This window comes from Festucalex cinctus, chromosome 13 (genome assembly GCF_051991245.1).
Source record: "Festucalex cinctus isolate MCC-2025b chromosome 13, RoL_Fcin_1.0, whole genome shotgun sequence".
NCBI lineage: Eukaryota > Metazoa > Chordata > Actinopteri > Syngnathiformes > Syngnathidae > Festucalex > Festucalex cinctus.
Window position 1 is genome coordinate 15,503,934 of NC_135423.1, and position 288,358 is coordinate 15,792,291.

Sequence of the window (288,358 nt, forward strand, 5' to 3'; positions counted from 1 at the left end):
TGGAGTTTTGTGTTTAAAACGTGAACATCATTTTCCGTGCAGTCATCCTTCTTTGTCTGGACGCACACAAAGATTGAATCAGCATAAAGCAGAGAAAAAAGAATGTGCCTCTTGATGAGGTGGCAGCCGCACACACACTATATACACACTCGCCTGCCCTTAAAAGCGGCCTGCAGTGTGAGCAAATGAGAGAGTGCTCCCAGATTTTCCCATCATTCCTCCCTGTAATCCCCCCAGACCTCCTTCTGAGGGCTGAATTTGCACGATCGCACTCCTCGGGGGGGTCAAGCACACGCACAGACACACATGCGAACACAAACGCATGCATGCTTGCAGGCTTGACACTTTGTTTTGTATTTTGCTCACCCTAAGGTCTACTTGGAAAAAAAAATGGAATTACAGTATATGTTATAACTGTTCATACAAATATACACAAATCCCTGAAGTCTCAGCTTTTATTACACAGAAAGAAAATTGTGATGTCAAGAGCAATTTCTTATTTACAATGCTGAACTGGAGCAACCATTTTGAATTTTCTTTCAAATTTGGCCCCACTTTCGGCCCATTATAGAGGTCAACAAAGAAAACCTCCTTGAGATTGTATCCGATTGTCTTGATACTGTGGGTGTTTCATGTAAAGATGTTCAAGAAGAAAAGCTTTTTATATCTTTGAACGCTGTTGCCGTGACGATGCACTGATTGGCATGAAAAATTACGCTACTTTTGGTGGCCTAAACATGCTTGAAAACTTTGAAATTTTGAACGCTTATCACATCAGGCAAAAAAAAATAAAAAAATACAAATGTAAAGGTTATTGTGACATTTTCAAAAAATTCTAATTCCAAGGAGCCATACCAACATGCAATTAACCCAATGTGTCCCAGGATGCAAATACTTGATGTACCAGTATTATTATTTTAGCTAAAGTAAAATTACTGCCCAATTTTCGGCTACCACACCACTAGCTTTCCAACATATTTAAAACACAGCTATTTAGATTCATAGGCTGGTCTTGAGAGACTCTTTTTAACTGCCCTTTTTCAGCTTCTTTCCACATCTCTCAGCAAGTCTGGAACACATTTAATTGAGCTTTAGGACTCAAAATTGCAACTGTTGCGAGTGCATTCATGCATATATTTAATATAAGTGTGTGCGTGCGTGTTGCATGCATGTGTGCGCGTGGGTGCGTGTGTGTTGTGTGTGTAGTGAGTAGACTGATGTGATTAGCCAGAGCCAGTGGAGTGAATAATATGTCTGCCCCGACTTGGATCCAATAAAATGTAGATGGTGCTTTTTGTTATACTTACGGTTATGTAGTCCTCTATGAGATATACATGCAGAATAGGGCACTCACCCTCTTCTGCAGGTCCATCCAAAAGGCTGCATGGGCATTACGCTGTTGATTCATGTTGAAATATCAATGCAATATCCAACTCCAATATGAAACTAATCAAGGCAATCGACTAAATGATGCTAACATGAACTTGCAACATTTTCTGATTTTACGCATTTCAAGTAGACTCAGATAGATCTACAGGCGAATGACAGTTACTTCAGATATGTAAATGAATTGATAAGATTTAACTTCATCCACAACTCCATCTATGGCTTTGTTTTGGTTCCTTTGACCCTTTATTTTAAGCTTCCATTTCTCCTTTGTTCCTCACAATAGCGTTGGCTGGGTTTACCTATTCTTTTGTTTAAACGAACTTTCTGAGAGGATCATCAAAAATCGGCGTATGTGTGAATATTATCATGTGGCTTCTTCAAGCCTGTTGCAGCGAAGAAGGATGTGTATGTTGTTTGGTCTCATGTGGGTATCTTAAGGCATTTCGTGCAGATCAGTAATGGTTTTAAAAACAGATGGAAGTCGTGTCAAGCAAGGGAATTGGTTATTTATTCCTGGGGCAATTGCTATTTGAGTCTGGTTTCAAATGTTGCTATTGACATGATGGCACATTCTTCCTCCCGTCACAACACTTTTGATCTCTTAAGTTCTTTTTTTTTTTTTTTTTAGTTCACTTGTTATAGTACCTCATTTAATTTTAAGAAAGTAATTTCTTGTGCACAGTCTTTTAGGCATAGAATGTGAATGAATTCGAGATTTCATTTTCAGGGAAATATTGATAGAGTCTCATGGAAGAGCTGTAGATGGAGCAGGGCCACAAACAGCAGCTCTCGTATGATGACACACAGTAGCAATATTGTGAAAGACAGAAATTAGGGAAATGCAAATAATCCGTTCCAACTTTCAGGGTCAAATTGTTGCCAAGCCCTTCATTAATTTTGCTGTGCTTTTTGGCAATTCTGAACATCCGGCATTTCTGCTATTTCCACACTGCAACGCTTCATTTCCATGGCGTATTGTATTACTTTTGCTTGTAACTAGCATACATTTTGTTATACTAGTCAAACAACATTTTATCACATTTTCATATCAAAATAATCCTCACAAATCAAATTACAACAATCCAAAGTCCAGTGCTTTTCAATTAGCAGAGAACATCCCTCACAGAGGGGGAAAAAATGCAGCATTCGAGGAAAGTGGGAAATCAGATTTGCCCCACTCGGATTGTGTCAGTTCCGCCCTCAAAGCGTTCGAGGCAAATGTAGATACAAGACATACACGGTACACAATACACACGTGATTTGGAATGACTGTGTTAACTAGAACAACAAAAAATTTATCGGAACATTTTCCTCAAACGCTTTGAGGGCGGAACTGAGACACTCCGAGTGGAATAAATCCGACTTGAATCGCAGCATAAGACCGCCATTTTGACTGTGACGTCATTTCGGAATTGTCAATAGACCTAATTTTCTGATAGTAAGTATTCTTAAGTATTGAAAGTAAAAGTATTTTTAAGGGAACCTTTAGAGTTTTATTAGGATTTTATTTTTATTTATTTACTTGAGAGACATAAACGTATGTTTGCTAAAGAGCTAAATTAGTTAGCATGTTAGCCTAGCCTAGCGTAGTATGTGTGTGGGGAGGGGGTAGGTAAATTGTAAATTGTAAATGTTGATTAAAAAAGCCTTTTTAATTTTGCGATTAATCGTGATTAATCGAAATTCTAAGGTGTGATTAATCTGATTTAAAAATGTAATCGTTTGACAGCTCTAGTTAAAATTGAACCCACATCGAGAATGAGAATAAAGCAGAGCAGCACTGTCAGTTGTTTTGACATGGAACCATAATTAGCGTGCTTGTGCATAAAATAGCAAAGCGTGTGCTGCTCTCCCTTGACTTCCAAATGACCTTGATTCAGCTGCACAAACACATTTCACCCCACAGACAGCCCACTCTGTCATCAAATATTTCAGTCAAGGTGATCATAGGGAAACTAAACACAGTTGTCAGATAGATAAAAACATTGGCTCAGTCCTATTTCATCATCATCTCTGACCTGAATCGAATATAAAGTGTTTGCCAGGGGCTATTTATTGTGTCAAGTTATTGTTCAATCTGGGTTTCCTGACCTACACCCGTGGAACAGGAAGTGGTCACTGGGGTACCCAGTTTAAACACACCCAGCAGCTGTGTACATACACGCACACACGCACACGAGAGAGCGGGAGGATATAAACACACACAGCCCAACCGTGCTGCTCACACGCACATTCTCCCCATACAGAGGAAGTGTTGTTTTCTCATTTGATGCGACTCACGCAAACGGAGCCTTTTTAAACGGTGTCACAAAACCGCAAGCATAACACACGCACATGCGCGTGCAAATACTCACACGCCAATTAGTCGTTTTCTTTCTCCTTTGACACCTACTTCTGTTATTCTCTTTGTCACTCTCGCATGCAGTATGTAATGTGCACACACAGATGAACAAATGAACTAATGACTTAACATCCACAGCAGAAGTTTGGCTGGTTTTGCCTAATAATGATCAGTTTTGACTGGGACTGTCAAATGTCACCTATTAAATGAATGATTATTGTTCCAAAGCATTTTAACAAGGACAGCCACTCATGATTTTTATAATCTGCAATAAAAGTTAGACCGCCGTCCTGCCTTGTTTGTTTGTTGTTTTTGTTTTGTGACATCCTGTTTACGCTCTCACAAATCCTAGAGGCACACTTTTAGCTGTGTGACAGCTGCTTTTTGCTGAACTCAGTGAAAACATGTTGGTGATGTGAATGACCGTAACACTTTACACACTGCCGGCCTGGCGTTCATGTGTGGACACGCCGACGACTGCAGTCAAGATTTTATCGTTGTGTAGTTGACGGAAGCCCTGGAAAAGTAATGTGTCCAGAATGCATTGCGTCTGCAGGATGAGAGAGAGCAGTTTCGCAAGGAGGCAGAGCTACAGCTGACAACTCACAAGGAAAACAACCAGTTGTTGCTCATTTTTATGGGAATGAGGGGAGCCCCTCCAAAATGTTCAGACAACAATCATGTATGCTGATCCTAAATCGGTTTTATCATAAACTTAACATTCATAATATTCTTAACATTCATAACTTGTGCTTAAAGGCCACAAGTAAGTAGTTGGTAGCTATTGTAAGCATGTCTTGTAAACCACCCATCCAGCATTCTGCCACTTGTGCAAAATTGCAAATCACAATAACATTTTGATTAGGGACGTTCGATACCGCACGTTGGTCGAGTGGTTAGCACATCCGCCTCCCAGTTCTGAGGACTCCGGTTCGAGTCCAGGCTTCGGCCTTCCTGGGTGGAGTTTGCATGTTCTCCCCGTGCCCGCGTGGGTCTTCTCCGGGTACTCCGGTCTCCTCCCACATTCCAAAGACATGCATGGCAGGTTAATTGGGCGCTCGAATTGTCCCTAGGTGTGATTGTGAGTGTGGATGGTTGTTCGTCTCTGTGTGCCCTGCGATTGGCTTGGCAACCAGACCAGGGTGTCCCCCGCCTACTGCCCAGAGCCAGCTGAGATAGGCGCCAGCACCCCCCGCGACCCTTGTGAGGAATAAGCGGTCAAGAAAATGGATGGATGGATGGATGGATGGATGGACGTTCGATACCACTTTTTTTCAGACTGATGCCGATACCGATACTCAGACCCGCAGTACTCACCGATACCAACTGCTGATACCAGTAGTACATTTTGATTTAAAAAAAAAAATCACTAAAAGATATTTTTAAACAAATATATTTCCTTTAATTTGACAACAACAACAAAAAAACAGCACAGTCACTCTTCAACAGTGTTAACGCTCAAAATAAAACACAAAAATGCTCTTTTAGTTTAGGATTCACAATTTTGGAGTATTTCCAAACTGGGGTGAAAAACGCAGACATGCTTGTGGGTTCATTGTTGTCAAAACAGGAAGTGATCGTCCTGATTTGCCATGGTGTTAAACTGCTGCAGGCTAGCGCCATCTACAGGCAAGGAGGACTCACTCAAAGTCTCTCCCGCCCTCCTCCAGTCGCTTGTACTCGTCGGCGTCACAAGTACTCCAGTACTTGAAAAAAGGCTGGCATCGGTACTCGCCCATCCCTAATTTTGATGCAACATACCATAAGAAGAACAGATTTTAATAAAACAGAAGAAAAAATGTTTAAAATGACGATCAATCGAATTAATTCGATTTACTGCACAGCCCTTCATTCTTCACATGAGCACAGTTAAACTTTGCTTTGCGCTAGACTTGCGCAGGGCGCGAAAATAAGGACCTTGGAGTTGAATGACTTTAGAGCAGGCAGTTCCCATGTTGTGTATCCATTCACTGCTTGGCTTATTATTGATGTGATGCATATTTGTGCAATAAATGCTCCATTGCGTCAATGGAATGCCTACAATAAAGGCACACTGCCATTGTGTTTGTACCAGGAGAATAACCTGGAAGGAAGATGCAGGAAAAGAAAATTTGAGCCGCAAAGACCCTGAACGGAAAACAAAATGAAACCTTGAAAAAGGGAACGAACACAAAGAACAATGACGCAAAACACATTAAAAACATTGCTGGGAAATATTTGCTTTATTCGACTCTTCTGGCATTTTGAAGTATATAAGATATAATGTAGTAAACTGTTACTGAATAGTCTCAACAGAGACAGATGTCCTTCATCAGTCTCACACAAAATTTACAAATCATACTTTGTGGACATGTTGTTTGTTCATGTATAATCCCAGCCAAAAGCTGGCATATGTGCAACAACATGGTCTTTCTATGTCCAGCTTGATGAAAAAGGGAAGGAAGTGAGAGAGAACTTGCTGGAGGAAGAGCGGTGAGGTAAAGAGAAAGACACTTTTGAGGAGGGGAGGAGACTGGAAAATGACATATCATGAGCGACAACTTTGCAAACAGCAGGTGGCACTACAGCTGTGTCAAGTGCTGCACAGCTGCAGCAGATGGCATAGAGAAACAGAACTACTTGATGAGGTGGGTTATAATTTAGAGAAACATTGACTCCCGTTCTAGAAAATGTATGCGAGTGGATGTAAATTCTCATTGACTGCCCACCCCCCATTGCCATCTAACGCAGTCTGGCAGGCCCAAAAGGGCCTGTCTTCTGTCTGTGGAGACAATCCCTGACCTTTAACCTCACATTGACAACAGTGCATATTGTATGTCTGCCTCGTGTGTTTTGTGCGTGTCAGCTTGTGCGCGTATGATGTAAGCATCTGTACATATGAGCTGATTAGGACGTATGACGGCAGTTTGCCATATGTTGCCACTGGAATGCCTTTTACAGCATTGGATGAAAAGCAGTCTGCGTGTGACTTCCATCCTTGTACGGTAATCCTGCTCTCACTAAGGTGCCCCTAATGATGGCCGTCTCTCCGTACAGCTCGACTGGCATGCACACGATCACGCACGTAACACATGGCCAGATATTCGGCACGGGCGTGAAATGACGCATGTGCACCTTTGCAATAACAACATACAATGGTTTAAAGTGTGACGCTTGGCATATAAGCTGCTGCGCGTAGCAACGCATGCACATATGTGGAGGATTACAGGCCCATTAAATACACCACGCAAAGAGAGTAAGACTCATATACTGGATAGTATTACACTGCATCATTGGGATTCCCCTCAAACTAAGGAACAGATGTGGTCATGGATAAGTATGCTCTATATACACTAACATACAGATACATACACAGACTGATTGACAAGTAACAGTGTCATGTTGTATCGTGTGTGTGATCAGTGATATGTCAAGGACTGTAAGAAAATATGTAAAACAGTATTTCACAACCAACTGGTAATTCAGAATCGCTCAGTCATCTTTTTTTTTTACAGCATTAGTGAGCAGTACTCTACCATGGGTCAGAAATTTTGTCATTTTAGGCCAAATAAATAACATAAAATCTGGCTGGAGCCGCATAACATTTGAACATTGTGATGAAGGAAACAGTGTGTTAGTGTTAATCTAATGTACTGAGGGCCCACATGCTCATTAGAGCTAAACTGTAACAGAAAAATCTGCAGCATCCAATACTTTGTGATTCATTTTCTTCTACTTCTCATCTTCTGTATTTGATTTTTATATACTGTATATGTTTTTAATTTTCATGTTTTTCATACATTTTTTAATTTTCTGCCTTTCTGTCAATTTGCTGACATTGTTGACAATTTTATAGCCATAATATGGTAGTTTTCTGCCTTTCTTCTTCCTTTTTTGGACTCGTTCTGACTTTTTTTTGGACATTTATTTCATTCATTTTTTGCATGGGCATTTGATGGTAATTTTGGGGATTTCTTCTTTTGTTTTTGGAAATTTTATGGTTACTTTTTGAACATTTTCTTTCCTGCCTTCTCTTAAATTAATTTTCTGACATTTTTGACAATTTTATTGTCATTTTCTGCTTTTCCTATTCCGTTTTGGACATTTTATAGACTCTATATATATATATATATATACATATATATATATATATATATATATATATATATATATATATATATATATATATATATATATATATATATATATATATATATATATTCTACAATTTTTTTTTTTTCGAGATCCACAGCAGAGGGACTAAAGAGACACATATGGCTCCAGAGCCGCAGGTTGCAAACAGCCGCTCTAGACAATAGCGATAAGAACCACTCAGTAAGTTAAAACGGGGTTGCCATAGCAATGAGATCCTCTTCTGCAATTGTAACACTCTTGTTTTAAGCTCATGATACAGTACGTTGGACTTATTGTCAGGAGCATTCAAAAGTCACATGTTTGTAATTAAACAAGCCAGTCAGCGGTGTTTATGACCATGTCCCATATTGGTTTGAAACACATGTAGCATTACGAGAAAAATATGACCTACAGAAACATTTTTATCTCTGACAAGCTGTCACATGACGAGCTTTAGTTTGTAATCACTCTTGATTTAGTGAGAGAAGCTCGGTGACTCCCATTTTTTAAGATGTAAACAAAATGGTGTTTATTCCGACTTGACGATTCCTTCTTGCCAACCCACTGTAATTGTGGAGAGAGTTTGTTGTTTACATAAACGCTTCGCTTGTGACCTTATGAAAGGTCTCTACGAAATCATGGACAAGCGTGTTCGACAGTGTAATGTTTGGTGTATACTGTGAATGTAATACGTTTACAATAACTACAGTCTACACCAAATTTATGGAAGTGTAGCGTATTGCATTCACTTGGAAAAAAAATCCTGTTTTTCTGACAATTTTTTTCTGTTTTACTGAATTTTTTTTTCTGTCATTAAAAAAAAAATCTGAAAAAGGAGGGTAATTATTTAAAAACGCCTTTCTTTTGAGGAAAAACTTCATCTTTTGACGGATGGGAGACCAACGCCTAAGCTACCGGATCTTCAGCAAAGTAAGGGATTGAGAATTATTCGTACTTTTCACAAAGAATGCTACAAAAGGAAATACGGGCTTTGTAGATGGTTTCACTTCACATGATGTTTGACATTGCTATTGTTAGCTTGATTTTTGCAAAGAATTAGACTGGGAGATGTCCACTTTATTACATCCTACCCGGGCGTCCGTACGGGTTTTTATTAATGAATGAAATTGTGGAGGTATGCGAGAAAGTGTACGCCATTAGCTAGTCTGCGACGAGTCACTTGGAGTTCAGAAGTAAAAAATAAATAAAAATACTCCCGCTTTGTTTTCCAGAATATTTTTTTTCTATTTTTTTTATATATAAATATTTCCCCATGTTTCTGATTTTTTTTTTTTCCTGAGGAATTTTTCCACCAGTTTTTCTGTTTTTTGTTTTTTTTTTTGTTTTTTTTGTTAGGAAAACAGAACTTTTTATTTTTTCAAGCGAATGAAATACACTTCTGTACAAATTTCCTCTATTTATCCAATTGGATAATGATTTTGCTGCAACTGATAAAGGATCCTGGAAACTTTACTGTACCCGGCTTTCAAGACACCCAGAAAATATATTTTTTTAAGATGTCATGTTCCTCAATTGCAACGTTTATTTTGCAAATAACAAATGTTTTCTGTCTTTCTCCCAACAAGCTACAGGTGACTGCTCCATGAAACAGTATGACAAGAATGTCAGGAGAGAGAAGAACTGACTTGTCTCAAACTCAGCAAAATCTTCTTGGGCTGCGGACCGTTGCATCTCAACCCTCTGGGTCTACTTCTCCTCCACAAACCACACCTGGAACAAGTACCCCCCCACCCCTCACATCCCTTCTCCATCTCTGTCACGCTTCAACCCATCCAAACAAACTCCGGTCGTCTCCCCCTCGCACAGAAGAAGATGGAAGACACGCATTGGGTGGGAGCGCAAGGGAGAAGAGGCAAGAGGCTGAAAGTGAGCAACAGCGAGTGTCATCAAGCACAAGATGCGTTTGGTGGAGGGCAGGTCACATTGCAGCTTTTCACAATGGACATTTTCTGAGTGTGGTTCCCTCTTTCACTCACACCCACCCAAAGGAAACATCATTAGGGCTGGAGTGGAGGAGCATGATGTCCCTCATCACCTGTGGCCACAGACAAAAGACACACGCACACCGTATGCATTGTGCGTTGTTGACATCATTCACACTAAGACTAAGGCCTTTCCCTCCTTCTCCCTTTTCCTTTCCGTCTACATTTGGGATGAATTGAGAGACAGGCTAGAAAGTGTATGTGTGCGTCAAGAAACTCATTTCCCTTCTTGCGGGCACACATGGAAGCCTTTTGGTTTTCACTCCCTGCGATCCCACTTTTCCACTCCAGCTGGGAGACTGCATGGACATGCTGTCCCCACAGAGAGGAGGGACGGTAACGATTTTGTCCACTCACTGCCTCCTCTGTGCGGCAGTGTCGATCCGCGTCGACCACAATTGATCACAGGATGGGGCAGGCTTTGTTCCATTTTTAAAGTGCTTCAATAAAAGGGCAACATGATAGTTTATAAGGTAGTGAAAGAAATGAAAACATCCCTTTTTAATCATAAGGAAATATTTACTGTTGGTTGACCACCCTTGAATTTCACGTTTGTGCCAAAAAATACACGTTTGAAATATATCATTCATTTTGCACGTACATCATTGGTAAAAATGCTAATGGCTGTTACAAGTTCATTTTTAAAATAAGGTTTATGGACCTTAGTAGTAGATTCCTTTTGTCAGTGAGGAATTCATAAATGAGTAACTAAACGCCCAACTTTCAGTGATGTTTTATTGAGATTCTGCTCTGGCACGCGTATCCCTGTAAAACTGCTGTGAGAGAGCACACAGGCTTCTATTAAAACACATTTTGTCCTTGACACTGGAAATGTGTCAATATTCTTTGAATCTATTTGGTTCGTCATCTCTCTCCAGTGCTGTTGTTAAAAAGCAGTTGCCGCAGTTTCACTGGCTCTGCTGACACTTTTATTTTCGATCTGTTCTCCCTTAGCATTTGAAATGACATGAATTGTTTCTCCTAATAGAAATGTTTCTCTGCATTTCACAAATTGTTGCTCTTTGATGAAGAAGCCAAGTGATTCTTTTAATCAATCTTTTGTGGCCTTTTCCTTTTGACATGGCCTGTATAATAACCCTTGAATTTTTGTCCTTCCTGGTATGTGTATTTGATCCATTATGAACTCCTTTAAACACACTTTTTTGTATGCGTACATACCACATAAAGTCCATGCTGCATTGGCATGCAACATGTTTGGATTTCCAAACATTCACCTTTCTCAACTTGAAGAAATCATACGATGAATGTGATCTGCTTCACTGCTTGGGGTAATTACCATCGCAGGGCAGGCATGCACGCATGTCTCTGGAGAATTTGTGCAAGATGCTTGTAAACAGTACACACGACAGGGAGTGGTGTGTGTTTGTGTGTATGTATAACTAAGCTCTTGTTCGTCACTGGGTGTCCCTGAACGCTTTCCTCCTGCGTCGTTGTGGTCATGTCGGAATTCTACCATCCTAGCCCTCCCACACCCTATAATTAAAGTTACTCCGTCTACGGGAGGAAGAATGCTCAGTATTCTTGTTGTCGTGGTAACTGCGTGAGTGCGACAGCAGGGAGGTGCTGGTCGTAGGTGTTGCTTAATGATGGGGACAATGAGGCCTCAGTCTGCCACCTCATGTGGTGTGCTAATGAAACAGATAAAAAGTGTGTGTGCGTGTATTTTTCCATATACCGTACACTCTTTTGTTTTGCTAGGACTGACAATTGCCTCAAATATACCCAATAATGTACATTATGGATGATGAACCAACCCGCCTCACCAAAATTGTCTATGGTTGTTTAAAAGCATAACAAAACACAATCACAGAACTGTGATTGTATCTAGCAACATGCAGAAAATGCTTCAATAAAGTGGTGTTTTATCAAGATTGGGGTGTTAAAAAAGATATGTGTACTTTAAGTTTTGATGTAACTCAACCTGGAGTGTGCAGTTAAGTGGGAAAAATTGTGTGCCTGGAGAAAGCACAGAGGAGGTCGAGATTCGAACCCGCAACGCCAGAGACAGGCGTACCGAACCACAACCACAATTACACCATGCTGAAACTGTAGCCACTGTTGTGAATTCAAAAAGTGTCCACTGCTGTAATACACTAAATGATGGGTCACTAGTTCCCTCTGCTGTTTGTCCAGAACTACTGCAACGCCTCGGGTTAAACAATGTACAGTTTATTCGGAAATTTATGAGAGAGCGAGAGCGAGAGAGAGAGCGAGAGCGAGAGAGAGAGAGAGAGAGAGAAAACGTTTACGCGGATGGATATGTTCCAGGGTTAAGGGTAAAAAGTCTGAAACTTCCCGTAATATCCGTAATTTGAGCAGGACTTCCCGCTTTCTCCAGGTTAAGTTTGTACATTAACTACAGTATGAACAACTTTTTATACTATTTCCAGATTCGTTATTCTATTGTGTTCATAACAAACCCCCCCAAAAAATCACATTACCCATAACATTTCTCACACACTAAAAATAAACAGGAACAAAGCTCCGCCTAAAAATAAAACAACAAAAAGCAAAAAAATAAAACATACACAAAAAACGCTTACAACCCCCACACACACACACAAAAGTTCTCTTCCTCCTCTTACTTTTTTTATGTGTGAAATTAAACGGTAAAATGAAGAGTTCCATACACACATGCTAAAAACGTAAATACATTTTTTTTTTATATAAGTTTCGAGAGTAGATGTTATTTGTGGCCTTTTCCATACATACATGACACAAATGTGATCATTTTAATACTAGATTTGCGAAACTACTTTTCGTCTCGGATGTACACCAACGTCTGTGCCGCAGCAGCTCTGTGACGTCACACTCTTAGTCCAGCGGCCTGTTCCGTGGTGTGGCTTCCTGATTGTCGTCCAGTTTTTCGAATGAAGATGGCCGCAGGTCCTCTTTCTGTGTCTTCAACCGCGTCAACAAACAACGATGGCATCCTCATTGGTGACAAAGTTTACTCCGAAGTGTACCTTACGATCGACAACTCTCTCATCCCGGAGGAAAGGCTCTCTCCGACGCCGTCAATGCTCGACGGCATCGACCTCCACACGGAGACCGACCTTCGCATCCTGGGATGTGAGCTGATTCAGTCGGCGGGCATTCTTCTCCGTTTGCCTCAGGTTAATAGCCTTTAACTTTCTTTAAATCTACGTTAGGATTCTGAGTAACGCTATAGTTTTCAAACATAGCCGCTCCGGCCTGTTAGCTGTTAGCTTACTGTGTCGTTGGCGTGCGTGGTGGAGTCAAAATGGCGACGATCCATTGTGCTCTTTCGAGAGAAAATATATCTATATATGTATTTTGTCTTTTCAACAGGTGGCGATGGCAACAGGGCAAGTGCTTTTTCATCGTTTCTTTTACTCCAAGTCCTTCGTCAAGCATAGTTTTGAGGTGAGTTCTTTCTTGAGTTGTAAGTTGCTAGGCCGCTGGTGCCGTCTCATGCTAGCGTTTCGTTGGCGTAACGTTGGCGGGCGCCATGTTGGACATATTCAAACGCGGATTCGTTCTTCCTTCAATCTGTTTCGAATTACTAAATACTACGTATTTAAAAACACAATTAGTATTATTGTTTAAAATTGAAGGCACCAGTGTGCCGTTTTGAAATGTGATTTTTCTGATGTTTTCAACGATCCCTTTCTTGCAAACTGTTTTGCTTCATTTTGTATTCAGATTGTTGCAATGGCTTGTATTAACTTGGCCTCCAAGATTGAAGAAGCACCCAGGCGAATACGAGATGTTATCAACGTTTTTCACCACCTGAAGCAGATTAGAGTCAAAAAGTAAGTATTGAGTTATCACTGTACACACATCTTTTGTTAAAAAAAATTCACTGTTAATTTTCCTAATGAATTGTTCTGCTTTTTAAGTGCCCTTCTGTTTATCATTGTACTCTTAAACTATGCTTAAACCTCTCAGTTTCTCCCCCACACGTGTACATTTGCAGATGTAACAGTTTAGTTTTGACAACCACCTAAATTTGTGTCACACCCAAACTCAAAAGAGTATTTGACGTAGCAGTACTTTGGCTGTGTGAGCAGTTAGTTTTGATTAGAAGTTTGTTCATGGCAGCGCCATAAGACCTTGGCATTAACTTGGCTTCTTTTTTCCCTTGCAACCAACTAACAGCGACCAGCTACATTTACCAAACCCTGGGTGATGTGGAATGGTACGTAAGATGAAGCAGTCGGCATGACAACCATGATCCAAGGGGGCCTATCTCCTCGCCCAGGCCCCTTCCTGTGGGAGACGCCCGTGGTCTGCGCCACCTCGGGGCACTGGGATCGGGGATGACAGGTTGGCCGGTGGTCCTTGGCCCCCTGGGCACCTTGAAGACTTCTGTGGTTCAGTCTTAAGCTTTGGGTATCTGTCCGCCAGTCTGCAGACCATTGGGTAACGTAGTTCTCTTTTGACTACTGCTTACCATACATTTTGATTGTGCCTTTAGCGCAAAAGCCCTTTCACTAGCTCTCGTCTATGGCTTTTTGAAATATCACCTTGTTCGTTGCCATAAATGTGCCAAATGTTTGTTTTTTTAGGTACTAACGCAACTTAGATTTCATCTAATATTTTGTTTATATTTAGCGTCAATATGATGAATTTGGGACTAAGGTTTTTAGATGTATGATTGTACTGTTGAATTTTATAATTAGGCTGGCATCTGCTTTAGTTCAATTTGGTGATTTTTAAGCAGCTAAACATGTTTTTAATATCCCGATTAGGGGTGTGAATTGCCGAGTATCTGGCGATTTGATCCATATCACGATTCATAGCTCATGATTCAATTTGATACTGATTAATCCCGATACGAATCTGTAAATCGATTATTGGGATTTTTTTTTTACTCAAATTTAGAAAATACTAATCAGTAAAGTTATACATGTATGCTGTAAGAGTTATATGATAATGTATTGAACATAAATTTGAACACTATATAACAGGGTGCAATCCGTTTCATGTTTGAACAGCATTAAAATAAAAATATTAAGGCTTAATGTTCCATTAATATAACATTAGTCCATGCTTAGTGTGAACCCTAACCCTAAGTAAGACTTTTTTTGTTGAATATTACCATCAAAAATTGATGTTTAAACATTGATTCGGCCACATATTGAATCGATACAAGAATTGCGCGCTCTAATATCGCGATATATTGCCGAATCGATTCTTCTTAAAAACACTCCTAGTCCTGATGCATTATTAAGATGCTTCACTTGGCGTAGAAATACCACAGCATGAAGGGATACTTAACACTCAACATCAACACATGCAGTTTATAGATTTGTTTTTGAACCAACCCTTTAAGCTTTTCAGTCCATCTCTTAAGATTTTGATCACTTAAAACTAGAATCCTTTAAATTAAGTGCTGTGATTTTAAGATGTTAGATGCCCAAAGGAAGGTTCTGGGTGTTGTGTGCAACGACCATTGATGATATTTCAATGCAATGACAGGCTGTGATTGAGGTTGACAGCTACAGATCCTATAAGCTTGTATAACCACAGGGGTCCTCAAAGCCCAGCAGACTGTCATAGGCATGCAGTTAACAAATCTGCTGAGAGTTGGTTGGAATAGAAAAAAAGAATAGAGTACATTGAAACAGAAGGGTTCTTTGTTTTGGGTGGGTTTGGGGTTCTCCAAGGAAGGGAACATTCTTTTATTTTGATTCCATTGTAAAATAGGACTCCAAGTTCATTGATTCTTGATCAGAACTACATAAACACCAAAAATCAAGTCATCAAAGCTGAGCGGCGTATTCTCAAGGAACTGGGCTTCTGTGTACATGTCAAGCATCCGCACAAGGTGAGGAACACCCCACACAAGAGGTCTAAACTTAGCAAAACTTACCACTCTAGTTTTGCAGCAATTTCGCTATGATAACAGTTTGCAAAATTTTGTTTTCCTGTCTAGATAATTGTAATGTACTTGCAAGTCCTGGAGTGTGAAAAGAACCAAACGCTGGTCCAGACTGCCTGGTAAGTTTCATCTTTGTTTTCCACCTCACCTTCAGCTACTTCCTCTCTTGTATGAGACAAGTTTCAGCAGAAAGACACAGACCTGGGCTAAAGATGAACCTTGAAACGATTAAAAGGCCACCTGATTATGTCGTAGGACATAAAGCTTATTTTGCTGAAAAGATGTGCCTTTCAGATCAGTGATATTCAAGCATACTACTTGTTTTAAGCACATTAAAAACTTTTGCACAAGTGTACTCATATTTTTTATTTTTTTTAAAAATCCAGTTGACGTATTGCTGCAATTTGTATTATTGACACCCACCCCTGTGACGTCTCGCACGTGTGCCCCTATGTGGCCTTGCTATAAATTGTTGATGGTGTCAGGGAGCGTGATTTAACTTTGTCCTTTCTCTCTACTCTTTGATTAAAGGGTAGTCCGTGCTGGTAAGTCACATAAAGAACCTCTGAACTCTGCCTCCTCCAACCACATGACCTCAGGAAGCCTCCCCCCTTTGGCTGGCTGCCCCTCTCCACACAGCCAGTCCCAATGCTGAGACTCGTTGAAGGGGGTGCTCGGGCCTTTCCCAACAGCCTACATCGTCTTTTTTTTTTTTTTTTTTTTTCTTCTTCTTCTCTTGGCTCTCCACAAGGATTTGTATTTTTCTTTGTGACAAGCCTTTTAGATCACATTTTGACAATGTTTTTGCTATTTTTCCAGTTACATATTATTTAGCATTGACCTCCAGTTACTTTTTGGAGCAGGTAAATACGTAAAGTATAGTATGTCATGTCCCCAACTGACGTGTTGTCCAGACATGTCTGTTTTGCAGGAGGATCCAGTTCTCAGGTTTTGTCTCCAATGACCTTTCTTGCTCTGCACCAATCACAATTCAACACAGTTGGCATGTTGTTGGCGTAGTTTTTTCATTTTATTTTATTTTATTTTTTATTTTTTTTTATGCTGAGCCATTGAAGTATCTTATGGCTCATGAAATGATGACTGATTAGCCTGGAAGTACCTTAATGCCCGAGCCTGCTGAATAAGTTTTAATTAAATCAGTAAAATATTAGTTGAATATACTTTGGAGAAAGATTGCAAAGAATTTTTTTGTGTATATTTTCGCCTAGGCAAACATTCTAACTTAATGGGGTAGGTTTTTAGGTTGAGTTTGTTTGCCATCTTTTTCAACCTTTTTTTTTTTTTTTTTTGGTTTGTATCCCAATGATGTGGATCATTCATATTCTTACCTGATAGTCTCCCATTTTTCAATGTCACCACATGTAGATTATCCTTGGAAATTTAAATGTGCTTAATTATTTTTTTGCACAGCAATTTCACTCAGCCAAGGCAGCAATCCTAAGACCATAGTCTTGTGGTTAAGTGTCTTGGCCTTTAATAAGTTAGTGACAGTTTGACATCATATGCTTGCACACTGCTGACTTGCCAAAAATTACCTTTTGTGCGTGTCAACCTTAAATGCTTTTGCTTCAATATCCCATCAGATCTAATAATCTGAATGTGGCAACCGTTGTAGATACATTTCCTACATCCTCAATGTGTGCATGGTCCCCATGGCATGTCATCACCTCATCTGCTCATGGCAGCGTGTAGTCTAAGGTGGGCAGACTTTCAGAAGGAAGTTTACACAAATCCCATGGATACCCAGAGAGAAATGGACAAAGTTAAACATTACAGACACAAGTTTCATTGAGCCCTGTCTAATGAGGTGTCTTTAGCAGCTCCACATTTAATTCAGCTACTGCTATACAATGGTACCTCAAATTTGACTTTGCCCATCAAGATTTTTATGGAATGATTTATTCCAGAGTCACCACCATTAAACCTTTACTGCACACTGTGTACAATTGAATAGTTTGGTTTGTCATGTAAGTCAAAGAAGTTGACTGCATGTCACACAAATCATTCTTTGAAAGTAAGAACTTTTGAATGTATAAAATGTTGCAACTTAGCTTTTCATCACAAGCAACAAATGGCAACTGGCATGGAAAACTCATCTATATCTGCAGCCAGTGCTTGTCAGCAGTCAGAATATCTAAATCAAATTCCTTGGTTCGAAGCTGCAGGTCTTCGCGAGCCAGTGGGAGGGGGAAAAAAAAGGAAGTAAAAGGCAACCAAACAAATAACCGTGCTAAACAACTCACTTGTGATCATGTGGTCGTCAATAACTGCTGTTCGTGATCTCCAAATATTGTGGCATTGCACTACTCGGTGAAGCTGGACTGCTGTAGTTTGGATGCGAGTTTACTGTCAATATTTTATATTGGCCTTTAGGTGTAAAAGACTCAAAAACTCACCTTGTGTGCATGATTCATGTGCATGTAGAAGCCAATTCTTTGCCACAAATCAGGAGTCAGGCCATGTTGATGCCAATTGAAGGCCCCAAATTTACTATGTTAAGTGTTTACACGTCATGGTAACTCGCTTTATAGTGTTTATTCTTTTGAGGTACTACTGTATTCTGCAAAAGTTGGGTTAAAGGGAAAGGCAACCACCATATTTTCTTGAAACTATACAACTCCACTAGTCTAAACACAGTAATCTGAATAATACTGCAGTTGTGGAATTTGAATTCAAGATGCATTGTGGAACTTGTCCCTATTTTTTATTATTTTTAAACTCGCAACTGTCACATCTGGCCTAAAGCAAAAATTCAGCTTCTGTGTCAAGCTCCTGCAAGGCACCCCAAACAACACTCCACATTAATGGGAAGATACAAGCTGATAGGCGCAGCCGCAGTTATAAAGTTAGGGCTGCTTGTACGCATATGAGCATTTGTGGTACATTCATAGTACAGAAAAATACTTGACCATTACCGGTTACTCCATAATCTGCTTCTATACAGGAAAATCCAACCATTTTCCCTCCATCTCTGGGTATGGCCATTTTGCCACTTGTTGCTGAGGGTGATCTGAGATTGGTTGTTACCTAAGCCCTGAGCTACTGTGATGTCATTTTCAGTTGACAGCAAGGGGCATAATGGCCGCCCCCTGAGATGGGTCAAAACGGCTGGATTTTGCAGTTTAATTCATATTCCACAAACACAATGTTAAGCAGAATGCTGTGTTTAAACTAGTGGGGACACATACAACTTGACCCACCCCCTTTAATGTAGAGTCAATGTCAATCTTTAAAAATTACAAGTAAAAGTGGTTTTGTTTAGAGAAGATGCTATGTTTTTGTTTGTTGTGCTTTGTCGTTGAAGGAATTACATGAATGACAGCTTGAGGACCAACGTGTTTGTAAGGTTCCAAGCAGAGACCATTGCCTGTGCCTGCATATTCCTTGCTGCCCGAGCTCTGCAGGTGGGAGAATTAAATTTAAAGAAAAAGTCACATGGTGCATTGGAATTTTGAGTTAATAGCTCTTTCACCTGTTTCAGATTCCCCTGCCCTCCAAACCTCAGTGGTATCTTCTATTTGGAGCAAGTGATGATGACATCAAAGAGGTCTGCATCACCACACTTAAACTCTACACAAGGAAGAAGGTAAAACAAGCATGTACAATTCATGCATTGAAGCACCAATGATGTCGCTATGCTGGCCTTATTCGATGTACTATTTGTTCCACAGCCCAACTATGAGCAGTTGGAGAAGGAGGTGGACCGGAGGAAGGTGTCCTTGGCTGAAGCTAAGCTGAAGGCCAAAGGGCTGAATCCAGACGGCACCCCAGCATTAACCAGTCTGGGGGGCTTCTCGCCTGCCTCCAAGCCCTCATCCCCAAATGTGGTCAAAGTGGAAGAGAAGTCTCCCAACAGCCAAACGGTCAAAGCTGTTAAGAAGGAGCCAGATAGCCGCACACAGATGACAAAAAGTCCACACAACGGGTAAGAAATGCAGCCGTGACACACTGATGCTACTTGAGCATGGATGTATTTACTTCCAGATGAGGTAAACACTGTAGAACTTCTGTGAGGGTATGTAAATATGCATTCTGCCTGTTAAAGGACCAAAAGTAAAGGGACAATTAATTGGCTGTTCCATGGCCAAGTGTTATTCCCTCATTATCCCAGAATTAATCGCAATTCCAGAAAGATGAGCATCATAAATGCAATTAGTTCCAAACCTTTGTCGTGGTGGTGTGGGAACATTATGGATTCATTCTAGATGAACGTGCAGTGTTTCTTAATGTCAACCAGTCAGTTATGCATTTGTATGAAGTTGCAACACCGCAAACTTCAAAGTCCATTAAAACACAGCCATCCTATCCAGTTTCTTACAGGAAAAAAAACCAAAAACGGTGGGGCATGGAAGGCCGTCCATTTCCAAATAACTTGGAGTTACACCTCACAGGTTATTTATTGGGTCTGTAGGTTAAGAGATGCAGCCATTGACCATTGACAAAAAGGATGTTCTGTTCATTTTACTGTGCGTTTATATCCTAAAATAATTAGGACAGCATGGATGCCAGTGGAAAAGATCGGCTTGTTGATGTGACTGCTGACAAACGTGGCAGATAAAAATGTCAAGTGCCTTTGGTCATCTGGTCATCTGCTCACATTCAGCCATTGCACATAGAAAATGACCCGAAGCAAGCCACAAAAAAAGTGGAATGGGGTTCAATGCTCACGTCAATCACCTGACCCGAATCCAATTGAGCATGCATTTCACTTGCTCAAGACAAAATCGCAGGGAAAAAGACTCCAAGAAAAAGCAGGAAATGAAGACAGGGCATTTTGTGGTTAAAAAGTGGGAGGCATATATACAAAATATAATTCTGACTGTTCACTTGAAGCTGAATGTCTGCTGTTAAAGAATATTTTACTTTTCATTGAGTCAAAAAGATAATTGTATTTGAGGACCTGTTAACTTTAATAATGATCTTGCCTGATAACTGATGGATATTGGTAATTTCTTTAATGGCCCATCACTGTGTTGTTGGCATAGATGTGGCATGATACATTTACTATATTACTATTGAATGTTGACCAAATTGGCTGTAATTGGATCATTTCCCTGATCTGTCTTAAACACTATCTTTTTTTCTTCGGTCATCTTTTGGTCAGAATGAGGAAGGAGGCAAAGATCGGGAGGAACAGCCGGAGCGGCAGCCGTTCCCGTTCCAGAACGCGGTCACGTTCCAGATCGCGTTCTCCTCGCAGGCAGTAAGTCAACATGCTCACCTGCACCTTTTATTTATTTATATATATATATATTTATTTATTTTTTCCTTCTTCCAGTTACAACAACAGGCGCAGTCGCTCGGGGACATACAGTTCTCGCTCACGCTCCCGATCCCACAGCCGGAGTCTCTCGCCTCGGAGACACCCCCCCTCGCCCCTTCTCCCGCACCTCAAATCTAAGGCCAGCCACCATAGCAACAGTGACTCAAAGAGTGGTGGACGCCACAACAACAGCGGCAGCCACAAGAGAAAACGCTCGCGCTCTCGGTCCCGCTCGCGCACGCCGCTCAAAGCCGACAGGGAGCGGGACCGAGAGAGGGACAGGGACAGAGATCGCGGCGCCTTCGACACGTCTTCGAAGAAACACAAACACGAGCGCAGTGCCGGACATCGAGACAGGAGAGAGAGGGAGAGGTCGCGCTCGTACGACAGGGAGCGTGAGCGCAGTCACAAGAGTAAACATCACAGCAGTGGCGGACATTCAGGACATGGAAGACACAGACGCTGACACTCGCTTCGGCAACAAGACTCAAACATGTAAATAAATTCAGGAGTGTTCAAGTCAGCGTTGACAGTTGGTTTCTTTCTTTTTTTCTTTTTTCTGGGGTTCCCAAATGTATTATTTGACTCAAAAGATGTCATTGTTTAAAAGAATGTTCCTTTTCATACATTTGTGACGACGTACAGAAAATGGTTCACAAGTTGGAATGAGGTTTAGTTGCCAGAAGCCAACAGGTGTGCCATGTCTTCTGTTCATGTCACAGGTGAAATGTTGAATCACGTAGCCCCAAGTAACATGCTTGCCCAATCTTAATGATTCACAAGTAGCAAAGAAATCTATTTACAATGTAAAGTTGATTGATGTCCACTGGCCTAATGTCAATGCTTTAATTTTTTAAAGCGATCTGCACAGTGGATACTAGCTAGGATAAAAAAAATAAGAGGATTCAGGAACGTGCAGAATGTTGCAAGGAGGTTGGGTATTTTGTCTCCAAAGTTTACCTTTGTTTTGTTTTTGTAAGTTTCCAAAGAGCAGTTATATTTTCTCAATCTGTTATCGACTTAATTTGAAAATCTTTATTGGCTGTCAGCTGGTTATGCTGGTTTTAGTCTACACAAATACTCTTGTCCAATTTTTATTCAATAAATGTTATAGCACTGAACTGCTTTTAGGTTTGTTGTTTTGTTTTGTTTTTTCTCCCCCAGCTACCACCTGGTGAAAGTGCCACTACACTACATCATGTACTAACATTTTGGGAGGCAAACCCCCTTCTGTTTTGTAGTGAGATCATATATCGCGCTTAAAGCGCCAGTGTCGATAACCGGTGTGTGTGAATACTTGCAAATTGTGTACAGTTGCAGATAGTTTTGTCTCGGAAAACTGCAGTACGTTAAATGCTCGCTAGGGGGTGCTCTTGGTTCTCGTGTTTGGAGGGATATGTTTATCAGGTTGCACACCCAAGAGTTAACAGTTCTGAGCATCAATTTGTGTTCTACCCTTTATAAGTGTTGTATCATATATTTTTTAAAAAGTGACTTGGTCGATTCTTGTACGTTTGCAAATGGTGACAGTTTAGAGCCAAACTACCGTACATAAAAAAAGCCCTCAGTTGGCTATAACTGGAGATGGAGGCATTGGCCAATCAGCAACTCATGAGTAAAACAGGATGGCTGCTAAATCTGCAGAAAATCCTTGATGGGAAACTTAGTGGAATGGTATTACGCAGGAATATAAACAATGCATTAATAATGGACAGCCAACCTGCTTCGTCTAACAGTGTGGAAGAATCATTTTATTACAAAGCAACAATCAAAGGAGCACTGCTAATAAAACAAACATGCCTGTTATGCAAAAGCAATACTATTTGAGAGCACGTACAGTACATATCGATGCCCTGAGGGCTGAACGTTTACGAATCTAATGAAAGATCGATTTCACGTCAGGGTTCGTTCAAGGTCACAGCGTTTCCAATACGTCTCTAAACACTCTTAATGGTTTATCATGTTCAAAATTTCTGCGCAACAAGATAAACCATTAAGACTGCTAGAGAACGTTTAAGAACCATTGCAACCTTGAACGAACCCTGACGTGAAAGCTTGCATCATTCAGCTGATGGTTTAGGTTATTGTGACATAATGCGAGGACTGTGACTACATCTTTGTACACTGAGTACATTTTCTGTGTAGTACTTGTAGAATGGTTTTTGCAAGCATATTGTTTTTGCCATAAAGTTGAAACTCTGCTGAGAAAAGGCAATGTTACATGCAGCAAGTAAATACACAATCCAAAATAGTTCACAGTCCTAGATATTAAAATCAAGGGAGGAATGGGAAGACGATTTCAATTTATTCACATGATGGAGTCGTGTACAAATTAAATAGTACATTCGTTGACCTATACAGTAAGAAGAAATGTACTACTTGTAGTGATGAAATTGGATGTTAAAATGGCAAAACAACTGTAATTGTTGTTAGGAGGTTTGCATCAGTTCTCAAGGATGGGGTTTCAAATTTCAGTTCACCTTCCCCTGTGGAGTTTGTGTGCTTGTTTGAGTTTCCTCTAGAAAGTGGATCAATCAATGTAAGAAAGTGTAGGTCCATAATTAAGTCATGCATGAACGAGTTTGGAGTGGAAGAACCTGATGAGGCATTTGGGATGAGCGACAACAACTTAATTGGCCATCATCAGTGATGTATGACATCCCAAAATTCCGGTGAACTCAGATTGCATCTAGACGGTGTCGCGTTTGGACCAAAATGATGGCCAACAGGCCCAACATTGACTTTGATTGTAGGGGTGAGGGGGGAATGAAAGGAAATAGGCAAACAGTGCAACGTGGGTAATTTGAGCCAATGTTACGTCTGCAGCTAGCAGGGTTGCAGCTGTTGCACAAAGATTTCAAAGCAAGATATTTACCTGCACTGGAACCTCCTAGGTCGGATGCCCCAAAAGTCGAGTTCAATCTATCATCGTGTCTTCAATGAACCTAACATGCACGACTTTAGAGTGGGGCAAGCTTGGTTCAGGGTTTCCAATATTCATTGGCGCCTTGAAATAAGAGCGACTGGACTTACGAGACTGCTAAGAAGTCCAGTAGGATCATTGAACAATATAGCTGTCTGTTTAATTCGTTTTAATTCTATTTCGTCATTGCTGCATATCAATTATGAAAACAATATTATATTTCCTCATTTACACATTACAATAGTTATTCTTTTAGGGACGGCTGGAACGGATTACTGGCATTTCTATTCATTTAAATGGGAAACAGTGACTTGAGATAAAGTACAAGTGTTTTGGTGTTTCAGCCTTTCTACAAAAATCTTGAATTAAGCAGAAGGTATTGCCATTCTTGAAATCAAAATTACATCTTTCGTTTGCTCAATCAGAGTGAAGATCCTTCTTTTGGAAAGCAAGAATATTACATCAGATTGCTACTACGTCAAAAACTATGGAAAACATTTTTCAGATTTTGTGTCTAGAATGAAAGACATTTTACATTTTTTTTAAATTTTTTTTTAATACATATATAAAGAAGATGGACTCAAATGGCCAGCATAGAGCCCAGATGTTTAAAATCAGCACTTAAAAGTGTGGCTGAGGGGAATTTGAAGTACGGTATTAATTAAGGATCACTTTACATGTATTACAAAAAACTGCATTCACATGCATGCATATAACAGAAAGCAGATCACCAACCTGACTGATTCTCATGAATGACTTTAGCCTGCTTCAGGGATCTTAACTCAAGCAAGGTTAAAAAAACAAAACAAAAAAACTCATGGATGTGTACTGCAAAGCTGTGCTGTGTGAAGATGGCAGGCACAATCTTAAAAAATGATTCAAACAGGACATTATCATCTTCACCTTCTCTCCCGCGGCAACAAACAAACCTTTCACACAATCAGTTGTCTCAATAACTGATTGACTGCACTGTTTTCCTGCACGTATTCACTGAGATCGCCACAAAACATCAAGTTAAAAAATATCCCACTCCAGACACTGATTGTGAAAGAAAAGCAACTTGACCACTGTACTGACCCTCATGGGATTTTCCAAAATAGATGACTGTGAAAGTAATGTGAGCTGCTCTCTTGGAAACAAGTAGAAAGCAGAGAAAAAAACAACTATCGAACGTGTCCCAACAATCACGTCCACACCTCGTATTAAATACACATTTAAGGCATATTTTGACGTTTGCAATAATATGCTTTCCTTCCAAGAATGTGAAATGAAGTAAGACGCTCAAACCGCAACATGTGGGGTCTTGGCTACATCAGGGGTGGGCAATTTGTGGCCCTTGGGACATACAGTATATGTTTCACTCAGTTTTGAACCTGGCTCATTGAACAAGAATCTTATTATATTTCTGGCCTTCATTTACCAGTAGTTGTTTCCCTCTATAATTGGTGAATAAAAATGTAATCTATTCAATCATATAATAATTATTATATATAATAATGATTGGTTAATTGATTCAATGTAAATAATGAAAATGTAAAGAATTTGACATGTACATATTTATTTTTCCATCCATAACTTTTTCATACAAGTACCATATTTTCCGCACTATAAGGCGCACCTAAAAGCCTTCGATTTTTTTCAAAAGCTGACCATGCGCCTTATAATCCAGTGCGCCTTATATATGGATTAATATTGAGCCGCAACAGGTCTCGCTGTCAAGACGCTATCGGTGACCCTGCACGATCGGCAGAAGATCCCGCCATCTTGGATCGCTGGCTAATACTAATACTTTACCTCAGAGAAAATAATATAAAAGCTGTTTATTCATTTTTGGAGTGAATTGAGTTGTCAGAGAGCTGGTTTGTAATCTATTAATAAAGTTTGACTGACCTATCTGACTGTTTTGTTGACATTCCCTTTAGCGCAGCACTATCTAATGGATGCATAATGTAACCATTACTGCAGCGCCTTATATATGGAAAAAGTTTTAAAATATGTCATTCATTGAAGGTGCGCCTTATAATGCGGTGCGCCTTATAGTGCGGAAAATACGGTATATATGCTAACATATGTTTTCTTTTTCACTATCTAATTACCTGGTCCATCTACCCGCTTAAAAATTCCAACTTGGCAGTTGGGAACCACAGTTTGCCCATTTCCATTCTCGCGTTTGTACCCATTCTCGTCCTCATTATTGCAGGATATAAGACACGCCCATGGCTGCTCCTTCGTTTTGCTTCTCTCCAATCAGGGTCTTCATTTTATTTGAAGTGTATACATGATTCAAGGTGTGAGTTGTCCCATGTCACATCAAAATGCATATTATTCTATAATATGCAATCCTATATTGCTGTTATGATATAAATGTTCTAGAAAATAATACTGCAAGCTGAATGAATGTGTCAGTGGACCTAATTAACCAACAGAACAAAATGTGTTTTTGTTCAGCCATGTTTCCAAATATAGAATGCTTGCTTCCTCTACAAATTAACAGTCTTCTGCAAGACTAGCTTTTTTTTTGTTTTGTTTCAGAAATACAAGTGGAACTTCTAAAGTTGAAAGCAGTAAAAGGTCTAAAGCTTACGTAACCCATCTGACTGTACAAAAGGCTTTCTATAGGGAACTGACCCACATCAACTGTACAAAAGTCAGCCAAACGTACCACTAGATTAACCTCGTAAAATTGATTTTGTAAAACATTCAAAAATATTCCAATGTATTAGTATTCACATAGAGCTAACAGGGGTCACCATCTTTTTGGAAATTGAGAGCTACTTCCAGTGATGGACAAATATAGCTTCATGAACCACTTGTGATTTTTTTTTAGACTCCTCTTGGTGGCACTCTTGGCTTAAAGATGTAGTGGAAATTCAATCAAGTACCATTGCACTAGCCTTTATATTTAAACCAAGAGCACCATCTAGAGGAGTAAAAAAAAAAAAAAAAACACACTGAAGTGCTTCATGAAGCTTCATTTTCCCATCACGAGCTACTTCATGAATTTTTATTACATTGTCATTATTAACAGTCATCAAAGTGAACACATGGATCTGGTTAATTTATCTCCACCACCATGTTGGTGACCCCTGAACTATAGAATGCTGCTAGTTTGCATCCACTCATAATTTCATTTCATTTTGTTTTTAATCTTAAGTGCAAACAATTTCAGTGTTCACAAAAAAAATTGAGTGTTAAAATTTTGTGTTCAATTTTTCACAGTTATCTGTTTTAAATGGAGGTCAGTTTGGAATTATTTGACAGAGTTGGTTTATTTAGTGTTTAACTGCAGAGAATAAATCAAAGGTAATAAAAATAGTTAAAAATAATTTGTGTAAACGGTGTTCTTGCAATTAATACACAAACTATAATCAATTGAAATATATTAACACTTCTGGGAGTGAAAGTAATACAAACCAGGTTGTTAAAAATATATCAGCAGGTTAATTATTAACTCATTCAATCCCAAAAACGTGTAAAAACGTTTTTCAACACTTTGTCCTTCCCTCCCAAAAACATGTTTACACGTTTTATATGTTTTTAAATGCAAGAGCATTGATGTAGCTTCTGACATGAAGAGGTGGTTTAAAGCAATGGTAGTTATTGTGGAAAACAGGTGGCAGCAGAGTATAAGAGATCGGCCAGGGCCATGTTGCATCAATCTCTTTTTGTCAGTGTTTTTACCAGGAATGTGAATATGGACGAACCCTAGCTATATTCTAATGCTAATTGCTGCAAAACGGAAACAGATACAAATGTACTTTTTTCCTGATGAAAACAGAGACGCTAATCTTTCTTTTGGTGTGATCCATGTTTTTATAGCAATAGAACAGAATATTCTGTGGGCCTTGCAAAATCAGTCAAAATCCTACAAAACAGCCAGAAGCAAAGAGGGCTGCTTCACGAAAATGGCTGGGAGTGAATGAGTTTAGAACGTGTTAATTCAGCTCTCTCGAGTGTGCAACTACATAAATCCAGAAAAAGTGTTAAAATTGACTCTTTCGCTGTGTTCTTGAACAAAATCAACACCTTTCCAACATATTGATCAATGAGGCCCACTGCGTGTATTTTGCGATTGCAACGTTCCGACGTGCGCTGAAGATGAAGAAGGTGCGGCGACGTCACAGGTAGGTGGTGGCCTCCCTGTTCTCCCGCTCTCTGGCCTGAGCCACTGCCACGTTGATGCACTGCAGCCACTCCTCGGCGTGCTTCTCGTCCTGGGCCTTCAGCACGTACGTCTTATTGTCCGTGAAGATCTCGAAGGCTCGCGGGAGGCCTCGATCCCGCCGCTTCTTGGCCACCACCTGGTGTAGAAAGGACGAAAGTGAACCGGATTTCGGGGCGCGCTGATGAAACAGAAGCGGGATGGCTGACCTTGACGCTTTGCACTTTGTTCAGCTCAATGGGAATGTCATCCAGCTCATCCTTCTGCAGGGAGTGGAAGCAGAAAAATGTCTGTGCATCGCTCGCAACGACATCTTCGGCATTTGGTCGTCATTTGGTCGTCACACTGATGCATCACTAAATTGCTTCCAGTACGTTTAACCACACATTGAATGATTTTACGGACTGGATGTTGCAATTTGTTGTTGTGTTGCGCCTCTGCGGCTGTCAACACAATGTTACAAATGCTTATAAATGTGTCTGGAATTGCTGGGGGTGCGGAATGCGCATTGACTCTTCATGGTGGTAACCACATAACTCAACAACATCTTTAATGACAAGTGCTGGTGGTCTTGTTGCTGTTTACCACAAGGTACACACATGTACCACACATTATTGACTTCATGGAATATACAGGACATCAAATTACTCATTGACCACGACAGTGGGGATGTTCGATATCACTTTTTTTTTTTAGACCGATACCAGTACGAGTACTCGACTTCTGACTAGGGATGTAACGATACCGGCAATATCGTGATATCGCAATATATCGTCGTCGTCATGTCACGATAATAAAAGCAGCCCATCTGTTAAAAAAAGTTGGGTTGATTTACATTTGTGCAGTTGTAGCACCCCCTGGTGGATAGTTTTTTGAGTGCGGTTGAATTTTCACAAGGTATGTTTTGGCCCTTCAATGATTCAAATCCATGCTAATGGTCAGATGATTAATAAGTAATATGCTTCTGAAGTGAGTCAATATGTGTATGAACTCAATGTGTTTGCATTAGCGAGTAAGTGCCTCAATATATATATTTATATATTTTAATATGTAATATTTTTAATAGTTTTATAATATTTTTCATTTCTGTATTGTACAAAAGAACAATTTTGTCGTGTATGTGTGTGTTTTTTTTAGTATGAGCTCTTTTTTTTTTTTTTTTTTTTTTTTTTTACAATTTTGTGACCTTTTTTTGTATCGCCAACCTCCCCACAATATCGTGATAATTATCGTATCGTGATGTTTGGATATCGTTACATCCCTACTTTTGATTAGTTGCTACTCGTACTTTTGATACATAAAAATGATTGATGAGCTAATTTTGAAGAATGACCTGCCACAATTATTCCTTTAAGGGATACTTGACTCGTTGAGCTAGTTTCAGCAGTTAAAACTTCATTATTTTTCATATACAATTAATATATTTAAAAACTATTTTTTTCCACTGTCGACTGAAGATGACATCACCTGTGCTGAGGAAGTAGATAATGACCAATCATGGCTCACCTGTTTTCTGGGTTTGGACAGCAAACTGAGCCACGATTGGTCGCTACCTACTTCCTCAGCACAGGTGATGTCGTCTTCAGTCGACACCAAGTGGAAAAATTTGTTTTTAAAGGTATTAATTGTACATGAATAATAAGGAACTTATCCAAATAGTTCTGGACAAAATATTAACTTTTTTACTGCTGAAAATGGCTCAATGAGTCAAGTATCCCTGTAAAATTGCATAAATTAAATGCCAATTTTCTATTCTTTGCATTTCTAGTCATTGCAAGTACTGATACCTTGAAATAAGGCCGAGTAATGGCCCATTATCAATATCTGGTATCAGTAATCACCCAACCCTTATTAAGACCAGCTATTCTCAAACTGAACAACATCCACAATGAACATTGTTCTTGCTGTAACACCGAGAAAGCTTAACATAACATAACAAAAAAAACTTCTGAGAAGTGCAACCAACGAGACCCTCTCGAGCTGGCGATGGAAATGGAGCAACATAAAATAACATTTTGTGGAAACTCATTCCCCGTGTGGGAATAGGTTTCTCAACACACCAGCACGAGCTGACAATGAGAACAAAGATGAAAAAGTTTCCCCATTTGTGGCTGCTGAAAAATAAAGATGGCATTGCTGTTTTGGAATTAAAAACAAGAAAGCTTCACTCGAGGATATTTTTAGAGAATTCTACCATGGGACAGAAACTCAACACTGAGCTGTGCAAGGAACACAGAGGATGTTCTGTGTTTCGTGGTATATTGAACAACGAGAGGTGCTAAAAGGAAAGTCAAGTCAAAAAATTTCTTTACACTAAAACTCAATGTTCTTGCGTTTGTGAAAATGAATTAAGTAGCAAACTTCACTTGTTTTGATCCATCTCAGGAGGCGGCCATTTTGCCAATTGCTGTCGACTAAAATTGATATCACAGTTGCTCAGGGTTCAAGTAACGACCACGACCGTCACGACTCACATGTTTTCTGAGTTTTATCATGGCACGTTCGCAAGCTGATGTGTGATTGGTTGTTGCCTTGAGCAACTGGGATGTTATTTTCAGTTAACGGCAAGTGGCAAAATGGCCGCCCCTTGAGATGGAGATTTATTAATGGATGGATTTGTTCACCAGTAGGGATGTAACGATATCCAAACATCACGATACGATATTATCACGATATGAAGGTCACGATACGATAATTATCACGGGGCGTTGGCGATATTTAAAAAAAGATCACAATATTGTAAAAAAAGAGAGCTAATACTAAAAAAAAAAAAAAAAAGTACAATATTGTGCTTTTGTACATAACAGCAATTCATATCAACCACCTACAATCTCTAATAACAATATTGAGGCACTTACTTGCTAATGCAAGCACACATTGATCACTTCACAAGCAAATTAGGTTCCCCTTCCTCTGACAATTAGCATAGATTTTGAACGTAGAAGGCCAAAACATCCCTAATGAAAATTAAATTGCACTAATAAACTAGCCACTAGAGGGTGCTAGAACTGCACAAGTGGAAATCAACCTGACTTTTTTAACAGATGTGTTCCTTTTCAATATTGTGAACATGACGACGACAATATTGTGGCAGTTTTAATATCACGATATCACGATATTGCCCTTATCGTGACATCCCGATTCACCAGTAAACCTATGTCTTGAATTTGAAAATATATATTTTTTTTTTCAATCAAGAAGGGTTTACCTACAAGTTTAAGAACCACTGACTTAAAAGAATGGCAAACGCAGATTTTGTTCAAGGCCACAAAGTACGGTTATAATTCAGCAACCTCCAAGCTGACAATCCAGTGAGGGTCTGTAGTGAATAAAAGATGACATTAAAAGGGAAAATGTGCTGCTTAGATGCTTATTTTCCCTTCAATAAACACTATTTGCTACTTGGTCACGGTGATATCTGCTTCCAGTTACGCTGGATGTGAGTGACTCATGCTGTTGCATCATCGCACCTTGGCCTCAGGAGTTCCCCCAGGACCGAGTCCCAAGGCCAAAACGTGTTACAGTTGACTTCAGCAGCTTCCCCGCGGGGACAGCCAAGCTGATCGCGGGTTGAAATTTCCACTCTTGCATACGGTTTGGCGGGGAATCACATGGATTAAGGACACTGAACAGTGTGTGTGTGCGTCATTTTCATCATGAGCGTACCGATTTGCCTCTCCGGAAGAGCAGCTGGTTTCCTGCCAAGGTGAAGTAGCGGGTCTTCCAGCGCTTGATAAACCTCCAGCGGACCTGCTTCTCCTTCAGCTTCCCTTCGATGAGAGGCTGACCCTCCTGATTCACACCTGCAGACACACGACAGCAACACGTGAGCTCAACAATTCAAACAAACGCTTTGAGAAAATATTGTCCGCAACGCACAATGCCCTCGTTTGTGTTTTGTTTGTTGTATTCTTGTAGTTACTCTTTCAATCTAGTTTTAAATTCCCTTTTTATGTATTTACTGTACTGTGTTTATTTGATTCAAAAGTGCTCTATAAATAAACTTGAGTTCAACTGGAGGCCGACCAACTGCAGACCGCATAAAGACAAGCAACTGATGAATGATTTACTGTCGTCAATTAACCTAATGAGCATGTTTTTAGGATGTGGGAGGAAGCCAGTGTGCCCAAAGACGATCCACACCCAAGCATGTGGTGGACATGGAGACCTCAAAGAAGAAAGTGGGAGCTGAGATTCAAACAGAGTTTTTTTTTTTAATTAAGTGGAATACTTTGTTTTACAGTTGCACTTTCGAGACTGTGCCACTCAACCTTCATTGAAACTAACATGCAGGTTTTTCCGATGTAGGCCAGGACTCATACCTAAAACCTCAGAACTGACAACTAGGCACAATGTCTTGCCCACTGGTTAATGAGTGAGATGTGACAAATTACAAGAGGTATCGTACCAATCCAAAATATGGCCACTTCCTATAAACTATTGCAGTCATTTTTGCACAAAATTCTCATAACAATAAGTTTAGATCTCAGATTCCACTTTTGATTCGACTTCATTTACCAACACTTCTTATGAACACATTTTGAAAGGAAGTGTCATTATAAATAACAACACACATTTGCTCACAGAGAGGAGTGGGATGACTCATGCAGCACTCAGGGAGCTGGTCTGCTCAAGTACAAGGCAGCCACGTTGTAAACTACTGTTACGCAAAAAGGGTGGGGCCGCGTCCAGGATTTGAACCAAGGACCCCTCACACGCAGAGAATCACACCCATAAGCCAACGAGCCAAGTACTGGGATGTGAATATCTTCTCAACTTCCGCCCTTCAACAGTGGAAACCAACAGAATCTGGCTTATATTGGGAAGCTGAGTGAGTCTACTGTTGTATACTATCTATTAACTCATTCACTGCCATTGACGGAAAAAGACGTCAAATGATGCATTTTTGCTGGGCTGGCAGTGAATGTGTTAATAAGAGTCAGCTTAGCTCAGAACATTCTTATTCATGTTTGTTTTAATAAATGCAAGTAGGATGCTTTCCTCTATCATTACGATACATTTATGTTAATGTTATCACAATATGTGATGCATCTGAGTAATTTTAGGTCCCAGGAGGAAACAGATTTGTAATTTTACCAAGAAAAAAAAACATACATACTGAAGCAGAGCTATTAATAATTCATTTAATTGATATTAAAAGAAAAGTCAAGTAAAAAAAAAAAATTGTCTTGACAATAATATGTTCTATGCGGGCCAATTAGTCAAACCATGGTAAGCCTATTCTAATTGATATTGTGTTTGTGGAATATGAATTGAAGTAGAAGTCCCCCCCCCCCAAAAAAAACAAAAAACAAAAAAAAAAACAAAGCAAAACAAAAAGCAAACTATTGACAATAATATATTCTATGCAGCCCCACTAGCCTAAATATGATATTCTGGATAATATTGTGTTAGTGGAATATGAGTTAACCATCAACATCCAGCCATCCATCTCAAGGGGCGGCCATTTTGCCACTTGCTGTCGACTAAAGATGACATCAATGGTGCTCAGGTCTCAGGTAACAACAAATCACAGCGCAACTTCAGAAAACAGGTGAGCGCTGATTGGTTGTTGCCTGAGCCCTGAGCAACATTGATGTCATCGTCAGTCGACTGCAAGTGGCAAAATGGCCGATCCCCTGAGATGGATAAAAACGGCTGGATTTTGCTTCATAACTCATATTCCACAAATCTAATATTAATCAGAATGTTATGTTTAGACTGTGAGGTCACATATAACATTATTGTCAAGAAATGTTTAAGGTTGACTTCCACTTTATGTAGTAAATTCCCACCGTTTTCATCCATCACAGAGGGCGGCCATTTTGCCACTTGCTGTCGACTGAAAATGATATCACAGTTGCTCAGGGCTCAGTAAACAACCATTCATGGCTCAGCTTGTGAACATCACATGACTAAAGTCACAAAATAGGTGAGCCATGATTGGCCGGATTAGGGTTAGTTAGTTATTTAGGTTAAGGTTAGGCTAGGGGTAGGGGACCCTGATCCTCGAGAGCGACTGTTGTTGATTTGATGAACAGGATCGTTATCAGGCTTCTTCAGAGCTTGCTGATGAGCTGTTAATATGAGTCAGCTGTGTTGGAGGAGGGAGATATGGAAACCAGGTGGGACAGCGGCTCTCGAGGACCAGGGTTCACTACCCCTTGGTTAGTCCATTTGTTGTCCTGTAAACAAACATGAACCAGGTGGTCAGATTTAATAATGTAAAATATTATATTGTTTCAGTTCAATAAATATGAAACAAAACCAAATACTACACATGTTCCAATCTAGGTAACTTTTCTAGGACACAGGTGAGAAATCTCCCATGAAGAACAGTTTCTGAATCCAATATAGAGAATATAACTTTCTTTCAAACAAACTTAAGTTATGCAACGTCTTGTTTTTGTCCTGAGGACTTGAACTGCATCAACATTGTCTAGAGACTGTACATAAGGCGCCAAAACTTGACAAAGAAATCCGAATATATCACATTATGTGTTCAGTTGTACTGAATCACTGATGCTTTTCTTCACCTGGATGCGACCTAATATGGGCAACATATCAATCATGTGAGCCGTCATACTTCTTGTCAGGCTGCCAGACAAGAACACCAACTGAACACGCTGCAACACAGTGCGGTGCCGCCTGGTCTGCTTCATCCGACAAATATTCAAAGTTTTTCTGTGCAGAAATAAACGTGTCTGACGCATAAATCTTCCCTCGCTTTGAATGAGACACCTGGAAAATGGTCTCAGGATTAGTTGTGAGCCTCGGGCTGGGACGTCACAACCACTGGTACAAGAAAAACTGACGTCAAAGACGAGCTCAACCAAAAAAACGTATCTTGAGTCACAAATGATGTGGATTCAGGTCATCAGTGTGAAAAATGCGCTTCTGGTTTATTTAAATACTGTATTGTATGAAAAAAGTGGGTCTGTCTGGGTCTGAAAAGGAGCAAAAGAAGATGAATTCCATCCTATATCAAATGTGATTGTGAAATGTGTACATGTAACGAATACCCAGACAAGATGAGCAATAAAGGAGAAAACAGTCAGGATTTTGCCAACAAGCTTCCGACAAGAGTAATCAGCTGTCAAGCGTTAAGTGTGTGGTCGTCAGTCAAGCTGACACCAGGACCTTATCACCATCAGTCAAATCGTGCAGGCCATCAAATGAATCACTTCACCATGGTAATTCATCATATAAAAAAAAAAGAAAAAGAAAAAATAGCATGATCGTATATATGTGGTCACATGATGGGATTATTTCAATTTGGGGGCACGGTTATTATTATAAATAAAATAAATATGTGAAAAATCTGGTACAAACATACAATCATTAAAAAAAATCACAGGACTGATTTTTTTTTTTTTTTTTTTGCAGTAGGCTACTGTACTTTTTATTTAATAGCTGGCAATATATCTCGGATACCTTGTCTAATTTAACCTGGGGGGAAACCTTCAATCAAGTGCATAAATGGCTGAGGCATGCAGAGGTCTTATTTCAACTCTATCACGCTGTCATAAATCACTTTGACGAAGTCCTCACATCTACTAGATGAGTCGTTGATGAAGGCAGGAGATGTGTATAATTGTTCAGAAAGAGGTAGTTACAAAAGGGGCTGAGTGTCCACCAGTGTCACAATTTACTTGAGAATTCCGTTATTTTTCCTGAACCGTGGAAATTGAAGGAAACAGGACAGCCGAGTGGTACACATGCTGAGAACAAAGTCATGATGAAAGTAGCGACACAACCCAAAGCAAATTTGGCTACATTTTGCATTTGTCAAGAAATGAAGCAATTCACAAAAGACTCATGCTCGAGTATTGCTGCATCACACAACTTTGACATTTTAGCCATGTTCAATATCAACAAGGAGCAATATTTTGATGAATAATTGCCACACAAGTGTAAAAGCTAATTATCAACCGTTAAAATGAAGCATAAAGTCGATAAAATAAACTACAAATACTTCTAGCATTCTTCTCTTCTCATGTTTTTATTCTCGTATCAAGTGTTGTAAAAAAAATCACAATAATAAGCAAAACTCGTTAATCCTTTGATGCTTAATGACATCGGTTTATATGCTGATGTTTTCTGCAACTGATTCATATTTTTCCCCCAAAAACGGATCAAAAAGCAAAAAGAAAAGGAGTGAGTGTAAGCACCAGTGTAAGTACCGCCCTCACAACCGTGCTCATTACCCTCACTTCAAAGACATTCCAGATGTTAAACTTGACAGTTTATCATCAAGCAACATGAAGTCATGAATTAAGTAGTGGCTCCAATTTGACCCGTGATAGAACCACACCAACCAAAGTTTTATGCTGCTTTATGCATGTCATGTTCAAACACTGAGGTTGATGCCGTTTGTTGTTATTGTGAAACTTGATATTGTTTGGAGGAAATAAGAACATTTCCAGTGGAAAATATGATAAATATATTCTTTGGACAGTGAGGTGCTTTCTGATTAAATGCACACATTTCCATTATTGCTACCATTTTGTTTTAATTTTTTTTAAATAAGATATGGATGGATGTCTGTATTCTCCACTACTGTTGTCAACAGAGTATGGGGGAAGAAAAAAAAAAAAAGGTTTGTTGCAATATGGATGCCAGTAGACTCCATCAAACCGCAGATTTTTCCTCTCATTTTGGCTGGAGGAAGACCAAAAACTGGCACTAACATCAACAAAGACACACCCAATTTCTCCCAAACGGCCTAAAACCTTCTCTTGCGAAGCGATGGTTAAGCTGATGACTGACATTTTCACTAAAATGAGTCAGACATATGCACAGAGGCCAAAACTGAGCAGCTAAATTAGCCTTAAGCCTAGCAATGATCCTGATAGCAATGTAAAAGAGCAGTGCAGTGAATTGAACATATTATGAGCTGTGTGCAAAAGGACTAGGACGAGAACTACCTCTCTCTATTGTTACAACCTGAAAGTCCAAATTATCTCTACTTCCTTACAAGCTTTAATTAAAACCAAGTCCACTGAAAGCATAACTGACCTGATAACTGTAAGACAGATTTGCATTCCTTCTGCTGATTCTGTCAAATAACAGTCTTTAATGTTGGGTTTTACGAATAATGTGGAAGATTTTGTACTTGAACAACTAGGAATGCAACGATAAAATATTGAACCATTAAGAACAATGCGGCTTTATGGAATGTGTTTTTACAGATTTGCAAATCATTTTGCATGATGGCTGTGTGTGTGTGTGGACCCACACAGGCAGATGAAAAACCTCTTTGTGAGGTAATGCCCACACGCACCCCTTCTCACATGGTTAAAAGTATGATTACAATACAACTGAGTGAAAACTGTTGACAGAAATATAACTGCTTGGAAACGTTTCTTGAAACACGTCCCATACTTTTATCGAAGCACAATTAAGCAATATGACTATGCATCTCCAGCATAAACCTCTTGGTACAATACTTCCTGAACACAATGACAGTCGTGTAACTTGAAGAGTCAACACGTGTTTATTCTGAATGCTTTCAACAGAGCTACTATGCCAATTGAGATAAGTCCATGAAAATAACCATCCAGCGGTGAGCATTTATTGCTAAAGATTTCAAAACCTTTTGTCAGACGATTTAGACTATTGGATTGGTAGATGAGGAGTGCAATACTTGGCCCCTTTTAACTGTGCACTGTGGGTTGAACGACTTCAGATTTTCTGTAGTCAATGCCCGTGTCACGGTTGTCGAGTTGATGTCAACTAATCGATGACATCATTGATATTTTTTCATATATATATATTTTTTATAAATCCTTTCTTTGCACCACTTTGATCTGACCAGCCACTTGTTTGACACCTTTCATCACAGAGACATGTAAGCACTTTCATTTTTTTTAATTACATTACATTTTTAAAAATGTAAGCAGTTTCTTTAATAAAAACATTTAAAAAGTTCTTACATGTTTCTGTGATGCTCCAGATAGATATATGTGGAACATAAAAAGAACGATGTTTACAAAGTCAACTTTCTGTTTGAGTCATGGAGATTTGACATAAGTAAGCCCTGTCATGAGCAATAATGTTAATATGCCACCGTCGCATAAAAAGTTGGACTGTTCACTTGGATGACTGATCATATTTCCACATTTCCAGTTTTCCACTATGACACAGTTGACTGCGGGCCTATTTTATGGATATGTTGATGTTTCACAATTTATATGTTGGACTCTATGAATACTTTTTATGTTATTGTTAACTGATGAATCAAGTCCAATATCTTCTGGCATAAAAGGAGGTGCTGCAAATTAATTATAAACCTTGCAAAAATATTACTCTACATTTGTTACAACAAAGTGTGCCTTGTTTCTTGTCAGCTTGACTGAACACGTTTAGTTTCTGTTCAATCAAAACACAACGTGGAAACTGTCTAATGTGTCCAAGTATATCAATGATAGCTTATAATGCATTGGGTATGTGTAATTGTAAAATAATGGCAGATAAATATTGTTTTTATTGCACCAAGGTTCTAGGATAGACTGATGACCATTCCACAGTGTTCTTTTGTCCACGGTCTGCTGGGATAACTCCAGCCCACCTGCGACCGGTATAGAATATGGACTGGATTTGTATAACCATTTAAAGAATCATCATTATTGTTAAATATAACACTTGTTTTTGCGACATAAATCAGAAGTTCCTGTTTGTAGTGGAATAGCGATAAGAGACTGCTGCTCAAAGTAACATTATAATGGATTGTGTGGAACCTTAGAACACTTGGACTGCTGCTCAAAGTGCTCACAAGACTTCAACTTACAACTCAAATGAAAAGAGCACGTTGTTTTCTATACGTTTATTAAAAAAAACAGACATAATGCTTGGTAAAATTCAATCATCGCCTGCCTGCTTGCACATTCTCCCGCCAAGATCACATGGAGTACATCCAGAGTGAAAAAGACAAACTTTGAGCCCATTTGACATGAATACAATCTGTATATTAAAAACAATTATGTCTTTGACATTGCTTGCATGTGTACCATCTGCTCTCACTTTTCATACAAAAGCCTTTTTGGATAAACAAGAGTCAGTCGAGGACATTTGTAGAGTTGTAGCCATTTGATCACACGCACACACACACACACACTGGCAAGGAAAGTGCAAAGCAGAAGCTTCTTTAAGCCCCACTAATGTAGATATGCTAACACATTAGATACACCATTATATCAATGGGTATTGATACACGTTCACCCAGCGAGGCTTAATTGCATTCCCACCTGCCGAGTTACCGTACTTCCAGCAGGGGCTGGACTGGCCATCTGGCATACAGGGCAGATGCCCGGTGGGCCGGTGCAGTAAAGCACACATTTACTGTAAGCTGCCCTCTTGCATAACTCATAATGGTTCCATGTCCAACTGGAGACCATTAGAGTGGAACCTCTAAGGTTGTACACAATCCATTCCAGTACAATTATTGACCTCATATTCTTAGGGATTTCAGGGGAAAGAAATCCATTACGAAAGATTTGAAGTGAAATCCATCCTTTCCTGATCTAATCCTTTTACTCCACAGGCAATGTTTTTTAGGTACTGTAACATTTTACCATTCAGAATTACTTGTGCATAAAGAAGTGAGTTGTAAAACATGAAGAAATGTGGAGACAAACGTGAAGCAATATAAATGCTTAGGAGGTGAGTCACTTCATAAAAAGACTTTACTTTCCTGTTGTACATTGATTGGCTTTTATCCTTGAAGTCTTGTCTGAGATCATTTCAATTTAGTGACATTATACAGTAGCTGTATTTGTCACAAGCATTTTGACCAAATTCCAAACTATACAACTTCACGGGAATTCAACCTTCAAAGTTCCACTGGTCTGTCGTCTCCATTCAATCTATTTAAGATAAGCTGTCAATTTCTGATTTTTTTTAACACTGATTCTACAACTCTGTCGCTCTCATGCATGCATCCGAGTTAAGACAGTAAACAACAGAGACAATTTGAAATTGAAGTACATTGTTTTTATTCGTTCATTTTGCCTTTCGGACACACCCGACAAGAAAAAGGGCTGACGGGATGAAGCCGATGCTTATTAATTCCCGTCTCCAGAATACATTAGGGCTCTTTTGTTTTGTTTTTATTAAGAACCTTTGCTGAACATATGTTAGGAAAGCAGTACATGTCAGACAAGATCATTGCAAGATGATGTTATAGACTTCATTACTGCTGCTTCTACTTCTGTTCTTAGTCTGCTGAGCTTTAGATGTGGAGTAGTTTAGTTTAGGTGGAGTAGATCAATGACAGACGGGAAACAAAGTCACAATTAATCACACTAAAAACTCTTCTGTTACGACGTTATATTCAAAACATATGGGAATTATGGAACTTTCCATCACTAGTACTGGTCATCACCAGATGAGTTGGTGCTCATTGTGTTTTTATGAAATGAAAACTCAAAAAATAAGACTTCAAAATTTGTAGGAAAGCCCAACTTCGGATACACATCCATTTATACATTCCAAAAATATGGAATATGATAGAGAATTTTTTTCGTTATTTTTTTCATTTTATTATTTTTCTGTGTTGTTTTATTATTATTATTATTATTATTATTATTATTATTATTATTGTTGTTGTTGGGCCCTTGTCAGCCGCTATGCAGTTGATATGGTGCTGTATTTGTCACCCTTATTTTGTCATATGGGCCTTTATTCTGTCATATAATTTGAGAATGGCCTTAACTGGAGTTCACACGTTTGTCAGTACGTCAAGTGACTTTATGTTACTTTGTATTTTTTTTACATTAATATACTCTGTTTTTTTTAACCTTCCGTATCACGTCTGCTTTTGTGTCCAAATTCTGGACGTCACGTGATAAAAAGCCACAACATCATAAAAAATAAAGATGTGCATATTCTGACCCAGATTGAGATCTTAAGTGCTATAATACAATGTTTCACCATGTTACAAATTCAACTTTGACATGTGTTCTGCACTTCAATCATCTCTGCAGCGGATAGAAGAATCCAATGCATCACTCTCTTACACACCCACCCGCGCTGTTCTTAATGCGATACAGGGACGGAGACACTTGTACAAACATGACATCATCAAGGCTAAGTGCTCTTTGAAAACGGGTCACTGGTCCAAAGTCAACTAATCAGAGCTGATTGACTGACGACATAGACCCTTCACAATGAACACAGCAAGTATTTTTGTTACCTGGAATATATATTCTGGGAATATATTACAACCCCTCAAGGGATTACGGGTCACCACCACATGGATCATTGGAATAGCTTCAACGCTGCATTCCAAAGGAACTGACTGCAACTGAGATGGTGAGGAGAGGTCTCTGCAGGAAATGATCTTTTGCATGTGAATGTGTGTGTACCTGTGGCCTTCTCAGGGTTGTTGCACATGAAGCATAACCACCCTCCCTCTTCTTCACTGTAGCCAAACAGGTCAAAGAAGCGAACCTCCTCCAGCTGCATCTGGAGACTGTCCAGGTCCTGAAGAAGCACAGAAGCACACATATAAAATCATATTTGAAATGAAACCAACTCACTTCTGCGATTAGCTGGCAACCAGTCCAGGGTGTACCCCGCCTCCTGCTCAAAGCCAGCTGAGATAGGCTCCAGCACCCCCCGTGACCCTCGTGAGGAATAAGCGGTCAAGAAAATGGATGGATGGACCAACTCACTTTTATTTCCAACATGTTACTCAGAGAAATACCTCATTTATATGTGGCAGCCTTCTGAAATCTGATTAAAAGAAATACTGCTGGCATGAAGCCATCTATTCGAAATACAAGAGTGAGTTTAGCTTCAGGTAATGAGGTAATTTCTGTGGTTGAAGATGTGTGGTAGATTCACCTGTTTTCTGAAACTGAGCTGTGATTGGTTCTTAACCTGAGACTTGAGCAACTGCGATATCATTTTTCACTTGACACAAGGCCGCCTTATGATACTGATAAAAACTGCTGGAGTTTGCTGTATAACTCATATTCTACTAACGCAATTATAACCAGAATACCATATTTAGAGGAGTGGGGTTGCATAGTGTGCAGGACTAAAACTGCCAAAATTAAAATAAATAAATGCTAAAATAAATACATAGTGAAAAGTGAAAATAAAAATGGATTTAAAAAAATCTAATTAAAAAATTAAATACAAAAAATTTTACATAAATGGAAATAAAAACAACAAAATATGTATACACCGTACGATCTCTCTGGGTGTTCCGACGCACCCAGCGCATCTGGCAATTTGATGACAGAAGAAAGCAAACACTGTTTGGCCTAAAAGCGGGTACATATTAATTTTTGTGCTGGGGCAAGTCTAGATTAATATGTTTGTCAATTTGGTAGACGCACTACGCATCCTTGGGTGTTCCGGCACGCCGTGCTACTGACCCCCCTGCGCATCTCGCCATTTGGTGACCAAAAGTGGAGGTCTGTTATGTAAGAGACTGGGAATGTAACACAATTTTGGTGCATTTAATGGAAGCCCAGGCAGCCAGATTCGGCGAGTTGCGGACTTGGATCGGAAATTAGAGTTTGAATGTTCTCTGCGGGTTTTCTGAATTTTTTTTTTCAGGTACTATGGCTTCCTCCCACATTCCAAAAACATGCATGTGGTTAATTGAAGACTCCAATTATCAAATTATCCATACGTTTGCCTTATAATAACACAATAAAAGTTCTAGAAAGCAAACATCAGAGCCAATAAACTCCCTTGCACAGCGTAATGAGAAATAAACAGTCACTAATCAAACACATGCATTTTATTTTAGTAGTGCATTGATGTCAGTGTGCGTGTGTGTGTGCGTGCCAGGCTAACACAGCTGGGTGGCCTTGACGCATCAGAAAAAGGTCCTCCAGGCACACTTGAATGACAATTTTAGATGAGGAACATATTTGCAGTTAGACAACAGGATGTGGCCATGAAGATTGTTTGGCTGCTGGATATCCTCACTTAACCCCATTTGGCATCTCAAGAACAACGCTGCATGGTTTACTCGTTTTTGATCAGGTTGATGAATGGATGAAAATACTTTGATGGGTGACAATATTATGTCTTCTAATATTGACACAATCAGGTTCATCCATCCATTTGTGAGAGGCGGAATACACAAAGACACAGAGACAAATTGACTATTTACATTCATATTCACACTCAGGCAATTTAGAGTCTTCATTTAAGCCAACATGTTTGTCTTTGGAAGGGTGGAAACAAACTGGAGTCATGAAGAAAACTTCATGCAGTAAGGTGAGTGCCATGACCCATGACGTGAACCCGGGACCTTTGACTACAAGGCAGACGTGTGAAGCACTCTCTTTTTGACAAACCAGTTATCTCAAGTGTGACTCGTCTCTTCCTCATCTTCCATCCTGTCTCCCGTCTTCAGGCTTGCTCACACCTCCTCTTCCTCTGGCAAACTTTATCAACAGAGCAGCTATATCAACAAAAGTTTCCACTCAGGATATAGGGGGGAAAAGGGTGAAACAATAACCATTAATTATCTCCTCCACCCCAGACTTCCACTCAGCTCAAATTCCCTTCATATCTGCCACTATGCCTCCTTTCCTCTTCCTCTTCTCTCCTTTTGAAATGACTTCAGACCGTTTTGGGAAAATAACCTCCACTCGCTCCTACCCCATTTTTAACTACCAGTTGTCCCTTTTCCACATTTAACTAATCTATTTCCTCTCCCCCATAAATTCTCACTTTTGTCATAAAACTGCTGAGCTGAGTCATAAAAGGCCGAACTTCAATTCCAGAGGCCTTAAACATCTCAACAGTCTCTGCTCTAAATCTCTCTGTCAGTGATAATATTATTCCTGTCTCGCAGGATCCCGTTCCTCCCTCTCTCTCCTAATATGTTTTACATTTTGTTAAAACATCTTAAGATTTATTTTTCACACCCTACACTCACTTCAAACCATGCTTGCAACAAGCATGCATGTTCTCACTAACTTTCATGGACACAAAGTACTTTCCTTGAGTACATGAGGAAAAACAATGTGCTGTATCATGACATTTAGAAGGAAATTGTGCAAAAAGGTCAGCAAAATGAGCATCACGAATCGCATATGGCCAAACAGCTGTAGCACACTGCTGCTTCAAAACACTTCATGAATATGACCGCCATAATGACACAATGTTCTGCGTATCCATGGCATACTCAACAAGTATAAAAACAGCAAACACTATTACAAAGAGTCACATAACAAATGAATTCCCCACAATATGATTGGCACACAGCTACTCACTTTGTGAAATTGTGTCCACACTTGAAACAAACATGTCTGAGAGCGTTGAACGATAAATGGAGATTTAACAGCCGACCTCATCGCCACTGTTGGGGGCCACAAGATGATTTATCAGCATAAAACTGACCATTTTCTAAAATGTGTTTTTATTGCAAAAAAAAAATATCTTTCCAGTAAAACATTTCTGCACTATTTGCGGTGTGTGTTGCAGCGAGACTTCCCATAAATTGTGCTGAAATACCTTTCTGTGTGGGGTGGCGTGTTGCGTCATTGCCATGTGGAAGCTGTGAGCTCCTTTGAGTTGAGTCTTCCCCCAAAGCGAAGCTAACCTCTGAACACATTCATCTCCAGAACATAGCGGAACTTTGGACTTACTCTAAAAAAACAAAACAAAAATGACAACAAAGTAGCACAACTTGTGACTAAACTAAGTGTAAAGATGAATGCGGTGAGTTGAGTTTTAATGATCGCAAGGTGTTTGGGTGCACCTGTAGATGGAGCAGCATGATGTGTATCCAAAGATGAGGCCGGCGGCTGCTCAAGTTGAAACTGGACTTTGTGTACAGGCAGTAATGACCCTTCAGGGGACAGGAGAACGACAGCTTGGCCACACATCCTCTGTTTGATTCTGTAATGAAATATAAAAAAAAATGCATTGACAATTCTTAATTGAAGGTCTTTAAACAAGCCTAACTACTTTCAACCAGTGAAATCACAATGTCTACTATTATTTTCCTGCTGCAATGTTGTTGGTTTAGTACAGGGCTCAGCAACCTTTCCTGTCAAAAGATCCATGTTTGGCCAAATAAATAACAAAAAATCTGTCTGAAGCGGCTTCATATTGTTCATATTGTTATTCATATTGTTATGAAGGAAACAGTAAGTTAGTGTTAGCCTCATGTACCGAGGGCCCAAGAGTTCATTTGAGCTCCACCATAAGACAAAATTATCCAGCATCCAATGCAAACATTTTCTTCTCCCTTTCACTTTTGATTTTTTTTTAATTATTTTTTTTCGGAATTGTTCATACTTCCTTTTTCATACATTTTTATTTTTTTCTGCCTTTCTGTCCAATTTCTGCCATTTTTTTTGACAATTTAATGGACATATTATGATTTACTGCCTCTCTTCTTCCTTTTTTGGATATTTAATGGCTATTATTGGACATTTTTTTATGCCTTATTTGCAAACTATTTTCTGACATTTTTTGCAATTTCAAAAATATTTTATGATAATTTAATGCTTTTCTTTTGTTTTTGGACATTTGTGTTACTTTCTGAACATGTTATTTTCTGGTTTTGTTTTGGGTTTTTTTTTAATTCAATTCTCTGACATTTTTGGCAATTTCATGAACATTTTATGATGATTTTCTTTTTTGGCATTTTAAGGTAAATTTTAGGACATTTTTAGGTAATCTTTAAAAAAACATTTTCCTCCCTTTCTGACGCTGACATTTTTTGGAATATTTAATTATTCATTTTTTTAAATCAAAAGCATTAATCCATTTGAAGAAAATTTTGTCTAAAAAATGTGTAAAAAAATATTAATTTCTACTTTTTTTTTTTTTTGTTTTAGATCCACAGGAAGTCATATGAGAGGAAGTAAAGAGAGGTTGCAGACGCCCTGGTTATGTAGAATTTAATAAAAATGCATGTTCCCGTACTAAATCATTCAGTTGTTTAACAGTTTGTTTTGTTTCTGCATTTTACGAGTATTCATGGCGTGATTGGACAGAGGGCGCGCAATTGCTGTTTGCAATTTTCTGTGTGATCTTCTCTCCCTAATGAGGAGTGCAAACACTTCATGTTGGTAGGTCAACATGATGACATCATTACAAATGAAACCACCCCTGACATCACAGTTTGAGTTTTTGGGCTTGGTTCTTCACAAGAGAGTTAATACTAAGCATGTAAACGGAAATGTTTTAACTGTGTGATGAGGAGTAATGCTGTGTTGATTTACATAAATTAATCTTCAGATGCATTCAATTCAAAGACAGCAAAGGAGGAGTTTATTTTTGTAATGTTGTTTCCTGTTTTATGTTGCATGTGTTAAATGACTCCTGGCTGGCTCTTGGCTCAGAGGTATTCAAAAGTATAGCAAACACATCCCGTCATACATCATGTGCGCACCTATGGGAAATGATGGCGTATGATTTTCGTGCGGGTGCAAGTCTGTTGCACCTGTTTGGAAATTTGACTGCGCCATGCTGGGCGTTCCGACATAGCGGGGGCATGTCCTTTGACATTCGCCTGTAGCGCATCTGGAGGAACATGCAGCTACAGATTCAATGAAGGGCTATAATCTTCATACATGGAGAATTGTTTGACATTATCCATAAAAGAAAGATTCATGTCTAAAAACCTGTTGTGTCTTGTCCCAGAGTATAAACTACAAACATTTGGCATTCAAAATTTGAAAGCACAAAAAAATGGTGTATTTTTTTCTTTATTATCGTTTTATTTCAATTTATCATTTTTTGTTACTCACATCATGTCATATGTTATGATATCATAAAAGTTGAGGTAATGCTAGGTACCTAGCGCTTTTGCCTCAATTCTTTTAAAATACTTGTCCTTCCAAAATTGACATTTTAGGTCAATCTGCACAAACACAGCCTTTGTTATGGAGCGGTATGACTGTTTTTAATGCTAGTTTACGTATGGTTTATAACACATTTTGATCACATGAAAGAAATAATCATCATTTAATTAAATGTGACAGGAGCATCTAAGAGAACAAAAACACAGATGATATAATGTGCAACATGGCGGCCAAATATGCTGTGGACCGAATAGTGTTGAAAATTGCTCTAAATCCCTTGTACCAAAACAAAAAAACAGAACTCTAAATAACGGACAATGAGAAGAAGCATCTGACCTAAGTGGAAAAGACCAAGATAAGTTTTTTTCTTTTAATTTTAACATTTTTCACATGAACTGTTGACCCACTGCTTCAAAACAAGGTCACCTGCCAGGACTACAGTTTAAAGGTGCACGCACACACACACGCGCGCACGCACACACAGCATCATCACACATCTTTTATATTGTTACATTGAGGCGTGTCAATTTTTTCTTATAGGGATGTAACCCAATACAACCCAACTTTCTTTCCACCTGTGTCTTGCTTAATACTTAACCATCTACAGTTCAATAAAACACCCAATTGACCTTAATATATATCAACACATGAATTTAGTAGTTTAAGTGCCATTAGAATGAAATGTAGGCTGCAAACAAACCAATTCTCACTTAGGAGCTTGTCATAAAGCCGAGCCATTAATCAGGCATGCAAACAGTACCCTGACATGCCCTTTGCGGGCTCACTGCTCAGATTGAAGGAGAGTAATTTAATATTTGCTGAGCTCTGGTGTCTCAGAACCCTTGTTCAAAACACACATATGTTGAAATTAAATTAAATCTAAGATGAGATGAAATCACACATTTATGCCCTCTGGATGGGATTAAGATGACTATGAAATTACTTACCCATTGGAGTAATAAATCCATGTCTGGTTGAAGTTTAAAATTCAATGATGGAATGCTGAGTCTGAAATACTGTTACATACATGAGTATGATGCAGGCATTCCTTTATGGGGACAAACGCTAAAAAAAAAAAAAAAAAAAAAAAAAAAACGATCTCTGTCCAAGGTTCGGTAACCTGTTGTGAAGTCATTGTGTGAACTGTTCTGACTGAGGTATTATAATTTTGACATGTTGCTTGGGTGTTTAGAAGACAAACCAGGCGCACGGATCAAACATTGTGAGATGTCACATCACTTTGTGGACACCCACACACTTGCGGCAATATGCTGTCGTTACTGGATTTTGTGTTAATGGCAAAGGCAGGTATGCTGTGCTATGACTTCACATGTTTACATTTGCTGTTGATTGTTTTCTAGATTACATTCATGTGGAAATGGTAATATTTACAGTATTTTATTGTATTTTTTTGTGGATTAGGAATTAATTCACTTGGGCCTTCTGCCTGCTGTGTGATGTGCAATAATTTACATTCCTTGCTATTTTAGCATATCTATAATTAGCACACACTCACAAGGCAAGTCATAAAAGGAGCCTCATGAGACCTGTATGTATAAAAAAGATTCATGAATAGCTTATTTACACCATAGTCGATCAATTACATTTAGAAACAAATCCAATAATAATAATAATAATAATAATAATAATAATAATAATAATAATAATAATAATAATAATAACAATGATAATAATAATAAAAATAATAATAATAATAATAATAATAATAATAATAATAATCATTATTATTATTTTTATTATTATTATTATTATTATTATTATTATTATTATTATTATTAGTAGTAGTAGTAGTAGTAGTAGTAGTAGTATTTTTATTACTACTATTATTAACTTATTCAATCCCAAAAATGTGTCTGTATGGTTTTTTTTGTTTGTTTGTTTGTTTGTTTACTTTTTTTTATGCAAGAGCATACAGAAGGCTTTGAAGCAGCTTATGACACATGAAGAGGTGGTTTAAAGCAATGGTAGTTATAAAAAAAAAAAAAAAGGCCATCAGGTGGCAGCAGAGTATAAGAGATCAGCCAAGGCCATGTTGCAACAAGCTCTTTTTGTAAGTGTTTTCACCAGGAATATGAATATTATTGATGAAACTTAGTTATATTCTAATGCTAATTGATGCAAAACCGATACAAACATACTTCCCCCCTTTTTTCCTGTTGAAAGGAGAGTCTCTAATCTTTCTTTTGTCATGTTTTTATAGCAATAGAATACAATATTCTGTGGCCTTGCAAAATTAGTCAAAATCAAGTAAAACAGCTGGGAGCGAAGGGGGTTGCTTCTGTGAGAATGGCTGGGAGTGAATGAGTTAAGCTTGTATAGTGGGTGAAAAAAATGTGAAAGTCAATGAATGAACTGTAAAGCGATGCATGTGTGTGCTAATATTAATTAAATACATCATTGGTCATCTTACCTTCTATGACACATTGCGCTGGTATGGGGATCTGTTGGACCATGCCCTTACAAAACTCTCGGATCATCTCCAGATTGTCTCTTAAATGGATGAAGAGTTTGTCAGCTACCCCCACCTCCTGCGCCTCCTCATCTTTGTTCTTCTGCCCGCTGCGAGTTCTCTCTTGCTCTTTGACCCCACTGTCTGGCGCAGGGGCAGCCGCGGAAGTGGGTGCGTTGTCTGACAGTTTCTTAGCGGGAGGCGTCACTTCCCGGTGTTCTGTTGAATGCTGGCAGGGCAAAGTGCTGGTGAATGTGATGTCTGGATTCAGCTCCACTTCTTCTCGATCCTCCTCGCCATCTGAGTTGAAGGACCGTGAGTGTACAGTGTGAAGAGCCAGGCTCTTGGACCTAAGAGAGGTCAAACTGTTACCATGGTAGAATGCAACATCAAGCCAAAAAACATCTACAGTGTAAATTATGGTCTAGTTGATCCCTGCTACAAATAAATAAGACACCACATTGGGTAAACACCAGCCACAAGGCGTACATTTTGCTCGTGCTTGTTACATTTAAAGGGGAAGTCAACCCAAACATTTTCCTTACAATAACATGTTTTTTGCAGTCAAAACACGGTATTCTGATTAATATTGCGTTTGTGAAATTTGAGTTAAGCAGCAAAATCTACCCATTTTTATCCATCTCAAGCAGCCATTTTACCACTTGCTGGCATCTGAAAATCATCACATCAGGGCTCAGGTAACAACCAATCACAGATCACCAATTTTCTGAAGCTGAGACGTGATTGGTCGTTTTAGATACAGTGTGCCATCTACTGGTGAACTTATAGAATGCAACAAGTAGAAATATAACAGACAATAGTTGGCAGACAGGATGTATGCGCTGTTGTGGGAGTGATCACAGCCAACTTCAATCAAGGCCAATCAAAGTAGCTCCTCCCATTCCCTTTAAATTTGGTGTTCCAGTCGTGCACCGACAGTCACGACATGGCAGAGAGGAGACAACTGTTTTTTAAACCAAAACATCTGCCCCGTGATTTGGGCACTTGGAAGCCACCCCACTATCCACATCGTTCGTGTTACCATCTATGCAACCCATAGCTGTGCTGAGCCGACCAGTGTGATGATTTAAAATATATAACAATAACAACAACAACAATAATAATAATAATAATAATAATAATAATAATAATATCTTATTCTCCCCCCACCTGTTGAATCTCATCTCTCGTTGCTCATCCCTCAGCGCTTGGTTCAGGCTGTATCGCCGCTGGGCGGCGGGAGAGTCCTCCTGTACGTCTGCCTCACTTGGCTTCCTCGGCTCAGACCCACCTCCTCCTGTTCCTCCTCCTTCGCGTTGAAGCGATGCATTGGAAGATGGCGAGCAATGCCCATTCTCACTGTAACACGCACGCACACATACAAAAGTAAATGTAATTAGCATATGAGATGAAACTTACATTCATTTCTGCAGCCACCTTCCATCACTTTCTGGCTTTTCGATATTTTTCTCATTCTCACATTGGCTGGCTCTAATTTTTTCAGCAGCCCCATTTTGCCCCAGCCTTTTTATGCTTCTTTTTATGAACTGCCAAGTATTCCCTCAATCTTGTTCTTTGTTCATGCCTCAGTTTCTTCTGCCAAAGTAGTTAATAATAATTGCTATGGCACTCAGTGGAGCGCAGACTTCAATCAAGGTTGAACTGTTAACAGAAGTGTGAGAAAAATCTAATTTAGGCTAGTTTGTTCATATTTATGGTTGTTTGTTTGTTTGTTTGTTTGTTTGTCAGTATGACAGCTATCAGGGTATTTTCTGGCTCATAGTGAATGATTGAAGTAGGATTACATAGACAAGCTGACCTGCGACTCTAATGAGGACAAACAGCATATTATCAATTGTTTATCAATGAAATTGATACTTTCTCAGCACCTCCACAAAATTGCATGCCTGCGTAGATTTTGCAATCATAAAAAAACAAAACATCCTGCTTTCACGCAGAGCTAAAAACATCAAGGGTTTTCATTCGTCTCTCTGACGAATGAAAGTTTTTCTTACCACTCCGATTCACTGTCGTGTGAGGAAAGGGCCCCAAGCAAAGCCCTCACGCCTGCACACAATGCGTTTCATCCTCCCAAACACATGCTGACCTGTCATGCATGCATGCTTTTATTATGCAACACTGTGCGTGTGTGTGGTGGTGGGGGGGTCATCATAATGTGTTCAAATTTTGGAAATTTTCCCTCGATACAAATAAACAAAAGACAAACACAAACACACAAACCAGATTATCCTCATTGTTGTTAGACCAGTGGCATTAACTTTTTTTTTTTTTTTTTCTAAACTACAAACAGACGGCAACGTTTAGTCACTGCAAACAGATCAGTGACACAAAATCAGCCCTATTAGAAATCTACAAACTGACCTAAAAAGGTGATGGTAACAGAACTTATGGAAGAGGTACTATTGAAGACCATACATTTTTGTAATTACCAAAGAAAATTGCAACGGGTGCTCGACTTTGGATTGGCAGTCAATCATAGGGCACATACGCATATACACATTTTCACTCACATTCCCACCACAGGAAATTTTATAGAAAGCAAAGCTAAAGCACATAAGAAAATAACAGCTCAGTAAAATATTGCAAGATAACTAGCAAGCGTGCCTTTGTTTATGGAGAACAAAAGATGAATGTGCCGCTCTGACCTGCGACATGAGGTGGCACTCTCCTCCAGTCGCTTCCCCAGAAGTCTGGCTATGGCTGTGAAAGAGTTGCTCAGCCTGTAGAGGTCTTTACCGTAGCCTCCAAGCAAAGACGGGTAACGGTCTGTCAGGGCTCGGATCTCCAGAAGCAGTGTGTGGTGAAAAGTGTGCTCCATGTTGCCCAGAAGAGAGACCAGGTAAACCAAAGAATGGTGTGCATGTGCCTGGTGATAAAAAAGGACACATTTACAATTATAGAAATACTTTTCTTCATACGTTCATATCTCACCATGAAACTCAGGGCCAACTTTTGCCCATGGTAATGTGTATTTGTAAATAAATATTTGAATTTCAGGTCGAGGCTACATATTTTTTTTAAACTGGCATATTTATTCTTAACCAAACTTTAATTTCTGGTGAAGAAAACACATACCTCACTGAATGCACATTTGTTGAAGACTTCTAGGTTGCTTCTTTTTCTTTTAAACACAAATACTAGACCCACAGGAAAGCTTCTATATTCCAAACTACCTTCATTCATCACCCTGCTTAAAAAAAATACATAAATGGTCAAAAAAACAGATAAAACAGGCTAGTCACTTTTGTCGCACACTAGCAACTACCAGCTAGATTTTCATCTTTTGACGCTGTGAGTTCTAAAATCTCATGTACGCTGGCAACCAGGCTGCATGATTACCCCCCTGTGCTGTATCTAATAACATAGTGTGAGTGGAGCAAAGGTGGTAGGATTCAGAGTCAGCTCTATTGAAATGTTAAATACAAATCCAGACCAACAAAGAAAGAAAAAAAAAAGTTATTACGATTGCTCTCCGGAATAATAAATTGTTACATAAGCCCTTCATCAGTCTTCACAGTAGAAAATTACATTTAATAAATAAACAATACAAATTTGCAGAAAACATCACATGTATGCAAATAAAGGTCACAAAAAAAAAAAAAAAAAAAAAAAAACAGTTTCGGAAGATTATGTCAAAATAGTGGGGAAATTTGCTACTTTTACAGCACTTACAAAATGGACTAATATGACCTATATGGCTATGAATATTTATTAAAGCCATGAAACTACTGTATTTTCATGTCACTAATTGTCACTTGATAAAATGCTCACTACTCAAGTGAAGTGACATAAAGTCTATTAATATCTTTTTCAAGTCAAGAAAATAGTTTGCTGCTATGCACAATGTGCATGCGGAATAGGCCACTTTTTTTCTTTTTTTTTACTCATGACTGCCACCTTTGGCCAAAAGTGTAACTGCAGCATCTGTGTCAAGCTCATGTTTGGTGCGTGTCCGAGTACGTGCGCTAGAATAAACTCTTATTCTATTTTATTTTTCATTTTTTTTAGTTTTCTTAAAGTCTGAGCTGGAGTTTGGGCTGTTTTTTAGTTTCCATCCCAATTTTGTCATACGCTCGCTAACACAACACTACTATGTCGTAGCGTGACATCAGCATCCACCACCCACCACCCAAGAGAAGATACAATTTGATTAGTGCAGTCACAGTTCAACAGTCACGGCTCTTTGGACTCATCTGGGCATTGGTGGAGCATGCATGATGTTGAAAATTCTTTAACATTAACATTTTAAATTCCACAATACACCTTTAGGAAATAGAAACTATTGGTTAGATATATCTAACAAAAAAGAAGAGAAACCAATTGGTTGTTAGTTGTTAATTGTTTTATTGTGTCCTTTTTTTATTCATGCCTTTGTTAGATTATTTGATAGGATACTCAAATAATAAAATATTCATAAGCTGCATCCCTACAACTCCCCGTAATATTGTCATGTATTTATTATTTCATAAAACCCTTGCTTCAGGTCCACTGGGATTAACCTGCAAAGAAATTGTTCTTCAAAATTACAAAGTTGCCCCGCAAATTAAGTCATTGATTAGCAAAAACACTCCTCTTAGAAAAAAAAATCTCCTCAAATCAATACAGCTCCTAATTCCAACAGGTGTATTGTTTATTGATTTTTTTTTTTTTCTTGACTGGTTTGAATTTTCATATCCTGATTTTTTTCTTCTTCTTTTTTTTTTTTTAAAGTTGTCTCAGTATACAAGAGAGAGACAAACATGAGTGATGGATGGGAAGAATTTTGTTTCTGCATAGTTTGGGCATGTTTTACAAGTTCCCGCTGTGGGATAATAACCTCATGTGGGGATGCTAAGTCCGTGGGCTTCCACACAACATGCCAAGGAGGTATTTAGGAGTCTCTAAGGTACAACATAAGAATGAACCAGAAGCTTGTTGGGTGAAGATTGCAGATAAAAAAACAAAAAAACAAAAAAAACATTATTACACCTCAGTGCTTGCTTTATTGACTTGATATTTTATGTTACAAAGAGCTACAGTGCTTACAAGCATTACACCAAAAAGCAGTTCTTACATAACGTTCATTTTAGAGCACGATCATGTGAACGGTTTACAATTAATGCCAGAATCGTAGGAATAGTTCCTGGGAAAAACATCCAGAGGAACCAACATGAAAACGTTCTTTATTTTTCAAGTTTAAAGAATAATTAAAGGCTGTAATTAATCATTAATTTATCCATCTATTTTCTATACTTCTTTTAAGGACTTGCAGCTGAGCTGGAGCCCATCCCAGATGACTTTGTCAAGAGCTGTGGTTCATACTGGACTGGTTGATATCCAATAGAGTATTAGTTTTATGTTCTCCAAAAAAAAACAAAAAAAAAAACTGGACTGATAAAAGATAAGAGTCAAATTACATGGAGGGATCCAGACTGTACCAAAAAGCACAAAAGAACACTACAACTAATAAATAACATACCAAAGCAGTTTCTTTACCGAAAACCAACAAACCCCACAAAGATGTGTTTTTTCACTTTTTGATTTTGATGACACACTAAGCACTCTGTTTTTTTGACTAGTGCAAATCCAGTGCTACTTTTGGCACGAGGAGGCGGATTAAACCGGGTATTTGTAATTTTGCAGACGCATGCGCCCTTAAAAAACGGTGCCATTGTGGGCATGATCACAGCCAAATTGATTCACTGTCAATCAGTCCGGGTCCTCTTATTCCTTTTAAATGTGGTGCAATGGCAGTCTCATATGAATGGCATCCAGAATCTGTCTTCTTGGGCTCACAGCAAATTCACCAAAATTGCATTAGATCAGTGATCTATCTACTACGGCAGATTTAAACGTGGTCCCAACAGGCGCATAGTTCAGACGACTTTCCGCCACAAAAATGTCAGACGCGGCAGACAGCGAGGCTTGCGCCTGCATTAAATTCAGGATACGCCAAGAATATCAGCATGCGAAAATAGAAGCCTGAGACATAAGACACCTGAATTGCTTCGCTTCACTTATTTTCTATTTTTGAGGTCTCACTGAGAAGATGAATTAAGTTGACATGTTTGGACCAAACAAACAGTGAAAATGGTCACTCAATGCAGATGAAGTCCTTCAGGAGCTAAAGGAAGCAAGAAAAAATTGCGCAACCAGTAAGAGGAGATGTGTGTGCGGGGGGCAACACTAAGTTACAGGAGGCACTGCCATCACTAGGAGGTCTCTGCAGAGTAATTTCCCAGAAAATCAGGCCTTATTTTCCAAATAGTTCCAATGTGAAGAAATACAGGACACTATGACCCAAATGATCTGTGTGTTAGTATGGACTAAAGCTCAACTTGCAGTTTTTTTTCACATGGAAGATGGACATAAGATGGTGTTGCGCTGTCTCTTTATAAGTGTGTATATGAACTTGTGTTTATCACAGTTTTTCTATGTTGGTTTACAAGACGTGACGCAACCCGGGTTGATCGGCGATCCCGGTGGTTGGGATATTTTGCGATCATTTTTACGTGACAGATGCATACTGTTGCGCACGTCAACCTCTGAAAATATATTGAAAAAAATGATCGCACCAATAATTTGTATTTTATGAATGAATGATGTCGTTGTCCTCTCTGGATGCAGCATATTCTTAGTAGATTGGGTCCTATGTGTGTGTGTGTGTTTTGATCTTAAAGGGAAGTCAACCCCCCCAAAAACTTCTTGGCAATAATATATGTGACCTCACTAGTCTAAACATGACATTTTGATTAATATTACATGTGTGGAATAGGAGTTAAGCAGCAAAATCCAGCCGTTTTTATCCATCTCTGGGGGTGGCTATTTTGCCATTTGCTGTCGACTGAAGATGACATCACAGTTGCTCAGGTCTCAGGTAAGAACCAATATCAGTTAACAACCAATCACAGCTCAGGTTCAGAAAACAGGTGAGCTGCGATTGGTCGTTGCCTGAGGCCTGAGTGTCATGATGAAGGTATGTGGAGCGAGTGGTTGAGGGGAGATGGACCCATTGGAATGAAACAGAAAATAACTCTATTTACTGGAACCAGGTAGAAGACCGGATGGAGTGTGAGCAGACTGGTTGCCATGACTGGACTGAATGTGGACAGACTTGGCAGGACGTGGACAGACTTGGGCAGGACAGACTTGGCAGGATGTGAGAGAGGAACACTCGGATTGGATGTGAGAGATGACCACTTGGCTTGGATGTGAGAGAGGAACACTTTGCTTGGACGAGAGAGAAACTTGACCAGACGTAGAGAAACTTGACCAGACGTAGAGAAACTTGACCAGACTTAGAGAAACTTGACCAGACAAAGAGAAACTTGACCCAACAGCAACAAAGCACCACACCAGGACAAGACAAGACAATACTACCTCAACGCGTGAACAAACCCCACTGACTAAATACAACACTAACGAGACACTTACAAGACACACCTGGGAAACACAGCAGGCAGAGGGCACGAATTAGCAACACAAATGGGGAGGGGAGACACACACAGGTGGACGAGGTTAACTATGACGAGACTAGGGGAGACAAAACCGGACAACAGACAACATAAACACCCCAAACTAAACCAGAACCCAACCCCCCAAATCCGAAACATGACACTGAGCAACTGTGATGTCATCTTCAGTCGACAGCAAGTGTCAAAATGGACGCCCCCTGAGATGGACAAAAACGGCTGGATTTTGCTTCATAACTCATATTCCACAAATGTAATATTAATCAGAATGATTTTTTATACTAGTGAGGTCATATATTATTGTCAAGAAATGTTTACGGTTGACTTACACTTTAAGAATGCGGAGTACAAATTGGTACATTGAGAATAGATGCCTGCGATTGGCTGGCAACCAGTTCAGGGTGTCCCCCACCCACTGCCCAAAGCCGGCTGAGATAGGCTCCAGCACCCTCCGCGACCCTTGTGAGGATTAAGCGGTCAAGAAAATGGATGAATGGATGAGAATAGATGCTACGATAATTTAAAGTGGTTTCCCTTATAGGGACCTGATTTTAGGCTCCAGCTCCCTGTGACCCTAAACAGGCTAATCAGTATACAAAATGAATGGATGGATATACTTCATGGAATTCTTTGTTTTCTGTTTTAGTCTAGTCATGTTATTTAATTGGAGTTGGTTAAATGGAATCATTACAACTCAGTATGCAAAAATGCAGCCAGGTCATCAATTCAGTTCAAAGACTTTCCCCATGAGTCATTTGTCCATTGTGTGTGCTTCAAGTGTGCATGCATGCGTGTGTATGTGTACCTCACTGATGATGCCCACAGCACCATGGATTTTGGCCACGTGACCCAAGAGAGCGGGCCATTGTTGTCCGGCAGTCCGGAGCTTTGGCAGACAGCTGACTAGCGAGGAGGGGCTGGCTTGAGACACATCCACCAGAGTGCCTAAAATGGCCTCAATTAGAGACTGGTTGCCTAGGTAACTGACGAGGGCAGGCACCTGGGGGCTCAACATCTGAAGAAGAAAAAAATAAAATAAAATAAAATAAAAGAGTTGTGGTCATACCTTTATAATAACTCCTGCAACATACAGTGGTTTTGGTAGCGTGCGGAATGACAAAGCAGAAAGTTGAATGTCTCTTTAAGAGGTGAAGATCAGAGCGAGATGAACAGTGCGGCAACTGATGATAAACAAAGACATGACTGTCGGACCGTCTGGAAACAGTCTGTTCCTCCTCATTATCCATAGCTAGACAGAATTGAATCAGACGAATGCAGAACACTCCTGCTGCTTCAATTAAAGTCATTTCATCTGAATAATCACATTTACATCAAAAGTGTAACCAGCTCTTCAACATTTCTTCCTTTGAATGCTTTCATATACATTCTGAGCTGGGAAATGGAAAGACACAACACAACATGAGCTCTGTTTGCTGTTATGTGTATACAATCAACATCCTGCTCCAACACACCTGATTTAAATGATTAGGACGGTTATCAGACAGTTTTGGGATCTCAGTAGTAGTAAATCACGCCCTAATTTATGGTGTTTAAAAAAACGGTTCCCCTTCACTGTGGGCCAGATGATCAACTAGCACATTTATTTAGAGATCCTGATTTGACTTTAAACATTCTTTTTGGTCCCACTCTAAACAGAGTAAAATATACACTTGAAAGAGAGTAAAATATTCAGAGTAAAATTTACTCCAAGTATTTTTTTAGTGTGTATGAGGAGAATGTTCCTATCACATGAAAAAAAAAAAGCATTAAAGATTGTTCATGCAGAAATTCTGTCAATTTTGCAATGAGAGATATTACTCAGGTTTCCATCCAAATGAAGTGTGCCGTCACATTGAGAGCTAATGTTAATAAAGAGATTTAAAATTGCATGAATGTTTTTTTTCCTTTAATTATAAAAAAAATTGTGTTTCTTTGTCTCCCCTAACTTATCTTACTTTATTATCTGCCATTGTTACATAGTATCGGTCGAAATGTGCGACGTATATCCGGTCTTGTAGTCGCCTATTCACAAAAGCTGTTTCCATAGCCAAAATGTGCATTTTCCTTTTTCGATACACTTCAATATCCACTCCCTCCAAGTGTAAAAAAAACATTTTTGCAAATTTTTGGGCCTTTTTTAGAATTTCTGGCAGTTTTTTCACAATTAATGAAAATTCAAAAAAAAAAAAAAAAAAAGGCTGATGGAAACCCACCTATTGACAAAAAAAAAAAAAAAAAAAAAGTTTCACAAGGGTTGAGGAACAAACTCAAGACCTTCAGCTTGGAAGAGTGCCACTCTACCACATGAGCTATGCCACCCCTACTGTTTGCTTATATTCAAAAGTTTTTGGTCTCTTGGAGGTACGGAGATTCCAGCTGACATGAGCGATACACTAACACACAGTTGGAGGTGCATGGATGAGGGAGTCAGATTGGCTGTCCCAAACTGAAGTTGTGGGTTTGTTCCTCAACCCTTGAGTGATTTTTATTTATTTTTTTACTCTCTTCCAAGTGTAAATTATACTGATTAGAGTGGGACCAAATAAACTATGTTAAGAGTAAAATTTGCTCTGCAGTGTCTGCAATAATTAGCAAAAATGTGACAATATGCACTTTTTAACATTGCAGTATCTATTGTTGTCTATGATTTTGAGCACTAGTGTTGAAGGCTTATTTTGTTCCCCACGCGAGTAGTCCTGATGTTCCGTCAAGCAACACGCAGAAAATAAATACAATCTCACCAGTGGATGTTGCTCTGCCACCATTTGAAGCAATCTGATGAGGTGTTGTTGTTCTGCGCAATCTAGTTGTGACATGACAGCGGTGAGCTTGCCAAGGTGACGGTGTATGATATCAGGTTGTCTGGGGTAGACTGAGGGGAGCACACGGAGGAGCATGTGATTGCCTGTGGACAGACATGGAAAGATAGAACTTATTGTGTGCAAAGAACAAAGGTCACCTTTTTTATTTGGATCATGCATTTGTACAAGTATTTGAAATGATCTCAGTAATGTGTACTAATACCACCGGATTCCTATAGATAGGTAGGAGTAGTGGATCAGATGAATTACTACTAGTCGGGTACAAATGTGCTCCTTGCCTAATAAAAGATTATTATAAAATGGTTATATCTGAATGTGTAACACGTGTTGCTGAAAGCTCTGATTCATATTGGAAGAATAGATGCACCAAACAAACAAGTACACAGCACAACAGAACGTGTTGTACTTAGCAAACATCTTAAAACAATTTAACTCACTGACTCAACACAATTGACTTTTCAAGAGTCGAACTTTTGGGTCCCACAGAGAACTACAAAGAAGAAATTGAGCAGGAAATAAAGTACATGTATGTCTTATTCAATTTTGGGGATTATACAGAATATGTCACAGATGCTCCAGAGTCTGTGACAAATTACAGTGCAGATGTTGGATTTCCCGAATCCGGTGGTGGCCATCGATAATAGGCAAAAAGCTTGTTGAATGGAAGAATAAAAAATAAATAAAATAAAAAATCTTATAAGACAGCAACTTTTATGGCTGTACAATGCTTACTTAACAAGCCATATATATATATATATATATATATATATATATATATATATATATATATATATATATATATATATATATATATATGTAAAACAGATCAGGATTGGTGAATTATTACACTCTCTGAAATAACATTTTACAAATGCTTTTATCTCGTCCTGATAGCACTGATAAAAGACTAAAAGTGTTCACAATACTGCTTGATGTGTTATGACTGTGTTTTGGGTTGGGTCATGGGTTCATTATGTTGTTACTGTCTTGATGAGGATATGTTATTTTGTAGTTGCTATGCAGTTGCTATGTTCATTGTGATGATGAAGTTCTCAGTTGATACGTCCTCTAAGACGTCACTCTTATTTTGTCTAGTCGTTCTTATTGCGTCATATTGGCCTTTACGCTGTCATATAAAATTATGGCTTTAAGTGGCTCAGCATGTCGAGGTTGCCTATCACTGCTTGTCCATGCAAGCTGTCATTCCAGGTCGCTTATGTGAATCCAGCCCTGCTCTCTGTTGTTACTTTGTATTTTTGTACACAAAGACTCTCTTTCCCAACTCCCATGTTTTGATTGCGCTTCGGTCCTAACTTACATGCCATGATGATTGCGAATTGGGAACAAGGAACTGATGTACATTTTAACCACATGCTTCAACAACTGCCTTGCAAGCTAAGAGCCCAATCAATTTAATCTAAACAGAAGCACAACAATCCCTGAAGGTTTGAGGAAAATAACTAGCGCACTGGTAGAAAACAAGTAGAATGGCAAGTGTGTTATGGATCTGTTTCAAATTTCGAAGGCAGCACATACTTTGTAAAACTGTTCATGGCCGAAATTGTCATGTTTCGCTTTTGGGTGTTGGGTTTTGGTTTAGTTTGGGGTGTTTATGTGTCTGTTGTCCGGTTTTGTCTCCCCTAGTCTCGTCATAGTTAACCTCGTCCACCTGTGTGTCTCCCCTCCCCGTTTGTGTTGCTAATTAGTGCCCCCTGCCTGCTGTGTTTCCCCAGGTGTGTCTTGTTAGTGTCTCGTTAGTGTTGTATTTAGTCAGTGGGGTTTGTTCACATGTCGAGTTAGCATTGTCTTGTCTTGTCTGTTCCAGTTGAGGTGTGCAAGCAATGTTAGTAGCGTCTAGGTCTAGTCAAGTTCCTCTACGTCTAGGCCACGTTTCTCTACGTCTAGTCCAAGTTTCTCATCGTCTTGTCAAGTGTTCTCTCGTCCACGCCAAGTGGTCTCCACGTCAACTCAAGTCATCTCCACGTCAATTCAAGTCTGTCCTGCCACGTGTGTCCACGTCATGCCAAGTCTGTCCACGTTCTGCCACGTCTGTCCACGTCATGCCAAGTCTGTCCACGTTCTGCCATGTCTGTCCTGCCAAGTCTGTCCACGTTCTGCCAAGTCTGTCCTGCCACGTCTGTCCACGTCCAGTCCAGTCATGTCAACCATCTTCCCAAGTCTGTCCACGTCATGCTAAGTCTGTCCACGTTCTGCCAAGTCTGTCCTGCCACGTCTGTCCACATCATGCCCAGTCTGTCCACATCCAGTCCAGTCATGTCAACCATCTTCCCCTTTCCCAGTCAAGCCTTGGTCCACAGTCTGCTCACGTTCCATGCCGTCCTGTCCGTCACCCTCTTTGTCCATAAAGTTCCTCACGTTTCCCTTCCTGTCTCCATGCCTTGTTCCTCCGCCATTGGGTCCATTCACCACATCCATATGCCACACAACGTGACACAAATTAAATACTGTACATAACTTGTCTAAATATAATCTATTGTCCAGTTAACGTTTTACATCAAGGTGATTCACAGTTATGAGTAACTCATCTTAACGAACTGCTGCTTAATGCATCAGTCATACTTGTTCGTCCACTTCCCCGTCCAGTACACTTAAGATCCAGCTCTTCATAAAATTAGACACATACTCCACCGGTCATGTACAGAGACGGACCTTTTTATAGCCATGAGGCTGAAGCTGAAGCATTTATGGGACTCTTCTGAGGAATGTTAAGGGTCTGCACAGGAACACGTTGTGGGGGATTTTAAGCGTTAGACTCTTGGTCCCACAGGCATGCACACATCTAAACATATGGAGCACATGTGGGAGAATAATATATACAGTGGGAAAACTTGTAACATTCCCCTTTTAAGCTCTGCATACACTGGATGATTTCAGAGGTGTTGTTTTTAAATCCCAGCTCACACTTTGACAGTAAATCTCCCACACTATATGCTGTCGTTGGTGCTGGTCCATTTATTACCTGAAGATGTCACACGTGTGAAATCTCTTATCTTTAGTGCTGGAAACCAAATAAAAACACAGATGGTCATCTTTCATGCCATTGTTGGATTGGATGTTCTTTTTGTTTTTTTCATTTTGAAGGGAAATCTATACGGCTTGTCGTCATTAGGGTGCCTCGGGGCCCCAGGTGAGCTGGGGCCTATCCCAGCTGACTTGGTGTGAGGTGGGACACACCCTGGGCTGGTCGCCAGACAAACGCAGACAAAAGGTGACATGCATTTAGATAATTACATAATGGGAAGAAAAATACTGAAAATTACCGTGGTAACAAAACCACAAAATGACAAAATCATTATGTTAAAATTGTGCAAAGAAACCATTAGAGCTGTCTTCATATTGGATTTATGAAGACGTGCTGTACGTGAAGACCACATGTGCACTTCTCATAGACCACAGCAGCATGTTTGGGCTTCTCTGCTTATTTTTGAAATATTAAAGCCTCACATTTAATATACAACATCTTCGCTAGCCTGTCTCCAAGTTGCTTGACATGGACCATAAATTAGGATTGTTTGCTCTTCCTCTGACATTCTGCAGAAATGTCTAATATACAGTATATTAAACATCACCCATCCTTTTCAGTTGGCTTGTTGTGCAAGAGAAATAATACTGGATGTGGTGTGAATCTTCAGTGGAGTGAAGCTTTGAACATTTGCAAACATAAAAGACAACACATCAACAAAAAAAAAATAAAGTTTCAACAAAATTTGCAAAAATAGACCTCTAAACCCTGAAATTCAAACAAGTCTCAGGCGTAATGTCACTAAAGCTGTCCAATCGTGCCCGACCTCAGTTCAGTGAGCATCGAAACGCAATTTAAATTTACGGCCCCCTCAAAATATGTCAACATACAGCCATTAATGTCTAAACCGCTGGCAACAAAAGTGAGCACACCCTTAAGTAAAAATGTCCAAATAGCCCCCAAAGTGTCATCAATTTGTGTGACCACCATTATTTTATTGAGTTTACCAGACCTACCCAAGTTGCCACTGGAATCCTCTTCCACTGCTCCAAGACATCATTACAGTGTTGGTGGCTTTGAATTTAGGTCTGCGATGGCTGTTTGTGGGGTCATTATATTGGTGGAAAACCACTCTGCAGCCCAATTTCTGGAAGGACGGGTACATGCTCTGCAGACCGAATAAATTATATTTCTCTTTCTTTAGTAGGAATCACTTGTGTCTGAAGTTATGGAACAACCTGTGATGCAGCACAATGAGATTGAGTCAGCATTTCATACTGCTGAGTCAGCAGTGACTGAACATGAAAACTGTTTTTTAGTGCCACTTTCCATCATTTCAGCACGAGTCAGCATTGTCAGGAAGTAAAGGAAAAATTTTGTTATGTTTCCAACATCTCATTTACACATTCATAGCGAGAGTGACGTGCTGTGACTTTCGATTGCTGCGTATGAGACTGCAACAGCAAGTAGCCTAACAATTTATGTTAAATCTCAAATTGTGCAAAAGAGAAGAGTCGGATGTGCCATTGCAACATAAAGGAGGCAATATATATATATTTTTTTTTTGCACACATTTCTACAGCAATCTGAGCTGCTTCTCCCATCTATAGAATAATATCCATCCATCCATCCATGCATCCATCCATCCATCCATTTTCTTAGCCGCTTTTCCTCACAAGGGTCGCGTGGGTGCTGGAGCCTATCCCAGCTGGCTTCGGGCAGTAGGCGAGCACACATAGACGAACAACCACTCACACTCACAATCACACCTACGGACAATTTAGAGTGTTCAATTAACCTGCCAAGCATGTCTTTGGAATGTGGGAGGAAACCGGAGTACCCGGAGAAAACCCACGCAAGCACGGGGAGAACATGCAAACTCCACCCAGAAAAGCCGAACCCCGGACTCGATCTCACGGAGGCAAAAGTGCTAACCAGCCATTCACCGTGCCGCCCTCTTTCGAATAATATTACAGTAAAATTCTGTCTATTAAGAACTTTTTTTTATGCTGCACGTACATTATATAGCGTACAAATATGAGTACAAAATTTGCCAAACTTGCTGTAAGAAATAAACACAAGTGGAAACAGCACAAAGCAACACTGAAGTGGAAATCTGCAAGTGCCACATCAAAATACTGTTAAACAAAATACTGCGACAAAAATAAGTTTAAGAATCTGAACTTTACAGTACTGTAGTATTAGTTTATGTATCTCATTGGCAAAGTCGATGCATCATTTGGATAATGGATATTCCAAGGCACAAAAAAAAAAAAAGGAGTTTCACACCTCTGTTCTAAGGTAACGTAAACTACAATTAAACAGCAACATTTACAACAAAATTCATGGTAGATCATGAAACCACTATTTTATTCCACCCAGCTAATGAGCAGGTACAATAAACAAATATGCAAAGAGACGCAACTAAGAAGACACAAAGAAAGGCTGCACAAAGCCGCCAAATCTTCAAATCCCATGAGGAAGTCATTAGGGCCATCCGCTACACTGAACACACAAAAGCACACACACACACATAAAGAAACATACAATCCCTACAGCTATATACATAACCAACAGCAGAAAACAGTGAAACCATTTAAAAATTCATTTAGAAAACGGTGTCACTTTCACACAAGCACACACAAACTCTGCATGGGGCAAAAATCAATCTCTCTCTCCTCTTCCATTACCTGTTTCCCCTCCTCCCTGTGTGTGAGTCGCTACAGCGGCAGTAATATCTGATTACGACATAGAGGCTACCTCCAACGACGCATTACTCACTGCCTTGCCGTATTTGCTCTCAGGCTGGGGCACTGCTCACATTTCAACAGCACAAAGAGAGTTAGGCATATGCTCTGGTTTTATTTGAATGTGATCATTTTTAAAATGCAGCATGAAATGAAATAAAACGTACCACAAGATAGAGTCATACATGACTTCTTCCAGGCAGGCTAAAAAAAAAAAAAGTAGGGAAAAAACTTATGTTACATGGAACAATTATCTTCGATTTCTCTCAATGTGCAATAATTGTGTAATGGGGTTGAAAAAAAATACTCCATGAAGAAATTCATGCTATTCGATAAAGCCCACACTGTGCAAAAACCTGTGGAATTAAACGTCCACAAATAAACTAAATATGACCCACAAAATTCCAATATTGAATAATACACGTTTTCAATGGTTGCATCATATCTTTTGACAGACTTCCTTCAGCAATTGGATTACTTCATAAAAAAGAGAAAAAGAATAAAGGTTCCCTTTACACATTCTGTATGTTACTAGTACCACAAATGAGTGAAAATTGGTAATATAAAAACAGTGCTTTGTCGGATGTTGTCGACTTCCAATTTGTTTGTATTATGACACAATTTTCCCTAAGAAATAATCCTAAACATGTCCCATCTTTCTTTTATAAAAGCCTTATGTGATTGGGGCCAACGGGAATTTCAGTCACACAGTGTGTTGAGCACACCAAGTGGAGCGAGGGAGGGGCCAGACTGCATATTGCTATATGGTGAGAGACCACATGCAGCTAGAGTGAAAACAAAAAATAGTGTCAAAACACAAAGTAAAAGGTGTACAGATTTTAAAGGTAAGAGTTGAAGGACAGAGTGAAGGCATTCCAAAATTAAAATTTCCTATACTCTGATGTAAAATGTAAAAATTATGCCAACCACCGTTAATATAATAAGGCTTCTGAAGTCTTGTGTCACTGATAACTATTTTTCCCCAAAAGGTGAAAGTCTAATTTGAAGATCGCTGTAAAATTTGTGTTGACATCTGAGATTACTTACAGTTTTTGGCCCAAACTCAAGTAGAAAGTATTTACAACCTTCCTTTCTTCTGAAAAACAGTATTTCATAAAAATCATTATCAGTAGTAATGAAAAGGATGGGGGCCAAAGTGCTGACCATATCATCTCTAAAGTTAAAAGTAATAGTAAAAGGCATACCTTGCTCCTAATAGTGAGTCGCTTATCTCCCCATAAACTGATGTAAAACCTGTAATTATGTTTCATTAAAGCAATGACCTTCAGGAGATTTATTTGCATGCCAACAGTTTATAGACAAATACAGTTAAGTCAATGTTAAGCTCTCATATATAATGCCGTTGAATAATTGAAAACAAACAAGTTGTGCGTGAGTTGAATTCAACAAGGCCCATTCTTTGACTCTGAAGCTGGCTGGACTAGACGACACCGCTCGGCTTCCTGCCAAGGATTGCTCAGCATTTAACAAGAAAGAATGGGAGCGGTAGAGAGGAAGAGGGGGAGGATGTGGAGGGGGAGGAACAAAAGTTGCATGAGGTATCAGGGAGGGAGCGCTTGAAAAAGAGAGTGGTGGACCGTAGAAAGCGCGAGACCGGAGGGGACCACGGTGACCGACAGAGCATTTCCTCACATGCACGCAAAAACAGAGAGAAACACAAGGAGGCAAGACATTTTCCTCACACATCTGTTTTATTTGCCCACCTGTGCACACTCACCCACACATACACATACACACGCACGCACAGCAGAGCAGCATGTTGTATTGGAGGCTCCCTCTGGCAGTGGGTGCCTGGTCGATGTGTGTGTGTCTGACTCTGACCTATGACGACGATATCGAAGTCAACTATGCTGACACCTACTACAACGAAATCACAGAGGACGAGACACCAGAACGTAAGTGTTACACTTTCCCCAATGAATTCCATATTTTAATGTGTTTCCCAGTTGGGCTTTTATTTGAATCTGTTTTTTCATATTCAGATCTAATCATTATGTTACAGCAGTGGCTGTTACTAGTATATAGTGTGCATAAGAGGGCTGTGTAATTTGTTTTGTGATAGATTAGAATTATATTGCTGGTTAGATTACAGATTGTAATACAGTGAAAGATCCAAAATTGCACCAAAAATGTTTGGAGAAACAAAAAAAAGCCTCCGAAGTAGAACAGGCTAATATCTTTATCAACAGCTATTTGTGCCAACAAACTACAAGTGGTGGTAAAGAAGAAAATTGTAAAAATAAATAAATAATAATAATAATAATAACCTTGAATTGAGAATTGAATGTGTAAGTCATACCTAGCAACAAAGCAATCACAAATCTGAAGATCTTATGGTGCATTTCAACTGATTGGCTAATATACAACACTTAATCAATTCTAACAATACCCAGAAAATGCCACTAGGGGGCGGTGTTGCTTGTCAAACACCTACATCTAAACTCTCCATTACGATTTTGTCAGATGTCTTCAAAGAGTGAATAGCTTTCATTTATTTGTGTTATATTTTAGAGAGTCTTCCCTTTATATTTTTATTGTACTTAAAAAAAAAAAAGTGCCCATACATCTATTGTCTATCTATACATCGATCTATCCATCCGTCTATTGAGCACAAAACAACGAAAGGAAAAAGAATAAGAAGCTAAAGGCTGGTTTAAAATCAGAACAACTAGGAAGTTCAACAGAACCCCTACAAATGAATAAATAAATAAAAATCAGAAAACACTATCTCAGATGTTAGAACGTAATGCTAGTGTGATCTCGTGTGTGCGTGTGCACGCACACACAGCTTGCATGTTGCATGTTTGTTGATTTAAACTTAGCGGGAGTTCTCAGTTAAACAGCAGCAAACGTTGTTCCAAGATCAACCTAGTTTTTATAAAGCTGAATGAATATAATTTAGTGTACTATGAGACTATTAGTAGTGCAAGTAATGAAGAAGAAAAACTGGTCACACTACAAGAAAACAGTGAAATTATTGAAGAAAGGAATTCTAACCAGAGACACACTAAAACCTCTCTGGGAATGTAGTGTTTAAGCACACCTTTGCTAACTGTCTCAACCCCATAATTTAATAATAATAATGCAATGAGTTGAAGATCAAAATTATGTAATTTCATTCACAGACCCACTGAAACCTACTACAAATATTTATCTGACCTACTTTTGTAAGTCACTGTAAGGAGCCAGAGCAGAATGCCTCAAGGGTTTTTTCTCTCTGTCGGAATTCAACACCCTGAAACGTACCTTTGACTTACAACTACAGGAAGCAGATTCGTTTAAGGTCAATCTGGAGGTAGTAAGGAATTACGTCGCTAGCGTGGAGGAGGCATGGAAAAACTGCTGGGTGGAGGACGCCATTCAAAACAATTCCCAGGTGTAATATGAGATGTAATTTCTTCAAAACATCCCAAAGATCGAGAACTAAAGAAAACTTTTCACCCTGAAGTTTGTACCACTTAGAAGTTAATGCTGATTGTGCTGCTAGCTAACAGTTAGCTAATTAATCCGTGCCCCCAATGCTGCATTTCTTCTTAGCTTTTGGCTTTGATATGATTGAATTTCCATGTAATCCGTCCATCAACTGAAAATGTCATATCTTTCCCAGCCAAACAGCATTATATTAACTCATTTGCTCCCAAAGACGTATTTATACGTTTTTTTTGGGTTTTTTTTTAATGCTAGAGCAAACAGAAGAGCTTTGATGCAGCCTCTGAACTGAAGAGAACGCTTGAATCCAAGGTAGTTGTTACAAAAACGGCCAGCAGGTGGCAGCAGAGTATAAGAGATCAACCTGGGCCATGTTGCAAAAAAACTCTTTTCCCCACTGTTTTAAACAGATTTGTGAATAATGGTTAAACTTAGCTATATTCCAATGCTAATTGCTGCAAAACGGAAACATAAAAATATACTTTTTTTCCTAATGAAAGAAGAGATGCTAAACCTTCTTTTGGTAGGTTCCATGTTTTTTTAACAAATAGAACACAATATTCTGTGGGCCTTGCAAAATCAATCAAAATGCAGTAAAACAGCTGGGAGTGAATGAGTTAATTAGGTGCAGCTCCCGATAGATTACAGTGGGTGCGTACTGTAGTTTTACTCATGATGGGTGGGCAATCACCTCTGTAACTTTTACAGTTGTCTGCCTTCCAAATGCTTTACGTAGTCATGTCAAAACGGATCCATGTGGCTTTCACAGTTCTGCTCAGCGGACCTCAACCACACCAGAGTGTTTGCAAGACCATCTTTTAAAGCTGACTGGGTCCATTTGTTTGGTGCAGCCCAGGGTTTGGATGATCACCAGAATTCCTTTTAACCAAACAAAACTTGCCAACGGTTAACACACCCTCGATGTCAGACAATTAACTTAGGTCATTCCCAACTTCAAAGTGCTTTTGGTACCCAGAAGTAGAAAACAAATGACCCACATACTCCCATTTGTTCCACTCTACAAGCCTTTTTGTACTTCAAGACAAAATACAAAAGACATTTAACTATCAAATTTGCAGGAGGAATTTGTCATGTTAACTAAGTTGTATTTTCTCATTCCGTTGTCTCTCTCTAGCCACACCGAGTGCTGCCCCCTGTAGTTCTCCAGACCTCACTAAATGGGACAAAATCTTCTCAATGCTGGAGAATAGCCAGATGAGGGAGAACATGCTTCTCCAGTACGCCGATGACATCGTCAAAGTGGAGATGGGGTCTCTGCGTGGGGAAATACTCAGGTCAGTTGGATGACTGAATGAGATTATGCAACAATGGTTCTGCTGACAAAAAGTATCCGGATCCTGTTGAGTAACATCTGATATTTTACAATTTCCAAAGTGATGATCACTTGAGTCATCCAAAAGTTATAGCGTCATTATATTTAGTCATAATGGATTGCGATTAGTCCATTCTGATCCTTGATGTTGTTTCCGTTGACTAGGTTTGTGGCCCAATATGGTGGCTCCTGTGGGGTTGCAGTGGAGACAGCCGGAAGGAGAATGGCCTTGCAGTTGGAAGGACGACTACGGGAATCCCTTGAACGATTAAAATTCGGAGATTACATTCCCAATGCTGGTGGTAATTCTGTTGGGAATTCAAACAACCTTGAGGCGATGCTACAACAGCTTCTCTCGGCCACACGAAGCCAAGCGACCCGACTTGGCAAGCTAGAAACGAGCTGCTTCAACAACCCAGAAGGTGCGAAAGCAACATCGCAACTTCCACAGGGTGGAAGAGCTAGTCACAGAGAGCAGGAGGTCACAACACAGGAAGTCGCTTGGGAGGCAGCTTTGGCTGTGCTGCAGCAGACAAGAATGGAGATCCAGGACGTACTAAGTTCATCACGGCACAGACATTTGCCTGCAGGTAAACTGTCAGTTGTCTCATCTTTCTCCTTTAGAATACCAGAATCTGTCCTAATTTCTCTCTCTGAGTTTGTCTTCATTTTTTTTTTTTTTTTACTTGACATCTGAATTCAGAGCAAGTTTCTTGACACATTCAGGTCATTCTTCAAATCCAATAATGAGAACCCCCCTTTATTTCTCAGCAGTCAGTGACTAATCTCACGTCTCATGTATTTCCTCAATGCCTTGTTGTCTCCGGGCCCTTCTTTTCGATTTGCTGACAGTAGTGTCTGTTGATATAGTATGGTTAACCTTTTCAGCACTGTTCATCTTCACTCAAGTTATTTCTGGTACCTAAACATAGCATATTATATTTATACTTAGTGCACACTCGAAAATTACAATCTCCATCCCAAAACAAGCAAACAAGCATTTGGAAATTAAACAACAACCATACTGAACTGACAATGAACAAAAAAAACAAAAAAAACAAAAAAACCTTTCAAATGGTTTCAGTCCAAACTTTCTTTTATAGGTAGGTCACTGCATAAACACTGAAGGAAAAGAAGAAGAAAAAAAAAACATGATTCCATTATGTCCTGGAATTATTCCATTTGAATTAATGAAAGGATTAGGCTATAATGCACAAGAGGGAGATGCGATCACAAGATCATCATGATAAATCCACACCACAAACCCTGGGGATAAACCAAACCAGATGGGAATCATCATGAGAACACCCAGTATGTCCAAAATGTACTCTTTCACCAATATTACAAGAGTGGCAGAGAACTGTGAGAGAACGACCATCTAAATTTGGATTTTAGCCATAAAATTCTATTTTCAATTGAATAAGATAAGATTTTAATCACATATTTCCACAAATAATGTGTACCTCAGTTGGCAAATGCCAATTTATGTCAAAATATAGAACCAAGTGTCAGAGAACACAAATTTACCTTTAACTTGTTTTACATGGGGTTCTGCAGAGCTCAATCTAAAGTCACATTTCTTTTAACATCAAATCCAAATCATCAAAATGTATGATAATATAAAATGATTCAAATGTTGCCCTCATCCAGTGATTGATTTGACCTCTTCTCTTCACCCATGTTATGCCCCATCAAATGCGCTACTTTTTCATTTATCTTCTAAGTTGATTAACAAGTAAAGCCTGTTCAGCTGTTAATGATCCATTTCATTTAAAAACAGTAAAACTGTCATTATCTTTTTTTATCTTTTGTAACTTTAATGCATGTGAAGAATAGTCTTACTCGGGTGTGTCAGAGACCTCTTCAGCTTCATGAAATTGATCTTTGTTCCCCTCTGCATTCATCCATTTGTAACTGCCATAAAGTGCTATATGTGAATATAGTATACACTGTGTATCATCAGAGGATTGAGTCATTCCTTCATGATCTCTATTACTCCCTCTTGTCACGCAGGTAATGAGATGGCAATCCTGTTCCCCATGCGTTCCCGTCGCATCTACACTTCAGTGATACCAGATGTCCCTCTTTCACTGTCCTCCTTCACCGTTTGTCTGTGGGTGAAGCCAGTCGCAGTCTCCAACAAAACAGTTCTGTTCTCTTACGGTAACCGTCGCAACCCCTATGAGATCCAACTCTTGCTCAGCCACACTTCAGCCCTGTTCACCATAGGAGGAGAGACTCACCTGGTGGAGGCACGAGGTGTCACCAAGCCAAAAGGTCCTACCGAATGGCTCCACCTATGTGGGTCATGGTCCTCTGAGCAGGGCCTGGCATCTTTGTGGGCAGGTGGGAAAAAGGTTGCTTCCACACCGGGAGTGGCGGAAGGACACATCCTGCCAGACGGAGGCTCACTCCAGCTGGGACAGGAAAGGAACGGTTGCTGCCCTCTGACCCCGAGCAGCAGCGGGAACGGGGTGCCAGGGTTTGAGGCAGGGTTCGATCCCAAGCTGGCATTCGCAGGAACAATGACAGGAGTGAACATGTGGGACAAAGTGCTGCCGGAGGAGATGATTTCCCAGATGGCTTTGAAAGAGGGCCAAGGATGCGAGCAGAGGGGGAACATCGTGGCGTGGGGTGTGACGGAGATGGTGCCACATGGAGGCGCTCTATTCATCAACTAAAATAGACCCACTGACATTCATCAGCATTGTCCTTGCCTCTCACAAACTTTTGTAATCGCTCTCATGCTAAAACTGAGGAAACTTTCACTTTGTGCAAATATTTCAATGTTTATTTTTGTACCACAATTATTTCAATTGAGGCCATTTCTCACACTGACTGCTCGCTGCAACACACAAACACTGTCAAGCATTCATCTTGGGAAACGTGTTGCAGTAGGAAACGTGCTGCAAGCAATGTTTACCAAAGACCTAATTAGGGTGAAAGAAAGAGTCCATTGTGAAAGTGAGCAATTTCTGAGCCAATAAATAAAAGAACTCAGCAGACACAAGAGAGGGTAACCAGAAATTAAAAAAAAATAAAATAAAAAAATAAAATATAAAAATAATAATAATCAATTTCATTGTAGCACCATTTTTTTACTATTATTGAAAATGTTGTGTCATTTTGGTCTACCTAGTTTTGTCATAGATGGCAAAATCCATCTTTTTGGCATGTCAAACTTGGTATTTGCGTTCCTAAACTAAGAGTCATAGAGTCATTAAGAGGTACCGTGTAAAGAGATTTGCGATGTAATGAGCGATGCAACATGCGATCTATCCAATACTTGTGAGTGAGAAAACTGCTGTGCATGCTTCCTGCAAGCATAGCCAGCTCTAGAAATAACTGCTTTGCACAGTTCCATTTTCTTTCACTTTTCTCACCACCAAGCTCAGTCATTCCCTTGCATTGCTTTGTACTCATCAACGTGTTTACATTCATATTAGCCATTCTGTCTGCTATGTCAGCCCATCCCGTACTTTTTACACTTAGTGTAATATATGTTTATCAGATTTTTTTGTAATGCAGTTACACTGTTTTATTTGTCATTTGAGATAGATTTTTTTTCATGTATATATATGTGAGGGCAATGTTTACAAGGTCTGGTCTTTTGTGAGTTAAATTGTCTTGTAGAATGCTGTATATTAATTGAATATGGTTTCCCTGGAAATGTCAACGGGTGAAAATGAATGTATTTTGTATATAAATGTATTTTGAACGCAGTATGTGGTATGAATAAACCTATAACAGTGTATTTGTTTGCCCAAGTGTTTGGTTTTTGAGAGAAACATTTCCTTTTGTGGCTAAAAGATGGGTTTTCAAAAGATATTGATTAAAAACGAAGCAAGTACAGGAATAAAAATAGTAAAATAGTGTAAAAAGGTATTGATTGATTAATTATTTTTTTTTTATACTATTCTTATCTTCTTTTGGGTCAGGAGTGAGCTGGAGCCAAACCCAGCTGACTGTACGAGAGCGAACGCACCTTGAATTGGTCATCATCCAATTGCAGCTCACAGGGCAATAATACAATATAAAATATAGTGTAGTATTTTTATTGTAAACTATTACATAATATGAAAAATAATTAGGCTATTATACAGTTTTGTCAAGTCAAGTCTATGCTGCTATCACAGACTAAAATGCTATTAAAATTCTATTATTATTATTATTATTATTATTATTATTATTATTATTATTATAAGGACCTCTTCTATGGAAAGTAAATATCCTTGATATAAATTTTATTTTTTTTTAATTCTCAAGCTCACATTACATGGTACCTCTATCTGAAGAGCAAAGAATTCTGGATGACATAAGTTAAAAGCAAATATGATGGACGAAGCTTTAAAAAAATAATAAAAGCCAATAAACTGAACACTCAAAGAACTTTCGAACCTCCTGGTCTCGGCCTCTCAAGACAAAGTAGGATAGATGCGTGTTTCTTAGCTGAGCAGTCCTGCTTGATAAATGACATTTTAAAAATGTACTCATGCAACCAAGATATCACAAACTCCATCATTCACCTCACCCATTACATTAGCATACGTCCTTCACACACTGCTGCTGAAGAAAGAGGTAATCTGTTTTTGCTTCTATGAGCTGCATGTGTAAGCACGTGTTTTGCACGTTTCCATTCCTGTGTTTACATTGCGCTGTTTACGTTCCGTTCCAAGGACGGTTGACATTAAGGAGCAACACAGGAGTGAACTACGTCAGAGCTCAGTTTATCTGGTGCAACAGCACAAAAAAAAAAAAAGCATAATTCGGAATTAGTACTTTAAAGTCCTCATCTGTCTACTGTGTGGTTGTGTCATGGTCTGGCTTGAAAAAGGACCACCATCACTTTGTCACCCCCGGTGAGCTGCACCAGCGGGTTTTTATGCAATTTTATCGATAAGATCTTTTTGGCATCAGTTTCCTCTCATTCATTTCTTTCTCACTCAGCTTTCTTCCCGTTTAAAGCATTAGAGTGTTATCCCGGGGTCAACGATTTCAGCACGACCACATCACAGCTGACAGAGCATTTACTTGATACAGCACAAATAAAATGTAAATTGTACACATTCAAATGAAAAACTCATTAAAATATATTGTAGCCCCTTCTCTAGTCATTCCTCTTCAGATCATGACTGAGTGGCAAACGGTGCATGCAGCAGGGCCATGAACGTAAATGTATACAACCTGAGTACATTTCCATTTAAACATATCTAAGACAAGAAATCTGACAAAGTATGACATAGACATACACATATTTCATAAACATTACTTTCACTGGCTGGCTATAATCACATGGTAGTACTGTACATTGAGGTGAGATTTGGCAATTTTTTATTAAAATTAAGATTCCGAATATGATTCAATATGCATTAACAAAGGGCTATAAGTGGCATTGTGGGGTGACATTATTTGAATGTTAACCTTGTAATTAAGGGGAACCTGCAGCCAGGTCATTTTTGGTAAGTCTATGGAGGGATATGGATACATGACTGTGGCTAATGATTGCATGATATATTGAACAGTATTATATTTAGGACTAAGAATATACAATCTTTTGTCATTAGATTTGCTTAATGTGTGTATCTTTCCTGTTACTCATTCATTAATGTCAGAATTCTGTGATAATTATTATGTTGTGTAGTCGTTCTAAATTTGTCGCTATGCTGTGAAAAACACATGTCCATTTTTATTTTACTTTATTATTTTTTTAGGTTTTTGGGATGTCTGCATTCAGTTTCACTCCTAAACGTAAAAATGACAAAAATTGGCATATTTTCTACACCTATGTATGCACCATCATAATCAAAGAATGCGTGAGTGTCAATATTTCATTCAGCATAATACTGTGAGAACTGTCCAACCTGCAAGCACGCTGAGAGTTATGGCCTCCGTATGTTCAGCCAGTAGATCGATCTCGACCATAGCAGCCAGCGAAAGATAACTGGACATGTTCCTGCTCAGCTCTCTGTTTCCTCTATGCAGGAAGCGCACCGCCACCGGGACAGCCAGCACCATGACTGACGGACAACTGTAATTCTGCGAACAAAGAGAGAGGAGAATGACGGAACAAGCAAATCGACGATCACCAGTCGAATATAGTAAAAGTTTGGAATGTGACGAAAATATGTGAGTGCAGATGGCAGACCTCCAATGAGGCTCAAACAACATCTACATGAAAAAAAATGTGAGGGGTTACAAATTACAATGTAGGATCTTAATATACAAACTAAACAGATTCAATTGAATTCAGATCGATTACATAATTATGAGGGAACAAAAGCATAAAGTACACTCAGTTAAAACTTGTGTTTTAGTATGGGTATGCACTATTGGTCACATTATTTTGCTTAATTGTGTTATATTTGTTTGTTGCTAAAATACCAGTGTGGATCAAACTTCTGAAGATAATTCCTTGTTAGTTTCTACATTCTTGGCCAATAAAGGTGATTATGATTCTGATTACGATATTAAAGGTTACAACAAAGAATACTTAAATTTGGATGCATGTGCTTGCATTTTTATTTATTTTTTTTTATGTTAAAATGTTAAATGTGATGTGAAAGACTCAGAACAGCTAAGAAAGAAAGAAAGAAAGAAAGAAAGAAAGAAAGAAAGAAAGAAATATAAGCGGGCATAAACAGAGAATTAATATTTTGACAGCATTCTAATGACATCATCAATGTGTGGACTGAACTTTAATAGCAACCTATTTTGGAAGAATAACTTCTATAGTGCAGTACTTCAACTACCACAGGGTGACATTAAGCATCTGCATTAATATGGACTGTCTCCATTTGTCCACATACGAGACAGCAAATGCGCCTCCTGTTCTGAAGGGGAAACGCTGCAGAAAGACCCTTCAACAAAAGGAAGCAGCAGGTGGACAGAGATGTGCTAGCGCCCTCAACTGGTGAAATGGAGATGGCTAAGGTTATTAGTGCATGAGTTTGTGATCTGTCTCTGATGCATAAATAGTATAATACACTTGGTGACATGATGGAGAAATATGTTTAACATGTTACATATGTTAGCATTATTCCTGCAATAAAAGACAATTAAAGATGCACAAGATTGTGGAGAGTGTTGAAATGTTTGTCCATTCATCCAGATCAGACAGCAGACCAGAGTCAACATCTCTGTTTTAGTTTACCCCAAAAGTGTGTGATGGGCTTGAAGCTGAAGTTTTATTCCTTTTATTAAATATTAATTTTATTAAATATTAATTCAAGACCAAATTAAATTATACACATTTTGAACGTTGAAACTGCATTTTTGTACATAGATAAATGTTTGATATATGATAGATAGCAAACACTTTTTCCAGATAAAATGCAATTAATAAATGAATTGCAATAATCATAAATTACATTACATAAAATGAGTAGATGGGGCGAGCTTGATGTACATAGTGCTTTCCTAGGCAGAGTTAGATATGGTGTGCTGTTTCAGACAGCCCGATGCCTGGAAGTGTGACCCCCCCCCCCCCCCCCCCCCCCCCCCTCCAACCAAACATTCTGTTATGTTGGTCCTAGGACTTCATGCTTTTCAATGTGCAATAATTGTACTACAATGAGCAGGCAGGACAAGGTTCATGTACATAGTGCTTTCCTAGCCAACGTTAGCTAGAGGGTGCTGTTTCAGGCAGCGAAATCGAAATTATACATATTCGGCATTCGGCATAATAGAAATGCTGTGATTGGCTGGTGGCCAATTCAAGGTGTACTGATTCCTGCCTTTGACCCACTGTGATATAGACTCCAGGAAACCCACAACCCTATGAGGAAGGATAAGACATGCACTCTCGATTTATTGAGAGAAAAAAAAGAATCCCTTTGAAACTACATTTCTTACAGTTCAAAATGGTATCTATTCAAATGTGTGGGACAGTCGGTGAAACACGTACCTCTTGGTCTGTTTTAAATTAACCTTCACCTGGTCGTTTCATTCAGGAGGTCAAACACTAGTGCTGACAATGACGCAGTACTGTAGATCACACAGCTCTTTCGTGAGAGTACAATATATGGAGGGTGAAAGCCATTACTGTACACTGTGTGTGCATGTGTGCGATGCATGTTACAACCTGCTGTGCTATCAATGCCTGACTGAATGCTCAGTGTTTAGTTGTCTGCCTCTCTAAAGATGGCAGTTCGAGCATCTGCGGATGAAACGACAGCAAGTCAAAGTGAGAACAGAAGGACAAAAGAGAAGACAGATGGTCAGAGGGTAAAGAAAATGAAAGAGCAGCTGAAGCTGAAGAGATCCCGTGATAGCTGTTGGGACTTTGGACAGCAGAACCAGGAGTTGTCAGTTGTGTGTGAGTGTGTGCGTGTCCTTAAGACTGCCTCATTACAAGGGTATTAAGCACATTCTTATTCCCACAGCGAGTATAGGAGGAAGAACAAAAGAGAATCTGACCTTACATCATGTAGCTGTGGGGCTCTGGTGTGGGAATGTACAGGCTCAAGGGTAACTCAGCTTGGGTATGCCCCACTAGATGGCGCTCTTTTTTTTAATTAATTTATTTTTTTTAATCTCTCATTCTCTTTAGGTGATTTCTCCAACCACCCATCCATTTTCTATACCATTTTACTGTTCAAGGTCACATGGCGCTGGAACCTATCCCATGCTGATTTTGGGCGAAAGGCAGATTCAACCCTTGACTGGTCGCTCCTCAATCACAGGGCACAGATAGAGACAACAATCATTCACATTGTCACTCAGGCAAGTGAACAATTACATCAGGGAGTCAGGACTCTTAGGTTATAAAAGAAATACTGTGTGTGAAATTGCCATGTTACAATGCCAGGCTTATGAGATATAAATTTAATGAGCCCAAGATGAACTCAATCTCTGCCAGCCCAATTACAATGGAGTGGATGGATGGATAGATAGATAGATAGATAGATAGATAGATAGATAGATAGATAGATAGATAGATAGATAGATAGATAGATAGATAGATAGATAGATAGATAGATAGATAGATGATGGTGATTATTATTATTATTATTATTATTATTATTATTATTATTATTATTATTATTATTATTATTATTATTACCTGCGATTGGCTGGCAACCAGTCCAGGGTGTCCCCCGCCTACTGCCCAGAGCCAGCTGAGATAGGCGCCAGCACCCCCCGTGACCCTTGTGAGGAATAAGCGGCCAAGATAATGGATGGATGGATTATTATTATTACTATTATTATTGTTATTATTATAGTGCCCCCCAAGCCGAAAAGTCCACCAGCCACCACTGTGCTAAATAGTTTAAAATCAGTTGTTAAGTTTTATAATTGACGTCTTTACATTTGTTTTTGCATTATTTAAAGCAATGCAGTTGAAAGAAATCTCAATTTGTGTAGCACATTATTACACTGTGCCACTGCTGCAGTTTTCTAGGCAAGTAGCATACCAAAGGAGCATGTATTATGCATGATTAATTTCAGATAATTACTGATCAAAGCATATATTTCCTACAGTCAGCTTGAATACACTGAACTTATTTCAACACATTTTGTTGAGGGAGCAAGAGAGAACACACCACATAGTAAAGCGTGCAGGTGCATGACTGTAGAGCTGACTTGTGTTTGAGTTACGATTTGTGTATATATGTGTCTGTGTTTGTATGTGCATGGATGTGTGTGCGTGTACCTGCAGGATGCAGCTGGTAATGTCGGAGGCTATCTTGGTGTGCGGCGTGTCCTCGGTGTTGTCACCTTGAGGCGTGAGGTTATGTTCCAGACACGACTCCCAGAGACCCACCAGGGCCGTGCTGTGCCTCTCGATGGAGCTCGTCTCCCTGATGGCAGTGGTGATGCGTGTGATACAAATCTCTACCACTGCCTGGTCATTGTCGTTGGTCAAATAATCCTGTATGAGACACGTGCTGTCTTTGAATTAAGGTGGCAAAACTAATGAAACAAAGAAGACTATTTGGCATGCGTACTAACCGGTGAGCAAGAGATGGACTTGATCTGGTCCAGTGCCTGTGACAAGCAGTCTTCAATGGCAGCATCCTCCAGAGAAAACAGATCCCCCGCTCTAGACAAATCCCTCTGGCCCAGCACCTGACTGAAGAGCTGGTGCATCCTTGTCCTTGTGGAAAACTCCTTTATGACCCGTTGGTCAGCAAATTTTAAAATTCCCCAATATTGGATGTGTATATCCACAACATAATGGATAAGAGATAACTAAAATCTGATGAATTCCATTATCCAGCTTTTTTTTAAACTCTTGGTTTAAAGGGACCATTTAAATATTTCCAGCATGATCCAGAGAAAACAGACAATAAAGTACAGCCACCTTGAAAAATCACAGTTGTGTTTTTGCCATTATTCGGGGTAGTGGAACCTCAGGGATAATTTGTTGTTCCTATTCAAATTTTCATCCCTGGCATCCAGGATCAGGTATGTTGGAAAAAAAGGATCAACTTGGCCCGATATTTTTCTGGGTCTTCATGAGGCTTGTTACCATGGAGACAAAGCATATTCCAGAGAATGCTGTCGTGTCACAACAGTGTCCTGATGGAGAGAGGGAGGAAACAATCACAAGCTGCAAATGCTGGGACGTTAAGTTTGTATGTTTTCTTGTAGGCATTAATTTGCATAAAAATACAGCATGCTATAATAAGACAAACTGGGTCACTCGATTCAATTATAAACAGACGAATGCTATCTTTGAAATACAGACTAAATCAAATGTCATGCATAAAAGTAAATGTTTACTATAGGCTATAGCCTATAGTTTGATTTCGGAAAATTTGTTCTCAAGACCAAAAATGGTGGAAAACAAGTCATTGGTCATCACTTTCTCCAGTTTTTCGTCACTTGTTCATTCATCAAATGCAAGTTAACATTATAAGATATGATGTTGTCAGTATGCTACAAAGCCACAGCTAGTTAACTAGCAAAAAATGACCTGCCAATATACAGACTTTACTTAGTGGGAGTAATAAACAGGCTACATCTTGCAGAGTCTTGTGATGTAGAAGCAGAGAAGGAATCGTGCTCACACACTAACTCACACCCTTTGAGTCTTTCTTAAAAGAAGCCACCCAGTGCGTCTGTTTGTTGTGATCATGAATTAGTTTGCTTCAAGCTCAACTCAGCTATAAGCATATGTATCTGTGTCACAGCCAGCAATCTGCACTTGGTTCATTCCACAGCCAAACACCATCTCATACTCTTCATCTCGTCATACTGGCGCAAGACCAAACTAGACCAAAGAAAGGCACAAAGAATGGCACTTTGGATCGCTAGCTGCTGGAGTTGGCTGTGGAAACCCGCCCATGTTTCCTGGGTAACCACATCAGGAATCCTTGCTGGTCCGTTAGGCCAGTAATACAGAAACCGATTTAGCTATCACTCAAAGATACTGTACATGGTTTATAGACACTGCAAAATAGTCTGCATGTTTGATGTGATTAGTTCTGCAAAATAGCAAGCATTATGTAACATAACCACCAAAATCAGTTACTGTGTGGGTGAATATGTGTACAGTATAGTTGACTAGACAGCTCACCACTTTGTCAGATTTGTGAGCTTTGATGGGTTCCAAGCTAAAAAGTAATTAAAGTTATATATTAGGGATGTAACAATATCCAAACATCATGATACGATATTATCACAATATGAAGGTCACAATACGATAATTATCACGATATTATGGGGAGGTTGGCGATACAAAATTTCACAATATTTAAAAAAAAATAAAATAAAATAATCTAGCTCATAAAACAACAACAAAAAAAAACACACACACACACACACAATATTGTGTTTCTGTACATTACAGCACTGAAAAATATAAAAATATTATAAATATATAAAATATATATATTGAGGCACTAAAACAAGCATTACAATAAATTGATACATTTTTGTATTATTAATAAAATTAGTAAATTAATTAATAATTAATTAAATTAAAGATTAAATAATACAATAAATTGAGTTCCTCTAAATATTGACTCTGTTCACAATTATATTATGTTCCCCTTCATCTGACCATTATCGTGGATTATAAACATAGAAGGGCCAAAACATGCCTTGTGAAAATTAAACTGCACCACTAAAAAAAAAAAAAAAAACTCGCCACCCGAGGGTGCTAGAACTGCACAAGTGGAAATCAACCCGACTTTTTGAACCGACTTTTATTATGTATAGCAAAATATTTGTATATCATCGCTGTCCTGTGGAAAACACTTATGTCCATTTTTGTCATGTTTTACATTCCTACATTTATGGGATGAAATTGAATGCAGACATCCCCAAAAAATTAAAAATAAATAAATAAAAAGGACATAAGTGTTTTCTTACAGGACCGCAACGAGATATACAGTATTTTTCCCATCTATCCATTTTATTTCCTGCTTCATTGGGATCACACCAGCTATATTTTTATTTTTGTCATTCAAAATTAAGATTATTATTGTGTAGTTGTATTTTGCTGTGGCATACATCGCATCATACAAAAATAAAGAAAGTATTATAGTACATAAAGCTCAGAGGTTCGCAATAGATTGTGCAAGTGTTCCTAATCAAGTGGCCAGTAAGTGTGCCTGCCACTTAATAAACGATTGTGTATGTGATGTGGAAGAATGTCCGTTTTAAAACTATTTAAACAATCTGCTTGGTATTACTAATCACCCGGCTCCAGCTGAGTGAGCGCAGGAATGCAACCTTTAAACACACACAAATTCTAGTTGGACAGTCGCCTTCTGATGCCTTAAGAGTTCACAAATAACTGGATTGCCTTAAGTGTGCGTTTAATTGCAGTCAGTTATCTGTTAGTATTGGAGTGACGCTAAACTAAATCCTGAAGTCAAATACCCGGTAAATGAAATGTTAAACTGAGTAGCAATGATTGGGTTACTAGGTGAGGGGTGAGTGTTGTGCTTGCTGGGGGGGCCCTGTGAGAGTGAGGGTGTGTGTGAGGACAATTCGACTTGAGGGTCTCTGCACTCTTTCTGTTCATGTGGCCCACTGGCTTTCGTACTGTCTTCACCCAGCGCACTGCGAGAGGGAGAACACTGGCTCTTTTGTACCACCTATAAGAAAGACCCCTCCCTCATTCACCACGCCATGTCTGCACGTCTCACTGTTCATTCAGCCCTGTCCAGCTGGGTAATGTGCACCTGCATTGCCTGTGAAACATCTCTCATACATAAAATACTTAAATGTAATCATTATATAGGACAACCACCTCCATTTTCAGTAGAAAAAGAAAGAAAGCATTTCACTGAAATTGCTTGACATTAAAAGAAGTCTTTTTTTTTTTTTAACTGTACATCAAAAATAAATAGCACACCCTTGACCCGTCCAATAACTAGAATGGATGGATGGATGGATGGCACATTGTTGTTTCACACTGGGGCTCTGCCAGACATACACGCTGCATACTGTACCCTCAAGTCAAACATTATAGCACTTGTTGCTGATTATTGGAAAGTTGGAGGCGAACCTGAGAATTATGCAACCACCCTGGTTCATAAAAAAGTGAATCTCTTAAAGGGCCACTTCCTTAGCTGCTCATGCAATTTTCCACAAAAACATGTATTATCAATACAAGGGGTGTGAATTGCCTAGTACCTGACGATTCGATTCGTATCACGATTCACAGGTCACGATTCGATTCGATACCGATTAATCCCGATACGAATTTATAAGTCGATTGTTGCGATTTTTTTTCATTCAAATTTAGAAAATACTAATCAGTAAGCTTGTAGAGTGTAAGATTTATATGAAAATGTATTATTTATTTATCTGAAATTTCAGTCTTATAGAGGTTGTAATCTGTTTCATGTTTGAACAGCATTAAAATAAAATATTAAGGCTTAATGTTCCGTTCATAACATTCTTTCATGCTCAAGGTGTGAATCCTAACCCGAAGTCAGACGTTTTGTTGAATATTTTTCCATTAAAAATGGACGTTTAAAAATCGATTCACACACACACACACACAAAAAAAAAAGAAAAGGCAATGATGATAAGACGTTGAATCGGTAAGACTACCGAATGAACAATTCTGAGCTCTTTAAAAAAAAAAAAAAAAAAACTATTTTTTTTTAATTGAATCGATTCGAGGAATCGCGCGATGTAGTATCGCGATATATCGCCGAATCGATTTTTTTTAAACACCCCTAATCAATACAATTCACAATACGGCATAAGCAGTCATATAGGTCGCTTGCACATGTCGTCACTTCCGCCTCGGATTTCTCGTAGTCGCCATGCTGGGTGGCCTCCATTTACGTAGCGATTCGGTCTAACACGTATCTATCACGTTTGTTTTCTGCGTTTAAAATGGTACATTGTTGCTGCATCGTTGGCTGTTCGAACAAAGCCAAGGGGGAAAATGGTCGGTGTTTTTTCCGAATTCCGAAAATAATTAGGAACCAGGGCCTGGAGACAGAGGAGTGCTGACTCCGGAGGGAAGTCGTTACTTTGGGCTCGTGTGTGCAGCCATCACTTTGTGAGCGGTAAGCTTGTTTACCTTTATTTAATGCATGAGGATTAATAACGTTTCGACCGCCCATATATGGGCAAGTTGCTTATGTTTTGGATTCATGAGCAAGCAAGTTCGGTAGTACAAGCTGGCTAGCGGACGTTAGCCGAAAGCTAACATCGAACATTTTCACCCAAGTAGTGCCAGTGCAAAGTGTTTACTGCTGAAATTGGATTGATTAGTCTTGGGCTTTTAATGCCGATAACATGTTTTTTGGTGGCAAAATGTAAACTTGGAAAAAAAAGAGACAGAAGGGGCTGATGCAAGAAAACAGACCCCCGGGGGTGATGCAAGAAAACAGACCCCCGGTAGCCTACACATCATGCTAAAGAACTTATTCACGGCCACCCTACTGCGGTAAAATAACCAGTCTTTCCATATTTTATTTGTTTATATATTTGTTTATTTTAACAGGTCGCCCTGCGCCCGTTTTTCTGTCCAATCATCCCGACTGGGCTCCAACATTAAAGTTGGGTCCCAAGTTACAACATCTATGTCTCAGCCCAGTCGGTGCCAAGATATGAACGTGCACAGGAGAGACAAGCAAAGAAAAGACGACTCGAAGTGGCAGAGATTGTTGCAGTTATGCAGCCAGATGGCTCCAGTAGCCTGTACCCTCAAGTACTGCTGACATCATTGACTCTGGTATGCCACTCAGAATTCATTACATGATATATTGTATGCATGAGTGAATGTATGTGTTTGTTTGTGTGTGTACACGCACCTTATATTTTAGAGACATTTGGAAGTGTTTATAGAAATAAGTATTTGCCTGTAGCAATGTTCATACATTAAAAAATGCAACAAAATGTGTACATTTCTTTTACACTGACAAAAAAAACTATGCTACTTTACTATATTAAACCTATTACTGGTACCGTATTTTTTTTGTGATTTTTTTCTTTATTTTTTTCTTTAGGGATCTCATGCCACACCGACTTGATTGCCAATGACATGATGGAAACGAAGGCGAGCATCAAAGCATTGGAGGAGGACAACATGCGACTGTTTGTTTGGCGCTAATAAAGGCAGCGATTATACAAATTCTATTGTTGGGTTTGTTTACAAAGCTATACATAAGACAAATGACAGGATTTGACTCAATGTGCAATATGGTCCCTCTTAAAGTAATGGCATAAATCTCTATTATTTCTAAAAGCACAAAAAATGAAGTGAATAATGATTAGATGTAGTAATTTCAGGGATAAAATTGAACTGTTAATTAATGTATTTATTTTAGCACAGGTGCCTACCATCCTGATGACGGTATGATGTAATGTTGATGGGGTACGCAATGACTTTCATTATGCTATGTACAGAGGAAAAAGTTGCTCTCTTTTAAATTTGTTTAATGTAAGACAAGTACCAGTACTGTGTTACAGTTTTCCCAATAATCCTTGTTTCACACTTGTCACAAAACCACTGTACTTTTGGCAGTCTAGATTGGCACACTTCAAGTGATGATATTTGATTTTACAATCTGCTGCAGCACAAAAAACTACTTTATTCCGCATCTTTGAAGTACATGAGCAAGTGGTAGGTGACAGCGGCTGAGCAGGAACACTGGAAGTCCACTGCTGATCTAGTAAATGCTCTCCCGAGCAGTTCAGGTAAGGAGGGGATTTTGGGGGAAAAAAACTCTGGCTTTTCCAACTGGCCAAAACGAGCGATCTGGGTGGACTCGCTCAATCACACTTTGTCCACACCACAAAGTCGCAGAAGTCCGTCCAGTTAAACTCATCTGTGCCTGAATCTGAAAATATTACAAACATTGTAATGAAAATATGAAACATAGAATTAAATAAGAAACTACAAAAAGTAAAGCCATACATACCTGGTAATACTATTGGTGTTGTCGTGACAAGTGATGGGAATTGTTGCCATCTGGCACCAGACAGAAATTGGGTGTTGTGACAGCCTCCTTAACCGTGAGATCATAAGAAAAGCTGTCAGTATGCTCAGTAGTTACCATGAACACGTTTTATTGTACTGGAAACTGAAACTAAAAATACGTCCTCTGAGAGTGGTTAACCTTAACCATTTAGAATAAGTTGATTAAGTAACATGTAACTAGTGAAAGGGTAGCATTAAATTTAATTAAGCCAGGGGGAGGCTGTGCATAGTTACTTTTTATTCTTATACGCTCTGCCATATTTGCCTGTTATAAAATTGTTAGAAAAACCACATCAGGTAAACCTAGCTGTGCATGTAAACACAATGATAACAGGAAGCCTGAGAACAAATCAACATTTTTGTGTGCAGAATTACCAACACCATGTGGTTTACTTACGTGCAACAGCAACCGTTTCTTCTGATGCGATGTTAAAGTTTACACTCTGTATCCACCCGCTTACAAAATAATTGTAAGCCTCCAGGGATTTGTTGGCGTGTTGTGGAGCATGTTGTCAACACGAGGTAGGGAAAGATGTCCAGAGATGTCACATTTGGCCAGCAAGCTTTCTCCGTCAAAAAAAAATCACCCTTGGTCAGGACGTAATTAGGATCAATCCCGCCACACAGAGACACCTTCTGCCTGTATCGTTGTTTTTGATCTTCCGGTAAATCGTGAAAATACTGCGAAAATGACATCAGGTTGATAAGCTCTACCGTGTAACTCTCGAGTGTACCTTGTGAACCGGCGGACACCCAATATGGCGCCCGAAGGAAAAACTCCCATGATGCATTACGATGTGCAAGCGACCTATACAACAGAACAGTGGTGTAAATGCAAGACAGCTTGACAAATCATATTTGCACCAGACGTGCAACTGAGTTTAAGGGGAAAACAGTTGGTTCATATTACCGGTGTGTATATATATATATATATGTACAATATATATATATATATATATATATTTTTTTTTTTTTGGACTAAAATGGCACTCAGTAGGTCACAAACCCCCACCAAGGCCAAACAGTATCAAGGATAGGCAGGTGACACATCGAAGCGGACAAACACTAACATCCATATTTTTGGAATGCTAGAAAAACAGTCGAGTTGAGTTGAGTACCTGGAGTAAATGTAAATAAGCATAGTGAGAAGACACAAATGCACCTACCACTCAAACCACTTAAAAACTGTGCCTTTTTCATCCTGTAGTCTCCATATAAGCACATACATAATTTGTCCAAAGACATCCTGAACATATTTTTTATGTGACAAATATAACATATCACAAATAATATGTCCCAGGGCTGTCCCTAAAACTTCATCAAACTCAACTGTGACTAATGCAATGGATTACACGAATAGCTAGACGGAAAAAGTCGCAAAAAGCCTGCCTTAAAGTCACCTCGTAGCAGCGTGTCTGGGTATGACTTGGGACAAAAGGGAAAGTTCTCCATTATTTATGCTCTCAATTTGCAGCTGCGATTGAATTATACGCCTACAAGAGCTGCAGAAAATAGCTTCAATAACCCTAAACTGAGTATAACGGAAGTAATTTAGTGAATCGTTCTCTCCCTAAGACAAAATAAAGACATTCTAACAGTCGAACAATTAGTAGTACCCTTATGGGATTATATAAGCTCGACATGCACCCGACTGCGCTTTGTCACTGAAAAAAACAAAGCGGGTGGCAAAGTTTCAAATGAAACCACACAAAATCCTGGTTCCATCTTTCAAATGTGAACATTTTATATCACTTTTTTTTTTAAATAAATAAATGAAAATATACTGGCTACTAGGACCATCCAATCCAATCCATCAATGACACTCTTCATTGAATAAATATGTTTGGAAAATTAGTCTTGAGCCCATTGCAAACATTTTCCCATTTGAAGTATTGGTAAGGCGTGCGTGAAATACCACTTCATCCATGGCCGTAAATTCGTAATCCTTTTTCTAATCTTTTTTGTCTTTTTGAGAGGTTCCTGGGACAAGAGAAATAACTGTTTCATATACAGTAACTGTTTCCTTCTTATTAGGCGCTTTGAAACAGCTGCTCTCGTAATACAGTGGATTTACCTGAACAAAACTTTACTTAAATTACATTTTACGACCAAACGTGTCTGTTATTTTAAAGTGCAATAACTTCCCTTAAGTTTTCTTCAAATGTCCTGTGTTTTCATTCTTTTTGGACATTTTTATGCAGCAAAAAGAGCCTTCCTTTACCCCATTATCCCTGAAAACTCTGACTATCTTAATAATGTGAAAGAACATTCTGGGTTGATTGTCCTTTAGTTGTGGTAACCTGTGAAAATAATTCAGCAAACAGTCTGACATTGATAACTGTGCGTTGAAGAGACAGGACAAATAAATAATTCCTCAGGATAACTAATTGTTGCTTTCACCTAAATAAATATATGCATTGTAATTTGGGACTGTGTCGCGAATGCTGTACTAGACAATGTCCCCTTGGTCTTTGAGAGTGCATTGAGAACATGTTCCATCATTTCTTTGACATTTAACGAACATTACTAATCACAAAAGTCAAGTTTTATTAGCTGCTGTTCTATTTTTAAGTGCTTACCTGCCTGTTATAACAGAGAGCCTAATCATCTCTAATGGATTTAAGTCACCTGACTTGCTCTGCACACTATATACACTATATGGCCTCCTGCTCCATTGTCATCATATTCGGTTTGATATCTTGCTTTTAATGGACGGCTGGGCTCAATTCAATTACCCAAATTAATTTCAAATCTGGTTGTGTCAGAATGAGAAAGGAGTTTCTCCTCACACTCCACATTGAGAGGATTTCCACAGTAGAAAGGGAAAGCTCTGGTGGAACAGCGTCTCACATTCACATGCATTTTCTGAAGGATTCATTATTCATGAACTCCCTGCTTACTTTCACAGCCAAAACTCAAAGTCTCGCACTGTGGAGCGCGAAATAAGCATGTTCACATTTCATCAAACTGTGAGCAGACAAAATTAAAGCTCTTTTCACTCACAATATATTTTTTATGTGTTTCTAAGATAAGCAACATTTACATAATACATGTGCATACTTTTTCCTGAACACACAAACTTTGTGATGATTTACAGCTCACACTTGGTGACATCTTCATGGTCAAAATGATAGCAAAATGTCTTAAGGCCGTCAGAAGAGCTCGCCTATGTTTGCATGGCGAGTGTCTGGTAACGGGTCAAAAATAAAATTAGGTGGAAAAATATGCAAAATTGCACTAAAGTCCAATCTGTTAAGCAGTTGAAATGTTGTTTACGCACATTGATCACAACATTAGGCACACTTACTAATGCGAATGAGATCCAATCCACGGGCTACATCACAAAAAATAATCACATAATGCTTCATTCTGCTTGACAAATCAGAGGTATTAATGTAGCTGTTATTAAGATGAGAATTTTGGTTGTGTTTGTGTATAAGCAGAATTATGCAAAAACCCCTTAACCAATTTATTCTAAAAGTAATTTTAGGGCAAATTCAGATAAAGCTGCAATACCTTGAATATTTATTTTGTGATGTGGAAATTCCAATTCCCACTAACGACAGTAACCATGTCTTCCTCTTTTTTTTTTTTTTTTATTATTTATTTATTTTTTATTAAATAAAAAAAGAAAAAAAAAGAAAAAAAAATTTTTTTTTTGTTTGCAATGTTGTAAATTGAGGTATATTTGCTGTGGAAGGTATAATTCACTTCATTACACCATCACCATTCATCACTGAAGGCTTTTTTTTTTTTTACAAATGGACAATTTTATTGTGTTTACATTTCACCAATATAAGTAGTTAGCTTATTTTGGCACGTGTAGTTTTATGGTAGCAATGTTTTGGGGTTTTTTTTCCAATGGGGAAACCAAATACCAAAATAATCAGTATTAACTAAAGATATATGCATCATAAGTGTATGCCATGAGAGTGCAGCATAAAAGGACAGATTTGATATAGCCTTATCAATAATGCAAACTTGACATCGAAATATACTAAATGCTGACGTAGACACATTCATGGCAATCCAAACAACTCAAATAAACACATTACAAAAACTTGATTTAAATCTAAATTACAGAGAAAGCATAAACCTTTAAATATGATTTAAATAAGGTTAATTTTGTGTTTTTTTATGATAAATAATGATTAAAAATGCCTTATCTAAATTAATAAGGGGAGAGTCAGCCGAGGTCAACAAAATATTATGTAATGTTTAATATTTGTATTATTTATGCATTATTGTTTACATACCATATGCAAATATACAATTTAAACCAAATTATAGATATATAGGCATTAAATCAAAATAAAGATAAATCTACAAATTGGCATTATAATCCAGTTTCTACTCGTATCACAATTTCTTTACACAGCTCTTGTGTTGCATTTGTATTAGATTTTGCTGGTCTTTCTAACAAATCACATGAACAAGTGAATGAAGGAATTTGCTCCAAGCTGCATGCTGAGACTCAAGAGGGATTTACAGTGCAGGCATGACATTGGAGTGGTCATTCATAGCTGAAATTGAAGGCTAGCAAAACAAGGAAAGTTTAAAGGTCAAGGTAGATGTTTTACACACTATCAGTTCCACCATCTCACAAGTATTTGACCTTGAAAAGTGTCCCCCTCGATTCCTTTCTGCTTCCACACAGTAGGACTTCAGCATGAACACAAAAAAGGGAAAAATGTGAGTAATGCGACTGAACTCGTCTGTAAACTCAAAACACATTCCACTGGATTTAGGCGCCAAGAGGGCGACGACTGGATGGAGGCAAAGCAGGTGTAGTCCAACTGAATACTGTCGTTTTGATATCAGCACTGATTAACAAGTTACTCGCATTGCACCTTGACGATATGAATGCATGCAATTACATCCTGCATCGCTGTCCAACAAATGTCTATGCATGTAGCCAACTTTCCTGAAATCAAGGTTAGCAACGTTCACGCATTTGCTCCGGTGCCACCGCGCCTCGAATGACAGCAAGCTGAGCAACATGACAACCTGATTCCTCCGTTCCGAACCCCCCACAGCGTCGTGCCGCTTACCTGTAGAAAGACACACAGCCCGTGGATGAATTAGCAATTTTCAGGGAGATCAGCGGCTCCCAGGCGAGATACAAAGCAACACATAAAAACACATTTTTATCCCGACCAGCCTCGTACAAGCTCCAAGTTCCCCCACAGAGAAGCCCATTTACTCTCCACTCTCCACTGGCTACTATTGGAAAGGGCGCCATCGTGTGGTGGAAAAGAGTGCAGTCTGCAACAGGTGGACGGATGGTGGGGTAAAGGCTTGGACGATGCCTTCAAGGACGTCTGAAAGTCACAGACATGAATGTCATAAAGCCAAATGGTCATTTCACTCTATATGAGGAGACATGCAATTTTTCAAATGCTAGGTTTAAAATAAATAAATAAATAAATAAATAAATAAATAAATAAATACCAGTCCATGGTGTCTCCCGCGCCTACTGCCCAGAGCCAGCTGAGATAGGCGCCAGCTCCCCCCGCGACCCTTGTGAGGAATAAGCGGTCAAGAAAATTGATGGATGGAAATAAATAAATAAATAAATAAATGAATAAGACCAAAATAAACCAATTCAAAACTTATTCCATCACTAATATACTGTATAATCGGTACAACACAATTTATTTTGGTGTCTTTTTAAGAGGTGAAGTTAAAAATAAATAACTGAACATTGTGATAAGAGAATACTGGGGCAGGTGGGGGTAGTCCAGAGGGCACTCACAATGTGGTCAGAGGCCACAGTTGCCCATCACTGGCGTATGGGCTGAAATGTGCAATGCAATGCATTTGGCATTATGCTAAAAAATAAAACAACAACAACAATAATAATAATAATAATAATAATAATAATAATAATAATAATAATAATAATAATAATAATAATAATAATAATAATAATAATAATCGATAAAGGAATTTTAAGATGCCCTAACTGCAGAACTGTCTATTGTCAACAGAACACTAACAAAACATTCCATACATGCTGTATTTGCCTGCAATTGGCTGGCAAATTCAGGGTGTCCCCTGCCTACTGCCCAAAGCCAGGTGAGATAGGCTCCTGCACCCCCCGCGACCCTTGTACTAAGCGGTCAAGAAAATGGATGGAAGGATGCCGTAATTTGCTAGAAAAACATTTCTGCTTGAGACCAGTGGATGGCAGCATTTTCCCAAGTATTGTTTATACCAGTGACACTGACACTAGTGTAGCGCATCCGAGAGGTGACAACTGATGATTTCAAATTAAGATAGATAAAACCTGGGGCTGAAAACCTAACCTTTACTTTCAGTTAGAATAAAACAAGAAAAAAAAAAAAAAAAAACTTATCTGAACACAGTTTTCATATAATAAGCATGAAATATTTGGGATAAATCTTCTTTAAAAAAAAACAAAAAAAACTTGTAGCTTTTGGCGATAAGGACAACAAAACATAATAATAATAATAATAATAATAATAATAATAATAATAATAATAATAATAATACATTTGTACCTCATTTACTTTATTCTGAAAATGTAAGCGGATGTTTTACTGCCTTGTTAAATACCTTGACATATGATGGTGACCATCACTGAGGGGAGCCAGCAGAACTGCTCTTTTTGGGGACAAGACCACCATTTCCACTGTTTGTTCAACACTGGCGAGTATTCCTTATAAATGCGTGCAAGTATGTGGGGGAAGTTAATAATTGACTGTAAACAATTTGTAGTCTCCATCGTGTCCATTTGGTCAGGTGAGCGGGATTCTTTCCCTTGTAGCTAGGGAGAAGTAAACAATACATCTATGGTAATCAGAGCTCGAAATGGAATTAGCTTTAAACGACTAGCCACAATGAGTGACCTGAAAAGCGTACTTTTTAGCGACAGTCCATTACGAGTGTCTTCTGGACTCGACTCGTAAAGTGCAGGTTGAGTGCATATGGCCACGGCACGTTTCCCCGGGAAGAGTGTGGAGTCTGCGGATGCTAACTGGAGCGCACCGACGCTAGACAGACTTGTGTGCGTAAACGGGACGCCGTGGATCCTTTACCTGCTGGAGGAGTGTGCGGATACCGTGTGGGAGTACAGCAGCGTGGTGATCGGGCTCGTATCTATGTTGTGCTTTCTGCTATCCACTTTGCCGTGAGTAGATGTGTGGATTATCTATCTATCTATCTATCTATCTATCTATCTATCTATCTATCTATCTATCTATCTATCTATCTATTAGGGCTGCACGATATTGGAAAAACATGCGATATGCGATATACTTGCTGAACATAGCGATATCGATATTATTGCGATATTTAACTCATTCAGTGCCATTGACGACTATACACGTCAAAGATCGATTTTTAACTGGGTTGGCAGTGAATGAGTTAACATGTACCTAAAGAAATTACATTTTTATTACCTAATGAAAGAAAAACATTTTCATGGGGCAAAAAAAGCAACCTTCATGTCATCTGAGTTAATTAATTGTAACTATGTCCTTGATAATTTTCAACTATTGAATGGTGGTGCACATTTTAGTTAGCATCTGACTGGTCAAATTCATATAAAAAGCATAAAATTCCGTATAAAACATTGCATGCCTTTGCGAAAAGGAGTGGTGAAACTGAAAAATATTTTCATGGTGTGTCTCCACAATTTATTACACTATATCGTTTGAATCTACAATACTCAAGTTGTCTGCTTTATTTTGGTTTACATATCAGCCTATATCTCTACTAGTCAGGTCCATGAGTCCTATCAGAACGGTAAAGTGGATGAGGCCTTGTCTTTTGGCTTCCTCTTCTTCCTCTTCAGTGGCGATGTCACCAGCTTTGCGGGCTGCTACCTCACAAGACAGCTGCCAATTCAGGTTAACACACGCACACGCACAGCTGGTTTAAACCTTCATCCACACTTATTCATGGTTGGCACATGAAGTGCAGATGAAAGCCAGGGCAGCCAAGTACATGCAACATTGACGAGGCCACAGGCCACACGAATTGAATCGTCCAATTTGCAGAGCATAATTTGCAACTTTTTTGTTTTGTTTGCCATAAATAACGGAAGTTATATGGCAGGCTGGTAAATTTACTGTATATTGGTGTCATAGTATTTGGAGCATTTTTAAAGTACTGCAGTAGAGTGACTGCACCAATACCGATTCTGGTAACCATATTGGTTCATCCCTAGTTTTTTTTTTTTTTTTGGTACTTGATGAAGTGATACGATGAAGATTTTGAATCGAAACATTAGCTGTTCCTTTCCTAACTCCATACTTGACTGAACATGGTTTCTTATGTGGTCTTCACAGGTGTTCACAGTGGTTTTCTACATCTTTACAGACCTTATTCTCATCTCACAATTTATTTATTACAAAATAAAGAACAACTCAAGCAGAAGTAAGTGTGCTATTTTGTTTGAAATTGAACTGATAAGCAATCAATTAGAAGACCACAATAAATATACTGTAGATGTAGGGCATGTAACGCAGGGCAACTTTATTGATGTAGTGCATTTCATTCACATGGTAACTCAATGTGCTTTACATAACACTGGTGTCTGGCAGAATCCTTTACTGCTGAAATGATCTCTTTTCAGGAGACGGTTTGTTCAGCCACTAATATTGCATCGTCAAAGAGAGCAAGGCATTTTCAACACTGTAGATTGACTGGTCAATATTTTTTTTAATCACTAAATTCCCTCAAGTATTCACATATTTACTCCTACTACTTATTCAAATGAAACAGTAAAGGACTTCACTGATTAATTATCACGTAAATGTCATGTAAATGGTTTGTTTTAAATTTTAACTTTCTAGTCATTGCATTTTATTGTGCTTGTGTTCTAGAGAGCCCATTGTTGAAGTGGCTATGCTTCCTGTGGTGTCTCAGTGCAACAATTCTCCTGCTGGTTTTACCTAAACTCATCATAGACAATATAAAAACCAAAGACTCTCTTGTAAGTCACCGTTCAGAAATTGTTTAACATCGTTGCTGTCCAATAAAACTCTTTCATTTGCCTTTGAATGGGGAGCTGATAGTAATATCTGTTCATATTGGTCATCAACTAAAAATAACAGCGATGATTTACAAAAGTAAAAGCAGATGTTAGTAAATGTTTTATTTTGATTGGTGGGGGGTGGACAAACATCTACTTTTATTTAGGACTATAAAAATCTGAGAACATTACTGTTGAGGAGGTCCTGAAATCCTATTTTTAAGTTGAAGAGGGTCTCAAAACGATTGATTATCAAAATAGTTGTTAAGTCGTCGATTACAGTCTTCCCTCGCTATAATGCGGTTCACTTTTCGCGGTCTTGCTGTATCGCAGATTTTTTTTTAAGTGCAATTTTGCATATTTTTTTACAGTAATATACCCATTTTATAAAATTTATGAAGGTTTGAACATTGTCAATGTTTGAACAAGAGAGAAATGTGAGAACATGTAAATGCCTCAATGAGAAAAGTGTATAAATTGTGCGGTCGGGGATTTTAGAGCCTTAAAACATTTATAAGAGTTGTAAAACATAAAGCTAACTACTTCGCGGATTTCATTTATTGCGGGTATTTTTTGGAACCTAACCCCAGCGGAAAACGAGGGAACACTGTAACGATTCATTGTTGCATCTCTGTTATCAGGTTAAACCTCATCAAAACTGTCGTAGTGGACAAGCAAGAGATTTTATTGGACAACAACATGCTGTTTCGTCAGCTAAAATATAGGTGGCATGCATAAGGGTGAAGGTAAAAGAGGGGTTTATAAAATGAATCCTTCCTTTTTCTTCTTAGGGACCAACTTCATCTAAGTCGTTGGAAGTTTCTGGCTATATATGTGGATACCTGGCCACCATCTTCTACCTCTCATCCCGCTTCCCACAGCTCTATAAAAATGTAAGTGACACTTTCTTGGCATCAGCAATCTGTGCGGAGTTTCCCATGAAAGACCTTGGGGCTGGCCGACTCTCCCCAGCCGTAATTTCAAGGACGGCCTATTCATACATGGGACCAATGAGGAAGATTTTGTGTCAAAATGAGAACCAGGCATTGGAAGACAATAGTGATGTTGTTCTTAAGTCTCATCCTGGCTCAACCGTGTCTGTTAATAATTCGACTCATCATCTTTCACTTCCAGAGAGACCTCGAGGCATGCACTCCGCCATACCATTAAATGAGTAAATACAGACACGGTGCTCGTTCTTACAGTTTTCAATCCAGTACTTTGGGTTAATATTGCTACTCAACTCAACTCAACATTATTTATAAAGTGCTTTAAGAACAGGCATTGCTGTATACAAAGTGCTGTACATAAACATAAATATTGTTTGTGCAGTAAAGAATAAGGTAACAGAACAAGAACAAAGCAAACATTTTGAAGTGTGTATACAAGTTTTGTTTTGTTTTGTTTTGTTTTTTCAAGTAAATATATTTTACATCAGTAGATTAATAAGAAATAGGCGAGTGAATAAATAAATAAATGCATACATAAATAGACTAAACATCTAATTCATGCACAGCACAAAACACCAAAACAAGTCTCATGGTGCACCAAAAGCCAAAGAACACAGATGTGTTTTAAAAGAGGATAAAGAGGGGGATTGCCTAATATTTAGTGGAAAGTCGTTCCAAAGGGAGGGACCGGCAACAGCAAATGCTCGATCTCCTCTACGCCTCCGCTTAGCCCTCGGCACCTCCAATTGAGTCTGGTCTGCTGACCTGAGGCACCGGGCAGGTGTGTAGCGGTGCAAGAGCTCAGCGAGATAAGGTGGGGCAAGACGATTTAGAGATATGAAAACAAATAGAAGAATCTTAAAGTGGACTCTAAATTTCACGGGCAGCCAGTGAAGAGAGGCGAGAATAGGGGTTATGTGTTCCCTCTTATGGGCACCAGTTAGGAGACGAGCAGCAGCATTTTGGACAAGCTGGAGACGCTGGAGGGAGGACTGGCTGATTCCAAAGTAAAGTGCATTACAGTAACAGCAACACGGAATTGAGTACAATATTCAGGAATTTAGCATTCTGTTTCTTATCAACATTTTAGCATACAGCGTTTTGTCCTTGGTTAAAAGTTTTTTTTCTATTCTAGTTCCAACGGCAGTCGACCGAGGGCACCTCCTACCTGCTGTTTGTGCTGGCCATGATGGGCAATGGGACGTATGGGCTGAGCGTCATAATGGTCCTACCCACACTAAAAGACTCGAAACACAACTTCATCATTAAGCATCTGGCCTGGCTCATCGGCAGTCTGGGAGTCTTAGTTCTAGACTTCTTTGTATCCTTATAATCACAAATTGAAGCGCAAGTTGACATTCTAGTCTTGTGAAGCTCATCTTCCATCTGTCAGGATGGTGCAGCATGACATCAGAATAATTAACTCTGAGAGGAGTGAATGTGTTGTCTGATGATGAATTGAACATTGAATGCATCTTAATGAATCACTGAAAGAACCTTGACCTTGGTGACCTGCAGGTAACAATCCAGTTTGTTTTGTACAGGAAGAATAACTCTGCCAAAAGACCTGCAACGTTTGCTGCACTGGAAGTGGAACCGCTCCTGTGTGAGGAAGAGGACCTATCGGTCTTGTAGCACACCTGAGCTTCCCCGACGCCATTTTCATTTTAGATTTCACTTTGTGTCCATCCACATTTTCGTGACTTGATGCTGTTGACTGGGAAACCATCACAATCCAGTTGTGTGATACACTGTGAGAAAAGAAGTTCCTATGCTTAATTTAACTTTGACAAGTTGATAGGGTTTTCATTTTAGTATGTTGTTAGCACAAGTTTGAGTACTATATATAGAGGTGTCAGGCAATTAAATTTTTAATCGTAATTAATCGGATGACTTCAATAGTTAACTCATGAATGATTATTAATCTCAAATTTTATATCTGTTCCAAATGTACAATAAATGTTTTTTTCTAAGTTTTCATACTCTTGTTAACATAAAACTGGAACAAAAAATGTTAAATAGAAATATGGCTGCATCCATGTAATTGGTACAGTAATTTCATAATAATTCGTAACTTTGAGTTAAAATTAATTGATTTGTGTTGACCATTTTTCTGCCACTAGATGGCATAATTGCATTTGTAAGACATTGGTGACAGCTATGCATTTTTCTTTTCATATTAAGAGCTATGTAATCTTTAACATGAAGTAACTTGTGAAATTCTGCACATTTTCTCAATTGTAAAATAAAACTTGACCCCTACTCTCCACAAATACATGCATTATTATTCAATTTATTACTGCTAAATTTTGATGCGGACTTGTCTGCTGCGTTCTGGCTGGAATTCCCCCAGTTCAGGCTTTCCAAGTAATTTAGTTGATTAAAATATTTTCTTTAGCACATATTTTACACACGGGTTACAGTATATGCACGTATTATGTCCATATTTAAAATACAAATGTTTTTTTAAGGGGTTACACAAATTAGACATGTAAAGTGAACCTGTTTAATTTGCAAAACAGTGAAAAAAAATCTTACATTGTTTGTCTTTCTGTCTGTCTGACTGTATAGCCTACTCTACTTCCCCTGTCTAGTGTCTAATCATTAATCATGACCAAGGTTAGTAAAGAGCTGACAAAGGCCAATCACTGATTTAATTAGTACAAAACGTATGCTATGCATGATTGCACTAATTTTCTAGGAATGTGAGGCAAGCGCTTTCAGAGGGTGTGACTGTGACGCCGAAATGAATCAAATTGAAAGGATGAACATAAAAGTACCACACGCTCAGGGGCTGCTTTTAATTGACACCTTTTGCTACCAATAGGTGAGCGGTATTTTTGTAGGGGTGGGACTATATAAATAATGTTTCCTCGCGGGGCGGGACTTCCCGTTTAGTTGCGGTTGGATGGCAGAGATCTACCGGGTTGACACGTAACTCAAGTTAAAGGTGCCATGCAGGCCTCCTTGGCGATTTCGGACTTAACTTTTTTCGCACAACTTCTGTAGGTTACACAAAGAGGAAAAAAAACGCAACGAAGAGAAAGGGGCCGGTTTCGTTTTTCTCTACATCTCTGCAAACGAAGAGTGGTAGGGAAAATTTGCGCGGCCACTAAAGTGAGACGAAAAAGACTGTTTACCGTGGGAAAGTAATGTTTACGTGAACTCGTCACGCCTGCGTGCAAATGTCTCTGGACTGAGGAGTGAGGGCTGAGATTGCGAGTTGAGTCGGGAAGTTTCCAGGAGCAGAGACGGAGCTTACTCGCTCAGGCGGCGGGGAGGGGCGCGGGTACAACATGGGAAACGGGGTGTGCTCGCGGAGGCAACGGAGGATTTTCCAGGTTCTCCTGCTCCTCACGGTGGTCTGCGGAATGATGTACGGCGGCATGGTGTCGTACGAGATGCACAAGGATCTCAACAGGACACAAGCCATGGCACTCAAGTACCAGCAGCACCAAGAGTCACTGTCGGCTCAGCTCCAAGGTAAACACGGTGACGGTGTCGTGATTGACTTAGTTTGCGCGTGACATGATGTTGCACCACGCTCGGTTTAATAATTCCTTTTTGAGTTTGTTTGTTTAAATCAAGCCAAGGGATGTCGCTAGTAGGGTCTTTGTCAAATGTGGGTTTGTGAAGACTTATGTGAAACTTTGTGCCTCTATCCGATAGGGGTGTGCCAAAAAATCGATTCATCAAAGAATCGAGATTCTCATGTCTTAATCAAATCGAATCGATATTAAAACTCATTCACTGCCTTTGACAAGTATACTTGTCAATTGTATTTTTTAGAGCGGTGCTAAATGGGGGCGAATCTGAGCATGCTCCACTGTAAATATCAAACTTGGAAACAACTTTACTGATGCCCAACCACCGGTAGATGACATCATTGCCCCATTTTATAGGAAATAAACACAGTTTCAGAGTCCATGGGAGAAATGGCTGTATTTTGGCAAACCTACATTTTTCTGCTGTCAATTATAAAAGAACGGGACGGGACAAAAAGTAGGGAGTCTATTCTGTTATTTGGTAGATTCGGTTTATATATAATTATTGAATGTAATATTACGTGAGTATTGGAAATGTAAAAATTTTCTATAATGACTGGCAGTGAATGAGTTAATATCCAAAAATCGATTTTATTTAAATTAGAAATGAAGAAGAAGGGGAAAAGGCAGTTTAGCGCACACGCTGTTTTTGTGGAAAAAAAATGCACTTACAAGACAAAATTAACAAATGTTTAAACAAAAAAAAAAGACAATTTAATGTCTATTTGTCATGTTGTCTTTCAAATCAGACTGGAGTACATCATGACAATGTTGTGCATATCCGTAAATTGAAGCAGAAATCATTTGTCAATCAAATAAATTTGAATCGAAAATCGTTTGAATTGAGAATCGAAAATCGATTCTGAATCGAATCGAATCGTGAGACAGTCAAAGATTCCCAGCCTTATCCGATCAAACACAATTTGTAACTGAAGAATATGACGAATTTGATTTAAAATCGGCATGAAGCATTTTAGTACGCTTTTAATATCGTTTTACCTAGGGGTGTTAAAAAAAAAAAATCGATTCGGCGATATATCGCGATACTACATCGCGCGATTCTCGAATCGATTCAATAATCGGCAGAATCGATTTTTTATTTATTTTTTTTTAATTTTTTTTTTAGGATTCACACCTTGAGCATGGAAGAATGTTATATGAACGGAACATTAAGCCTTAATATTTTATTTTAATGCTGTTCAAACATGAAACAGATTACAACCTCTAAGACTGAAATTTCAGATAAATAAATAATACATTTTCATATAAATCTTATACTCTACAAGCTTACTGATTAGTATTTTCTAAATTTGAATGAAAAAAAATCGCAACAATCGACTTATAAATTCGTATCGGGATTAATCGGTATCGAATCGAATCGTGACCTGTGAATCGTGATACGAATCGAATCGTCAGGTACTAGGCAATTCACACCCCTAGTTTTACCTGACATCACCTCCAACTCTGCAGCAACTACACGTACATAGCAGACTGCAGATGATTGACAAACATTGTGACACAAGTCAGTTGAGTTGGCAAGCAACTCAGCTGTAAACATATGGGCCTACTTTTTTTTTTTTTTTTTTTTTTTTTTTTTTTTTTTTTTTTAAAGTGCTCCACGCCCACCAATACTCATCTGTCTGCAATTTTGAACTTTTGAATAATAACACATTTGAGTTCAATTCGGTGTGAGGCATTACAGTGCACTAAAGCCAGAAAAAGTTGTCCCACGGCCTCTTACCTATTGACACCAATTTTACAACAGCAAAAAAACTACATAGGCTACCCAAATAGTAGACATACTATAATAGGTGAGTTGTCGCGACTCAGCTGTAAGTAAAGTATTCTCTAGTCTGATGGTTGATCACTGAAAGACAGGTTGTGACCTTTATCCCAGGTGCTATTTAATCTTGTGACTGACCAGATTAGGTTTTAGCAAAGAGCTCAACTGCCAGCTAAGTGGATTGTCTGTTTTGCACCCTCAGAGGTAGTGAGGTTTAATCTAAGGGACATACAAGTTAATTGATCAGTCCTGCAGAGATTTCTTTTGAATCATCCTATGTTGAAATGTAAATTATGTAGTGATAGACCAATACGTTTTTTTCAGGGCAGATGCCGATACCGATTATTCGTCGTCAAGGAGGCCGATAACCGATATTTCAAGCCGATATCATTTGCAGTAAAAGAGGAAATAATTGTGTAAAAAAAAAAGAAAAGAACCTTTTTCATTTTAAAACATATAAATAATAGACAGTTTTTGATTAATTAAAAATTTTAACAGAAATTGTAGAAAATGTAGGGAACTTCCAGGGTCATCAGCAATGTGTTAAGCTAAACTCAAAACTAAGCAAGCAAATAAATAAATAACTAAATAGTTTTCTACTGTAAATAAAGTTTTCCAAAATTTCAACATGATTTCTAAATTTATTTGTTTATTATTATTATTATTATTATTATTTTTATATAAATTAAAAAGTGTTGGGACTTCCCAGTGTTTGCAGTGAATAAATAAATAAATAATTTTCTAAATTTTTCTACTGTAAATAGTTTTCCAAAATGTCAACATAATTTCAATTTTTTTTTTATTATTATTTTTAGTGAATTAAAAAGTGTTGGGACTTCCCAGTGTTTGCAGTGAATAAATAAATAAATAAATAAATATATACATAAATAAATGTGTTTTCTTAAGTTTTCTACAGTAAATAAAGTTTTACAAAATTTCAACATCATTTCTAAAAAAAATTTAATTTAAATTATTTAATGACATAACTTGATTCCAGCTTTATTGCCCTTCAAATTCGTAAAACGGCCGATGCCGATATTTGTCAACAAGTCAAATATCGGCACCGATAATCGGCCCGACCGATAATCGGTCTATCCCTAAAATTATGGCCGTGTTCTGACTCTCTTGGAGGCAATTTGCCCCAACATCTTTTTGATTGAAAGCTTTTGCCACCTGGAAGTATGTGTTATCTATATCATCAAACCAATTTAATGTAAATTTACATGTTACACTTAACTTATTTTTTCTTTAGTGTCATTCGCTTAATAATACCAGTTGGTAAACAGACGTTCCTGGCCTGTATTCATTAATTCTGAAAAGAGTATTTGTTTGTTGTTGTTGTTGTTGTTGTTTTGTTTTTTTTTGTTTTTTTTTGTCTCTGAGCGGGCAGCCTTATTTGCTTTAGTTTCCATTTCAAGACAAAAGCCCATTTTACAGACACTTTATGGCCTGGCACTGTGCCACAGGTTCTCCAAGTCTAGAAGGCCTAATAGAATGCTATGCCCATTAGGCCAACGGTAGCGTCGCTTCATTGATGGTGTGTAAATGGGGCAGCTCATTCACTGGTATTGACACATTTCTGTTCCATTACAGAATGCTGAAAGAATATATGCAAATAATTTTAAAGTGGTGACTGGTGACAAACTCGTTTTTCAGATTTCCAAGTGATGAGGTGAGAGGAGGACTTAATTGTCCTAACATTTAACAAGATACAAAATGCTTCAAGTACACCTGTTTTTCTTGTTTGCGTCTGAGAACGCACCAATGGAAGATGACACTGTAACTGGAATAGGCCCTTATTTGTGTTTGTATTCACATTGTGGAATTGATCATTCAGCATTTATATTGCTTGTGTAACTTGATAACCCGGTTACTGTGCACTAAATTTTAAGTTTTATGAATGGGGATTTTCAAAACGTATATATAAAAAAAAAAAGAAATAAATATGGGAACTTTGTTGATTTCTACCATGGCCCATCTTGTGTTTCTGACCGTTCTAGACCTAAATTATACTAAATCATTCAAACAACCAGTGCTGACCTCTTCCCGCTGTGATTGACAACATTTGGGCTGTAAGCCACCAGCCCACTCAACAGATCCAATCATCGCCCTATCTAAACCAGCAGACCTGTAAAGGTCATTTCCATAGAGTGCTGCCTTGTTTCACACTAGCTGCTAATGCATTTTCATCAGGCTGTATTGGAAATTGGTCTGAAACCTAGACAATGATTGCTGATTCTTCCACAACAGACAACAGGGCTGTGTGCATATTGTAGAAGACATTTAATGGTTTCATGGCAACTTGCTGCTTCTCTCTGTCGTCTAACTAGTATTGTACTTGTCTACCAACCTGTATCTTATCTACTGTTGATGATCCATCAAACAGTATAAAATATAAACTTTTAATGGTAGTTCTTCAGCTTCAACGTTTACTCTCATTTCTATACTTCCCATTACAAAACATGCATATATGATTGGCTTATCCAAATTTTGGAGGATAATTTCATCTCATTCTGTAAGAACTTGAGGTCACTTTGTTACAGCAAAAGGACCAATAAGGAAATGTCAAATGACCTCATTTATGAAGTACAACCACACAGATCAATAACAAAAAACAAAAACAAAAAAAACAGAAAATTGACATCATCAGTATCAATATTGATCAATACTATTATAATCAGACTGATACTTTTGTTTTAGTTTCTCTCCTTTTACGCATACTGATGAAGTGCACAATTTGGTTCGCTAAAATGTTGCTGTATTCTAAGAAGTCTGTTTCTTGAAATTGTTGGTCATGGGTAGTAACCCATATATTCCATTACTGTATTGTAATACTTTTGTTGTCATTGGCGAATATTGTGTTGTGAGTCACTCTGCGGTTAATTTCCCACCCTTCCAAGAAACAGGCACAAAAGGAAACTGTTTTAGCTGCAAATGGGGTTACTGTGTTTTATTTTCTGTGTATGTAATCGTGTTCATATTGCGCACTTGCATATTTGCATCCATAAACATTCAGGCCATTGTGCTAGAAAAGTTAATCTTCTGGACTCAGAGGAATCTGGGAAGCACAGTCCCACAGTGGAAGTGTGTTGTACTGTATGTCATACAAAACAAAGATAAGTTAGATCAAATTGTCTTTATTTTTTCCTCCTTTTCCCCTTTGCTCCTAAACTTGTGATCCAGGTAGGCCAAAAGCATCTTCAGGAATGTCTTGAGTCTCTTGACTTGGCAATCAGGAAAAATGTCCACCTTGTCACTTTAAGATGTAAAGTTTGTCCTGTCAATGATCAATCAAAACTGTTTGCTTTAAATGCGCACAATTGATCTTCCCTGCTTTGTCACCGGTTTACAGCGTTTCCCTCTTTTTGCTATTTTCACATTTGCAGTGGTGTATGAGCATCGGTCACGATTGGAGAAGTCTCTTCAGAAGGAGAGGTTAGAGCACAAAAAGGCCAAAGAAGGTGAGACAACAGAACATTTGGTTTTGTCTCATTCAGATGTCACACAGACACTTTATGCGGAATTACCAATACTTATGCTTAATTTGTCCTGTGTCGGCTTCAAAGGTCCCGGTAATCATTTTTGTTTTTGAAACTAGTTTGATAATGTTTTTTAACACGTTTTTTTTTCTGTTCCAGATTACTTGGTGTATAAACTCGAATCACAGCAGTCTCTGAATAAGGAGAAGGTAGATTTTCAGTTTATTTTTCAAATATACAGTAAAATAGATTTATTTTGTGTTCGTCTGCTTCCCATTGTTCAATGTGTGTGGTGTGTCTCTAGCTGTTTCACTAGTAAGCCTGAACAATAAAGAGAAGTGTATTTCTGCAACATTCTGTTTGTATGCTCACACAGCAAGACTCCAGCAGCAAACTGAGCTCGCTACACGTGCAACATCAGATGCTCAAGGTTCGTACTTGCTTTGTCCCGACCAGCACTTTCATGTTCATGATATGAAATGAAGGAATGACCACGTGGTTGCACTTGTCTCTCAGAACCAGCACGAGGACCTGAAGAAACAGTTTTATGATCTGCAGGATCAGCATCAGATGCAGGGAAATGATCACAGTCGACTGCTAGATGAGCACAGAGAGCGCTACGACAAAATGCAGCAAGTCAAAGACAGAGAGGTGGCCCAGCTTAAAGGTGCTGATTTTGGTCTCTCAAATAATTGTACAATATGAAACGGGTATGAATGGTTCAAGTTTATCTGTCCTTACAGTTGCATTACATTTTCAATATCCCTACTTTGTCTCCACCTTGTGACTTAACTGGGAACTACATGTAATCAGGAAACCAACATAAACATTTGATATTTCACAATGATCAAACAATTTGTAAATAAGTGGTGAAATAGATAAACAACATTCCTCGGGCTATCATTTGGTACAGTCTTCTGAAACAAGAAATTTGCTCTAGACTCAGACTTAAGTTTATTGATCCCTTTGGGATGGCTCCCTCTGGGAAATTTACATGTCCAGCAGCAATGAGAACAGATAATAAAATAGAAAATAATTCAATCAATCAATAAATAAGGTTATTACACCAGAGATTGAATTAATAATAATAAGAAGAAAATAAAAATTCAATCAATCAATAAATAAGGTTTTTACAGCGGAGATTAAATAAAATAAATTAAAGTACAGTAAATTACCTTCATTGTATTGCTGTTTTTAATAATTGCATAAAAACACTAATCGTGATAATTTCTCATAGTAGTTATCAACAATGTTTTAGTAAGGTAGGAAATACCAATAGGATGCACTATTTCTATACATCTTAGTTACATTTTCAAGTAGTCACTTCAACAACATTCTTAGGAAATTACAATGTTCCACCACTGATGATTTTGTAGTCCTTGGGTGCTACCTGATGTTTTTTTGTTTTTGTTTTTGTTTTTCAGGGAGGAGTTATATAAATAAACATTGACTGTTACAAAAAAAAATGGCCAGTGTATGAATTGTTTTAGGCATAATTTATAACACTATACTTAAGCTAACCTTTGAGTAAATATAATTTTCTTGAAGCAGCCGCCAATGCTTGGTGATATAATACATCAAACTCAATCAAAATAATTTTGTATTATAGGAAATGCAATTTAGGATTCATGCTTTTTGTTAAAGCCTCCCATTTTCTACCTGCAGAGAATGTATTTAACCTCAGAGAGGAAAATAAGCAGCTAAGGAAAGCCCACCATGACATTCACATTCAACTGCAAGATGCTCAGGTGAGACTTAAGTACTTTATCAGACAGGTGGGTAAATACAGTCCTGTATATGGTGTGTTGTGTAATAGGCAATTTTCGGCACTGGGATCTCAAAAGAATTTATTAGAACATGGATAATATTCACCCCATTTTTTTGAAATATATGTGAGAATAGGCTTTTTAGGCTGAGTTAAATATTGCTTTGAATTATGTTGTTTAAATACACAACATTCTCACTCAGGTTTCATCAATTTTCATTTGGTCTTCCTTGGTTGAGCCTGTTATGGTCATGTGTCAGTGACATCTACTGTATTGCACTTGTGTGTTCAGGTAAGGCATCAAGACCTGAAGACGTCACACGATCAAATCGTACTGTCACTAGAAGACCACAAGAATGCTCTAGCGGCAGCTCAGGTAGGCTAACAGTTTAATGGGGTTCTTCCAACATAGAAACAACAGTATGGAAACAAGACTTGTGCCAGCTGCTTTGTTAATAATAAATATTAGTCCAAGCTTATAACCGAAGAGTAGTTTTGTCTGGATGCTGTTTGTCTTACCTCTTGTGGTCTTGTGTCTGCTATTGTAGGTACAAGTTAATGAATACAAAGAGCTGAAGGAGTCTCTGAACAAGGCACCAAACTTGAGACAGTCTGAGCAAAACTCTGTGCTCCAGCAACCAGATCCCAAATCCCAGCAGGCCTTCTTGGGGCAGCCAAATAAGGAAGTGCCTGCCCTGAAAGATCACCATGATACTGCATCCAGGGTAATGTGATAGATTTTTTTTTTCTCTTGACCTCCCCAAAAGAAATTCTGTGTTCACCTGAAAATGTTGTCTCAGCTGGACCAGCAAGAGGAAGTGGGCCACTCTCAGCCCAAGGTCCAGTCTCACCCCACCAGGTCGGAGAACAGTTTGTCAGAAAAAGAAGAGGATGGAGATGCAGAGAGGAAGAAGGAGCTGGCTGAGGAGGAGATGGCTCAAGCAGGACAGCCTCAAAAGCTAGAGGAGGATGACCTGGATCAACAGCAGGAGGTGCAACAGGAGGAGGAGGAGGAAGGCGACCCAGAAGTGGAACAGCCAGATGAGAACGCCTTGGATAGCCAACATGTCAGAATGAGTTTGCTTTTGTGAACATGTTTGAACTGCATCCATTTCAAAACAAGCCCAATTTAGAAAACATTTAATTTGCTTTTATCCCTGAAGAAAAGTTGTGAAAAATGTTTGTCTCTTCTGCTTGTTTGTTCATTTTAAACATTTTCCCAATGAGAAATCATAAACCCGTGTCTCATAATTATTACATTAAAATAAATGGATTTTATTTGTTGTCTAGAAGGACGTCCAGCCCCGGCAAGAGGCACGTGGTCAGGTGGAGGGCGCCAAATCCGCTTATGAGCAGCAACAGGAGCAGCAGCGCCTGGAGGCTCAGAAGGCCGAAGAGCGGCGGATGATCCAGATGCGACAGGACTCCCTCCAGATCCAGAGAGAGAGGCTACAGAGGGAGAGGGAGGCGAAGCTGAAGGAGGAGCAGGAGAGGGAGAAGCAGCAACATCAGGAGGCAGACCGACGAGAGCAACTGTTAAGAGAGGAGCAAAAAAGGTCAGATGAAATGCTGAAACGCTGCAGATGAGTGACGGAAAGACACTTTCCAAATAAGGTCACAACAGCAATTAAGACTTTTTAATTAGAAATGTGCAATTTCTAAGACATTGATGGAGTTCTGAGATGAGCTATTATGTTATTTGTTCTCAGGAAGAAAGCAGAGTATGAAAATATGGACCATAATATAGACCAACAAGTGCATCTCACTGACAATAAAGAAGGTAAAACGGACGATTTTTGCCATCTTTGTGCCTGCAACCGTGACTTCATTCGCTTCATTCTTTTCTCACAGAGAAACATTCTCTCTTTTTACACGATGACATGAAGGTGCCACAACATCAGCAGGTACTTCTTTGTCCTTGTTTGTTTGCATGTGCACAACAGTGTTCATACACCACTTAAATCTACTAATCAACCAAAATTTACAATAGTCCTCTGTCGAGCACAGAACCATCATAATAGCATTGCATTTGAGTTTGGATGTGGGTAAAGCTTCCTTCTAGACTCAAAACCTTTAAATGGAAAAAAAAATCAATTCCCCCGGGAAAAGTAAAAAAAAAAAAAAAAAAAAAAGTGTAGCGCATTTACGTCTGTATGTTTGATGTGCCGTGTTTCAGGCTACTCTGAAGACTTTCCAGTATTTCAATTTCGCAGCAAAATTTCCTGTAGGAAATGAGTAAAAACTAAAGTGAGTCAACTTCATAAAAAATATTTGTATTAAAAATATTTTTAAGTAACGGAGTTTATCCAAAACTCATTCATATAGTCTCATCTACTGCGAAGTTAACTGTATTAAGAAAACGCAAAACAAAATGTCTCATTATGTCCATGTTTAGCTACGGCTACTTCAGTTAGCATCAGTTGGGTGTTTGTGCCCCAAGATTGTTTATAAAAAAAAAAAAAAAAAAAATCGTGATAAGCCCTTTCCCGAGCCTTTTTCATAGTCATGAGTCAGAAATGTCAAAATTTCCAGAGGCCCCAGAATTTTTAACCCTGTGGATTCCTGTAAATTCACATTGCACATATTTGTGTGACCATTTTAACTTTTTTCTCAACATAGTTAGCATGAAAGGATTACAATAATAAAGAAATCAGACGACGTACTATTACAACAGCCCCAATTCGACTACTGAGCGCACCAAATTCCCTGCAGCTCACATAGACCAAGCAATGTAGTGTGATCACCTGCAGCCACTGAACCCCTGAGGATTCCACCATTTGCATTCTGGGATGGTGGGAGGGCTTCTTTTATGACAATTGGAAGAAAAAAATCACTTTTACTCTACCTCAGGCTGTCATCGGCGGCGGTGAGCTGGACCCTGAGGATGACCCCAACAACCAGGGAGAGGATGAGTTTGAAGAAGCAGAGGAAGACCAATCACATCATCATGCTGGGGATGAGATGGTGGAGGATGAAGAAGAGGAGGAGGAGGAGGAGCCGGCAGCACATGCCCAGCATGTAGACTCACACCAAGGCCACCAACATCCTGCTATAGAGGACGAGCTGGTGGTAAGTGGACATACTGAGAAGAAGAGTCGGATTATAGCCAGAGATAATTGACATGTAGATGGTGATGCTTAAAGGCCAACACGATGAGGATGATGTATGAGCCATATGTGTCCATATGACATCATGTTAGCGAGCGTGCGTGTCTGTCCAGATTGCTGGAAATCCGGATCAGCAGGAAGACAATCTAGATGACCAGTACCAGGAGGAAGTTGAGGAGGAGGTGTGTGACACCAATATTTGTTGCATGGCATCTATAATTATGAGAGAATGGCACAATTATCAATGTGTTTTAAGAATTCTGTCTCCTGAGGAACAGAATGTTGATATTTTGTAAGAGGTTGATTTAAAATAGAGTTCAGTACTGCAACCAGTAGGGGCGCAATATCTTGCTCTAACATCTTTGTTGTGAAATGTTTTATCTACCATAATTGTTTTAATGGTACTATATGAGTCAGTTATGTCGTGCCTCTCTGACCTTGAAGGCTCAGGAGGACATTGCTGGTGGGGAGAAGAAGGAGAGGGAGGACCAAGTGGAGGAGGATGGAGAAGAGACATACAATGAGAACATAGAACAGGTGGGTTACCTGGTGTATCTTTTTTTCTTTTTTTTGTTTTTTGTTTTAAAAAGGTTGTTGCGGAGGCCGTACACATCACAGCCTGCAAAATGTCATGTATTTGTCCAGTATTGGTCATTCCGCTGCTTCCAACTACTTAATAAAATGAAATTGAAAGAGGAAAATTCTCACTATTTTTATTCTTTTATTTAGCAGTGGTTTCAATCAAAATCAATCAAATCCTTTATTTAATTAAACACAAAGTATTGCACTGAGCATTTTGGGGTAATAAGGAATTGAAAATAATAATAATAATAATAATAATAATAATTAAAACCAAAAGAAAGGTCTTAAGAGAGTTAGAGGAGGAGAGAAAGGTGAGTTGGGCAAGAAATTAGAGTGGATTTATTCTGTGTGGGGACAAACACAACCATGGAGTAAAGTAGAAAATTATATTGGGGAAAAAATGGCAGTTGTGGCCCTCAGTAAGGTACGGTGAACAGAGTGTCATGCATATTTCAAATTACTTAATTTTAGACCTTTACTTACATTAACTTAATTAAACAACTGTCAGAGGAAATAGGGTTGGGCAGAGTATTCATTTCATATACAATTTTGATGTTACATCTGATTTTGTAGATGGTAAGTACAGTGTAGCGGTCTGTTAAAATGTAGTGTGGGCATTGTCAACCTCTGGTTTTCCTACTAAATGTTTTGAAAATGTGCTAGTTAAAACAATAGTGATGTGCACTTGTATGCAGGGACCACACAAAGAGGAGGCTCACGGCAAAGACACTGAGGAAGAGAATTACGAGGAAGAGGAAGCTGAGGAAGAAGGGCCTGGTCGAGAAAAGGGAACCAATCGACGGGCGGAGATGTGAATCTGACATAAACACTGAGAGGTTCTTCTTCCTCGTTCCCAAAAAGGAAGCCAACAGCCATTCTGTCAAGTCTCCAAGAAGGATGATTGGGACCGAACGTCTGCAGTTGGCAAAGGCTTGTGCCGGAACTGATCCGCTTACACTGTGCAATTGGACAGAATGTGGAGGAGATGGTTTTATATGCTGTACAATGTTGTTGTTTTTAATATTCATTCCGTCTCTGTTTTAAATGCGAAGAATGTATTTTCATCAAGATGGCTGTAGTATTCTATATATAAAAAAGGTAAACCGTAAGATGCACATCTGGCATTCCAATCAGTCACTTGTTCTTTTATTTATTGTTGAGTGATTGTGACGCCTCTGACAATCATGCAAGGTGCAACTCAAAACTAAGCTTGTCACACCGATACGTGCCTTTCCGTCCCTGTGCCTCTTCTCAGACATTTTGTATTTGTGAATGCAATATAGGGAAAGAGAGGTCAAAGTTAACATGTGAACTAGCGAATACTGCCTTATACAACTGTTCACACAACTATTTCAAGTTGTCAGCAAATCTCATGCAGTTTTCATTACAATGTACAATAAAAACACATGCTGTCTATTTGTATGTTTTCAACTGTATTTGAAGCAAAAGTGGGATATTAATGAATTATGTTTGTCAATTCAGTGTTATGTGTTAAATAAAGAGAATTTCAGTTGAATTTTGTTTGAGCTGGTAATTTATTTCATTATTAGGTAATTTCACATTTTTCTTTTAAATAAACCTGTCAAATAACCATGTACCCATGAGTTGTGCCATGATATTGTCATAAAAACACAATAACAATATTGAACACACTGTCAACATTTCAAAGTGATAGTGAATGTGGCATAATGATGCTCCGTAAAATAATCACCTAAATCATTTTTTTATGCAGATTTTTTTCAGGAAACAAAGAGTTGAACCATTTGCATCATGAGATGATTTAGGCTATATGTATATATGGAAGGAAAAATAAATAAATACACATATATATATATTGCAAAAAAATGACTTCGGCAATTATTTTAAGAGGGTGACAATATGGCATATTGCCTAAATACCATCATTAAGTAATGCAAAATGTGTGCTCACTGTAATTGAATCCTACTAAATTCTGCTGTGACCAGGCTGCCGCTTCCAACTGTGATCACGTTGCCTGCCCATGATATTGGGGGAAAAAAACAGTAAAGTAAAATAGCTTTAGATGATCCATTACATTTTAAAACTACTCCCTGCTGATAAAGAGCCCTTCTTACTGACCTGAACCTTGCCTTGTGCATTTAATCGCCCAAACTGCAGTGTTAATGCCTCTCCCCCACCAACATGATGGAGTCTTTATTCTTTGCTTACACACAGATAAACACGCGCACTTAAACAGATGCCAATAATGCATGTAAGTGGTAGTTTGGGTCTGCTTTAATGCTCCTTAGTAAGTCGATTTGATGCATAAGTAGATTGGCTGTACTCATACAGAACAGAATAATTTTTGGTGGATTATTAGAGAACAAGGGTTATGTTGTTAATTTTCCCAAAAATGATTCATCCCTGCACGGTGATGCATGTAAACAGGCATGTTCAATGTTATGTAATTTCGACACGATTAGCCATTCCATAATTGTCAGTAAGACACAATTTAGACGCGACCATAAATGGTTAATCCTTCAACAAACTGCCTACCAGTTTATTTAAGGTGGTTTTGGCAATAGTTTTGGCAAACTTCAGGTTAAAAAAATAAATAAATAAATAAATAAAAAAAGAAAGAAAAAGTGATGTGAGTCTGCACTGGGAAATGTCACAAAATGTTGCACATCCCTGTTATTTGTGGGAAGTGTAGTCCAGCATGGAGATGGTCTTCTGGCAACATAGGGACTCCGTCCAGGACCTCAAGATTTGGCAAGCAGGAGAACACACTGTGTGAAGGAGTGGGAGAAGTGGGCATGATTGGTGCATGCACTGACAAATTTAGGATATCATGGCTGGACTGGCCATCTGGCATTGAGGGCAGATGCTCGGTGGGCTGGTGTCTGTTTTGGACAATGGGGTGCTTTTTTTTTTTTTCTCTCATTTTGTTCCATTTTTCCATTCACTGTTAGGCAGCGAACTCAACCAATGAACTTCAGTGGATAAGCTACGTGTAGGAGCCATGTGTGAGTATAAATTTCATAAGAATATGTCATTGAGTAGAAAGTTTGGTTCTTACAGTCAATTTCAAGTATGTCCATTATTTTCACACTATGGCAACCAAACAACATGGCTTAGAAGCTGTTGTTTAACATACCATCTGCAGTCATAGTTTCATGAAATAATTATAAAATGCACTCGTATCCAGACCCTTGCTCAACACAGTCATAATAAGTATTAAAAGAAGAAGAAAAAGAAGAAGAAGCATTTAGAATGGTCAAGAATTAAGAGATTTTTGTTATTGTGGTTTTGACATACGATTTGAATGAATGGACGATAACGGTGTTGGCTGTTGCCCTTAGCTTGCATTAGAAGCAAAGCAACAGCAAACAAAAATAAGCAAAGCAACAACAAACAAAAATAAGCAAAGCAACAGCAAACAAAAATAAGCAAAGCAACAGCAAACAAAAATAAGCAAAGCAACAACAAACAAAAATAAGCAAAGCAACAACAAACAAAAATAAGCAAAGCAACAACAAACAAAAATAAGCAAAGCAACAGCAAACAAAAATAAGCAAAGCAACAACAAACAAAAATAAGCAAAGATACAGCAAACACAATAACATTCACAAGTAAATTAAGCTCAGCAAAATGTTTACTTAGACTTGATTCTTCTTGTAATACGAGTAAAGGCAAGGTTCTTGACATGTGTGCATTTTATTTCATGAAACCCTATCTGTAGATGATACGATAAACTGAGGACAGCTAAAGGGCTTAATGAGACACCGACAGAAAATGAAATGCCTGAATTGAGTAAATAAATCCCCCAGACCACTTTATGAGGTCACTATCATAGATTGTAAAATGTTTTGTTTTTGCTTCCTACCGTGCACGATAGTCCTGAGAGAAGGTAACTGGGTTGAGGTTCAAGTTTAGGGATCGCAGAGGACTGTTCCTCAATGCGTCCAATCCCGCCAGGGAGCTGATGGCGTTCTCGGACAAGCAAAGTTGCTCCACGGCCGGAAGTTTTGGCAACTGACGTAAAGACACCAGATGGTTTCGATGCAGATTTAGTATCCTGCACCTGAAAATAGCAGAAAGCAAAGTGGAAGTATTTTGTATGAGCTTCTTATGGAGAAAGGAAGTGATGCTCCTCTTGACCTTGGCAGACGGACAGAACTCAGGTTGCTGAGGGAGTTGCTGACCAACTGTAGTTGCTCCACGCGGATCAACCTGCGGAGTATGCGGAGAAAGTTTTCTTCCTGGAAAGCGTCACCTAAATCCTGGTAGGAAAGATTTAGCTCCTTTTGGGAGGAGGCATGAGAAGTTAGAAGGAAATAACTTATCATTAGTTCTGTCACACATAACAAAAATGTCATAATTCACCAGACAGTTTTCCCAATTCTCTTGTCTTCTCTCTTCCCAACTCTGCCCCTCCTCGTCTCTCCTCCTCTTCCTCCTCCATCTCTCAACACAGACTGAATCCGCCTGTCTTTGAAAGAGCTCCTCATCGGTTGGCCCTTTGGGTGACATCAAATATCTTTTTTTTTTTTTATGGCATTATCTGACGATCTGATTCTAAAAACAGTGACTGACTGTTAGAACAGTTGATCCAATGTCAGCCTATCCAAGCTCACTGGGCAAGAGGCTTGGTCTATCTTGTCTTTAATTCAATTTAATTGCACAATGTGACAAATCCTAACCAATCTCAGCGACAAAAAAACACTCACAATACTTTCGATATTTGATAAAGACGCTGTTTCAATTTGTATTTACATTTGAGCCCCTGTTCAAAAGGGGACAGTGACAAATAATAACGATCTGAATTTGATGCAATGCAGGTTATGTGATGTCCTACTGAGGCACACCTTCTCGGACCCTGGGACAGGTCAGCTGATCTCCGGTGAGGTCACACTGCGGCAGGTGATGCCACGAAGCAAACCGGAAGCGGCTAGCTGGAAGCTGTGTGCAAAGGAGAAAAGCATGCAGGCATGAAATGACTCAACAAAGTTGTCCTCAAATCAGGAATGTAAGAGGTGTGATTCTTTAACAAACTAAATATTTTCCAAGAAGTTTCATTCAGCGTTACTGTAAATCTTCTGCTTAAAACACAAGAATGTTAAGCCAAAACGGTTGGTGCCAAAGAATAAAAACTGACAACAACAAAAAAAAAGTGCAAATCATTGAGTCTATCCACAGAAGGCAATTTCATTCTCATGTTCTCACAAAATGTAATCAAATTGCCTTCATTGATCGGATGCCAGCTGGGACATAATGGTGGAAAGAAGGAGGGCAGTAGAAAATGGGGGCGAGACTGGAGTAATGGCACACAGCAGTTTAATGAAGCATAAATGTCCATTAGCGCAGCAATGTGCTTGTTACCTGATATTACCTCAGTAGAAATGTTCAGTCAGTGTGACTTTGGTTGATGATATATACGGTAACTTACACAACTACCCTATTAAACTAAATAATAGCGCTTGTAGATCCGTTTTTGGATTTATTATCTCAGCTGGGTAGCACGGTGATTAGCGGGTAGCACATCTGCCTCAACAGTGGAGTAGTCCTCAGTTCAAATATCGACTATCTCAGCACCTCTAGCTTATAAGTAGTGTTAACTATAACTGATGGATTTTTATTAACAATGTGAGTCATACATAATGTTACTCCCTTTTATTCATACTGAAAAATGTGTTTTAATATCAAAACTGGCTGGTGAACATGTACACATCTAGAATACACTGTAATTGCTGAATTGTACATTCGCTCTGTTCATTTGTAATCCAAATGAGTTTAGCCTCTGAGACCTCGGAGTAAGGTGGCCTTTAAGAACAAAACGTTTCTTGACCAAGCACTTTCTCGTAAAACTTTAAAAATCTTATGAGGTAGTAAATTCTCAGTAATAGGAGGTGTGCTAGTAATATGCAAACGTGTGTCGTAATCCAATCTATTCCGGTTCCGTTGCAATAAAATGTAGAAACATTTGGCTTGGTGGTTAATGGAATGTTTTGTGGCTCCCTCACTGACCTTTTCAACCTCCTCGTCCTCACGTAACTCTACACTATTGCTGCAGTGCATACACAGGAATTGGCCTGCTCCACTTTGATGTTGCTATACTGGCATCAAGCATGACAAAATATGACACACTTTTCTCCATTTTTAAACTACACCACAGAGAGAGTCTGTAATTCATGTCAGGTACCATTTTCTGCAATTAACAGCTCCCAGGTATTTTAATATGTCATCAAAATACCCCCAGGTTCGAGCATCTTGTTTACCGAACTGACTGGAACAGAAGTGAACTGTGCATCAAACTGAATGATGCGGATGTGTGAGTCACTTACAGGTGTGGATCCAAGCCCAGAATCATGACTCCGGTGCACGGAGGCAGGCAAGTGTGCCACACCGAGCTCGGAGTAGTGGGACAAGTGGGATTTGGGGAGGCTGTCGCTCAGAGTGTTCACACCTGAAGAACTGAAAGGAGAAAGAGAAGTGCATGATGTTGTCTGTAACGGAAGCTGTGGCATGCAGTGAGAACCTGACCACCAGCCGGGTGCTTGAGTTACAGCCTGGGACACCTGAGCAGGTCTGCCACTGGTTTATAATAGTCTGTGTGCACCTCTATAATTGATTGAATTGAATGCAGAGCACCAAATATACCAGTTTGGGCTTCAGTTATCGACTGACTTTATGCCCTTTTCAAATATTATATAAGGCAAAATCAATCTATTTGCTGTTGACTAATGATGTGTGTGGTAAATTGGCTCTTCAACCATGGGAAAAATAGCTAAATTAAAGTTAATTTTACTATACACACATTTCAGTTAGGGGTGTCAAGCGATTCAATTTTTAATCGTAATTAATTGCATGACGTCACAATTAATCACAAACTTTATATCTGTTCTAAATGTATAATAAAATGTACAATGAAAATATTTTTTCCAAGTTTAATGCTCTTATTGGCATAAAAGTGGAAAAAATATTAACTTATAGAAATAATTATAATAATAATGATTTCATAATTATTCATAAAATTTAGTTAAAATTAAAAATATGTCCTCTGAGTGTGATATTGATTAGTATTGAGGTCATTTTTATGCCACTAGATGGCATAATTGCATTTGTAAAACGTTGGTGACCGCTCAGTGCATTTTTCTTTTCATATTAAGAGCTATATAACATGAACTAACTTGTGAAATTCTGCACATTTTTAAAATTGTAAAATACAACTTGACCCCAGTCTCCACAAATATATGCATAAAAAAAATAGTGTCCTTAAAATAACTTTAAATTAACTCGAAATTAACACCCTTGTTTTGATTTTAAATAAAATGACTTTAAATAAAATGCAATCTGCTTAGTCTCTCTTAAACTAATACCAAAATATAAGGCAGTGACTTCCCTATTTGTACAGACTTAGACGAAGTAAAAAAAAACACACCAACCGAGTCACTCCAGGTTACACGTACTGTTATCTGATGTTTGGCGCCAAACAATACCGGTGTGAGCTCACCTTTCGGACATGTCCCAATCTTGTGTATTCTGCCAGCCGTTAACAACACATTGTGAGTGGTAGCATTGGGCTTTGCAAAGGTGCAGCTCTGACCCATGGAGGCGAATTCTTGTGCTGCCGTTCACTGCGAGTAACTTTCCTCCTGCTCTTGAGCTGCCTCAGTCAGGTGAGACGATCCTAGTGCTACAGGACTGTAGCTCCAGTGTTGCCTAGCAACTGTGTTAAAGTGAGGAAGGTGGAAAACATTACAAGGTTGGTGGAGCACACATAGTCAAGGTGAAAAATAATCTAATTTGACTCTTTGATTACTTTAACGAGAGAGAGATGAGAAGAACTTAATATAAGAGATATTTTATTTGCCCTGAGTTGCCTTCTTTGTTATATAATAGCCTTCTGCTGCCTCATGGCTCATGTTACTGGAGGCTTCCCTTTGTTCTGAATTTGTGTTTACGAAACTATTTTAACATATTTGTGTTTTAAGACGCTCATTTATTTAGCATTCCCAAAACGAAACATTGCAACATACAAAAAATCCAGTTTAACTCACATTCCTCAGATATTAATCCGGGGCCCATATTAGTTAGTCCACCATATTACAAAAAAAAGACAATCATAAGCTCAAAATCATTTATCTTTTTATTGATCATAACAGTGTATACAGCTGGTGTTATTGTCTCCTTAAATATGTACAGCCAAAAAATTGGTGCAGTGGACCTTTTTTTTTTCAGTGCGCCAGCAAGCCTCAGTTGGTCTCTATGGCAACTCTGCAGTCTCCTCAGCTCACCTGTGAGATGCCCAGCAAAACTTGCTCAACCACTCGCATGTGATAAGGCATATTATAGTTCTTCGGCAGTTTTATTATGTGCCAATGGTGTAAAAAAACAACAAGATTATGGTCTGCTGGATGTTCATTACTAAGACTGATGATTGCGTGTTTTCGCCACAATAAATACTGAGCATATACAGTAGAACACTGTGTTAAATATATTAAAGGGCAACACAAGGTACAAATAGTTAGTGTTAGTATGTTTAAAAAAATAAGATAATGAAATGTTCTTGTGGATTGTGCGTGTGTGGATGTAGAAAGCAGAGAAACTAAAACATGGTTCTGCATGAATATCATGTGCACTCGCATAGAATACTCTCCATTACTTAACCAGAGAATATTTACAATTTAACCCTCCACGTGTCTACATCCATGAGCTCTCTGTATCAAAACACACTTTTCTTTTTTCAATATACAGTATAGCATAATAATCAATACTTGATATCTTCATAAAATACAGCTGCAGGTGATGATAAAAGAAGTGGGATTAATCTGATTGGCTGAAAATGAGTGACATCACGCCAGGGGTTACACGGAGTAAAAGTCATGGTCGTTAGGCTCGATGACTTCAGGGGTGAGGACCCTGCCCATGAAGAGGATTGACCCTGAAGGAACACACACACAGATGCACAATATGGTTTAGTGTTTTTACACAAAGCAACACGATGGGCTATATTTTCATAGACAGGCGAGTGCCAGGCATAAAAACTGGCACATCTTCAATTTCACACTGGGTCAAGTCTCGTTGACCATGTTAAGGAATGTGGCAGACCGTACTGCACCTTTTCTGGGTGTTCTGGAGGACCGTTTTTTTTTTTTTAAATTACAGGCCCACCCGCAATTTAGTGACAGAGCGCAGCCTAGACTATGTTAAATCAGGGCTAAGTTGTGGCTCAGGTGGTGTAGTGCAAATTTTGGTGGGTTTGATCCAGGCACAGGCAAACAGATTGTGTGCTCCGCTTATAGGTGTGGTGGATGTTGTTGTATTTCTTTCATAAATATGACAGCAGAGTGGATCAAGCATTATTACTATCATCATCATTATTATATTTGTAAGAACACAGGGCGTGGGGGGTGTAGATGGGTGTCAGAAATGGACACAAAAGATCGGGGTGGAAGACCATCTGTTCACTCCCACAACAGAGCAAACACCCCTTCCTAACTGTGCCACTACAAAAATAAATAAATAAAAAACTCCACTCAGGCACGCAGTTAGACTGCACTTTGCACTAGATTTGGGCTGGGCACAAAAATAGGGCTCGATGTGTCAAGTTACAAACATACACACTCACTCACATACCTGTTCTCCGATTTCTGATGATGAAGAAGAATGGGTGATCAGCCATGACTTGTGGGTACAGCACAAGAGTTCTGGTCTGGGCGATCATTCCTGTGAGACAGACAAGAAAACTGTGAAGCAAAAACATCATTTACCACTAGAAGGGGGAAATGTTTACAGTTTAACATTCTCCATCTCCACTTAGTAATATAGGTCAGGTCTCAAGGTTCGAGGTTCAAATTTTAGCTGTGAAGTTTGCATGCTCTCCCTGTGCTTGAAAAAAAAAAGGAAGATTCTCAGGGATTGTTTTACTAATATCTCTAAATTGTGGGCTCACTCTCTCAGGCTGGGGTGTGTTATGGTCCTTATGATCTATTGGGACTGCAATCGATTTCCAAGCAAGATCCCAAATAGCTGGCACTTTAGGCAGCTCTGATGATTTTCACCATGGAACTTATGGAGAATTGCAAGGACAAAATAAAGCTTGAAGTGATGGAATTGGAAGTGTTAGTGGAAGACAAACAAACCCATGCGTTACAGAAAATACATTGATTGCAGTGATAATTTTGGGGAAGCCAACAAATACGTTTAAAACACAACACAGAGTTGAAAGGTTTTATCAGATGATATGGCATGACCCCTTCTTGTGACTGGCCTCTATAGTCAGCGATTAGATCATTCAGAAACTTGAAAATGGCAATGCTGAAGATACAATATGTCAATGCATTTTATTTCGGTATCTTAAATATGTTTTATGATTTTGTGCTTTCAGACGTGCTATTTAGAGATGCTAAAAAATGTGGAATGAAATGTGTGTGAATTGTGCATGTACTGGGTGTGCCCTCATCTGTTTGCATGAGCAAACAAGTTTTCCTCCGTTTTAACTTTACCACTGGTCACTTAGCTGGCACAGCGATCAGCCACCTCCAAAAAACAAACTCCCAATCAATCAATCCGATCAATCAATCAATCAATCAATCAATCTTTATTTAATAGCACCAGGGCGGTGCTAAACTGCAATAATAGTCTACCTGATCCGACAGCTCCCTCCGCTCCCTCCTCAGTCACCTCCAGGTAGGCTTTCTGCACTGCTCTGCCAATATAAAGCTCCTTCCCACCTGAAACAAATTGCACAAAGACAAAACAAAGATCATTACTTGCTTACTTTCTAGGGCACATCCATCAAAGACGTTAAGACAATGTGTGCTACAAGAGAGTGGCGCTGCAGGGACCTGATGGAGAAAAAAAAAAAAGAAAAATCATGTTCTCTGGGAACAAACTGAGCTGACTGCAGAAAGAACATAACATTCACATCAGTAGTTATACTGTGAAAGAGGCTGCTATTGTCTAAGTATATGTGATTATTTCTCCATGCCTACATATACAATCATTTTTCTCACTGAATCTATTTTTACAAGGGGATGCGACAGTTTCAACCTGCCCACTCAGTGGCAGTTACCTTGGTTACCTCAGCAAGTACTGGAGGCAACTTCAGTGCAGCAAATCAACACATAATGAACCAATTTTGAATGTAGATTTACTTTGCAGCTATAGCAACCACACTGATTTGATTTCAAAATTATATTGGTCATGTATCAGATGTTTGATAGACCAAAGTGACTCACCTGTCATTCCAGAGAGATCAGCATCCTTAGTGAAGATGTTCTTTATTCCGAGTGCCTGCAGAGTTTCTTTAAGGTCCATTTTCTGCTCCACTTTGAACCTAAATGATGCAGTCACAACATTAGGAAAAAGGAAACTCTCTCAGAACGATATAGTGCAGTTCTACATCACTGTACTGTAAATGACTACTAGCACCGTAATATACAATATATATTGTTCAATCCAGTCCGGTTCCTTGGCTTTCAGTAAAGATTTATTTGACTTAATCCAGCTCTTAATATCACCATTATCACATTGCAAGTACAGAAACCATTAATACTGTCACTGTTTCCATCAGAAAACCTGCTAAGCCTGTTGGCCATGGACAGACTGAGAACCACATTCGGTCTAGGAAAATATTCCTCCAAGGGATTGGGGATGTGGACAACGACAATATGCACCAAATCTCGTGCTGAAATCTGACATCCACATATATGGACTGGAAGCAATGCAGCACAGAGAACTAGTCCGAAAAAGAAGAGAATGTCTATTTTAGTGAAATAGCTTTTATTTTGCACGGATGAGTGAGTTCTTACCGGGGCAGATAGACTTCCACCTTCTGTCGTTTAACATTGTTGGCCCACTCCTCCAGCAGTGGCGCCTTAATGATTGGCTCCAGAGAAGCCAACGGCACTTCCTGCCGAGGAAGGACGATCATCATGGACATGTCGTCCCCTTCATACGGCATCTCTAAGACCTGGTAAACACCGCCAGCTTCCTGGGAGCCATCACTGAACTCACCTGGGGGGAGAGGGGGAGAGAAAATAGGCGTGAAATAAGGATGTTTAGACACGCACACAAACATTTGCACTGGTGGTTACAGTGTGTCCTGCTTTACTCTGTTTGTAAGTTTCCTAAGGAGGAACTGGTGCAGATGAACATCTCTTCGGGCACATTGAACGGCACTATTGATTACAGCTTACGAGGTTGCTTAAACTCTAATTAAAAAGCATTCATGCAACACTTTGAGGACTCAAACGGGATTTGCCTTTAAAAACTGCTTCCATTCAGCATGAGTTAGGTTGCCTTCAGAAATAGAGTCAAATGATGCACCAATGTGTGATTATATAAATATGTATTTGTACAATAGATGATATGGCAAAGTGTATTAACCTTAAACAAACTCAAATCTACTACAAACAAAACTCACATCAAACATCAAACAATTTAGAGTTGAACCAAACCTTTCATAAAAAAATGCACTACAAGAGTCAAATAAAACCAGGACTTCAAACTATCGCCTTTAAAATTATATTTCAGTTTGTCACATTAAAAGGCATTAAATCATCGGATGGCTCTTGCTGCTGACAAGATAAGGTTTCATTGTAGCAGAGGGAGAAGGAAATAAAAGAGAATAAAAACTCAACTAAAGTTTTATGTTTGACACCCTCCCTCCCTTCAACTTGCTGAGATGAGGCAATGTTGCTGCAGAGATTGTGGGTGTTTAACTTGAACACAACACAATCTTCCTACAAAAATAAAAACACACCGCCATTTCTCCATGGGACCTGTCCCTATTCTTCAAAAGCCGCACATATTCACAGTCAACTCCCTCCAAACAAACAGGCGGGCATGCATCAGTATCTGAGCAGCCTGCGAACGTTGGCGTTCGCAAGTGTGCAATCTCACTGCACCAAAATAGCGCAGACGCACCAACTTTCGAAGCGATGCAGTGAGAGGTTGATGTAATTTCCTTTGGCAGCACATCAGATTACAAAATAATAGGGGGATACAGAGGCAAACGCATTCACCCACTAAAGATACAAACACCATGTGATTAATCTGCTCCCATGAATACCTATTTATGACAGTGTGTCGAGTGAAGAAAATGGCACCAAATGAGGCAAAAGAGTCAAGTTAGCCATATGGCTTCCTATTAGTTTTTAAAGCGAACCGCCCCCACAGTGGAGTGTTTTAAGTCTCGCCATAAGACCCACTTTTATTCCTTGGCTTTTAGTTCAGTGAGAATTGTGTGGTACTCGGGGTCTTTTCATGTTTTTTATTTTTTATTTTTTATTGTATTTATATTTTATTTATTTTATTAAAAACAAATGTATTTTTCTATTTTACTTATTGTATTTTAGTATTTTATTGACTGTTTTTTATGTGTATGATAGTGTGTGGATTTCAATGTGCCACACTTGGAAGTGCTCGTTGATAAAATGTGCTATAAAATTAAAGTGGATTGGCTCGGATATAGCAACATTGACAAGAAAAACTGTTAAATCAAAAATGTCAACATGAAATTTGATACATGACAAAATATAAAGATGTTCGATACCACTTTTTTTCTTTTTCAGACCGATACTAGTACAAGTACTCAACATCTTGAGTAGTCACTGATACTGATACTAAGTGCCGATACCACTCGTGCTTTTGATACACCCCCCCCCCCCCCCCCCAAAAAAAAGACAGAAAATTTAAAAGAAATATCTGTGAAATTTATGTCTATTTTTCTTTTCTTCTAATTTTGAATTTCCCAGTTCCCAATCGTAAAACTGCCACACGAGGGCGCCCAATGCTGGTATAGGCCGCCGCCGCAAGTACCGATACCTTGAAACAAGGCAGGTATCAACCCAATCCAATAAAAAGAACTCCAAATAAACAAAAGTGAATATTAAATAATAACACAACTATCAAATGTCCATTTTAAATAGCCCCAAAAGACCAAACACAAGTAATATATAAACAACATTGGATTTTAAAAAACGAGACACTATACTTTCATGAATATTATCTATGGAAAAATCTTTTTTTACTCAAAATGTTTTTAAAAGATGGCCGGTATCAATTTTGATTTTGTGATGAATCGAACACAAAATAATTCCTATAACAAAAGTTAAAAAATAAATAAATAAATAAATAAATAAATAAATAAATAAATAAATAAATACATAAAGTTTTGTTTTTCCTTTCAATGGTTAGCAATTAACTTTCTGGTACATTAAACGCTGAAATAGTAAACTTCTCTATCCAAATTCAATTGGTTCTTCGTCCACAAATTGTTGTGAAAAATCAGTGGTTTTGTCTTTTCTTGGTCAGCTAAATAACAAAACTATAAGAAATGCACAGATCAAACCTGTTTTTCTTGTGATGAGCACAACCTCAAACGTCAAGATGTATCTTCAGGAACGACAAAGGCACTGATGTGTACGTCGTGAGTGATGCTAATGTTCTTACCATAGTAGAAATCTCCTTGTTGGTACATCATGAGCGTCTGTACTTCTGAACCATCGTCTCGGCTGAAGGAGAAGGTTCTTGTGTTTTCCGGCCTGAACTGATTTTTCCAGAAGCCTCTGAAGTAAATGGCGTTGACCATGGTCAGACGAATCACGCTGCTGAAGTCCTCGGCAGACAGAAGGTCACGGATCTTACCTACAATGAAGTTGGTTGTAGAGAGCATGCTCAGTGAAGTGAAATTCAAATGACTATTTTAGTTTCCTTTTCTGACTCACTCTCTGTATGATTCTCCACCCATCTGTTGATCTGTTCGGCGACAGCTGCTGATTCGCTGAAGTCAACGGTCTGAATACTGGCTCCAAAAACCTTTTTCATCAGATGCAGGAACTCGGGGTTGAACGCGATGCCCTCTTGAAGGAAGAGACTGTTGGCCAAGCGGACTGTATATTGGGTGTCATCCTCAGATAGCGCCGCCGTCAGGTTCTGGAGTAACGAGAATTCCACGCCTGGAGGCCACAAGTATGTTCATATAACAAAGGATTGGGTATGCGGGGAAAAACATCACTGTATAAGCTTGTCTGGGAAAAAAGGACAGTCATCAATAAGATCCACTTGTAAGGAATCAATGTACAATATAATCCACATCCCTTAAAGCAGTGATTACCAACCAGGGAATATTCGTGCTACAAGAGATCATTGGAGTGTCGCCGTAATATACTGAATTTTACTTTGTCAGACAAATATAGCTTTGTTCATCTACAAAGTACAGTAGCTGGGCCAACAATACAGTACCTACATGTGCATTCAGTTTTTGTGACATTGGAGCGCTTGTCTCCAAAAATAGGGCCTTAGCTATAAGGAAAATTCACAATTTAATATATGATAATCAAGACCAAAAACATCATGATAATAAGAGTGTGAGACCGTAAACTCATCAACTGGATTTTTTTCCCACATAATCAGACTTTATTTCGAAAATACAACTTTTTTTCCATACAATTATAGTTTAGTCTTGTGACCTGTCATGTTTTGGTTTTGGGAGGTTGGGTTTTGGTTTAGTTTTGGGTGTTCATGTTGTCTTTTTGTCACGTTTTGTCTCCCCTAGTCTTGTCATAGTTACCTGTGTAACACCTGTGTGTGTCTCCCCTCCGATATGTGTTGCTAAATAGTGCCCAGGTGTTTCCCAGGTGTGTCTTGTTAGTGTCTCGTTAGAGCATTATCTTGTCTTGTCTTGTCTTGTCTTGTCTTGTCCTGTCCTGTCCTGTCCTGTCCTGTCCTGTCCTGTCCTGTCCTGTCCTGTCTAGTCCAGTCCGCTTAAGGGTGCTAAGCTGTGTTTGTAGTTTCACTACGTCTGGTCAAGTTTCTCACCTCCTAGCCAAGTGTCTCCACGTCAGCTCAAGGGTCTCCAAATCAACTCAAGTGTCTCCACGTCTACTCAAGTGTCTCCACGTCAACTCAAGTTCTCCTCGTCTGGTCAAGTGTCTCCCTCACGTCCACGCCACGTGTCTCCCTCACATCCACGTTCGTCATGCCAAGTCTGTCCACGTTCTGCCCAATCTGTCCACGTCATGCCCAGTCTGCTCACATTCCGTCATGTCCATCACCATCTTTGTTGTTGTAAATAAAGTTCCTCACGTTTCCCTTCCTATCTATCTCCCTGCCTTGTTTCTCCGCCATTGGGTCCGTCCACCACATCATCGCTTCACATATTATGACAACTTTAGAAATATATACTGGAATTTAGTTTAATATTTGTTCCTTTCATTACTGTAATTCCTCTCTGACTGGGAGAAATCAAATTGGACTGCTTTATAGTGAGGCCTTTCGACCCAAGTGAGGATAGCGGTACAAAGAATGGATGGATGAGCTGAAGCAGCTTTGTCTCTCCACATACAACTGTCAAGTTCTATAAATGTGTTTGTCACCTGGCAGCAGGTTGTCAAATCCTGCGGCCTGTCGGATCTCCTCTAGCGACGTCCCCCTGGCTCCAAGCTCAACCATGCCCAGGGCCAGGGCCACGCTCAAGGGGGAGAAAATGATGTTGTCTTGACCCCCCGTCGCCTGCAGCTGATGGTACAATCTGACAGAGAATTCTGATGTCATGTCCTCCGGAATGTCCGCCGCCCGGCAACTGTAGCCCAGCAACAGGATGGAAAGGAGGAGGAGGAGAGGTGACGAGGTGTCCAGGGTCCACATTGCTGCGATGACAGCTGAATGGGAAAAAGGATCTCATGTGAAATGAAGAAACAGACGAGGGGAAAGGATTGGAAAGACATGATAAGACACAAGGAGAAAGGATAGATAATGGGATATATGATGAGTGGATTAGGGAGCGATAATGGGATTGGGAGGCCAAAGAGGTGGGGATAGAATGATATTGCGATGGTCAGATTATTCATTAAAAAAAGGCAGTGATTATAATATTGTGAGATGGTGAGAGATAAATGTGTACGGATGGATATTGTACATAATCATGAAGGCCAGGAACAGGATAGATGAGAGGAGACAGCAATGGAGGAAGAGTCAGCAAAAGAGGTTACACTAGACTTTTTATGGCCAATTTGGCAGTTAATCTCCCAGCATGCCGGCTGTGTAGGACAACTACCGGCAATTTGTTATAAACAGCAGTAAACTAGCCCAAATTAAAGCAGGAATAAAAGGCAAACAGTTTATTGGAACAGATGCATTTTATCTGCAAAGTCTTTGCGGGTCGTCTGAATATATACCGCAGTGAAAAAAACAAAACAAATTGTTCACTGTTCATGAGCCATTAGCCTACATTAGCCTCGTCACTGCCTGTCACATTTTAAGTTAGTTAAACTCAATAGGCATTCAATTAAAAAAAAGGAAGATTGATGGAAATGCACTTAATTTGTATCAATTTCATTAAAGAGTCTTTCCAACCACCCAGTGAGTTTAAGAAAGCAGACTTTGATTTTAATGACTTGGTGTAGGCTACTTGTTGATAGTGAAGCCACAACACAAACCTCAAATTTGAAGTCAACGGACCGCTTAATTTTGAGTGTCTGTCTCCCAACCTGAAGTTTGTGGGTTTGTTCCTCAACCCTTGAGTAGCTTTTATTTATTTATTTATTTATTTATTTATTTACTTACAGTGCGGGGAATCCTCAGCTCACCATGCTGCTCAATACTTGTATCATTTAACTATTATAAGGCATGAAATGTTGGAAATGATCATTTAAGACAGGAGCAGACCCAGAACAAATCAATTGATATGAAAATAGAAATATTGAAACATGGCTAAATATCTGATAGTATTGGAAATATTTGATGGTAAGAAATGATCTTCCAATACCCATGTTTTCAACAGCCCCAAAAGGCTTCCCTGTATAGAAACGTTTCATACAGAAACCCTTAGTCTGAAAAGCAACCCTTTCTTCAAAAAAAAAAAAAAAAAAAATCAGAAGCAAATACCGGTAGTTCTGGGTCGAACCCTTGCCCTTCAACAAATCTGTTGGAACCCTGACTTTTAACAGTGTTTGTTAAGTCCTTCCACACCAGATTCATCCATGCATGCCTTTACAGAGATACAAAGGCAAAAAGGCCTTGCCAAACTGTTCATTCCATGTTGGAAACTAACCAATTGAATGGCTGGAATATGCTGGCTGCTACTTTATGTGCAGGTGACAAAAGGCATCAGAATATCCACACCACAATAACACCAACAAATAGCACCATCTACAACATGAGCACTTTTTTGTTTAACGTACTTTCCTCTCATGCCCATCATATGGCCTGAATTGGTCCAGACTAGAGATGAACTCCAAAAGGTTTCAGCCTTTTCCACAGTGACAAATGTGGTTAATCGACAGTGACAAAAGCAAGAGCCAGCCAGACGCTAATATTTATAGCACGGTTGTCTGTCAGTGTCAGCCGAGGAGAACACAGTGGAGGAGTAGTGAAGAGTTATTGTTTTTTGTTTTGTTTTTTATCTCAAAGATGTGTGGACTAAGTGAGTAGTATATTAAATGTTGATTAATGCTCTTATCAATTACAGTAAAAAGTGTTGAGACAATTCACATGTTGGATTTTGACAACGTTATCTAGTTTGGGAAATAAAGTAATTTTCTCAAATCCTCTTTTCAGTTGATAATTGACTCTTATATTCAAGATGTTTGGTGATAAAAATGTACTCACTGAACAAGGGGAAGAGTAACATAAAACTGTTGTCAGATAACAAATTTTAAAAGTCTTTGTGTTGAGGTGGAAATAAAACTTCTGTCTGTGTAGTCCACAGATGTGGAGGGCTGGCATGTGACTAAACCAAATACAGAACGGCTACAGGAAAGGATTAGAGCTAAAAAGGCAACTGTGAGTTCTTGACCTTATGAGAGGAGAGATGAACGTTTGTGTGTGACTCCGTAAGCACATTTCTGACCTTTTGAGTTGCGGCACACAGTCCACAAGAAAATCCTTCCCAACAGCCAGCTTGGCCTACTCATGAAGGGTCCCCACTCCCCAGCATACCTTGCAGGTAAGGAAGGAAACCAAACACCCCCATCTGGCTCTCTCGTGACTAACACAACCAAATCATCTGGAAAATCCCCTAATCTTGTCCATTTGATTCATTTCATGGAATTAAACAGACAGGCATTTAAAAGTAGCCCCTAATCTCTCCCATGTAATCCGACGGTTGACATTTGCACAATTAAAAAGTGACGTCAACTAGCAGCGTAATCCTTACTGCCATTTAAACCCTACACCTTGAGGTTGCATGCTTGGGAGGCCAACGGACTTTTACGGATGAACATGGAAACGGCTGGATCACGTCCGCAGATGTGCACGTGTTGACCTTGACCTACACTGCAGAAGACAAGGTTACCTAGGCAACAGCAAGTGATGGATGGAGATGTACTGAGGTGTCAACTTCACCAGAGTAAGGCCACCTCTCTCCTTTCCAACACATCTTTCCTTTACAAAATGTAAAACAGATATAAAAATAGTTGTAAGTTGACAATGGCACCCAGAGAAATGTCCTCCCAATCCCAAAACAAAAATATATATATTTCAGCATGCATGGCACACATCACGTTTTTGTGCATTCAATGTTAAAAGGAACAGGTGAAAAAAAAAAATCTGCTATCATACTTTTACTGATTGAGAAGTCATTAGGTAAGTGGCTACATATGGTTTACTGTAAATGACTTGCACTGTCGACTGGATGCTACCAACAACCTCTCATGTTGAGAACATTTGTCTCACCACCACATTATTTGGGAACAAGGGCCATAATACATCATAATAGGCTACTGTATACAGTAATATATGCCAATACACAGTATTTGGGCATAGTGTATCATATTAAATAACTTCAGTTCAATGAAAATAAAAGCATCAGTTCTGTCCCTTGGATTTAAAAATTTCTGGCTACACCCCTGGTGTGAAATAATTCATTAAAAAGTAAAGTATGGTTAACTTTGGAAGAGATTTCTCATTCCCTTCATTCCAATGGAAAACATTAATAGAAATCTTAGCAAACTGGAGGTCAACCATGGTTGTGCACTGATTGTGTTCAATCTTTGAGGTTCGACTCAAGTTAAATTCTTCATGACTCCATTGCTTTAATGTGTAATAATTAATAATTTTATCCCCAGTTAATTCCTTTTTTACTCTATAGTCCTACTGTAGCTCGCATATTTGGCAGCATAATCCAAATAGAGCATTACCAACATGAACAAATCTGCTTTGAATGAGTTAAACTTGAACTGATTTTACTCTTAAACTACTAAAGAGTACAATCAGTTGAGAGAAGCAAATTAATTTTCTCTGACCCAGTTCCTCAATAACCAACAGATGTTCGCAGTGAATTGCTTTTACCGTTTCATCTCCAAATAAGCCTGAAGATCAAAACAGCAGTAAAGTAGGCCATCTGAAATATATCTGTAGAGACAAGCACAAAGCTGTCTTACAGAAAAACAAATAGCTACAAAACACCAAATGGTAACTACATCTCCTTAACACTTTAACTATTCTAATTACTACAGTAGCTACTCTTTCATATGCCACTCACCTAATGAAAACAAAACGGTATTAAAAAAAAAAAAAAAACAATGGACATGGACATCACTTGCGGCTAGGCACAGTTCACAGTGCTCAATCATAACTGCTGCTACAAACCAATCAGAACACAGTCAAAAGCAGTCGCAGCCTCTAGCATCGTAGAAGGAACTTACTCCAAAAACAGCAATGCCACACAACACCTCCGCTCCTTATGCAGTTAACACAGCGTTTCATTAAAAAACTCAATTTAAGTCATGCTGTAGGATCGTCTACTTCAATTATCTCCGTACGTGGAGCAGGTGATTGCTGCAGAAACATCAGACTAATTTCCCCATCTGCAGCCAGTCCTCATCACACTGACTTGGCTGATTGCCTCCCTTGTTAGAAAATGACATAATGGCCAGCGGAACTTGCCGTAAGTCCCAGGATACTCACTGTACGCTTAACAGAGGGTAAAGAGAGAGGTTAACAACCCTTTATTAATCCCCAGTAACAGAAGCCAGAGGCAAGAGGCAGAGGCAGAATGTAAAGAGGTTAGAAATAACGTCATTGATTTGGAGGTGGTTGATGGGTAAATACAGGAAACAAGAAACAAAAACAGTTTGACCGACAGGAGGAAAAGGCAAAGACAGACGTTGATAGAAGCTAAAGAAATGTTGAGTGAAAATATTAGTCAGCCATAAAGGACTTGCGTGGTGTTGGCTAATAACCTGTGATTGTCTTGATAGGCTGCACTTGGGTGACCATATGACCCCATTTAATCGGGACAGTCCCACTAAGAGTGACAGTTCCAAGTTTGAGGCTTGTGTTCAGTCCCGGCGGATTTTGCCAACCCCATTGTTTTCTCTCCGTCAATAACACAGTTGTCATAGCGATTTAGTCTAACTTTACTACAGCATATCTAATCGCTAACAGGCGTGTTTTCGTCATATAGAAACTAGAACTACTTCATGCTTCAGCCTTTATTAAATGTAGTCCTACTAGCCTAATGCTGCCGGTCAAACTCAACATAAAACGAGTTATTCTGGCGGCATATTCCATTGTTACAACATAGCTAGCTTCCAATAACTGCTTGGACAGAGCAAACAGGTTGGATAATGGTGACTTTGGTTAGCTGTGTTGAACTGTCGACCAAGAAAGCATTTAACATTTGCTAAAGCAATAACAACCACTGGTCATTAGCTTGACTTGTGATTATTTGCTATATTCAGCAAAATTATGGTGTGCTGATTTTTAATTTTGAAAATCTGGTCACCATCTTAGGTCCTACAGTGCAGAAACCCAACATTTCATGGACATCAGAATGCACTGTGGTCTATTTAAACTAATACTAACCCACTCTGCAGTAGTAAAATCACAATTATTGTCATTGTTTGTATAAATACAGGTGGTTACGTTTTATTCTAGTTCATGACACATCATAACTTGAAATGTCGTCAACTTAGTACATCCTGTACATACAAGTATAAGTTGGACCTTGACGGTCAAATGCAATCCGTTCTAGGACACTGATGTACTATTTACATGCTTCAGTGTGCCACCTAGAATGTGTATGAAATGGGGGTAGATGATGAGCATGATGATGAAGTAGAAAGTAGACGACCGCACAACGCATGCTGACGAGGAAGCATCAACTGCTGAAGAAGACTCAGTTAACAGACAATATTTCCAGGCAAACGTTTTGGTCTTCCAAAATTAAGTAGTGTAATAGTTTATCCTCCAAGTAAATCCTCCAAACCAGTTTAGATATTTTTCTTGTAAAGGTCTCTGTGACTCTACTTTGTTTATTTTGATTATTTTAGTTTTTTTTTTTTTTAAATGACACAAAAATAAATTTACTTCTTTGTGTTTAGAATGACATCGTGTTTTTCATGCAAATTCCCATGGGGCCGAGCGCTTCATTTTTAGTATGATGCAAATTCAGCAACCACCAGTATGAAGGTATTTGAGGACAAACCTCGATTAGAGTTTGTTTTATTTTATGCAGCAGTGCACAGCGGATTTGATTACAGCATGAGGAGATACGTGGTATGTTTGTAACAATGCGGCTTTGATTGTTAAAGCAAAGAGTGTATTAGACTGGCACGCACACACATGCACACGTGGGAGCTGATGGTTGCTGCGTGCACTTCGCGAGCAACCCAGCATCGCTTGTCTGTTTTGGTTTTGCAAGGCTGATTTGAAAGACATTTAATTATTGAAATGCAATTAGTGCAGTGCTTGGAAGAAATGGACAGGACACACGCACACGCATTGACAATGTGCAAAACACACGAATACGAAAGAAGGGCAGAAGAGGAGGGCGGCAACATAGAAGTGATCACCATGAGTTGCAATGTATATGGGATTGATCCACTGCGATTATTTATATCATAATCCGCTGTACATTACATGTTATTTAAACTGAGATTATGTCTGGAATGCATGCGGTTGTTTTAATTTGAGAAGAATTTTGAGGACATTACATACAATATTAAAATTGGACATGATGCATTTAAAATGTAAAAAATGAAAAGGTTAAAAATCAATTTTTTCGACATATCACTTAAATGAATTACAATTAAATTGTTTACTAAATTATGTCATGATAGTGATTAAATTATATAAACAACATTTATGATCATGTTCTGAGCTGTCACATCTCATCATTACATATTTTTGGGTCACATACAGGTACAATTTACACAAACTCAATGATCTTATAATACATTTGAAATTAAATTCAACTAATGTCAATTAAGAATATAAGCATCTGTGGGCAGATTTATACCTGCAAAAAGCATTTACAAATGTTATGCATTTCATTTGTATATGTTTAGGCCTATGTGTGCGCGCGTGTAGGTGTGTGTACATGCGCGTGCGTGTGAGGGGTGGGGACAGGATAGGACTAGGATATTCCAACCTGCTACGTAAATTCACACTTATGCCTTTGCCATTAATTAAATGACACGAACCCTCACAAAGAACAAAAATATATAGACATTAAAAGGAAAAGACAGATGCAAATTCAAATGCATGTACGTCTATTACAAACAACACAGCTATGTAAAATGAATCTTTAAAAAGTGAATCTGCGCATCTACACCTGCTCCTTTATCAAACTTCTCCGTAATTAAAATTCCACCCTTTAATTCCATAATGACAATGGCACAGTCGCATGATCCAAACACATCCAGATTGTATCGTAAAAACGGCAGCTTCCTAAACATTTTACGAGTTAATTTTTTATGCTAACAATTTGGCCAGGTTTATCAGACCTGATTTATTTATTTTTATTTTCTTAATTGGCGACCAAAACTGCTCTTACCGATGTTCAGCGTTCAAGAAGGGGATGGCTGAGATGACGTGCGCACTGTGCAAGCTCTCTGCTGCTCCTCTCCTGTTCTCCAACTCCGCAGATCTGACTGCATGCTGCTGTGCCGCAGGCCCCGCCCTCCTACACGCCCATTGGTCCAGACAACAACAACAAAGAGTATCAGATTGGAGGAAACACAAAATATATTTCTGGTACATATTGGTTGGTTGTGTGGGCAGTTTTTGATTATTATTATTATTATTATTATTATTATTTTTTTTTTTTTTTTCGTTTTTCATTAAGAAGGATTTTTTTTTTATTGTGCTGGATTTTGGTATATGGTAAAGAATGACTAAATAAGTAAGTAAATAAATAAATAAATGCTTGACCGATTTCTGTTCCATGTACAGCGCTTTGAGCAATGCTTGTTTTAAAGTGCTTTTAAATAAAGTTGAGTTGAACCTCAGTGTTTGCCCACTTTTGTTGAGACAAGGTATATGGACTTATAAAGAAAAATATGCAAAGTCTCAGTTTACTCTCAAATCGACTTGAGGTTTAGCAGGTCAGGTCCTACTCAGAACATGCTTTACAATGGTCATTTCATCATTATTATTATTATTATTATTATTATTATTATTATTATTATTAATAATAATCCATTTTAAATTACCTTTACGAACATTCTAGTTATTTTACATTGACCAAAACAGCGAAGCAACAGTTGGACAGCGAGGGAACTATCTTAACCTAGTAGTCTAACCGACGATTTCCTTCGGCGCAGATAACTGGCCTCAAATAAATTACCTTCTTGTAATTTCTTTTCTTTTATTTCTTTTTTTTAATTATTATTATTATTTTTTAAACAATAAACCACTCAATAAAAATGCGTTTTGCGCTCGCCGTTTTGTTGAATACGCGTGAACACTCGCTTGCGGAAGTGTTACCATTTCCGCTTTTAGCCGTCGCTTGGGATTTGTAGTCCTATGACGGTTAAATACCTTTGTACGGAAGCTAAGAGACAGACCCAGAGAACTACAACCGGTTGCACTTTCGACAAGCTCGACTGCCTACAACGCCCTCCCCTGCTCTTCAGATTTGCCAAGCAACAAACTTCCCGACACAGAAGTCAGCAAGGAGGTGCGATACAGTTGGTCAAAGCTTCCACTGGTTCGAGTCTTGTATTATTTTCCCGGTTCCTGTCAAGTTTGCTTATCACTGGTCGGTGCCGCGTAAGCCGTCCCAATGCTGACTTTTGTATTACCTGCTAAACTGCTAATCTATTGACAACAGACCAAATGTTATTCAACATTGTAATGAATCACCTTTTTGGCTACTTATATAAGTGTTAAACATGTTTGGGGCGCGATACCTTTATTTGAAAATGTCTATACTGTACTGTACTTTTCAGGATGGACATAACAGCAATGGGTCAAAAAATAAGCCACATTCAAACAGGTTTTACGACCACAACAGCAAACATTGTTTTTCTTATTTTTGTCCACGCCTTTTAATCATTATTTCTCGGTATATGACTTAATCGCTGGCTTTGTTCCGAAATCATGTGTCACTTTAGGTGTGCCGTTTTATCCGCAACCACACCCAAGTGAAACGTTTCAGGTTATATGTACTTTGATGAGCAGCCACAAAACGTAGAGTATTCGATTTGCTCTAACAGTCACAATGTGTCCGTTTTGGAAAACGAAACAACCCACATAATAAAAAAATGCCGTTCATTTGAACCACTGAGAACTTGAGTGACTAACTCATTTTTTGGTCATTTTGCAATGAGAATGATTTAAAATGTTATGGCTGCAATGATGTCTTGGGGATTTATATCTTGGTGATGTGCACGGCAACGATTACTTCTTAAATTTATGGTTTTCCCCAGATCTAAATTATTCAAAACATAAGTCAAATAAACAATATTTCATGAAAGATAACATTCACTTTGCGGGAAGATGCACTGCCACCCAAGCTTCAGCACTACTTACTGAGTCTTCGATTAATCTCTGAACTAAAGAGCAGAGTGGACAAATCGACTTCAACCTATATGTCAAAATTGCAACTAAAGTCAACTGGGATGGAGTGCAGCGCACCTGCAACAACACTTATGAATAGACACTATAGTACTGAGATAGAACTGTGCTGTTCTATACTTTTGTTTACATTATTTAGCAGTACGAGGGAGAACATAAAGACCACATCTCTTAGTTTCATGTATAGTAATTCTACTACACTACCATTAGCAACAACTGCTACAATAATTATCCATCCATTTTCTACTTTTTAGTGTTGTGCGGAGTTGGAGTTGTAAAGGCTGACTATCCGCTCTAGACTGGTCCCCAGTCAATCATGAGGCACATATAGAGTTAGACAATCAATCACATTCACATTCCCATTACCACTGATTGCGTGCTGAGCTCACACCATCTTCACAAAAGTCAGGCAAGAACATAGCAACACTATACTTCAACAAAAAAATATAACGTTAAATTACCATCTCACACTGAATACTACCTCCACCATGGGCAAAATGTATGAGGTAAGAGACTGTCTGGTTAGTTGGAAGCAAACGCCAAGAAATACATCACCATTTACGACAAAACTTAAAGGATTTTAATTGCAAAAATCCCCAAATCATTTTATACAATCAAACTACTCAAATCATAGACCAACATGTTTTGGATCATTGGGCATTGGCTGCCCTCGACTGAGTACCTTATTAGTATGCAACTTTAAAATAGATTCTCAGCTTACTTGCAAACACAAACAATTGATATTGCCCTTCTTGTTTACTCCTTACTTCTTTGGATTTTGTTCCGCTCCCATGTTGTCAGTCTGTAGGAGAGATTGAACACAGGGAAGGTGGCATTGGTGGACAGGCACGTACCCGAAGGTCCCTTAATTGGTCAATGGTGATGACCATGGAGGACTTCAGGAGGGAAGCCAGCACCACTTCAGTCATGGCTCTTTACACCGTGATGTACCCTGTTTTTGACCAGGTATGGAGGGACAGTCCACTTTTCATATATGATTCTGAGTAGAATAAAACTTCACCTAAATTACATATTTCCATACAAAACATTCAAAAACTTAAGTATTATAAAGTAAAAAAAAACAAAATGCAGAGATATAACCCTCCACTCAAGTCGGATAAAATGATAAAACTACATAAGACCTAAATATCCAACTGCATTATTACAAATTCTCTTTATAAATGAGTGTTTTAAAAAGAGATTTAAAGGCTACTAAGATGTCTGCCCGTCTAATGTTTAATGAGGCTCTAAGAGCTTAGGGAGTCATTATTTTCTATGATTTGAACACATTATTATGTAAACCTGCAACATCTTCTGGGGTCCCTATTTACAAAGATAATTCTAAGATTGAGTTGTTAAATGGGTATCAAAAATATGCTTATTATTGTGGTTATACTTGATTCATTGGTACAGTTCTTGTATTATGAGTTTATTAGAGAGTGCAGGTGGCTGCTTAGTTTAAGGGGATTTTAAAATCCTCAGGAGTCAGTTCAGTGACACTGTTTGCAAATTTTCAACCGCAGGTTCAGACTCATTTTGGAATGTCTTGCAGGCATCAAATTCAAATATTTGCAAATCATCTGTTTTCAGTTTTTATTTACATTTTCCGGGATGCCCAAATGTTGACTTGCAGTTTTGCAGGTGGCCTTAAACATTTATTTTCACAAGTGCCAGGATAGTGTTTTACTTTCCTGTCTTTCTTTTGTTGTTGTTTTTTAATAGCACTCCCACACATAACATGTCCATTCTTATTTATAGAGGTAAATGCCATAAGATGTTGAAGAATTGTTAAATCCTGAACTAGTGCTAAGCCCTAGTAGCAATCATAGAAGCAGTGCCCCCTTTGATTCACCTAATGTCTGACTGCAGAATTATATTTCAGCTATAAATAGCCAAGATGAATGTGCGGTTTTGTGATGAATTGCAGTTGGAGAAACTCAACCTGTCAGCAGCACAGACATTGCGTGCAGCCTTTGTAAAGGTAATTTTTAGAAATGTAGTTACAATATTCACATTTCATGGAATTGATTGTCATATTTTTTGGTAAAAAATTCTATCACTATCCTCTTCATAAGGCAGAGGAGGAGAAACCTGGTGTGACTGAGGAATTTGTGCAGAAACTACTTGAAAAGAAGAACCTGAAAATCAATTATAATGAGTGTCTACTTCGCATGGCTGCTGCCGATGTGAAAGGTAAGCTAGAGTGCATGCATCACCAACACCACAATGAAAGAACACTTACTTGCTCAGCGTGCCTGTTGCCTGCTGGAGTATGCAGTGACTAGTGCTTAAACTGTCCACTGGGGAGCGCTGTTCCTCCACAAATCAACTCCAACAGTCCTTCCTACCCTTCCTGCCTGCAATTCAGTCCCTTGTGCAGGGCACAGTGATTGATTGTAGCAGTGAATACAGTCACATACACACACTTATCATTAGTTTTAAACTTGTTGAAAAGCGTCTCTTATTAGTCTTTTCAGGATATAGTTTACATTTTCACTGCTTTCGTCATGTCATTACTCATAAGTTAAACGTGCTACTGCAGCCATCATTTTGCAGTCGAGGCAAGTTCTTTGTTATCTTGCCAATCTGTTTTGTCAGAGTTCCGGATTGAGAGGCAGGAGCCAGGGTTCCAGGAGTTGAATGAGAGAGCCCATGCTCTGAAACACATCCTCAGCACCATACCCGATGAGATCAATGACAGAGTGGGCTTCCTGCAGACCATCAAGTGAGACAGATAGATGGATGTGTGTCTGTGTGATTAACTGTAGAGTTTTTACCATGTAGTCCAAATGTTTCTTTCTAATTTCTTTCTTTTTTTTTTGTTTTTTTAAATAAGAATTTAAAAGTGCAGTAATTTCCAGCTATTTTCAGGGGATAGGGACAGAGGTCTGCCGCAAATAGCAAAAAAAAAACGGCGAGTAATAGGCCCCTCCAAAAGTTTAGAATTGACTGCATTAATAGTTTAAGTTGTAAATGTAACAAACTATGATTCCATGAGTATATGATTTCAAACTCAATTTTCAGTATTACCATTACAAATGAAAGGCAAACAGGTGATGTTATTTTGAGAAAGTGCCCCAGAAGTATCTATGTACATGCACACGTCAAGACTCTTTGTGAAGTCAAAAAAAAGTACATGAACTTAAGTATTTTTCTTCTAAATTTTGTTTCGTAAACCAAGGTTCCACTTTAGGGGTAATTTGTGAATTATGATCCGCCCTGGAAATAAGTGTAATGTTTTGACCCAGTATTGCCAAAAACTAATAGTGCAATAGCTAAAAGTCTAATGCTGCTGCTCCAGCTGTAGGATTTTGAATTTAATCAACTTTTTTGGTCAAAAATACATCTGTGAATTAGCACAAAAGTTTGAACCGTATTTACATGCAAGTTGTCCTCAGTTTTGAGAGAGCTCTGTTGTTATTCCCAACCACTATGCTGTTCGAAAATATCAGGTGTGCTACAGGAAATTACCCATCTGACTATTTTCCGAACTACAGTATTTATCCTCACTCGGTTCACGGGTGTGATGGAGCCTATCTCAATTATCTTCAGGTGGTACGCGGGTTACACCATTCAACTTAATTGTCTGAAAATTATTGTGCGCAGTCACTTCTTATAAACAAATTTGTCACAGTTTAGACTTAACAGTGGTCAACTTCTTGTCTGTGACTAGTGATGGACAAATGAAGCTTCATGAACCACCTGTGATATTTTTTGATTCCTCTAGATGGCACTCTTGGTTTAAAGATGCAATGGAAATGTAATAAATTTGTATTGAACTGGCCTTTATCTTTAAACCAAGAGCACCATCAAAAAATAATCGTAAAAAAAAAATATCGCAAGTGCTTCATGCAGCTTCATTTTCCCATCACAACGTATTTCATCATCATGACAGTTTGGTCATGTAATAAATTAATTCTGTTTTTATTTTCTATAGGGGGAAAAGTATCCTTTTTTTTTTTTTTTAAACTGTTCCACCTGAGAAGTTTCCACTGTAATAGTCCTACTTTTTTTTTTCTTTCATGCAGGAGACAAGATGTTTGCAATTTGGTTGGAATATGTTTGTCTCTCCACACACTGCCAGAATTTGAAGTGGATGTGTGAAGGCAACTCTGTTTTAGCAAATAAATGTGTATTTTTTATGCAAAGCAACTCATTGAAGCTAATTGTGTTTAAAGGTTCTAATTGTAATTCCAAAAGCAATGTATCCAGAGGGCGTTTGTCACACAGCATCATTATTCCCCCCCTGCAGGTTGGATGTTTGAGTAAAATTACTATTTATTTCAAATTTGACATTGGATCTAGACATTTTCATCTTAATATGGTCTAAGTACTATATTACATAGGGGTGTGAATTGCCTCGTACCTGACGATTCGATTCGTATCACGATTCACAGGTCACGATTCGATTCGATACCGATTAATCCCGATACGAATTTATAAGTCGATTGTTGCGATTTTTTTTCATTCAAATTTAGAAAATACTAATCAGTAAGCTTGTAGAGTGTAAGATTTATATGAAAATGTATTATTTATTTATCTGAAATTTCAGTCTTATAGAGTTGTAATCTGTTTCATGTTTAAACAGCATTAAAATAAAATATTAAGGCTTAATGTTCCGTTCATTTAACATTCTTCCATGCTTAAGGTGTGAATCCTAAAAAAAATAAAAAAAAATAAAAACAATAAATAAATAAAAAATAAATAAATAAATAAATAAATAAATCGATTTTGCCTATTATTGAATCGATTCGAGAATCGCGCGATGTAGTATCGCGATATATCGCCGAATCGATTTTTTTTAACACCCCTAATATTACACATACAAATTTAGTCTTTTTTTTTTTTTTTTTTCTGCTTCACTGCTATTTTGATGGAATTTATACTCTCTTACTGACTCACTTCTTAAGTCGCTTACCCAGTGAAGGGCTTATGAATAAAATCAATTTGAAGCAAATGGTTATTAAAGAAATCATAGTCGTGGATGGAAAAAAAAACTGGATTGAGGGGGGTGATAGGCAAGAAAAGCAAACAGTGATCAGGATGAAAGAAGAGTAATTTTGGCTTTAGAACAAAGAGATTTTCAAATGTATTGTTATCGCTCTTTTACATGCGGGTGTTTGTGTGTCCTCCAGAGACATTGCCAGTGCCATAAAAGAGTTGCTAGACATCGTTAACGCCATCTTCAGGAGGTACCAGTATCAAAACAGACAGGTAAGTAGATAAAGTGATGAGGAAAATGACTTTTTCTACATGCCTGCTTTGAAACAAGCAGAGCTGAAAAGGTTGTGTGTGTTAGGCACTGGAACAGCAGAAGAAAGACTTTGTGAAATACTCCAAGAGTTTCAGCGACGCTCTCAAAACCTTCTTCAAAGACGGAAAGTAAGACGCTGCTTCGTGTCTATTTGCTGTGTTGGGACTTTTAACAATTATTCTTTGCTTTGGTCCGCCGCGATCCTCACCAGCATGCAGAGTCCGAGCATTCGTTTTTCCCCTCACGCACCTCCCGTCATTTAAGAGTTGCGCCTGTCAGCACGTACACACAAGCTGTCGCCACCACGTAAAATGCTTGTCGTTTGATCACAGTCTCGCTTTCTATTCAATCCGCCCTTCCTGAATAATTCCTTTGACCCATTTCCAGTGGATTCACGCTGGCTTGTTTTCTCTGAAGCCTGACATTCCCCCTTCCAGGCAGATCAAAGTGTTTCCTGGATCAATATTGTTGCCATGGTTTCTTTGCACAATGACAGACATTTGTGTCCTTGTCTTTCTGTCATGGTCGCTCCCAGAGTGCTCAACGTGTTTGTCAGCGCCAATCGGCTCACCCACCAAACCAACATGATACTGGAGGCCTTCAAGGCGGCCACATAGAAGCCGGAGATGAAGCAGCCACAACATAGCCGAAGATTGGGAGGGGAGCAGGTAGTTTGAAGCAAAACATTGTTGATGACGCGATTTTATTTAGCTCTTTTATTGTTGTACTTTTATTGCTTAGCGTTTTTACCTCCTGTGATCTTGAGAAAATTTGTCTCCCTTCATGGATTTCTTGTAAAGAACAATGCAAAAAAAAAAAAAATAGTGGTAGTCAATTGAGGTCTTACCAAAAAGTCATGTACACATCCCTTGGATGGAATTCCCTCATACCGATGTAAGAAAGTGCTGGACACTTCTGGGCCTTGTCTTTCATCTATAATTCATAGTGCGTGGTAACTGGTTTTGGCCACAGAGACATTTCCTATTAATTACAAAATCTCAAAGCTCTACTTTTCATTGCCTGAAAGAGCCATTCTCTCGTCGCCTTTTTGGAAGAAACTCTGCACACTGGATTCATTTCTGTCCACTCTTTGAGATGGCAAGTGATTTGTCTACTTTCTCATTATTGTTGTTTGTTATTTCACTTGTACATAGCCTTATTTTACTTTATTTTTCATTAATTCACTGTCCAATGATGCTCAAAATTAGTGATAGGGAAAATGATTGCTCTTGGTTTCAAGATGCAATTTTCATTGCATCTTGAAACCAAGAGAGGAGTAAAAAAAAAATAAAAAATAAAAAAAAATAAAAAAATCTCAAAAGTTATTCATGAAGCATCGTTTTTCCATCATTACTAAAAAATAAAAAAATAAAAAAATACTGCGTGATTTTGATCACCCTCAAAAGCACTTTGTTCAACTTCTTTTGTTCAATAAATAAACTGACTTGACCTTATGATGCCCCTTTTTTGTCGCTTCCCAATTTGAAGACCTGTGTTGTTGTGAAGTTATGATGTTAATCAGTGATGCCTATGCTCCACAGTACGGAACAAGTCTATGGCCACTGTTTGGTAAGTTGAGTTTTATGACCATATTGTTGCTGTTCTACGAAAGCCGTATGTTAACATTTTTTGAGGCACTACCAAAAACATTTGTTTAGAGGAATGTCTTCTCTCAATAATAGTCGTGATGTAAGAACGTCTCACACAAACCTTAAAACCACAACTATTCTTTGAACTGTTGATTAAGAGTTCAAAGATATGGTGAAAGAGTTTCCAAAGTAAATCTTTGTGCGCGATGAAAGCACTTCCTCTCCGCTGTCCTTCCCATCTCCTTCCACCGTACAGTACCAGGATCCGGACGCATGTTTCCCCATTGCGGCACCTTCATTCTTCTCCCTGTACAATAGTGGATTTTCCATGGTGGATTTGTGCGGGGCTATTTTGAGCTGTGCGCTGGCTCCAACATGCAGTGCTGTAATCCAATTGTGATAGCGTTAATTTTGAAAGCTTTATTATTGAAATTGCTGAGACCTAATTTTCTGATCCTGTCACCGTTGACGACCGCTGTAATCGGCTAATTCAAGTTATTCCAGGCCATTAAGTCGCACACATGAACTGATTGTGGTCATTGAGGCAGAAGGGAAGGAGGAAAGAGATGATATCTGTGTTGAATGAGCCGTTACTGGGCTTTTGGAAATGTGCTTTTCCTTTACCAAATCCCAAGAAATGTTCTCGCTCTTGACCACAGCAAACCTCTCACGGGCATTTGCATGGCACCAATAAAGCTCTGCGTATGTGTGCGTGAGCCTCGCTGAAGCGGAGGAGGTTCTTGCTATTTTATTGTTAATATTGTAAAAATGTTGTTTCTGTGTTTTGTATTATAGTGTGTTGCTGTTGCTCCAATCATTCTCTGTAGTGCGTAATCCGTGAATGAACACGTATTGTCTTGAAAGAAGACGATAGGGCCAGGTCTAACAAATGCAATTCTTTTTGACTCCTTGGTTGCCAGGAGACTTGTATGGGTCTTTGGCAAGTAGGCCTAATAAAAGAACAGAATTGCGTGTGTGTGTCACCACTCTCTGGCCAGTTAATGCTTTGTGGGTGTGTTTGTGCCGCATCCTGGGTTGTTCGTGTTGATTGTGTTGCTAGGTTAAAAGTTTGTACTCTTGGAATCAGACAAATCCACAAGCAGGATGTAAAGAATCAAAGATAAGCTACTGGTGAAGATTTGTAGTACGTTTAAAAAACAGCAGTGTATCTTCCCTGAGATTTTATAAGAGATTGCTCATCATAGGAACTCTCTCTCAGACATTGGATGACTTGGTAAGTATGAATTAGTGTCCATCTCTTCTTTTAGAGCAGGGGTCTCCAAGTTAAGTCCTCGAGAGCCCCTAACCAGCCTGTTTTCCATGTTTGTCTCCACTAACATACCTGATTCACGATGGGGATTGTTATCAGACTTTTGCAAAGCTTGCTGATTAACTGATCATTAGATTCAGCTGTGCTGAAGGACGGAGACATGGAAAACAGGCTGGATAGGGGCTCTCAAGGACCGAACTTGGAGACCCCTGCTTTAGAATGTACTTAACTCTTTGACGCCAGGGGTTATAAAAACAAAAACAAAAAAAAATCCACAGTGCCAGCCGCTTTTGAGCATTTTAACTCATCTTTCAAGGCAAAAAGAATATTGTTTGCCTTTACTACATATACAATGTGGCTACTCAATGAAAGATCGCATTCCATTCATTGGAATTTTACTAATCATCATGAAACGTCTTTGGCAGTCAAAGAGTTAAAAGCAGCTTAATTAACAACATTTTAGTTTAGGCAGTTTACAGTTGTTTTGGCATAGGCTACATTTTCAACTTTTTACAGACTACTTGGACAAATTCAATTTCAAATTTTTCATCTTTTCTAAAGTTAAACCCCTACCTAATAAATGTTCCTCTGGATGAATGGACATTTACCACAAGCGCTTGCTGAGATCTTGTATAAATTATTCCAATTGAAAAGAATAGAATCGGTTAGAGGTATGAATATGTACTTCACAATATGTTTTGTCTCCAAAGGTTAATGGAAATATTTTTCCAAGATGGTGACCAATGTTTGCGCAACACCGTAAATTAGACTTGTTAGCAGGTATGGGTTACAGCAATCCACTTGGGTCTTCTCTGCCCTTGAGGTGTCGCGGCACTGACACAGAAACCACCACACTACTGTTTTCCTGAATAAATTCCATATTGTTAGCCTGATAGCCATTTGGTCCAATACATTTTTTAAATGTTTCTGTAAAATTAATTGAGCAGTGCAATTTTACACTGTGTACAACACGCTTTACTCCTACAGTAGCATAAGTTACTGCACCTACTATATAGCCACAATATTAGCTACTGTGCCGTTCTAATCTCTTATTGATAGATGTGAGTCGCTTCCCACAAAACAGTATAATATCATGCTGTAGTTTATGCATGCTTCAGCAAGGGACCGCTTTAGCTTTCATTACAGGGCCTGTCATCTAAATCTCTGCTCAGTTTGATGCCACTTGCACTGAATTCGCCTCGTAAAATGTTTCTTGTCAACCTGTTTTACCACCCTTTGAAGAGCTTATTAGATAAAGGGATATTTCCATCATGTCTCCTATGCTTCAGACTCCAGCGGTGCTTTTAAATCATTACACAGTGTAGTAGTATGGCAAACCTTTATATGTTGTATAATTCCTGCTGCTTATCTACTCTGCTTCAGTATTCTATTTCTCATTACCTGCTATTTGAGCAACGTGAATAGCAAGCCTCCGCCTCTTCAAGACAGATTTTTGGGACCCAAGCGTTGACAGTGAGCAGCTTTTCAACATAGTGAGAGCAGCTAACAAATATTTGACTCTGATAAGGTTCCCTATGCAATTGTCTCCAAGTCCATGAGAGGTGTGGCGACAATTACTTGTCTCCAGTGTCGACACGTGTTATTTGTATGCTGTTGATGGAACGACAGAGCTGATGTGATGTGTAACCATGGCAACAAGGATGGAAGTGTCACTGCTCGAGAGCAGAATGAGCATGGAAGACTACAAGAAGCTAAAAAGGCTGTTTGTGAGTTGTTTTTTTTTACACTTTGCTAATAGTCTAAAATTATTGCCCCAAAGGAGGTGAAATGTAATTTATGCCCCACTGTGGTGACACTGCAATGAATTGACTCTGTATTAAATAGAAAAATATATTATTCACAAGAAGTTTGAGATATTTAGCTGATTTGTTTTGACCAAATAAACTACAGTATACTAAACTAATTCTACCTTCTGTCATCTAGTAGAGGAGCACTCTGCCTGTCACTATATGTTGCTATCATACATACATGACTTCAGTTGTAGTACATACATTTCCAGATTAATTAAGTGAAATTGATCACTGATCTAAATCATGGCATGAGTTGAATCATGCGCACAAACTTGAATGTCTTCCAATGCTGCTGATTTTGACCTAGGTCTCCCTGGGGGCGTCTCGCTTCTTGTCCAGAAATGAATTCATCCGTCTGGCCTGCTCATCGGTTGGTCGCGGCTCCAAAGAGGAGTATGGCCTTTTGTTTGACAGCGTGGTTGCCAGTCAGGGGCACCGCGGCCTCTTCCCTGACCGCGATGCTGTGAAGGAAGAGGGTCGAGTCGACTGGGGAGGGCTGTACTCTTTTATTCAGCAGGAGCTCTCTGAAAAACTCAAGCACAGCAAAGTGAAACGCGTGCCTCACTGGAAGCCTCCTTGCTCTATGACCTGTCCCCATCGAGACCCAGTCCAAAAGGTAAACAGCGGCTGTCCTCCTGGAGGACAGTTTAGTGTAAGTGAGCCAGCATGTTCATTTGCAGACACGATGGTTTGCAGCTGTTATGTCCAACACTTTGACATTGACATGATGGAAATTCCAGTCTGCTGACTGTATAACATTTTTAAGAATTAGGGTCTCTCATCTAAATGTCTCTGCTCATTTGAGATAAGTGGCTTTGGACTCCCAAAAGTTTAACATCTATCAATTAGTATGCAAATGAACCGGCCGCTACAAAGTGCCGACAGCTGTGAATAAAGTGATGGTTCACTGCTTCAATCTTGTGGCCCCGAGAATGTCAAAATGTTCGTTGGTTTTCACCAAATGGCTGAGAGGTTCTGATGTGTACAGATGATTCTTAACGATAAAAATAACAAATGACGTCGTCGTCTCTGCTCAGGTGTTGTACCTGCCGAGTTGGGGTCAATACATGACGGTGAGTAAAGGAGGGTCTGTGGGGCTGCGGGACTGCAGTGACATGTCACTTGTGAGCACACATCGACTGCAAAACAGCACAGTCCAAGCCAAAGACCTGTGGGTGACAGATGTGGTGCTGCTGCAAAATGAACACAAGGTGATTAAATGACGACTCCAGCTTAGCCTGAACATTTAAAAAAAATTAATAAAAATAGGCAAAACTATGGTAGCGATTGGGTTTAGTATCCTGAATTTGAAACCCGCTACAGATTTTTGAGTCTCTGTAGTTTTATTTCCAATGGCAAGACAAGCATACTTTGATTTAAAAAAATAAAAAGTTTTCTTCTTATTGTTTCTCTCATAAAGTGGTTTAATTCAGCACCACCGCAGAGAACACAAGCTGACTGCCGATGAATATTTGTACATATTATTATTATTATATTATTATTATTATTATTATTTTGCGGTATTTCTAATGCTGCATTCACAACATTGTTTGAAAATGAATTACATTTTTGGGCAAGATCATCCTTTATTATTCATTATGCTTGGATACGCACTCAAATATCACATAATTATTGTACCGCATGACAAGCTGTTTAATTACGTTTATTTTTCAATCATTTTAATGACATTTATGCAAATTGTATTTCAGTATAATATATTTTTTTCTTTCATTCTAATTACAACTTTTTGTGTCAGTGTTCAACTTTTTAGATGCGAGTCTGTGCCTTTGAAAGTATGGCATACAATTGTTAAATGTCTTTGTTATTCTATCGTATGGATGTTTTGTCTCTTTGTGACTTGTTATTGGCTTTCTTCTCCATGCCCCCAGATAGCTGTGTCATTCACAAGTAAGGAGGTGTGTTTTTATGACATTCTATCTAAAAAGGAATTCAGCTGCAAATATAAAGTCCAGGTAAAAAGCTGTGGAAGTTTATCTGAAAATATTTTTCTTTTGGCGTTCTGTCATCACAAATCAGCCTTGATGCAATTGGAAGCAGTTGATAATTTGTATGCAATACCTCCTAAAAGTTGAAATAACAAAAACAAAAAAAACAACACATTTAAATAGACAAATAGTTTATTTTTGTCTTTTCCAGGGTTTAAGATTTACTCCATGGTGTTTGGACTATTGGTCTAATGCATCTAAAGCAGATGAGGCTATCCTTGCTATAGGTGACATTGGTGGACAGGTGACACACAAAGTTGGGAAAACTGAATTGGGGCGTGAGAAAGCATGGCTTACAGAATGTGCAAATGTGTGTGTGTGTTTTTGCAGGTCAGCGCTTTATATTTTACATCAGCCCAGAGCTATTTGTTTGAGCGACGTAGTGGATGGACAGACTCTGATTCTGCTGTCGTTGTCCAATGGGATGATGTGGTCAAAGGAAAACATCACTGTTGCTACGTTGTTCAACATCAGGCACACAAGCCAGCTTGGGTGAGGAAAGGTACATGTCAAGCAACTGCTTTAAATTTCTTACTGCACAGATTGAATTGGATAATGATTGATTCCAACTGCTTCAACACACAAAACACAAATGTGTGGAAATATTGATTTTGTAGTAGGGCAGTGGCAGTATTGGAAACCTTGGTATCGGTGTTTTGATATTTTGGCATTGATCCGACCATCACTACCAAGCAATTAGATTTGCACCCATCTCAAAGACCTCATGCATGAGATGGTTCGCTGTTGGAGTTTTCATACAATATGCTTGGCGCTTGTAGTTTGCAATAGTGTAGAGCTGTGCTGCATTATACTACAAGATTTTATTTTATTTTTTTTACTCTGTCATGTAACTCGATAAGGTAACTAAAATCTTAGAAACCACCCATACTGATTGTCAGTTGCTTTTGCAGTATGCCTGTTAGGCCCGCAGTTAGCAACTCAGTAGTTGGTACACCAACTGTACATAAGAAAATTTATATCATAATGGTCGAGCGAGCACCGATACTAGGTATTGGTATTGGACTGATACGTGGCCTTATTTCAAGGTATCAGTACTCATGACAGTAGCTTATACTCGTATCGACTCCCCTCTTGTGGGTGTTTTATGCAGGAGGTAGACATTAGAAGAATAGAAAATTGCTATTAATTCTTTGCAATTTTCAGGAAAAATGCTATATTTTGTATAATTATTTGTCATTTTTTTTTCCTGGGATATATTATGTGGGGTGGCACGGTGCATGACTGGTTAGTCCGCCTCCCAGTACTGAGGACTCGGGTTCGAGTCCAGGCTCCGGCTTTCCTGCGTGGAGTTTGCATGTTCTCCCCGTGCCCGCGTGGGTCTTCTCCGGGTACTCCGGTCTCCTCCCACATTCCAAAGACATGCATGGCAGGTTAATTGGGCACTCCGAATTGTCCCTAGGTGTGCTTGTGAGTGTGGTTGGTTGTTCGTCTTTGTGTGCCCTGCGATTGGCTGGCAACCAGTCCAGGGTGTACCCCGCCTACTGCCCAAAAGCCAGCTGAGATAGGCTCCAGCACCCCCCTTGTGAGGAATAAGCGGTCAAGAAAATGGATGGATGGATATATTATGTATCCAAAGTACTAGTGGTATCGTGCTTACTCAAAGGTTGAGTACTTAGACTGGTATCGGTCTGAAAAATAAGTGGTATTGAATATCCCTAATTATCATTCACTTGTTTGTGTTATGCTGCGGTCTTATGTGTAAGTCATTAAAGTTCTCATTTAAAGTTCTCATTTTCCCCTTAAGAAATTCATATTTTGTGCCCCCACAGCAAATATGAAGAATAACTTGCAAACGCCAGGACAAAAAAGCAAAATAAAAGCAAAAATATGGCATGGGCATAAGTATTCAGTCTCCGTTGCCATGTTTTCACCTTGACACCCGCACACCTGTGTCAGCAGTGATGCTCATTTATTCAGCATTACTACAGTAACCGCATAAGTGCAGCAGGGGTGGACGGGGTGAGTCCTGAGTCATCCACTTCCTCAGCCAGACTCTTGACTGCTGGCATGAAGTTTGAGCTGGAGGCTTGTCGTCCTGAGACGCTCCCACTTCAGCTCGTCCCGGGTGACAAAGAGGTCGCTTTATTGTATCATTGATCGCTTGCATCATTCAGCTCCATCTCTCCTTTAGAGTCATTGGGCTGTTTAATAATGAGTCAGCAGTTGCATCGTTCCGAGACCGACTTGGCCGAGAGCGAGGGATCCCGATGAGGGGGAGAAAGAAGAATAAACTCATAAATAAGCACAGCCAATGGGAAAACAAAAGGAAAGCAAGTAAAGGGGAAACTAAGGCGACATTGCCGACAGATTGAAAGTGGTGGCTAATTGCGATTTTTCAGGCAGCGTGTGGATTGCGAGTGTGGAAAACCAGGGGGGAGTTGTGTTTGTGTGTGCCTCAGTGGAGTGTGTGTGTTTGCATACCTCTGGGTGCTGGTGCTGTTCTTTTTGAAGTTGCCAACCCGGCAGTACCAGTGGGAGTCTTACCATTAGCTATGGCTGGGCCACCAGAGTGAGTTGGGTGGGGCTCAATTGTGAGGGAATTAGGAAGAAATTGGGAGTGCCACACACCCAGGAGGGCATGGAAGCCGTCTCGGAGGAAGTATCGAGTTTGTGGATGAGAAATGCCCGAATGCACACAGATGAATGCTGAGACCGAGTGTTCGTTATAATTTTCCCTTGGAACAAGAGGGTTGATTTAATCTTTTGCTCTTTCAATTCCAAACTCCAAGAAATGAATGTCAAATGACATGTGCTTCGTCAGGCTGAAGCAGCTGTTGTGGGTCACAAAGACCTCATGATTTGTATGTGTCAGTCAAAAAGGAAGAAATCATTAATCAGTGATGATGAGTCACACGTCTCAGTTTGTGACATTTAGCCGTATTTTGATTCCCAGAGTGGAAACGAAATGTTCAGATGAATGGAAAATAATCATATGTACATATATTTAGGGCTAACCTTTGACCTGTGAGTGTCATATGTCATCTCAGCGCCCCAATGTTATTTGTTAGCTGAGCTGTCTCTGATGGAAGTGTCCGGATTCCAATTCAGACATCCTCAATCATTGTGTTAATTGAGATGGATGATGACGCAAGGTCCATTACTTTTTCTGTAATCCCAGTGTGCAAATGAAAGCGGGCTAATTCTCCACGGTGGATATTGTTTTTTCTCTGTGGTGGATTTGCGGTCAGCGCATATTAAGTAGAGTGGATGTCTTTTAAAAGTGCCGCAATGAAAGCATTGGGGGTGAACTATCCAATCTGAATAAAAGCAATGGATGCAGTGTTGTCATTGTGAACAATAGCAGTGGTGTTTTACAGTTTGTTGCCATTAAAAAAAATTCTCTGAGCCTCAATATAAGCAACTTTGATCACGATGGATGGAAACTCTAGGAAGTTCTGAGTAGCAAATGTTTTATATATTTTTATATATATATTATTACCCACTATACATTAAGTGTAAAGGGGAGGCGAGGGGGTGTGCACCACACAAGATTTTTATGGTATAAGCAGCCCAGCAGTGGTTCAACTCTATTAGTGTCTTTTTCATGAGTGGAATGAATCTGACATTAATCTTCATTGTACTTTTTCTTGCATCCCATAGTACTTTACGTGGAGTCACTGGAGGCCTTTGTGTCATGCAGCACCAGGCCACAAAGTAGCATAGCGATTGGCTGGAGGGAAAAAGACAGCAAGGGTCTACGAGTGACGTCCTTCTTTACAAAGAGAGGTGTCTGGGACATAAACTATCACCATGAACTTAATCTGATTGGTAAGTAAATTAATAGAATTATAAGGGGCTGTAGCTGTGAGCCCATCTGCAACTTCAGGTTTGTTTATTGTCTATTTTTATTTCAACTACAATCATAATGACATAATTTGGTCTCATAAGGCCTTACAATCTATCACCATCTGCTCTGCTAAGAAAACTTTAGCGTGTGGGAAAAAGTTGAACTTAGTGCATATGATGTTTGTGTACTGAAATGCCATATGGTTTGGTTCACAAATCTGTCTGTGAAAGGTGTGCTGTAAAAGGCAAGTGTAAAAAGAGATTGGAGGAATTGAATGGCTTTGTTAGATCCGTTACGGGGCAATTTAATCAATGTCAACATCAGTGATATTATATTAACTGGCCTTCTCAATTTATGCCTATTCAGCCACTTTGAAACTTTACAAAAAAAACATTAGTCATCTTACAAGGCAATAATATTATGTTGCCATATGACTAGAGCTGCTAAAGTCAATACTTACTTTCAAATGTTTACATAAACTCGTGTTTAGTGAAAATGACATGCACAGCTCAATTTGAAGACAATCCTTATTGTCTAATTTGAGATTAAGGGATTGCTTGTAGCCACTGCAGGTGTGGATCATCAAGTTCTGTTGTGGAATTCCTACGTGAGCTCCCAGCCGGCGTACATCCTCACTGGCCACGTTGCCCCAGTTATGGCTGTTTGCTTCTTGCAGAAGAAAAAACAACTGCTAAGCTACTCCAGAGATAAGGTATAACTGTGTGTGTGCGTGTGTGTGGTGTCTGTGCAGTAAAGAAAAATGACTTCTAAGAATCATTGTATTATTAATTTTGATACCTTACTGCAGCGGAATAGGAAGATTTGTTTCACACTGCTGCCTCCATTTATTAAAATTATGAGCACATTTTCTTCTACGTCTGCTTTCTTTCTGTTGCACAAATGATGTTGTTGCTGCTCTTTCTCCCTCCTGTTGCAGCACTGTGCATGTTTGCCTTCTCGTTTGGATTTTCTGAGGGGAATAAATATTTTAGAGGTGATTTATGTTCCATCTGCCTTCTTCTTAAACACCATCTGCCACAGCAAGAAGCTTTGAAAGCTTTACCACACTTTTTTCCTCTGGAAGTGTTCCTGCACCACAGACATTCATCTTATTTGGTGCCGTAAACCAATATGGCAGACTTCTCATTAAGAGGCACTCTGAGGCATGCAGTGCAGAAACTGAGCAAGACCGGTCATCCATCTTTAGTCAGTTTTTGTTACTCTTATTATTTTAAGATTACTGTCAAAAATATTATTGCCGTTTATTTGTGTAAATGTAGTCAACCTTGCATCTAATATCAACCCCCTGCATCCATTTTCTTTGTTCAGGTTCTGTGTTTATGGGATGTTTCGAGTCAGCTCTGTGTTCATCGTCTGGGTGGCGTTTTCCCGGCGACTCAGGAAGACGCGCACACACTCCTGCTCCTGATCGAAGAGCGCCAACTCCTGCTGCTCACCTTCAACAGTCTGCTTGTCTTGCTGGAGAGCATAAAAGAGGGGACGAGGACCAGCAGTCACGAGCACGCTGTCACCTGTGTGCTTTACAACAGTCTTTTCAGACATGTGAGGGTTCAGTACAGTGAAAATGAAGAACTTCATGTACAGTATAGGAAAATGTAGTAACTGATCATAAGCGAAATAATTACATATACAGTTCCAGGGAGAAGATTGATCAGAAGCAGAACTTAGTGTTGACAAACACACTGATGACCGCACAGCTTGCCTGAATGATAGATGGAATAAATGACAGACGGACTCACAGATGGATTGAGTAATTTCCCAACTGACTGTCGAACTGATTAGTTGACCAACTAACCAAAGCACAGATGGATTGCCTGACTGACAGACTTAGTGAAAAAAGGACAGTTGAAGAGACTGACTGAGTGGAACAGTTCATGAATGAAATTTTGTTTAAGTTTTAAGCATATACTGCATTAGGAATTATTCTGCATGAGCTTCAATAGTGTAAAGTAGAAGAGAATAAAGTCAGTACAGCTGACAGACTGATCGACAGATTGGATCTGACGGATGGACTGAATGACTTACCAACTGACTTATACGGACTAACTAACTTGATTGATGGACTGACTGACAGACTGATGGATGTGTCATGTGGATGAATGGATGGATAAACTGATGGAAGGAAAGACTGCTCAGTACAGTATACTGATGGACTATCGTACCAGCTATCGGAATGACTGACTGATAGACTGATGAATTGAACAACTTAATGACTGATCGATAGATGGACAGACGAACTGACTTTTGACAGACCATTGAATGGACTAACTGACTTACTTTGTGATGGACTAACTTATGCATGGCTTGATGGACTGACTTAACAGTCTGATGCATGGATGGACTAATTCACTCACTGACTGATTTGATGAATCGACTGACGAACAACTTACTGACCGACCAATACTGGCGGAACGGATGGCCTGATGGATGGATGGATGGATGGACTGACTGAAATCAAAGCAAGATGGCTGACATAACTCGACAATATGGGGTTTAAAAACACATCCGCACATTTTCAGATAACAGTTTGAAATCCCTTGAGCCACGTGCTTGTCTCTCTAAGGTGAAGTCAACACAATAATGTTCTATGTGCTCCCACTAGTCTAAACGTGGTCTGATTAACATTTATTGAATATGAGTTAAGTAGCAAAATCGACTCATTTTTGTCCGTCTCAACGGGTGGCCATTTTGCCATTTCCTTTCGACATAATTGCTCAGGGCTCAGATAACGACCAATCACGCTTCACCCGTTTTCAGAGTTTGATCATGTGACATTTGCAAGCTGAGCTGTGAGCTTTTTCTTTGCATGAGCAACTGTGATGTTTTCAGTCGACAGCAAGTGGCAAAATGGCCGCTCTCTGACATGAATAAAAATGGATTTTGCTGCTTATTTCATATTCCACAAACACAATATTAATCAGATGACTGTGTTTAGACTAGTGATGATGCATGGAAAATATTAATGTAAAGAAAATATTTGCATTGACTTCCCTTTTAGGCGCAAAGATGATAAAGACAATACAAAGCATTTCCTTTTGTCACTTTTAGAAAAATATACTCTGTATTTTGTACATACGCATTTGACAGAAACATTCATTTACCCCAGGCTTAGCATCATAGCAGTAGATCTGATGCATGCATGACATGTCAGAATCATTAAAAGTCTTCATTTCCCAGCACGTAGCACAATCATTAAAAGTCATCATTCTCACCATATAGCACAGAGCAAACTGCTTTCAATGATTGATATCCTCTGACTTTCTCTCTCTCGCTGCAGGTAATAAGCAGCGACACCGACTCCTCTGTGATCTGCTGGCTGGCTGACACGGGCCAAAAGGTTAAGCAAATCCACCGTTGCCATGGCAATGCCGAGATCTCCACCATGGCTTTGGATGTCACGCAGACCAGGCTGTTCACTGCAGGCAGTGATGGAGAAGTTAAAGTGAGTGAACACGCGCACACATAACTCACACTGTCTCAAAACTAGTTATATATTTGGTGTGCCACCCTCCATAAAAATGTACATATCTTTATTTTGTAGCTCTATTATGCAGATCTGATCCATAATGCACTGGGCTCTTCACAACAACCCAGCAGTGGGAAAAACAGATAATTCCTGGATGAGTGTGATAAATATGCATGTAATGATAAATAATCAGTTGTCAATTGTCAACAACAATGCAGCGGTTATGCAGTCGGATAATTATTCAAATCAAAAAGGGAGAACCAAAAGCGCCTTCCCACATTCCTCATCTTCCTCATGCTTCCTGCAGGTTTGGGACTTCAATGGCCGCTGCCTCCACAGAATGAACGTTGCCCTGGGCAAGGCTGTGGCCATCTCGCACATGCTGCTGCTGAGGACGGGCCTCCTGGTGATGGGTTGGCAGAGGTATTTGAGAGGTGTCAGTTGGACCATTTGTTTACACAGCAATGGTGTTTTGGAGCCTAAAATGTAAACATTTCAAAAGGGTCTGAAGTTGTCAAAAAAGGACAGTTCCTGTCTCAATAATGAAAATGGTAGCCTGTGAAAATGAAGGTACATGCGGTTTTAGTGACACTAGTATCACAATAAGTAGTGCGTTACTCTAAGATATGCCCATTTTTGAGTAAAGACTACAGTAATCAGACTACAGTTACTTCTCAAACATCACCGAACATTCAGGTACTGGTAGATGCCCGTAACATGGCGTCAAGCAAAGTCTTATTGTGCAAACGTCACGTTCTAATTCCATACATAAAGTCAACATAGGGGCAGGCTTAGATATAACATTGTTTTCAGTCATTTTTCCAACTCTGTGTGTTTTGCTGTTGTAGAGAATGTAATAAAACTATGTATATATTTACTATGTGTAACAGATGTCATCAAGAGGGTGCCTCTGGGAACAGTGATGGGAATTTGTGATTTCCTAGGGATGTTGTAGAACTTATCATTTGATAATTTGGACCCATTTTGAGGTGATGTTGAAGGAGAAATTGGGCTCAAATTTTTGCATGGTAGTGTAGATGAATATAATTTATTAATAATAATAACATAATTAAAGATTATTTGAATCAAACGTGTTATTTCAGAAATGTGAGAATAAGTAGCTCTGAATTTCAAAACCAGATCCTTGTTTTAGAAGAATGTACTTTCTGCAATGTAAGCGTGTTTTTCTTGTGTAACTTCCACATCCCACCCGATGTCATTTCATCCGTTATTAGTCTCTTGAGTGTGTTGTTTTTCCACCCCTCACCAGCCCTCTGGCTGTCTCCCGCTGTAGGATGTTGACAGTATTTCGCCGGCATTCCTTCTCCAAGTCTCACGTTGACCCATCAGAGTGGAAGGGCGGTGTTCATCATCGTGCTGAAGTGCTCTGTGCCGCCTTCCAACCTCCACAGACTCTCGTCACAGGTGTGTGTGTGTGTGTGTGTGTGCTGTTTTTTTCTTTTTTTCTTTTTTTGACACCCATAATAATGCCAATAATAAAAGTACTGGTAATGGAATGGAAACTCCATTGCCATTGTACATGTCAAAGGTACATGTTTTTTTTTTTTTTTAACAATGTATGATTAAGTTTATTTCTGTCAATGGTAGTTGTATTAATCTATCAAACCACATCCAAGGTATTATATTCTTGACATTCTAAAAGTGCACGCTCCAAGAATCGCCATGGTCTGTTGCTTATGATGAATGTGATTGCCACTATCTATTGGCACTAATATAATAAAGTACTTTCATAACTTCCTCACAAGTTACTTGACCAAAGAAGTAGACTTTCACTTAAAAGTGTGCATACGCATTGTCATAAAAGTACTTGTCTAACTATGTATCATCCTTCTCATTTCTTTGTAAGTTAAACTTTAATGACTTGAATTAATAATGGTTTTGTGGGGGTGGGCATTACTGAGAGGAACGGGGAGATGAAAAGAGAGAAAGAAGATTTAGAAATGAAAATAATTCAGCGAAAAGCACTTAAGTGAAATAACAAGGAGCAATTATGCGCTGATGAAATGAAGTGTGGTTGTTATGAAAGGAGTCATTCTCTACATATAGTTGCTTTCATGAGCGTCTGCATGCATGATTAAAAAGACAGACATTATTTTGGTTGCCTGATGGGCATATAATGTCACATAATAGTTTGCATTCAAGAATAAGATTATAATTGAACATTTTCACCAATGTTACCTTCAATCGGTGTGCTTTTTGGAGGTATTGAACTCCAGTTTCCAATGTGCTTTCACCAAAACCTTTTTTTTTTATTGAAAAATATTTTTTTCCCCTACATAATTCAAGATAACACTGAAGGTATAGGCTTTACTGGTGAACAAAATGAACAGGATGAGTAGCCTTTTTATCGAATCTGGCTCTCTTCACCTTAATTCAGAAAATGTTGTGGTTTTCTATTCCCCATCTCCATGTAGCTTAAGAAAATATGTGAATTTGAACTCGTTACGTAAACCCCTTTTGTGTTGGTTAACAAGAATTTGTGTTTGCTTTAAAAAAAAAAATAAAAAATGAACGTGTGGGAGCACCTTGAGTTGTATCACTTAAGGCTTCAATTCCCATGTAGTGGAGTGCAGGCATACATTGCACACCTGCTCTGGCCTTCTAAGAGACAACAGCTCCTGAGATAAGTAAGGAGAAAGATAAAGTTAGGGCTGCGGGGGGAAACTCAGATAAGAGTGGGTGTTCTCAGTGCTGCGGGGAAAAGGGTTTGGAAGTAATTAATGGTTTGTGCTGGAACAAAAGCTCGATTCAGGAGATTCTTAACTAAGTTTGGAAACTTTGCCCCCAGATTCCTTTTGGCTTTCCTCATAGTGTTTCCTCACTACTTGCACATCATGATTGGTGAAGTATTATTGCAACCTATGAATTAATCTTGATTTTATTATTAATTTTATTTGGTAGGGAATCTGTGGCTGGAAGTTCTGCTTATTTTCTTATTTCTTTTCATGCATAAGCTGCTGTCACTCAGTCAAGGAGGCCTCATTGTATTGACACCTCTGGAGAACTTGGCAGCTTGTCAGATGAATGCAAATAATCTATTTCATGAATACTATTTTCAAAAGTAGAAACTCAATTTCCTCACCCGACTTGAACATTTCTTGGGTGTGGCAACTTTGGAAATCTTCCACTGTTGTGGCATAATTAGGCTGCAAGGTAGTAATTGAAAACCTGGTGATGCCTGTCATTTTGCTCCATTAATGTATAGCCCTTGAGAGGGAGGAGCCATATTTGGTGACTCAATCATATCATTTCTCTCATCTAATCATTGAAGCCAGGTAATGGTAATGGTGGGGGGAAAAAAAGTTAGCTAAATGCAATGAAAAGAAAGCACATTACAATCTTGCCCCAATTTAATAGGGACTGAGCAAAGCTGTGAATAGTGAAAATCTGTGACTAATTGATGGCCCCCCTCTCAACTCACTTCAAAGTATTTCCTTGGCACCAAGCTGCCCCAATATGGTTGCAATGGGAGGTGGATAGGGTAGTCAAAATTGCACTCAAGTAAGCAGTACTCTTACTTTACAATAATGCAACTCAAGTAAAAGTAGATGGTAATCCTTCAAATACTTATTACTCAGTGAAAACACTGGTGAGGTACTGAGTGAGTAACTGGTGAGTTAATTTATTTTTTAATCACAGCATGAACATGAACTGCACTTAAAAAAAAAAAAAAAAAACCACGCACACGTCTACCTTCCTCTGTCTCTTGACACAATTGTAATGGTAATACAGAAAATGGATTTGGGCTGTATGAATAATGCAAGTGAGCCGCTGTCTTTTGCAATCCTTCTCATATGTACCTCCACTAACCACCTGTAAAATGGAGAGATTATTGCTTTTTGCGTGAGCACACAAGTAATGTAGCTTGAGACACATGCTGAGTTTGTTTCTTTATATTCAATTAAAAAAAGAAAAGTTTGAAAAATGTTCCTTGCATAATGATGATTGGAGAAATGTTTAATAGTCTGTCTGTTTTTGCTCCAAAATAAAATGTGCAGGAAGCCGCGATGGAGAGATTATAGTGTGGAACAACAACACGGAAAAAGTTCTGAGGAAACTGCAGCTGCCGGCTAAACATGAAGAATTCAGTAAGCAGCTTGGTCTCTTGTGCGCGCACACACCACTCCCGCTACTTTCACTTGTTCAGGTGTTAATACAAAAGAGCTTCAGATAAATTTGAGATATTCTAGATGTAGCGAGACAGCAGGGTGGCCTAGAAAACTGATGGATAGATATGAAGAAACATTTTAGCATTTGTTTAAGTAAGAGCACCCTTTGGTGCAAGTGTTCCCCAAAATAGTTTTTGTTATCTTGTCATTTTTGTCTCCCAGAGCAAACGGAGCATTCCCTTGACGCCATCACCACATTGTCGTTTTTACAAGGTCGTACATCTGCACAAATAGCAAAAGGTAAAGTGAATGAAATCTGCTCTTCTGCCATCATGAGTATTTTTTTTGCATGATTTACTTCAATGTGCGTTTCTTCACTGAATGTGTTGTAGCAAAGTTATTGAAATGGATGTAACCTGGGCATGTTTAATAATAATAGTAAATGTATTATATACCATCTTATTTTAAAGGGCCAGTGTGTAGAATTGATTTTTTTCAGTATTTATTCATTTCAAAACCCACTATTTATTTGTATAATATTCCAAAAAATATCCTCTATCACATGATTAACCCGACAGAATGCAGACATATTTCACCGCCATTTTTCTGCTATGGATAACCGAAGGAGAAGAACTTAGAGAACGTAGTAATTGGTGGTAGGCTTATGAAGTGTGGTTTCTCTGAGGCATCGTAGTGTGCATGCTTCAAAATGCACGCGCTTATTCGATCTTAGGTTGTTGCATTATATTAGTTCACCACTAGATAGCGAACAATTCTAAACACTGTCCCTCTACTTCAGGCAAACAAAATCTGACAGAGTAAGCCCTCCTCAGCCTTAGTTGGCACTATACACTACTACTGCAGTTTCACACATTGTTGAATCATCATCTGCATCAGAAAGAAAGGTCTTTGTTCAGAAAAAAATCGTATTATGAAGATATTGCAATTTTACTGTAAATTTGAATTGTAATTACGGTATGTGTGAATAAAATTGCAATTTCACAGGAGAAAAAAATGATTAGAGTAGAAGATTCTTGCTTATGTTAAAATGAGACATGTTGTATGCATCTTTCCTTGCTGTTTTTTTTTTTGTTCCTGCCATTAACTAGTAATGTTTTAACAAATGTTTTATGACAGTGGCTGCGGAATTTATAGTCGATCTCCAAAGAGGGAGGGCGGCTGCTGCATTCACTCTGCTGCATTCCAGTTTTATTCATGCATTTACAACTTCATTATTAAAATTATATCACTTTATTCATGTGCTAAAGCTTAGTTATAACCAAAATAAAATACCCCTCTATGTAAGATTAACAACAACTACAATGTTTTCCCCCTGAAAAGGTTGTTAGAAGTTATTTCTGATATTTGTGTTTCCCTTAGGTGGCGCCAACTTGTTGTCATGTGGCAGTTCTGGACTGCTCAGGCTCTGGAGCACAGTCCACGACCGTCTTCTGGGACACTTCACGGCTCACAAGGCACAGCTCGGCTCTATTGTCATGACTGTCAGCCCCTGTGGAAAGCTTTTAGTCACAGCAGATAGGCTGGGGACAATCAAGACATGGGACATTGAGGTACAAAACAGAGAAGTGCTTCTGATTCTTTCATTTAAAAACTGATATGTACCAGCTTTAGGTCATGTACAAGCAGAACAAATTACAAATGGATCTGACTGCATTTGACAGAAATCCAACCATCTGAACTGAGACACGGTTTCTCATGTTACATTTAAATTTGTACTAAATGCCCAATTCATATTTTAAAATGGCTCGTTCTGATGCAATTGGGCCATTTTTAACCATCACAAAAGATGGAAGTTGATAAATCAGCACAAACAAATTGATCAAATTAACCATCGTGGAGTACAGCTTTTCTGACAAGACCAAAGGGAAGCTGGTGACGTAAATACACTGAGGCTAATCACTCTCATAGGAGACAGTTGGCTAATATAAAAAAGCGCTGGACAAGATTTTGTTGGCTCATGTAAAAGTAGGCCGAACATAACGAGGGAAAATTGACCGGACTGGTTAAACTAATCAAACCAGACTGGAAGGAGAAGCCAAACAAACAATTAATAAACATAAAAAACAGAAAAATAAACTGTTGAGCAGTAGTTTTGTAGTAAGTAATACAGACAAATATTAACTTTTGGTTCCAAAAGAAATCTCACAGCTTCTCTAGTATTACAGCCGAAATATTCGGACCTCAAATCTTTGTCGGTTTTTACAAGTACGGTTGAATTCAGATGTCTGAAGCACATTTTACTCCCAAGTTTAATTTATGGAAATGTATGTGTGGAGCAGGGCTGAAAAAGTTGGGCAAGCTCAGCGCTCTGGTTCAAATCCTGTCCCACGGCAAGCGTGCTTTGGGATCAGCTGGATGGCTTGAACGTTTGCACTGTGTTGTGCACTCAAGACGCAGTGCAGTGTAGTTCACTCTCGCATCTCATTAAAATATAATGCAGTAGTTTGTGTTCATCACAATCAGACTGAATGTATGTTTGTTAGTATGTCAAGGATCAAAACAACTTATTACAAATTAAATGTCTATGTTTTTGTTAACACAAACAATCTGTATTTTTCATGATATTTGTAAGTTTTGCCTTAACATTTTAACATGGAGGGTCTTTGTCTAGCACTGCTAAATGTGGCTTATAACCTACACACACTGATATACGTTCCGATCAGTCACTGGTGCTGCATATAATGCCTGACAGGTAGACTAATGAGTGTTTTCATATAATTGAAATGGTGACTGACACGTCCATCAGATCATGGGCTTAAATGAAAATGTGACAAACAGCGCAACAGAGAGGACATGCAGACTTGCTGCATTTTTTGTAGGCTCTAAAAAATTGACATGCAGGCATGTTAGATTTTTTCTCATTTTCTACTGAAATGAATAAGCCTCTTGAGAAGAATCCTGGTGACTCATTCCACCAGCGAGATGATATTAAGGGGGGGGACCCTTGAAAATGAGACAATACATCTCAAGGGGTCTGTCCTTATACCAACTTCATCAACTATTAAGCCAGCTTCACACTGCGTGACGAAACTCAACTCGCACAGTGTACGTAGCTTTCTTTTCAAGCTATCTAGCCAGTTTGTTTATTAGCCTTGGTTAATATGAGCATTCAGATGGTACATTTTAGCAAACTAATTACAGAATTCTTAGGCACCCATGCACGGACCTCTGAGATGGCCTCCAGAATGTATGTTGATGAACTGACTGACTTCCTCAGCATTACTGCCTGGAGTCAGACGAGGAAGTGGTGACTGAACCGCCAGAATTGTTGCGCAGCTTCCGCCCACACAAGGATGGGGTCACTCACCTGGATACGAGTTTCCACGGCGATCGGTTGCTCCTTCTGTCAGCATCTTCAGACTGTTGTGTGGCCCTCAGCTATCTGCCAGGAGAAATGATTGGCTTTTTTGGACAGGTAACACTCGCTCATATATAGGAAAGTAATGTAGAGCTGCTAACTGTTATGGAACACAATATTTGTATATATTTTTTTAAATGAATGGTTTGAGTGGAAAGGGAATTAATTGTTTAGCATACTGTCTCTGGGATAGTGGTGGGTGGTAGGATCCAGTTGACTGAAAGGATGTGAAAGAATCCACTTGCCAAAGGGGACCATGTTAAGCAGCCAGGGGTGATGTCTGCATGGAGTTATGGTATTTGTTTTTTTAGATATCAAGGGATGCACAATACATAACCCACAAGAAAATTTACACATGTGAACATAAACATGTATCCTTAAAGAAAAATACGTGCATATTTGCTGCTACTATATTTTCCTCTGCTCATCTGACACTTTGTTGACAAAAGTAGACTAGATTTTAGACTCGCAAAAACCAAGACTAACTTGTGGGGCAGGTGGCGTAACCTCATTTTGGTGGATTTGATTGAGCTCCAGGCAGACAGGTTAGGCGCCCCGCAGACGATTCATAAATATGACAACAGTGTGGGACAATGCCTCTAAATCATTGTAGAAATAAAATCATAAAACAAATTATTATCATTATCATCTTAAAAATATTTTAATAGCACTGCGTGGTAGAATTGGGAGGGCAGGTCTATGGTCGTCGGGGTTGCAAGGTGGTCTCCAAATTCCCCAGTCACATACGCGGCCGACTACATCATCCGCAAGGGAAAGTCGTGCACACACGTCAATCTCATGCACGGACCGCAGCAAGTCAATTTCTGCTTCTGTAATGTCAAGTTCTGTGCGCTTCCACTGTCCTGATTTCAATGGGAATGTGGGGAGCCTTTTTGATTGGCCGGGAGTTGCTGCATTCATCCACATAACGGTGCAAACATCCCTGTTCTATCTGCTCTAGTTCAGAAAATTACCAAAAGAAGGAAAAATTCCATGTGCACAGTTAGACTGCACTATTCCCTAGACTTGTGCTAGTCACGAAAATAGGGCCCTACATTTACAAATGATTCTTGGCTCGATCATGAAGGTCACTCAGTTTGTCAATTAGTCGCTTGATCATGTAGCCAAACAAGGTAAACAAAATACTACAAATTGCCAAGGCAGTTGTACATCACGTATGCAAAGAATCCAGATGTAACACTGATTGGTAGTTAGAACAACACAGTCACCTTCAATCTGCAGTCTTTTTTTGAAAACAAAATCCCATCCAGTCAAAGTAGGTGAAAGTAATGTGACGGGTGCACATTAAATAGCTTACAATTGCTGTTTGAGCGATGGTATGCTATTCTAAAATTGACTTTTTGCTTCTCCACTGATGTTCTATTAGGAGGAGCAATGGAGCATCATGAGGCCTGCATGTGTTCACCCACAGCGGGACACCTTTCATGATAGACACCCTGACAACACAGCAGAATGCGAGGAGGTGGGAAGCGACAAGAAACAGGATGGTGGAACAGAGCACAGCGTTTGTCTGGGTGAATTGTCACTTTTGACTTAAGTGTCTTTGCTCTGTCTGTCATTTTGTTAAGTTTATTTGAAACCATGACACTGTGATTTCACGACTTGGTGATATTTGAATTGATTGTGACGGAACACAACTGAGGTTGCAAAGCGGCGCAGAATTGTTATCAGTTTTCCTTATGCGATTTCAGTAAAGGTTGATAACTATTGGGAATGAATTATTCACTTAAAAATAAAAAGTTCTCAAAAGTCATTTATGTAGTGTTAAGTGTGATAAATCATGATGTTTTAACCAAGATGAAGGTGCAATTTAAAAAAAAAAAAAAAAAAAAAAAAAAACTTCAAAAATTTTGCACTATGGCTGATTACAGGCACCAATTCCTATTCATTCCCAAAATTTTACATACAGTATTTTATGTCAAGTCATTACAGTTGCATGCTCAACAACAACATAAAGGGTATGAACCTGGGAAAAAAAAATCAATTGTACCCAGTAAATGATGTGAGCTCGGATTTGTTGCTATCATTCATGAAGGTAAATTTTGACATTAGTTTGGCACTCATAATAAATGATGGCATCTTAAAGTCAAGCGAAAAGATGTACTCTCAACTTAGGTCAGCAGTAGCAATCTGGAGACAAGATAAATCCTGGTACGGGTCACAGTTACTGTACCATTTATCAGCTGTAGGTTTGATATTAGATCCTAATGAGATGTAAAATCAAAACTGTGTGATGTACTTGCTGCAATACTAAAGTACAGAAAAAATATATTTCATCCGCGGTGTTATATAACCCACCATCTCCTAAACGATCGGGGCTTGACCATTAAACTACCCAATCAGTCAAAGCAATAATTTAATATGTCTACAGTTAAATAATGTGAGAACGAGCACGGCAATATGGAGCAACATTTCAGCTAGGTGGGTAGTGAGCATTCCAGTAGTGAGTTTTTTAATGAATTATCAGCCACTAGCCAATATAAATTAACTAATTATAGGAGATTTTTTTTATAACCACAGAAAAGTACATTGTCTATGTACTACTGTGTAACGGCTATTAAAAGATGTATCATTATTGTCAACGATCTACCAGATTTTTTTTTTTTTTTTTTTTTTTTTTTTTTTATAAGCATAATACTTGTGCAACAGGTAGCTGTGTAGTTGTTAACACATCTGCTTTCCCCATGTACTTCGGCTTCCTCACAGGAAAAAAAACAAAACAAAACAAAAAAACATGCATTATAGCTTTATTGAATACTGTACTGTAAATTGTCCATAAGTGTGAATGCGAGTGTGCCCTGCAATTAGCTGATAAGAAAAATACAAAAAAAAAATAAAATGGCTGTATGAATGATTTTATATTTTGGTTGTTTGGTCATAAAAAAATCACAAGTTTCTACTCCATTTAGAGGCAAGGCTGGAACTATCAAACATTATTGCATACCATTTAAATGCTACCTGTGCTCTTCCTTAAAATGAATTTAGTTTGGTTTGGAGTGTGGCGCTCAGAGAGCTATTCATCTTGGAAATTATTGTGAGTGCAACAAAGGTTAATTCAGTTCAAATATATAATATACTTTGTAGTGGAGTTGACGGTTTTATTACTTGGGATGTTGTGGAGTTAGTAGAGTGTCTGAAAGTAGCAGTTAATGAATAGATGTACCAGGCTGACTATATTGACTTGTGTGTGCATTTGATTTAATGACATTATTAAGTTGTTGCAATGCTTTAAATTGCTCTGCTGCATATATTTGTAGTTATGGCAACTGTGTCCCTGTTATTGATGTTTTTAATGTAACTTTTCTTAAAATCACACAAATGTGCACACCAGGAAAATGAAGATTAATTACTTAAATTGCAGTCGCCGCTTCCACATTCCTGCTTTACGATCACCATTTAATTTCATGGCACTTTAAAGGAAACCGTGTTAATGCTGAGACGAGACTTTTGTTAACCGTGATGTCTCAGTCACGGTCACATTGTTGACGGCTACTCCCTCTATGGATTCTCACCACTGTGTCATGAAAAATGAATATTCCATGAGAGATTTTTAGTTCTGTATTTTTTCTGAAACTTGTTATGTACAGTATTTACTGACAAACAATCTGTGTATCCACCTGTTGTCATTCATATAACATAGACCATAATTCACAGCAAGTTATCATGTCTTGTGAGTAGGCTCATTATTTCAGTAATTATCTACATTTATGTTTGCTGGTGGTCCTTATTTTAATGTAAAATAAAATATTTTTAAATGATAAACTCTTTGCCCAAAGGTTGTAAACTACATACATTGTATTAAAATGAAAAAATATATATTGGCATATTCGGCAGCACGGTGCTTGAGTGGTTAGCACGTCCGCCTCCCAGTTCTGAGGACGCAAGTTCGAGTCCGGGCTCCGGCCTTCCTGGGTGGGGTTTGCATGTTCTCCCCGTGCCCGCGTGGGTCTTCTCCGGGTACTCCGGTCTCCTCCCACATTCCAAAGACATGCATGGCAGGTTAACTCGGTGCTCCAAATTGTCCCTAGGTGTGCTTGTGAGTGTGGATGGTTGTTTGTCTGTGTGCCCTGCGATTGGCTGGCAACCAGTTCAGGGTGTACCCTGCCTACTACCTGATGCCAGCTGGGATAGGCTCCAGCACCCCCCTTGTGAGGAATAAGCGATTCAGAAAATGGATGGATGGATGGATGGATGGATATTGGCATATTAGTTCTATCAAAAGATTGTTTTTTAACTATTTTATTGTACAGTTTGCCACACTTATTCATGATAAATCACACTTTTCTGCTTATACTTGTACTTCTATTATCTACAAAACGTTTAAAGTGGAAGTCAACCTTAAACATTTCTTGACAATATGTTATATGTGACATCAGTAGTCTAAACATGACATTCTGATTAATGTTACATTTGTGGAGTATGAGTTATGAGGCAAAATCCAGCCGTTTTTATCCATCTGTGGGTGGCCATCTTGCCACTTGCTGTCGACTGAATATGACATCAGTGTTGCTTAGGTAATGACCAATCACAGCTCACATGTTACCTGAAGCTCCAATATTAACCAGAATTTTAGCGAGGCTGCCTAGAACATGTTGTTGCCAAAAAATATTTGGGGGTATGGTATGGTGTGTCGGGGGGATTAACTTCCTTTTTAACAGATATTGTATCAATAGATACTGAATTTACTTAAGTAAAATCTTGGAATTAATGTACAAATCATCAAGTAAATTTTGATACAATGACTGTTCTAATACATTTCTTTGATCCTTGAATACAATTCTTCTGCTGTAAAATAGCCGCACCTGTTGAATAAAAGGATCAAAATTGACTGAGCTTAACAGGCATCTTTCTTATTTTCTTCTAATGGAAACAATTGTCAAACTATGTCTCCCCACACTCCAGCAGTGTTTATTTGTGAGGCCCATTGGAGGTAACTGGAGCAGAGTATTTTTGATTTGAGATGATGCACCAAAAACAAACTACTAATATAATAGTTCAATTTGGCTTTGGAATGTGCACAAATAACTTTAGATTTCTCCAACAAGAGTCTAGCAAGTAGTCTGAAAGGCAGCCATGGCCAAGTGGCCCATACTTTCCTCTCCTCAGCCACTTCATTCAGCTTTTCTTGTATATAGAGAAAGCGAGAGAAACACATAATGCACAGAGCTCAATAGAAAAGTTTGAGTGGTTGTTTTGGTGCTAGGGTCAATTGGAAAGTCTATGCTGGGCTGCCAGCCAGTGATCCTCAGGTGAGCAGTGCCAAGGCCTCACTTTATCACCAGCTTTGACTATGTGTGTTTGTGTGTGTGCACATGGGTCTAAATGACTTCCGTTCATCACAGCAGCCAAAGAGAAAGAGCCTGGTGTACCCTTTATCACTGTGTGAAGGCGTGTGTGTGTGTGTTATGTGTGTGTTTGTGGCCAATGCAAGAGCGATATTGATGTGTCTGAATGGTCAGTGTAATCTCAACAACAAGTGCACTTGTGACCATGAGAGATGAAACTGTCTCACAAGAGGTCACCTTTTTTATGTTGCTTTAAAGATCACCTCTAAAACAAGAAAAATATAAATAGGAAAGTTGGAAAATTGTGTGCTGAGACATCAGTATATCATGTAAGTTTTCAGTTTACCTCACAAGGTTGTGCTTAAATGCTGTCCTTTCTACCACCTACCCTACAGTTAGCTAACAAAGATGATAGGATGACAACAACAGATCTGGGTATGTTATTTCTATTTACATTATATTTTGGGAAAATGATTTCTAGTTGGGGTAAAAGGGAACAAAGTGATTTAGTGGATTATTTGCCCTTGTATTCCCCTATCTCCATGCTGTTTAAGGAAGTGTTTGATTAGTTTTGTAGATAGCTAGCTGTACTGGACTAGAATTGCTCGGCTTGCCATTGCAAATCATGCAGTTACTACGGTGACTACCATCACTCAACTCAACTCTATATTTATAGTGCACTTTAAAACAACCACTGCTGTTTAATAGAACTCAATGGCAGCAGATACTAAATAATGAAAACAACAGAGGCCCCAGAATTGAACCCTGTGGAACACCATACGTACATGCATGTGAATTCTTATTGCACATATTCGTCTGTTTGATTAAACACAGGTTAGGAACTATTAGTATAGCAAATTTTGTGGCTGTTATGTTGTTACAGCAATCAATGCATCCCCTTTTAGACTGTACCTTCATCTACAATTTAATGTATTTCCATTAAATTCCAATTAATTGCATTAACTTTTAGGTAAAATATTTGAGCGGCTCATCACTACATGCCTCAGAGCCTCCGGGGTGGCATTAGAATTTCAAATGAACTACACACTAAACAAGCAAAGCGGTGTAGTATTGCGATCTCATCAATTTTAAAAGCAGAGAGACTCGTTTGATGCATTTCCACGAGTTTGTATAGTTGAATTTTCCTCTTTCCTTTCCTTAGTAGTTTATCTATGAGGCTAAACAATGATCTTGTAAATCAGTGAGCTATTAGGAGGTGGCTAATCGTCCTCATCTGCCTTCTTATGAAGACAAAGAAGGAGCAGACCATTGATGAATGAAGGGGCAGTGAAATGAACTCCGTGATTAAAGTGTGGCGCAATGCAAACTTTTTGGCTCGGTTGTACTATCCATCATCTTGTGTGCTCGTGATTCTGAATGTGCCTTCTTTATGGGACTCACTGCACGCTAAAGTCCAATTAATTTGGGATATGTTGGATAAGAATGTGGTTCGCTGTTTACGGTTTGATTTGGAGGCTACAGGAAGTGTGCTAACAGGGTAATTGAGATTCAACAATTTAACACGCATACCATAACACCCTATTTCTGATGTGCATGAGACCGTTTCAGAATGTGTGTGTATCTCCTATACAAGTTAGTGTAACGTCAGGTGTGCGACATATTGTTTGCAGAAAATTGGGTTCACTCTTTGATGAGTTTAACTCATAATAAAAGTGGTGATTATTGCTTGGTATATTACAGAGTAAGTGCAAACAAGGGTTTGCACGTTCCACACATTAATGGGCTCAGCTTTGTAATATTGCCTCATCTGGTGAAAGGGTACATGCATCTCTATTCTTATAGTCCATTTTAAAGATAGCTTCATTTATATGTATGAGTTTTGTGGCAGGTGATTTAGTCTGAGTCTGAACGCACATTTCAGCTCAGGCTGCCAGGCTGCTTCATAATTACCATACATCAAATTCACGTTTGTCATGTAATTTACTCCTCATCTTGGTGTTGATGCATGGTTAATTTTAGCATTCCGCAAAATAAGATTTAATGTTGTTCAAATAAATGAATACACACATACGGGTACTTGTTTTACACCACTTTTGCAAAAGTATGGCTATACAGTGAAGATTCAGTACAATATAACCTGTTAACGGTCATTTTCATGAAACAAAACTTGACAGGAATGCATGAGGCAATCTAAGTTTTGCTTACATGGCAACTCATTCTAAAAGTTTCACGCATAGACAACAACAATATCAGAACAGAAAAAAATGACTAAAATAGAATAGGGCGATTACTGACACCAGGTATCAGTTTCAGGACTATACCAGCGTTAATTCAAGCCACAGGGGTGGCAAACTGTGGTCCTCGAGGGCCGGAGTGCTGCAGGTTTTAGAGATTTCCCTACTTGAACTGCAGCTGATTCCAATTAACAGGATCGTTATCAGGCTTATGCAGAGCTTGCTGATGAGCTGATCATGAATCAGCTGTGTCGAAGAAGGGAAATATCCAAAACCTGCAGGACTCTGGCCCTTGAGGACCGGAGCTCGCTAACCCTGATTCAGGGTTATTGGTTCTCATGATGGTGGCCGATAAAAGCATTGGCTGCCCTCTTGTGGCCGAGATTAGAATAGAAAATTCAAATTAATTTCAAGCAATTTTAAAGAAATGCACTTTACTGGGTCATTCTTTTAAATTAAATTAAATTAAATTGAATAAAATTACATTAAATTGTCTTTTTTCGATTAATAGTACTACTAGTATCTTTATTTAGTATTGGTATCAGTGACTACTTAAGAGTTGAGTACTTGTTAGGGCCCGAGCAGCTACCGCTGCGAGGTCCCTATTGTTTTTCGATCGGATTATTATTATTAGGGCCCGAGCAGCTACCGCTGCGAGGTCCCTATTGTTTTTCGATCGGATTATTATTATTATTATTATTCTTCTTCTTCTTCTTCTTCTTCTTCTTCTTCTTCTCCGTAAACGATCACGATTTTGGGTACCTAAACATTCACGAAAACTCACCGAACTTTGCACACTCCTCAGGTCCGGCGAAAAATTTGATATTATGAAGTCGTCATAACAACGCGACTCTATAGCGCCCCCTAGCATAGAAAAATAAAAACCAAGCCCGGCACGTTTGAGCTAGAGCAACGAAAATTGGTAGGCACGTGTAGCACCCCGAGACGCACAAAAAAGTCTATTGGGACCATGTAGCTAAAATGTACAGGAAGTGAGCTATGAATTTTTTAATGTCCAATTTTGGCCTATTTTGGCACATTCACTGTGGTCATGCTTTTTCCCCCTATGCAAACATTTTTCATCCCATTGACTTCAAACTTGGCATTTATCATCTCAAGACCTAAGAGAACAGCTGGGCAAAAAGTCTTGCCTTTTTGAAATACTATATGACGGGGGCGGGGCATCAAATATTGCCTTTAAAATTTCATTTGTCCAGAAAGAGCAAATGCTTAATAACTCCCATGTACAAGCTCCAAAAAATCTCAAACTTCTCAGGCAACGTAATAGTCACGGCCTGAAAACATCTATATGATAAAATTCAGTTATACATATAGCGCCACCTAGTGGTGATAATAAATGTCATACTTTACGTTTTTAGCTACTGCGCTGAGCTCGTTGAAGGGATCCAGTTGAAAGTTGGTCAGAAAAGCCTTAAGATGTTGATCATGCCCCACACCGAATATTGTAACTTTTCGCCAAAGGGCGTGGCCGCTACGGTGCCGCAAAATCTGAAGATTTTTCGTGAAAATAAAAGCTGCATTAACTTGACCGAGATGAACCTATCTTCTCAAAATTTCACACATTTGATGAGAGTCCAGCTCTAAAGACATCTACTAACTTACATTTCATCTAACTGATAGCGCCACCTAGTGGCAATTTTTTTTCTTACGAATTTTCTTCTACGTTTTTCTCCAAACACGTTAACTGGACCTACCTCATATTTGCTCAGAGGAGGGTTTCGGCCTTCATGATGTCACAACACGAAGTTTGTGAGTTTTCGCGAATTGCTGTAGGCGTGGCTAAGCGCTGTTCGCCAAGAAAACAACGCCAGTTTTGAGGGTCTAAACATGCACAGAAACTCCTGAAACTTGGCACACACATCTGGCCTGGTAAAATGAGCAATATTTTATTGTTGATTGTGCTATTTTTACAAAAATGACTCAATAGCGCCCCCTCGAAATTTTTAACGAAGCAGCCCCGGTTGTACGTTTAAGCAAAAATGCCGAATATTTTTAGGTGTATGAGGGAGCCCAAGACCTACAAAAACGTCTCTTGTACCCATATGCTAAAATGAACAGGAAGTGAGCTACGAATTTTTGAATGTCAGATTTTGGACGATTTTTGCACATTCACAGGGGGCAGACTTTTGCCCACTTCTCCTACACGTTTCATCCGACTGAGTTAAGACTTGGCCTGGACCATGTCAAGACCTGAGCCAACGACAGGGGGAAAAATTTTGACTTTTCGAAATACTATATGATGAGGGCGGGGCATCAAAATTTGTGTTTCACAATGAAAAAGGATATGCTTGATAACTCCCCGGTACATGCTCCAAAAAATCCCAAACTTGACATGTATGTTTATCGTCAAGGCCTGAAGTTATCTCTATGACAACATTCAGTTATATATGCAGCGCCACCTAGCCCTTGAGGCATGAAAAAAAAATACCCCACATACGGTATTTTGTACAAAAAATGTACACTCATTCTAAGTGTGATAACTAAGTCATTTATGAATATTTTTTTAGTTTCCACCACTCAAAATGTTCACTGGCATCAGACTTATCCAAACATATATATATTTTTATTTATTTTTGATAGCCTCTATGGACATTAAAAGCAATATCGTGAATGAAGGATATGCTTAATAACTCCACGGTACATGCTCCAAAAAAAAATCCCACACTTGACATGTATGCTTATAATCAAGGCCTGAAGGTATCTCTATGACAACATTCAGTTATAAATACAGCGCCACCTAGCCCTTGAGGCTTATATAAAAATAAAAAAAAATACCCCACATACGGTATTTTGTACAAAAAATGTACACTCATTCTAAGTGTGATAACTAAGTCATTTATGAATATTCTTTTAGTTTCCACCACTCAAATTGTTCACTGGCTTCACACCGATCCAAACGTATGTACGTTTCCATTTTGTTTTATTCATTTTTGATTGCCCCTTTGGACAATAAAAGTAACATTGTGCAATGAGTACAACGAGCGATGATGTGTATATACACTTTTACAAAAAAATACCAATCAGGGCAACTCATTGCCTAAAAATAAAAAAGGACGCTGATTTTTGCAGGTCTTAACAATCACCAAAACCCGTTGAGCTTGACACACACACTGGCAAAAAAATATTCTACATGTAAACGTTTATTATGCCATTTTCAAAGAAATTTTGCTTCCAATATGCCAGTACCCCAACGTGCAAGTACCCCAACGTGCAAGGACCCCAACGTGGCCCGGGCTGCGAGGGCCCTTTATAGCTGCTCGCAGCTCTAGTTATTATTATTCTTCTTCTTCTTCTTCTTCTTCTTCTTCTTCTCCGTAAACGATCGCGATTTTGGGTACCTAAACATTCACGAAAACTCACCAAACTTTGCACACTCCTCAGGCCCGGCGAAAAATTTGATATTATGAAGTCGTCATAACAACGCGACTCTATAGCGCCCCCTAGCATAGTAAAATAAAAACCAAGCCCGGCACGTTTGAGCTAGAGCAACGAAAATTGGCAGGCACGTGTAGCACCCCGAGACGCACAAAAAAGTCTATTGGGACCATGTAGCTAAAATGTACAGGAAGTGAGCTATGAATTTTTTTATGTCCAATTTTGGCCTATTTTGGCACCTTCACTGTGGTCATGCTTTTTCCCCCTTTGCAAACATTTTTCATCCAATTGACTTCAAACTTGGTATTTATCATCTCAAGACCTGAGAGAATAACTGGGCAAAACATCTTGCCCTTTCGAAATACTATATGACGGGGGCGGGGCATCAAATATTGCCTTTAAAATTTCATTTGTCCAGAAAGAGCAAATGCTTAATAACTCCCATGTTCAAGCTCCAAAAAATCTCAAACTTCTCAGGCAACGTAATAGTCATGGCCTGAAAACATTTATATGATAAAATTCAGTTATACATATAGCGCCACCTAGTGGTAACAATAAATGTCATACTTTACGTTTTTAGCTACTGTGCCGAGCTCGTTGAAGGGATCCAGTTGAAAATTGGTTAGAAAAGCCTTAAGATGTTGATCATGCCCCACACCGAATAGTGTAACTTTTCGCCAAAGGGCGTGGCCGCTAAGGTAATGCAAAGTCTGAAGATTTTTCGTGACATCAAAAGCTGCATGAACTTGGCCCAGATGATCCAATCTTCTCAAAATTTCACACATTTGATGAGAGTCCAGCCCTAAAGACATCTACGAACTTATATTTCATCTTACTGATAGCGCCATCTAGTGGCAATTTTTTTTTTAACGAATTTTCTTCTACGTTTTTCTCCAAACACGTTAACTGGACCTACCTCATATTTGCTCAGATGAGGGTTTCGGCCTTCATGGTGTCACAACACGAAGGTTGTGAGTTTTCGTGAATTGCTGTGGGCGTGGCTAAGCGCTGTTCGCCAAGAAAACAACGCCAGTTTTGAGGGTCTAAACATGCACAGAAACTCATGAAACTTGGCACACATATCTGGCCTGGTAAAATGAGCAATATTTTATTGTTGATTGTGCTATTTTTACAAAAATGACTCAATAGCGCCCCCTAGAAGTTTTTAACGAAGCAGCCCCAGTTGTACGTTTAAGCAAAAACGACGAATATTTTTAGGTGTATGAGGGAGCCCAAGACCTACAAAAAAGTCTCTTGGACCCATGTGCTAAAATAAACAGGAAGTGAGCTACGAATTTTTGAATGTCCCATTTTTTACGAATTTAGCACATTTACAGGGGGCATACTTTTGCCCACTTCTCCTACACGTTTCATCCGACTGACTTCAGACTTGACCTGGACCATGTCAAGACCTGAGCCAACGACAGGGGGAAAAAATCTTGACTTTTCGGAATACTATATGATGAGGGCGGGGCATCAAATTTTGTGTTTCACAATGAAAAAGGATAGGCTTAATAACTCCCCGGTACATGCTCAAAAAAATCCCAAATTTGACATGTATGTTTAGAGTCAAGGCCTGAAGGTATCTATATGACAACATTCAGTTATATATGCAGCGCCACCTAGCCCTTGAGGCAAAACAAAAAAATACCCCACATACGGTATTTTGTCCAAAAAATGTAAACTCATTCTAAGTGTGATAACTAAGTCATTTATGAATATTCTTTTATTTTCAACCACTCAAAATGTTCACTAGCATCAGACCTATCCAAACATACGTATTTTTTATTTAGTTTTATTTATTTTTGATAGCCTCTATTGACGTTAATAGCAGTATCGTGAATGAAGGATATGCTGAATAACTCCCCGGTACATGCTTCAAAAAATCCCAAACTTGACATGTATATTTATAGTCAAGGCCTGAAGGTATCTCTATGACAAAATTTAGTTATAAATACTGCGCCACCTAGTCCTTGAGGCATAAAAAAAAAAAAAAAAACAAAAACAAACAACCCCACTTACGGTATTTTGAACAAAATTTGTGAACTTTTAAGTGTTATAACTAAGTCATTTATGAATATTCTTTTACTTTCCACTACTCAAGGTGTTCACTGGTATCAGACCGATCCAAACATCTGTAGTTTTTTTATTCAGTTTCATTTTTTTTTGATCGCCTCTATGGACAATAAAAGCAACATTGTGCAATGAGTACAAGCGATGATGGGTATACATACTTTTGCAAAAAAAAAACAGTCAGGTCAACTCATTCCCTAAAAATAAAAAAGGAAGCTGATTTTTGCAGATCTTGACAATCACCAAAACACATTGAGCTTCACACACACATCTCACCTGGCAAAAAAAAAATTCACATGTAAAGGTTTATCATGCCATGTTCAAAGAAATTTTGCTCCTAATGTGCCAGTACCCCAATGTGCGAGTACCCCAACGTGCAAGTACCCCAACGTGCAAGTACCCCAACGTGGCCCGGGCTGCGAGGGCCCTTTATAGCTGCTCGCAGCTCTAGTTCTGGTATTAGTTCTTTAATTTCAGTTCTACACCCTGAGTCAATTGATGTGCAGACTGTGTGAAAGCCGTCAGTAATATTTTGCTTGACTAAGCAACGTGAGAAGGACAGTGTATTTGATAGTCAACAAATCTATGAATATGTTTTTCATTTTTACGTCACAACAAACAATAATAAACACATTTGGTTATGTTCAGTAAGGTCCATTAAGTTTTGTTGCAAAACTCATTTCCGTGCTCTAGCTAATACATCAAATAGATCACATGGGTCCTGTATGATCAACAATTACTTTTAAACTCACAAATGTGAAATTACAGGGACCAAGGCAAGATAGGAAGGGCAACATAAACCGAAGCGTGCTATAGCAAGCATTTAGTTACGTAATCTTTGGCACTCGAAACTGGCATACAATCCGGCCTCCTCCGGTCCATTGAGCATCTCAGTAAAGCTCTCGCTTCTCTTGCCAATCTGCACATTCATTACCAAGATGGCACATGACGGAGAACGTCGCTTCAGGGGACATTTGAGTCAAGCTGGTGTGCCAACTGAAAAATATACAGACACATCAGAGATGTTTTCACACATCCTGCAAATAATCATTAAATTCATATGCAAAAAAGAAAGTTTAGTGAAAGCCAGTGGTTTGCTGGCACTGGGTTAATGTATATTTACATATTCATTGCTTTGGTGAGCTTGAATTAGTTCTTCTTTTTTTTCTTCCCTTCTATGTTCCAAATCTGATTGCACTATATACAATAGAAAGAAATCTCTTTGTGCTTGCCAGTGTATTAGAAACCGACATTTTACATTACATAGACCTGCAATCACCAAGGTTGAATGCAACCCATTTCAGCAAGTAGGGTGACCTTCAAATTCTGAAACAAATCATAAGGTCATAAAACTATTGTTAACTGTACAGGCAATCTTTTATGTACATTTCTTTAACACGCTTAACAGTCATACAAGTTGATCACTGTTATTTTTAATTTAAAACACAAAAGCACCCGCATGATCAAAAGTTCAAATTCCTGTTATGTCGTCGTCTCTGCTCATAAGGACTTTTCAGTGTGCTATACGTTCCACTCTTGTTTATTATTAGTAGTATTTTTTTTAGTGAATTTATTTATTGTATATTTTATTATTTATTATCATAATATGTAAGAAAAGGCTCACATATACCGATATCAGATTATTCCTTAAAATTGCTTGCAATTAATGCCAATTTTCTTTTCTAATTTGTAATTCCCGATCACAAAACGGCCACAAGAGGGCCGCCTACTGGTATCGGCCACAGCCGTGAGTTTGAATACCTTGTATCGGCCTGATACATATACCTTGTATTGGTATAATATTTTATTTTTGATCCATTACACACAAGCAAAAAGCCTAAGAAGAGAAAGCATAAGGCAATTGTGGAGAAGTATCATGGGATATGCTCTTGTTTCATGTGATGTCATGTCCGATGACAGCTTTAGGTTTTTGTGCAGCTTTTCTTCTGGAAATTTCTGTTTGAAATCCCAATTATATTACACCTTGAAACCTGTGTAAATAAGATCAGTGCAAAAGATTCCAACCGCTGTCTCTGATTTTAGAGATTTAAGGTCATGCAATATTAACAGGTGATAAATCACATAACACACATAAAAACAGTTAAGTTGTTTTTGTGTGCTTATGCTAATGAACAAATGTTGACAAAACAATTTCTAATACAGTAACTGCTTTAGCATACTGACTGTGTACAATATGTCCAGGCCTTTGATACTACAATTTATTTTGTACGGCCCCTGTCAGTCACGCGCCATCAGAATCGTTCCGCCTTACACCACCCTTAATTTACTGTTTACCATGGTGAATTGGAGCATAACTGTATGAAGGTGGCAACACAAAACAAATTGAGATGAAAACCATCCATCAGAGAGGAAAGGGAATAGCTGCAGCGGAAGTTTAGTTGGATGAGAGAGCTGAGACAGTTTCAGGTAAAGAGGTAGGGGATGCCAATGAGAAAATAAGCAATTGCGAAGTTAGATGAATGGAGCCAGGATGCTGTGAAGATAAATGGAGAGGTAAATAAGAGTTTACACAGAATGTGTAAAGATGGAGATTTAAGTCAGGAAAAAAGATGCAAGGAGATGCACTACATGATAACAGACTAGAATGAGAGATAATGACCTGTGGTGGTGCGTAATATCTCAGTTTATACTCTCACCATACTCTGATGACTATAATCTTCCAAATCCACTATGTCCTTCAATACATGCCTTGATTAAATAAGCCGACTGGGCGAGCAACTGGCAACAGAAGCGTGGATTCCCATGTCATGTCATCAACATGCAGTTTGACCTTTGACTAATAAATGTCAAATGATGAAACTTTCATTTTGAAATTACCTGTTTGGAGGCTGGTTCTCTGCACATAAACTAATATGCTCCACAGCCTGTCTGTTCCAATTTTCAGATCTGTAGTGAGTTTACATACTGCGCCCGAAATACTTTCGTATCATTGCAGCAGGTTTTGCAATCCAATGCAAATGAGCCCAAATGACTACTGGAGCCCTATGGCATTTGACTTGGATTAAAGGCACCTTGATTTATCGCTCTTCACATCACAAACATGCTATTGAATGAGATTAAAATCTGCTCAGAGTCTCAAGGTAAGATGTAGCGTGCACGTACGCAGGCTCCAATATCCTTACTCAGGTCATACTTAAACATTCAAGATTAAAGGTCCCATCTCTTAGAGGGTATGGCATTAAAATTCATGTATTGTTATTATCATTCCGGTACCATAGTGAGCTAGTGCACAGTTCCCCTTAAGGCCACCGAGTGCTCTTTAAAGCAAATGAATGGCTGGCTACTTTAGCATGTATTGTAAAGCCCTGCATTAAAAAAAGAAGAGAAAAAAGCCAGTTATGAAAGAATGACTGTGTGCCTATTTAGTGTCTCCTAGTCCACAATGTCTGCTCTGTATGCTAAAAACACCTTTGACTGAACCACTTTAATAGTGAAATATATGATATATATGCATGGGAGACAGATGCACGCACACTCCAGTTAGGTGGCTTAACTCCTTTTTATTTGCAATTGATGCACACAGCCACTCGGTTGGAACACATTTTGACAGTTTGCCCACCCCAGTCACATCGCCATGGTTGATATCTTCAATAATCTCCCCTTTCCGCTAACTAAAAGCCTGTGATGAGAAGAGAAAAGACAAATTACAAAAATACGGTATTCACAGATTTTTAGCTTGGATGTAAATTATTTATGTATGTGAAATATTGAAGGCCTCCACCTGCCGGCAAGCGTATCTATCTTTTTTTCCCCAACCTCTCCTAGCCTCCTCTTCAAGGTTTTCTAAATTCCCCACCAGCCTTCAAATCTTTTTGGCTCTCACCTTTATCTTATCGCCTTGCTCATCTGTCCCCACAACCCAAAATCCTTGTCTATAATCAACAGCTTTCGGCGTAATTAATATCCTGCCATTTTTTTTTTTTTTTTTAATATCGAGTCTGCCCTCCTTACTTTTTGCCTCTCCTCCTGTCCATGCATCCATCGCTCTCTCCCCTGCCTCACCTCCCATTTTTTTTCTTCTCTGGGCCTCCATAACTCGCTGTCTGTTCTTCCATGAAATTAAAAGCACTCTAAGCTGCTGTTTAATCAGAGTCAGTTTGAGAAAGTGCTGTGGTGACAGAAATTGTCCATCTCAAGTGTCTATGTAGTGTACAGTACGTATGGAAGTGTGTGCTGGAGAGTACTTGGGGTGTGCCGATGAGCGAAAGCTGTCGAATGCACGCTTTATCTGGGCTGCTTCTTAAAAGGCTGCATTTGCATTTCTTTGATTCGAGAGATTTTGTATGTTTGTTAAAGTGCAAGTTGCAGTATTTAGTTATTTTTGGCTTGTACAGTTGTGTTGTTATCACTTGACTGAGCACGGACCCGCACCCAAAATGCGCCTTTTCTATTTGTTTATTGTTGACTCAACTCAAATGTAATGTACTTTTGTAGATAAAGTGCACTTATAGTGCACTTTATGTACACCATATGTTGTCCGAAGCAATTTACCAAGCCTCATTCACTTTTTGGAAAACATTTTAGATGTACAGTACCAAGACTGTGCATGTTCAATGCACTACCACATCCACGTCAACCTACGGAATGGTTTTCTTTTTTTAATTAAAAAATAATTTACTTAATTTCTTTGCCATTAGAGCTGTGAAAAATGTATTAACTTTTTTTGGGGGAAATGGCCTTAAATAGGTCTTAAAAGTCTTAAATTTAACTTGAATAAATCTGTAAAAACCCTGTCGCCATACACTGATCATTGGAAGAACCCAGGGTCTTCTTTCTGATCACTTTTAAATCCATCTGCTAGCTTGTGCTAAACTTACTTGAGCATCTTCGTCTCCGGTTCAGCGTCCAAGTTTGCAAACTCCCTTACTATGATGGTGCAAGAGGCCAACAACATGCAAACAAAGTAGGGATGCATGATAATGCTATTTTCAACCGATAAGATAAACCAATAATTTAGAAAGTGCCCATGTCGATAACCGGTAAGTAAGCCGTTAATTGTTTGCAAAATTAACTTGAATACAAATATACTATTGAGTCTTACTATAAGTCTATAAACTGTTCGATAATTGCTGATAATTATCGGCTACCAATATTACCGTGCATCCCTAAAACAAAGGCATTGACACTGACTAGATGGGCGTTTTTACGCAACACTTAATCTTCACGCAGGCTGTTCAAATCGTCCTTGGGGGCTACCTGGTGCCTGTGATGGTGACCCTTGGACAGACGATGATGTTTAGGTCAAGACTCATGGGGTACAGGGTCCAGGTTCCAATGGTGATAGTTGAGCATGCATAGGTTACTACACGGGGATGAATGGAGGCCTGTACATGTACTGTACACTCACTTCTTGTATCTGACTATCATGCCCTATCAAGCTAGCATTCATTGCTGGGGCAAGAACAAGGCACATTTTTCTTATTAAAGGCAGCATCAGCAGTGTCATGTCCAGCAAAAACAATTGAAATCGTTTCCTTGCTATTTGGTACTATTGACAGCTGAATTGGTGCAGAGTTTGTGGTTGTTATGATTGATATGTAGACTGACCATTGAAGTGAGTGATGTAACTGACAAATTGCTGATGCTGTGAGTTGTAAGTGACATGCGAGCTGATGAATGAAGTGGTGTAACTGAACAATCTCTAGGAGGGCAAGACTGGACTTTGTGGCTCAGACCACTAAATGTATAGAGTTCAGTTTGTAGTAACAGTGCACTGTGCGAACGAAGACTACAAATACATCTTGGCTGAGCTTGCAGCCAATATTTTTAGACAGATATTTTGTCTCAGCATGCAGTGAACTCACAAATAGTTTGTTAGTTGTTCAGTCAAACTTATAAGGATAATATAGAAAACTTGATTTGGTTTGTGCGCTTTGGCAATGAGGTGGATTTGTGACACTATGTACCGTAGGTTAGATTGTTGTCTTGCCAGGCTTGTGCTCAATCTTGGTCCATACTTGATACATACCAGCAATATCTTCCCATCTAGTTGTTGGCACAAAAGCAAATAAGCTTATTCACTGATAAAATTGCCCATTGTAAAGAATAATAGCCAGGTATTATCTTGCATCTGACCAGGATGTGCTTTGTGTGCAATGCCTGCGAGGCTTTCTATTTATTTTTTTGTACGCATTCTTCATGAATATCCTCCATTGTGTGATTTGTACTTTGCCATCTTTGCAAAATAGTATATGTTTATAAAAGCCACTTTTTCCAGCTTTCGTCATAGCAGTGAGGCAAACAACACGGTTGTATATTATCAACACAAAAATGGCAGACACATATACACTGTCAGATTAGACACTTGTAATGTTGTACAACGTTGCCATTGCTGGCGTGTGGCAGATTAAGAGCTCACTGACACACACAAACACAGAAGAGTCACTTCCATGTAAACATGAAATTGCAAAAAATAAAATAAAATGTCATGCTTCCCCATGGCCACATATAAGTCGTTTTTCAAAATGCCAACACATAACCACTTCCCTGTGTCACTTTAGATTTGTTGACACGTAAATATGGCCATGACAAACGGGCAAGTGACAAATTACATGTCATTTGTGATATATGGGGCACATCACATTTTCAGAATGGTCTGACCATGGAGAACAGCATCTACACCGCCACACACACAAAGTATCCTTCCAACCCATCTGTATGTGAAGGGAATCATGGTAAAAGCGTAGCAAAAGCAACTGGTCCTGTGGCGCACGTCATGACCGTGATGTCCAATCCTGCTCCCACTAAATGTCACTCAAAAGCTCTAGATGGCAGTAGAGAAGTGCACATTACTGACAGACTACTGTGTGTGCGACTGCGTGTATGTGTGCATGTTATATTTCCTCTTCTCTCACGCAAATTCTTTAACAAACATTAGCAATATTATTGTTGACTCCAAATTATGTTTGTGCCGCTATTTGTCTCCATAGTGCTTGGCAGAATAATATGGGAGTGCAATTAAACAATTTCACCTCTTCCATCTGTTATTAAATGTCATGTTGGACCTGGATTCCAACACATAGTATGCTTTATTGCCTACTTGTATGGGTTTTTTTTTGTATGTGTGTTCTGTTTTATACTGCCATCCATGCCCCGCCCCCTTTTCTCTTCATGACTTGTAGCTTCACTGCTTGTGGTTTTTGCTTGTATTCCATCCATCCATCCATCATTCCATCCATCCATCCATTTTCTTGATCGCTTATTCCTCACAAGGCTCGCTGGAACCTATCTCAGCTGGCTCTGGGCAGTAGGCGGGGTACACCCTGGACTGGTTGCCAGCCAATCGCAGGGCACACAGAGACGGACAACCATCCACACGCACAAGTACACTTAAAGGACAATTCTGAGCACCCAATTAACTTGCCAGGCATGTCTTTGGAATGTGGGAGGAGACCAGAGTACCTGGAGAAGACCCACGCAAGCACGGGGAGAACATGCAAACTCCACCCAGGAAGGCCTGAGCCTGGACTCGAACCCGAGTCCTAAGAACTGGGAGGCGGACGTGCTAACCAGTCACACACCGTGCCGCCCTGCTTTTATTCCAAGTCCATTAATATTTGAAGTTTTTTTTTTTTTCCTTCCACCAATTAAGAGATTGGAGCATGTCAAGCTTCTTCTACTGCGCCCCAAATGGCTGCAGGTGGCACTGCACACTTTTTGCCCCTGGTACTCTATCCATGATATTGAAATGAATGGGGTATCTTGCCCCTGGTAGCCTGGCCATTAAAATAAATGGGGATTTGGACCCCTGCGATCCAAGACATACATTTGAAGGGGGATTTTGGCCCCTGGTAGCCCAACAATTGTTTTGAATGGGGAATTGGATCCTCGGGAAACCCAACCATAGGTTTGAATGAGGGATGATGATGTTTCCATGTTTCTGTGATGGTTCCATATTTTTATTTTTTTATTTTTATAGCATTTTTATTATAACTCGACAGTGACATGTAAAAATGGCCATCTACCTACAAAGTTGTAAACGGAGCAGGACTAAATAAATAAATTAAATAGTTAATTTTTTGTTGTTGTCAACTTGTCATCCCTTAAATTATTTCACTTCACACCTGACCACCTGTACACATAAATATGTGTGCATTTTGAAGAGTAATAATGTTGATCATATTAGGGTTTATCATGTAATTCCACTTGGAACATAAAATGTATGTGTGCATATGTGTAATTGTAGGTTTGGACACATGCATTTTGGAGCCAGCCAGCAGTTGCATCTCACCCAAATAATCAGCAGCCACCTGTTCTCAAACCAATCTTGGACCCCAAGTTTGTTCATTAGGAACGTTTGCGTTCACATCCTTCAACCCTTCTGACCATAAGCATTTTCCTCCAGCCCAAGACATATCCACCACCGTGTACCAATAAATGTCTCTGCATCATAACCTCATTCTCTTGTATCTGCACTTTGGTCCTCTTCACAATCAGAACACCTTAACAACATGCAGGATTACATGCAGCATCTCATTATGCGCTTTGTGATGCCATCAGGCATGTCATTCTGTCTATTGTGTTTTTTGCAGGTGCTTGCTTGTCTGTCATCTGTGCAATCACCGTCTAGCACAAGCTTCTCATCAGCCACGGTAACAATCAAAACAGCTTTGACGGATGTACGTCTTCACCCCACATGTCTGCGCAGGTCACGCAGGGCGCCCGCTCAAGATACTACACAAGATGAAGAGCGGCTCACGTGTCTTTGCTGCTGCTCCTTCTTTCCCTCGTTCGCTTCTTGCACTCATCCATCCTCCTGTCCTGCCCCTCTTTCACCCACACTCAGGACCTTCATTTCTCACTTGGCCTTTTTCATCCAGCTCATTGATCCCCCTTCACCCAGAACCAGACCAGCGCTCTTATTACATGTCCGTCTCTTTTTCTCAATGACGACCAAGTGGCTGGCTTCCCCTCAGATCATGACACCTTCATATCGTCCGTCACATTTAATTGCCCTTTCTTTTCCGGTCTACTTGCATCTTATCACGTAGTTCCTCTCATTGCACTTTTCCTGTTCTGGTTTGATTTCCTTGCAGTCTGCTCAGTGTTTCTGTCAATCCCCACCACTGATGTTAAGGAAATGTGTGGACATGCAACCCAAAGGGCTCTTCATTGGCCATCCTTTTGATTAAATATAAAATCACGATTCAATATTATCATCATACATGTAGTCGTAATCTGAACTTTTTAAATGTTTTCCCATGACATTTGCTAACTGAGACATTTTAGAACACTATTTCATTTAGCCAAAGGCAATTTTGGCAGATTTCTTTTTTTTTTTTTTAATGTTGTGTTCTCTGAAATTTGATAATGATTCTCATAAAATGAAACTGCTGAAAATGGATGTTTTGACAGCCACTTTATGAGTTTGTCTTGCATATTCCCCATCATTAGAACATGCTGCTTAATGTATCCCAATGCCAGCAGTTTATCTTGAAACATATGTGCAGCAAGTTGATTGCCGTTGTTTGTCTTTTGATTGCCTCAATTTAGAGTTAATAAAATTAAAGGGGGGGGGGGGGGGGGGGAATAATGATTTCTGGAGTTACTTGTATTATTTTTTTTATTCAACAGCGAAAACTTACTAATAATTCCAGACCATAAGAATAGGCCTACCAGTAAATCACAAATATGCAGGGTCTTTGCAAAGTCACACCAAATGAAAACCTTTTAGTAGAATCAGCCACACTGTATTTGTGACCTCAAGACTGAAGTTTTCTTGCTTGTGGCTAATAAAGAGATATAATTGATCTTATTTTTTTATTATTTTTTTATTTTTTATTTATTTATTTATTTTTTTAAACTTCTCGTCTAGAGTAGCTCCCATGTTTTTCTTTCCAGCAAGAACATCTTCATGACTTTTTTTTTTTTCTTCTTCTTCTTCAGTATTTCCGTGAGATGGAATGTCATTATTTTCAAAAGAAAGAAGCTGCCTTTTGATGAGGCACAACACAGCGGGAGTTAATTTAGAAACATCTATTAGCATTATTTTAGAATTGAACAAAGAATCACTTGGCTGATTCCAGGCATTCGTTTGTTGCTACGATAAGAAATGTTTTATTGCAAAAACATGTTAAAACAGCAAAAGAAATTGGACCGTGGGCTGAACCAGATCAAGACCACATCAGCAATTTTTTTCAATAAGAGCACCAAGAAAAATAACTGAGAAAAACAAGCCTAAATTATGACACTCCCAGCACCATGCTACACTGTACAGTATGCATGGTGTTCTTATGGTGATAAGCAGTGTTGTATTTGCACCAAACAGTTTTTGGAATTATGGCCACAAAGCTCAACCTTGGTTTCATGAGATCATAACACATTTTCACATGCGTTAAGGCGATTTTGTTTGGTTCAGTTGTTTATTTTTACTTCCCCTCTCCAGAGAAATAATAATAAATAGAATTATAAAGGTTATTGATGTTGGAAAAGTCTTGGTCTAATTTCTTATATCATTAAAAGCTGGCATCTGAACAAGGGTGTATGTTTTTTTTTTTCATCTTTTTTTTTTTTTTTTTTTTTAATCCATTGAAATGTATTCTAATCAAATCTAGCATGCAGCCAAATTTAAAAAAAAAAAAATTCTGCCTATATAGAGGCAATGAGGCTCATTGTTGACTGGCAATTAGGTTGTGCTGGTATAATTTCTGTGGGACTTGAACATGATTGGGTCTTTCTTTAGTTTGTCATAGCCTATTGTGATTTCTACTGCTACTACTATTTCCACTATTGTTACTAGAACAATTAATTTACTGTATACTACTATTACTACTATACACTATTACTACTACTACTGCTCTTGCTACCACTACTATTACTAATAATTACGTACATTCAATACTACTTTTTCCAGACCAATAACAGTACCTGTACCTAGGAAGTAACGCCAATGTGACGTTGTACTATCATTTCTCGTCAGTTGCTTTTTCGGGTTTGTGTCATCTTTGGATTGGATAAGTACCTACAAACTGTCATCTTAACCTCAAGAGAAAACTTTTGTAAACAAATGCAATTGAATGATTAAGCAACAATAACAGTTTTCCAATGGACATTGACACGCCCACATTGAACTTTGAACTATACACTCAAAGTTATCTTATGTGTACAGTACCTTTCCAACAATATTGAGTTTTGTTGTGTTTGAGAGGGGGCAAAATTACATAAATACGCCAGACGACAGTGTACCTTCTTCCTTTTTTTTTCTTTTCTTAATATATATATATATATATATATATATATATATATATATATATATATATATATATATATATATATATATATATATATATATATATATATATATATATATATATAATTTCCCCCACAAAGTTAATTTACATTAAATTTTATGCAATAACTTCAGGTTGTAGCAATCTAAAAAATCAAAAAAGAAAAAAAAAAATCAAGCATTATTCAATGGAAAGCGTGATGTTGTTGCACTTGCTGGAAGATTTGTGGTCTGAGCCTCCTACACTCCGTAATTGTCTCTGTGTATTCCTCCACATGCTTTTGTTTCCTCCATACAGTCTAAAAACATGCAGGTCAGATCAGGTTACGGATTACAAGAGTGTCCACTTGAACATGTTTGCTCGCTATTAATCCCGTGATTGACGACAACACGGCGGATACAAGTGGTTTCATCTGCCTAAAGCAATGCTTCCTTTATGAAGTTTTATTACAAAAATGTCACAGTTCGCCAACAAACAAAAACATTACAAACGGGCCTCCTTCACTTGAACTGAGATCTCCTTGAGTTGTAGTGAGAAATATGCGAGACTTACATACTAAGTACTAGTTATTGGCCAAGTGCTATTTGACCAGCTGTTTGTAATGAAGTGTGGGGTCACATGTAGCATAAAGCAGCCAAATGAGGTTAAACTCAGCAGATGACATTCATTACCAAATCGTCGCCGTTGCCTCCTAATGACATAAATAGCCTTGACATTTCACAGCAGCTTGCATGTCCTTTTATGGCAACTGCTCTGTTGTTATAGTTTTGTCGAGCATTCGATTGCACTCTTCTACCCCTTCTTTCTTGTCCAGTGCTTTTTTTGTGTGCCTTCTGGTCCATAATTGCCCCTTTCCTCTAGCATGAGTGCTTCATTTTAGTCCTCTCCTTTGTCTTCTTTCTCCTCTGCCACTCATCGGTATGCCCGTGCATACGCGGCATCCTTTACAGGCCAGTCTGAGAGCGAGAAGGAGCAAAAACGAGCGGTGGAGAGTCACTGCGTAGCGATCGAAACAGAATCCAGCCGGGGGGTCACACCCTCAAATGACCATCCACCCACAGCTACGCTCAATAAGTCACACATGCACACTTCCATTGTGGCAAGGGCAAGAGTTCTTACTCCAACACGATGTAGCGCAATAGAAAGCTAAGAATGGGTAGACGGGATGGGAAGAAGTAGGGTTTGGCAATGAAGTGAAAGTACTTGTGAATAATGCATTACCTTCACAGGAAATAGCATGAGCCTTGAGATTGTTTTTTATTTGTTTTGTTTTGTTTTTAATAGCACTTAACCATACAACAGCAGCTATAACAAAGTGCTGTACATAAATGTAGAAAATAATAAATAAAATAATACAGTAAACAATATAAAATATTCTTTTGTCATTAAAATTACATTTGCATTTACAGTCATATATACATACAGGAACTGCAGTTTAATTTCGTCCTTCCGAAGAGGAAGGGGTCCCACTGGGCCTGTCCTTGGGATCGCTTCTCTTTTCAATTTTTAGTCTACCTCCCACAAAACAGTTACCAGAGTCAGTTGCATTTATATGACAATAATGCATATACTGTACATCGAGTGATATTGTATCTGAAATGTGGAGGTTTCTAGTTTATCTTGCCAAAAAGGTGGTCATTAATTAGCAAACTAATTATGAACAAAAGGAAAAGACTGGACAAGGTCTGATTCCACGAATTGTTCAATGATGGATTACCACTTTATAAATTACAAGCCTGATATACCTTCCAGTTTGGCTCAATCCAATCCTTTACATACCATATCAAAAATCGTTACAAAAAAGAAACTATGAACCTTGCTTTACTATATCAAACAAAAACGTCACACATCACCAGCTCCTCAACTTATTCTTTAACCGTCTGCTGCATGTGTGAAACTCTAAACTGGGTATGAAGGAAAAAGACTGGCTCCAATATATATTTACGTAACCACTTCAATTACCCTACTTATTTAAAACAATACTTCGTTTAGTACACGTCTCCCATCTCACTTTCGGTAACCATTTGTTTTTCTCACCCCCAAAACCAATAAAGAGTTTGGCAGAAAGGCCTTCAGATTTAAAGCCGATTCTGACTGGAACACCCCACCTGAGAATAAAAGCTCTCTTTAATGCACCCCTTCCTCATGCCAGTGCCTGAAATGGGGGTGTCTTTTGGCCCTTTACTCTGACCCCTTTTCTAGATTTTTCTAAGTTACATCCAATATATTCTGTCTCTCTCATTTGCTGTTCTTAATAAATGCATATTTGTGTCTGCAGCTGAACTGTATCATATTGATATGAATAGAGGATGGAAGGGTTTTGTGAAGATATATTATATTATATATAAGATAGCTTCTACCACTTTATTTTTACATGACTGTATATTTCGTACATGTTTTACACCAGACCTGATAGAAATTTAGATGGCTGCACTTATCAAGGGACTATAATGAATAAAATTGAAAGAATCATAAATAATTAAAACAATTTAATGGTAGTAATGCACTGTTAACACACCAGATGACATGTCTCATTAATTCCCGACATTTTGATTATTAACAATATTTATACGTTTTATATATAGGTACCTTTTGAAGATCATTTCACGAGGTAAACAACATACAAGAAATATAATTTAAGTAGTATAAGTGCAGGTATTTGTATGAGTTGCAGTATTTCCTAAAATAAAAAAAAAATGAAAAAAACAAACAATTAGGTTAAATGATCAAGAGCAACAAGAACTATTCAACATTTCAATATGACTAAATGAACATTTTTATTTTCTGTCATTGCTTCGTATGAATAATACAGTACAGTATTTATCATTATAGGAGAAAAAAAACATCATCCTAACCAGCTTAAAAGCTTTAAGAAAGTGTTTATTCCTACACAATTGCTTAGAATGATAAATATTTAGGAAGAGACGATTACAACAAACGATTAATTTCTTAAAACGATCATCTGTAATCTCGCCAGTTGCACATCTATCGCGAGAAGGAGAGCTGATGTCACGTGCTTCGGTTGTCATGGAAACCTAACACTGTTACCCAGACGCGTGCTTCCGGTGACCAACAAACTACGACAGTAGGAGGTTTTATGACAACTTGAACGAAACGTTTTAATATTAGACGTATGACTACGTCAGTAATCTAACAGTCAGCGTCACACCTGCTGTCTGAAAACAACACGTCAGGTGAGTTTAATCCATGTAGTTATCTAATGTACTTATAAATCGTCGCTGCCACGAATGCACTTTGCATGCCATTGTGTTACATTATGTATTTAGAGTGACTTAATATTCGTGTGTGGGTGATGTAATATTTTGGCTTTAGTGATATGCAGGTTTAATTCGTTATAAGCATGTTAATGATTAGTCACCACTGTTTCATTTCTTCAGCTCTACTCACACTATGTATTTCTTATTTAATTGCTTTAAGATTAGAGTCTGAGCCTACGAGTGGACTATTAGCACTGCGAATAGCCCAACAAATAAGAAACTGGTTTCCAAGAATAGTGACAGAATCTCAGGTATTATTTGAGCCGAGCTTTTCTACTTTTTCTAACAAGAGGTCATTTTTGCTGTGTTAGATATTAGAGGGAAGGTTTTGCATTCCCAGTGAACGCAATTACACACAAATAAATGCTCTTTTGCACTGAAATAATCTTACGTATTACTGATGCAAATGTTTTTGCATGGAATCACTGTGGAACAAGTCTCCCCCACATGATAATAAATGCATTATTCCATTGATATTAGTTATAGATAGATGCACTGTTATGACAACAGTAACTATTTATCATAATTGCTATACTCTTATATCAATAATTGATTAGTATTTCATAGTCTGTTGAGACAGCACAGTGTATGAGTGTTTGATCTTTGCATGTTTTTCCCGGGCTTGAGTGTTTTTTTTTTTTTTCCCCTCCGGCTTACTCCCACTAGACAATAGGTTAAATAAAGACACTAAATTTGACCAAAGGTATGTATATGAGAGGGGATAGTTTGTCTATATGCACCCCAAGACTGGCAGGCGATCAGTCCAGAGTGTGCCCCACCCTTAAATCAGTGTTGTCAAAGTCCGGTTCTCGAGGGCCGGAGTCCTGCATGTTTTTGAGGTTTCCCACGTTCAACACAGCTGATTCATATTTAAGCTCATCAGCAAGCTCTGCATTAGCCTGATAATGAACTTGATCATTGAATCAGGTGTGTTGGAGTATATTAACCTCAAAAACATGTAGGACTCAGGCCCTCGAGGACCGGGTCTTGTCACATGTACCTTAAATGAACTAGAAAGAATATGCTCCAGCTCACCCACGACCCAAATTAAGACAAGACTTATGGAAAATGGGTCAACAGATGGTCTGTTGATTTCAACATTGTTGTAAAATATTTTTTTTCTTTTCTTCTTTGTTTCCCCCTTTGAGTGAAACTTAACAACTCTCATTCCAAAGCCATTATGTTTTCATCTGTGTTGCTGGCAGTTTCTCTTCCCTGGTTATAACAATATACCCAATATGCCTCACTTAACTAATTTCTCAATTGCCCTTTAAACTGTTACTGCCAGTTGTTTTAACTACCCTATATAGCTTTTGGCAAATTTGTCTGCTCTGGTCATGGTTGCTCAGCAGCATCCATTTAGAAACAAATGACAGCAGTGCTGTACAATGTCTGAGTTAGTTCAAAGTGAGCGTGATCATGTACTCAATGGCATTACTGTTGCAGAAGGATTCTCCTCATAAAAAGCCACCAAAAAGACGCAGGCCTCGTAGCCCAAGAGGAAACATGAATTTAAACGCCTTTGTGGTGCTTCCCAAAACAAGGTCTTTACAGTTCAGTGCCAGGTAAGTTCAGATTGCATCAATGATAAAACTTTAAAAAAACGTTATATGCCTTCCGTTCTTTACTTTCTTAGTTAAACGTTTAATGAATTTTGTGGCCAACATTATGACACTTTGCAGCTCAGCATGTTTGGTAGCACTTACTGTGAAATGTAGTCCAACGTCCATGTGTAGTTTTTCATTCGCCAGCCAGTAATTGACTGAATTGATGCTTGAGCTTGGTGCTACACTTATCCTGTGACTAATTGATGAAAATATTGATCAGCCATGGCAACAGGGATCTGTGCAGTGGATTGATCGAACATACTGATGAGAGCTTGGCTTGCTAATCTGATGGAGTGCGTCATTTGTATGATTGACTGTCATTGACTGGCTTCATAAAAGTGTTTTTGTGTGCGTGTGTGTGTGTTACTCGAGGAACCCACAAGACCTGCAGTTGGAGACGATGACTCTGGCCCAGCAGGGCAATGAGCTGGAAGAGAAACTGCAAAAGCTGAAAGAGAGTATGAGAAGAGAGAAAGGCGAGAGAGGGTGAGTATTTATGACTGAGCTCGTGTGGTGTAGAGGAGACCTGTAAAAGCCAGGAGAAGTGGGCAGGGACAGTTGGAAGTGTGACAGGAGACAAATAGAAGAAAAATATCAGAATAATAATTGAAATTAGTTGTCTTTAAATGGTGGCAGTTGTGAATCGGCATCATGAGTCTGTTAGGGTTAATCTTTATAAGGGGGTGTCATTTTGGAAAAATTATACTTATATTCCTATTTTTAATTAAATCATCTATTGAAAAGTATATACAGTATTTTATGGTACTTGTCCCGGGTACTCTACCTCTTGCCCTGTCAACTCGCCCGCAACCATAATGAGGATAAGCAGTATCGAAAATGAATGCATGAGTTATTACAGTAAATATAAAAAAGTCTACACACCCCTACCCTCCTAATTCACATGCCAGGCTTTTGTGATACAAAAACAGACCAAATGTAATTGTTTCAAAACCTTTTCTACCATTAGAGCATCTCTTGGGTAATACCTTTAAGCAATGAGATCCCTCTAATGCTGTGAAAGCGCTCTGCAGAGCTTGTGCTGGAAGATGGGACTACAAAAACGTCAGACAGGGCCGACTCGAACAGCTGAACTTTATTTGCGGTTCATCAGAGGCACTTCAAATTGTGGCAGCTGTGTGCTGACTCTCATTTAACACGAGTTTATTTATTTTATTTTTTCTCCATTTAGAAGAGCTGTTATTCATTTGGCAGCCTTTCCGAGTCAACATCTCATCATCGCCCTCTCTCTTTTTTTTTTTTTCATTTAACATGAATTTGAATGTGATTGGCTAATTCTGAACCCAGCCACATCCCCATAAGAATAGGTATGCGTGTAAAATTTAAAAGAATAATTGGCCTAAATGAGATGAGCATTATAAGACAGATTTTCTAAAGTAAAGTTTAAAGTTGTGGCTTGTGCGTGTTATTTAACTGCCTCGTTATGCAGTGAACATCTTCACATTTGTCGTTATTGACTGCAGTCCATGCAACCACATGTTTTTTCTTATTTTGATTTCACATAAAATAACAAGTACCAAACAAATGAAGGACAAGGAATCGTTAAGGGAAGTAATTTGTGATTGCCATGCAGGATAGGCCACAACAAAAGGAATCGACTAGAACCTAAAGACTGTAAGCACAGCGTGTCACAAAAATGTGTACACCGCTATTATTTTTGTAAATATTGTATATCTTTTCATGGGTGAAGAAATAACATGTTGGTGCAATATAAAGTACCAGTACACACTGGACAGTGGACACCTTGTTTAATGGTGTACATTTACTGTCACCTTACAATAACTCACAATAACAAGTCACAGTTCACAATAAAAGCCATTGCTGTTGAAACCTCTGGAAACAAAAGTGAATCTACATTTGTGAAAATGTGCTAATTGGATCCAATTAGCCATTTTCTTTCCCCATTGTCATTGTCACCCTAACGAGTCATGTTACTGTTCCCAAGTCTCAGATGCGTGAATGGGGAGGAGCTTTAATAAATTTGGTGTTATCGCTGTCACACTTAGTCAAACTTGTCACTGGAATTGTAATAAGGTGGCTCAAGGCAAACAACTCTCATCTCATCTCAAACAAATAACTAGATAAAGATAGCTTAAGCTATAAGATGATTGCCAACACCTTGAAGCTGAGATGTAGCACGGTGGCCAAGGCAAAAGAGCAGTTCCACTCAAAATACTGAAGGTACTGCCGTAATCAACCAGAGAAGTTTGATTAACTGCAGACAAGCAGACTAACAGATGGATTACTGGAACTATGTAGCCTGGTCTGATGAGTCCTAGAAAAGCTTTCTTGCTTCAGATCAAGCGTGTGTGATGGCAGCCAAGTGAGTCCAAAGACAATTGTGTCTTATGTTCAGTCAAGCATGGCAGTGGGAGTATTAGCGTCTGGGGCTGAATGATTGCTGAAGCTAAAGTTCGGTGAGGAACTATGAATGCCAACATTTATTATGACAATGGAGCAGAGCGTGCTCCCCTTTCATGGCCGCAGCAGCAGTATTACAACATGATAATGACCCCAAACACCTCCAAGATGACCAAAAGCATAAATGCTGTGATAATGGTGGCCCCAGAAAATATTGACACTATTGACACATTTGCAATTTTGTTGCCAGTGTTTTAGACATTCATGGCTGTGCGTTGGGTTATTTTGAGGAGATATTTACATGACATTTACACCGTTATACAAGATGTCTTCTGACTACATGGTAGTAAAATGCCATTTTTCTCCAGTGTTATCCAATACAAAAATATAAAATATTTAATATATAAAAATGTGAGGGATGTAACCACCTTTGTGAGATACTTTATACAGATTAGAACTAACTGAAACATGATGGCCACCTGTTGAGACTACATTAGTTTTTGCCTGTAAAATGAAAATAACATTATTATGACTAAATATGACGTGTTGGTGGGCTGTAATTAGAGGAGCTAAAGAGAGGGATCAGGGACTTAAGAGGCTTATAGTAAAGTGCAGTGAAATAGCCCATTTCACCAGTTGTGACACAAAATGCAATGAGTGGTTAGAGAGAAAGAAATCAGGCTGTAGATGAGAAGGTTGAAGAAGACCCCACTAACCAAACTTTATGATACATTGAGATATTATCCCTTTTTACATAACAGTTTCAGCACTTTTATACTCATGCTGCATTATTGCTGTATAAGTGGCGAAACACATTTGTAAGGAAAAGGTGGTTGGTAGTATAGTGGTTCACACAATTGACTTTTTTGCAAGTTGAATTTAGTATCAATTCCCACACAATGATTTCTTTTTTTTCTTTAAAAAAAAAACTGCCTTGTCATTGACTGCGACCAGTCTGCTTTTAAATCGAAGTCAGCTGGAATAGTCTGCATAACAGTGGAGGTCTAAACTCTATTCCTAATAAATGAGCTCTAAATCAATGTGGGGAAGAGGGCTGTGATGCAGCTACACAGATGATAAGCACATGAACGCAGTGTTTCCTGTCATGTTGAAATACTGCAACGTTTGCAGCTTCACTGGCCTCATGATGCATGGCGTGGGCACAGCTGCCTGTGCAAATTTGATACAACCCTGTATAAATCACAACATTTAATTTGTCTTGTGTTGTACTTATGTTCTGTGGTAACTTTTCAAACTTGACCGTATTAAACCAAGAATGCTTAGAATGTAATGGTTGCCTCACATTAGCTAAATTGGAAACGATTGATCCGATACAAGTTACCCAACATTTTTTGATAAAGAACTTAAATATCATGAAATGAAACTGCAATAGTTTATATAGCGTTTGTCAAAATTTACTAGTATTGTGTTTAAAATGAACTCCACCCCCATTAAGGCACCAACCATCAATCAACTAAATGTTCCTATGATCAAATCCATGTTTTTGTGACAAGTTCATAAAGTTCACCCTGATTTCATCGGACCTTAAGACATTTTCTGTACATGGTTTTGGAGAGCTGATGTATTTTTGTGACAAGTTTTGCCAGCAATTTCATATTTGACATTCCAGATGTAGCAATACATCAATGCATTAGTACTTTCCCGCATTCATCTTATCGGTTCTTTTCTGATTGGCAATGTACAAAATGTTCTGCTTTACGACAAGCGGGTTTCTGGGAATTAAATCTTTTCCGTTCCCTCTCTAAAGTATCCTCAGTACAATAGGAGTGCATCTTTGACAAGCCTTCCCTGCAACTCTTCAAGCTGTGATTAATACTCAAGCTGTGCGTGCTGTTGTGTATCTGTGTTATGCAGCACTTTGTTTTTCTCTGCTTGTCCCCAAGATCACACTGCTCCCAGAGTAGATGGATGGCTTATCCTTGTATTAGAGGCGGATTCAGTTATTCGGGCCCAAAGAATGGATGTACAAATTTAGTTTGCTGAGAGGAGGTGTGGCGTAATCGCTTTGTGATGACTACACAGGCAATAATAAAGTCAGTCTGATGGCTTGGGGCAAATGTAGTACATCCTTCTATGATTGGGCCTACCCAACTCCTAGCTTCAATGTGGCTGTGACTCTCGGCCTCGAAGGATTATAAATACTAGTAGCTGTCTACATTGTCTAAAATAACAATTCTTAGTATAAATGTAGTTTAGAGCAGTCGTACTCAACCTTGGTTGTCAGGGACCCCTATCCAGCCTGTTTTCTATATCTCTCTCAGCCGACACAGGTGATTCAATTTAAAATGATCAGCTAATCTGCAAGCTCTGCATGAAGTCTGATAACGATCCTCACCTGTGTTGGCTGAGGTAGACATGGTAAACAGACTGGATAGGGGCCCCAGAGGACTGGGGTTGAGAACTACTGGTTTAGAGCACATTTATTGTGCAAACAATCAAAATTTAAAACTCATGACTCGTGTGAGAACAAATAATTTTATAGTACTGATCTTATAGATATGTTATACTATATTAATATACTTTTTGCCTTCTATTTGCTGTTCAAAGTTCAATACACTCTTACAACACAGTTCCTGTCAGACAAATGTGAAAAGTGCTCAATCATCAAATTACTTAACCCATTTAATCCCAAATGTTTCCCAGACACTGTGATTGTCAGGCAACCAGGGTGTACCCCACCTGCTGCCCAAAGCCAGCTGAGATAGGCTCCAGCACCCCCCGCGACCCCTGTTAGGAGTAAGCGGTCAAGAAAATGGATGGATGGATTGATGGATGGGTTTCATAGGCATAAAAAATAAATAAAAAATCAGGTGTCATTGATAGCCCTCTAAAATAATCAATAATAGATATATAAATAAAATGAATTCATAGGTGAAAATGTATGTTTTATGTTATGTATATTGGGGCGAGTTGAGGAAGCCATCTTCTTCTCAAGGTGTACCCAGGAAGTAAACAGCTTTGGTCATGTGATAATCTATTGCAAACATGTGCAAATGCATACATTTCATCCAAGCAATGTATTTCTGACAATATTTACTGAAAACATTTTGAAAGATTACCCAGTAACATTTTTAGAGTCCTGTAAATTAAATTATTCTTGTCCATCACACATGTGACCAGTGGGTTGAAATGGGTTAATTTGGATTACATGTCAATCTTAGGTTAGCTTAGCGATTAGCATGACTTATCCATTTTTCCTCATAATCCTTTTGTGAGAACCACAGATAGATTCATATATGATAGATTAGCAATTGGCCCCTTGCGGCTGAAGCCAGTGGGCAACCATTTTGTTACCACTGCTACAACTTCAGTTCGTTTTTTGCTGAAAACATGATAATCATTGTGTTTTATGCTGGGATACCTGTATGCAGTAATGAGCCTCTCAAAGAATAAACGTCACAGGGGCATATTCACTAAGAATGCGCTGCGTCCGGTAATAGCGCGTAATATTGCACCACAACTGCACCCGCAGTCTGCGCCCAGTTACCCACCTATTCACTAAGTATATTGCTCTAATCATATACAGGCGCAAACACACACACAAAACTGACACCTTGGAGCAAATTTGCACCTGATTTACCACACATGGCAATGGATTTGCGGCAAGAACATGGTTGTTATAGTAACAGTTGCGAGAAAGATGACATTATCAGCGCCATTAAGCTGTACAGAGCAGAGAGGACAACAACAGCGTAATTCATTCATGCAGAAAATACAAATTATTGGTACGATCGTTTTTTAAAAATTGATTTTCTGAGGTTGGCGTGGGCGTACAGTATGCACCTGGCACGTAAGAATGATTGTAAAATGCCTCCCCGCCATTGCCGATCAGCCCTAAACTATTGTCCTAAACTAACACTGAAATATCCCCCTCTCTCTCTCTCTCTCTCTCTCTCTCTCTCTCTCTCTCTCTGCCCCTCTCTCTCTCTCTCTCTCTCTCTCTCTCTCTCTCTCTCTCTCTCTCTCTCTCTCTCTCTCTCTCTCTCTCTCTCTCTCTCTCTCTCCTCTCTGCATGATCTGCCGTGGATGTTGTGCTGCAAATGGCACACACTGCTGTCATGATTCCGGGATCGAGGTTGCGTCAGGTTAATACATGCTTTCCAAAAATGTTATTTGCGTCATGCAAACTCTGTGTGGCTATTTGCGCTGGCGTTAGTGAATTAGACGCTGTATATCAATGAGTCTCATTTGCATTGGGGTGGGCATATTTTGCGTCAAATGTATGTAAATGACCTAATTTACATATTTGCAAATAACACTGGTGCACCGTGACGCAATCCGTTTGGCCACGTACTTAGTGACGGATTTCCCCATCTGCGCATGTTTAGTGAATTAGGCGCTCCCTAATTGCTCCGTTTTTGCCGGTTAGCGCGGTGCAACGGTGCAAAGGCGATGCAAACCTTTAGTGAATAGGCCCCACAGTTTATCTTATTATCATGACTTTTCGTTTACATTTCAAAGCATGTTTTCCCCTGATGGGCTCTGCTTTCTTTCTGTTGTTCATGGTCCTCACAAAATGATGGCAGACAAATCTTTGATGCACACTCGGCGATATGTACAAGAGAAAATTTGGAATCGCATTCTTATCGATGAAATGTGCATGTGACGCTTCTCCCAGACTTATTGGTACAGGCGCATGCTCCACACCGGCATTTTTGCTGTAGAGACAGAAAGAAATGTGAAAATGCTGCAGAGAAATAATGTATGTATAAGTTCGGTGCACTTAGTGAGTGGCAACACAAGATAGCTCATCACTTTGTGTAAGTGGCATTGTTAGTCCATCATATATAAGCCCGTGGTGACTCTCAGAAGTGTATCTTATTAGCTGCTATGGAGGCTCTGCAACGTGATTAGCAGCTAGCTAGCAATGAGCTTTGGCTGGCTACCAGTGCAGCGTAGGTGGTACCGAGCTTCCCTCGACCTCCGACTGATGGGTGAATGGGAGGCTTTTTGGGTACTATATGGTGTAGATAAAGAGCTCTATAAGTGCAGTCCATTTATCATTACCGTTTACCCGCGATATGTGACGTGAGCAACTTGCGTGCGTCCAGCACACCTTCGGTGGTTGATTCTGAGTTTTGCTATTCACTGTGTTTTATTGAGGCACAAATTGCCTCGCTTTTCAGCAATTTTGAGAGGAAGCGAACTTGCCTTAAAAAGGCTTCAACCCTTCAAGTATGTTTTCACATTTTTTTGAAAAGAGAACTGTGGAAATTCTTCGGCTGATCTAAATACTGTAATGTGGAGAATTCTGGCAGACGTACTCACAGTGAAATCAATTTTTTTTTGTTTGAACTACTAGTGTATAATGTGTTAATAAGGCAGATAATATGTGAATGTGCCCTTTTCGCTTCATAGAGAAACTTTATTCTTATGTGTGGAAGCGTGTCTCGATGGTAAGTGAATCTGTCTGGATTAGATAATGAGATATTTACAAATGCAAAGTCCACGAAGATTTCCTGAAGGGACAACTTGTCACCCTGAACCAGCAGAGGTGTGCCTCTGCTGTCTCCCTTGGCGACAGTCAGTTGCCAGGCTGATGGCGCTAGGGTGATTACCTGACACCCACCGTCAGTGTCAGCACAACACACCAACAGAGTTCAGGCAGCTGGCAACTCTGTCGTCACATTTAAACACACATTCTTTCACACACACATATTGTTTGACTTTTTGTGACAGATTGCCAGCTCAACCAAAAATAAACAGCCTTCACAATAGCATAAATAATTCAATGCGATGAGCATGAATAACTCACATCTAAATGAAGAATCTTTTTTTTTTCATCTTTATGAAACTCTATTTGAATTTGTACTCCTGCTGCATTATATTTTGCCACAGAAACATACTTCTCCATGTTTTTAAACAGTCAATGAATTATGACATTTCTTATATTCAGCTCATAAAACAAAAGAAAACAAAACTAATAATAATTATTATTATTTTTAAAGTAATCCATCCAGCAATCAATCATATGTGAAACATTTTCTGTAAGCTATTCAAAATAATATAGATGTTGCAATGCTTTACAGGTATCAGTGTATGTTTGTGATTTTTGCACAGTAAGTTAAAGTTAAGTACCACTGATTGTCACGCCCATCTAAGTGGGGTGAAATTTGTACTCTGCATTTGACCCATCCAACAAGGGAGCGGTGAGCAGCAGCAGGGGCTTGCGCTCGGGAATCATTTTGTGATCTAACCACCCAATTCCACCCCATAATGCTGAGTGTCAAGCAGGGAGGCAAATGGGTCTAATTTTTATCGTCTTTAGTATGACCCGGCCGGGGATTGAACCCACAACCTCCCAGTCTCAGGGAGGGACACTCTACCATTAGCCACTGAGCTTGGTAGTATTGTGATAATTTAAATGTAACAGGATATAACGTCATTATAGTTTTAGAATCTCACATTGAATATTTTTTTCCCCTTGGGTTTGTTCCCTTTATTTATTTACTCTGCAGTGAAGTCCCTCAAGTTATATTTCATTTGTTACATTAGATCCAAGAATGTGAAGGTATGACTTTGAGTCCAATATCTTTATATATATAAAAAAAAAGGCTTTGTTCTGAATTGAACTGCTAAAATGGATTTTTCCTCCTTTCAGTATATAGCCTGTTGGTATCTGTGCCTGAAATAACATCAATGCATGTTTAGTTTACTGGTGGCAAGTGGATCAAACCACAGCTTGAAGTCAGAAATCAAACGAACTACGGGTACTAAGATTTATTGGCCAAACAATATGCTTTCGCAGTATGTCCAACTTCAATGAATTCAGTAGTGACAAAAGCAAGATGAAATGAACAAGTCTGTCCGTGAGTAAATTATACAACAGGACTGTAAATATGAGACGATGAAAAAAAACAAAAAAAACAAACAGTTGTGAGTCATAGGTCGGTGAACACAGGCGATGGTAGAGTTCTTATGAGGCTTACAAGAACTGATTAAACCGACGAGTTCCTTGGGGAAGCATGAGAGAACGTTTCACAAAGAAAGAATTTAAGAATCCAAATATCGATAGAGAGGTAGGTTACAGCTGTGATACTGTGAAATTCATTAATGCTTGTGCTTGTATGATATAATATCTAACTGAAATTACCAAATACAACTTGTTCTCTCTCTCCATTTAGGCAATCTGGAATTTTTCATCGGAAATCAGAACAATTAGTCTCAACAAGCAGCAGTGCTGTGACACAAGGCACCAAGAAAACCCAAAAGGTACCAATGTTCTATTCTATAACTAGATAGATGATACTACTGAATCAAGGAGAGTGTATTGTTACAAACAAACTGTTGCCTGTTTACAGCAATCGCCAGCAGGCAAGGTGAAGATCCGGGTGCTGAAGGATGAACCTGTAACAGGTAAGTCATCAGTCACAGTACAGGCTTAATTTCTGCTACTGTATTTTAGCCTATACATTCTTTCAAAAATCCTGGGTTTTTAAATTTCCAGGCACAACAAATCTTATTTCCAAGAAACTGACAAAACAGCAGAGTTGCTTCCACATCTTTTCTATTGTTTTCTATGCTACTGTAAATGCAAGTGTTAGCATCATACATGTGGTACTTCCTTTATTTTTTTCAACACTACTGTATTCCCATTTGAAATACTGCATACTGTCAATTACAAATGTTTTCCAAAATACAAAAATTTGTGAAACATCACAATCAGCATGTTATTTTTCTGATGATTAGAAATGCCTTATATTAGGAACATGACAAGATTGCCCAAAAATGAAAATCTGTCAAAATATTGCATGCGGATGGAATGGCCAATTCAACACACCAAGAATTAAAATTAAAATTAAAACATGCCTTGAAAAACCTGATTTCCATAGCGTAAATTGAACATTATTCCTGAGAAGAGCAGTGTGAGCAGTCTGTACTACTCATCAGTTGTTTTTTGTGTCTACTGTATTTATTTGTTATGGAGGAATTTAGAGGCATTTGAAATTTTTGAGGTGCTCATTCCATGCTTTGTTTTATTTTCTATGGCGGCCACTTGATAATATGTTGCTACTTATACTGTATTTTTAGTGTACACACTGTAGTTAAGCACCAAAAACAATGAGTGTTTACAGCTACCAATGTATGTAACACTACTGTAATAAATCTATTAACTTGTTTTATCATCAGATTAAAGGTTATATGCTGTATGTTTTAGTACTCTACTGGATTGCCAAATATTTGTTCACATGCCTCGACTTGTGTATAAACTTAATTCGTATCCCATTCTTAATCCATAAGGTTTAATATGACATCAGCCCACCCTTTGCAGAGAACAGTTTGGAGATGGCACCTTTGTTTTTCAACATATTATGGCCATCACATTTATCTGGACTGCAGAAATTCCTGACCTCAACGCAATAGAAAACCTCCAGGGTGTATTAGAGCAGAGACCGAGAAGCAGGCCAACATCAGCGTGTGACCTCATAAATGCGCTTCTGGAAGAATTGTCAAATATTTGCATAAATACACACTACTTAAGTATGTTGAAAGCGTTCCCAGGAGAGCTGAAGCTGTTTTAGCTGCAAATGGTAGACCGCTCTCATATGTATAAGCCCTATTGATTAAGAATGAGAAGTTAAGTCCAATGACTTGCATTATTTTATGGGCTATATATGACATAATTAATATTGCATACATGCTTGCATATCCCAGCAATGAGCCAAACACTTGAGGCCGGGTCTATGTACGGTGTACCGTATTTGATGACTACGTTTATATTGTCTGTCTCTGTCTCCCTAGCGCCACCTCATCTCCCTCTGTGTGAAACATGTTGTTGTCCTCAGACAGCATCATCAACAACAGAGCAAAGCAGGATAAGGGCATCAGTTTGTGGACAGGGAGACATCAGGACTGATCAGCAACAGGTATGCATAAATATGCAGACAGGATTTAAATAAAGTTTTGCGATACATATACATACGCGCACACACTTGAGGCTATTTTTTCTGGTATCCCACGGTTCCCAAGATCCCTTTGCTTGAAATAATTCATTGGGTTTTTTGGCCTCACTCTGAGGTATGCAGCATCCAGGTGGAACAGACCCAACTTGGTTCCTTTCCGTTGAAAACAGTATGAGACCAGAGTTCCCCAAAAGGTTTGAGCTCGAGACCTTATAAAGAACAATAATAATATAACAATAATAATATAATTCAAAAACTGAAATTGTCAGAAAAATATGATGCACGATGAGCGGTAAAATAGCTTCTAAATTTTTACTCTGATAAAAGGTGAAAAAAAACATGACCATTTGTTTGAGGAACACTGGCACAGACAAACACTCCGAGTTATATCGTCATACAGCCTTTTTGGTAATTTCAGAAGAAAGGAGAAAATGTCCCCACTTTTCAAATAGATCCTTATGCTGAAATTGCTCTTTACATACCGCATATACAGCACGTCTGCCTCTCAGACCCCTATTTTCTTTTTGTATTTTTTAATACTACAGATACACGGTTCCAGCTTATGACCTCTACCTCTCTAAATTCTAGTTGTTTTGTTCACTCCCATTCTTATATAAGATGTCCCTCCTGTCAAATAAATGCACTCTTTCTTTCTCTCTCTCTCTCTTGCATCTATACTTCACTCTGTGCCAAATATTAACACCTATTTTTTCTTTCCTTGTTCCTCCTTGTTCCCCATGTAAAATTGGATTCTATCCCTCCCTAGTGTCCCTTGGTTTTTTCTTCTTTGTTTCACTGTTATTATGACTTCATCGTTCAAATCTATTCTAATGAAGTTGTATTTCTACTGCTAACAGTTTAGCTGGGTCAACTGACCTTTTAGTTTTTCATATTAAGTTTATACATAATGTGCACACACATTAATCAATAGCCAAGACATGACGAGGTGCTTGTGCCAGATTTAGCAGAACACTATTCTTTCCATCTGTGACCTCTGAGAACTTTATTTTGAACTCAGTCTAAACCCAATACAATGTAGCAGGAGAGATGATGCACTGTAACTCGACTCACCCACAGTGAGGTCAAATGTAATGTGGTACTTTACTTGATAGTGCAATTGACGTTGAAGCACATTTATGGGCTATATTTCTGTAGTACCCTTTGTGATGGGCAAACATTATAGTGAACTAGGACGAACATAGTTCAAGAAAATGTGTGTGAATGTCCTGTTTATGACACACGTGTGAGACTCTTAATACTATTTTACCTTATAATTATGTAAACTTACGTTTAATGGCAAAGTGCTCTCCAATTGGTTTTCAACGTCACTTTAACTCATAAGTCAAGGTTTATTGAAAAGTACTAGAACTAGAATCGACCTATTGACCACTCCATTAATTTTCATACTACAGTCAAATATTTAATTTATTGTGTGACTCAGTTGCAATTTGAATGTGATCAAACAAAATGTGTGTATCAGTAATCACACAGAAGTGTGTAGTCGAGGATGGACTGAATCATCCAACAATGTCAAGGCGCTTGTTGCTACACGGTGAGATTATGAAAAGAAATAATTTGTACTACTACTTTACGACGTCCAGAATTCTGTGCCTGAGGTAACAGGCTCACTGTCATCACCACCGCCCAATAGCCCCACTCCTCATTACTAGCGGACCACACTTGAGAAACATAACGCGCACACACAGATGCTTAACTCTGTGCAGTATTCCAGACCTATTCAGGAAAAAAAAGGGAACTAATTTCCTCCAGCATAGCAAAGAAGAGTGTAGTGATATGCTGCTTGTTGCCTGATAGTATGCCTCTTGCCGGGAGAGTGGCTGTAATTTATCCCCAGGCGTAAGAGGGGAAATAAGGGCCAGCTTTATGGCGCCATTAGAAGGCAATGCACACTTGTGTAGTCCAGATTTTACTTGTTTTTGTGAAACACACACAGATACACATATGGAGGTGTATATAATATAAGGAACATACTGTGTTCAACACAAATGTGTACACCCTCTTTTTTTCCATTTAAGATTATCTATTTCCCAGTGAAAGAAAGAAAAAAAGCTGGATTTTGATTACTATTAAACTCACCTGAGTTTGAATTCTTCTGAATTAAAATTGGTTTAATCCAAAATATAACTTTTCTAAAAATTAATTGTTGTTAAATTAATGGCCCCTATTTATCAACAGTGCAGGTCTAGCGCACTGTGCAGCCCAACAGTGCGCATGAGGGAGTGTTCTTTCTTTTGCTATTTTTGTAGAAAGGGGCGTTTGCAACGTTGTTGGAGTGAACACAATTGAATTAAATTACTTGCTGGCCAATGAAAGCAGATCCATTCGTTCAGCACACTAGATGCACAGTCTTTGACATTGCCGAAGCAGAAATAGAAATATACTCTCTGGAGTCCATGTAGAAGATTGAAACGTACAAAGTACATTTCTCAGGAACTTCAAGAAGTCCTCCACTTGCGGATGATATGTATAATCGGCTAGGTCAATTACAGATCGCCGCTGTGAAGTGGGCACTTGGAGACTGAAAAAATATATAAAGGACAGTACAGCAATCAGAACAAATTCTTTTGATTAAAGTAGGCGTGTCTACTTGATTGCTAAAAATGTGTTTCTTTGCAATTAAAGCTGTTAAAACCCTTTATATCACCCTAATTTAGTGAATACCTGATAAAACAGATGAAACATCTCTATTAGTCTTCCTTGCTCTTGACCTTGCCTCAGGGCTATGTCACTGTAGAATGTGATAAGAACCATTCCCTGCTTGATAACAGCATATTTTTATCCAAAATGATCTTCTCAAGATGCACACATATGGTAATTAACCCATTCCAATTTCTCTATCTCACACACAGCCTGCTAGACTCTGTTATACCATTTAACTTCTGTCAGTTTGTTTGGGTTTACAAGAAGGGAAAACCAATCTAACTTTATGACAAGACACTAGATTGTTTAAACCTTGTAACTACAATCAACACAGATAACAATCTCTGAAATTGAAAATAATGGTGGGACATTTTCCTGTGAGATAACCGTGCTAACTATTCACCCAAGGATGCAAGTTATTTTACCAGGCTGGTGAGGTATGCTCAGGAAAGGCTTTTGAACCCTTGGGGATTTACGCCACCTGTTCGTGTGCAGCCCCCTCACTCTTACTACCTCTTTTCCATTGTTCATGCTCATAGGATAGCATAAGAAAGCTAATTGGAATACATGAATGTCTGTTCTTAGGCATCCATTTAAACACATACGTTGTGAACACACAAAAGACATTAGTGTGCATTCTAAACGTGGTTTGCTAGAGTTTAGTAGTTTACCTAAGGGGGGCACTAATGCTCCATGTCATTCGCTTTCAGGTTTTCCTCTCTGGTCTGATTAGCCAAAACAAGAATAATTACCCCTGCTTAGACCCACTCTTAAATGATGGATCGTAAACAAAAAAGAAAATGGCCTCTAAACAGCAATTATGCTCTTCTATTTAAACTTATAACATAGCTCTTAAGACAAAATGACATTTTAAAATATGTTATCCATGAATTTTCAAATGTACAGTACTACTTTGCAAAAAAAAAAAAAAATTGTAAAAAAATTCTGTATTTCTTTATGAAGATGTCAAATATTTTTAAACCAGTATTGCTTTTGTTGTGCTGCTGCTTATATTATTCAATTCATGTCTGACTTCTCAGCAAAGTCCTTTGAGCCAGCTTGAATTTGGGTCTGTCATGTGTGTTTATACCGTAAATATTTCTTGCAAAGTAGGGAAGGAAGATTATATAATACTCAAACAAAAAGGTGGTTGAAGACAGGCTGAAACAGCTCACCAAAGTTTAAGAGATCAGAGTTAAGCATCGGATTGAAATAACTTGTCTACACCATGTGGCAACGTTTTGCTAAATTTTTGTTCATTTTAAATTGTATGTTAACTGCTCGGCTGGGTCAACCCATGCCTTTGGCGGCAGTTCAAATCTTTTTTAAATATGCAAGTTGGGCTTGTCATTTGATTTGCTTTGTTACGTTGAGGTGGATGCTCACTTCAGTTTGAAGCACACACATCCATACCCTTATTCAATCACGTTCAGCTGTGTACTTTGGCAGGATGCAAAGGCTAGGGGATTAAACACATGCAGCTGACGCATGCATCTCTCGGTCCTCGGCTAATCCTGTTTTATTTGTGTTGGAAAGAATGTGAGAGAAAAGGACAGAGAATAAGCGACAGGTTGACAAATAGAATATTAATTTCATTAGAATTGTGTACTGAGCCTTCACATTCACATTTAAAGTATTCTAATTGATTTACCACTGGACTCCACTTTCTCTCCAACCCCAGCGGCCCTTCAACCTGTGGAGCAATGCTGGTAGAACGTAATGTTTTCCAAAGGCAAACTCTTGATATGATGCTGAGCATCATCTTCATTAGTCGACCATTCTAACATTGGCTGAGTGCAACCTATCTAGTTAAAGTGTTGTATAGTTTTCACAATTATGCTGCATCTCAGTTTCAGAGTGTTGTTTGTCAGTCTTATTGTAGCCAAGGCCATCAATAAGTAGAGAAACAATTATTATTTTCAGATCCTTAGTGAGTTCTTTGTCATGAGGTGACATTTTGAGCCTCCAATGAGTGTATGAGAGTGATAGCACCAAATTTCACACACCTGCTTCCCATTCACACCCGAGACACTGTATCACTCATGAGTCACATGAGGGAGGGGCAATGGGTAGTTGGAAATTACTCGGACATTATCACATAGTGGTATACTCATCTTTGCGGCCAACACTTTTTACATGAATGACTGCGTTTGTGCCCATCCCTGCGACAGAAAATAATGGAAATAAGATTTGGAATTAAGTTGTATTTATTTCATAGTGATGACGGTTTATTTTTTTTCATGCATTGGCCATTTTGGATGGCTTTTCTAAAATTACTTTTTATACAGCTAAAACATGTTCTTGCAGCTCACCTTACAGGCCCGACCGAGATGCTGAGAACCCCAAAAAGATATACAATATATGTTATATATATAAAACAATTGAACATAAATCCAAAATATTTTTAAAAGTGCATTCAGACATTGACCACTGAAATCTTCATAAACTATAAAGCAAGTTAATTTTGACAAGATGATTAATTAATTGACATTTCACTGAATCAGGGATGTTTGAATACTTTTGCAAACAACCGTTTGGCAACTCCACAATAAAATGGATGCAAGTTTTAGATTCACTTGTGAAAAAAGGTGCAGATATAGTAATGAAGAGCTTTTGATACTGGAGTAGTCCTTCACCTTTCCTTTTTATATATTCTGTCCACAAGCTGAAAATCACCACATTAATTAAAAGAAGCTCCTTGATCTAGCTTAAACTGTAATGGCGACTGGGACAAACCCTTTTCCACCGCGCTGCCAGTAGTTGGCCTTCCATATTTAAATTGTAGTGTCCATGTTTTCAGGGTTCTTTTTGACACCTTCAAGGACAGGATAACAGTCTTCATATTGGTTAACCTCAGCAGCGCATGTGGTCAGTTGTTATTAAAGGAACAGAAAAATGAGTTTAGCCTGTGGTACAGAGAAGCTCAATCAGTATTCATACAGCGTGAGTCCCACTTTCTCACCCATATACGTATAGAGCAGGGGTGTCAAACATAAGGCCCGGGGGCCGGATCAGGCCCGCAATGGGGTTTTATCCGGCCCGCGAGATAGTTTTGTAAAGTAAAAAAAAAAAAAAAAAGTAATGTCGGCCCAATTAATCAGCCGGCCACAATCAAAGCTTATAAATTCAGAATTACACAAGTAAGTCTCAGTTGAGCAATGCAACTTGTACATGGAATTGCTCTGAATGTCGTTATTTTAAACACAATTTAAAGTTAGTTTGTTTAAAAAATAAAAAACATGAATCAAACACAAACATGCTGAATAAGACACACATTCAACTACACGTATGATAAGGATTAACGTCCTTATAACTTCATTAACGGCACCCGACACACAATGCATTCAGTGAACAATATACAGGTTTATGCAAAATCGGGAGATATAACACGCCTGGAAGTTGGAACTCATACGGGCAAAGTGTTGCCGCGTCCATTTGCATTCTTGTTATTTTTTTGGGACAATATTTGTACAGATGCGCCCCGCAATTTAGGGCTGGCCCACAAATAGCGAAAATCTGCATGTCATTGACGGCAATGTTTTAAAAATTATGTACAATTTTACCGATCCGGCCCACTTGCGAATATATTTTCCTCCATGTGGCCCCTGAGCTAATATGAGTTTGACACCCCTGGTATAGAGATACCTGAGCTGTTTTGTATATGTGGAGCTCATTGTTGTGTTGCTATTCGTTGGAATGTAAAGTTCATGTTTGTGATGTGTATTTTTCATGTCTGAAACTATTAACTCAACTACAAATCCACCAAGTTAGCTTCACTAGTAGCCTCACTCTTCCTCCACCATTCCTCTCATTCATTCGCGTACAGTATATTCTGTCTTCTGATAACCTTAATTCGTCTCCTTTCCAGCACATGCTTCCACCTTTCCAAATGTTCCTGCACCATCTTCCTGCTTTCTTTGCAGATCACGATGTCAACCACAAAACACAATGGTCCATGGGGATTCCATATGATCGCCATCTGTCAGCCTGTCCACCACTATTGCAAAAAGAAATGGGCTTAGAGTTGATCCCTGATGCAGTCCTATTTCCACCTTAAACTCCTTTGTCACATCGACAGCACACCTCACTACTGATGTGCTACCCTCATACATGTCCTGTACTATTCTAACATATTTCTCTGCTACTGCAGACTTTCTCATGCAGTATCGGAGTTGCTCTCTGGGTACACTGCCATAGGCTTTCTCGATATCGACAAAGCACCTTCTGACCGCCTCTGCACTTCCTCCATCAATGCCCCCAAGGCAAATAATACATTTGTAGTACTCCTACGCATGACACCATACTGCTGTTCACAAATACTGCATTTTGTCCCGAGTCTAGCTTTCCATAACTTCATTGTGTGGCTTATAAATCCTCTGTTGTCCCTGTAACTCTGCACACCGCCCTTGTTCTTGAAAATGGTCACCAGCACACTATTCCTCTATTCCGCAGGCATCTTCTCATCCTCTAAAATTATATTAAACAACCTAGTCTTGTAGGTCACCCAATATTCTTGCGTTTTCTCGAAAAAGCGTTGATTACAGCCATGTACATCTTCTGGTAAAGTCTACCACCATCTGACCATCCATGTTCCTTTCCTTGATACCAGATATAGCCATCAATTCTTCACCAGTGTATTCTTCACCAACATGTATACATTACAATATGCACAAAATCAGAGTCTCTCGCCTCCAGATTGCTCAGAACTACTTCATCTAGTTTCTTCCAGAATTTGTCTTTCTCTTCTAGTTCGCATCATTCCTGTGGCACATAACCACGGATTATATTAATACCCTTAATTTCAAGTTTCAGCCTCATAAATCCATCTGACACTTTTCACTTTCAGGCCATTCTTAATTCTTTCTTTAATGTACACCCCTATCCAAAGGCAAAGGCAGTACACAGTGATACCTATTAGAATTGGTGATTCTTCTTCAGGAAACATTTTTGTGACTAATTCAATTTCTATTCATGTTTTACAATACTGTTATAGTAGTAGATTAGAGAAGATTAGCATGAATCACATTTTAGCATGCTTTTTAATTTGTGCTTCTCCCCTTTCTTTTTTTGTGATGATTGCAGATGTTTACTGGAAATTATGGAGAAAAGACAAGAACGGAAATTATTAATAAGGAACACTATAAGGATAGTAAAAGGGATTTCGCCAATTCTCTTCTAAGTGGAGAGTATGATGAGGAGGAATCAGCTCGATCATTCCAGGAGGCTCTCAAGGACTGGAGAAACCAAAGAGATGATGGTGCTGCAGAACCTGTAACAATATGTACTCAAACAGGTGAGGAATAATGCAAGACCATTGGAATCATCAGAACCTTTAAAGCTTTGTCATTTAAAGTAACAAATGATAACAGTGCAAGTTTTACGAAACAACATGCTCTTACTGTAACCCAGTGCTTCTCAAATAGTGGGGCGGGCCCAGGGGGGCGCGAGGCTTCATCAAGGGGGGTGCGTTTGACCTCGGAGAACATGCATTTTTATTTTTATTTATTTATTTTTACTGTCTTAGAATAAAGTGCAATTCCACATCCACTACATTAGGGGGCAGTCTCATTGGCAGAGTGTGCGCACGGAGCATTCGCTCGGTGGTGTAGGGTTTTGTTTGCACTGAGCACACAGAGTATAAGTATGAAGTGTAGGCACAAAGTGTAGCAGACCCAGACCCAGACCCAGACTGAGATAAAGAGACAAACGAAAGTCACCCAAAAGCTAAGACGAGCAAATATTACAAAGCGAATGGGGGTCGAGATGCTTTCTTCTTCCTAGGGGGGGCATGACAGAAAATAATTGAGAAGCACTACTGGAACCCCCTATCCCAAGCTACTTTGACATTATGGCAAAATATTTTCAGCAGTCCTGTCCTGCCCACATTCACGTGACAACCCCACTTTCCTCCTCCTGTACCATTTTCACAAAGTCCCGAGTGTTCCTGCTGCCCCTTCCTTGCCTCTACGCAGATGTGTTAAGGCCTTCCAGAAAGTGCTTACCACTGCAGTACGAGAAATAATCCATGGCGGTTGCATATTGCGATAATGAGAGAAGTGCTATGGGTGGCTGTACTCCACTCCACAGCACTCATTCCCCTCAGCCATGTGTATGTGTATCTGTACAAGCTGCCTTCCATCTCAGATTGGGTCTGTGTGTGCAGCAGAGCTTATGTCTGCATATTTATGTATGTGCTATTAGTTGTGTTATTCCAGTTTCTGTGTGTCTCGGTGTGCCACCCCACCCCCACCCCTTGTTTTCTCTGCCTTACCACTTGGACAGAATTTTTCCCTCTGCCTCTCTGCTCTACTCTGCAAATTACTGCCAGCCCCTTCAGCCCTAATTATTTCTGTCAAGCCACTGGCACACAGGTCCACTTTAAAGCTGCCACTGTGGACTTCTAAAGTGTTGAGAGCAATCATAACGTTTTTCTTTCTTTTCTCGGCCTTTCTTTTTTTCATGCGGTTCTAATGTTTCTGTTGTATTGCGTATATCTTTTTGTTACTCGGCATGAGCCTGACTGCTGCCTGCCTGTGTTTTGTCACTTTAGGTATCAATGAAAAGGTGTTTTCTCATTTCTAGAGAAGGTGTTGCACATCCTGCTTTGTTTTTAACTTCGTCTGACACATTCTGGGCTTTGTTTTACTCTCTCTGCAACCCAACTTCATTTTTGTATATTCTCCCCCAGTATCAGTGTCAGGTACAGCAACCCAAGCTGACTTCCCTCCTGAGAGAAGCCATAAAGGAGAAGGAGAAAGATGGGAAGACAGCAAGGTACCCATCAAGGTGGAATTCCCTGAAAGCAGTCTTACCTATATGGACAGGTTGTTTCTCAAGAGGTACCGCAGGTACAGATTCCTTCACATGCAACACTTTAGTTTGAAATGTAGTATTATTTAATATTTCAGTGTTTGTGTTTTTATGTCATTCAATTATACTTGGAATATAATGCATATATAGGAAGGGTGTGTATGTACAGTAGGCCTATCTCGATATAAGTGGAAAAATACGGTTGGATTCAATTTGATGCACAAATATATATTTTAAATCAAAACAGATTTTCTGAGCAAAGCACAAGAAACAATGTCGAAAACAAACACTGACTGGCCAAACAATCTTACTAGTACGGTTTCTATAAACATTAACAGTCAAACCTTTGGACACACTTCCTCATGCTATTGAATGAAAAACTGTGTCCAAAGTTTTGACTGGTATTTTTTCTATATAAATAACATATATTATCAGTTGCTTATGTGTTACTGTAACAGGTAAACTGCATGAACAGTGATGGAGTCCAAAGACTATAGAAAAAAGCGGACTAACATCAGCCACTGCAAGACTACATAGGTAATGGAATTCCAGATGATCTTAAAAGCCCAGCTGAATACAATTTATAAGTCCCACATGTTTGGGGAAAAGATGACCTCTGATTAGCCAGCATCAACAGCTTCATCTGACAAATGAACGTGATTTCATTTTGTGTAACAAAAGCGTGTGTGTGTTGGCTTCAACATAAGTTATTTAAAATAAATCTTGCAACAGTTGAATTCTTGAATATCTGTGCCTTTATTTATGTATTTATTTATTTATTTATTTTCACATGAATACCCTCTCCTGTCAGTGCCTCCGCTTTTCCTGCCTCTCAGTCTACGCATGCCTTTGGTTCACAAAGCATTCTCTCAGCACACATTGTGCTGTTGACTTTCTGAGTGCTTGGCTTCAGCAGGTCCCATAATTACAGCCCTTTATTTAAGCGGCACCTCTCGGACTGAGTAGCCCACCGGAGACCGGGCCAGAGGGGATGAGAGGTAGAGTGCACTTTTAGGGCCCACTGACCGCCTGAGCAGGACCGCTTTAAGTCCCCTGCTGCAGCAGCCTTTAAGTGAGGAACAGAGCAGGGAGCCAATCTAAGTGCAATAAGCCTGCAGCCATGATGGCGACAGAGCTTAATGAAGAGACAGAGGGACTGGCTGGCTGGCTGGCAGGAAGAAAGAGTGAGAGGCTGAATTTTAACAAGTTTGAGAGTGAAGGGAGGATGGAGTGTGAGCTGTTTTATAGAACTCACTAAGGGGAGAGGTGTATTAGAGTCGTAAACATCACCAGTCCTGTGACTGGGGGGGTTGTCAGGCTGATTACCTGAATTCTCTGGGCGTGGTGAGTGAGCGCCTCCTTCCATCAATGCCAAAGTCAAAGTATGTGTGATTAAGGCACTGAACCCCTTAAGAAAATCTGTAGAGCTAAAGGTTTACAACTTTACCTGAATTCACCCATCTTATATTAGCAGTTTCAAATTTACTTTCAATCTGCTTTATTACCCATGCCAATGAGGTTATGGATCATCACCTTTTCTTTGTTAGCATATTACACAAAAAATGGTTAAACCACTTTCTACAGAACATTGTGCAGAGCTGCTTCAGGGTCAAGAAACAAACAAAACTACAGCCCACCAGAAAAAGTGCCATTCTTCCAAATATATGTTTTGACACAAACTGTTTTTCCCAGATTTCAAACCGTGCAGTTTTGTAAAACCTGTCTCAAGCCAGTGATCGCCATAGATCCCTGTAGCCTGCACACCTGATGAAGAAATGAATCAGACAGGCTCATGTATAATTCTACAACTTAACTCGATCATAAATCAGAGATGACTTTGGAAGGATCTATTTTTTCCACATTTCCCACTCTTCCACTGCTGCTTCTTGACACTAGAGGCTCTATATTTGTAGACAGCACAAGTCCATTTGAGTGTAAAAACTGACATATGTTGATTTTCGTGCTGGTGCTAGGCTCGTGCTCGTTAGCATGTTTCTCTGTTTGGCAGATGGCTTTGCACCATGCTGAGCGTTCCGGCAGACCAACAGCATTTTCTTTTACATGCCCCAGCACTAAACTGTATGGCCTACTGGATTCATGTCTAGGTTTTGGTGCAGGTGGTGCAGTGCAATTTGGGAGAATGTAGGATGTAGTTGCAGGCAGTCGATCCTTTACGCATTTCAATGTACTGCATGGACTTGGAGCAAATCAGTTCATGCTTCTGCCATGTTAAGTGTTGAACTTCTCGTGTTGCTGTGGAGCAAATCGGCTGTGTTCCCACCCTGAAGTGAATATTCGTGGTTCTGTTGAGTCCAAGCCACGGTTATGTAGACCAGCAAAGCTTTCTGACACCACTGCCAGGAAGACTGTTCGAGATGCACTGAATATCCCCGCAAGCAACTCAGCTGCAATATGGTGGTGGTGCTTAATCATGGCACACATCTTACATGGTACGTTGACCTATGAGGACAATTGTACTTTGAGTTTAGTGTAGTTTTTTTTTTTTCTTTTTTTTTTTTTTTTCTAGTTTAGACATCACCTACCCATTGCTATTGGAGACGAGCAACGCACAACAGTTCCTTGCTTAAATGTATTTTGCTCACCCCAACCTGCCACAGGACTCAAACAAAAGAGTGTTCTTCCGCCATGTCAAGAACTGTCGGTGTAGCCATGTACACAGCATTCAAAGGGAATGAGAAGTCACGTTAATTGGTGGATAAACAACTTGGCTGTGTTTGAGTCCGCAATGTCGCAGAACACCCTTTTAAAATGTGCTACACTGCTTGTACGGGTCTGCTAAAATACCAAAACTTAGTCTAGCCCTTCCCTGTGCAGATGTATACCATGCCTTGTGCCAGACTTGCACAGAGCACACAAATAGAGCCTTAAAAAATAAATAAATAAAAATGATGTGGAATTGTGCTTAGTCAAGCTCAAATGCTCAATGTTTTAATGCGATTACCTACTGAATTCTCACAAAAACAGGTAACTTCTGAATTTATGTAAATTAGAGATTGAAATGAACCCAATTGAGGTATGCTGAAACTGTGATTTGTTCATATTTGAAGCAATTCTTATCATAGGAAAGAATACATGGCCAAGTTATTCTCATCTCATACAAATGTAAAATATTAACTGATGTTGTCTCGCCCCCTTCACACAATTGTAGAATGAAGTTAACTAATGCAAAGCAAAATTACATTTTAGCTTATAGTTTTAAATACATTTGTAAGCTGCAGTGTGTTATAATGACTATAATGTGAAATTGATGAAGTTATGATAAGATGGGAAATTATTCAATATAACCTTTTTCTGTTTTGCTTATTCCTATTTATAAAGTTAAATGGGAGGTATTTTGACAATTTTCTTCACATTGTAAATGCTTAAGAAGTGGAGAGACAGAATGAGCAACATTTCCTGGTAATAGTAAGATGGTGCACATTTCTCTCACTGGCTTTGCACTTTGCCCTGCTTAGAAAAAATGAAGTTACCTGGGACGGTAAAGACAGTGTCATGGACATGGGGTCTGTTCAGTGAAGGTGAGCTATACATCTGAATAGATGCATGCATGCATGTATTACTGAATGAGGCAACAGGATCGTCAGCTAAAAAGACTGAAATAATTAAACCACTGATTTGACTGTTCAATCAACTACACGTTTTTGCCTTTTACAATTTCATTAAAACTGATATTTTATTTTTTACTTCCAGGACACCAACTGAGGCTTACAATCCACTACTGGCCTCCAGTTCAGATTTGATATCTACGATTAAAAAACAAAACAGAACAAAAAACATTGAGGAGGAGCAGGAAGCTGGCTTAACAGGTACAGTAATAAGCACCCTTATTTTTGTTCATTAGTGACAGTTATTTGCTCTTGTTACATGACTATATATAAGCATGAGTAGTTAAATTACAAAGACGGTTCTGTCTTGTGTGGTTTGTATATGTATACGTCTACCTATTCATCTTGAGCACACTAATGGGTAATCACAGGCTCTGTTTGTGTGGGCAGAGACATGTCAGTGGCGGCTCATGCCTGACATTGCACAAATGGACAAGGGAGAAGAGGGCAGAGTGGCTTTGGATCCACCCTTCCTGTCAGTAGCTTATGACCTGTCACTCATCAGTCAAGGGAGTGTCCGAGGTGTTTAGCCCCCCAGCGGTGACTGTTAAACCAGGGTTATCTCACTCCCTTCTAAACCTAAGAACCCTGAACCGTTCAACTCTCTTCTATCTGACCCATGAAACTTTGCTGCAATCTTGAACTCATGTAAGTCCTCATTCACCTTCAGCGTCCATCTCCTAGAGTTATAACATAATGAACATATAATGTATTGAAGTAAACTTTCATACATTTTCATGACAAACTTATTAGGTTCAGTGGAGCACATATAGTAATTGATCAGAACTTAGTTACTCCACGTAAGGACCTTGGCTTTACCAAAAACACACTTGCCCACATAGTTATGGTATAGCGTAAAAATAATGCCTTATAAATGTAGTGGAGCTATTTCTATACACTTTGAATCAACTGTTATCTTCTGTGTTGTCCTTTCATAAGTCCAAAACCTAAAAGTCCCCACCGCCTCCAATAAAGCATTGCTTAGTAAAGAACATTTATCCTTAATATATTAAGTCACCTCAATTTTCAGCTCATTATTCAAAACTGCAGCAATGTTACCATCAATGTATCGATGTTTTGGATACAAACATTTGGTCTGTGTTTTGGAGAAAAAAAAAAAAAGATAGCAACTGCAGTCAATAAGTACACACTAGATGAAGAATTCCACTTACCTTGGAGGCATTTAAATGTTTCCCTATTAGTGTTTATTACATTTGGAATGAGCTTCAGTCAATGAGCAGAAGTTATTATAAATACTCCCCAGGGAAGTTTTGCTGTAAACAAACAGCACATGCAGTGAAACACTTTCTGAATGTCAAATGAGCAGTAGCCTATATATATATATATATATATATATATATATATATATATACACACATATATATATATATATATATATATATATATATATATATATATATATATATATATATATATATATATATATATATATATATATATATATATATATATATATATATATATATATATATATATATATAATACACATATACACATATACCCACACACACACACACACTCACACACACACACATATATATATATATGAGTTATTCAACATGCAGTTCTGCACTCCAGTCAAGATCATGTTCAGTTTCCTTATATTCTATATCTATATTCGAAAAGTACATACAGCACATTAAGGCTCCAACACAGTTCAAACAATGAGTCTGATTTGTATGCTGACAGTAATAATAGATACAACTTTTTCGTAGTTGATAATTAGAAGACTCCTGTGACTTTAGGGAAATGCAGTATTATATAGATGCTGATAAGCCATTCCTTCCAACAGTTGAAACTTTTATAATGCATAATAATTACGTGTTCACCAGTGTCTCATCTCCTGTCTTTGATTTTGAAAGCGCGTGTGGCCATGAATAATTGAATGTGTTGGCATGGCATCCTGTGGGGAACTCTCTTATTTTTCACTGTCATTTTCCTGAGTTGTCAGGTGGTCCCACACGGTGATGTGATGGAGGGATTGTTAGCGGTAGTCTTTAGTCAATGTCAGCAATAAGGGGTTGTGGGACTGATGGGGAAACTTGCAGTGACTGAAAAATATATAGTAACAATGTTCGATTTTTAGTTTTGGTGCACTGTTTATATGCTGGAACAAATACTATTTGTTTTTTTTCTTAAATAGTGGCCTTATGTGTGCTAGTACACTGTGCCCTTATGAATCGGTTTACTTTGACATGGTACCCCCATGGGTTGCTGGATATAAGCTGCTCAACATAGCAAGTTTGAGAATTCAGGATTAGGAAAAAAGAAAAAAAGAAAAAAAAAAAAAAAAAAAAAACCTAAAACGTGGTCTGATGTCCTCTGAAACGAGTGTGCCATGCTAGAGGGGACAAAAAAGTTTGTAAGGAGTTCTATTAGAGTGAATTTGTTCCATGTGGGGGAAATACAACAAAGTAGTGTTGAGATGCATGAAGAAGAAAAAAAAAAAAAAAGGATCCACCATTTAGTGAATGACAGGTTATACTACAGGAATATAGAATATGTTTATTACATATTCTACATACATATTGAATTGATTATTTTACATTTGTTACATTATACATTATAGTGATTAAAATATATATCGTACATTTACAATTTCATTTTTTATAAACATTTGTAAAATTAAAAGTCCTTACCCTCAATCAAAACATTGTTTGCATTTGAGTAAAAATCAAAAACAGCCATGACCATTTTATGAGGAAATATGGTAATTCTCATTTATAGAGTTGTGTTCCAAATGTTAATATTCAATATTAGGTCATGCTGCTTTAGTTATATTCTAATAATGACTTGAAAGTACTAGTGTTGTTCTTGAATGCTCTGAACCAATGGCAGGACAACTTTTTCATGTTGAGGAAAAAAAAAAAACCTTAGGTATCGGTATGGTATCGATATCGGCCGATACTGCAAAGCTGGGTATCGGAATCTGTATCGGGGGCCAAAAAATGGTATCGGAACAACACTAGAAAGTACCAAGATTTGCCATGGTTCACTTGATGCATACTTGTTTAGACACTGGCTGCATATTTTCCACTCTAACCTGATAACTGACCAATACATTACTCACTTTGTACTGCTATACCAGTATATGATTCTGGCCACACCAGTGTCCAATTTGAAATGTTAAAAAGCCAGAAATGTTTAAATATATGCTGGGAAGTGTAATATGTGAAGAAAAACATTAAAAGGTACAAATCATAAAAAAACCAGCAGATACCACACCTAAAATTTGATTTATACAATATTTAACAATAATGCTGGCAAGAAAAACAATAATAAAAAATAAAACTATTGCATCACACGGTTTAAATCGGACAATGCAGCTGAGTCTGGCTGCAGTAAATTTGATATGAATCTAAGTTTGAATTTAATCAAACCAATCAAAGCTTTATCAATCGTTAATATGAGCAACTAAATATATAGAGATATAGAGCGAGACAGGGCTCAGTGAACGATCATTCATGGCTCGCCTTTTTTCTGGGTTTGGTCATGTGACGTTCGCAAGCTGAGCCCCTTAGGCAATGTGCCATCATTTTCAGTCGATAGCAAGTGTCAAAATGTCCGCCCCCTGAAACGGATAAAACGTGTGGATTTTACTGCTTAATTCATATTCCATAAGCACAATATTAATCGGAATTTGGTGTTTTTGGATTTGTCAGGCCGCATAAGGCATTATTGTAAAGAACATTTTTGACGTCCCCTTGAAGTCAGTGCTTCTCAATTATTTTTTGTTGCCTTTGCACACACTGCTGGCCAATCAGAGTAAGCCATCACACTCCGCTGCTGAAAGTCCAAACATTTCAACATCAGCCTCAAAGCCGCAGATGTCTTCTTCCTCTCCCACAATCCACAAATCAAAACCCCAGTGTGGTTCCCCACACATTTTGCACTTGCCATCATTTCCACATCGTCAAACTGAGATCCCAAACATTTCCCAAACTCCTCTTTCATCTTTTCCTGATCTTTCTACTCATGCCAGTGTCAGACCACCAATCCAAGATGTGCATTTCTCCCCCTTTCCACCATCCTTCTCTTGAAGGTCTACTTTCACCGTTTCACCATCAAGTTCAGCCTCACTGCCCAGAGACTGCCGATCGAACACACCTCTCCTATTAGAACGGTTACAATCATCCCAGTTACTCCCAGAACCAATCTCATCACTGAAGCTTTCAATTTCCCAATCACCACCTAACAATCTACAATCCCCAAACCAATCCCCACAACAGTCTCTCCTAGACGATAATTTACTCCAATCTTCTTTTTCAGCGCTATCGCGCAAGCACAAATCCACCTCCAGGTACCTTGAAACTGTCTCTAGCGCACCTATTTAGTTCCCATTTGATAAATGTGGCTCAAGCTCATCTTTAAAATATGATTATACAGTGATACATAGATTTAAGAAAGTTTGTCTGTTAGGGCAGGAGAAGTTATATTAATTTGAGGAAGAGCTTCCCAAGACCTGAAGACAACTGAGTGCTGCTGACCTGAATGTGTTGTTGCTTAACACTAATTACTTGCATTATTCATCAAAAGCTCAGGTTCCTCAGGCAGAGGTGTTAAAGGTGCAAATGCAATAAGGGAAAAAAATGCTTTCATTTATCCCTAATGACCCATAATGCTTCCTCAATGCTCAACTTTATTTATAGAGCACTTTAACAACCGCAGATGTAACAAAGTGTTGTACATGAAGTAAGATCAAACATTAAACACAAGCTACAAGAAATAAAATTCTTATAATATGACCATTATAATAATAATAATAATAATAATAATAATAATAATAATAATAATAATAATAATAATAATAATAATAACAAATAAAATACTTTTTTTTGTGCAATGTTAGTTTGTCTGTTGGGGTTAAGAGGGTGAAAAATCCAAATAAAGGAGACAACAATGCTGCTGTAAATAGGCTACTGATTCAAAGGTGTACACAAAAATAACCATCGGTATTGTACACCAAAAACAACAACAAAAAACTTTTGGCACGACGCAAAATGAACATACAACTGTAAACAATCACAGCAATGCACTCCATAGATGTGAATAAGCTATAATGTATGCAATAGCAAAAATACTGTAATATTCTATATTGTGTATATTGTATTTATTTATTGTTCAACTCTGTTTTTTATTTTCTTAATATTGCTCTGTTTGCTGTTGTTATGCTTTTTTTGTTGTTGTAATAATATCATTTGTAGCTCTAATTATACATGCCTCCCTTCCTTTATTTTAGTCAGCCTACAATTTCCTAAAATGTTTAACCTGGCACGCCACTGCTGTTCATCTAATCTTAACCAAACATATTTTCCTCATTTTAACCTTTTGTCTCAGGAGGGCACCTGTCAGGAAACACGAGGAAAACCCTTTCTTCCAGTTTTTAAATCTCACACATGCTCCAGGGGTTAATTAAAATCTGTTTATTTCATGGGAACACATGGGAGTGGGGAATGGAGTGAAAATGATTAATATTACCAATTTTGAGAATTAAAACATGAAATACACAAAGAAATTGAAGTTGTCCTTGTGACTGGGTTAAAGTCAACTTTTTAGGGATTAACTTTATTTAGCTTTTTATTTCTTTAACCTCCAGTGCTATTTCCGTATCCTCTGCTTAACCCATAATGTTTTCTTTCTTTTTACACTATCTTTGTGCACTTGAATGTCTAACTATATCTCACTGGAGCATGTGTCTGTTTATCACAGGTGATGGACCCCCATACTCATCGGTCTGGGCCACACCAGTTTTCTGATCTGGATTTGGGCAAATCAGATAGCAAAGTGTACATTGGCCATGTGAAGACACACCAAATTGCACAATCTTCACCAAACAGGTATGTTAAGAGGAAAAAAAATGAAGCAATAAGCACAACTCTTATGTAACATTTTTATTTTATTTTTTTTCACTTATGTTTGACGTCCAAAATATGCTGTTGGTGTTTTTGTGCTTCGAGAGATTAGATTTTGAAGATTGCCTCCCGTGTCCAACTTTTGCCTGAAGATGGTTTCCAATTTGCAAGCGTTTCTCATATCACAAAGGCCTCCTAATAGGATTTAGAACAAATATGTAAGAACGCAGAGCTTACAAGAGAGATGAAAATGAGTTTTAAACCCAGAGGAGTGCTGCTTGTGTGCTAGAAAATGAGAGAAGAGGGACAATGCTTCTGCATCCAAGGGGAGATTTCCCAAGATGTCTCTTTCATTTGGAGCGTATTTTTGCTTTTCTTCAACAGAGTTTTTGAACATATTCAAATTATGGTCGGATGCAAAAATGCATAGACCAACTTGTAACTTCTCACCCCTTTAAGCAGTGTTGTGCAGTTTACTGTATGTTTTTTTGTTTGTTTGTTTTTTTCCGGCATGTCCATTCATGCGTCTCATTTACCAAAACATGGGTCGCTTTTTTATGCACACACTAAGGTTCAATATTACGTATCCCAATCTGGTATGCCACAGCTACCGTTGTAAGGTAATTTAATCACATAGCTTTAGAAAAATTGTAGGCAATGAGTTTGGACATTTTTCTATATGTGACAGTGTCCTTCTCCTCCTGACATCTGTGGCAAACGGCAGTTTAACTAAATTGCAAACCCCAAGTCTATAGTTATGAGGTTACAGGTGTGTGAATGTGCATGTGCATATGCACACATCATCTTATTATGGTTTCTCTTTCGTGAGTTGTGTCACCCTGGCTACCCCAAAGAAAAAATTCTGGCTGCACCCCTTATGGAGCATTGCGTGCCTATGGTTTGGTCGGATTATTATTATTTTTTTTCAGTATAGAGAATTATTTTTGTTTGTTAGGTTTTTTGTTTGTTTGTTTTTTCCACGCTTTTCTGTGTTTTTATTGAGGAAAACGCTTACTGAATGTTTCAGTATTTTTTTTTTTTAAGAATTTTGATTTCCACTATTGGTGAGCCTGCCAGGTCTCTATCCCCCACAATTAGCATGGGCCCACTGTAATTTTTTACTGATGGAAACAGGCTTTCGAAAAAACAAACAAACAAAAATAAATAAATAAATAAATAAGTAAAAAAAAAAACATTTACAGGCATGGAAGTAGGCTTTTGCAAGTTGAACAAAAAAAATGGTGAAAAATAGGCTTCTTGCCCAGTATTTTTTTTAAATAATTATTTATAGATAACAATATTTTTGACTTTACTAAAAAAAAAAAAAAAATGCTAAAGTCTAAATTTTCCATATATGTGGATGTTTTGTTTTACTACTGCTCATAACCGCCTCATAATATTCAGATTAAATCAGACCAAGCATAAACATTTATTGAGCCACATGATGCTCATTATGGTTTATTCGCCTGCTCGAGGCTGTGATATTACCAGCATTTCTTAAATGTGCATACTGTTGCAATTCAATCTTTTTATTTATTTATCAATTTCCTACTTTGCTTCCATAGCAAATGTCCTTGGGCGAAAATGTTCCCATCAACATTCTGGTCCATCAAGCTTTTACTGTAAGTGTGTCCGTGTCAAGCCTGTGAGGTTGACAGTGAGTTATTCCACAGCTATCCTCACAACAGGCACTCAGCACCTCGTCAAATACAGCACTGTCTATGCCACAATCGTTAACACTCCAACTTTAATGAGAGGGAGATGGCTCGAGATGGTTGGGTGGGGGGGGGGGTTTGTGAGGGAGCAGGAGGTTGAACAGGGGATCACCTTGACAACACTCCACACTCATTTAAACCCTTCTATCCTTCCATCTGGCCCCTCGCTCATTTTTTTTTTTTTTTTTTTTCACGGCAAGGCGGTGATCCAACAGGTTTTATATGCTCCACCAAGCAGTCAGTCAGAAAATGAGGTTGTTAGTGTGCACTTTGTCAGCCATACATTCGCACAGACACAAAACACTTCAATATCACTGATTTTAACTTGCAATGTATTTGAACAAATTATTCAATCACTTAAGTAGAATATAAACATGATGTGCAACACATGGGTGACATTCTTGCCATGCCACAAATGAACACCATAATTAACTAATTAATATTTTAGGCCACTTTTGGACCAGTGATAAAGAAAACATGTTAAGTTAGATTAAAAATGCTATAAACAACTTTTGCCAATTTAGTCCGAATCACACAATGTAGTCATACTAAATGTGACAATGTCTATCGAAAATGTTCAGCATATTAAAATGATATTATTGTGGAACTGTGTCAAAATGGAACTTTCTATCCTCAACTCTTCTCTGTTCTCAACCCTCAGGATTATCCTCCTCTCTCTATTCAATTCAGACAACTGTATATAAATAAGCCTTTGTTCTTTGTAGTTTTCTTTTGAAAATCACGGTTATTCCCACTTTGAAAATTTACGTTCATGTTCCTAAACAGACAGGGATGTGTGGAAATGCATACTAATGACGTACAGCTCGGCTCAACTAGGCTACTATGAATTCTGCCAAGAGGGGGTAGCATAGAGCACTTTTTCCCCCACCACTGTTGGCTTTTCATGAGTCCTGGGAGGCTCTCAGATTACTGGAACCTATTTAAGAAGCAGGTGGGACCAATAACACTTGGCAAGACAAATGTAAACATGAAGCACACAAGTGAATTTAACTTCTCTCTCGCTTTGGTAATAAGAACTTTTAATGGAAGCCTTTTGGAATGATAAGATTTGTATCTGGATTTACACTCTAAATGTGTCACTGGGCTAAATTAGTGGCCAATATCTAGCTCGCCATGTCTGCTTTGCAACTGATTGAATCTATCTGTATGTGCCAGTGCATTTCCCCTCACTGTGCAGGTGGCGCTGAAGCACTAAGTGGAGGTTCTGTGCCAGTTGACAGGCAGAAGCAGGCTCTGGAGGGGATAAAAAGCAGGAAGAATAAACACTGAGCTGAATCGGCACACACACCGCCACACCATTTCTTGAGGGGCCGTTGTTTCATTTACATTGAACAGCTGAGAACGTCGTAAGATCTGATGGAATTGGAGGGATGACAATGATACTGTTAGTGTGACCAATTCTCCAACTCAAGCTTTCTTTCTTTGAAGTCCCTTCCTAATTCACCCCATCCTTTCACACATACTAACTTAACTTAACGGTAACTCCCTCGATATAATCATACATTAGGAAGTACATGAGCTTCGTAGCTCTGCCATCCATGTTGTAGACTACAGGAGCATGTTTGTCGTCTACATTGCAGTCTCATTGTGTACTTTTAGGCACATGTACACAGGTATACGCCCAAGTTGCATGGGCCGATATTGGATTTTGATGGTATTAAATTTATAGCTCTAAAATGTTCTTTGTTTGAAATATTTAGGAAAATAAAAACAGCTCTTTTTTTTCATTCAACGCAATTTTATTTTTAAACAAAATATAGAATATTTAGTACATTAAGAAACATGTAGCGGCACGGTGGATGAGTCCAGGCTCCGGCCTTCCTGGGTGGAGTTTGCATGTTCTCCCTGTGCCTGCGTGGGTCTTCTCTGGGTACTCCGATCTCCTCCCACATTCCAAAGACGTGCATGGCAGGTTAATTGGGCGCTCCGAATTGTCCTTAGGTGTGCTTGTGTGTGTGGATGGTTGTTTGTCTCTGTGTGCCCTGTGATTGGCTGGCAACCAGTCCAGGGTGTACCCCGCCTACTGCCCAGAGCCAGCTGAGATAGGCGCCAGCACCCCCCACGACCCTTGTGAGGAATAAGCGGTCAAGAAAATGGATGGATGAAGAAACATGTACCATACTAAGTTTAAATACATGAATGTTGACACTTGACACTCTTCTTCTGTTTTAATTCTTCTTAGCAAGTCACACTGGTGCACTATTAGAACCGACTCCAGTTACTCATGTTGGCTGGCACCTACAGATACTTTTTTTTTTCTTTTTTTTTCCTCTGCACTGGTCTAACCCCGGGCATAGTTTTCCATAACTTTTGTTCACATGTAAAGTTCACATGCATAGAAAAGCTCATGTGGACTTCGACTTATTAGCGAAGCGACAAACCAAATCTTCGCTTACTGTTGCTGTCTTTCAAACACAGAAATTTAAAGGTTGTGTAGCAGGTTAAACTGATTAAAGATTGAGATGGAAATGTGTTGACTGCTACCAGTAGTGTCAGGTAAAGTTTGTTTATATAGCCCTTAATCACAAAAGCGTCTCAAAGGGCTTCACATGCCCACAGTTGACAAATATTAACGACATCCCCTGATCCAACCACAAGAGGATAGAAGCTGGATAGAAGCAAAATACTTTGAGAAGTTTGACGAACGAGGAAAATAATAGCGACGGAAGAATAGAAGAGACAATTGTGGTGTAAGAAAATCTAGAAAGCTTATGACAGGGTACCGCTAGAGGTACTGCATGACAAAGTCTGGAGTGGTAGAGATGTTCGAATATGTGTCCCTCTCATGGGAAAGTAACTGCCACTTTGTTGGCAAAATGGCCACGACAAAAGCATTTTCTTTGCTGTGACATTTTTGTTGCACTTTTGTTTTCAGTCTTGTTCCTGTTTTTCCTCACCATGATTAGCGCGTAATCCATTACATCGTCACCCTCACCCATCTCCACACTTCTTTGCCATTACAGAAGTCAAGTTTGGGAGAGGGAGGGGGTAACCCCGCTTTGTTGTGCTTCATCAATCTCGCTCTTGGTCTGCGCTGTTGATTGTGTAATGGATCATTAGCCACTTGAAGGACTTTTGCTTTGACAGCTTGCTGTTGGCAAGGAGGCCTTAATGTGCTGCTTTATGTATTTGTGTTTGTGTGTGTGTGGCAGCTGTTGCTGTTTTGTGTGTATGCATGTAGCAGGCATAATCGGCGCTGGAGGCCTTAAACTGAGCAGAGTACTGTGAATATCACACTGAGACGTGTAATACCAGATTAACACATACCACACTGAGGGCTTCCTAAATAGCTCCTGACATCTTTCAAACGCACACATCCACACACACTCAAAAAATGATAATACTTCAGTATCACTGTACAGATCTTATCTGTGTTGTTCCTGTTTTTCAGTATTTTTGGTTTGGGGGCTTAAAACAGGAACTAAGCCTCTAATGTTATGTAACAAATTAGGCTCTTTAAAGTACCAAGTCATACAGTTGAACACTTTTCCTGGAAAAAATATGTCATAAACAACCATCAAATTACAATTATTTAGCATATTTTACTTTAGGTTTTTAATGACCAGAACCTAAACCTGTTGATTGCTTTTGAAGAATGCTTAATGCTGTTATACTTGAAAAATTTGTGTACAGATAAATGGTTTTATTATGATGACAGTTCGACCAACAAACACGTTAACTTTATGCCAAGGGAAACTAGTTTTGAAATCTGAACATTATTAGCTTGCCTTGAATGAATTGTATTCAACCTTAGACGTTCCAATATAATGTGCTCGTTTGATTGTGCTGGGTCAATACTACAGCATCCATCCATGTTCAGCTTGTTTCAAAATTCTGTGATGATACTGGTGTGTAATGTTGCATGATGTCACTGCAGGAATGAGAGGTAGATGGAAGAGTTGCAATAATTAGGAGGGAGCGAGCGTTCAGGGACCGCAAAGATTTTCTGGCCCATGATGATGACTGGCTAATAAGCCTATTTAGATTCTCTGGAGCCAGGCTATTGGATCTACGTGCTGAACTGAGTCCAGCATCAGAGAGGTCCACCCGTAGGCCCTGTGCCATCCCTGAGCTGAGCGTGGGTGTGCCCCTGCCTCCACCAGGAGCAGGAATGTCAATGGGCTCCAATGATTTTATATATATATATATATATTAGTGCTGTCAAACGATTATTATTTTTTAATCTGATTAATCACACTTTAATTTTGATTAATCACTGTTAATCAGCTAAATGACTTGCGTATTCGCGTAATATAAAATAAATCCAAAATACCTTAATATTTTGACATTAACGCATTTTATTATCTGAATGTCATTTGCAAACATTGATTAAATGCATGTACGCAATTGCATGCATGCGTGTATTGCTCAAAACGTAACAGCATCATATCAATTGGCTGCAATTCAGCAATTATTCATTAAACGCAAATTACTTTTGTTTTATCTAAAGTCCCGTCGGGGTGTTTTTTTAAAGTGAAATTTATCACCGAGCACACCAACTGGAGTCACCCCGCTCATTTTGGAACAACAGGCGTAGGAAATGCCGTGCAATGACCTCACCACTGACCTGCGCAGCCTTCAATGTAACCATCCGCGGTTACGTTCTCGGTCAAAAAAAATGTGGAAAAGTGCGATTAATATGCGTTAATATATATATATATAATATATATATATATATATATATTCTTTTTTTTTTTTTTTTTCCGGGCTACTTACTAAACTAATCAAGGTAGGAGTTCCCGCTGGTGTGCATGGTTTGGTGGATTTGGTTATTTTTTGTCAAACACCATTTTCGGCTTTTTTTGAGTACGTACAACTTTCAGTGAGAATCATGCGCACTTGGTATCCAGGTTTTTACCTATGCAGCATTTCTCATATTAAATATGAAAAATTAATATATTTAGATGAACCATTAACCAAGTTGAGGGTATGCACATACTGCAGGTCAATTCATATTCTTTTCAAAGGCCTCTTTCCTATGTGACTATAAATTGCATATATATTCTATGTGACAGCAGTCTGGACGCTCAAGTTGCGCTCTTCTGACCTATAAGTTATCAAATGGTAGATGATGGAGCAGAAAACGATGATCATGATGATGATGATGATGACGATCCGAAATTATATGGTGAAGAAAATGGTGGCTCGGTTGCACAAAATCCTTGAAATTGCAGCAAATGCATTAGGACTGAGACTACATGAGAGACATTTAATTCCCTAAATATACTGTGCCCCATGATTTGTTTTCACAATTTTCTTTCTGTAATGTGACTGACTCCATAAAAGAACTGGGCATCATGTCCTGCAGTGTTAACATAGCTTAAGGTTTAACATTGAACGTGTGTGTGTTGAAGGACATAGTCTATAGACTTTTGGCTTTGAAGAGGGTTACTCGGCAATTCTGTTATCATTGTGTTCGTAATAAGGTTAGCGTGGTACTGTATCGGGTCACATTGCTCGTCCACGCAAACATTCTCTCAAAGTGACACACACACAAGCACACGCACACTTCCCAGCACCGAGGTTACCTTTGCAGGTGATAAATTAGTTTAGAGGATAGAAAAAAGTGCCCGTGCCAATGGCAGCTGCTACCCCCTCTGTGTAGGTACTTGCAAGAGTGCAGAAAGATAAACACCAGGCACTGAAACCAGTTTGTCATCTCGGTAGCAAATTATTCATGCACTCTCTTCTCTCTCCTCCTCTCTTTTTTGATCTTGCTTGGTGTGTGCGTGTGCGTGTCTGTGTGTGCCTCTTTGCTGCTATTTAGCATTAGTCCTACAAGTCATTGCGTGAAAGGATCTTGGCTATCCGTGTCCTCGGCTGAGTTCACCAGCACCACCTCATCTCTCGTCGATGTGCATTTGAGGATCACACAATAACAAACCAATTGGCAGGTTGGTAAATCATGCCTGCATTTACATCCACATTTACTTTCACAGCCAAAAGTGGATTGATTTGAAAGATATGATGAAATTCCTCCCTGAAAGAAATGTGGGTAGGCTACCATTGCCAGTTTTAATCACTTACAGGCAGTGGAAGTCCTGTAAATCAGCTGCAATCACCACAAATCTGTGAAAAAGCAGCTCCAGACAGACAATAGGGGAGAGACAGAAAAGGAAGATATTCGTCAGCGTCTACTTACAAAGAAAAGTCAAAAATGAGAATATTGAACTGCTATCTCCATTTTACAACACCACTTGTTTGCATTCTTGTCCATTTGCATTCACACAGTCTCCAGCATGTGTGTAATTTCATTCAATGTGCACTACCAGTCAAAAATTTGGACACAATTTCTCATGGTATTGAATCTGTTTGAACGTGTGACTAATCCTGCATGTCCAGAAGAAACCAAGAGTGTAAAGGAAATGTTCCTTTTTGGGATGACTTCTCATAACAAATAAGCTAATTGCTAAGTGGCAGTCTGGTGTGCACTTTTTAGAATAGTCAAATACCCAAAAGCCTTTTAGACAGTTTGCCTAGGCCTAGTCCTTAGGCAATGTCACATTTGACTGGTGATTACTCCGGGGTGTAGTCTGTTTCTCACTCAAAGTCAGCTGGTATACTGTAGACTTCTCCTTTCCAGCTTTTCCTATTTTGGTTGAAGTTTTCTGGACTGTTGCCCTCCATGACCACAAACCTCCCTATTTATCCGTGCTTGGGGGCTGCACTGAGCTGGGCTGACTTGCCCTCGAACTCTCTAAAAGCCTAAGCAGGATGAAAATGGATGGATACATGAAAACATGTACTATCCAGTGCTCAACATGAAATATTGATCGTGAAAGGGAACTCGAGGTTTTGTTACGGGCCATTCTCCGCCATTTTCTATACCGTCTGGGTCTGGGTCATGGACAGGGGCTAGAAAGGCAGATGACTGGACTGGTTGCCAATCAGTTGCAAGTTGACGGTGAAGAGGGCATTGAGTGGAAATGGATCTCACACCATCTACTGAAAATCAGATGTGTCAAGCGGTACACTCAAGTAGCTTTATCATTGCATACTAATACAAAAAAATAAATGATGCTGATAATAATGCTTTCCAGAGGTGTGCTTTTCCATCACTGACAAACTTGGACAAACTGACAGATTAATCACCGACGCAAGCGGGTTTTCGTCCATCACCAGAATCGTTACTAACTGGATCACTACCGATGCGCCTTCTCCAAAAAGCAAACATCTGAAGATACATAACGTGCATGCCTCTAGAAATATGCTTTCAACATCACCACTGTATAAGAAAAGTCTAAATTTAGTTGCCAGGTTGGATGCACACTTGCCATCTATTCATATTCTATGGTCTGTTTTAGAACCAATGCCTCATTACCAGAGGTAGAGATTTTTTTTGTTGTTGTTGTCAGCCTCAACTTCAAATGAATGTCACCAAGGAAGCTGCAAATAGTAAAATAACATAATGAGATATGTTGTCTCCCTGCCCTGCCACATTCTTGAATACAACGGAACAATCAGACAGACCTGACCGTGAAAAAAACAAACAAAAACAAAACAACAAAAAAAACAGTAAAATGGCAATATGACCCCCAGAGTAAGTTGACCACATCTGTAGCGATGGAGAGAGGAAAATTCCGGAAAAGGTGACAAGAGGGTGTAAATGCCCTTTTATTTACAGCCACAGCATCAGTTGAGAATGGAATCCAGTTCTATAAAAGTGTTATTTTCCGCTCTGCCTTCCCTTTCCATGTACACATTTCTGGCTATACACAGCAATCCGTTTCCTCAGCATTTCCTGCGCTGATTAGCAACTACCTAATTACATTTCTTCCTTCCTCCTTAGTCCTGCTTTTTTTTTTTTTTGCTCACTCCTGGTCTCCCCTGTGTTCCCTGCTCGTTTCTCATTTAATCCCTCCATGTCCACCCCAGTTTCACTGCACGTCCCGATGCCCTGGGTAAGCAACCCTGGACCGACTGACAAATCAATACATCACTGTAATCGATTCTGTCGGGTGCTCGAGGTGTTTAATGAAAGCCCCACCCTCCTCCTCTTTCTCCCTTTTGCACTTGGGCTTTAGCAAAGTCCAGTTTAATGCTAATGGAGCAAAATCATCCATGTGCAACAAAGCGCTACCTTTAAATTGGGGAGAGGGCGAGGGAGAGATGGCTGGCTAGTGAGGTAAATGTGATGGGTTAGAGGGCTTCTGAGGGGTCGCAGGTTGAAGTGTTTAGGGTTAATCAGCTCAGTTCCCATGGTGATGGATCGCTCCAGCGGATTCATTTGAAACGGTAAACTTTCGGCGTAAAATGTGTAACCTTGGGAGAAAAGCCCATCGTGCCAGGTGCGACTTAAAAGTGTGTTTTTGTACGTTTGCACTCACAGCTTCTCTTTGACAACATCGGTCTAGTCCTGCTGCTTGCAGTTTGATCAATTGCAGTATGTTCCAGCTTTGACCTACTCCCGCTGTGGAAAAGAGGGATGCAGATGGCAGGAAGGACATCAAGGGGAAGTGAACCGTGAGTGAAAGATGAATGTTTAGAAGAGACAATGATGGACAACAAAAATCATCTGCAAGTTGAGAAAAGAGCAGTTGGCTTCTCAGCAGAATGAACCTTACTCGATTTTCATCCATTCATCTGCATCTGGGTCGCATGGGGAGCAGGCTGTCCAGGGAGAACGTAATGGAGAAGCTGCAGCAAAAAAAATAAAATAAAATAATTATATGACCCCAAAACACTCCAATAGGCTATCATGTAAAACACAGATTACATCATTACCCTCAAAATAAATAAATAAATGGTTTACAACTGTTCAGATTGTTGTGAAGTAAATGCAAGATATTTAAAACATATATACTGTAAGCATAAAGGGAACGCAAAATGTTCCGAACGGTGAATCATTACTACCAGCAGCCTGTAAGACACTAATGAATAACACGGGAATATTTGAGCTCACCCCTTCCTCCCCTTCACTCTTCACACTCTGCGCTCTCTTTTCACAAGATTCGCTTCGTCCACTTTAATGAGAAACACCTGTTAGAGCTCCTCATTAGGCATCCCTTGTCAAGGCCCCTTTAGATTTGTGCTGCCTCTCACCTGCATGGAGTCTGTGTGTGTGTGTGTCTGCATCTTGGGTTCAGTAATGAACATATGAGGAAAGCATTTTGCAAATTTAGGTGACTGTGGATACTGTAAAATGTTTGGAATACATTGGTCTACTCGAGATCATTGTTGCTATCCATCTACTGTAGTACTGTATGTGTCCTACATATCCTCTGTAGGATTGCAAAGGAACAGGATGTGAGCTGAAGTAGAGTCCAACATCACCAGTAATTTGGAGTCATATGGCATTTAAAACTAAAAATGTTATAGCTAAAGACGACTGGGTTAATCGTTTTTCAATTGGCATTCTTGTTCGTTGTTAGAGGGAAAGAAATAAACTGCAACTACTCTCCACTTTGGCTATCATTGATGCAACTCATCATAGACCAAAACTGTATTAATTATATAGTGTAGTATAAGCAACTGTGCTGTGCAAAGATTAGCCTTTTAATCTGGAGTTTTTGCTGGTTGTTTTCAATGACCGTATATGGGGGGAAATGAGGACTAAAATACTATAGGAAAGAAGAACAAAGTACAATACGTTGCACTTATGTGACCCAGTTTGTGAAAAACATTCCTTTATTAGTCCTAGAGAGAGTTTTTTTTGTTTGTTTTTTTTCCCATTCTGTTGTTGTTGATGAGCATGCACATATATTTTACAGAAATGTATACATTCACAAACATGATTTAACTCATGGATCTATATTTTTGTTATCTCTCGCTCTCTCTCTCTCTCTCTCTCTCTCTCTCTCTCTCTCTCTCTCTCTCTCTATATATATATATATATATATATATATATATATATATATATATATATATATATATATATATATATATATATATGATTTTTCATGTTTTTACTTTTAAAGTTTAGTGAACAGGTATACTCACAAATACTGAATGAAAGTGTATGAGCATATGAGATGTCCCCACTGAAAATTACGCCAATATGGTCTGTTCCACCTGTGTGGTGCTACACAGTAGTAGTAGTAGTAGTAGGCCTTAATATAGTGCTCACTATGAGTATGCATTAGATTGTGAGGGTTTTTCTTATGCCAATGTGCTGCAGCAGTTTAATGAATGTCCTTAAATGCCCCTTTGATGATTGTTGATGATTGTTTGGGAAATGTAATAATGGTGCTAAGAAACACTCCTGTGAATGTTTGTTAAAAGTATTTCCTGGCTCATGTTTGTGTTTGAACTGCTTGTTGTCTTAATTATCTTGCCTGTAATTTGTTGTATCTGTTTTTGCTGGTGTTGCATAACAATTTTCTCGGTAGATTTATTTTGGTTTACATCATCGGCACTGTTCAAAGTTTTCAAGCTTCTGTTTCTGTTTGAAATCCACAGCCAACACTTTCCCTCCATTTCTCCTGCTTCAGGTTATCCCTTAGCTGGATGCATGTTGCGCACTGGACATATTACTGTTATTTAATGCCATGATTTTGTACTAAAATGCTCTGCGCTTCTCTTCCATGCTCCCATAGCCATGGAATAAATATTTGTAAAGCCTCAGGTTTATACAGTTGTACGCAATAATAATGTGAGCTGACCAATCAATCCTCTGAGGTGATACTGTAGAGGAGGCTTCTACTGGGAACGATTAGCAACAGTTTAATCAGTACACAACAAATCTTTTTTTTTTTTTTTTTTTTTTTTTTTTTTTTAAATCATAGCCCATTTGTAGCTCTTTCTCTGGGCTAAAAAGCAATTTGCACACTAAAGACACCATTGTTTCTTCAGTGGTTGTTACTTTAGCACAAATAACGTAGCCGTATCAACCTACAGAAAGGCTTCCCTTTTAGTTTAAAATAACTTGCGTTAACCTCCAGAGCCCTTCGCTGTACACTGGCCTGAGGCACAACGCAGGTTTGTTGTTAGTAAAGTTTTACATGTCATACCAGCTAACTAGCACTAAGCTAACCAAGGAGGTTTGTCTCGTCGGCTCAGTGTCCACTTTTTGTCAACTCTCTTCGTGCTGGGATGGTGTCTGAGGCCAACAGTGAAGAAGCGACAAAGGTACACTTCCGAGATAGGCTTTATTGACTGACGGTTTCCTCAGTTTAATGTAGTGCTCATTAGCTGGCTAAACATTCCCATACTTGCAAACATTTACAGATGTTGCTCTTGAACAACGCATGTCACTTTAGAAATATCTTTTTCCTTAATATTTTGTCTGGAGTGTGAATTATATGACCTCAGGGTTGCTTCACTTCCACTCTTGTCTGTTAGAGCGCTTGAGAGTGTGTTTTTACTGCACTGTGTTCAGGCTGAACACACAGCTAGGCAATTGGCGGGTAAAGTTTTATTAAACCTCCATATAAAAGCTTAAGCTACTTTTATCCTTCAGAGGAAAAAAGGGAGAATGTCAGCACATAATTAAATTAGATGAAAGGCGAGGAATGAGCGACTTCCTCCTCTTTAAACACAAACGACTTAATCAGAACCTTGGGCTAAATATGAGACAGACGGCTACAAGATCACGGGGAGGATAAACATCCCTTTCGGTGCATCTCTCCATTTTGTCATTCGTCTCCTCGTGTCTTCATTATCTGTATGAACTGGCTGAATATGTCTTATCATATTTTGTATCCTTTCATCTACCCTTTACCCACATGCTTGTACAACCTATGAACACGAATAGTCTTTGGCCTTTTCATCTCCTCTTTTCTCCACGAGTTTCCATTAGTTCACTTGTCCAGGTCTCTGCGGGCCTTGAATGCACCTCCGGCAGCACACGTTATTGTCAGATTCTGTCGGCCTCAAATGCATCTTTGTGGAATATTAATTATGTTACTGATGTCACTGATCTGTCACGCTTTGTATACCTGAAGAGACTGACAGTTTATTACCCTTAAAATGATTGTTTTGATATCCGACAGTTTTCATCCTTGAAAGAAATATCTGTCTGCCCCAGTCTAGAAATGTAAAATGCTCATTAGTGTGTTAGCTGTGGGACAATTAAATAATTTGAAGACATAATGTTTTTTCATTGTCTATTGACGGCGCAACACCAAAAAAAGTAAGCTGCAGCTGTATCATACAAGGCTGCTTACCAAGTGAGAGCCAACTTAGGTTGACAGGATACAATTTAGACATTGCCAAATGAAGGCAATATTCAACAAATCTTATTGTCAAAGCGTAGCCATGATTCTTCCGGATTTACCTATAGCTCCCCACTATCATAAATTGATTAAAATGACAAAAATTATCTACTTAAGATATACTTTGTTTTGTTGCTTTCCTCAAATAAGAGATCCATCTGACGCACAGCAAATATAATCAGGGAAATGTCATGATAACACTAAAATATGAAATACAGGCTGGAACCAAGTGTTTTGTCAGAGTTGCACATTCAACATAAAATCAAGCAAGCATGTAGACTATTATAATAAATGTTATTTAAACATGATCTTTTGGAAAAATCATCTCTTTCTAGCCCCATCATATGCCAATACATAAGCCTTGCCAAGAATTGCCTATCAGAGACTGAGAGGCAGGCGGCATGACCGAGGGGTGTTGTCAATCATTTGCCGTGCAGACTCACTCACGTGCCAGCCTCTTGGGCACAGCCGGCAGCATTGCAGTTTTGTTTCCTTAACAGGTTTATTTACCTCCGGTTAGCAGCAAAAGTTCAAAAGAAAGAATTGGTCAGCTCTAGATACAAAACAAGCGTAACACCAACACACTCCATCATGAATAAGTCATATTGGCAATGTAGCAGCCAAATGAGAGACAAGGTTTTGGTCAGAAACTCAGTGGACTGAGACTACTATTCATACTCGGAAAGTTATCCATCAACATTTCTTGACCAAAAGTCTTAACTTTATGATATTGTTTGTGGTAATCATTTCTTGCTAGTCCTGATTACCTGCCGTTAGGCGAATGCCAGTAACTTAGTTTCTGGCGTATAGCAACAAAACTTTACCCATTTTCACATCCATTGTTGTTGTTGTTTTTTAAGATCCCACTTTACCTGCTACAGAATGTTTTATGCTAATGTTTTCTGAGTATTGCCGAGCATTGTTGCCCTTGAGTTTTTTGCCTTTGAGTTTTCAATAAAAACGTATGTCAAACCCTTGATACCAAAATATGACAGATCCAACCAAAAATGTTGAGTCACACCCCTTTGGGTCGTTACTGGCCCCTGTTGCCACTGATTAAACACAGATTAAATCCGTGGCCATATCACAAAGCAAAGATCAAGAAACTGACATTTTTGTTGCACTAACAGTCATTGCAGGGAGTTATTTGTCTGTATTTTTTGTTTTTTCTCTGATTATGTCCCTAAGTGAGGCAGATCAAAAGCACAGAAGTGTCTGCTGCACTCCCTAGCAACACACCACACAATAGCGTCAGTTGGTCACAGTGGGTGCTGTATTTTGTATGGAGGTGTCGTTATGCGGCATGCTTGTTCCTGTGTGTTCCATGCCAGCATGGAAACCTGTTGTCCCACCAACTTTGCTACAGACCTGAGGGAAGCCACAAGACTGCTAATTAGCAGCACAGAGGGAAGTAACCCCAGCGGCCAATCAAATCTGCTTTTGAAACGGTTTCTCCCCTGAGACGCCGTGAAAACAGGGCGGCTCGAACAACCAAGGCAATGGGACATGATGTTCCAGCCGATCACTTAAATTAGCAGAAAAAGCTACGGGAAATATCCGACTGTGTCATGTTTTTCTTGGTTCTGGTTGCTCTTGGTGGTACTGCAGTTGTCTCGTTTGGCCATGTCGTCTTTTCTTAAATCATGAAGCAGTTCAGAGACAGACGAGTTCACTCAGAGTACACGAGTGCACTGCATTGAAATCTATACAGTACGGCATGTGGAAATGTGATGATCACACATACTGTACTGTTTCTCACAGCTTGCTTTTTTTACTTTCAGTCATTCATAACACACCAAAGTTATGAAAGAAAGAACACAGGTTTATATCTGACGCACTATTATAAGGAAATAAAGGCAAAGATAGATGGGTGGACACGATGGCACACATTCAGGATGACGATATGATGCATTGCAATGAATTCACAATGAGTTCAGATAAAGGGGGCTCATAAAAAAGCAATATAACAATGCAATGAAATTGATCAATGCGGTCTATAACTCTAAAGGGGATCCTATTCATCTCCAAACTGAATGAGTGGACCCATACGGTGCACACGCTTTTGTGTGCGAGTGATAACAAATTAGCATTTGCTTGAAGAGGCCATAGATTACTTTGAAACATATGATTTGTAGTGCTACTTCAATCTGCACTCCTATCTATTATTCACCTCCCTATCCATCTGTCCCTCAACATAACAAAGGTCAAACTGTCCTTTGAGCTGTTGTTCATGCTGACACACATCTTTGCAGTAGGATCAATAAGCATTTATGTATTGTGTTGTTTGTTTGTCACACTATATGAACACAAACATACTGACTTTGATTTGAATGGGACAGAATGGACAAATGCAAAGACAATTCCTCCAAAAGTATTGGAACAGCAAGGTCAATTCATTTGTTTTTGTTGTGCACTGTGGAAATTTTGTCAGATCCAAAGATGAATATGAAAAAGTTCAATCAGTTGTTTTTTGTTTTGTTTTGTTTTTTTAAATGGCATTTACATAGAAGTACACCTTTTGTTTGAACCCACCCATTTTTCAAGTGAAAAGTATTGGGACATGTGACTGATGGGTGTTTCTAGTTGCTCGGGTGTTTGCAAAACATAATGTAAAAAATGACAAAAATGGACATACATTGCTATATGGAAAACATTCATTCAAGGAAAAAACATCCATTTTATTTTTATTTTTTTCAATTTTTACATTTTTGGGTTGTCTGCATTCAGTTTCATCCCATGTGAAAAACGCTTATGTCCATTATTATTATTTTTTTTTAATTTTTACATTTTTGGAATTTCTGCATTCTGTTTCATCCCCAAAAAAATACAAACGTAAAAAATGACAAAAATGCACATAAGTGTACACATAGCAGTGAAAATTTGCTGTTAAGCAAACATGAAAAACAGAGAGCTGTTTATGGAATTGCAACAACAATACAGTTTTCTTAAATGCCATACAAGTTAATTACTGGTAATGTAAAAACAAAACAATTAGCTGAAATTTGACAACTTTCGGAATTTAAAGCATATATCGCTGCCAAAAAAAAATCTTCAAAATCCAATGGAAAAGTGAAACACAAGCAGTTAATCCTCGAATACTCGCTAAACTGAGTTTGTGGTATATGAGGGCATACATGACGTGAGTGTTAAGACATATTGATTTGTTGGACTAAGTGTGGTTCCAGTATATATTAGGACGGGTGAGGTGGAGGCAAGTAGAACTCATTGCAAGTAGAGCAGCGGCTCACCACAGGCATAATTGCATTTCCTGGAGCAAGAAGCAGGAATAACTATGAATTTTACTCCTAATAGCACTGGTACATCAACTAGGTAATTTAACACTTTTAGGCTAATCGTGAAGGTGAGACACAGTGGGGTACAACCCAAGAGTAGGCAAGGAGCTAATTGGCTGACCTTCGGTAAAGTTTATTGGCTGACACAAAGAGATTGCAGTCTGAAGTGACCAAATGAAACTAGTGATCGACTGACATTGTGTAGTGTTAACGTTCATGGTCATTGCCATGGTGAAGGTTTAAAAGGGTTGTAACCTCAAACTTCTACAGCTACTGAAAATGTCTTCCATACGTTAAAATTTATCCACCTTATCATTGAACACTTTATTGTTATTAGTTGCAATGTCCTTGCAGTTACTGCAGCCAGTGCTGTCTCATAATCGTGCCCATTCAGTAATAAATTTGTTCAGAATTTATTTCAACCTCTGCAAGATGTGCACTTGAGTTACCTTCTGTTTTATTAGTTTAACTGACTGAAGAAATCAGATTACACCATTTGCTGTCACTTAAGGTCCTCCGTCATTTTAATTTTCAGCAAATCATATCTGAGCTGTTAATGCCACAGCTAATGAGGTCACCTGCTTTCACCCACCCCCTCCCCTCCGTCATATTTTTACATAATTACGTCTGTGATTACTAGCCAGCGTTATTACTTTGTTGGCAACAGATTAATGAATACATTTTTTTCAAGCAAGTAAAAAAATAATGACGAGCCAAAATTCAATAAGTTAATGATTATACATATCGTTTTTTGTTTTGTTTTGGGGTTTTTTAAATTATTTTCTTTTGTGTATCAGGGACTTCACAAGGTTTTACTGGTGGGACATCACCTCTCCTGGAGTTATACAAGAAGAGAGTGAATGTCACGCACAAGCACAAGAAATATGCAATATGTAAAAAAACAATTGTAAATTAAAATATAAATATAATAAAATATAACGGATAATCTCGCTTCTGAGAACAACTGGTACTTCTGCAATACCAATGTCTTGGACAAGTAGAGTGACTGAATGCATTATAGGTCAAAAACAACAAAACAAAACTGGTACATTATTTTTGTGCCCGGGCAAGTCTAGTTTACCATGTGGGAATTTGGCAGACTGTGCTGTCTCGCTGGACTTTGCGTACTTCTTGCATTTCCTTATAAACGTACTTTGTGCATGCTAATCTCCTCCCTGTCTTCAGTGAGTCTATTTCTGCTTCCGCAATGTAGATCACGCAACTCACCTTCGCTGAATTTTAAGGAAATGAGAGGAGCCGCTTCGAGCTGCATTCACTTCCACAACAGCGCAAATGCCCATTTCTAACTGTGGCCATCTATGAAAATACCATAAGTAACAACACTTCACCTATGTGTGTGCAGGGTACGGAAATAGGGCCCTTAGTCTTGCTTTTTTTTGCCTTCTACATTACAAATTATGACCCTTTTAAATCATTCACGGAGAATCACAGAATCCATTAAAACACATAGAAGGCAGGCACTAAGCAAGGATACATACTTGCATACTAATCATAATCACACGGATAGTGACACCCTGCATGAAGGCTGGGTGCTTCTGACAGACTATAGTCCTATTCATCACCAAGCCATTTATAGCATGTGGGGCTGGCAGTTTGCCTTTCTAGCACGTTAAATACATAAATTGTAATGGCAGTGATGTCCTTTAGGGTACGTCAAATGACAAGGGAAGAAATCAAAGTGGTTGAGGAAATCCCATAACAATAGATCCACTTAGGACATAAGAGAATGGGAGAACTATGTGAAATTAGGATGAGCCAATGCATTGCATTTTAGCAAGAGGACAAGGCACCGGGAAGATGGATAAGATGCAGTGGGTGGAATTAAAGCAATGGTATGTAGATTTTACTGAGCAGAAGCAGCCTTATGCAGAAGAGCATGATGTGATCGACACCTCATTTGAGGATGGAAAAAGGCATCTTAACTCTATTGAATGTATTTCAGATCAATTCACTATTCACACTTCACCTATTTGAGAAGCATTTTGACCTAATGTTATGTCTGGTAAATGTATCTTGTACCTGAAAATTGAAATATTGCTTCTAATGAAAATGACGAAGGAATGAGCATTTAAATCTGTTTTTCTCTTTTTTTTTTTTTTTTTTTTTTTCATCCCACCCTCACCAGAAGAAAAATATTTTGTGGTCCCCCCCGAATTTTCTGCACAACTATAAATAGTTTAATTTGTCTTAAAAAAAATAAAATAAAATACACCTCTGCACAGAAACTATACTCCTTGCACACTCTGACAATGAGAGCACCACTGCCACCTACTGTAATGGATGTGCAACTACACTTTATTCAAGTATAGATAGATAGATAGATAGATAGATAGATAGATAGATAACCTGTCGCCTGGGGTCAACGGCATCGCATTGTGGCCCCTATTTGAGCAGAACTCTTTTAAATGCACACATGGATATTTTTGCTCTGTAGTTGAAAAACTAACAGTCAACTTTCTGTGACAACTTTCTAAGACTGCCCAGTTTTAGAAGTGTGTGCAGTGAAAGCTTCTAAATGTTCACTAAATGTCCCAATGGGGCGCTTTAATCCTGCGCTTAATTTTAAGAGGCATTTCGCTGTTACTGACTGGTGCACAATCCATGCATTTGTCGCCCTAATCCTTATTTATCCTCGTGTCTTTAATTTACATCACGGCACCTGAAAGCCCAAGCAAGTCACTTGGGTTCAGCGAGTCCCTCTGTTCATCACAAACATACATAAATAAAAACCCAACATCCCCGATAAAGAGTTGGTGCAGACAGTGTGAAATAGTAATGGAATAGTCAATTGCAATAACGAGACATGCTGTGTCCTCTTTGGGAAGGAAAACGATTGAATGTTTGAATGATGGAGAACAAAAGTACCCACTTTAATTCTCATTTGAAAGAAGTCAGGGTTTGTTTGAGCCACATCGATTTTATGCAAAACTTTTTTTTTTTTTTTTTTTTTTAAATAAGGCTTTCCTGTTAATGTCAGTGGAGGTGCTCAATTTAATGTATTTGTGTGAGCATGTGAATTTGTACTGATGTATAAAATATAAAACTACTCATATTTGTAAGAGGCTGGGAGTCAGATAGCCTATGTTCATTTTTTTTTTTTTTTTTTTACACAAACATGCATTGTATTTAGAACAACACACAGCTCAAAGGCATCTTGCATTACTTAAGATCACTGCAGTTAAGTCTGACTTAAAATTGAATAGTGTAGAAAAATAGAACAGTCTGTGTGTATCACTGCCTCTGAAATTTAATCAGCACTCCAGTGTGTGTAACAAGTCTTCCTCTGATTGACCTCATTAAACATTGTACAACAGCAAGAGATATGAAATTCCCCAAGTAAAAATGTATAATTGGTGCCCTGAGCTGGTTTTAAAGTATCGTGGAATTAGATACCATACATGGAAAAGGATTTGGGCAAAATGTTGCGACTAGAATTGATCTAGAAGTCGCTCCCCAGTTAATTATCGAAATAGGAGCATGCTGTCCATCGTGTGACAAACATTGGTTTACACATCTATCAGTATATTTGTAATGACCAATATGTATGGTTGTATAGCTACCTTGAGGTCCCAGAAATCGACACGTCTCCATTTTTTCCATTCGGTCAGGTGTTTACAATATGAATAGACAGACACATGCAAAATCAGTAAACACAAACTACAACCGACATATTCCTTGTGTGTTTTAAGATATTTGTTGAATAAAGACCCTATTGCAAAAATGATACAAGATAATGAAATGTCTCAAGCTAGATCCAAACCACATATTGAGATTCCTCTACCATTAGGCTAATGATCGACAATGAGGATATATTCAATCACCTTCTGGTAAGCACTGTCTAGACTTTATTGCACCTCGGAAGCTGCTCTCACAAAGGCCTTTTCATGCAGACTGTCGGTCTGTGTCTTCTGCGATGATGCCCTCTAAGATGATGTTCATCAGCAGTACTATCATGTGAAGTGTCCCATTCTCCGCACTTCACTCTTCATGACGTCAGTCTTGTTTGTAGTTGTTTTGCAAGTGACGCAAATGCATCACTTGTTGATATCCTTTTTGAAAGAGCAGAACGTCAAAGGATATTTGTCAAATGAAATTAGATTGTTGCTGTTCACACTGGTTGTGACAAAAGTCCAGTTGGTAGTATCAATGGTTGTCTGTCTCTGTATGTGTGTAACCTGTGACTGGCAGACGATAAGTTCAAGGTGTAGTCCGCCTGTGCCCCTCAACAGGATAATCAGTATAGAAAACGGATGGAAGTTGTCATGGTTTGACATTTCCTCAAATGGCAACTGTAATAATAAACCGGATTTGTCAAATATACGGCCCGTGGGCCAGAATTGGCACGTCAAGGCGTCTGATCTGGCTTGTGAGGACAGAACACAAGCTTTGATTTTTCACAAAAATTAACTGTTGTTAATTTTGTCCACTAGAGGGTGCACTGACGACCTTTTAAATGACATTCTGAAATTTGGCTCTTAGTCAGGATTTGATGCAAAAAAGTATTTCTTGGGATATATTTGTGACCTGTCAGGCCCATGAGATCAAATTTGAGTGAAAAAGGCCTCTGAATTAAAATGGGTTTGTCAACCCTGTAATAAACCGATTGCAATGTGATACAACGGCAATACACAATACTTCTCCCATTGACATCGGTCTGCACCTAAAATATATAACAACACAGATGTTGCTTGTTTGTTTGTCCATAACCTCTATTATCCATCCATCTGTTTTCTTAACTGTTTACTCCTCACAAGGGTTGTGGGGGTGCTGGAGCCTATCCCAGTTGGCTTGGGGCAGTAGGCGGGGTACACCCTGAACTGGTTGCCAGACAATTGCAGGGCACACAGAGATGAACAACCATCCACACTCACAAGCACACTTAGGGACAATTCAGAAATTCAGTGCGCCCCTATTATCCAACAACAAAATTGTGCTTAGTGAAAATGCTGAGTGGCTAGTAACTCACTAGTGACTGATGAATGAAAAAGTCCTGCTGAGGATATAAATATGTTGCTAATACCAAGAGACGTGTCAGGTGCAAGTAAACTTTTGTACTGAGAACAGTCAGCAGTGAGGCAGACTTCCTTGTTGACACATCATTGTAACAGAACATGATGCCAGTCATTATTCATGTTTCCTGCGGAAAATTCAGAGCGTGCAAAATGTCTGGGCTATTTGCGTAAACTAAATTTATTCCCTGACTGAAACAGGATTGTCCCTTGACACTTGGCACTAGAACGCTCTTTAATGTTATGCTGCAATTCTGCCATTTCATATGCCCAAATCGCACCCAATCTGTTTTTATTTTGCAGCCACCATGCTAAACGCTCTGTTGCTTTTCAAAGTGCTGAAGAATGGAACCCCTCCTGTCTAATGAATATTCCTTTATGCGTGCATGCCCCGCCGGCGATCGCTTGGATGGTTACATGCATATGTCTCAACAACTCTGGCACGTATATGCACACGCACACACACATTCACAGTTGGTATCCTCTAAAAAGACCCATCCTAAATAATGAAGGCCCTCTCTTTTAATGGCAGTTCAATGAGCCATCCAAGGCAAAGTCAGTGAGAGATTCATGAGTGTCAGGTTTTTGTGCAAGCATGTGTTTGTGTATGTTTGTTGCAGATGGTAACTGGCCCTGAGTGTAAGTAATTTGAAGGAAATTGTCATATTGATGACTAAAAGAGTACAGTACAATAATTCCACAGTCCATCTGTACTAACTAACCAACTAACTAACTAACCAAGCATCTCGTGTTACGTATGGTGTAAAAACCACAGTGTGATCACTTTGCTAGTGGAACACAATAGCATTCATCAGCATTGTAAAAACACAACGCATACTGAATCATTTTTATCAACAGATATATTGCCAGACAAGTCTGATTTCAAATTTTAACTCTCTTCTCTGGCTCTGTCTGACAACCTAGTCAATATTTTCAATCGGGCTGTGTGATAAGCGGTTCAGAAAATGGATGTATGGATGGACATCAGATGTCGGACTAATTATTGGCAGCAATGATGAAAATCCTATAACATTTCTATTCTGGCTGTTTGATCTTAGTGCCACTTTTGATATGATGTGATTGACTTCATTGCCTTGTACACTTTACTGTACTGTATACCCCTCAGGAGGACTGCCTTCGACTGATTTGCCACCTCGACCTCATTAATAGACCATTTTCAATTTGTATTGGTGATCACAAATCAGATCATATAATCCTTACATATGGTGTTCCCCAGGGATCCATTCTTGGCCCTCTCCAGTTTAACATATCATCGCTGTTATGTGAAAAACACGCATGTCCATTTTTTTCTTTCTTTTTCTTCTTCAGGTGTTTCATATGTTTGCTTTCAGTTTCATCCTAAAAACATAAAAATGTAAAAAATGAAAATAATGGACAAAAGTGTTTTTCCCATCGCAGCGATGATATGCTCCCACTTGGTTCCATAATACAACAGCATAACAATATCATATATCATTCTTATGCTGATGACACAACCATACACATCTGTTTCTGTTGACCACTTTATAAGCCTGCTTGAGGATCTCATCCGGTGCATTAGCAATGTCCAACATTGGATCATAAAATTAAAAAAAATAAATAAAATCTCCAAATGAGGACAAAACAGACATTTTGTTGGCACGCCCAAACATATCTAAAGTTACTGTACATCACTTTTATCTGTATCAGATGCTGGGAAATTGGTCCATGCATTCATCTGAAGTTGTACGGTAATATGACATTATATAATATGGGAAGGAGGTCCGCACCCTACTGATTGCCATTGTATTAGTCAGTGGACTACATCTTCAGACAGATCGCACAAGGAAAAGAAGAAGAACAGCCGTGTGATTTAGGGCTGTTGTTCAAGCTTGGTCTTTGCTGTCCTGCTCGTAAAGCAGTGGCCTGTGAATCCTGATGATTCTCTATTTAAACAACAGCCATCTCCTCTCGAATTAACCGCCGCCTGTCAGCCTTAATGTGCTCTGTAACTTACTGTGCTATTATCAGTCTGGATCACAGCTCACAACCTTTTCTACCACCATGACACACAATTACAACCCATTCAATCTACCCTGCAAGTATAGAAAAGGCAGCGAGCATACTAATGATATCCCTGGACACTAATTGGCACTTTTTACAGTAATGAAGAAATTAAAATCACTGACTTGGCAAACTTGTATACTCAAGGCGAGCTGCGTTTTACTTTCAGTGAAAGCTGTACTCAGCATGGCCTTTGGACTCAAACAAACAAGGCCCGCATTTTGATTTAATGTTGATAGGGTCTATCTTAAACAATAAACCCTCTAAATCCAGCACCAGCATATATTGTGAAAGTGGTAATAATAATGATAATAATAATAATAATAATAATAATAATAATAATAATTAATAATAAAAATGAAAATGGATGGATGGATGGATGATGATGGTGATGGCAATAAATACTGTATATAACAAGGTAACATTAAATAGCAATTTCATTCCTGTCCTTCAAATCCCAGCTTTTCTTTTCAGACAACTGCAAGTTAACTAACCAACTCCTACATAGTACTGTAATCTGGTGTGTTTGTGCTTGTGTGTGTGTATGAGTGATGAATATTTGATGCTTAGAGTCTCACTACATCCTCATTTCTCAGATCACAGTATTATGTTGGGACCAGAGATAGTTTCTACATAATACATGAGGTCACTTGTTTGTCACATCAAACAAATGCTAATTTCATTCTTTGTCTATTTTTTTTTCTGACTGCTTTTAATTGTCATTCTTTGGCTTGTACCTTGTATCAATTACTGATAGACCATAAATAGGACTTTATTATAATGGTTTTCATAATGTTACGGATTATAGTCACCACTGATTCTAATTATAAAAGTGAGTGTGAATGTTCTGTCTCCACAAGTGCCTCAGGATTGACTGATGCCATGTCCAGGGTGTTGCCTGGCTTTCACCCAATCAGCTGGGTTGGACTCCAGCACCATGTGACCCTGAACAGGAACTCAGTTTAGAAAATAGTTGGATGGATTCTACTTGGTGACTAATTAAATGGCTAGATACATGATTGTGAAACCATCAAGATTATGATGATTACCAGTGTGGCATGGTAATGAAAATGTTTTCAACTCATTTGGAAAACAACATTCAACACATATTTAAAAAAAAAAGAAAAAAAAAAAGCATAATATGCATAATAAAGATTAGATGTTTTTGGACCTCAGGAAAACTATGTAGAACAAAGAATACAAAGCTGGCAATTGGCCATGTGGTCTACCGGAGTCTTAATTATCCTCCTACCCTCCTTTTGACACCACTTGCTTACCTTTGAACTTCAGAAAGAACAAAAGCGAGAGAGCAACATTGCACATTATGCAGCACCAAGCTGAGTCAAGACACCTCACTGCAAAACAGAAATAAACTTTGAATAATAATTATATGAACCATGCTCTGCGTGTGCAAAACTCTGTACGTGTGTGCGTGCTATACTCACTGGTTAAACAGACCCCGACGGGGAGAACCTTTTAAAATGGTCCTCCGATTCCACATCCACTCTCAACAATGTGCAGATAAAGTGCAACAGTGTACGGAAGGCTGAGGAAAGAGAGAGATGGACGAGCAATCCAGAGAGGGAGCTCATGAGCATCAAACAGTTTGTAATAACTGGCCCTAATTAAGACCGGAGGGAGAAAAGTAGTTATTAGCTGTCATAAGCAAGTTTATCAGACCCAAAGAGAGCATATAGAACTGTGTGTTTGCATGTTTATGTATATGGGAAGACTGTATGCATCTTCATGGGGATGCATGTGAGAGAGATCGGCAGTGACATAGACAATAAAAAGCAATTTCTTAGAATACCAAACACATTTTCAATCGCTAATTTAGGGCGCTAAGAAACCTCTAATTAATTATGCCGTCATTGTACAATACAGCAGATGTCTCCGATGTAACTGGCTACCTGTTAGCATGACCAACAAATGCATCATGTGTCCTCCTCAAGTGTGACTTGCTTGCCTGTCTTTTTCTCTCGCCTCCAAACTGGCCTTTATTTAAGCCCGCACAAGCTTGATAATAACAATGAGGCCGAAGGCTTGAAAGGGTTTTGAAAATGTTGGCTGTAGGGAGAAACTGAGAAACTTTAATTCTTTTTCAATATTCTGGACCAAAGCTACTTTGGAATTCACTCTCCGTGTTTACAAGAAGGGTATGTGCCTTAAATTGCACATTGAGGTCCATTATTATTATTTTGTTTTTGTTTAAAGAATAAATAGAACTTTGTCTTCATTTATTTTATAAAACACTTTTGTCCATTAACTCATTCACTCCCAGAAATGTTCACTGAAGGAATCCCCTTTGCTCCAGGCTGTTTTACTGGATTTTGACTGATTTTGCAAGGCCCACTAAATATTGTGTTCTATTGCTATAAAAAACATGGAGCCTACCAAAAGAAAGATTAGTCTCTTCTTTCATCAGGGCAAAAAAAGTATGTGTTTCTGTTTTGCAGCAATTAGCATTAGAATACCCTGGTTGAGCTCTTATACTCTGCTGCCACCTGCTGGTCGTTTTTGTAATAACTATCATTGCTTCAACTTTTCTCTGCAGTTCCGAGGCTGCATCATAGCTTACCGTCAGCTCTAGCATTAAAAAACAAACAAACACGTCTTTGGGACATTGGTAATATTTAAAATAAAACGCATTTATACGTTTTTGGGAGCAAATTAGTAAAAAAAAAGAAAAGAAAAACATTTCACAAAAAAAAGGTCAAACTTAGGTGTTTAGATTATAGGAACACACATTTAAGCCATTAATACCTTATTACCATTGGAATGCAAAGATGCAATAAAAAGAAGTGCCCTGCATTTGGCTGGCATCCAGTTCAGGGTGCAACCCACCTGCTGCCCAAGACGCACGCCCGTGACCCTCGTGAGGATAAGCGGTACAGATAATGGATGTATGGATAGTGTGCTCGTGAGAGTATATTGGTGACAGTGTTGTGTTTGTGAGCGTGGGACTCCCTGCTAGTTCATTTCCAAGTCAGTACAAAAAGGTTTTCATCAGTGTTTATAAGCCCCATCACCGGCCTTATTTGTCTTAATTCATCAATAGTGTGTTGTATCTAATGAGAATCTTAGATTGAAAAGATTATTTACAAGTCTCGCAGGAAATAAAGGTGGCCGTTTTTATTACTATAATTAATAATTGCTAGGGTAACGGTCATTTTTCTACATTATTTTTGACAGCTACCTTTGTCAGCCAGGGGTAGGGGAAACAACGTTATAAAACTTTCTCTACATATGCAAACTAAAGGCAAGGTTGCATTTGGCCTCCTGTGATGTTTTTCTGTGATTTCACATCTTTATTTCTCATTTTCATCTCATTGGAGAAAATTCCCTGTATTGCTGTCTTGAAGCCTCACAGGGGGGTTAAACAGGCTCACTAAGACAACACAATTATGCAGAAATGTGCCTACCCTGACAAATGCCGTGCTGTTTTTCGGCACATCACTCCCACAGTGACTCCTTCCCCCATGAATCATGCCGTTCTTCTGTTTTTTTGTTTTTTTTTGTGCTGTTTATCTCATCTCTTTAATTCAGTTAATATTTCTCTTTCCCCACAATCACACTTGTCTTTTGTTGTCTGCTTTCCATCTCACACATTCACTTTGCATCTCACTAGCTCGTGCACTCCATTGCAGTGCAGCCATTATTGACTTCCTCTCGGGCTCAAGTGTTATTGATTACAATACATGCTCAGGCATTAACACTGCGCAAAATTAAATGTGCACACATGCACATCAGCACTTTGTCTTTGCTTAGTTTATCTCTGGGCTTTTTTCTGTGTGTACGTTCAAATATTTTTTTTTTGCAATATTCCCTTTCTCAGCTTCACTGATGTTGCAGTGTTTGTCAGCGAATTGATTGGCTCAGCGTTCTTTTTCTGCTATTTCTCAACCCTTGATGTGTAAGCAGACTTTCGATGAGGAGGAGAAAGTCAATGGAAAGTGAGCTGTGAATTAAAGCATTTTATGTATTTATGCTGACTGCTGGGTGCAAAAGTATTTTTTATTTTATTTTTTTTAAATGAGATAGAGGATGAAATATTGTGTGGTAGGTCCTGACTTTGAATGGCTATAAATGGCCTATTGGTGAATGAAATTTGCTGGAAATGGATTATGTATTTCATGTCATGTGAAAAATCCACATTAAATAGTATCATTATTTTAAAACCACCTTTAAAGGTACCTGTGGAGATGCCGTGACAAAGTTTTCTACTGTTTGTTTCAAATTAGTCACTGACCCACTATATCTAGCTGCTGGAGCTTCAGCAAAAGTTTCTACCACAGATGATGGAGCGCTAAAATTGTCTGCCTGCGTTTCGATCCAATCCACCAAAATTGCCATACACCACCCGCACCACCACTTAGACCATGTTTTTACGCATCTAAAATCTAGTCTAGTTTTTGTCACCAAATTAGGACGCAACAGCTCTGCAATGCGGTCCCAAATAGGGTTGACTAGAATTGGCTTGGCACAAAAAAAATTCTATCTATGAAAATAGAGCTTGAAGTTTCAAGTCTATACGATTGCTCTTCAAATTAAGAGAAGACTGAAGGCAAACAAACCCAATAATGTGCAATATTTCCAAATATCATTCGCCAATTTTAGTTCATATTTAATGTTTTCTTTCCTTTTGAGCTAGTGACACTCAAGAGTCAAGTGTGTCTACAATGCATACAAAAGCACATCAGAAGGGACTGATTAGAGCAACGAAATGACTCAAGACGATGGCCTTGTCAGTGAAAATAAAAATAATAGCCAACCACTGAATGTGACACATTTGTATCCGAGCCGCATCAGTGCATGTAGATGTTGGTTTAAACTGACAGGAAGATGAATTTGTAATGCGACAAGATCTACCTTGAATGAGGATGACAAAAGTCTAATGGCTTATCAAAATGGCAGCTGCACGCTCTGATGAATTCAGATGACACAAATTCCAAAGTCAAGTCACCAAGGCCATGTCCACACAAGTGCAAAATTTATTCAAGGTGTGAAAAATTGACAAAATATTACTTTTTCCTTGGTACTGTATTTGGGTTGAATAGGTTAGACTCAAACTGTATTAAACTGCCTATAAGACACAAGTGTTAGTTATCATCACAGTCCAATGTAAAACCTGCTGGCCTCATATTGTGTGTGTCCACGTAAAACATTACAGTTCGTGCGTTTTCCAATGTCAGCTCGAAATATAACGTGTTGCTCAAGGAAAACTGAGATTTAAGAAGACGGAAGGCTGCAAAGGAGAAAATGCTTCAATGATGTAATGATGATAAATCTGCTCAATTCTAAATAAATCCCGATACACAATTTTAAGCCTGATTCCCTGTTAAGTCAGCAAAGAGCCGATTTTCGGATGCTGACCAATTATCATGTTGTGTGGTGTGATGAGAGAGATTTTCTTTCCTCCACAAGCAAACCGGCAGGTCGACAATTGTAAATGATAAACCTGTTTAATTTACAATGGCAAATCTTTATGTTTGGGGTCAACACCGGGTCAAGCTACACAACTCATTTTGTTGAGGGTTTGCATAACGTGTCTCACAAGCGACAGTCCTCCAATAAATACGACCACATAGGTCGTTTTGAAAAGATGTCTAATTACTATGTAATTACGAAATTACGAGAATATTTTATTTAGGGGTTATATAATACAGTGTTGTTCCGATACTGTTTTTTGGCCCCCGATACCGATACCGATATCCAGCTTTGCAGTATCGGCCGATACCGATACCATACCGATACTTAAGTTTTTTTTTCCTCATCATGAAAAAGCTGTCCTGCCATTGGTTCAGAGTATTCAAGGGCCAATAGGATATCTTAGATCGGCATGCAGTGAACATGTCACATACCAGTGAATGTCGTGCACCAGCAAGACACAAGATGCTGCATCCAAAATCCTATATTAGCGTTGGAATTACTGGTATCGGCATGTTACTTGTGAGTACTCACCGATACCGATACCACTGTTTTAATGCAGTATCGGCACCTCTGCCGATACCAGTATCGGTATCGGAACAACACTAATAATACAGTTTAGAGACACTAATATGAAATATTCATTGAAACTGAAATTGGTTGGAGGTGCCCTGGAGCGATTTGTTGTCCAGCCGCGACTTTCCTGTGTGCCATAGCTAATCCGAGATAGAAAATAATCATTAAAAAGCACTGCATTGGTCCCAAAAGACGCCGGCCCACTGGGCATCTGCCCTGTATGCCAGACAGCCAGTCCAGCCTTGGTTGACAGTAGCTACCGTATGTTCGTATTATCTACTTGGCATATTTGGAGCCCGAGTTGAAGATATACTACAAATTTGTACATCATAGTACCTGATTGTCAATTATGTTAATGACGTTGCATGCAAATAATTCCTTTTACTGTTGCATGACAGATGAATTCCACATTCTCAAAAAAGTATAAACAACTGTGAATGATTTTGGCTGTTTTCTTTTCGAGTACTGCTTCTGTTTTGTTTTCAACTGAAAATATTGGTGCCTCTCAAGTTGAATGATATGACTCAACACCCTCCAAGCGCATGCATCACACGCACATGATTACACGCATGCACGCAACACCAAACCAGAAACACGTAACCCACATAGCACTACAATCAATACCTGTGGTGATGGATGCTGCATCCTGATGTATGTGCTGCCCTCTGACCTGTAATTGAACATGGGGGGATCAGACACTTTATCATCATAGGGCCATTTTCTCCACAGGTCATCGCCTGCTAAATGGCTGATAAGTCGCCGCACTTCACACCTGCTGCTCATATGGCTGCTGTCAGATCAACGCTCAGTGCTGACTGATGCGTGAGAAGGAAAGAGCCACTGTGTGTGTGCGCACGAAAACAAGCCCTGTGTCAATTTGTAATGGCGGTGCCGCTCCGTCATGTCTCACCAGAGAGCATTCTGATGGTTCTGGGAACAAATGAGTCGCAATGTTGCATCAGCGCCAGTCTAATGCATCCTGCCCGGTCCGTGAACCTCTTCAGTTCCCTCCAAGATCCAGAAGAAGATACCGCTCTCAAATGTAACTTTTTGTAAAGACAAGCGCCACTTGAATGTCCAATTAAAAAGCTGCTTTCAACTTCCTTTTTTGTTGTGTATTAGTTTTCCAACCGCCAAAAGGCACAGATCCTTTGAAAACTTCACGTAATTCACACAATGTATTCACTGTGGGATACAAATCATAAACATAAAGCACACGGGGATTGAACTCATTAAAGTCCAATTTCATGTTTTCAGTCACATTTCCTGCTTCAGTCGTGGGCTCCTATTGAGGAGAATCACAAAGCTGCAATAACTTTGGAAATGGGTAATGAGTCCCTATATTAGAGGTATTTCAGACAATAACATCACTCAGCAGGAAGATATGATAATGCAAACAGTAGGTGTTATTAAAAAAAAAAAAAAAAAAAAAAAAAGAAGGAAATTGGGAGCTAAGGAAAAACAAATCATGTACATACGCTGACTTTCTTTTGCTGCAGTAATTGAATGTTATGCTTTCGATTATGAGAGCCATCTTTATTGTCAGCTCTTTTCCTCAAGGCATCCAATGTTCATTATGATGTGGTGTAATAGTCATAAGGAAAATAGTCAATTTTGTCTGTGTAATTGGGTAGTAATAGTCACAATCATTTTTAAAACGTGTGGGAAAAGACAGCTTTTTACAAGATGTCATGGCTCTCAAGATTCGGTTGATGCTCTGTCAGTTTTAAAAAAAAAAAAAAAAGATAGCTGAATCCCTTCAGTGCTTTATAGCAATATGCTGTTGGCCACATCATGGCCATGCACTTGCTTAGGGTGATCAAATTTTCAAAATTACAAACCGGTACACTACAATTTCTCTAAAAATTACAATAAATTCTCACCAGCAACTATTTATAACGCGTTTAATCACTTGTCAATCTGGTGGTTGTGTAATTGTTTAGCTAAAGCTAAATGCTATCTTGTTTGACAGTTGAGCAGCACTAAAGAAGACAATGCACTCACCATTATCCAACTTTTTTTTTTTCTGAGTCCTGGCAGCTACTGGAAGCTAAAAGCTAACTGTGCCATTTGCAACATTGGAAATATGATTCCAGAAAAGCTCGACTTGTGTTGGATCTGACCGGCGACGAAGCAGGATGTAGTTCTCGTCCCAGTATGATGAAAGTGTGTGATTGACATACACTTGGCCCAAACAATTGGCTTGACTAAAAAAAAATAAACAAAAAACAACCCCCCCCCCCCCCCCCCCCCAAAAAAAAAAAAAAAAAAAAAAAGCAAAAAACAAAAAAACAGGACGCCGAGGCGGGACGTGCGTAAAAGTGAGACAAAAAATGCATCTGCAAAATCCGCTTGGACCGGGACAAGGCTTACTCTACACTTGCTCAATCGAATGAGATTCAATATAAGATCTGTGTAATCTTTTTATTGATTTCAATATTTTGCAGCTCTTTTATTGGACCTCATATTCTGCAAGTGGTTCTAAAGTTGTGGCCTGATGATATACTCTACAATTATCTACATTAAATCTTTACAGTACTAATAGTTTTACTGCTTCTTCAGTTTGCTATGTCCACTCTAAGTTATAACCCCTTACCTAATCATAACATTGTTTTACTTGGAAAGCTTTCAAGAAAGCACATTATGAATATTCAAATAACCAGCCATTTTGTGCAAGTATATTTTAAGCAATCAGTGTTAAAATAAATACAGTTGACTGATTTTGTGCATCGAAACCGTTTGGTTGATCATAAACACGCAATATAGTTATGAAACGTCACCATGAGCTGAGTCAGCTGACCGAATGTGTTTTGCAGGCTGTTGATGATTTTCACGGCTAATTAGCAAATGTGAGTGCACTTAACATTCCAAAATGTCAGATGCTAGCACGATCACTACAAACATGGTGTCAAAACACGTTTCTTTTTGCCAATGTTGACAGCTTGTTTCGCAAACATTCATGTCCCTCTCAGGACTCATTCAGCAATTCGGTGGATTCTCACCATTAGATAAGGCAAAAATCAGTTCATCTTAATCTATCAAAAGTGCCAACATCATTTAACTAAATGTGCCTGTGGCTTTGGGCCATCCCTCTTATTGATTTGCCTCTAATTGATGCAACATCATTAACTGCAACATCTTTGCAAGCTTCCCGATCCGGAGTGAAAATATGTTTACTAACCAGAGGTGTTGATTTGTGATGTGAATGAGACAATCTCCGTAGACAGATGTCTGAAAGAAGTTTATAAAAATTAATAGGAACTAATCACAGTTGGGTAACCTTGAAGTAATCTGAACCACTGATCAAGCACACCGTTTGATTGGTTGTCTTCCGCTAGAGGCTAGACCAAAAGGGTAGTTACACAAAACCAAATTAAAGTGAAATTTTGAAAGTGGGGTTTAGGATTTCATCAAACACATTCTATATGTTTTTACCAAACAGATATTACAGCCTGTCTGGTTTGTTGTACTCTCCGTGTGTGTGTTTTTGTAAACAAGATAACTCAGCTCTGAGGTGAATCTGACATGCTTAGAAGGAATATAAAGTATAGTGTCCTCAATGGACTGTATTATTCTGGAATATGAAATATCTGTCAGCCCTGGTGACTCCATGAAGGAACATGCCCTTGAGTTTATATTTACGAGCAAAACAGTCGATAGCATGGACGATCATATTAGCCATGGTGTCCTCTTCTCTCTGTGTGCTTGTTTGATTATGTGTTAGTGGAAATTGTGTTCCGCTGCCTTCACCGTGGTGTGCTATTTGAGGACACACACTTCATGCACATAACCCCACATGCAAGAATTAGCAGGACATTTGGAGGAGGGTAAACACGGACTATTTCATCAGCTGTGTGAGCTGGCGATATTTGTTCCTGCGGAAACAGCATTACAGTCTATTTGATTCAGTCCGTATGTGTATTTGTATTGTGTGCATGTGAGTCTGTCCCCGGTGATATGGGACGCGGGCTAATCTGAGTTGGTTTGTTTGGAATAATAAACCTGCGTGCAGCATCTCACATGTGGACAAATATCCAGTGTGTGTAGAAAATAAAAGCTATGGAGGCACATCAGCTCACTATTGTGATGGACCACACCAAAAAAATATTTTCTACTATATCTGCACATTGTTTAGAGATACATTTTTGAGATTACTCATGTCATGTTAAAGATCCTTTATGCTACATCATGTAATCACGGGGCCCTATTTTTGTACATTGACACACATGTGCATTCGGTGAAAAAAAATGGTGCGTCTTCATTTTTGTGTCGCAGCAAGTGGAGTTTACCGTATTTGGGAATTTGGCAGATGTGACTGTCAGGCACACCTGACAGATTGGTGACAGAAAGTAGACTAGAATCCTGACAACATAAAAGCAGGTCTATGTTTTGGCACGTGTGGAGTAACAATTTTGGTGAATTTGATTGAGGCCCAGGCAGACGGATTCTGAGCTCCGCGGACATCTGTGATGGATGTTGTCATCCTTCATGTATAAATGTGACAACAGCGCTCCTCAATCCCTCGAAATCATTGTAGAAATCAATTAATTAAACACATTTTTTTTGTTAGCAGCTTAAATATAATGTTAAAAGCTCAGAAATGCGCGATCTCCAAGTTTGCGGTCTCCAAGTGCCTCCTCCACAACAAACAACTTTTTATCATCCACAAGTTGCAATCTTCTTGCAATTTCTTTTAAATGTACTTTGTACTTTACAATCTGCAGTGTGGCACCGCACCACAAGGTGGCGCTTTCTTTTCTTTGTGTGTTAGTAGTTTTTCCTTTTGCCTTTTTTTTTGTATTTGCCCAGATTTTTCCCTGAACGGTCTTTTTTTTTTTTTTTTTTTTTTTTTTTTTTGTAACGCGCGGTGGCGTCGAGCCCGCCCTTTTTGTTGTTGTTAGTTTAAAATAAGTGTTGTTGTTTTTTTTTTTTTTTTTTTTTTTTTTTTTTTTTTTTTAAATAAGTGTTGCTAACGTAAGTTCCTCTCCCTTTTTTTGTGTTGCTGTCCCGCTTCGCCGTCCAGGGCAAAATCAGCCTCCACGTATTACAACTTTGCACGCAGATCTTCTGCATCTAGATGCTATATAGCGCTAGGCACAAAAACAAGGACCATGTAGTCCCACAGCGGGTCTGTATTTGGACCTGTACTATTCAGTCTTCCCATACTTCATGTAAAGAAAAAAAAATGACACAGAATTCTATTTATCAATAGAAACTAATAAAACTAATCAATTGTTCAACCTTCAACAAATCAAGAGTTGGATGACCGGTAATTTCTTACTCCTGAACTCCGATATTATAAAACCAAGGTAAAAATCCTTGTCTCCCATGGCCTGTGACGCAAAGCGTCCATGTGACATAGTTGCTCTAGATTGCTTCACGCTCACCTCAAACAGCAGCAAGTGAAGAACCTTGATGTCACATTTGATCAGGATTTATCAGTCAACACCCACATGCAATGACATTTTTTCACTTTAAAAAAATGAAAAATCACAATTCCTTACTGCTAGTTGATGCTGAAAAAAAATGCCACTGTATGTGATTTATTTCTTTATTTATTTATTAACATCCAAACTGCATTATTGTGAATCTCTCTTAGCAGGATGCTCCATTAATTGAAGTCGTTAAAGACTCTCCAGCTTGTCCAAAACGCTGCTGCTCGAGTCATGATTAGTCCAAAAAAGAAGAGATAATATTTATTAGCTTCATATTTTAAAATCCTCAGCTATAAAGCACTAAATTGTCAGGCACCGTTATACCTTGAACAGCTTATTGTGCCATCCTACGCTCCCACAGTTAATATTTTACGTATAATTCCCAGAATATGTAAAAAATAGAACAGCAGTTTGAACCTTCAGTTCTGAAGCTTGTCTCCTGATACAGAAGGCTGATACTCTCACTATTTAAAACATTCCTCTTCGATAAAGATATAACCCAAGTTACAAACAACCCAATTTCTTTCTGCAGTTTCATTTATGTGCTCTTTGCACAGCTCGACTACTTCCTGAACTGAATACCACGTTTTGGTTTCCTGTCTTTCATGAGTGGACAAACTGATTAATCCAGGTGTGTCTGGCCAATGTTGTTGTAGTTACTGAGATCAGGCACACCTGGATTAATCAGCTTGTCCACTCATGAAAGACAGGAAATGAAGGACTGGATTTAGTAGTAGTGGAAGTAGTGGATTTGTGCAAAGAGCCCATTGAAGATGAGCCAGCAAATATCAAATACTACCTTTGGCCAGCGTGTCGCATGCCTTTCAAATTTGTTAATGAAACACTCAGTAACTTTGCATTTATTCTTCATCAACGTCTTCTGTCTTGCTTTCCTCCCACTTCTTTACTTGGCTGCATAATTAGGTCCCCGGGCACATCTCTCATTGTCCAGCTGTGAGGGTGCGTGCTTGTGTGTGGAGACATATCCTTGCGCTGGTGACGGCCATGAGCAGCACGCGCTCCATTTATCACATCAGAGGTATGGGTCTCTACAGAATTGAGTTCAAGTGTTCGTTTGGTGTGAAGTGTAATCTGCAGCGTACCTGCGTGTGTTGCCCTCTGCGTGAACGTGCGTGTGTCGTGTAGCATGTACAAGAGACAATCTGGGGAGAGAGTTGAAGGACAGTGCATGTTCTTGGAACACAAACACACATACAAAAATCACACACTGATTAAAAATGAGATTCCTCTCCTTTGTATGTAGCATCGTCCACTGACTGTAGGGGGCAGTGTAGCCTAATACTGTAGAGGTCAGTCAATTAGTGCAATACAGGCCCGGATCTAGAATGCCGTTTTTGTTGGGGGGTTTAATGTAGAAAGTTTGGATGAGCATAACAACGGTCTATTGTGGCTAAATTGAGATGTCGGTTGATATACCTTTATGACACAAAATGAAAACAACGACTGCAAAACGGTGCAGGTGGCAAACGATGATACGAAACTGGTGCAAAACCTCCCCGCTCATACGTACAACTGTCCCGGTGAATACAGATTGGTTCTTTCAAATGACTGTGGGCATATTAATAATTTTCAACAACTTTAAATATATCCACAGTGGCACATTAAATTAAGAGCACCACCTAGAGGAGTGGAAAACATTTGTCCCTCCCCTACAACACGAAGAAAGGATTTGTCTCTCCTCAATTTTCTTCCGCTCGCTCATATTTTGGTTCATATGTTTGTCAAAATTTTGTGAATTTGTTGATTTACATAACGTATAGTTTCGTAGGCTGTGCTTTTAACGAGCTAAATGAGTTAAACACGCACGCACGTACACACATATCTTAAAGCACATGATCAATGATGATGTATAGCATGATTCTGTTTTTGTGACCTAATGCCTCAAATGTCGGACGCTGATGGAATGATTGGATGAATTGATGCTCAGCTATATTTCTCTCTCTCTCTCTCTCTGTTCATTTTAATGCGTTATCCACAGAAAATATGTATTTTATCAACAAATAGAGAAAGATAATACAAATAATACCAAATTTCCATTAATTCCATGCAATTTTAAGGGAAAATCGTATATTGAGCTATGTAGGTCTTTCTGAATTTGTTTTTGTTTTGTTTACATTCCATGCATCAAAAGTAATTATACTAGTAATATCGGTACTTTGTATCGGTATCAAACATCCCTAACATGACCTCAATACATTAGCAGGTTATCACTGTTCAAGCCTTGTTGGTCGTGTGCTCCGAGTGCTTTGGGTTGTTTTGTGACACTGCTGACTTTTAGCACAATAGCTCACATGGAGCTGTCCTGGTTGTGTCAAACTGGATCCATAGCACAGTCCTCTTATTTACCCCTCAGGTTAAAATCTGTTGTTATTCTCTTAATCTGCAGCTATCCAACCAATTGGGACCCGAGGGCAGAAAAAAAAAACACTGAAACAACTCTAAGCTTATGTTTGCTGCATTACAAGCAGCTACAGAGTTAAATTAGCTCATCGAAATCAAGCACCCATGAAAAGTGCTATTCTTTCTAAACACCTGATAAAACTGTTACTGAGCAGAGACGATGTCACCCGCTGTTCAACATGAACTGCTTTGTGGAGATATGAAGGTATAAATGACCAGACATCACAGACACACAGGCAAAGGAAAAACAATGACAGGTCAAAATCATTTTAGTACTCTGTATTATCATTCAGGGTCCATAGGGCAGAACTATGTGATTGCGCCAGTTGCATCTTTTTCAATCCCCTCTCTTGGCGTGTCTGCATTTCTAATGCCAGTCAACAAAGTACACCACTTCTGCAAGCCCTCGAGCCTCGGGGCTAGAAGCATTGCACACTAACTGGGGATTATTAGCTTGTAGTTGTCATTTCCACCTTGTTATCGGCTTTCAAGTGAATATCTCCATCGCAATGCAAGAGAGCTCACTGACTGCGCAGGACTGAGCCAAAATAACCCTATGAACGGTGATTTGTTGGGCAGCATACTGAATTATTGATTGGATCCCTTGGAAGATGATGACGATGATTAGACTTTGTAGTGTGCTGGGTTAGCTCAGGGGCAGGAGCTTTGATTAAGACGAGTGCCCCTCTTATCTGTACGAAAGGCAAGAGAGGAGCGTGAGATGAGAGATGAGGAAATACAAAATATGATGCGTTTATCAGTGCACAACAACATTCACAAGTCGGCACCATACAAAGGGAAAAGCATATTTAAAATTTGTAAGACAAGGATGCACAATTTGGTGATGCTTTAAGACTTAAAAAAAAAAAAAAAAAAAAAAAAAAACAGCACTGAAGGAGAAAAAAAAAACGAAGCATACAAACCGGATAACGCAACTGTCAAAACAGTGAATGTTTTACACTCCATGGGCAACTGCTCTGGGCATCGAGCCCAGACTTAGCTGAGTTTTCTTCTCCTTAACTAAAGTAACTATACTAGGTAGATGTCATGCAGAATGTTGTCCAATTTCCATGCATGCTTCCTTCCAGCTCTAAAAGTTTGAATTAAAAGTTTGTGTGTGAAGAAGAGTAAACTTCCAAATCCTGGGTGCATATTTCGCGTGGCTCCAGTTTGTTTTCAATGTTTATACGAAAAGCAGAAATGACAAATACTGTGCTTTTCTTTGAACTTTATTATTTATACAGTGTTGTGCATGTAAGGTACAGCTGCTGCATAATGTCGTTTTGCTATGTGTTGTGCATAGAAGTGAAATACACTCATGAACCTTTCGCTCTGGATCTTTTTTCTTTTGCCAGTTGGTTTGTTTTCTTCTCCTCAAATGTCCTCTGCAGCTTTATATGCTCTTGTTTGTTGTCCTTCCCTCTGTTTGCCACTCTTTATACCTTACATTGTCTTAAAGACACGGGGGGGTTCCATCTAAATTGGAGCCCGTCAATAGCGGGACTATGCCTTGAGGCAATAAAAGCTGTTGCTGTGCGCATATATATCAGCACAGATTATACCGAGCAAGTCAGTGTGCTTTTGCGGCTACCTGCCTTTTTGGACACATGCTCAATGCTCCTATGTATCTTAAATTAAATGTGGTTGTTAACATAAACCAAAGGTGTGAGCTTACTATGACTGGCCCTTTTAGTTGAACACATTTTATGACAAATGGCGTCATCTCATTTGATACAAACTGAAAGACACCAAAAGAGTCGAGTACATCTAACAGTATTGTCGAGCAGGGTGCACCTACAGTTACATCAGCTCACCAATAAATGCTGCCGACAGTTTCATGGGCCAAAGTTACAAAGACGAAATGTGAACATAAAGCATCCCAAATGTGCTCCCAAAAGGCAAGTCATTTTCAACGCTGCGTGGGGCCACACGTAGTGCTGCGTAAAGGGTTTCACTTTGTTATACGCAATATAATAGAATGAATGAGGCATGACTGTAGTCACCCATGCAACCCAATGCTGTCAAATCTAAAAAAAAAAAAATAAAGGACCTCACGTCTTACAGATATATGGTTATGTGTAGTTAGTGTGTATCCATGGTCACATGGTCTTCCACCATGTAAACATGTCTCTACATGATTAACAGTGGATTTTACAAGACCTTGATGAATTGCCACCAGATTGCAGAGGACAGCAAAATGATGATTGAATGAGATGCATCATGCAGCTACATCATCTTGGCAGAACAAATGGCGGTAGCCTGCTGCAATACACGTTGAATATCCTTCAAAAAGAACATCATACCAACAGACAAGTGTGGTGAGGTGTTTGATGGTCTGTGGCTGCTTTGGTTCTCCAGGACCTGGATGACTTGCTTTGATTAACTGAGCGATGAATTCTGCTCTTTACTAGAAAATCATGATCGAGAATGATTGGCCATCAGTTTGTGACCTCAAGCTGAGGCGCAGTTGGCTTGGGCAGCACGGCAACAATCCAAAACACACCAGAAAGCCAACTTTAAGAAATGAAGGTTTTGGAGTGACCTTGTCAAATCGATGGACATGATGTGGCGTGACCTTATAAGGACTTACATGCTAGGAAACACTGTGGTGTTTCTGCAAGGACGAGTGGGAGAAAATATTTTCACAGTGCTGTGAAAGACTCATTGCATGTGGAAATGCTTGATTTCAATTAATGCTGCTAAGGGTGCTTCCATTAGGTTTAGGGGCGTTCCGCTCCCACTCAGGGCAAGGTTGCTTTGATTTATTTTTAATTTTTTTTTACCCTTAATAAATAAAATAAAAATATATCATGATCAAAAACAAACTTTCTTAACCTTAGGTGATGCTGAAAACCTAGCACACATTTGCAACCTCTATACTCAATTACTGCAACGATCTCTTAACCGACTGACCACTCCAGTAAATCATTAAATAATCTCCAGCTGATCCAGAATGCAGCAGTCCAGGTACTAACCAGAATGCGGAGAAGAGGCCATATCTCCCCAGTGTTAGCCTCACTGCACCGGCTTCCCATAACATTTAGAATTGAATTTCTTTCTTGCTGACATATAAAGTACTAAATGTTCAAGCACCACTATACATTAAACAACTCCTGGTGCCCTATGAACCTACTACAACGCTTCACTCCCACAACACAAATTCACTTGTGGTACCCAGAATGTGCAAAAATAGAACTTTCAGTTATTAGGCCCCCGTTCTATGGAATCAGCTCTCTGAGTAGGTCTGGAACACTGACACGCTATCATTATTTCATTGCAAACTTAAATCATCCCTGTTTTATAAAGCACATAATCAATGATGATGTATAGCCTGATTCTGTTTTTGTGACCTAATGCCTAAAATGTTGGACACTGATAGACTGGATGAATTGATGATCAGCTATATTGCTCTGTCTCTGCTTGAGATGTTTTTTCTTGCCTCCGTAACACAGTGTTTGGTCCTGTGGGGTTCAGCTAACCTGTTAATAAGTGAGGAATGTGTTTGTTGACCTTAGCCATGTCTAAAGTGCCCTGAGACATCTTGGTGTGCACTATATTCAGGGGTGCGCATAAACCCAACACTGGTTTGGAGGGGTGGGTCACAGAGTTCAACAAGGATCGAGTTTTGTTGTCCCATTCAAACCAACAAATCTTTAGAGTGGCTGCAATGAATGAATGGAGTGACTTTATCAGCTGATTCAATCCTTTCTCAGTTCTATTGAACCGGTCCACGCGGATGCTGCCAATTCCCCAGCAAACTGTAATGTGCTGGCTGGAAACGGTGGTGGCAGCGGGCTTTGTGGGTCCCGCTGTGCAACAGCTACGACAGTCATTCAAAGATATTTGCGTGAAACCAGTCCATAGTGGAAAAAATTGTGGAACGGGGCTTCTGCCCTCGAGAACTGCACCAAAACATTTTATTGTCTGGTGAGTGTTTTAATAAGCTGTTACTTGTGGTATATAGGTGGATACAAAAATAACTTTTGAAATATAATCAGTCACATTAAAATGACATTTACATGCTCTGTATTAACATTACATCATATTTAAAGGTCAGATTGCAAACATTTAATACAATTCACATTACCATAGTTAATTTGTTTTGCAATACATATACATCATTTCAAGCAAGTTGTGAACCGTAGTTTGACTAAAAATCAGGTTTTAATGGCAAATTAGAGTGTTTGCGATCTGAAAGACGTACCACTACGACTACCGGAAATGACGTTTTAGTAGTCACGCCGCATCAAACACATACTGTAGTGTACACAGTGCACAGTCCACTCTTTCTTGGATGCTACACATTAAATCAATGGCGACCAAACTTTTGAAATCCGAGGAGGAAGATGATTTCGAGACAGAAAAGATGTCCAGCCGGATGTGTTTGAGCCGACGTCGGAGTCTCTCAATGACGATTGCGAAGATGTGGAAAGTGTCACGGAGGAGCCCGAACAAGCCACAATACGAGCAGAGAGGATCGGAAATATAGACTGGTGTGTTTGTGCACTTCTGTTTCTGTATGTATTTGCTCAAACAACCTCAACTTTCTGTAGCACTAAATCTTGAAAGACGTCAACAGCCGGCCACGTTGTGCTAATGGGAATAATAGTAACGCGACAACCTCGAGCTGCATTTTCCATTCATTAAAATGTTATCGGATGCAAAGTATGAAACAACGGTAGCACTACACTATGAAATCCACAAAATGATCAGCACAAAGCTTCGAGTGCTTGGCTGGCGACCATAACTCACCACGCTGAAAGACATCAACAGCCGGCCACGCTGTGCTAATGCTAATAGTAATGCGTCGGCCATTCATGACAAGTTAACGTGGCGAGTCTGGCGACAACCAGCTGCATTTTCCATTCATAATTTTCAAAAATTATCGGATGCACAGTAAGAAACAAGGGTAGCACTAAATCCTCAAAATGATCAGCACAAAGCTCGAGTGCTTGGTTGGTGAGCATAACTCACCACGCTTTCTTCCTTGCCGATTGGCTTTTCGTATCCACTGGTCACGTAGTTTGTTTGTTTTTTTTCTCTTTGGAAAGCTAAAGAAACTCTTGTCATTCCCTTGACCATTAGTGCAACCAAATGCAACACGATAAACCGTCATTGAACTGGAAAACAACTCAACACAAGCGCACACAACCGAACGCCGCTGTGGTGACTTTGGCGTCTGTGACGTCACGGCTCCAGAAACACCCGAAGACGCCAGGACGCTAGATTCAAATCATCGAGGACGCCTTCTGAATTGTATTTAGTGATTAAACTGCGTTACAGCTAAAATATAACCACTTTGTAATGAAAATTATGCTTTGTAAAGATGTTCTAAAGGTTTCAAGATTAACATGGAAATGTTTGAAATTTGACCTTTAACTCATTCACTGCCTTTGACAAGTATACTTGTCAATTGTATTTTTTAGAGCGGTGCTAAATGGGGGCGAATCTGAGCATGCTCCACTGTAAATATCAAACTTGGAAACAACTTTACTGATGCCCAACCACCGGTAGATGACATCATTGCCCCATTTTATAGGAAATAAACACAGTTTCAGAGTCCATGGGAGAAATGGCTGTATTTTGGCAAACCTACATTTTTCTGCTGTCAATTATAAAAGAACGGGACGGGACAAAAAGTAGGGAGTCTATTCTGTTATTTGGTAGATTCGGTTTATATATAATTATTGAATGTAATATCACGTGAGTATTGGAAATGTAAAAATTTTCTATAATGACTGGCAGTGAATGAGGAAAATGTCTAAATTAAATTAAATGATCTTATATTCAGTTTAAGGGTGACCAAGAATGTTAGTTTACCTTGCATACCTACCAGAAGATCTCAGGTGGTTGGTATAGAGGATGTATGGAAACACCCTCAAGGTTGACCGGACATAGGGCTGATGAATGGAGGTGCAATGGAGAACAATGCTGACGCTGACTAAAAAAAGAGCAACTGCTCTTGAGTGAGTTTCAAGCAGGAGCAGCTCTGTAGGGCAGCGACAATGTCAGTGACGAAACATTGGCCCCTCTGGAGGACAAGGCCAGTATATGTACTGGCACTGAAGGAGAAAGACTTCTGGGTAGCGGCCCACTGGCTGGCAAAGACCTCCAGGACGAAAGGCAAGGTGGTCAGTACACAACAGCTGGCTGTAGGTCAAGGCCATGCTACCATAAATGGGGCTGACTTGGCCAGCATGGCGGCTGGGCATCTGCAGTTCCACATGCTTTAGGGCTGCTGCCATCTTTTTGGAAGATAGTAAAGACGCGTACGACTACAGGCGTATCTGTCTGATCTGACACCATCTAAAAGTTCTTTGACAGAAAATGTATGCTGTGCCAGCATGCTATCAGAAGAAGCGGAGAGTGCACAGTAACAATTTAGTTTTTTATAGATGTGCATGTGGTGACAGTACTGAGTTTGTAATACTTGATTGCAGGTTCATAACACTCAAACTGGAACTTGGGATTTGTTGACGGCAGTGGCGAGAGAGGCCAGGTCCTTCCAACAAGGTACAAGCTGAAGCCTACTATAGGCTACCATAAAACTGGGTAAGGATTCAAGAATTAGCCCATCCAGCCATCCTACATCAATTGTCCTGCGGGAAATTGATCTGTCCCTGTTAACTAAACGAAATCAGACTGAACTCCAAACTGGTTTACGGTTAATCACAATTGAGAGTCATTGAACCAGTAGACTTCTTTTATTTTTCTTTTCGAAATGTAAGGAATAAATAAACACATACGCCATAACAATAAAAAAGAATTATTGGAATAAAAGGTCTGTATATGTTGTATGGAAAATGCAGGGGAAATACATCATAGAAAGATGTGATTGGATTGGTTTGATCAGTGCTAGGCCAAGCCAGAGACGGCCTCCCCTTGAAACGAGGAAAGGAAGATTAAAAAGTATCATCTCTATCGCTATTATCTCACTCCATTTCACTCTGTCTTAAAAGTCACCTCTGAAATCTCAGGTCTCAGGTCACACTGCTTGCTTGGATGTGATGGCAATAAGGAGTGAGAGATTCACTGAAGCATGCCCATACTGTGTCTGAAGGTCTATTATACTACTTAGTGGGTCATAGTTTGAAAGTGCACTTGATTGGAGCATTTTTATTTTATTTTTTTACTTTCACGTAAAGCACATTTTCCTAAGAGAAAATGCCATCACTTTCTCTCTCGTGTCTCTTTGACTGCCTGTCAAACTCACAGTCTCCCTCTCGCCTTCAATTTCCATCCCTTCTCATTCCCTCGTTTCTTTCTTACCAGACCTGTCACAGCTGTCTGATGTGTCATTCACACTTTGCTGACAACAGGGCCTCACATGTGCCTCTCCCCCTTTACCTAATCCCATTTTCGATCTTTTACGTGCATGCTCTCTTTCTATCCATCAGATGAGCATGTCACCCTTAGGCCTGCAAATCATATCCTGCAATATTTTACTTTGTGGTAGGTTTGAACATGGTTGTGTTACTCTAAGGGATTGGCCTGAACCCAAACCCTGTGAATCACAGTACCGTAATAGCAAAAGACAGCCACTTGTACAAATACAGATCCTCAACGTAGGGGAGACCAGGGATAGTTGTAACACGGATCAGTTGGAGCACTTGCAATTGCTCCAATCAGGAACAATTAAGTTAGATAATACCTGATTCACCTTGCACCTGCTCAGGTTAGCCATCAGTCCACATTTGAAAAATAATATTTAAAAAATGTGATGCAGACTCTGTATCAGTCTGTAGAAGAAGGTTTGCCAGTCGAATTACGGTCCTACCCTCATATATGGTCATTAGGTGTGAGTTGTGACTGAAAGAACGAGATCCCAGATACAAGCGGCCAAAATGAGTTTCCTCTGTCCCACCAGCAGGAGGCCGCTTGGACAACCCAGGACATACTGGAGAGATTATGTCAGTTTAACGCAGAGTTCGGTCTTGTGAACTTACCCAGATCAGTACGGCCTTCCGAAAAACGTACACCAGAACGTTCTTCCCAAGAACAAAATTCTCTTTGTAAATTGGAACGGCTGTGTACTTGTTAACGAATCCCCAACTCGTATTTCCACAATAGCAGCACGGAATGCATTTTGGGATTATTATTTATTTTTATTTTTTTGTAGCCGAGCATTTACGAGCGACAACTGATGCATTCATGGTTTAATCTAGCTGACAAGAACAACATCTGGGTAATCCGTGCGTCCTTGTGCATCCTCTCAATTGGAACAGTAGTTGGGCCGCGACAAGGATGATAATAACAGACAAAAACATATATTATTTTCAAAAACAAACAAATAAACAAAAACGGCTTAGGTCTCCTAGCTTGCCTGAACACCTTGGTATCCCCCCAGAAGTGTTGGAAGAAGTGGCTGAGGAGCAGGAAGTCTGGGCTTCCCTGCTAAAGCTGCTGACTCCGCTACCGACTCCAGATAAGCGGTAGAAAATGGATGGATGGATTAATTTCAACACTGCATTCAATTATGTTTATAAAGTACTGCATCGACAGCAAGTGTGATTGTTTAGTCACGTATAGTAACTAACCAGCAGCGCTAAACAAGACTGTTGCAACTATGAACATATTTTCTTAAAATAACTCACTAAATCTTTCAAAAGTAATAGCCAAATGAACACTCATTAGCCGTTTTTTGGTGGTAACTTGCTTTTGTTTAGAAGAGTCTGTGTACTCATAGTCAGCAAAGTAAATGGTATGTATGATTAATGTATTGCACCATACTTCTTCATTCTTGCTGCTTAAGTGCTTAATGTCACTTGTTTCTCAACCGGCACATCGTTGTTTACCTGCCTTTTGGGCATGCGTGCATTACAGGCCTCTTTATGTGTTCAGTAAATAAATATAATCACAGTGATTTCGATATGGGTCACTTGATAATATATATTAATGATCCAGTCATAAAAATCGTTCATAAGCACTAAATCGGAATTGGGCACTAAGACTTGCAGTATAAATGCAGCCGTAAAGTGTGGTCAAATAAAAATGGTAAAACAGCATAAGAACTGTTGAAAAAAGATCATTCAATACACAAACGGAAGAGACCTGAAATGATGCGGACTAAAAATCACCTTGAGAAAAGTCCTAACCCCGAACACACAGGTAAGAAGACACACCTGAACACTCATGTAAGAAGATTGATTGAGTAAGTGATCGTGTCGGGCGACAATTTTAAAGTCTGTGTTATGAACTGGATTTGACTTGTTCAGGTCTTAGCGAGTCTTTATTGTTTTATTAATAATTAAAGGAGACATTCATGGATCATGAGATACAATTACATCTTTTTTTTTTTTTTTTGCCAAACCCAAAATCTCTGAACACTGAGGCAGACGGGCTAACCACTCCATTTTTTTGTTTTTGTTTTTGTGTGTATGTGTGTATTAAACATGATCTTGCACTGATGTTACAATTAACACACGTCTGTGAAGTAAACATCGTAAATATACAAAAATTGTGTTTTTAACGACCATAGACAAAAGGTTACTGCTATTTTTTATTTTTTTTTTCATGGAGAGTATTAATTATTTCCCTTTATTCATGTCATAGAGTGAGCTAAATCCACATGGTTGGGTGTGAAAAGTGAGTCACACAGTCTGAAGCATCATTCAGCGTTGGCACATGGGAAAGAAAGTTGTCCTTTGACTGGCTTCGAACCTTCTCATGAATCATGTGCTGTAACTACTGTAGGCATGTGCTTCGTAATATGTCATAGTTACAGTACATGAATTGAAAATGCAAAATCAGTCTTCATGACTAACCCCTATCTATCTTTTCAAGTCGTGAAACGTTGTCCTGTTCAGTTCTTTTATCTTTAGTAAATAAAAACAAACCCATGCCTAAACTTCACATTTGGCATCTGTGTTGCTTACTGATACATGAGATGCAGCACCACACTTGCGCCGTCAGAACAGTTTCAAGTATTATTTTGCAGAGCCGGCAACCCCAAACCAAGGAAAGTACGGGAGTTGTGAGCACAGCTGGCACTCTGCACGGAAATAGGAGGGAAAAACTCCATTTAGATAAGCTACAGACCCTGTTGTGACCTCAGGAAAAAGACGGGGAAAATATCAGATGGATGGATGGATGGATTGTTGTTGTTTATTAAAGTGCAGTCTGTTACTGATTCGATTCACTATACTCTCAATTAGTAACAAATCATACCAATTATGAGGTGATAATATCAAGATGTAGGCTGCAGTTTTCACGATTTTTTTTTAATGAAATAACGATTTTACCCACACCAAAATATATATATATATATATATATATATATATATATATATATATATATATATATATATATATATATATATATATATAAATTAGAGCTGTCAAACGATTAAATTTTTTAATCAGATTAATCACATCGTAGAATTTTGATTAATCATGATTAATCACTGACTTAAAAAATGTTTTTTTCTTTTTTCCCACCATATTTTGCCCGCTAAATTTGAAGCGCACCTGTTGTGTGTTAATTTTTTCGGCATTTAATGTTATGAGGACGTCTTAAAAAATTTATATCCACTGCACACGCTCATCCTGCTTTTTTCTAATCAATTAATTATTTGCATAATTTGAAATGTGAAAAAATGACCTACGGCATATGTAAACATTTATTAAATGCTTAACTTCAATGCATGTAGTTATGTTTATTGCTCAAACTCGAATGGCTTCCTTTAATGTAACCATCCACTGTCGGCTAAAAAGGATCATCTGTGGTCAAAATTAATAGTGTGATTAATCTGGTAATACAATGATTAATGCAATATATATATATATATATATATATATATATATATATATATATATATATATATATATATATATATATTTTACATTGAATCAGACTCAACTTCATGATAATTAGAAGGCTTATCTTCTCCCCTTAGAATGTCAATGAAGTGTGTAGGCACTCTGGAAGAGAAACTTGAGAAAATCACGGTAATTCAGGTAATCCTGTTGGTATCAATTATGGTTATTCTCATTTTTCAAAAGTGAAAGGACAAGAGCCGGAGAAGCGGTTGGACCATCATCCAACGAAATAGAGGGACATACCATTGTCGAGGCGAACTGCTTGTTAGGTTCTTCCCTCGAGAGGCACGAGACAAGACAGGCACTGGAATTTTGAGAGGAAATGAGAGGAATATTAAAAACCTTCACAAAAAGAGTGATATTTTTTAGAGTGTGTGTGTGTGTAAGAGTGTGAAGATCGGCGAGCATGGATGAATCAGGGGTATTAGCCTCGGCACAAAAACCAGAATAAATGAAAGAAAAAGTATAGAAAAAAAAGACCATGAAACAGAGTGTGTAGTAGTGAATGGACTTAATTACATCTATTGCTCAGCTTGGAAAAGATCTAATTCATGTTTCAAACATGAGCCAGATTAATTAGAAGCAATATCTGAGCTATTGTGCCCTTCCACGGCGTCATTCAGCCTTCATTACAGCCACTTTGATACAGAAATGAAACCGCCTTCAGTCAGATTGTTGCTATTATAGCACTGAGGCTTGCTTCTATTCAGCCAGAATTACACAGTCAAGTTCCCTTTGGGTTTAGCCTGCCCTGTCTGGGAGGAAGATTGGTTATTTTCTGGGTATCTGAGTATGTGCGTGTGTGTGGGCATGCATGCAAGCGAATGTATAAGCTCTTTCTGTGTGTTTGTGTGCTCAAATGTGCATATTTGTCTTAGGGGAGACAGAGCCAGGCATTTGCGGACATAAAAAGTGTGAAGAGAATGGCGCTCCGGGCAAAGAGAAATTAAAAAGCCTCAGTGCTGTAACAATGACAAAAGCAGTAAAATACGTACACTTTGTAGATGGGCAATTTCTACTTATTGACAAATGAAAGAGGATAAACAAGCACCATTACAATCTTTTCTAAGGAACAAATATACAGAGATTACCGGCTGCCTCATTGCACCCCCAGTGCTTGCATCTTACTCACATCAAAGTGTTTTTAAATAGACAACTCTTCACAACAACGTGCATGCGATACACAAAGCATTTCAAATAATGTACATGATATACTATAACGTATCAATTTTAGATATTTGCACACTCCCTATTTACCCAGGTCACCAGATTGACTACGATTAAATTTGTTGTAAATAGTTTATTTAAGAATTTATTGTATTTATTTGATTTTCAGCGAAACTGTAGTGGCCCGGTTTTTAATTTTGAAAATATAGTCACCCTTCCCATGCTACTCATGTGGTCCTTGGGGGCAACCTGATGCCCGCAGACACCTTGTTGGTGAACCATTTTCTATGGTTTTATGCACAATTTTGGTCAGTCAAAAAAAGACCTCTGAAAAGTAAGGTGGCTGCTACGGGCATGCTTTAGATGTGATCCAATACAAAAAAAACTGATAGCCTTTAATACCAATTGTGGTGGTTCCCAAAGTGGTTAGTGTTAGATTGTAGCGGTACAGCTTTTATCAGAATTGGGAAACTTGTCTTAGCTCTAAAAGAATGTCCTACTGAGCATCCTCTAGTGTATAATAATGTGCTTTTCTTCAAGGCCAGCTATTGCCGCACAGCCATATAGCTACTCTGTCTAATGCCTGTATTTGCTCCCTTAATATTCTTAGTGTTTTATTGATTGAGTTCTAATTGAGATCTAATTAGTGCAGTATATCTGGACTGGAATGGATGCATTTCAACTTTATTTTGTTCTCAATCAGAACAACTGTCCGAGAAAGAATGATCTAAGCAATTTAATATATGACGTGAAAGTGGAACATCTTATTGAGACAAGAATAACAACGTCATATCCAAACTTATAATGAGAGACATTTATTTTCAGGGACCTTTTTCCTGTAGGATTGCAAGTGTCTCATTTCTATTGTTTCTTAAACAAGATGAACAATGTGAATGATGATATGCTTTAAGGAAACAGAACATTTCCATTACACAACATAATAAAAAGTAACATGCAGAGCAGTGTCACTAATGCAGCTCATTTGGAGGTACACAAAAGCTTGGCCCTGTGCAACTGCTGCATGTGAGTCATTCATACATCCGAGGCTTTTTATGGCTGTCATAAAATGGTGGTTTGTCAAAGCCATCACCTTCAACAAGAGTGCTAATTTCCTAATTGGTTGACTCACAGCTCAGGAACATTCCTACATGAGCGACAATCTTTATGTACTTTTTCCTCTTTTAGACACCTGTTCAATTAATCTTCACAGCCACAATCACACCTTGATGAGGAAAAAGAAGAACTTATCACAGCTTACATTTGGGGCTAGTGTGACATTCTCACAATGATGTTATTCTTCCGGGCTACAAGCTCAGGAATTAATTGACACCTTATAAATTTGAGGCTATTTATTGTGTTTTAGGTTAGCTCTGTCAGCATATATAAGTACCGTATTTTCCGCACTATAAGGCGCACCGCATTATAAGGCGCACCTGAAAAGAATGACATATTTTAAAACTTTTTCCATATATAAGGCGCTACAATAGAGGCTGGGGTACGTTATGCATCCATTAGATGGTGCTGCGCTTAAGGGAATGTCAACAAAACAGTCAGATAGGTCAGTCAAACTTTATTAATAGATTACAAAGCAGCTTTCTGACAACTCCATTCACTCCCAAAATGAATAAACAGCTGTTTTATTATTTTCTCTGAGGTAAAGTATTAGGATTAGCTAGCGATCCAAGATGGCGGGATCTTCTGCGCATGCGCATCACCAATCGTGCAAGGGTCACCAATAGCGTCATGACAACGAGACCTGTCGTGGCTCAATATTGATCCATATATAAGGCGCACCTGATTATAAGGCGCATGGTCAGCTTTTAGGTGCGCCTTATAGTGCGGAAAATACGGTAGTTTCTTCTCACGAGATACTGTGGCGTCACACTTGACGCCTGTAAGAACAACAGAATTGTGAGAATGCCATACATGAATCCAATCATTTTGAAGGTTTTAAGACAGCAGCACAGTTTAATTCAGCTCACCACAAAACTAAAGGGAACCCTAAATGTAAACATAGGACAACTATGGATTCCACTACCATCTTGTGTAGAAAAGGGTACTCTTTGTGTTCTTCCCATTCCATTTCCCGATGGTGCAGAATAAATACTATGGTATGGTACAGCTATCACAACATGATTGTCTGCATAATTCTACACATTTTGTGTCCAATGTCTTTTTTTTATTTTCTTCTTCCTGTGCTTAGTGAGGCATAGCGGCAAAGTGCATATCATGTTTTGAATAAAGAAACTGTTTTGTGTGACCGTTCCGCACATGCGATGCAATATGAAAGCAAAGCAGCCTGGGTCTTAAGTTGCCGCAGAATTGAACCAATCTCGCAACACCAGGTGTAGGAACAATTATATGCAGCCTGTTAAAGGTCCGGTGAAATGTGATAGGATACCGTAAAATGTATCTTGAGGGACAGAAAAGAACATGAATTAGTTGCACTTTGTCCGTCTTTTATCCACAAGCATGTCCCCCACAGCAATGTATCAATATTCACACTCAAATGAAAAGACTAGCATGGTTTCAATTTACAAGTCTCATCCCTTTTAAGTTTGAATGGCTTTTGCCTGAAATGGCAGTGGGACATCAAATTCATTACCAGGCTGTAAATCATTCTGAGCTGCCAGCTAAGGGCTTCATGTTGGCTTAGTTTGGTGGCAATGCCGAGCAGAAAGAATCATGCACTGTGTTTGAGTGTTTGCTAGGCATGTTCGTTTATCGGTCTCTGTGCAACGTGAGTGCCAGGTTAGCGCTGTTAGCAGAGGTTTATAAATATATTCAGACACCGCCTTGAGAAACGTAGCCACTTTCTGCTGCTCATTAAAAAATATTGCTTTTTTTTTTTTTGCCTGTTGCATATTTTGTATCTTGACCTGAAGTCGTGGCAGCTCCAATACTAGCTGAATGTGTGGTGAGAGGCAATTTGGGATTAAAGTCTCCTTCTCTCTCTTGCTTTCTCATGGTTGAAATGAGGAATCACGCACAATAGTCGGTCAGAGAGATGAATCTTAGTTTATTAAACTCTTTCTGCTCCTTGTCCACCCTTTTATTATACACATCACTCTTACAACAAAACACACTTTTGTTGATCATCATTGTTGATCCTGAAAATGAAAACCAATTCAGTTGAAATGTGAAGCCAAACTTGGAGGAGTCACTGGCGGGAAGATGAGTAAACATAGACTATAGGGAGTTTTACTTTTTGAAATACATGCTTGATGCTTCTTGTAGAACTCTAAAGTAATTTGCGCACTTTGCAGAGCTAAATTCAAATAGCATATTATTTGTACGCCTTTGGCATGTCATCTCAGAGCAAAATTACCTGCCTCGCAAAACTAATGCTGCTGGAGTGCGGTGCTCATAAGCAGAACTGAATTTGTAAGTAAGAAATTTCTAAACCTGTAAGCGGGAAGTTTTAAGAATTGTTTTTATATGAAGAATATAAGGTGCCTGTAAAGCTAAATCCATTTTCATCATTTTGTTCAACAGTTATATTTTACAGGAAAACAATTGTATTCAAGGACCAAAGAAAGCTATTAGAACATTCTTTGAATCTAAATATACTTTCTATTTGCTGATTTTATTTACATTCATTCCAAGATCTGATTCAAGCAAACAAAGTTTCGTGACCAGACTACTACGTTTAAGCTAGTCTTCAATGCAGGTGGAGCCCCAAGGACATTATATATATATATATATATATATATATATATATATTTCTGCCCAACTCCTCAACCCCTCCCCTCTCCTATGGTCGTGTCACATATTTGTGACGTCATAATGCGCGCGACCTTGTGTTCACAGAAGATGCATCGTGGAGACATGGAGGTTGAACTGTATGTAATGACGCGATTCAAAAAATGCTTTGGAATAGGACAAGGTTGATTAGGTTATAGTCTGTATGAGAAACTTTCCAAAACCACAAAAGAAAAACTTTCCTGTTTTTCGTGGATCGATGTCATGTAAACGTACTATTAAGCCTCTATCCCCTCTCCTGCTGTGTAATCCCCATCTTTCTTTTCTCTCACTGCTCTTCAATATGTTTGATTCTCACACCAAAATGTGCAGAATGGGATTATGGCTCCTGACAGTTTCACTGTGAAAAAAAAAATAAAAAAATAGATGCTCTTCCTCTGCCCTCTGCTTTCACCCCCCCCTTTCCGGCCTTAATTTCCTCCTCCCTCCACTAACCCCTCTCTTTTTCTCACTCTCGCAAATCTCCCTCCATCCTCCCACTACAGAAGTGACAACAGTGAGAGATTGCATGTTTCTGCTCAGCTGTCAGTGCTCGAAAACGATGTCATATGTTCAAGTAGGGGACATTAAACGTCAAACCTGTGTAACAATTCAGTGCGTTTCCTGTTTCCCTCCGCCACATCTTGTCAGACTTCATCTCGTTATAAACAGATTGTGGATTGGGCAGGTGGCGAGGTTATCTGTACCTCCTGCTGTATGCAGCATGCAGCGCTATGGGACAAACGCTTGAGGTGGCAATCAGATTGGCTTTGCTCTGATGCTGTTGTGTAAATAATGTCAGGCTATTGTGGAGTGTGACAGGGAAAGTGTTACAGGATGAAATGTATGAAAACAGTTTAATGACCAATTTTTTTTTTTTTAACTAATAGACAAACGAATGAGGAGGAGGGAGAAAGGACACCTGCGTCCTCTCTGGACTACACCATAGAAGAGCATAATGCAAAATATATAATCTTGGGTTTTATGTCCAAATATTTTGAATAGTTTACCTAAATACCATAGGTACACTTCATTTCTCAGTTACTCGACATTAAAATGGAAAGCGTGAACTCCTCATTTCATTTAGTGTTGTTCTGGTGCACTAACATGAATTATAAGACTATTAAACTTTAAATATTATATATCCCGGGCGGCACGGTAGTCGAGTGGTTAGCACGTCCGCTTCCCAGTTCTGAGGTCTCCGGTTCGAGTCCAGGCTCGGACCTTCCTGGGTGGAGTTTGCATGTTCTCCCCGTGCCCGCGTGGGTCTTCTCCGGGTACTCCGGTCTCCTCCCACATTCCAAAGACATGCATGGCAGGTTAATTGGGCGCTCCGAATTGTCCCTAGGTGTGCGTGTGAGTGTGGATGGTTGTTCGTCTCTGTGTGCCCTGCGATTGGTTGGCAACCAGTCCAGAGTGTCCCCCGCCTACTGCCCAGAGCCAGCTGAGATAGGCGCCAGCAGCCCCCGCGACCCTTGTGAGGAATAAGCGGTCAAGAAAATGGATGGATGGATGGATATATCCCATTCAACATGATCATTCTGAATACAAATAAAACCTTAAATGAGTTGTATGCTTGTTCATCACACATGACAAAACAAATTTTCCGCATAGCTCAAAGAAGGATTTGCTCAACCTGTGTAATTCAATGTTATTTATTGATTGAATTTTTATTTATTATTATTATTATTATTATTATTATTATTATTATTATTATTATTATTATTATTATTATTAGTATTATTTTTATTATTAGTATTATTTTTATTATTATTATTATTATGATTATTATTAATTCAATCTCTGGTGTAATAACCTTATTTATTGATTGATTGATTTTTATTTATTTATTATTATTATTATTATTATTATTATTATTATTATTATTTCAATCTCTGGTGTAATAACCTTATTTATTGATTGATTGAATTATTTTTATTTTATTATCTGATCCCAAAGGGATCAATAAAGTCTAGTCTAAGTCTAAGTTTCTTGAAATTGGAGTTCTTACTTGAAAAGTTGTATCAAATCAATCTGCATTGATTTCACTACTATTGACAAGTCTGAAATCACACCATACCGATAGGGCAAGCGAGACACAATATAAGACTATGAAATATTAAATAAACATAATAGGTAAATATTATCATTTGGCAAAACAAAGATGCAAGTCAATGTCTGAATTGAATTATAACTAGTTATTGTATTTAAATTGTTATAGAGATCTCATTAGACGTGCAACTGGATTATTTTTTTTTTTTATCTTAGCCTAGCCTTGTGTATTAGGCAATACTCTGTAGCAAGATTTGTTACATATACATGAAATAAACAATGTATTTTTTTTTAAACCATTTGTAAAGTTTATACTAATAGCTGTTAGGTTTGAATTTCTTCTTTATTCATACAATTGTTCTCATATGTCGATTTTGCCTCAACATGCCCTATTCTTGATCTTGATTCTTGATACCCCATAAACTAATGTGACATTTTCTACATGCAGCGATATTTGTGTGGAGACGTGCCCAGATGGCCCAATAATGTTGATATTTACTGTACTGTAGATAGCAAAACTTATTTTCACAAGACTGGAGCTCAGGGATTTATACCAGCTCCCTTTGTCTTTTGGGGAATTTACATTTATTTACTTTTTCCTTTTAGATTTGTATTCCTTTCCTTCCTTTTTTTTTGCGTCGGAATTATGTCCATTCTTCAAAATTTTGCCTCAAAGGGAGAGAATCTGTAGAATAAGACTATTCTATATGATGGCTTTAGTGACATCCTTGTCTCCTCTTCAAATCAAAACCATCGCCAAGGTCAAATCCCTGGGTGCTTTCTAATTGAATTAGTCTATATTGTAAAGAGCTGTGGACCTGAATTCACTCACAAAGAGACTGACAAAGTCACTAAGTAGAATAATGATAAATGGTTCTTTATCTTTATGGAATACTCACATCGGCTATTGTCCTCTAAGTTTAAGAGCAGCTCTGGGATGTTGGAAATCACTGCTGAGCTTCTCAAGAGGGGTCATGGGAATAATTCAATGACACATCTGTGAAGAGAGGCGCCAACTTGATAACCCCATCAAGCTAGAGCTCCAGTGTGTGACTCGCACACTCAACACTGTAGGATTCAGATAAGGTGTGTGGTTGAATTGTGCTGCCTGTCTGATGACCCTGTGGAGTTACAGTATTTGTGTCTTGTATGACGTCCTCTAGCACCTCTAGTTGGGAGCCAGTGCTTATTTCCTGGGACGTATATTACAATTGTATAGCTAAAGTATCCATAGATGGCTGTATAAATTTAAGGACAATAACATGGGAAGGACCATATACTGATTTGACCGTTGTTCTTAGCTACATCATCATTTTGGTTTTGATATCACTCAAAACTAAAAACTGCAACGCTTTCAGGATGCCTTGTGAATGCTGAGAAATGCTATCAGGGAGGAAAAGCTAAATAAATAAATGAATGGAGAACAACGCCCAGATACCAAAGAAATAAGACATGCATGACGTGAGGCGGGATCACTTGTTCTCCTGTTGAAGATCTCTCCATTCAAAACTCCAGTACTGTAGTATGTTTGGACTTGTTTATTCATCCAAACTATCAGCAATTAGGGCTGGGTATTGCCGCCAACTTCATGATACGATACGTATCATGATACAGGGGTCACGATACGATATGTATCGCGATACAGTTGATCTTCAAGGCAATACGTATCCCGATATTTTACATTAATTTACTTACATTTTATAATAACAGTCATATGTATACCTAAGGGATATGTTTATTATGCTGGATGACAAAAATGTTTTTGTTAGTAGCTCTTCTGGTATACCACCAAGCGGCATGCCTGGTCTAAATCTACGCACTGCAGAGCTGTTGATATTCTTCCTCTGCTTTATTTTTTCTTCGCAAAACACAGTGTCCAATCACTGGTGAGCTATTTTTTGCATTAATTGAAGGCAATTAACTTCAAAGACGCTGCTGGTTTTTATTTTTTAGGTACAATGCAAGCTGAAAAGGCAAACGTTAACTGCCTATTTAAATTTAACGAGCAATATCGATTCTGATGCCTGCGAATCGATACGTGTATTGTAATGAAGCCCACAACGATATATTGCCGTATCGATTTTTTGAGCACACCCCTATCAGCAATATAGTCAAAGTGCCCAACTCTATGGTGCAAGTATTCCCCATTAAATCCCGATTCATGCTATGTGATCCCCAATATCTTGCAGAAAATTAGAAGAAGAAGGGTTCAGTGAATGCACACAAAGTTACAAACCACCGCTGTAGACTCGGACTACATTCATTAAATCAAGTTCAGCAAGCAAAAATATGATCATTGATGCTGCAAAGTTTAAGTCTCCATTGTCACATATGGGTTTTTGTCATTTCTAGTCATGTATGCAAAAAAAAATAAAAAAATACAATGATGCTGCGGTCACAAATCAGTTTGACCAATGAGTGACCAGCTGCGGTTTATAATCTTGGAACTGCAAGGCTCTGGACCTCTCATTGGAGCAACACAGCATGCCTGGTGGTCGGTTTGAATGGAGTGCACCAAAAATAGACACAATAAATGTGTAGTATAAAGCCAATTGGGATAAACATTTGTTTATGAAATACATGCACAAATTGAAATAGTCATATGCTAATCCCAGTTAGTATAATCTTTCACAGTGTTGTTTTCTGCCCATTTATGATGAATGTGTCAGTAATAGTAGTAGCCTACATCGATTGAACAATCCAATGTATGTCATCATGCACAAAAAAATGAATGGAAAGTACATAGATTGCCCCTGAAATAACCCTCTGCCCTCCCCTTAACCCAACCGTTCCTTTATCCCATCTTCTTTGATTCCCGTGAAGGGTTTTCTTCTTCTGTGTGTGTTTTTTTTTCTCATCCTCCGGGCCCACCGCCTCACTCGGGGGTGGTAATATGAGTCAGTGCGGGAATGCCTACGAGCGCTGTCAGAATCAGAGACAGATTAGAAAGAAAGCTGTTATGCAGGCGTTGAGAATGACCTGCAATTGCTTGGTTCCAAAATAACTGGCTCATGGTACGTCATGTGCACTGTGTGTGCCCCACAGTGACACACACAAGCCTAAACTCAACTTATGAACAACAACAAAAATTTATTTTTTTTTTCTTGACCACAAACAGCAGTAAACAGCGGTACCATTGTCATGCTGCCTCAACAGATGTCTGTTAACATGACGTCTTACTTTTACAGCTAGTTTGCGTGTGTCTGTTTGGGAGTTAGGTGGAGGGTGTGTGTGGGTGGAGGCATGTTTTTTTTTCCTCTCTTTTTTCTTTGATTTCCCAGTCTTAGTGTGTATTCACCGGAGGCCTGCCACCTTCAACGTACCTCATGCTGAGAGCTGAAAAAAGAAGCTCGTGATAGTAACAGCCCCTGAGCCCAGTACAATCCAGAGATGAGTTCGAAAGTTCAAGGTTAAAAAATTCATGTAAAGGGTGTGAAATTTTTTATACAAGGTACAAAGTCACTATCGAGGAATGTGTGTGCGCGCGTGGGCATGTGCAGCCTTTAGTCTTTGAAATTTCATTTATGAGAAGTGCTGAGAGATTTTTTAATGTGACACTCAACATGATTTTAATTGAGCATCAATCTTATTTGTGGGAGTGATTTAACGGTGACTTTGATTATTTGCGTGTTGGTCCGTTCATGTGTGTGTCGGTGTGTGTGCAGGCAAGGCTTTTTAGCAGGTAAACAAATCAGGGGAGACTCTAGTCTTCCGCTTGTCATAAATCATATCCAAAGTGCTTTGTCACACACAAAAATCCAAGCTACACACACAGGCACATATGCGGAGACACATCTGCTGTTCACTGAATACGATGGAAACGAGCTCTCTGCATGTGGTCCCAAATCAACAATCATTTAATGATTTGTAAAATAATAATATGGTGTGGGCGAGAGTTGTAGTTTGGCTTGCAAGGAAGGTCTTTTGATTGGAATACTGCCTATTGAGGAGGGCAGCATCGGTGGTTACCAAGTTGACCGAGGACATGAGTAGGGAACGCCAGTCCTCTCATCATCACACTTACTAGTAATTTAGAGTCTTCCATTTCCCTAACATGCATCTATGGTGAATTTGGGAGAACCCAGAGAAAACCCACACAAATATGTGAAGAACATAAACTCAAGCAGAATGTTCTCTTCTCACCAACTTCACACAAGATAACGCACACCCATGTCAAACGAGCACACATTCCAGGTGAAGATTTGGAAAACTGCAATCAGATTTCGTGTGTACTTTTACTTTAACACAATTTACGACAACCAGTTGGCAAAAAAAGAACAAATTACTCATGAATGAAATGGCTAAAGAACGTGTTGAAAAGTCTCAATGACATCAGGTTGAAGAAGATTAAAACGGGAAATGAGAGGACATGACTAACTGTTCGTTAGAAGCTTGAAAAGGTCTGCCTGTCTGTAATTTGCTGATCAGTCAGAGACTGAGAATTTGCAATCAAAATCTATGCCGGACTAAAAGAAGCAAGCATACAATCACTCAATTGTCTCAATGTATGCGATGGTTCTTAAATTTATGGAGTTCAGTTCCAAAAATGTTTGACGTTAAAGTTTTTCTCCCTCCCACTCCTTTTCAGGCTATTAATGTCTATTAAAATTGATATTTTGTTGATGTTGATTACTGCCTGAAATAACTGAACAATGAAATGAAATGTCTTCCTGCAAATGAAATCCACATCCAAAAGAACCAGCAGTTGACTTCTGGGAAGCAGACAGAAGTGGTGACATTTAAATCCCCTTGCTATTTAATTAGGTCGTAATCTGGGCCCTTTACTCTGAGGTACTTTTCCCTTATGAAGTCAGCAGCATAGCCTAAGTTTATAAACTTTACGTCAGTGTGTAGCAAAACAATGAGAATCTTCCAGTTGACTGAGCCTTTTGACATTGTGGATTTCATGGCATGACCACGTCAAGTGATCATTATTTATATAGCACTTTCAAACAGATGATATCAGTCAATTCAGCTCTGCAGCTTTAAAGTGGCTTAAAAAACAACAACAATACGATTGGCTAAGTTCTGTGATGTGGGATGAGTTAAAATACACTTTGCAAAAATGTGTAAGCAAAATTATGCCATTATGGTCTTTTCTATTTGGCCTTTCTAAATTAAGCTCCTCCCTTCATGCCAACATCCTTGGCCCAATATGACACAATTTACTTTTTATATTAGATATGGATTTGGCTTGAGCACAACACAGTATTTTAGGTTCCACTAAACCAAACAAACAAACAAAAGCTACTGACTTAGACTACTACTACTACTACTAGCTGCTACCTGTTGAAGATCTTTGCCTTAGAGTTGGCACTATTATTATTATTATTATTATTATTATTATTATTATTATTATTATTATTATTATTATTATTATTATTATTATTATTATTATTATGGAAACTGTCTTGCACAGTCGAGTATAACAGCAACATATCACAGCCGTCAACAACATTTGTTTTATCCAGCTCAAAGTGGCACGTAAGTGTTGTCAAGTATGTGCAGAGTGGAACGTTACAAATAATGGCAACATGCTGTCACTTTGTTCTGCGCGCTTTGAAGGGCTCTCGGTGGCTCGCAGAATCAACTGTTGCAATAATGAATAGATGATGGCATTATGTTCAAGAGGAACACGAGTGGCATGAACCTTACGTAGGAGGAAAATCGGTGAGATAGATGAGGCTAAAAGTCGACAATCATGAGTGTAAATGAGAGCATCTATGCTCATGTAGAGAAAAGTACACAGTAAATTCTGTAGTGTAAATTTGACTCTAGTCGGAGTCAATCTGACTCTAGATAGGAACCAAATATACTCACTTTTAGAGTAATCTAAGATTGACACCAGGAGGAGAGATGAAATAAATAAATAAATAAATAAATAAATAAATAAATAAATAAATAAATTAATTAATTAATAATAATAATAATAATAATAATAATAATAATAATAATAATAATAAAACTCACTCAAGGGTTGAGGAACAAACTCACGACCTTCAGCTTGGCCACACTACCACTTGAGTCACTTTTATTATTTTCCAATTTTTTATTTTACTCTCTTCCAAGTGTAAATATTACTCTAAATCTGAGTCTATTTGGTCCCACTATAAAATAGAGTCAAATTAACTACAGAATTTACTGTGTATGAATAATCATCAGATGAGATGTAAAGTAGAAGTGAAATATTTCTTTTTCTTTTTTTTTTTGCAAGTGAAAGATGAAGAGTTGACAAATGGGAACATGTCAGTGTGTAGCAGGAAGCATGACGCTTGGGCTTTGTGTCAATCAAACCAACATAGAAAGCTTCCCACCCATAATTCTGGTGGAGCTATGTTTCCTGAGAACTTCTTGCTGGTTCAATATGAAAATGGTGGCCTATACTAAAAGTAAGAATACAATAGTGTCGGCTTGTGGATTTTTAATAGGAATAAAGCTTTTTAAAACTGACTAATTGACTTAATTAGCAACATAAGAGGGGCAAAATATACAAATTGCAAACACCAGGCTGCACTGCACAATTACAACGACAAAACTAAACAGATTTTTTTGATTAATACCACTCCAAGTAACAATTATAATTGTTAATTAAATATTTAAGGGAGCGTTTTGGATGGAACCGGCGTCTGGTCTCAGTGGATTGTCATTAGAGCCTCTTTTACAGCTCTTCTTATCAGTGTCAATCTTAAGTGTTTTTACACTACATCTTATACGTCACTTTTGACTCCCTAAAGTTGATACGAGTTCATTCTTTCATCATGCAGTGTTTTGATTTATTCGATGCTAAAAGTTAATATTCCCTCTTTTGTGGTCATCTCTTGGCAACACAAACAATGTTGGAATACTCTGATGTATTAATTAAAATTAAAGGGATGGCATATTGCTATGGATTGCATAAGATGCAAAATTAGAGATTGGAATTCCTCAGTGTGTATGCTGTGTGCATCTGTACAAATCGACTTGGCTAATAGGCTAGCTGGCATGGTGCTTATTCATACGAAGCCGTAATTTGGGATTTATAAATATTTGTGGCAGAATGAGACAGGCCGGTGTGTGTGTGTGTGTGTGCTTACTTCTGTGTATGCGTGAGCGAGAGTACTCAACAGACACAGTATGATGAGGCTGCCGCTCCTACTAACTGTTTATCCCCATTACTGCTGCCAAGGAGCTTAGCAGCTAAATTGGGCAAATTCTGGCCCCCAAAACAAATTACCCACTTTGTTTGATAATGGTACTTTAAACTTTATAATAATAATAATAATGGGCAAAAGTGACGTTTCATCCAGTTTTCACGTCAACTATTAGCTTAGCTTTCATCACTATTCCTGTCAAGTTTGTCAAATTTGCTTGAATCTTGGCCCATTTAGATAAACAGTGCGAAATATACCTTCTGCATCTTCTTTGGGATAACCTGCATCATTAAAATTGCACTCTGGGTGATAGGCCTAGAACATTGTGCAACTGAAGCGGTGACAATGGTTTGAGCTTTATAACTGCAATGACTTGAAAGTACATTGACAGAAAGCAGCTCCTAAAGTACCAACCAAGAGTAAACTTTTCAGAAAATGTGCACACAGCTTGGCTTCAACCTCTTGTGTTCTGTTTGTAAAGGCAAAGTAAATCAGAAAACTTGTCAGTAGGGTGACCAGACATCCCACAGTTCCGTTTTTGAGATTTTGCCAACATCATTGTTTTGTACTGAAGTGTATTGCAATCACTTGAAGAAAAAACAAACAAACAAACAAACAAAAAAAAACCTCCTGTTTTTCCGACTATTTTTATTTATTTATTTATTTATTTATTTTTATTTATTTTATTTATTTTTTTTTTTTTGGGGGGGGGGCTTTATTTTTTGTGCATTTTAACCTGTTTTTCTGAATACTTTTTTTCTGTTTTGCTGCATATTTTTTCTGTCATAAAAAAAACAAAAAAACAAAAAACAAAAACAAAAACAAAACAAAACATATGTTCCGAAAATCTGGGAGGCGGATATTATTCAGGAAAAACAGGAGGAAAAATTACTCAGAAAAACATATTCAGAAAAACGGGGGGAAAAAAAACAAAAAAACAAAAAAAACAATGTTTCAAATACAGGATTTTTTTTTGGACTAAATTTTTCTTTTTACAACATGCAATCCGCTGTTTTTTTGGAGTAATTTTTCTCCTGTTTTTCTTAATATGTTCCCCTCCGTTTAAAAAAAAAAAAAACTTTGACAGAAAAAAAATATCCAGTAAATCAGAAAAAAAAAAAATTCAGAAAAACGGAAAATTTAAAAAAACATACACACACGCACACCAAAAAAAACAAAGCTCCACAAAAAAATTTGTCAGAAAAACTGGATTTTTTTTTTTCAACTGAATGCAATATGTTTCCGTAGTTTTGTCCCAATATTACTACGCAGGTCCTGTTATTTATTTATTTATTTTTTTGTCTTGTGTATGTCAATCACACCGTTGTCATAATGATTCATACGCTAAACTCATTAAAAGGGAATTTAACAGTTAAATTCCTTCCCATTAACTTTAATTCATGTTTGTGTTCTCATTCGCTTCTGCATCTAATCGGTGGGAATGTCAACCAAGATAGCAAAACTAACAAAATTTAATCGAAACAAAAAAAAAAAAAGTTGTCGTTAAAATGAATCACATGAAACGTACTGTATGACAATGCGTGATTCGATGATTAGCGGACAGACAAAGAGGCAGAATCAATGGCTTCATATCATGCATCCTTTTCTTTCTACCCGCTTACATTTAACCTACCATCTCTCTTCCCCGTTGGCTCCCATGTTCCCCCCCTCAATGCACTCTCACCTGAGCAAGATTAATCATTCCAGTCGAATCGCATTACCTCCCAGCCCAGCTTGGAGCTGCCTGTGTGCACACATGAAGATGGAGGGTGGCGAGTAGGACATTGGGGAGCTCGAATGCATAGATGTTCTGCTCATTAAACTCATCACATTATTTTAGCCCTGTGCTTTATTGCCCTTAACTGTGACACTAGGCGCCCTACTAGACACACAGACACACACACATTTATGCAGTTATGTTTTTCTGCCTCTGTGCTGAAATGCAGGCTTTGCTGTAATGTGTTTATGACACACCAGGTTTAATTTGAAGAAGCAGATGATTCATTGCCCCAGGTAACAATGCCTCAACATCATCCCACTACTGCATAAAGAGCGGGTACGCAGGGCAGCAACACTGTTGTTTATAGTACACTAATCATCTCATAACCGAAAAATGGGAAAAGAGGCAAAACCGTTCACGCAAGTTTATGTGACTGCTGACGTGCATGCTTATCATTCAGTGCATGCAGATTCCCCACCATTGCATTGGTGTAGTGTCAATATTTGTGTGTCCTGGAGAATATGCATGCAGAGTGACCATTATATTGATCCAGCACAGTGTGCTCCATCACTCTGACAAGCATAATAAGGAAATAAGGGACACTATGGAGGTCCCCTTCCCCAATTTTTGCTAATTTATAAAACATATGCACTGTAAACACCTCAATCACTGCATGGGGGTGTTGTGGTTTTGTAAATGAATAACATGTAGATGTTAAAAGGGCAATGCATTCTTAGTTTTTTATGCATGCAAATTTGTTTTTTCTACTCCCCTCTACAGTGGAATTGGGTATATTGCATTATGTAAATGTACAACTTCTGGCATACTGCCTGACAAGCTCACTTGGTCAATAAAACACAAGTGAAATTTGGACCCTATTCTGTGAGATTCAACACAGCTCACCTTCACATTGCATCTTCATCACTGAAACTAAGACAGAGAGGCCTAGTTTCCTAGGCTTTGCACAGGTAAAATA

The 288,358-nt window shown here is 38.9% G+C and overlaps 10 protein-coding genes and 3 long non-coding RNA genes across 30 annotated transcripts; 9 read left to right on the plus strand and 4 right to left on the minus strand.

Annotated features, from left to right (window-relative positions):
• Positions 1-12,657: 12,657 nt before the first annotated feature.
• ccnl1a (cyclin L1a) lies at positions 12,658-22,120 on the plus strand. 3 transcript variants are annotated; one of them, XM_077541296.1, is made up of 10 exons: positions 12,660-12,983; positions 13,180-13,254; positions 13,534-13,643; positions 15,541-15,661; positions 15,770-15,834; positions 19,041-19,140; positions 19,218-19,322; positions 19,408-19,661; positions 20,841-20,939; positions 21,015-22,120. In XM_077541296.1, the coding sequence occupies exons 1-10, from the start codon at positions 12,738-12,740 to the stop codon at positions 21,463-21,465; spliced, it is 1,626 nt and encodes a 541-aa protein (XP_077397422.1). In that variant the 5' UTR covers positions 12,660-12,737; the 3' UTR covers positions 21,466-22,120. The 3 variants fall into 3 exon arrangements, with proteins under 3 accessions (XP_077397425.1, XP_077397423.1, XP_077397422.1); XM_077541299.1 differs by lacking the exons at positions 19,218-19,322; positions 19,408-19,661; positions 20,841-20,939; positions 21,015-22,120 and adding an exon at positions 16,247-16,260 and having other exon boundaries at positions 12,658-12,983; XM_077541297.1 differs by lacking the exons at positions 19,218-19,322; positions 19,408-19,661; positions 20,841-20,939; positions 21,015-22,120 and having other exon boundaries at positions 12,658-12,983; positions 16,247-19,051.
• Positions 22,121-23,063: 943 nt separating this feature from the next.
• veph1 (ventricular zone expressed PH domain-containing 1) lies at positions 23,064-91,799 on the minus strand. Of its 3 annotated transcripts, XM_077541290.1 has the most exons (15): positions 91,600-91,799; positions 80,101-80,670; positions 79,802-80,020; positions 76,011-76,185; positions 59,556-59,719; positions 57,620-57,829; positions 52,009-52,229; positions 50,513-50,701; positions 49,304-49,692; positions 44,817-44,956; positions 44,570-44,704; positions 41,449-41,566; positions 31,751-31,887; positions 28,294-28,347; positions 23,064-28,223 (listed from the first exon to the last, which is right to left on the minus strand). In XM_077541290.1, the coding sequence occupies exons 2-15, from the start codon at positions 80,236-80,238 to the stop codon at positions 28,041-28,043; spliced, it is 2,472 nt and encodes an 823-aa protein (XP_077397416.1). In that variant the 5' UTR covers positions 80,239-80,670; positions 91,600-91,799; the 3' UTR covers positions 23,064-28,040. The 3 variants fall into 3 exon arrangements, with proteins under 3 accessions (XP_077397416.1, XP_077397417.1, XP_077397418.1); XM_077541291.1 differs by lacking the exons at positions 23,064-28,223; positions 28,294-28,347; positions 31,751-31,887; positions 41,449-41,566 and adding an exon at positions 44,143-44,414; XM_077541292.1 differs by lacking the exons at positions 23,064-28,223; positions 28,294-28,347; positions 31,751-31,887; ... (1 more) ...; positions 44,570-44,704; positions 44,817-44,956 and adding an exon at positions 47,820-47,937.
• Positions 66,957-73,895, plus strand: ptx3a (pentraxin 3, long a). The gene is made up of 4 exons (XM_077541257.1): positions 66,957-67,282; positions 69,952-70,111; positions 70,315-70,739; positions 72,163-73,895. The coding sequence occupies exons 1-4, from the start codon at positions 67,144-67,146 to the stop codon at positions 72,828-72,830; spliced, it is 1,392 nt and encodes a 463-aa protein (XP_077397383.1). The 5' UTR covers positions 66,957-67,143; the 3' UTR covers positions 72,831-73,895.
• On the plus strand, positions 84,339-86,070 carry LOC144033432 (uncharacterized). The gene is made up of 3 exons (XR_013287980.1): positions 84,339-84,629; positions 85,070-85,300; positions 85,575-86,070. It is a non-coding gene; the product is annotated as an uncharacterized LOC144033432 (long non-coding RNA).
• Positions 86,140-87,266, minus strand: LOC144033431 (uncharacterized). The gene is made up of 3 exons (XR_013287979.1): positions 86,946-87,266; positions 86,490-86,576; positions 86,140-86,408 (listed from the first exon to the last, which is right to left on the minus strand). It is a non-coding gene; the product is annotated as an uncharacterized LOC144033431 (long non-coding RNA).
• Positions 91,800-93,132: 1,333 nt separating the features above from the next.
• LOC144033811 (lysosomal amino acid transporter 1 homolog) lies at positions 93,133-98,472 on the plus strand. Its single transcript, XM_077542152.1, has 7 exons — positions 93,133-93,701; positions 94,293-94,422; positions 94,864-94,951; positions 95,401-95,510; positions 96,341-96,442; positions 97,635-97,820; positions 98,018-98,472. The coding sequence occupies exons 1-7, from the start codon at positions 93,499-93,501 to the stop codon at positions 98,132-98,134; spliced, it is 936 nt and encodes a 311-aa protein (XP_077398278.1). The 5' UTR covers positions 93,133-93,498; the 3' UTR covers positions 98,135-98,472.
• A 924-nt stretch (positions 98,473-99,396) lies between these two features.
• golim4a (golgi integral membrane protein 4a) lies at positions 99,397-112,274 on the plus strand. 2 transcript variants are annotated; one of them, XM_077541294.1, is made up of 16 exons: positions 99,397-99,982; positions 105,214-105,288; positions 105,466-105,515; positions 105,683-105,736; positions 105,823-105,973; positions 106,972-107,054; positions 107,364-107,447; positions 107,620-107,796; positions 107,872-108,138; positions 108,362-108,627; positions 108,781-108,851; positions 108,923-108,975; positions 109,922-110,140; positions 110,292-110,360; positions 110,623-110,715; positions 111,456-112,274. In XM_077541294.1, exons 1-16 carry the CDS (start codon positions 99,796-99,798, stop codon positions 111,573-111,575), a joined length of 2,019 nt encoding a protein of 672 aa, XP_077397420.1. In that variant the 5' UTR covers positions 99,397-99,795; the 3' UTR covers positions 111,576-112,274. The 2 variants fall into 2 exon arrangements, with proteins under 2 accessions (XP_077397420.1, XP_077397421.1); XM_077541295.1 differs by having other exon boundaries at positions 108,365-108,627.
• Positions 112,190-118,403, minus strand: LOC144033283 (uncharacterized). Of its 2 annotated transcripts, none has more exons than XM_077541304.1 (7): positions 118,232-118,403; positions 117,063-117,192; positions 115,587-115,680; positions 115,105-115,238; positions 114,880-115,001; positions 114,605-114,802; positions 112,190-113,507 (listed from the first exon to the last, which is right to left on the minus strand). In XM_077541304.1, exons 1-7 carry the CDS (start codon positions 118,240-118,242, stop codon positions 113,390-113,392), a joined length of 807 nt encoding a protein of 268 aa, XP_077397430.1. In that variant the 5' UTR covers positions 118,243-118,403; the 3' UTR covers positions 112,190-113,389. The 2 variants fall into 2 exon arrangements, with proteins under 2 accessions (XP_077397430.1, XP_077397429.1); XM_077541303.1 differs by having other exon boundaries at positions 114,880-115,022.
• Positions 118,404-118,854: 451 nt separating this feature from the next.
• On the minus strand, positions 118,855-135,427 carry serpini1 (serpin peptidase inhibitor, clade I (neuroserpin), member 1). Its single transcript, XM_077540517.1, has 10 exons — positions 135,299-135,427; positions 134,507-134,635; positions 127,104-127,388; positions 125,454-125,684; positions 125,179-125,373; positions 122,535-122,739; positions 121,962-122,059; positions 121,368-121,454; positions 120,358-120,447; positions 118,855-119,662 (listed from the first exon to the last, which is right to left on the minus strand). The coding sequence occupies exons 3-10, from the start codon at positions 127,372-127,374 to the stop codon at positions 119,586-119,588; spliced, it is 1,254 nt and encodes a 417-aa protein (XP_077396643.1). The 5' UTR covers positions 127,375-127,388; positions 134,507-134,635; positions 135,299-135,427; the 3' UTR covers positions 118,855-119,585.
• A 104-nt stretch (positions 135,428-135,531) lies between these two features.
• pdcd10a (programmed cell death 10a) lies at positions 135,532-144,344 on the plus strand. Of its 6 annotated transcripts, none has more exons than XM_077540520.1 (8): positions 135,532-135,631; positions 137,332-137,496; positions 138,458-138,511; positions 138,606-138,723; positions 139,129-139,255; positions 141,666-141,744; positions 141,830-141,912; positions 142,320-144,344. In XM_077540520.1, the coding sequence occupies exons 2-8, from the start codon at positions 137,407-137,409 to the stop codon at positions 142,399-142,401; spliced, it is 633 nt and encodes a 210-aa protein (XP_077396646.1). In that variant the 5' UTR covers positions 135,532-135,631; positions 137,332-137,406; the 3' UTR covers positions 142,402-144,344. The 6 variants fall into 6 exon arrangements, with proteins under 6 accessions (XP_077396646.1, XP_077396651.1, XP_077396648.1 ...); XM_077540525.1 differs by having other exon boundaries at positions 135,534-135,631; positions 137,339-137,496; XM_077540522.1 differs by having other exon boundaries at positions 135,552-135,661.
• A 543-nt stretch (positions 144,345-144,887) lies between these two features.
• LOC144032943 (cilia- and flagella-associated protein 337-like) lies at positions 144,888-185,756 on the plus strand. Of its 5 annotated transcripts, XM_077540515.1 has the most exons (20): positions 144,888-146,116; positions 146,196-146,370; positions 146,762-147,070; positions 147,492-147,665; positions 148,344-148,427; positions 148,612-148,704; positions 148,791-148,962; positions 152,082-152,249; positions 152,832-152,980; positions 153,598-153,831; positions 155,567-155,731; positions 156,063-156,178; positions 157,050-157,180; positions 159,775-159,864; positions 160,108-160,185; positions 161,266-161,456; positions 163,124-163,321; positions 164,652-164,747; positions 184,787-184,846; positions 184,903-185,085. In XM_077540515.1, the coding sequence occupies exons 2-20, from the start codon at positions 146,293-146,295 to the stop codon at positions 184,939-184,941; spliced, it is 2,625 nt and encodes an 874-aa protein (XP_077396641.1). In that variant the 5' UTR covers positions 144,888-146,116; positions 146,196-146,292; the 3' UTR covers positions 184,942-185,085. The 5 variants fall into 5 exon arrangements, with proteins under 5 accessions (XP_077396641.1, XP_077396642.1, XP_077396640.1 ...); XM_077540516.1 differs by having other exon boundaries at positions 164,652-164,799; positions 184,787-184,960; XM_077540514.1 differs by lacking the exons at positions 184,787-184,846; positions 184,903-185,085 and adding an exon at positions 184,441-184,530 and having other exon boundaries at positions 164,652-164,799.
• Positions 185,757-190,517: 4,761 nt separating this feature from the next.
• On the plus strand, positions 190,518-213,879 carry zbbx (zinc finger, B-box domain containing). Of its 2 annotated transcripts, none has more exons than XM_077540519.1 (9): positions 190,518-190,677; positions 192,208-192,326; positions 192,741-192,854; positions 201,893-201,980; positions 202,070-202,124; positions 203,511-203,635; positions 211,415-211,625; positions 213,021-213,180; positions 213,601-213,879. In XM_077540519.1, the coding sequence occupies exons 2-9, from the start codon at positions 192,268-192,270 to the stop codon at positions 213,602-213,604; spliced, it is 816 nt and encodes a 271-aa protein (XP_077396645.1). In that variant the 5' UTR covers positions 190,518-190,677; positions 192,208-192,267; the 3' UTR covers positions 213,605-213,879. The 2 variants fall into 2 exon arrangements, with proteins under 2 accessions (XP_077396645.1, XP_077396644.1); XM_077540518.1 differs by lacking the exon at positions 190,518-190,677 and adding an exon at positions 190,833-191,012.
• A 1,640-nt stretch (positions 213,880-215,519) lies between these two features.
• On the plus strand, positions 215,520-253,879 carry LOC144032948 (uncharacterized). 2 transcript variants are annotated; one of them, XR_013287833.1, is made up of 3 exons: positions 215,520-216,969; positions 222,499-222,626; positions 253,628-253,879. It is a non-coding gene; the product is annotated as an uncharacterized LOC144032948 (long non-coding RNA). The 2 variants fall into 2 exon arrangements; XR_013287834.1 differs by lacking the exon at positions 215,520-216,969 and adding an exon at positions 217,337-217,416.
• The last annotated feature ends 34,479 nt before the right edge of the window (positions 253,880-288,358 follow it).

What these genes read in the sequence shown, in the direction of transcription:
- golim4a (XM_077541294.1), top strand. Translation starts at nt 99,796, where the DNA reads ATGGGAAACGGGGTGTGCTCGCGGAGGCAACGGAGGATTTTCCAGGTT. An exon ending in TTCAACTGCAAGATGCTCAG is followed by an intron (nt 107,055 to 107,363) that starts GTGAGACTTAAG and finishes TTGTGTGTTCAG; the next exon opens with GTAAGGCATCAAGACCTGAA. An exon ending in TCTCACTGACAATAAAGAAG is followed by an intron (nt 108,852 to 108,922) that starts GTAAAACGGACG and finishes CTTTTCTCACAG; the next exon opens with AGAAACATTCTCTCTTTTTA.
- pdcd10a (XM_077540520.1), top strand. Translation starts at nt 137,407, where the DNA reads ATGGTGATGACCATGGAGGACTTCAGGAGGGAAGCCAGCACCACTTCA. An exon ending in GGCTTCCTGCAGACCATCAA is followed by an intron (nt 139,256 to 141,665) that starts GTGAGACAGATA and finishes TGTGTCCTCCAG; the next exon opens with AGACATTGCCAGTGCCATAA. An exon ending in ACCAGTATCAAAACAGACAG is followed by an intron (nt 141,745 to 141,829) that starts GTAAGTAGATAA and finishes TGTGTGTGTTAG; the next exon opens with GCACTGGAACAGCAGAAGAA.
- LOC144032943 (XM_077540512.1), top strand. Translation starts at nt 146,293, where the DNA reads ATGGCAACAAGGATGGAAGTGTCACTGCTCGAGAGCAGAATGAGCATG. An exon ending in GCCAGCTTGGGTGAGGAAAG is followed by an intron (nt 148,963 to 152,081) that starts GTACATGTCAAG and finishes TGCATCCCATAG; the next exon opens with TACTTTACGTGGAGTCACTG. An exon ending in TAAGCTACTCCAGAGATAAG is followed by an intron (nt 152,981 to 153,597) that starts GTATAACTGTGT and finishes TTCTTTGTTCAG; the next exon opens with GTTCTGTGTTTATGGGATGT.
- zbbx (XM_077540518.1), top strand. Translation starts at nt 190,845, where the DNA reads ATGTTAATGATTAGTCACCACTGTTTCATTTCTTCAGCTCTACTCACA. An exon ending in TCTTTACAGTTCAGTGCCAG is followed by an intron (nt 192,327 to 192,740) that starts GTAAGTTCAGAT and finishes GTGTTACTCGAG; the next exon opens with GAACCCACAAGACCTGCAGT. An exon ending in AGAGAGAAAGGCGAGAGAGG is followed by an intron (nt 192,855 to 201,892) that starts GTGAGTATTTAT and finishes CTCTCCATTTAG; the next exon opens with GCAATCTGGAATTTTTCATC.
- ptx3a (XM_077541257.1), top strand. Translation starts at nt 67,144, where the DNA reads ATGTTGTATTGGAGGCTCCCTCTGGCAGTGGGTGCCTGGTCGATGTGT. An exon ending in AGAGGACGAGACACCAGAAC is followed by an intron (nt 67,283 to 69,951) that starts GTAAGTGTTACA and finishes GTCTCTCTCTAG; the next exon opens with CCACACCGAGTGCTGCCCCC. An exon ending in CTGCGTGGGGAAATACTCAG is followed by an intron (nt 70,112 to 70,314) that starts GTCAGTTGGATG and finishes TCCGTTGACTAG; the next exon opens with GTTTGTGGCCCAATATGGTG.
- LOC144033283 (XM_077541303.1), bottom strand. An exon ending in AGTTCTGTCCGTCTGCCAAG is followed by an intron (nt 114,803 to 114,879) that starts GTCAAGAGGAGC and finishes TGCTATTTTCAG; the next exon opens with GTGCAGGATACTAAATCTGC. An exon ending in TCTCAGGACTATCGTGCACG is followed by an intron (nt 113,508 to 114,604) that starts GTAGGAAGCAAA and finishes TCCTTCACACAG; the next exon opens with TGTGTTCTCCTGCTTGCCAA.
- LOC144033811 (XM_077542152.1), top strand. Translation starts at nt 93,499, where the DNA reads ATGGCCACGGCACGTTTCCCCGGGAAGAGTGTGGAGTCTGCGGATGCT. An exon ending in CAAGACAGCTGCCAATTCAG is followed by an intron (nt 94,423 to 94,863) that starts GTTAACACACGC and finishes TGGTCTTCACAG; the next exon opens with GTGTTCACAGTGGTTTTCTA. An exon ending in AAAGAACAACTCAAGCAGAA is followed by an intron (nt 94,952 to 95,400) that starts GTAAGTGTGCTA and finishes CTTGTGTTCTAG; the next exon opens with AGAGCCCATTGTTGAAGTGG.
- ccnl1a (XM_077541296.1), top strand. Translation starts at nt 12,738, where the DNA reads ATGAAGATGGCCGCAGGTCCTCTTTCTGTGTCTTCAACCGCGTCAACA. An exon ending in ATGTCAAGCATCCGCACAAG is followed by an intron (nt 15,662 to 15,769) that starts GTGAGGAACACC and finishes TTTCCTGTCTAG; the next exon opens with ATAATTGTAATGTACTTGCA. An exon ending in ACGCTGGTCCAGACTGCCTG is followed by an intron (nt 15,835 to 19,040) that starts GTAAGTTTCATC and finishes TTGTCGTTGAAG; the next exon opens with GAATTACATGAATGACAGCT.
- serpini1 (XM_077540517.1), bottom strand. Translation starts at nt 127,374, where the DNA reads ATGTGGACCCTGGACACCTCGTCACCTCTCCTCCTCCTCCTTTCCATC. An exon ending in TGATCTCTCTGGAATGACAG is followed by an intron (nt 121,455 to 121,961) that starts GTGAGTCACTTT and finishes AATTTGTTTCAG; the next exon opens with GTGGGAAGGAGCTTTATATT. An exon ending in CATCAGAAATCGGAGAACAG is followed by an intron (nt 119,663 to 120,357) that starts GTATGTGAGTGA and finishes GTGTTCCTTCAG; the next exon opens with GGTCAATCCTCTTCATGGGC.
- veph1 (XM_077541290.1), bottom strand. Translation starts at nt 80,238, where the DNA reads ATGCACCAGCTCTTCAGTCAGGTGCTGGGCCAGAGGGATTTGTCTAGA. An exon ending in CGAGAGATGAGATTCAACAG is followed by an intron (nt 49,693 to 50,512) that starts GTGGGGGGAGAA and finishes GACCTCTCTTAG; the next exon opens with GTCCAAGAGCCTGGCTCTTC. An exon ending in AGCGCAATGTGTCATAGAAG is followed by an intron (nt 44,957 to 49,303) that starts GTAAGATGACCA and finishes ATTTCATTACAG; the next exon opens with AATCAAACAGAGGATGTGTG.